This window comes from Chlamydotis macqueenii, chromosome 1 (assembly GCF_036417535.1).
Source record: "Chlamydotis macqueenii isolate bChlMac1 chromosome 1, bChlMac1.mat, whole genome shotgun sequence".
NCBI classification, from domain to species: Eukaryota; Metazoa; Chordata; class Aves; order Otidiformes; family Otididae; genus Chlamydotis; species Chlamydotis macqueenii.
In genome coordinates, this window is record NC_141556.1 from 200,419,570 (window position 1) to 200,707,927 (window position 288,358).

The 288,358-nt window shown below is 38.1% G+C and overlaps 3 protein-coding genes across 6 annotated transcripts; 2 read left to right on the forward strand and 1 right to left on the reverse strand.

The window, feature by feature from the left end:
- Positions 1–34,980: 34,980 nt before the first annotated feature.
- On the reverse strand, positions 34,981–201,909 carry DYNC2H1 (dynein cytoplasmic 2 heavy chain 1). 2 transcript variants are annotated; one of them, XM_086739589.1, is made up of 89 exons: positions 201,384–201,909; positions 199,357–199,527; positions 198,228–198,363; positions 197,786–197,904; positions 195,922–196,066; positions 194,909–195,141; positions 194,514–194,648; positions 194,302–194,415; positions 193,996–194,107; positions 193,697–193,821; positions 192,185–192,360; positions 190,616–190,811; positions 189,337–189,432; positions 187,857–188,009; positions 187,648–187,746; positions 186,160–186,299; positions 185,841–186,069; positions 185,238–185,365; positions 183,864–183,979; positions 182,496–182,623; positions 179,744–179,893; positions 177,657–177,862; positions 176,591–176,746; positions 176,380–176,494; positions 175,818–175,988; positions 175,262–175,644; positions 174,545–174,677; positions 174,337–174,454; positions 174,060–174,172; positions 173,853–173,972; positions 171,517–171,664; positions 169,813–170,015; positions 169,125–169,307; positions 168,727–168,909; positions 168,360–168,583; positions 167,443–167,558; positions 166,101–166,300; positions 165,197–165,461; positions 164,664–164,871; positions 164,188–164,317; positions 162,711–162,866; positions 160,693–160,952; positions 159,656–159,902; positions 158,789–158,940; positions 158,111–158,255; positions 156,750–156,852; positions 155,103–155,270; positions 154,844–154,968; positions 153,445–153,693; positions 153,130–153,238; positions 152,017–152,130; positions 151,154–151,296; positions 149,402–149,483; positions 148,000–148,154; positions 146,188–146,325; positions 143,057–143,170; positions 140,345–140,505; positions 140,063–140,186; positions 139,173–139,294; positions 138,391–138,477; positions 136,954–137,080; positions 133,636–133,777; positions 132,966–133,075; positions 130,071–130,169; positions 128,743–128,866; positions 125,289–125,452; positions 123,866–123,985; positions 122,318–122,452; positions 121,400–121,543; positions 119,709–119,798; positions 119,176–119,241; positions 116,921–116,971; positions 115,544–115,621; positions 114,452–114,583; positions 112,472–112,544; positions 106,510–106,670; positions 101,738–101,863; positions 99,491–99,601; positions 97,388–97,543; positions 96,113–96,188; positions 93,815–94,026; positions 91,872–91,976; positions 71,055–71,171; positions 62,527–62,736; positions 57,237–57,326; positions 45,571–45,680; positions 45,144–45,225; positions 42,215–42,331; positions 34,981–37,430 (listed from the first exon to the last, which is right to left on the reverse strand). In XM_086739589.1, exons 1-89 carry the CDS (start codon positions 201,579–201,581, stop codon positions 37,272–37,274), a joined length of 12,915 nt encoding a protein of 4,304 aa, XP_086595715.1. In that variant the 5' UTR covers positions 201,582–201,909; the 3' UTR covers positions 34,981–37,271. The 2 variants fall into 2 exon arrangements, with proteins under 2 accessions (XP_086595715.1, XP_086595714.1); XM_086739588.1 differs by lacking the exons at positions 197,786–197,904; positions 198,228–198,363; positions 199,357–199,527; positions 201,384–201,909 and having other exon boundaries at positions 195,922–196,048.
- Positions 201,910–202,846: 937 nt separating this feature from the next.
- Positions 202,847–220,473, forward strand: DCUN1D5 (defective in cullin neddylation 1 domain containing 5). 3 transcript variants are annotated; one of them, XM_086739585.1, is made up of 8 exons: positions 202,847–203,183; positions 205,834–205,925; positions 208,570–208,640; positions 209,049–209,140; positions 214,893–215,001; positions 215,095–215,199; positions 216,317–216,419; positions 217,188–220,473. In XM_086739585.1, exons 1-8 carry the CDS (start codon positions 203,098–203,100, stop codon positions 217,241–217,243), a joined length of 714 nt encoding a protein of 237 aa, XP_086595711.1. In that variant the 5' UTR covers positions 202,847–203,097; the 3' UTR covers positions 217,244–220,473. The 3 variants fall into 3 exon arrangements, with proteins under 3 accessions (XP_086595711.1, XP_086595712.1, XP_086595713.1); XM_086739586.1 differs by lacking the exon at positions 217,188–220,473 and having other exon boundaries at positions 215,095–215,266; positions 216,317–216,420; XM_086739587.1 differs by lacking the exon at positions 205,834–205,925 and having other exon boundaries at positions 203,094–203,183.
- A 48,966-nt stretch (positions 220,474–269,439) lies between these two features.
- On the forward strand, positions 269,440–275,995 carry LOC104485073 (collagenase 3). Its single transcript, XM_010127326.2, has 10 exons — positions 269,440–269,577; positions 269,678–269,919; positions 271,085–271,233; positions 271,326–271,451; positions 272,299–272,460; positions 273,089–273,206; positions 273,817–273,950; positions 274,302–274,461; positions 275,176–275,279; positions 275,895–275,995. The coding sequence occupies exons 1-10, from the start codon at positions 269,455–269,457 to the stop codon at positions 275,993–275,995; spliced, it is 1,419 nt and encodes a 472-aa protein (XP_010125628.2). The 5' UTR covers positions 269,440–269,454.
- Positions 275,996–288,358: the final 12,363 nt, after the last annotated feature.

Below are 288,358 nucleotides of genomic sequence, written 5' to 3' on the forward strand. Positions count from 1 at the left end.
TCTGTTGCCCACTGTCTTTCATAGAGCACCACCACAGAGAGTCTGGGTGCTGTACATCGTATAGTTGTAGACACTGAATAAGATCCCCCTGAGCCTTCTCTTCTCCAGGATGAACAGTCCCAGATCTCACAGCCTCTCGTCATGTGTAAGATGCTCCAGCACCTTCATTATCTTCATGGTCCCTCACTGGACTCACTCCAGTATGTCCATGTCTCTCCAGTACTGGGCAGCCCAGCACTGGACACAGGGCTCCAGATGTGTCTCACCAAGGCTGAGCAGAGAGGAAGGATCACCTTCATTGTCCTGCTGACAGTCCCGTTGCTGATACAGCCCAGTACATGGGCGCTACCAGAGCACACTGCTGACTCCTGTTCTGTTTGTGGTCCCTTAGGTCCTCCTCTGCAGAACTGTTTCCCAGCTGGTCAGCCCCAGCCTGTCCTGGTACATGGGGTTGTTCCTCCCCAGGGGCAGGACTTAACATTTGCTCTTGCTGAGCTTCATAAATTTTCTTTCAGTCCATTTCTGCCACCTCTGCAGGTCCCTCTGAATGGCACAGTTGCCTTGCAGCCTATCGACCACTCCACCAGTCATGCAAACCATATATTTACACTCATTCCCAGAAAAAAAAACAACACCAGAGACCAGATCCTGATCAAAAAACAAAGCAAACAAATGAACAAATATACAAAAAAAATCACCACACATCTCCCACACTTGTACATCACCTGAAAAGTTGTTTCTGGAAGAAAAGTCTCTGTATGAAAGGGGTACATCCAGAAATTACCCAGCGTGCACAACGCTTCAAATCCAAGACCATCACCTGAGGATCGCTCAAGACCTTCGGTTGTCACCACCGCACAGAGTCAAAAGACGTGCTGAAATAGTGCTGGCTTCCCCTGCGTGGCGTCCTCAGCGTCAGTTCGGCTGGGACAGGGAGCACCCTGCCTGTGTATCCTGTGTCCCCACCTTGCTGCCTACCGCTGCTTCTCAGTAGGTCTGTGCTAAGATCCTGTTGCAGGATGTGATGGAAAAGAGAGATACTGAGCGGTACTCCTATACATCCAGAACATTGTGAATATTGATTTCTCTCTCTTTGCATCTCTCTTTTCTTTTCCTAAGGTGTATCTGAGGAAATTCACTTCCCTGACAAATTGCTGTCAGCCACTCAGCATTAAAAGTGGTAGGTTTTAGGTGACAATCAGCATATTTTTCCAAATGAATTGAGCAATCAGGGTAATATAAAAAGAAAGTAATTTTTACTTACGGTAGATTTGCAGGCGAAGTGGGCGGTAGGCATTAGAAATATTGAAGAGCATGAAGGTTAACAATACCCAATTTTGCACTGCTGGCAGAATATTTGTACTTAGGGGAAAAAAATGAACACGCTTCAGCATAACCATTCTGCGATTGTGATTCAATGAAACCAGGAAACCCATGGAACAGGAAGATAATGCTGGTTTAATCTATGACTAGCAGAGACTCATTTCCATTGAGAGTAAAGGCAGGAAAAATGCTAATATAATTACTTTCCTTTGGAAAAAATAGTCTAAGTGAAATAGCATATCTTTATTTTCTGTAGTATTTTTGTGTACAACAGTTAATAATGTAGGAAAGCAAGTTATTTGGATGGTAGGAATATGCAGATTTTATTTTGTGATACAAGAGAAACCCCTGCATAATACAGAAACCTCTTTTCTATATACTGCATTTCTGAAGCTAACATCTGACCGCCTGCAACATACGGATTTCTTGTCACTTGCAATTTAAACACTGACCTGTGTAAGGTCTGTTATAATGCTGAGGCTCTCAATGATGTGTTTGTTTCCTACTGAAGACAGAGATTTATAGGAAAAAAAACATATGTTGTATGAAGCAAAAGCCTTAAAACAATTATTTTAACAAATTTTAACTTAATTTCCATTATTTTTGTGTAGTTTAGAGGTCACAGGAGAGATCTGATCAGCCAGTATTATTTGATGCCTAGCACAGGCCTCAGCTCACAGCCTAAAGCCGACTCACACGCCACAGGTAGTTCCATAGCAAAATAAAAAATGTCCTGAATTTCCAGTGGTGGTGCTCAGTGTTTATGAAAAGAAACAGACTTTGCAGGATTGCTTAGAAAAAAGATCTGACAAAAGATCAGGATTTGGGAATTTGTTGAGATTAGGTGCTCCATGGCAATGATGTGATAGCAGCCGAGAAGTGCTGCAGCTGCTAGTGTCACCTGGCTCCCTGTCTCACCACCGTCTTTCAGGCCTTCCAAAATTTTCAGGTATTTTCTCGGCTGACTGGGGCAGTCCCCTGAAACCCTACCAACAACTGGCACTGGAACTGGCAATGGCACTGGCAATCATCAGGCCTGTCTCAGGTGTAGCTTTCAGCAATATAAAGATGTCAGCTGCCCTGCAGCCCTCCAAGTGGACCAGGGATGCCAGTCATGGTTTCAACAGTAACTGAAGCCAAAGTGAAATCAATTGGACTTCAGAGCCCGTGATTTTCTACGCTTATAGTTCGAGCAAACAAGATGAATGCACATGGGAATGTGAACAGACTTAAACAAATCATTTACATTTGAAAACATCTTTTCAGCAGAAAAAAAAATTCCAAGCACAGGTTATTTTATCTTGGTGAGATCTTCATGAAAGCAAACAGCGTATGTCACCTGTAAGACTGCTGGGCTTGCAAGAAAACATTAACTGACTTTTCTAGCAGAGCACAGTTTTCTGATACTATTAAGTTTCATGCAGTCTGTTGGCATAGAAGGATGCTTCACTTTACAAATTTAAGCATCTATAGTCACATGCTTTTTTCTTGCAATGCAGCGAGAACAATGCTATACTGCACATCAAAGGCTCATTTGCATACACTGCCTCATTATTTTACACCTGCTGAGGCCTCCAACGTTTTGCTTACTGTGTCAAAGAAAGATTCAGCCCTTGAAAAGGCTTTTACTAGGTGTGTAAAAAGAAATATCCTCATGCACGCACCTTTTTGAAATAAAGGGAGAAGCGTACCACATGATTGGCCTTGGATAAAGGCAGATTAAGGTCTCAGTTAAATTTTCAAAGTGTTGATAATAATAAACTTTTAGAAAAAAAAACCTGCTTTTGTTGAAAGCACTACATGACATAGATTAAATAATGAAATACATGTTCTATCTGTCTTACTCATTGGTAAATGATTCTAAATCTCAAAAAATATTTTGGCAGAAGAAAAGAATTTATATAGGATTTCACTGGCAATTAACCTTCAAATGATGTATCTGCATCAGTCAATCTTGTAAGACAGAGTGAATCAGAAAAGCTAAAACATCTCTTCTGTAGCAGACTGTTATTTAACTAATTCCTCCTAAGTCACTCAGCGTAATGGGTTTGGTCTGGTGATGGCTCCTTCTGAATCAACACTCAAAGCTAAATAATGCAATGGATTGATTTACATGGGGTTATTGAGCAGGCTCGGGCAGTGACGCATCAGATGCTTTGAGGGCTGGGCAAGAGGAAGACCACAGCTAACCATATGGGAGGCACCTGACTGAATAAAATTTGGGATCTGCTAAGGGGTCCCTGACTTTATCTTAGGACTGTGTGAACTTTTGCTTAGGACTGAATAGGACAATAAACACCAAGTTGGCCTGCTTCCCGAAAGAGGGTTGGGTAGCACCAAGGGCTAGACGTGGCAGAGCCAGCCAGAGAGGACCGAGGCTGTGACTCACAGGGGTCAGCAGCTGGGCTGGAGACAGGGCTGCCAGGCTTGCATGGGAGGAAAAGGCGGTGGAGAGGGGAGCGGCAGAGTACCTGCCCTGGAAAATACTCACACAGCAGACACCCTCGCACGGACAATACTGTATTTCTAGGAACAATGTCCTCAGGAATGTGATCTTTGGAGAAAAGTAATTGAGTTGTGTTCCTTCTCCCTTTCCTTTAATTTTTCTTGCTTTCTATATATTTCCTCTAACTGGTCTCCTGCCTGGGGAAAAAAAAAGTTCATTTCCCTCACAAAGGCTTTTTAAAACACAAATGGCATCTGTATAGAAAATAGAGGCCACAGACATGCTTCTCCAAGGCTTTTAACTCCTTGGAGCAAAGGGGAGGGGTGTTTCCCTCCTACACAAAGGTTTTTCTAGATTGATGCTTTCAATACATTTGAGCCTTAACTGAAGTGCAGCAAGGATTATTGCATCTTTTAAGGTAAAAGCCAATATTGAATTATAAAAGAAATAACAATTACCCACTCAAAAATGATGGCTTCCAACATATTTAAATGATTATGGTTTTTATTTACCAAAGTTCAAGTTTTAGCAGTGGTGTTTGACAGTTTACATACTTTGTTGCATGATGAAATTCCTTCAATGTTCTATTTTTTCCTGAAGATCAACCAATTCTGAAAGAACGATGTCGACATCAGATCTGAATTGTGGTGGTCTATAAGATAATAAAGCATTTAAGTAAAACGTAAACATTTATAGGAAAGAAACCCCCATATAATTACACTCCAAAGGTAGCAGAAATGAAATAATAAACAATCCACAGTTTCTCAATTTAATCTAACACCAAGCAGGAGGTAGGACTACAGCCTGTCTGCATTATGTTTTGACTTGTATGATTTGTGATTCTGTAATTGCAGAAAAGTAACAGGGCCTGAATATTGTCACAGAGTAATCTACAGGCTAAGATGACAGGCTGCCCCTAAGTGGTAGCACACAGAGGGTATGACCTTCCCATAAGATGGGAAGGATCGGGTAGCTCTCTGTCGGCACACCTCTCTGCTCCACTGCTTTTCTTCGTAATTTATCTTCTTTAGCCATATTTTGCCACATTCCTGCTATATTTGATGGCCAACAGCCCGAGCTGCCAGCTGGTCGGAAACCTCTGCTGAGTGACCATTGGGAACACAGGTCAGCTATGAAGGACGTATTCACGCCAGCATATCTCTCAGATGCTGTGTGTATGCTTGGCTAACCTGCATGGTGTTTGGGACAGCCCTAGCCGCTAGTGAGAAGACTCCATCTTCTGTGGATGAAGCAAGATGAATCTTCTTGTGTCTGTGCAAGATGAATTCTTGCTCCCGATGACTCCTGGGCAGACTCTCTTCACCGTACCATGGCAAACATCTCTATACTCCCCTTGGGCTGAAGTGTCACCTTAGAGATGCTGGGTCCATACATGGTCTGATCAGTTGCTCAATTTTACATTGTGCAGGTCAGGCTTAAAGCTCATTCATGTAATGTTTAGGAAGCGCTGCGGAAGGCTTCACTGCGGCATGCTCAGTGCAGACCAGATGCCCTGACACACTGGGCTGTGCTAAAGCTTGAGCTTCTCCAGGCAGCCGCCCTGGAGCTTTGCTAACCCCACCCTGGAGCATAAGAAAGCACTGTGGACAGTCCAGGCTTAAGAAGAGGTTCAGAGTCACATCTAAATGACAACGTGAGGATGGATAGAAATCCAGATGGCTTCTTCTATACAGTAACTGGAATTTGTTTCCAGGGTGGTCCCTGCTTTTGGGCCCAAGCAACACGGGGAGGTTGTGTCCGCACTGCCATCAAAGGCAGATTGGCTGCGCCATTCTGCAGCACATCTGAGAGAACACATCGCACACAACACTGTGTCGCATGTCTGTGGCACCGTGGAAAGCATGCTGATCTGACCTGAGTCATTCTGACATTTTACATGTCAAGCAGCACAGGCTGGGGCTATGCGTGAACCTCTCCATACGCAGCCACCTGCCTGTGTCCTGAAGTGACCTTGAGAGTCCCAGCCACCGCAAACCCATCCCCTCATCAGCAATAAATGAGAGCACATTTCATCCCTTTTGAGGCCTTTTTTTTGAGTCACAGACAGGTTGTAATTTAAAATGCTTTTGGGGTTAGTATGAAACCACGAAAGGACTGTCTCTGTGGCAATCTGCCGTGTTTGTTACTCCTATAACAGAACACATGGGTGAAATGCCATCACAGCACAAAGACATATGGAAATGAAAAACAGAGGCTTTCTGGGACACCCTAAAGGACCAGTCTGAGATAAGGCACCAGAATGTAGTACAGTCCCACCATACTGCCAGGTAGAGCAGTCTCTGGATCAGCCCAACTACCAAACCACCCACAGCTTTTACCTTCCTATTTTTTAATTCTCAAAGATGTTTTTTGAGTAACACATGCAGACCAATCAGGAGAACAGGGTCCTGGAGTGAACTGATGAGCAGTCCAAACTGACAGCGTAAACACAACCAGTGGCTGCAACATTAATACATATTTTGCATTGAATTGAATAATTCATTTTTAAATTCTGGAATGCCTTTCTGAACATGAACTGTGACAGGGCTGATGATGATCCACATACAACTCTTTCAAGCATTGTCTGAAGGCTTTCTGGTTTCTGTCTTGCTGCTCAGACCAGCTCTCCCATGAAGTATCCTGCCTCATGCCCCAGTTCATGGCTAACTAAACATAGATCATTTATTACAAAATAATAAATATGGATTCCAACAAAATTCTAGCAGAGAATGGACAGTAATAGATCATCTCCTCCTCCCTTTTCCTCAGTCGAAGCTTTAACCTAAGGCTAAACAAATCTGCAAAATTACTTCTGGAGGAATTTAATTTCCCTGTTCACTAGTTTTCCTTGTATTAATTAAAAGCAAATTCTCAGTCACATCTTATTTGGCTGGAAGAAAATATCTTAGCATACATACCTTTCTGAATAAAATGTCCTTTCTACTTTGAATAAGTTCCTCTCTAGAAACGCCAGCTATGCACATTTAATGAGCCCATCCCATTAGTATATGGGCATCCATCAAAAATGCAAACTCCAGAATAAATTTTGTTTATTTTAGCTCATCCTGAGTTTAGCGAGATTCATATATGTTCCAAGGAAATTTGATCATTCCTTCCTGAAATTAGACTGTATGGGAATAATTTTTCAAGTGAATCCTTTGTCCGTTGCCCTAACGGCACCTTTGAATTGCATTTTGATTTCTGACTGCAGAGCATGACAATGTTGTCTGGCATGGGTGCTCTTCCTTGCAGTCAGCCTCAGGAGTCATAACAGGGAAAGAGAGGATCTTGCAGGGAATCCAGACCTGGAAGAGAAATCAGTTCAGGATTGTGATAAATTGAAATTTTGCATGTTCCTTCCTGAATCTCCCTTTCATGAGGAATTCTATTCCATGAGAAAGAACCAGCCATTTTAACATGATCTTCTCTTAAAACAAACACTGTAATATCCCAGGCAGCGCCAGTCAAACTATTCTTTTTTACTTAAAAAAGGCAATAAATCATTTAGATCAATAGTACATTTGTGTAATCACAAATTGAATCTCTTCTTCTCAAACAAGAACACGATACCTGAGAAGCAAAAAACAACTAGATCTATACAGTTCGTTCAGACTTTGCTAAACAGTCACTAAATTTGCAAGTGCTATGGAAGCACTTGGTGATGACTGTGGAAGTTACTTTTCATTGAAGGGCTCGCTTAACGCAAATCATAAACATAGGCAGCCTTTCAGATGCAGAGTGGAAGCCTGACAGGCAGTACAGCCCAGAGAGGTGTATTGAGCTTCTTGTCACTAATATGGTCATGGTACTTACTGTATTTTTTTAGCTCATCTTTCTACCACAATAATGTGCTTTCACGTATCTGGGCTCATGGTGTGGCCAGATTCATCACCCTGGCTAGGCCTCCACTGTCACACGTCTCTCCCAAGTTCATAAAATCAGTATGTTTCATAATGTGTCCTTTCATTCCTATTGGTCTCTTTCTGCAATAGTTAAGTTTCCACAATTGATAACAATTTTTAACAACTTTTCTTAGAGATACTTCTGGTCACCTAACATCTGGTGGGAAGTATCAGGGGTTTCGTCCTCTTTGCTCCCTTCAGTGGTACTACTTGGGCACACAGCTGTGTGTTCAAGGTGTCAGTGCCCTGAGCAGAAGGGATGCCATCCCATATTGTGCAGATTGTGGTTGCTCTCAGATTCTGTGGATTTGCAAATCCTGCCAAATAACTGTTACCATAAACTCGACATGGCTGGTGAACTTTTATTACGGCAGCATATTCAACTCATAGAAAGGCTGCCTTTGTAGTTAAAGGGTTGGGGTGCTTGTTACAGACATCTGTCTTACTGCAAATGCCTTTCTTCCATCTAGGACAACACTGCCAGAGTATTTGAATATTTATTATCCAATAAATGAGTTATTATCATAAAATATAATGGAAACTACTGATTGAATAAAACTAAATCTTTTTAAACATATAATGAAGAGTTCAATACAGCAAAAAATAATTTAATAATTATAAACTGAAGAGATAATGTACATTATATCCATTCTCCAGTAGATACTGATCACAAAGTTTATCAGATTGAAATTCCCTTGTGTGTAAAATATACCAGGCCTGCAGTAGTCTCTGAGGCAAGTACAGCTGAATAATCCAAGCTGACATCTGTCTGAGTGCACTATCACAACTTGTTCCTTAAATTCCTAGATGCTGGTCTAAGATGTTTATTCACATCTGTGAGCACTGAATGAACAATTCTCTCACAAGACAGGTGTCCATTAGCAAAATGACATGCCTCATTTGGCCTTAAGCATGGGTGACAGCTAATAAAAACATATGAACATGTGTTATGCATATGCCATAAGGCATAATCCTCTTTGCTCCGTGAAGAAATATTTCCTATTGCCCTGATTATTGCGAGTGCTGGGAAATATTTCAGCATGGACAGTTATGTCCATAACATCTGTATCCAGGCTGGAAACAAGCAAATATTGCAGAGTACTATCCACAAACACCAATTCAGAGGTTATTCGGTTCCTGCTGTCTACTGGCAATACAAGCCATATAAAGACACTTCACCGACACGTTGCTTTCCTGCCAGCTGTCACAGGAGCTGCTGCTGGTCCCTGGCACTGAGCTAGGACTAACAAATGGCACAGACAAAGGCTGATGCTCCTTCCTGGAGCAAAGCTACAGTCTAGGAAGCAGAAATTGTTTCTCTAGGCTACTTTCTGAAGCAGATCACAAATGGAGCATCTACACAGTAAACCAGCAAGTAGGTTTCAGCATTTGTGTCCAATTTCTTTCCCAATGCCATAAAAACATGTGCAAACACATTCTAATATGGTCCCTGATAGGAAAGCTACTTTTCATTTTAAATCTTTTATGTGACACTACGTTTCATTAAGTAGATCATAAAAATGTAAATTACTTAAGAGGAGGAGAGAAGACATGCAAGTGCTACAAAGCTTACTGAGAGCTTGTACAAATGTGACTCTGCAGCAGAGGTTTCACTCAGGCAATTCCGATTCTCAGAGAAGAGTTCTGCCTCAGAAAATCTCCAGCAGTGGATGGTGATTTCAGCTGCGTCTCTGCAATACAGATAACTGTGAGGAACATTTCAAAGCTGATATCCCCACTATATCTGAAAGCAACCTGTCCCAAAGCAGCAACTGCAGAGCTCCTGCTAGATGAGTTTTCCATTACAAAGCAAGGAACTCTTTATCTAAAGCAAGAAACTCTTTATCTAAAACAAGACAGTATTTTCTTCCCAGCTGGCCAAATTAACAAGCTTATGGGAGTGTCTATCTTAGATAGTTTGACAGCAAAGAATTACTACTGCTAAAGGACAAAAGCTCAGTAAGAAAAGCAAAGCATAAGAAAATGTTCTTCATATCATGGAGTTGGTTTCTGCATCTCACAGCGCCAGTTAACAGCCTCTGTCTCTTGGCTGTTAGATTTTTTAACAATGACCTTCAAGCTTTCTCCAAATATGTCCTCAAAATTATGAAGAAGTCCCCTTAACCAGTCACAAACACTCTGCAGCGTTGACTTCCCACAAGCTCTCCATAGATGGATGACTACAGAAAACAAATATGCCGGCCATGCCTATGCAGTGCTCATTATGATCAGCATTCTTTCACAGCTTCACCGTGCTCCTTATCTGTATGCAATCCTACTGCACATTACACTTTGATTGCACACACATCATCATTGTCTTCTGGGTTTGTGTGGAGCACTTAGCAAAATGGTAAACTCACTCTCAAGTCTTGCCAGATGAGGATTCAATAGCAGAATGCTGCAGCTTGCATGGCTTTTGGAGACAAAAAGAGGCAGCTCCTCCGGTAGGGCTTGGCAAGCATGTCAAAGTCAGTGTTTCACCACGTAGTGCTCTTGATTATACTGTAGACCTTATTCCTTGTGCAGTCTCAGCTGTGGTGTTTTCCTCAACATCTTGGTGTGCTTCTTATTTCTCTCATTCTTCATTGCCGTTTTGTTTTCCGGATCCCTGGCTTAGCTCCCAGCCAGCTTTCTACTCTGCTGTGCAGATCACTGCCTCTCTTGATGCCCTGATCTCAGCCTACAACTTTAGATAATAAAGGAAAAGGGGGAAATGATAAGTTATTTGCATTAATTTAGTGGAAGTGGAAAGGCAAAATCCAAGAGGAGACTCACAAGTAAGTATTCACAGAGAGACCAGGACTAGCCATGGGCTTTGCAGCAGAGGCCATTCTGGTCATGGTGACAACAGGGAGGTCACTGAAGAAGAGGAAGCACCAAGACGTGCTTTCAGGAACCTCTTCTGTTGGCAGCCAAAACGTGCACAGGAGGGTGAGTGGTGGTGCCTGGAGCAAGCCCTGTGTGGCGTAAGAAGCTGGTGCTTTGGTCCTCACCAGCATGGAGGGCAGAGAAAAGCAGGGAGACCCAGCCAGGTGAAGAGCTTAGTGCATGAAAACTGACTCCCTGTTTACAAGAGATCATGCAGATATATGCATATATTTCCCCGAAACTGAGGCACAGACCAAGCCAGAAGTGTGTTTGTTTGGAGCACAGAGAATGTAACTACCAGCATTGTGATTTGGAAGGCTTTCAAAACAATTCTTCTAGCTGGAGGCAGATGCCACAAGCCACAGAGTTTAATAAAACAGTCCTGACCCAAGGTTTACAGCACTAAACTGCAAACTTGAGGTCAGATAAGTAAAAACAGATGGACAAAATATAAAGCTGCATAGAATAATTAGGCATCCTGTTGGTGGACACTTCCTGTAATCAGGGGAATTTTGAATGACATATGTTTATCTCCCCCTTCCTTGGGATACTATTTCGTTATACATGGTAACAAGTCACCTGGCCAGGCAATTGCTGGGCTGAAAATCCTCACAAGGACTTTCACCTGCTGTGTGCAAGTTTTTCTATTGGTAAAGCATAGAAGCACTACCCTGACCAGTTTGTGGGGTTTGACAGAGGACTGGCTGTCTGGAAAACACCATGATTGGAGTTATTAGCATTTGAGAGGCATCTCTACCTTGGGTGAGAAAGGCAGCTGGAGATAACTTTTTAGCCAGGGAGAAAAGGTAGAGTGGGAAAAGGAAGAAATGAAGTGGAAATAACTTCAAACATGTCACAAACAGTCTGGATAGAGGCACAGCAGCAGTGAGAGATGAGGTTCACAAGACTTCAGCTACTACCTTTTTTTGGAGGTAAAAATCCAGCTAAGTGCACTACAACCATTTGGATGTCCCACCAATGCTTGAGGCTGCCACAGCGCTCAGCCAAACAGCAGAGGTCTTCCTCCAAGAAGGCTGGGGGCACTAAAGGCTTGAGGTGGAGGTTTTTGGTTTATTAGTGATTCCTAGACCTTTTGTTCATAGTCCCTATTAAAGCAAGGGACTCCATGATGGACATTTGCAAAACTGACTGGCCATTTCCAACACCTTAAAGGGCATTTCTCTCTTCCTGTGGCACAACCTCCATCCCATCACATATCTGATTGTTTTGTATAGCTGGAAGTACAAGACAAGTACCAGACAGTTCCTTCTGCCTTTACATACATGTTCATTGCACCTGGCAGACACAAGATCCTGCCACCTGCCCTGGGATGTGGAAGAAAGCTGGAGCAGGGCAGGTCTATCAGTTCCCACCCCCGAACGCCGGTGGAACTGCAGGCATAAGGCTCTGGAGAGGAGCTGGCTCTGTCCACAGAAGCTAAACAAAGCTCAACACCAGCTGATTTATTGGAGACAGGCACTGAGTAATCATGTTCCTACCTGTATAAACTGGAATCAAAAGTGAGTTATTCAGTCAGTGGAAATAAATGGATTTTTTCCAGCTGGTGTGTCTGACGTGTGCTGTGTATATCACATTTATATATCTTCCTTCCACCAACCAGCTCCCCTTTCAATAATCAAGCTCTATAGCTATAACAATTCTACTGACTGGAAAGAAATGTGTGTTCACAACATGCACCAAGAGATAAATCCTGATACAGCACCGGGAACACATTCCGTGCATTACATGTGCCAAAGGAGTAGGATTTATTCAGGTCATTTATGCTCCACTGGAGTGGAAAAAGGAAAAAAAAAGTAGGCTTTGCTATAATGAATTGGACTCTTTGAGTCCTGCAGAGAATAATCCCTATGCATCGGCTAACAGGGATTGCTATCCGTCAAGGCAGCAAGAGGTGGCTTTGTAGGACAGGTCTGTTCTGGATCCACAGCCATGAGCATAAGTTACCTCCTTCGGGCCCCGAATAGTGCCTACGTGGACGCCTGCCTCCTGCACTGCTCATCCCTGCAGCAGCCCCTCGTACAACCACGTCCAGGACTCTTCCCATGCTTCCCAGGAGCACCTCCTGCACCCTGTCATGCCCTGTCCCATAAGCCCTTCTTTCAGCTCTCTGCCCTTTCTGGACACATCACCCCAAGAAAGTTCAGTTTTGCACAAGTTATTGTTCATCCTGCAAAAATTCCCACAATCTGCAGAGTGACCATTGTCCCATTCAGCTGCGCAGCCACAGAGCCACAAACTCTTGTGATCTAAATAGAGCAATGGAGAGAAAAAAGGGCAGAGGAAGGGGAGCACAGCAGGCTAGAACTACAGCTGAGACCAAAGCTGGCTTCAAAGCAATCATCGTCCCCTCCCACAAAGGAAGAAAGACCAAATTATAAACTTCTGGGAGTTGCCACCTCCTCCTCTGTCTATCCCTAAGGCTGTGAGCTCTCAGAGCAGAAAACACCCTTCCTCCCTGTTAAGAAAACAGCTAGCACATTGTGGCTAGTGCTACAACTACAGGGCAACCCGATGTACATCTGCAGGCACCTGGTTGGTATTTCACAGCTGCTTGAAATAAACAGCCTGCCTACAACCCTACGCACCAGCATGTTTCATTTCTTCACTGCACTTAAAATGTCTTGGTGATGGGGAGGGAAGGCTAAGGGAGAAGTGTGTTTGTGCTTCATCATCAAGCAGAAGGAACCCATCAGGAGGTCACAGTTTGCCTGTCCCCACATCGGGAGAAGGGATAGCAAGTTCACCTAGTTTCTGATGGGAACAGCATCAATGGTGCTTTTAACCCTTACTAGCTTGCACTTTCCCCAGGGGACACTGAATGAGGCCAAAACTCAACAAATTATCATGGAATGTAGAAATACAGGTGGGGAATTGTATTCACGGAAAATTCAAACAACTCTCAAACTTAAATTTGTTTTTCTGGATTACTGTCAGTCTAGTAATGCATGTACAGATTCAAAAGGACATGATCTTTAGCCTTTCATTGTGAAGGCATTTTGGATAAGAAACACCACACTAGAGTGTAGATGTTTCCAGTTTTTTTTAGCAAAAATCTGGACTTCCAAGACTATGCGTTTCAAAGAACTTCGAGCTACACAGGAAGTCATCAATTATGTATTTGCCATTCCAGCTATCTACCCTACATGTGCATCAAAACAGGGAGGAAGAAACAAGATCTATTACGCTGCGATTGAAACAGCCCACTGCTGGGAAGGGACAGTGCCTTTGAAAGAGGGAGGGAAATGGTTGCACAGCTCCTCAGTGTTTGGTGACACTGAGCTTCCTGGTCTGTCTAGGTTGCAGCACTTCACACATATGTACTTAGCACTGAGTTCCCATATTGTCGTAATGTGAGGAAGGATGGTTGGATAAATCACATCCCACTAGGCACACAGAATTTGAAAACTCCTCAACTGATGAGCCAGCTCAGATATAGTCTCGCTTATTCTCCTAGCATCTCATCAGCCTCAGTGGTCTGGCCAAGAGAAACGAACAGGAGATATATGGTTATGCAGAAGTGAATGGGATGGGGAACTGTAAAAAAATTTCCTTTTCTCTGTCATTTTCTCTAGAGAATAGAAGTGAGAAACCTTTTTGAAAATTATGTACTTTGAGAGGATGTAGCATAATTTCCAGGCCACAGGATGGAGGAGGATAGTATATGGCAGAGGATCAGCAACTGAAGGGTGAAATATATGGTAGCACAGGACTTTAAGTCACCTTCCAGGTCACTGACTCTCGCTGGCAACAGTCCCTGGGGGCTACATCATGTAATCTCAATCTTTATGTGATCACACTCCATCCTGAAATGTTGAAGGATGTTCCCATTACAGGGAAAAGACATCCCAGGAACCCCTTGCTCTTCCTGTCAGAAACTCACCACTTACTCTCTCTGGTCTTACTCACAGCTGTGTAGGTTGCTGTTTGTTCATACAGATCTTCTCTGCTCTTTTTTAACCTTCCCTCTTACTGCCCCTAAGAAATATCAGTTCTAATGTTGTTTTCTGAAAAAATCTTACTGTGGCATGCTCTATTCCTGCAAGTTTCATCTTATGCTATTTTATCCTTACCTCCAGGTGTTCAGTTTTTTTCACTCTCAAAAGAGGGTTTGTTTTTTTTATTTATTTTGCATGTTACTGATGGGGTATGGACTCTTAGGCCACACTTTTACTTTTTCTTAAATGGAAGGGTGGTGGGTTTTCACTTTCCAGGAAGATATCTGAAAGCAAAATATCGTAGGAGGAAGAGACATGAACACAATGTGATACACAGCTTCAGGGTGGGAAATGCAGTGGTGAGGGTCTTTGACATGGAGGACTGCAGCTCAGGTTCAAATATATATAACATGTATATGTTTACACATATATGCACTCCAGAACCAACAGTTTTAGAGACACAATTAGGTAAACTGTTTAGAAACACAAAGGATTTGAAATGTTATATTTTCTTTCTAAAGGAATTGGAACTCAGCTTTAACGTGCAATCTGCAAAACCCCACAAAAGGCGAACTGATTCAGATTTTTATGGTTGTGTGTTTATCCCTGAGAAAGTAAATATTTTACCCAAAACAGTAAATGGCAAAAATAATTAAATTAGATATTCTGAATATTTGTGAATATCCTGATACGTTTGCATTACTAAAATCAATAGGAAAGGCAGATCAGGAACCTGGAGCTGGGGTACAGCAGTGGCTCCAGTTCGGTTGGCAGAATACGGTTGCACTGCTGGAGCAGATGGCCCAAAATAAACAAGAAGAGCTGTCAGCATCCTCAGATAGATAGATCTCACTAAGTAGTCACCGATTTTTTTTTTTCACAAATCCCCTCCAAACAATGTTAAAATTTGTAAATATGCCACTGTTGAAGTAACTGCTCTGTTCTTTATTCAGTCTCAGGCACAATGGCTTTTATAGCAGTCCAGATCTCTTCCCCAAGGCATTACATTATGGTGAACACAAAGACCCAAGAACATGCACAGGTTAGGAGGAGATCTCCAAAGTTTCTATGGATAACTTGTGTCCAGGTCTATATCCCACCACATGGTTGAAGGTCTGCTTTTAGCACGGGTGTCTCCACAGGCTGGGACAACTAAGAAGCAGCAATGTCATTAAGCAGATCCCAAAAAGGAGTGATAAATCTACCATTACTCATGCTTTGAGATCCTTCCAACAGAAAATCAGTGCTTTTTCAGGTGAATTTCCTAGTAGTATCAATAGTGCAACACTGTATTTTCTCTTCTGCCATATTCTCTATGCATAAATTACCCAGACAAATTACCCCAGAAACAGGCGGCTAACTCTGTTAATCAGGATAGCATATTAAATATTCTTGATGCTTCTGTGGGGGTGGGAAGAAAGACAAATGTAGTTGTCCTGAGCAGAATATATTTCCATAACAACGAAATCTCAACATCAGTCTCCTGTTTATTTCAGCAAAGGAAAAATTAGCATACCTCCAGACACTTTGGGTCAGTGGGGATACCATTATAACCTTCTGAGTCTGCAAGAGCCATTTCAGCTGTATTGTTTTATGATGACTCTGTCACTACAAAGTGACAAAATGGCACGGTTTTTAGTTCAGACCAGTAGATGGGGATTAATCAAGCTGTTATTCTCACTGTTGTATACCACCAGTGGAGGCTTTTAACTTACCAGCTGAGAGACTTATGAGTGTGGAAATTGGTTTTTTGCATATTCATTAAGAAGGAGAATTGTTCTCCCCTAGCAGAGCAATCTGCATGAGAGCAGAGGACCAAAACTTCCAGCGGAGTCAGGCGAGCAGCCTGGTTACAGCTGAGCCACATCTCTGGTAGTGGGAATGAGACTTGGAGCACCCTGGGAATCTGGACTAGTCTGTAAATAAGAGATTATTTTCCTCTCAGACAAAATCCCTGCAGAGTTCAAAAGGACAGCAGGAAGCACTACCTTTTCTTCTGAAGCCATATAAAAATCAGGTAAAAAAAGGACAGTCTGCTGTGCACCCCCCTCAGCTGTGACATGAGAGAGACCATTACTTCTGTGTCTGGAGAGAATAAATTTGAGAGAGGCACAAAAACCCCTATTATCTTTATCAATCTCTGGGTTAAAACACTGACATTCAGGGAAGAAACTTTAAAACTTTGCTGAGAATCTGTGATGGCGTTTAGGGGCAGAAGAAGGGGAGTCAGGTCTCTAAAGGAGACAATCTGGAAGTCTGGACATCTGAACCAGCCTGAGATAGTTACCTTCATCATCAGACAAGGAACAGTCATCATCAAAGCACAGGTCAATCATCACAAAGTACGTCTGACACGTCAGATGAGCTGTGCCCCAAATCAGTCCCTTTCTCTCCACCACCCCTTGCTCCCAAACGCTGCCTCCTAGCACTGGCGTGGGGACCTACTTTGTAGAGATCTAAAATTAGGTGAGATAAACGCCACTTTATCCTTAAGTCCAAAAATGAGCCTTGAGATTCTCAGACAAATGGACTGGTCTTTTTGCAGCCTTCTCCAATACACTGCAAAGCCATGTGCTACATGTGCCTGTAGGACACAATGTTCCCGGGGTGAGGTGGGGACAGAAATAGATGTCCTGGACCAAACTCTGCTCAGTATGTAGAAAATCATTGAATTCAGAGGTAATTGATGATGAATACAAGTTTAGTGCATTTGGTAGGCTTATATTTTTACAAGTCATGGCTCAGACTGGGCCTTGAGTCTATTCTTCAATGTCAAATCCCCTAGGACTACAATTTCCAGAAATGTTTAATGACTATTTAATAACAGCTGCATAAAATATCTCTGATCATATTTTAATATTCCCAATGACAGAATTTTTCAGCACGGAAGTACTTTATGGATATAAAAATACACATCACTCCTTTTTCAAAGAGCTGCCTTTAAAGCAAACCCTGACCATGCAGCGTGACCCTCTCCTCCTGCCTGAAAGAGCAGCCCGAGTACAAGCTACGCAAAGCAGAGGGAGGGAGCTGCCTTGCCTTTTCATAGCCATAAGAGTTTGCTGAGGCAAAACCTGTGACTGGCTTTTTAGAAAGGCTGGAAAATCTTATCACTTAAGCATTTGCAAGTGAGCAGGTGAAGGCAAGTTACAGGTGATCAAATTCCTCGCTTGAGGGCATCAGCTGATCACCTTTGGGATGGAATGCAAGAATTTACGTCCTCGAGAGCTGTCTGAAGAGCCCAGAGCAGATGCTGACGCATGTTACTGGAGTGCTTGGTCTTTTTTTTAAACATAATTTGCTGCCCAACGATGGGATACAAGCTCTGCAGAAGGTTTCCACACCCCAGCTGCATCTGACCTCTCCCTCGTGAGCACCCAAGGCAAAGCAGGCAGAGCAGGTGCCACCAACACCTCCTGTTTGGTTTATCTGACCCTGCCAGAGGTACATGGGGCTCCCCTTTCTGTCTGCCAGGGTTGCTGCTCTCCTCTCAGCTTATCCTGGCTGCCCTTGGCTTTGCTTTGGATCAGGGACCCAGATCCCATTAGCACCTACACCTGGGAGTGAACTCGCCATGCGAGAGATAAGCACTAAGTCCACACCAGTCGAGCCACATACTCACAGAGATGTAAGAAAATAGTTGTGTCTTCAGGGCAAGAACAGCCAGAGTTAGAAAGTCACATTTTTCTTTAGCCAGATATAACCTGGAGCCAGATGATGGCAGCTCCCCGCTTCTGGGCTCAGAAAGCCTTGAGCATCACTACTGGCCACGTACCCACTTTGTGCAGTGCTTGTTGGGGACTGCTGCTGCTCATAGGGACATCTGTAATAATCCTAAATAGTCTCTGGTCCGTGCAAACATCCTAGTATGCCTAAACTGAGGATGCTAGGATGTTTGCAGCCTTCAGGTAGATGAAGGAAATTCACTGCAGCAATTCCATTGCGAGTGAATTGTGTATGTGTGTGACTCTATGTGCATGTGTGTATGAAATAAAACATAAAGGAAGAGAAAATTTACATGAGTTTTCAAACCATTAAAAGACAGTTTCTGGTGACTGGATTATGAGCCCAGTTGACTCAGATTCTCGGCCTCTGAATTCGTTGCTAGTTTTAACAGCTGCCACTCTTCTTATGACAAGGTTTCTGTGAGCTGGGGAAGCAAAATACATTCCTAAAGCACTTTGCATTCCTAAAGGGGATTGAAGTAATCCTAGACCTTGTTACATTTCCATTTTTAACTGAATTAGTGAGCCTGTTAATATGTGCAGCAATTAGACTTTTCCTTGCAAACAGAGAAGGTTCCAGAAGAAATATTTTTTAAATATATTTATCCTCATCGTTATCAGGAAACCATTTTCTCTACATTAATTACATGTACATTTAAATTCCATTTTAAATGGGCTTTAGCAGTCTGAGACCCTTGAAGCACAGCTATGTCTGAGGAGAAAGCACCTGTAAAAACTATTCAGTCCGTTGCAGAGTATTGACAGGGAAGAAAATTCTGTTGAGAGTCCTGAGGGTTTATGCCGGTTCTTACAAGAATTTTTATAGGATATTTCTGCCTACTTGGATTTCACATTTTCTAAGGCTGTCTATAAAAGAACATTGCATGGCAACCTGGGGGTTTCAGTTTATCTGTTCTGGTTGCTTTCTAAAAGGGAACCGTGTCTCTTTGTAATTGTAGCATTTACAGTAAATATGAGTTTATGTAAAAAAAGCATTGCTAAGTTCATTGATTAGACATTGACTGTTTCATTTTTACCAAAGAAAAAATGTAGAACTTCCAGTATCTAAAGTATTTTTTGTGCACTGTGTTTTCAGTACAAGTTATACATCTATTCCAGAGAATTTACTTGTACCGTTCTCTCAAGTGAGGTGAGTGATTGATGTGATTGATGCAACTCCTGTAATTCAGACTTCTTCCTTGCAGACACCAACAGAGCGTAGAAACTTCTCCTTTCTGTGCGTGGAGATGCTTGGTCAGTCAGCTGCATAGGAAAGTTACTGTTTTATAGATTCTTACAGTACCTTGATCTATCATCTTTTTCTAATAGTTGTCTGACAGCTTACACTTAATGAGCCTTGCAAGACAATACCAAAATGAGTATAGCTGAGTCTCATCCTTTGAACAGCGTCCAGGCCACTGTGAATAAGTGTTGTAGTTTAACCCCAGTAGGCAACTAAGTCCCAAGCAGCTGCTCACTCACTTTTCCGCCACCCAGTGGGGTGCGAGAGAGAATTGGAAGGGTAACAGAAAACTTGTGAGATGAGATAAAGACATTTTAATAAGTAAAGCAAAATTTGCACATGCAAGCAAAGCAAAATAAGACATTCATTCACTACTTCCCATTGACATGCAGGCATTTGACCTTCTCCAGGAATGCAGGGCTCCATCACACATAATGCTACTACTCCAAACATCCCTCCCCTCCTCCTTCTTCCTGCAGCTTCTATTGCTGAGCATGACATCGTACGGTATGGGACATCCCTTTGGGGTCAACTGTCCCAGCTGTGTCCCCTCGCAACCCCTTGTGCATCCTCAGCTTCTCACACTGGCAGTGTGAGAAAAAAGGCCTTAACACTGTGCAAGCACTGCTCAGCAATAACTAAAACATCTCTGTGTTATTAACATTATTTTCATCATAAATAAAAAATAAAACCTCATACAAGCTACTGTGAAGAAAATTAATTCTGTCCCAGTCCAAACCAGTACAACGAGACAATTCAAACACAATTGCAAAGAAAAATCCTCACTGTCTGAACAGATGCAAGCTGGCTCTGCTGTTGTAACTGAAGAGCGAAACCTGTCTAAGCTGACACGGCTGTTGTATCTGGCAATGAGAGGTAAGATTCAATAACCCCTTTATAGACTGAAGGGTCACAATAAGGTCTTCCTGGAGCGTTCTCTTCTCCAGGCTGAACAACCCCAGAGACGGTGGCTCTGTGCCCATGGTGCAGAGAAGTGAGGCACAATGGTGTCTCTGCAAATTGAGACGTTACATTCTTTCTTAGGGAAGCAAAATGAACAGGCTGGGGATTTTCTCACACCGAGCAAGACATGCATACTTCCTCCTGCCCAGAGAGTAGTCCTGACATTCCTAGGTGGAGGTGGTCCTTTCTTGCACTCCAGACCCTGGTCCTATGCTGAAAAAGACAGCCTGACCTCCTGTCAGTCACATGAAACACACAGACATGTGGGGAGATGCTTGCTCAGGTATTGCTTCCTCGTAGCACTGAGAAGTGCACAGTGATTCCCTTCAGGATACCGTGTTAGGACAGAAAGAGCATTATTGAACACTTATTTTTGAGCCAGCCCTCCTTTGGTGTGTTTGCATGGGAGACATATTGCTGCTTTCAAAGGAGTCTGAATGGTATTTACTTATTCATGTGGTCTCTGAGAGGATCACCAGGTATCTCCTGCATCGAGCCACTGAGGACTTGTCCTGTCACATCTGCTAAATCAAAACAGCTCCTAAACCTGGATGGTTTCAATAACCTTAGTGGAGCCTCATTGGCTTTGATTAAACAAGTGGACAGGACATCAGATGTCAAGGATTTGCTTGTCATCTCCGTTGTAGCTTCACTTTGGGATGCTTGCTGGGCTACACAAATCTGTCACAGACTAATCTGCTTGGGATGTCAAGGAAGCCGGAGCTGAAGCCTTGATGTATGAAACTTCTGTGCTGATAACTCTCTGCTGAGCTTTGATGAATGCATAAAGAGTTGGTAGATGAGTGGAGTTTTTGATTAACTGTGCTAGTCTATGCACACTCAAGCTTCAATGAGATTGTATATTGTCAGCCTGCTGTCTCCTGTGTGCTAAATTCTCATTTAAGCTTTTGTATTTAACTGGAAATTCTGATTTCTCTTTCACTATGGAGTTTAAAATGCAGATCAAATCAGACATAATTTACATCATTATAAAGACTGTGTAATATTTTCTGTCTCTGTAAGTAGCTTTGAGATGGAATTACCTTTAATGTTTATAACTTCTTGTATTCACATTTGCATTACTGCATTTTCCTTAACAAGATAAAAATATTTCTCCACCCAGCACATCCATATGGAGTTGTGCTCACGAATATTTTTGTCCCAGGTATCAAGTTCCTCCATTTCTGAACAAAAAGAAGTTAACTTCTGCTTTTTAAAGGGCAACTGGAATGTAATCGAATCATCCAGACGTGGATGAAGACTTAATGATTGCTAGGAAGATCAGAATTTAGAACGCAACACACAAAGATTAATAGAAGCACCCTGAGCGAGGCAAACAAATATACAGCAATTATTTATTCGCAAGCCTATAAAAGAGGAGAAAGAGTGCATCCTGCTCTTCTTGCAATAATTCTGTTTACTAAAGCAGTGCCTGGACAGCCAGCAAGATGGGGAACCATTATCCTAACCATCAACAAACATAACAGATTATGGCATTTCTGTTCTGCTTTCCTTGTGTACTCAAAGCAATGTGAGGCTGTAGGAACGAGGACAGGCTTACAATGCAGAAGTAGTCAACATTGCAAGGTGCAAATATGGCTCCAAGGTGCCTTACTGGGGTTTATGTTTTGATTTTGTGGTTTGTGGTTTTGTTATCCTAAATATTGGATGGGTTCCTGTAGCCCTTATTTTTCATTAAGCTTCCATTCAATCAATGTGTCAGATGACACAGTGAAAACCGGCCTGGTTTAACTGCAGTGTTTTCCTGATTCTTATTAGCAGCTCAAGATATTGCACAGAAGCTTTTCAGAACCAATGTCAGATCTCATTTTTGTAGCATAACTGTGTTGACTCTAGGAGTTAATCCAGTTTACAACCATGCAGGTGAGATGGTACCATGTCTCTAACCTGTGAGCTTGTGCCTCTTTGTACTTGACCTGTTCTTATGTACAATCTCCCTAGCTACTATCTGTTTTCTCCAATAAAGTGGAGCACCAACCCAGTAGGAGATGTTGTTTAATAATTATTGTATATTGCAATTACTCAGTAATTGTCATATATTTTCTCACTGCTCTATCTTGAGACTTCTCTGTGTTGGTGTCAGGGATATTCTATTTGTGGCAATGCCATCTCTTTCAATTATTATTTGCGTACAGGAATCCTCTAATCTATTATTTCAGTTCAGTTAAACAGAGCATAAAATCTAACTCAATACAACATAAAATATCACAATAGAGCAATTTGTTAAGGCAAGTCGTCTTCATGGCATGATACTCCTGGAAAGGAAGGGACAAGGGGAGAACAGCATGCATTGGGTTTTGCATTCCTCAGTGCCCACGTTTCAGAGAAACCTCTCAGCCTCTTTTCACACCTTTTCATTATGATGGGTAATTATAGCACTTGCTGCCTCCACCCTTTCCTCTATCCTTTACTGTTTCTAAGTCATGCTTAGACACCAGTCAAAATTTGTGGTATGGGTGTGCTACTGGGGGTTTGCTGCTGGTGTGGTTCTGCAGTCTGATGTATTGACAATGTTTAAATGTGAGTCTTTACAGCCCCTGTACATCCCATCGTCTGTTCTTTCTGCAGAAACTCCCAAGAGATCTTTAGGAAGAATTGGTCACAACTGAAGGGTTTTGAAAACACAGTCTCCTCTGTCCTTTATAGGGATGGTGCCATTTACAACTGTTTCTGGCAGAATGCCCCTCTGTGCCCAACAGAATCAGGAGAAACCAATGAAGTGTGGCTGAAATCTTTCTTTTATTGCAAAGAGGATCTCCCAAGTTTTGAGTCAGATGTCAGGAATTAAAGAAAATGCATTCCAAAGCCAGTTCATTTAATCTATGTTGGGATTAAAAAGACATTAAAAAGTCTGTGTCTCCTACTACCAAATCTTGATTATGCATGATTCATTTGCTTTTAACAGTCAGCCCGTCTCTACTGAAAGGTGTGTGAACCATTAAACGGTACAAAAAAGATGGTGAAAAAAAAGAAAAAGATAAAAAAAATCCCACACATTTCAAGCTAACAAAGGCTCTAGTTTGCTACTTTTGAGCATAGTCTAACATTTCCAGTACACTAGATTTTTAAGTTGCATTTCAAGTGACTGAATGTATTTCAGGGTGCACCTGCCTGCATTTGGGGACCCTCAGATCTGGAACAGCTTTCTCAACTGGTGATCATCCTTTCTTACCTTACTCATTTTAAGCTATACCATCTACTTGAAAATTCATCCCTTTCTAAACAGTTTTAAACAATTTGGGTATTTGTCTACTTAAAGTGTCTCTCCAAATTCAGTGATTTTGTACTCTAATTATCTATTTTAAAAAGAAAAAAAAACATTAGAGGACTACAGTTTCTACAATTCCAGTACTTTGGTTACTTTGCTCAATACACTTTTAAGAGGCTAGTTTTCATAAACACTCACTTTCTTGGAGCAGCACCTCCCTCAAAATGTCTTGGTTTGATTAGTAGATGACGTTGATCACCATAGACGTGATGCATTTTATGTAAATTGTTGCTCTGAGAGTAAGGTGTCAAGACCTCATAACTGGCCATTTAGACTTTATCTGAAGTACTTGGAGAGAAAAAGGCATCTCTTTCAGATTTTAAAAAAGGCCTTTTACTAAGGACTTCATGGAGGAAAATATGTATAAGTTCAAGAGACGGTTCATTTCACCTACCTTGCATACTAATTTTAGCATAAGACAAAAGGATTGATACACTTCACTTTAAAAAAAAAAATAGGGCTGCAGAATAAAGGTAAGCAAAACCCAGTCCCAGGGAATGTTTTATGATAGCTGGTGCCAAAGGAAGCTGCTCTGCCAAAGCTCCCAGGAGGTCAGGAGAACCAGAGCAGGGCTCTCAGGACCAACAGATACACCAGGATTTTAGGTCATATCCTGACAGCTGAGGGTGACTTGCCATGCCAAGAAAAAGCCGTGTCTAGTCCCAGTTTGGACTGGCTAACTTGGTTGGAAAACACTCAAATACAGATGACAGTAATTTTCTGAGAAAAATACTCTGGTATTACTCCCAAGTAAAAGCCTGTGTCAACACTGCAGCAAAAACAAGGGAGATCTGGGGTTTGCTGAGTACCAAATCCTCATTAAATCCTTAAAAACACAAGATGGGATTTTTCGTAAGGTTCATAACTCAAAAGGATTAGTGAATGGGTGGCACTTCTGAAGCCCCATTCATAATGATCAAAATATCACACCCTGTATTCTGAATTCTGAAGGGAAATGTTAGTGTCTGTGTCAGGAATGTTTTCTGTACTTATGTTGTGGGACACAGGTATTTTTCTAACTGAATTTGAAATTTTTAACAGTCTTCCTATTTGTCTGAATATATGTATTTTTTATATTTCTGTTCCAACACCCAGAACAAACCCAAAATATTGTAGTAATCTGTAGGAACAAAATAGTATGAGAAAGCAGGGCACATGCTAAAATTGTAGTCACATTTTGGAGAAAAGGCTATGATATGTACATGCAAAGCATCCAGACTCTGGAAAACAAATTCTTTAATGACAGAAATGTGTCCCTGAAGTCCACAAAAAATGTACTCATGTATCTTGGGTTAACTCTAATCTTTGTTTACAAAGTAAATTAATTATCTTTCCATATAATTTTATTGTTAACTGCTTGAAAACTCTTTATTTTGTGATTGGATAACAAGGAAAAGAAACTAAATTAGACTTATCCTAGATGTTTAATTTAATTTATTTTGGTATTCTTTTAAATGTGAAGAAACAAGTTTAGATTTCAAACCAGAAAATTTCTTTGAACTGAGGAATAAAATCTTTTGTATTGCAGCTATCTTAGAGGGACACCCTAAAGTGTTAAAAACCTGTTTTAGTCTTTTATTTATGACTGCTTTCAATGTACTTTCCTTCTCAGGAGCATTTTTGTTCTAATGAATCATCATTTTCCAATGGAAAAAATAATCAGCATAAATTTCTTAATCAGTCCCATAAAAGAATCCTCAAACCAGCAACTTCTGCTGTTCACTGCAGCCATGGCCCCTACTGCACAGAGTTGTTTAAGGTCAAAATAATACAGTGAGCCATTTCGCCAGCTGATGTGAACCAGCACAGTTTCCCTGAAGGCAACAGAGACACATTGATTTACAGTGGCTGGGAGTGTCCATGTAAATTTTCCAAGTTTTCCATAGCACTTGACTTGATGCAGCCCTTACGATGTTTTATGTAATTGATGCTCCCCTAGGCAGGTCTTCAAGCTGGCCATAAAGGAATATAGGTAACCATTTGTATGATAGGAGATTTACCGTAAAATCTCACACAGATTAAACAACCCACACAACGTGTCAGGCCAAAGATCCACCTCCCCTGTCTCCAGCAACACCCAGCAGCAGATTCTTTGAGCTGAGAGCAAAGATGGTCCTTTGACAGCTGTATCTCTCCCTTCTTGGCCTTCCAAGAAAACCACCACAAGGCTCTTCCCATGCTTTGGAAATACCTTCCATAATGTTAAAAACAGATAATGCATAATATGCTAAGAAAACAGATAAAATGTTTTTGCAGTCCTGGCAGAAAGAATGTATCCTGCCTGTTCTTATTCCCTGTTGATCCATTTCTGTTCCGTTAAAAGACTGGAGGCTGGCAGCAGTGGGAAAAGGTGTCTGTCTGCTCTGGGCAGCTGGAACCATTGGGGAACAGAGGGGACCAACCACCTTGGAAACAATCAGACCTTTGTAGTTGAAGGGGCCTCCTGGAGAACAGGGCAGAGAAAGCAGACAGAGGACAGGGACCTTGCTGCACCACCAGAAACTGGGCAGCCTCTGTAAAGAAAAAAGAGCAAAGCCCAGGCCTCCAGATTTGGAGAAAAGCCAATTTTCTTTAGGTTCAAAGAGGACTCTGAGGCAATATTGCTAAATAATTAAGAATTTAAAGTTTTTTCTATCCTGAGTTTTTTTTTTTTTTTTCCAGAGAAAATAAAGAGTTTCTCTGCAAAACATGCCTCTGAAACAGTTCCATCTCTAGGCAGGAATGAAATGTGACCTGTTTAAAAATAGTGTTTAAATGAAAAGGTGTTTTAAAGATAACTTTAAAGCCAATGTTGCTTTAAAGTAAAATTGCAAAAATAACAAAGTATTGGCTTAATGGAACTTAGCTAACTCTCCTTATTTATTCAAAGGTCATGGGCAACCTCTAATGTTACCATGTTTGATTTATCTTATCAATGAAGGAGCACTGGGATAGTGCTGTTCAACAGGATTTGAACCTTGTGGGGAAGTAATTTAATTCAGTATGTGGACATCAAATGAAATAAAAAGTTGATATGATGGCACCTGAAACATTGTAACCAGCTGATTAAAAAAAAAAAAGAAAAAAGATAGTTCAGAATTCAGAAAAACTTAGCAAAATGAATTGAAGATGATTAGATAGAAAATAACTTTTTTTTTTAGTATCAAGAGACTCTGAAGGACTATGAGTGTTTTGTTCAGGAGGAAACTATTAAAAAGGGATATCATAAATGTTTATAAAGTAAAGAATCTTGAAAGAAAAATAGAGCTGCTCACAAGTATCTTTTGGGCTCAAAATTTCAGACCACTCAAAGGTTTGTACATACATATATGTGCAGTACAGGAACATTCAGGGATATACTAGTTAACAGAGGGTTCCCTGGAAAGGGAATGAAATCTGCCTTTTGGAAAAACTAAGACAACCTTTACTTTGTAGGAAAGAGAAGGAAATTTAAACAGCTTTACTGTACTGCTTTTACCTATTGCTGGGTGCACTACCATTTTTTTTTGTAATATTTGATAGCGGCCACTGGTCAACAGTGGTGGCATACTTGTTCAGTTGGCACGTAGTCCTGATCTAAACCAGCAATTTTCTCCTTCCATTCAAGTCCTGATACAGTCCTTCCGAAATCTCACTCATCTTTGCATTATTCCACTGCAAAAGTATTTTCTGTATTGGAAGGTGCGCATTTCCTGATCAAGTTGGTATTTTGATGCTGTGGATCAAATTTGGCTGTTCAGAGCAGCCAGCATGGTGCCAGTGGCTGACTGCAATTGTATCAGGTTGAAGTAGTGAAGCACTCTCTGCCATTCCTCAGTCAGTATGGCAGATTCATTCTTTGGGATTCTTCAATAATTTTTAATGTTTTTTTTCCATTTCATTTTTAACTTTCTTTTTATTTAATTTTACTCTGTTTTGCCATGAACTTTTTTTTTTAGTTTGTTAATTGTTTCACTTGCTTGTTTCACTTGCTTTTTCGAAGTTTGGATCAGCTTTCTTGTACTTCGGTTTAGGCTGATTCCCAGTTTCACCAGTTTGGGCCTTTTTGTTTCCATCCACTGAAAGAGAATGAATTCAATTAATAGTAGAATAATATATATTTCAAACATCTACTTTAAACTATTTAAAAATTAGCTTTACAGGGATTAATTACCGTGGCATTGCAGACATGTGACAGGGTAATTTTGACTTCCCTGTGGCAATACAAATTTCACGTCTCATCAGCTCACTCCCAGAAGCAGCTTCGCGCTAGGAAGTGATCAGCTTGAAACCTTCAGGTCTGTTCCTTGTTACCTCAGGAGTCCATCCGGAAGTGCAGTCAGGGTACTTTTCTTCATATTAATTCCCATGATTATGTTGTTGCTGCTCCAGGAGATCCCTAGAAGCAGGCGTGACACGGTCTATTCTTTTATACAAACTGCATCGTAACTGCCAAGACAAAAAATTCTTCATTCTTTCCTAACACTTGTTTCAGTTAAGTTTTCCCTCATTTTAACTTAATGGCCACCCAGATATCAGCCGAGTTGGTTGCAGGAAGGAAGGAAGGAATCTCCCTTCTTACTGTTAATATGTCTTTACATCTATTATTTGACAAAGTGGCCGTATCTGCAAAGTAAAAATTGGTTGTTTACCTCTTTGCCACCTTTCAGGGTGGTCAATTATTCAGCATTGGAGAGAGTAGCACAGAGGGTACACAGGTTAAGAGATAACCTACCCCTGGGGACAGCATGCCCAGACATAGCAAAAGCAGTAAAATTAATGCAGACTTCTCCTTGAAGAAGCATGTCATTGTACTGAAAAGTGACAGCAAATATCCTGGCCTGGGATTCCTGCTCTGCTAAAGATCAAGTAGGAAACTGAGATCCTCAGCTGTTGTAAAATGGCACAACACTACTCACTTTCTCCCTCCATCTCTCTCTCAAGCTTTTTGTTGTACAGCTTAGTTCATTTTTTCCCCAACTTCTCCCACTTTGTGCGAATCTCTGTACACTGTATCAAATAAATTTCCTGACTTCATCGATAAGTTTAAAGCTTTTTTAAAAGTTAGCAAATAGTTCCTCTAAAATACGACTTAAAAATCCATGCTGATCTTTCTTGATTTTAAAATAGTTGAGTATCCAATTTTATTGGTTTACAATTTCAGTAAGTTTTGCCAATGTAGATAAAAGGCTTTATGGAGGACTGTTAAAAAAAAGGTGAACCTTTCATTCCCCTAGAACCACAGACCACTTAAATGTTGGGTGAGACATCGTATTGAGCAGTGAGGCAACATTATGCTTGAGTTCCTTTAGGACTCTTGGATTAGGACCATCTGGCCCTGACAACTTGTTACTTACTAGTCATTTTCTCAGTTTCTTCTAAAACTTCTTGTTTTGATAGGTAAATTTAAGGTAATCCCTAAGGCTCATCCCTTATTTTAAAAAACAGAGAGAGAAAAATCTGTGTGGGAACATCCCTCAGCTTTTCTGAATGAATATAGATGTAAAGAACTCAGGTTTGTGTTGTGGTCTTATCTTCCCGGAGTACTCCTTTCACACTTCAGTCATCTCATAATCCAATACTCTCCTTGGCAGGCATCCTGCTTCCGATGTGTTCAGAACATTTATTTTTGTTTTTATGCCCTAAGCGAGGTTCCTCTAAATTGTTTTTGGCCTGCCCTATTATGGTTTTACATTTCATTCATCTGTTTACTCTGTGAACTGCTTCATTTTCCATTGACTTACCCCTGAACTTGTTGATAGCTTATGAGGCAGCAGTAAAACCGAAGGACTTGCAGGTCATTTCTACATGGAGCACAAAGTAGAAAAAGCAGGGTGATTATTTTCTTACTGTAATTTATACACTTTGCTTGGAAAGATGAACATGTAACTAATACGCTATTCTTTTGTTCAGAGATAGAATCAAAGTATAGTTCAGGTTGGAGGGGACCCTTGGAGGTCCCCAATAGCAGGATCAACTCTGAGGTCAGAACAGATTGCTCAGGGTTTTATTCAATGAAGTTTTCAAAACCTCCAAGCATGGCAACTGCACAATGTCTCTGGGCAACCTGTGCCACTGCCTGACTGTCCTCATGGTGAAAATATTTTCACGGGTTGTGAGACGGGTTGTGCTTCAGGCACTTCCTTGCATCCTGATTTCTACAGAAAAGAGCAAGGAATCTGGACAGTGGGTTGCTGTATGATGTAGCTGAGTGAGTAAGTGTAGGTACCACCCATGTGATGTGAAAGGGAGTGGGGACTGTTATCCTCCCTGCGTGCAGCTGCTGAAAGTACAGCTCCAAGAGGTTTAATGAAAAAGTCAAACCAGGATGTTAGCTACTTACTAATATCCTTGTAACTCTTTGAGAGGCAGTCATGGCATCATTTCCTGTTTCTATAAAAAAAAATAATTTAGTCATAACTTTAAGGTGTGAATATTGAAAGTTAAGTGCCTTCCCTAGACAATCCTGCTGATGAATTTGTTTTCCTTTTATTACAAAGGGCACAAAAGCAATGATCACATTTATTTAGGGGCTCACTTGTTCCTGCTACTGATTCCTCATGGAGCCGACTACAGGAGGAATTATCTGTGTGACAGGATCTTTCAATACTGCAAATGTCATTCTCAACAACAAAGAACCTCAAATACCAAAAGGAAAAGTGTAATCTCTCCTTCCCATGGAGACTCTGTGAGGACGACACTTCATGAAGTCCGGTGAAGTTACTCCTAGAGAAACGGTTTGACAGAAGAGTTTCTGGATTCTCTACAAAGAGGAGAAGGAAAAGCTGAAAGCAAAAGGTTAGAAAAGAGTTAAGAGGTGGCTTCATGTAGGTGATACTGGAACAAAATGGCCAGTGTCGGTTTTCGTTTAAACTCCATTGAAACAATAACAGATCACAGTGCTCGTTATGATAGATACGACTTCTAGTCCTTCACCTCTCTTTGCATCCCATCCCCTCCTTAACTCATCGGAAGAATTCTTCCTGGCATTGGTGCAACCATGAGTGAAACTCCTCTTTCAAGGGTTGTTGGCTAGATGTCCCAATGTGTTACACATGTTGTCAAAGTGATGAACAAAAACTGTTTCTGGATAGATGAAAATCAAGTATGTTTTCACAATGGACATTTTGCGCTTTCCCAATGCCTGACAGTTCCTTTAAATGAAAAACCTTAGCTACAAATATTTTTTTTTTCTTGAGTATACTTTGAAAATGCTAAATATAGCCTGACTGTTGACTTCCAGTTCTCTGGCTTTTTCTCTGACATACAGGCTTCTCATGATTTGCAGAAGTTATTTTTATAGACATTAACTATTAGAGAGAGTTACACAAATTATATATAACCAAATTGCTGTTTTCACAGTATCAGCAAGAGGTTTGCTGTATCTTTAGTATGTTGGAAATGTACTGGAATCTAAACACCCTTTTAAATTTCAATTTATTAAGTTTTCTTCTCATTTTTTATATGCAATTTTCTTACAAAAATCATAAGGAAAATATTTCAAAGCCAACTGACTAAGAACAAGACGGAGTGGACAGGGCAGTATCAGTTTTCACACATTTCATCCTTATTGGAACACAAAGGATGCAAACATCACTTCAGAGACCTATCTAACAATGGACTGGAAAGCCTACTATTTATTGGACATTTGTCGTCTCTAAAATGGATTTCCTGTCCTCACATCAGAGTGTTCCAGATGCTGGTAGCTTAAACGGCTCCTTTTTGTTTCCAGCCATTTCACAGGATCATACAATCACAGAACAGCTCAGGTTGGAACGCACCTCTGGAGATCATCTAGTCCTACTGCACTTTTCAAAGCATGATCATCTACAGCAGGTTGCTAAGGACCATGTCCAGCTGGGCTTTGAATATCTCCCAGGATGAGACTCCACAACCTCTCTGGGCAACCTGTGCCAGTGCTTGGTCACCTTTAAGAGTAAAGAAAGATTGCTATATTTAAATAAAATTTCATGCATTTCAGTTTGTGCCCATTGCCTCTTTTCTTTTCACTGGGCACCACTGAGAAGAGTCTGGCTCTGTCTTCTTTACTCCCCCCATCAGATATTCATGCATACTGACACCTTCTCTTCTGCAGGCTGAGCAGTCCCAGCTCTCACAGCCTCTCCTTGTACATCAGATGCTCTATTGCCTTCAACGCCTTCATGGCCCTTCTCTGGGCTCACTCCAGCATGTCTATGTCTCTTTTGTACTGGGCAGCCCAGCACTTGTCCCAGAACTCCAGATGTGTCTCATCAATACAGAGCAGAGAAGGATCATCTCCCTTGACTTAGTGGCCATGCTCTGCTTGATGCAGCCCAGGAAGCTGTTGGCCATCCATGCTGCAAGGGCATACTTCTCCTCACTGTTTCTTCTTTTCTGCAGACACTGAAGATGTATGAAATATCTGCAAACAGGCCATAGTGGTCAGTCAGTGCCTTATCCACTTCCACATCCAAGGCATCTCTAAGTACCAAGAAATTCACTTGGTGAATCATATTTCTAAAAGGAAATACATCACAACTAACTATAAGTATTTTTTTTTTTAAGACATAGCTGCTTATTCAGCACTGCTGATAAGAAAATTTCCTTCGGAACAGACTGTTGATGCAATGTTACATATGCCATAAATTGTCTTTACCTTCCAAACCCCTCTAACGCTTCTGCGCCAGTTTCTCACGAGGGTCTAGTCCACAGTACCATCTAGTGGGAGACGTTGATATGACCATCACAAAAACGCTCTTGACCATTGACGTTTCTCAGCAATCTCAGTGGAGAGATAAAAGTCTATGAAACACTCTCTTATGCCTGGAAACAGTACCATGTGGGATAGGATGAGAAGAACTCACCTTGTCAGGGACTGAGATGAGTGAGACAGCTCTGACGATGAAATTGCCAATCCAGAACGCTTCATGAGCATGATTACTAATTACCTTTCCCAAAGATGACCTGTTAAGAACATTCTTGTTTGCTGCTCTGAAAAAAAAATAAGTGAATCTAACACTGGGTGAGGGTATGAAGAATATCTCTGAGACTTCTTTTGCAGACAACTGGGGAAGTCTGCTTTCTCCTGAGATACAAAGCCAGCAGTAATTCTGACACACTTTTCTTTAGGAATTGCTCCCAGTTAGAGTACACATATTGACATTCATCTTGGGCATCTGGTTATTGCTGTTTAGATAACTTCCTTTACAGGATCATCAAGCTAGAATGAGCACTGGACAGTATATTTACTGCGCATGTTATCATATGTGCTCTCAGTTAATTTACATGTTGAAGAACACAGTAATGCAGGTGGTTTTGATAATGAAAAATTAGAATAGCAATGTATTGTAACACAACATGAACACCCAAATTCCTGCACTGACTAGTCTCTTATACCGACAACACCATTCTAGAATCAGCCTGTGCTAAGCTTTCTGGATATCCTATGGTGAATCTTTATGCATTATAGTGTGTTCAAATAAATTAAACCAAAATTTTTTTTTTTTAAAAAAAAGAAAAAAAACACCCCAATTTCCACAAAGATGATAGTCTTAGAGCTATTCCTCAGACAAATTGCAGGCCATGTTAGCAGCAATTATTGTTGTGAAGCTGTTCAAATAAATAAGATCAGCTTTATTTGATTTTCTAAAACATGTTGGTGAAAAGTCTGTTTGTACTAAACATACTGAAAATGAAAAAAACAAACCCTGTTCTCTTGCTTTCTGTGCAGCTTACAAAAAGGTCATGAGGAACAGGAAAACTAGACCTTAAAGGGAATCATTTATTGAAATACATCAGTTTAGTGAGCTCTGCCATAAGCAGCTTCAGTGGCTGAAACTAATAGACAGGAAACAGAGCTGAGCGATGCAGCCTCACACACCGGAGGCCACAGGCCGAGGTGAGGGAGGATGGCCTCTCCAGCAGCCGAGTTTCCAAGGAAGCTTCTAATATGTGAAGAACTCAAGCGCACTCACAGAGTTGTACACCTTCAGAGCAGAATGCAGCGTAAGGACTCATAAAGGGTGAGCTTGTTTTCTCAGATGTGACCCACTCTTTATTTGTCTTCAGGTTCTTCTACATCTAGTTTCTTATTCACATCTTCTATTTTCAGAGGATTAAAAATGTAAAAATTGAAAGGTTTTAAAAAATGTATATGTAAAACTTCATATAAGAATTTCTAGCCTTAGTGAAGTCTGCACATTTTTAGTACGGTAACAAAGTATATTTTATGTAAAGCCATTTTTGTCAATGAAAGACAGTCTATCAGTTTAAGAGGTCATACAATAATTCATATTCAATGCATCTGAGCATGCAGTTCAGATTTTTTTCCCCCTTCAGCTCTAACAATTATATAGCCATTTTGGGAGAAATTACTGCTGAGTATGGACCTCTGAAAGCTGAAATAAAGAAATGGAGGGGGGAAGACTAATTTGCACAACCAGTTCTATTTGTACTTGGCATAACTCGCATAATTTGCCTTCCACTGCAGCATTTGGATTTTAGGGAAACTTTAAAAATATACTGGAAAAAAAGTCTTAAATAAATTCTGCAGAAATTTCCTTTATCACTACAACACTTTGAGGTATTCTGTCAAAACCATAGGTCACTCAGTTGATAAAATTAGTCTGCACACCGTTAGCCGTGCCACTCATGAGAGCTGTTCTGCTCTGGAACATTTTACCTGGCAATTCAGTAGCCAATGTTAAGACTTTCAGGCTACGGAAAGAATGAGAAAGAACAAATATTTGTGTTCTTTTGTAAACAGTAGAGCAGCTGAGAACAACTAAAATGTGCTTCTTGTTTCTGAAAGGTAGTTCATCTCAAATAACAATAAAAAGTGAGTCTGACTCTTCAACAAGCATGTATTCTTCTGTTTGGGAACACAGCACCATCTGTGACAGCAGACTTGCTGTGAACTCGCTCAATGCACCCAACAGCATGTCCTCTGACAGCACCAATACCTGACGAATACATCACTGCTATGAAATGCAAAAGGAAGAAATTACTCTTTTTGAAATATAAAATAAATGCATTTGTGAAAAATCGTATTTTAAACACCCTCAGACATTCAGATATCACTGCAGAATCTTATTTTCAAAGGTTTTGTTATGATTTCACTTCGCATTTTGTCTCTTTGATTTCTACTGACAACAATTTGCACTTGCTGAAGATGGGCCTCTTTCTCAAGTCTTCAGAAGAGGGTGTTTACAGAGTAGTAATGTGTGTTTTCTAAGATCTCTTTACATATTTTAGTCTTAGAAGTTCCTACGCCCTTGAAACTGAATAGCAGAACAGAGTCGTCAAAAAACTAGTCAGACCATCAAGGCATTTCTGATGTTTTTATTTCTTATGTTTCCTGATTCATACTTCTGAACGGCCTGTGCTTGTGATACAGCTGCACTTTGGTGGTAATAAACACTTTACAGTTCTGTCTTTTACTACCAAAAATATCATTCCTATGATACACAGTAGTAGTTACCTGCAGTATCTTTCATTTAGACTACAGCATTGTGTAGAAAGAAAGCATGTACTGCAGTTCTAGTCTCTACTTTCTGTGCAAGGCAAGTTAAAACACAAGGTATGTTTTCCAGACATCTTTGCCCTAACATAGGTAGTTACCTGAATATCTGTATTTCTCTACCTGTCCACAAAAGAGAAGCAGGACCCAATATGATCCCTCAGTTTTGAAAACATGAAAGTTAAAGTCCAGTCTGCTATATGTTGGATCCAAAAAGGAAGGCTGCAACGTGATCTTTACATGTGCCTATAGGGAACCGAAGGCACAGTTCAGCTCACTAAAATTGGTTTCTCTCCCAGTGACGTTTCACCAAGAAAGCCTAGCACAACAGAATACAAGTCACCCTCTAGATCCTCACAGAGCTTGTATTCGCATTTATAAGGGTGCTTTCTGTTCTGTGGGAGACTTTGTCATTTTCTTCCAGAATTTTCTTCACAAATATTTTCCAAATTTGCTACACTTTAGAGTCAAATGTATAAAGAATCAAAGTCAAATGTATAAAGGAAGATGAGACAATTATCCAAAAAATTATCAAGAGAATCCATACTGCTTTAAATAGGATTAAATTTCAAAAATGTATGTGCATTTGTATTAAATTATTTTAGGACATATTTTCATTAGAAAAACAACTAAACCGGGAAACTTTCCAAACAGAAGACAAAAGACAAAGTTTAAGGGATCAACAATAGAGTAGAACAGAGTTAAACCTTTCTTCAGGAAGCTAATCTGGAGATGTGGCTATCTTTTCTCTGCTTTTCTTCTCCTTCCCTCAAGCCACCAATAAAGTAATCAAGCAAGTGAAATGTAGTCTTAATTTAAATACTACTTTAAAATAAACATAAAATCTATCAGAGATATCAGAGTCAAGAAACTTATTCTGTTTTCTAAGCAAACCACACGAAAGTTTTTATGCTTTTGGCTTTTAAAAATAGCTTCATGAGGTGACTCTGTAATTGCAGTTAAAAATTAGACACTTACAATTCTTATATTGAGACTTCATCATTCTTCAGTAATGCTGCTTCCTGATGGATTTGGGGTTTCCTGCTTCTTTTGGGATTTTGTCTAACTGCACACCAAAGCTATGGCAGCATCTCAACATGATACATAATGAATCAGTGAAATAAAACGTGAGTATCCTGCAGTAACAACATGAGTGCAGCTGTAAGGTCTCTCACATCACACCAAACCCACTATTACATCTCTGTTAACGACTTAACAACTGGGTGAAAACCTCTTTTGTTTGTCTAAGTAATTGTTTGTATCTCTTGAGCACTTGTAGAATCAGAGAATCATAGAATAGTTTGGGTTGGAAGGGACATTTAAAGGTCACCTAGTCCAACACCCTGCAAGAAGCAGGAACATCTCCAACCAGATCAGGCTGCTCAGAGTCCCGTCCAACCTGGCCTTGAATGTTTCCAGGGATGGGGCATCTATGTGCACTTTCTTACTGGAATGTAGTACAGCTTCATAAAATGTTTTTTTTTTTTTCCAGTAAACTTCCAAGTTGGTAGTCTAACTGAATTTTAACTCCACAAGAAGTTTATGAAGCTCCTATTATTTACTAGCAGTACAAAGAAATATGATTACAAGTAAAACATCATTAAAACAGACCAAAACATTTATCCTGATTTTTATAGGCAAGTAAAACATTCCATTTCAATTACAACAGGTAAGTTTTATCATTTTCTTTTATTAAAGAATGAAGGCTTAAAATAACAGTTCAAAAAGGATAATGAAAAAAAATCTGATCAAAGAAAAACTGCTGACTTTGAATTTATATTTAATATTTATGGGCAAAACATAAGAGATTTCAGCAAGACTGAGAAAGAAATACAGCACATTACAATCTAGAGAAACAACCCAAATTAACAGTTTGCTGAATAGTGCCATGTCAACTTCTACAATATCCCACAAAGATACAATAAAGTTCTATTCATTAGGATTAATTTTATATATCTTAAAAAAATAAACAGAGGAATTTATAAACCACTGCTTTAAAAATATATAAGTAATGAACCTAAAGTTTTACTTTAATAAGAAACAACTGAGGTGTTTAAATGATTCTTAACTTCGAAAGTTAATTTAACGCCATTTCAGATTACTGATTTTTTAAAAACAAAGCAGCGCCACATTGAATCCACTGGTCTTGGTTTCCTCCACAAGGTACATCAATATTTGTCACCACACGATCTCTCTCCACGCTAGTGTAGACTGGTAGAGATACGCATTCCTCTGGAGAATATGGACCGTAGGCATCCTGTCAACAAACAGACACGATCACTTAAACAGACAACAAGACAGGAGAAAGGAGCAATCTCCAATGATATGCAATCTAAAGTGGGATCCTAAGAGACAGTTTAGACATGGCAGCCTTGGACAGGCAACTCTTGGTCCAGGCTACATAGAAGAAGGTTTACTAACAAAGCAGAGATTTCAGAAAATTCGCTAGACTTCATAACTAAGCCTCTACCTTTTCTCTCCAGTTTGTTAAACTGAAACCACAAAAAAAGTATGTAATCGGGTGGTCCTATGTACTACATATAAAAATCTTCATTTGGCTAAAAATCCCCAAAATTACATATCGAAAGATTCTGCAAACCAGGGACAAGGGAAGTGTTGAACAGTTTCCACAGGGGAGAAGGCCCCTCAGAGCAGCAGTGCTGTAGGGCAGGGAGCTGCTAAGCAGGGCAGGCCGGAGCACTGGGGCAGCCGGTGCTTTCAGCAAGCCCCGCCGCCTCACCTCCTCCGTCCCCACAGCACAACCCTGCTGCTCCTCCTGCAATGCAGCCAGTTGGGATCTGCCTCCGAGATAGCTGTAAGTGGGATACTTCAGGAACTGCACAAAAAACCCCCCACCTTACCCCACACTTTCCAGGCTGCCTCATGGATTTAAACAATGATTTCTCAAATAAGTGAATTCAAATATACACGTTGTTACCTGATACAGAGAGGGCTACTATACCTTACATTAGAGCCTCACAGGGCCCCCTCTTCATGCAGGATATTAAGCAGAACCCAGAAGTATTAAGCGCAATTTAGTTAGACCAGGCTTTAAAAAAATAAAAAACCCTAAATTCCCAAGTCCTTCCCGTATACTTTTAGCACATCCAAACATGGAAGCATATGTAAGAAGTTACATTATTAGAAAAACAAAGCAGGTTTTTATTTTTTGTTTTTAATTCCTTTCATACTAATACTGACCACAGTCACCACTGGGGTTCTTTGGCAAGTCTGGAAAACATGCTGTTTCCATTAAGTGCCTAAATAGGAAATGATCAGGTTAACTTTAAGTGTTCAGATTTGAACCGAGTGCTTTGAACTTTTGGTTAAATTAATTTATAATTTGTATTCTCCTATACATGTACTTTCCTAATGTACGGTATTAACAACACTGTTATTATGAAGATTACAATTATGTTGTAAACACTACTTAGGGAAGGACCTTGGTCAAAGCCATGGTTTTACCTCTCAGTCTGTTTCCCGATGAGTTGGCAATGCTGTGTTCTGAGAACAGCAACAGCTCCTCTCCTCTCTGCATTACAAAGTGTGTGCCTTCGAGTAGTTTCCCCCAGGGCTTTGCACAGGGCATTGTTCCTATGCAGGACTATAGAATTGAGCTCAGAGGCTCAGTTTAGACTTCCTACAGCATTTAATCCAGGTTTCAACCCATCATAATTTATGACGTATTTATTTAGTGTAAATAATTCAGGGTTTGATTTGACTGGTATTAAGCATGTTTTCCGTTACACGCAAGATCTCCCTTCCTGTCAACAGGAAAATGTCAGAAGATTTTCAAGAATCAAATACCAAAGCAGCACACTTGTCAGAACAGAATCTGAAATAAAAAATAGCGGTATTTTAACGCAAATCACATCAAGTGCAAGTTAGTGAAGCTTCAATATTAGAAAATAATTAAAAACAGGAAAAAGGAAACATGCAAACAATAACTGTTTCAAGCACTTTGCCTTGCATGTTGAGTGCAAGCCATTTCTGAAGAATTTTGTTATTCCTTTTGAAAATCAACTTTTGAATGTCTTTTTATGTCTTTTGAATATCAGTGTTTAAATCCCTACACAAGGTCTGTGCACTGTAAGAGTTTTCCAGAATAACTTAATAATCAGAAGTTTGTCAAAAGAACTCAGCTGTTCTCAGAAGGATTATAGTTACCACATTTATCCCTTGGTTAACACTACTGAGGAAGACAAAATGCTGACCAGTCTGAGAGTAAAATGTGAATCTTAGAATTTTCTTTGAATTTTGCCAAAGCTGAGAGGCCAAAAGTTGGCCAGTTTGCCTTCAAAGACCTCTTTTTGTACCTTTTTGGGTCAAAATAGCTGTTCTCACATCTTTCTCAATCCCAATTATGTTTTAAGGAATCATACTATTTGAGGGTTAAAACCATTCTGCGAAAGTTTTTTTGAACCACAAATCCTTATGTCCTTGGCTTACGCACAGTTCAAAATTTCTCTTTGTCTACACTGCTACACACATGGTTCCATTCCCTTAGCGACACCGTTCACAGCATGGGATCCATCACTGAATTAAAATAGGAAAGGACCTTCACAGTTTAATGAGAATAAGCACCATGTTAGTAGCTCAAAATACTCCATTTTGAGCATTGCAGTATTTTGAGGGGGTTCTCTCAGAGAAATCCTGTACGCTAGGGGTTTTTTTTTGTGTGTTTCTGTTTCAGAGAGTTCACTTTATTTTAGTTTGGTTGAAAATTACCTCAAAGCATTGCATTATAAATATACCAATTTTTGTAAGAGATATTTATGGGGAAAAGAAAACAAATTCAAAACCTAAGAATCCTAAGATAATATGTTCTACTTCACGCACTCTTCTCCTAAGGAGAGGATAATGAGATAAGGGGAAGTGCATAAAGTTCCAATTCTGCCTCGGTTTCTGAGCACAGTGTCTGATTGTGGTCAGTTCTTACAGTGAAATCCACAGCAAAACAACTTAGGGGTAGAACAATTCAGAAAAGTTCTCCTTAGAGATTTTTATATTTAAAATCCGGACAGTTGACAAGTTTTGGCTCATGTTTTAGAAGAATTATGTTTTTTTCCAACACAAAGATTTCAGTTGCTATTAATTTCAAGTAGTACATTGGAAGAAATTTAATTCACTGTTTATTGAATTATCTCACTTCTATGTTTTATAGATAAAGCTCCCTGCTGATGTCACACATAACTTCTGGATCTTACCTTTGAAGTTTAAAAAATCTAAATTGTTATTCAGAAAAACACTTAAGAATCTGTTTTATCTCTAACATAAGACGAACGTTTTTCAGAACAAAGAGAAGGTTACTTACAATCCTCATTTTTCGTGTTCATAAGATAAACATTTGGTGTTACCACATAAAACCATGTATATCACTGCCCCACCCTGTCCCCCCCAGCACTGACTGTATATATTAACATGTCTGGCAATTCAGTATTTATCCCATGCACCACCTTGCAAGTCAATTAGAAATCTGTTTATCTCTCTGAACAAAACAAACCTTGTAAACTACTGAAGAACTGAAAAATCTTTCACTGGCCAACTTTGTAATAGGTTTTGTGGTGTTTTATGGCTCTCTAATTTTCAGTATTTTCTTTCCCATCAAAGCTGGGAGCAATAGTACAGATGATGGCTAGTATTTACTTGAGTGTTTAAAGTCTAAATCTTGACCACTATACTTCTAATGCTGTACTATAATATAATCCTATACTGCCAGTGCTGGAAATAACAATGAGAAAGGAAAAAAAAAAGTTGGGATACAGTAGTGTTTTAGCAATGGAGCTGCTTGCACAAAACCTATCACAATACACCACAAATTTCATCACTGCTGTAATTTATTATAATTAATAAATTCAATTCTAACTGAAATTTCAACTACTTGGGTCCTGTGAAATTTTTTCCTTAACATTCTTCTAACCAGACCTAGCCTTCTCAAGAGAGAACTCTGCAGAGTTCTCTAGGTTGCCAAATAACAAACTCCTCCAGTTAATAAATTAATTTGCTTGATGAGTTAATATCTACAGGACAGGACAAAAGATGACATTATTTTTCATTTTTTATATCCTGTTAATTTTATTTATTGTTAAAAGAAGTGGAAAAATCTCCATCCACTCCTATTTCTTACTTTCTACATTTACACTTGATTTTGGTCTTTATATACTTTCTTTTAGATCTGTATGTGCGATTCTTCTCACCTGTTTATCCCACAGTTAGTGGTTTAGGGTGTCTCTAAAGTCACATCTAGACACAGTTTTATCCCAGTTACCTTATGGTGGGATGGACTTCCTGAGATTCCTATCTTTTCCCGAGACCAAAGAAGCAGCTAAGGCAACTAAGTCATACAGGGCAATTAAATTTTAGATAGCTAGAGTTAGATGAGATGATTAATTCTACAATAAGCTTTCGCTTAGTTATAGGACTGTAAGTATATTAATTCGTAATTCCTAGACATCCTTGAATATCTTCTGTGTAACTTCTTGCTTTATTCATCAGAGATTGCTGTTTTAATTGGAGAGCAGAAGCAGTAATAATTTTTACTGTTTGGATTATTTCACTTTTGTCTTACACAGTTCTGCAAGCATTGGCATTTTTTTAAATTAGTGTAAGTAGGGGAAAGGCATTCCTTGCTTACAGATCAAATTATTTTCTCTATCTTTTTATTGCTGTTGCACTTTAATTTAATGTTTAAAATGAGAAGAAAACATATTCTAGGAATATAATCCCAAACTGACGTATATATTTACTAAATACACTTTTGAAAATATGTTAATGTTTTTTAAAAGACAAGGAAAAAAAAACGTATGACTGAAATAAAGCCTTGTCTTAATCTAAGCAATAGAAGCTAAAAAAATATTGACAAAATTATAATAAGTTCTTGTTTTTTACAAAAGAAGTTAACTATTTTCCTATTAAATACAGGGATTTTTTTTTTTTAAATGAGGGCTGAAAACAGGCCAGCAACACCATACTGAAAAGCTACTACACAGAAAAAAGAAAATTATGGGTCTTGAAAGTTTAGAGCTTTTAATAATTTAGTACCTGTGGAATCCAGGCCATGTAACAAGGGAGAACAGATGACACACTGGGAGAATCATGCAGATTTTCTGAAAGTCTATTTCCATCAAAACTGCAGCCTTCCAGTTGTAAGCCACTGATCTGTCACAGAAATACAAAATATTCAAACATATATAACAGACTTCAAATGTCAGTAAAGATTACACTGTGTTTTAATAAACGATCATACTTTTTACTGTGACAAAAATCTTAAATAACAGGAAACTAATTATTGTAATGTTCTACGTAGGAATAGGAAACACAATTTAATGGCAAGATCTGGATCACGCTTCAGTGTGAACTTCCTCTGATTTGGATTCACATTCTTTGAAATGTTAGAGAAAAACACCTGTAAACGTCATCATTTATGAAACTGCCATTGCCTGGCATTAGATTAACGGAAATATGATAGCAACAGCCAAGTGCACAATCATTACAATGTTAAGAAGAAGAGAACAATCATTGCAATAAGCATGACTTCCTACTTGGAAGTCTGAGCACAGCTTTCAAAGAATGGAATGCGTGATTATACAGCTTCTGCAGAGGCAAACAAAATATACTGAAATAATATGAAATAAAATATGAAAATTTTATTTAACATAACTCAAGATTTCTTAAACTATTTGGAAAAATTAAGTAAGATTCTCATATGCTTCTATAAGTAACTATGCAGTGGTTTATATGTAACATGTTTTAAGTGCTTTCTTTTAATTAGTAAGTACTTTCAGCCTTTAAACTAAACATTCTTTTTTTCTTCACTCAAGTCCTGCATAAATTAATGACAATGATATCTATTCTAGATTTCATCCAAATAAAATTTTCAATATCTGTTGATAATTTTATTTTCCCAGCACAAATAATAATCATTTGCCATTATAAGTAATAATAATAACAGTCAGTTTGGTCTGCTGAAATGGTAACTTCAATTTTAGCAGTAACACAACTTAATAGTAATTTTCATGCAGCTTTTAAAAAGGCTGAACCTTAAGCTGGTACAGATGTCTACAATCTGAAAATCATACACTGTCATACTAAAGCCCTGAATTAAATGTATAATTTAATGTAATAATTTCACCTCAGTAGGCCTACTGAGGTAGCCTTTCACCAAATACAAGGTTCATAAACCTTGGAAACTGGATGGAGGAAAGTATAATTTTCTAATGTATTTTCTCCTGCAATAAATTTTTAAAAGTGTACAAAATTTTTAAAAGTGGTTAAGTATGATGTTACAATGAAGATCTGTATCATAGAAGACATAACAGAAATAATTTGCTTAGGTAATTACAGTATTCTGAAATTATTTATTTGACAAGAAAAGTTGCAATTGAACAGCAACACAATGGGGGTAAACTGTCATGCTTGAAAAGCAATGCCTTCCTCCCAAGTGTTGGTTTTTTTTTGTTAATTCTCTACTAACTGTATACTAGCTAAGATTACATTTTGCCTGTTAAATAACTAATTATTCTTTTCATTGTAGACAGGCATTGCAGTCTTCAAAAATTTTCTTTTTTAAACTAATATTTCAGTTCTAACTCTGAGCTGAGGACTCTTCCTTACATTGTGCAAGATGCACATACACATATTCTAACATGAAATAAAGTTTCAATAGATTGCATTTTAAAAAGCTATAGAATAAAACCTGTGTTTGACCTCAGACAGGACAAAGACCAGAGAACTGGCCACACTCGTTGAAGCAATCTGTGCTCCATACAGAGGAGGACTCACAGTAAAGCCTCCAAAACTGTGGATAACCTGAACCAAAACAACTGCAAACAGAAAGCTCAGAGGAGTATTACTTTTTCTCTAGCTTTAACTTCCACAAATTATTATAATGAGATCTCAGTGAAACAAATTAAATTTTCCAGACTTTCTATTTGGAAACTTTTTTTCTCCTTCAACCTCTTGTCAAAAGCTTAAGGTATTTTCTTCTTTACGAAAGTGTGACACTCCTCTCCCTTCCCTCGCCACATTTCTTGTGATCTTTTCTTTGAATCTTCCCTAAAATTTTCAGGTTTGTTGCTTTCAAAGCACAGTGTTACATTTAATATTTGAACCATTTCTTTTCAAACTCAAAATCTCTCCACATAGAGAGATTTTGGAAAAAAAACCCCTAGCTTTATCTAGTAAAATAGATACTGGTAGTTCCTCTGACATTGTAGTTACATAAAATAACATTATTTGATCTCCTGGAAAACTTCAACCCATCATAGGAACTCCTTTGAAGTTGAAGACCAAATTTTTGAATTTGATTCTATATTAAAAGACATTGAAGAAAACCCCAACATTGGAACAATGTACTTTCAGATACTCTTTGGCTGAGTATACCCATAGTCATGTTCTCATTTCTGTGCTAAACAACGTAAGAAATTACAACTACTATGGAAGGCATGGATTTCACAGTATCTATAATTCACATGCATAGTATTGGGGTCTTTATCATATCAAAAGCTAGTCATTTATATCTTACTTTGGTTTGCTTACTTCCATAGACATCTCTTTTCAGCAATTTGACAAACGCTAACTCATGGCCTTAAACTTAGAGATTTACATGTGTATTTCCTCTTGCTACCCGCCACCAGTCTTTCTGGACAACCGTTAGACATTAACTAATGGAATGGAATTGCAGCTTCAATTTTTATCCAAGAGGTGGATGATGAGAATGGAGTAATTATTTTAAACTTTAAATAAGCACTGTGACTAGGAACAGGTAAAAAGACAACTGCTTTCCTTCTCCCATTCCTGTGGAATTTTTGTACTACCACTTTTGTAGGTGTATACCATTAACCAGCTTCTGTATCTCAGGTACGCCAATGTATTTACAGCTCACTTTTCCGGTAAGTTTATGAACAGATGACTTTGACTATGCTAATAAAACATCCTCATAAAATTCTAGTAAAACATCCTAGTAAAATACCTTAACTTGGAGTTTGCCTTCCTGTATTCGCCCTTTCCATGATGCTGTGAATTTAAGGCTGTCCACTGAACACCGCATTACTCTGCAAAGGAAACATATATACAGCAAATCTTGGAGACATATAACAACAGGAGACAAAATACAAAAAAAAACAACTCAACTTTTAATGTGTACCATATCGTACCAAGTCTTATTTTGAAGAAAAATACAATTTTAATTTAATCTAAAATTTAAAAAAATAATCAGCATTTAAACAAGTAACTCACAGCTATTCTACTTCCATGTAAAGTAGTAAAAATGAGATGACTAATGACAGCAACTGACATAATTTGTTGGATCTGTGTCCTCACAATGAAATATCCATCTTCACGCACAGGGAACAATGGCATACAAGCACACATAAACAGGTAGATTATTTTTCCCTCACCTTGCAGTCTCCTGGCGTAAGGCATTGAGAAATATGTCTGGATGAAAAAGCTCTGAAAGGTCAAGGGTGTCTGACAGTAGTTTCTGTTTCTCTGCTTTTTCTGCCCAATTCTAAAAGAGAGGGGAAAAAAAAAAAAAAAGGAAAACAAAGAATCCTGAAGTTCTTGCCTGATTTTTCAACATTTTGAGTTAATGTGGGTTTGTCACTTATTATGATTAATGAAAAATATTTGCATAAATACACTGTAAACTCAAATATTAATACTATTTTCAATTATTTCAAACTTGGTAAACAGAAAATTAACACCATTTAAAAGTATAAAGAAAACCAGTAGATTATGTGTAATGCAACCCATCCATTCTAAATAAATTTCTGTTCCATTCTTTGTTCAGTGCAGCTCACTTTGTACAACGAAACTTTAATCAAATTTCTAACATTCTGTTGAAACTCTATTTCACCTTTACAAACAGGAGAGCTTATATCTTCCATCAAAATGGTTGTCATTACTATCTTTGCTTTACTAAGTTTGGGCAAATAACTGCATTCCTTTCAAGTATGCTTTAAGATCATTCTTTTGTGTAAATTTTATATTAAATTCAAGAAACTAATAGAGGTGGGGGGAATAACTGGCCTTAATTATCCTTACAGAACACAAGCCCCAACACAATTCTTTCACTCTGTCTTACATGCAACTATTGAGCCCGTTACCAGGAGCAGCAAGCTTGGAATCAACACAATGCATTATGTGCCAAGATGAGAAAAAAGACACACATCGCACCTTGCAATCTTGATAAACGATGTGTCTTAAGTAATGAAATCTGAGTCTGATCCTCAAAACACTAACAATCTCAGACCGAAGAATCTGTTATCTTCAGAAGACTTATTTAGGTATCTCAGTGGTTACGTAGCAGTCCACACTCAAGGTCTATGTTTTGAAACTTTTATACTGTACATCTTTGGTACAATTTCTTTACATAATATAGTCACAGTCCTGACTATGGTACCATAGGATAAATGTTAAGTTACTGTATAACCTACTCTACAAGTAGTTGCAAGCCACATGCTTCTGCATAGAAAGATTAATGTTTACTACTAAGCCAGAAAAGAATGAGAAACTAAGATTACACATGCTGTCACTAAACAGAGAAAGACAAACTATGCTCTTTTCTAAATACCAGCTACTAGAAGATTAGAAAATTACTCTAGACACTGAATAAGAAAACTGGGAAGCTACACTCTCATTACACAATGTACCTGCCAGGCATCCATACCTTGTTTGAAAAGTACTTTATTCTTTGAAATGCTGACAGGCAAGTAATTCCATAGAAGCATCTTTGAAGTGACAAAATAATCCAAAATACAGGTAAATATCACCCAGTGAATTTTATTGTTTTTTGTCAGTGTGTCAGACACATCGCCATTATGTTTCCATCATGTTTAAACATTTAATCGGTGATCTTTTTATCATTGATTATGAGCCCTCAACCCAAATGATTATGAATCAGGAGATTTTTGCTTTCCATTTTCATTAGCTAAATGTGCACAGTTAATGACTCTTGTCTGCACGATTTTTTTAATGACTTTTTATAACAATGTCTTTTTTCATATAGCAGGAACTTTGCATTTTGTTTAGGCCAGATTTTGTAAATTGTTTTTTTTTATAATAAAAGTAGATATAATCATTTCAACTTGTATTTAATATACTCATTCTATTGCTGTAATCAAATAAACTTTTAATGTAACTGCTAAAGAGAAACACTGCCAGGAACATAGATGCTTATATTCCACTCAGATAAAAGACTAGTATGGGTGATACTAACTCTGAACTCATATAATTAAATAACACTAGGAAATACACAATAACAAAAACTTTCATTAGATCACAAAAGCAAAGTTTGTAATTGTTTGTGCTGCTCTACATAAAGCTGAAGACATATCTCATTCACAGATGTCTTATAAATAATTTAAGATCTGAATGCAGTAAAATGATAATAAAATGTATGTTACAACATAAGTGTAAAAAATACCCTTATGCTTATTCTTCTTTCTGTCTTATACGACCACAAGGCAGCATAGTAGTGCAGTACAACAGTCTCAAAAGACAACTCCACTCATTAAATGGATCATTTATCACTAGTACATCCACTGCCACTGCCATAATGCTTGGAAGAGATCAGGTCTTGAAGGGAAGGAAGTTTAAAGTAAGTTGTAGAAAAACTGAAGTGATGTTTGTTTTAAAGGAGAAATCCTCTAACAGATTAGCTACAATATCTTAATTTCCCTCTCCTTTCCCAACTCCAATTAAAAAAAAATACATTGACTTCATTTGTCAGTGAGATGCAAGGTTGTTTAATGACTTATTGATCTTGGATGGCCATGTAGCATTTCAGTCCGAAGGGCCTTCATCCATCATCAACTCAGTAGAAAACTTTGCTTCTCCTACCAGGCAAGCCAACATAATCCATGTGTTTGTCCCCTGACAGTGAGAAAACTACCATCACCTCCAAGATGGTGTAAAATCTAGCTACTTCTCAATTTGTGATTCAGGCTTCATGATCATTCTTTGTGATCCATGCTCTCCCAACTGTTCCATCACTCCTACCTTCCATAATATGGTCTTTAACAGGACCATATTATGGTCCAGGCAATTCAGGATTTTCAGCTTTCAGTGCATGAACTAAGATACATCTTTGGTTAGATACGGCAGCTATAATATCTGGGAAAAGGTATATGAAAGCTGAAACAGTATGTAACTTCTTTCTAAAAATAAATTCACATTATATCAATAATTTCTATTACACCAATAACGTGGTCTACAAGTTCAAATATCCTAATTCTGAAAAGATTTATATTACAAAATAAAATAATACATCTACCATACACACTTCTTTATAACTGTTTATTTCACTATTTCCTGAATCTTTCTTATTAAAACAAAACTAGAAATTTAAGTTTAAACTGTACATGATAAGATTAATTTAGCATACCATTGTTATAATATCAAAACTTATCAGCAACACCTAAAATGCTTGCAAAGCAATTCCTAGCAGAATATTCCAAAACTTCAATTAATGCGAGCTTCTGGTTGGTAGAATAAAAGGATTTTTTTTTTTTTTTACAAAAATAAATCTCTAAGTGTGGTCTAGGGTGGCTCAAGTAATATTTTTTCATGTATCTTAACATCTAATAAGCATCTATTCCATTTTCAGGGAGAAGCCTTCCTTATCTTCTCTAATCCCAAAGCATATTGAAGAGTGGAAGGAATAAAGAGGCAGCTAGGTTTTCACATTATCTTTTATACAACTTTAGGCTCAGAGAAGTCCTCTACAATGAATCAAGTACTTTTCCTTCACCTGTTTTATTTAATTTCAAATGTATTCTCTTCTATAGTGTTTTTTTTTCCCATGGTGTGGTCCCAAAAGAGAACTTTTCTTGAAAGGGAGAATCATATAAATCACTACAGAAGTGATTTCATTTCTGTGCCTAGATGGAAAATTGTATTCAACGTTGTATGAATATGCACAGCCAAAAACCACTGAGTGCAATTCTGTTTTTCCACTAGTTTTAGAAGAATTCAAAGTTACCAGTAAAAAAAATGCAGGACCTTGGGTAAGTCCAAGAGCAAACGATGGTGAGTAGCACTGCTAGGGGAGTAAGTATTCAGTTAATCAGAGTTTAGATTAAGCAAAGGTCAACCAAGCAGTTATGCCAGCGTTCTATTTTACTCACAGTAGAGCAGCTGTTCCATAGGTGTGCTCCTAAGCCTTGGCATTCAGTGGTAAATGCCAGCAGGAGTAATCGTGTTACACTGCTAAGAAATGAAACAGAGGTATTTTTTCTGGCATTGAGCACAGAGAGGGTAACGCGTCGTGTCTCAGAAGCAATTGGCATACAACAACTTGCTCCCTTGTCATTTTTTTCTACTTGAGCTAGTTATCCTTTATTAAACTAACATGTGAATAGTGCAGTATTTCAGGTATATGATAAGGTGCTGGCACATACTGTCTTTCAAATGGTAAATCACACAGGAACTTAATTTGGAGTCTTATTTTGTTTTAAAATAGTTTTCTTTTCTTTTTTTTTTATTTTAGAGCATACAGACCAAAACTGCTGGTTAGCGCTTTAAATAAAATATTGTTATTTCTTTATTTCAGTCCGAAATGCCTCAGAAACCCCCTCTTTGCTCAGAAAGTCTGAATACTAACACAAGAGCACAGTGTTTGAGCATAAAAATTCTCAGTTCATTAGCATCAACAGGCTACCTAACAATGTGCCAGAAGCAGATGTGCAGTAAAGTGTAGCTGGGGGAAGCATTAGCAAACGGGATCTCATTCCAGTTACCATATTAATTTTTTTTTTATCAAAACAGGAACTTAACTTGCCATGAATTGCTGTTTCCTATATTTAATAAGGAAACCAGAATGATGATGTTGAACTGTAACATCATACTGAGAAGTTCATGATTGATGTATACAAAAAATACCTACTTTCAGATATTTCCTATATGATCGCTAAACACAGAATCCAGTTAGAAAACGCTGTTATACTTCATGCCTTCTAGTCTTTTCCTTCTCCACAACTAAACACATCAGTTACTAGCTGCTAGATTGTATTTGCTGTTATGTAGAGTATAACTGGGTAAGGAAATATAAGCTGGAACTATGCCTTGGTAGAACCAGAAACCACAAAATGTGCAGAGCAAAGGGGACAAACATTAAAAGAAACTTCAGTGTCCTTTCCTTCTGAAAGAGACTATGGTCCTACTTCCCACCTCCACTGGTAAAAAGTTGCAGGGCAGGGAAAACAGCAGCCCATAATATTCCTTTGCAGGTAACAGACAGGACAGCCTATCATAATCCTTGGACAAAGTCAAGACTACATCAGACATAATTCCTCTGCAGAGCTCTGGAAATTGCATGCTGAAATCTACATTGTGATGGTGCTGGTGTGACTAAACAGGGGTACAGAATACTCAATATATTAGGCCATGGTAATGATGGGAGGCACCGCAGTAATGTGTTTTATAGCACCAGCTTGAAAGCTATCTTACAATAAGGAGAGCCAACAGAAAACTGCTTACTTTGCTATGGTTCATTTTTTCTGGTCAACATCCCATGAGATACAGATTTTCCAGTAAGCATCTCCCTCATAGTTCTTGTTCCTCTTCTGAAACAATGACCCCTTGGACTGCAGTCATGAGTCTCTCTCTTTTTTTTCTCTCCCCCCCCCCCCCCCCCTTTTTTTTTTTAAAAACTGTTTGCCAGTCATTTATTTTCTGTTAACATCCTCTCCTGAGGCTGTCAACATTCAGGGAAAATCTCTCAGCCATGCCTGTGTCACAGAATTCTATTAGCAACTATTAAGACTTAACGTAACTCTTAGATACGTATGCAATGTTTATCACACACACTAAAGCAATCTAATCAGAAATTGTTTAACTCTGTGGGGTACATATCCTAAAATATACGGCAATGAAAAGGCAAAAAAAGAAAATCTATTTTTCTACAAGGAAATCACAGAATGGAAACAGTGGCTGATGCAACCTCAGTCTACATAAAGGAACGATATGATTCCATGGCCATGTCTGCGACACGGCATCCTGGGACACACCATGCTGGCTCATGCTAAAGCTACTTACACTCCATTGAACAGAATACTGCAACACGGGATTACTGCTCAGACTACCAAATGGTTTGTTGATCCTTTGTGTAGTTACAGAAATGAATTAAGATTTTTTTTGATGGTGTAATAAGAAGGTATGGGTTGTTGTTTGTTCCTACACAGTAAAGCCAAGGTATTTAAAGATACCTCAAGAACAGTATATGAGCTATTTGCAGCCTATAAAGTCTTTCTTTAAACCAGAATGGGAATTTTTTTATTGTGGCCAGCCCCAACAGAACAGCTCATCATCAAGGCTGTAGGTCTCATTCAGATGTCCTGTCACCCTTGAGGGATAAGAGAATTCTGGGGAGCAGTAACATGGCATGAAGCTTCATTCAAACCTGTTCTTAGCAAGTAACCCAGAAAAACAGACATTATGGAGTAATTTAGGGAAAAAAATATTGCACATTTTGTTAAACAGCACACTTCTTTTTTTGTTTTATTTTCAACTGCATTTCTGTTTTCTTATTTTAGACACAATGGCTTTAGTTTTTAAATTATTCTGTTATACAAATAATTTATTCATAAAACTAAACATTTGGCAGCAACAGTATCTATGTCGTTTTGATATCTACTGCAAGAAATCTTAAAGTAGCCTACAGTATCATGGAATCATAGAATAATTAGATCTCTGGAGATCTTCTAGTCCAACTCCCCACCCACAAAGAAGGGCCAGCCTAGAGTAGGTTTCTCAGGGACTTGTTCAATTATATGTGAAATATCTCAAATGACAGCCATCTCTGGACCACTTCTTCCAGTGTCTGACCACCCTCAACATGATTTTGTTTCTTCCAAATGTCTAATCAGAGTATCCTTTCTTGCAACCTGTGTCTGTTTTCTCTTAGCTGAACTTAGTTAAGTGCTACTAGGTATGTCTAAGCAATACATGAAACATTTGAAATTTTCAAGGCTTAATACATCACTACTGAATATTTAACATTCAAGAGAGAAGTACTGCACTGAAGTGGTACAAATCAAGTACATATTCATTAGAGTAGATTTGACCCAAGAGGTACAGTGGAGAAGTTTAAAATGATGAAATTACAGAATTTAGGTTGGAAGAGATCTCTGACAGTCATCTGATCCAACTGCACCTCAAAGTAGAGCCAAAATGAATCATGGCATTGTCTACTCCAGTTCTGTATACCTCCAAAATCGGAAATTCCACAAACCACTACAGGCAATTGGGGCAACAGTTTGTTTTTATTTTTAATTTTTTTTTTAATAATTTCACTACAATAAACAGTGATTTCAGTACCTCTGGAAAGTAAAGTCTTGACTTGGTGCAAAAAAAGGAAATAGAAAACTTAAGGAATCCTTCCACCTCAGGCACCCATGCATGAACACAGCTTTCTGTAAGTCACAAGAGCACATGAACTGTCCGAGCATAAAAAAAATGCTTCAGCTTCTGCTTTAGCTTCCTTAGAAGCCAGATCTTATTTCAGTGGACAACTCCTATGAAAGTATCATTTTGATACTTTCATCTTACATTCCGTGTGGCCTCCCATTTGTATATCTTTATACATCACTACTACTACTCTATACTGGCCACTTGGTACACTCTAATGAAACAGTGATTAAAAAGGGACATGATACGACATAGTTGGATCTATCAGAGCTTCATGAGACAAAGAAAACATATTAATTTTATAGCACTACTTGCAAATTTACAATTTTTACCAAGCATTTATCACTTAGATAAAAGGTCATGAAAGAGATATCCTAGCTGATAAGTTCTGAACAAAGTAAAATCATGCTGCAACATGATGAGAGCTCTGGGAGCCAACTAAGGCTCAGCTTCTTAGCAGATAATGTTAGGCTGCAGTTGTGAAGGGTGTTCTCCTGGAGCAGTGAATCACCAAAATAGTATAGGGCTAGTTATGCTGTCCATGTTCATGCAGCTGCCTGCAAAGGTACTGTCCCCCTCTCTCTGTTACCCTGGGTGTGCCTGGCTCTGTCTGTACAAAGAATGTGTGCATGCCTATTTTGGGATTCAAGCTCTGCCTCTCTTTCTCAGATTTTATGTGCACATCATCTACTATTGCATTAAGACTGAGCTATAGTATGGTCCTCAGAGTTCTTTAATTCAGTGAAAATTGAGAGGACTTCATTTCCTTGGCTTTCTAAGAGCAGACTTTCTGCCTGTTATCAGTGAATGAAAACTGAACCTCTTTGTCTACATGCCTAGGAAAAAACCTGTCTCCAATTCTCAGGTCTTCTAGTAGCTTCAGCATGCAATTTCCAAGAGTTCAAACCTCATATACTTTGGGTGTCCAATCTACCTTTCTGGGGACTTAGTTGTTGAAACAAAGGAATAGTAAGGGTTCCAAAACAGAAACAAAGTCATTTTACCTCAAACACTAAAAGACTAGTAAACCTGTAAAAATCTTGGGTGAAACTGATGACTAATGGGTCAAACTGTTATTGAAATTAAATATTACTACCCTAGGTTTCACTCAGTATGGGAAGGAATAAGAGATAACAGCATCCCAGAGAGACACAAGTCTCTTGATAAAATATGAAATATAATTTTTTATATAACATGAGTACTTTATGGATACATACACATTTTCAACAAAAGCTTTCATAACTTATGTGAATAAAAAATTTCAGTATTCATAAACATTTCCTTGATTAGAACTCTGAAAGTACTGTTTATGAATCTGAGGTCGAATAGCCTTCATTTTCAGTGTATGCTGTAAGCCTTTTAGCATTTGTCTGACCAAACAGCCATCCAAAGGAAGAACTGTTTTTACAGACGACTTAAAAACAGTTCAGTCCAAAAGAATTAAACAAATATTTTCATTTAAAATATGAAGCATTGTTGGAATAAGAGGATTTTTTTTGAAGAAGAATTGAAATCAAGCTCTTTATTTAGTTCTTGTGGAAACAAAAACTAAGTTCCAATTTGTTGACCTGAAACATTTTTTCAGTGTAGATATTCATCTGGCATTTGCTTGCGCTGCTGTTTTGCTCCTTAATAGCTGTAGTTCTGAGTCTCTTGTGCCCATATCCATAGCTATGAGAAGATACTTATCTACACATTGGGATGGCCTTAAATTCCATTATACACTGATGTATATTATTGCTTAGCTAAAATCACATACCACAGGACAGCAAAACCACAGAATACATTTAAGATGCCACCATGAGGTAACTGGGAGTATAAGGACCAAGAATTACAACCAGCACAAAGATCCATGATGATTCATAAGCTTATCTTAATGTTAATAGCAAATAAATCACGGTAGAGGGACAAGCTGAAACACAATATTGCAAAGCTGGCAATGTCAGCATTGCCAGCTGAAAGTATTCAGAACTCTTAGTCTTAGAAGAATGTTCAATACACAGAATTTTTGTTTAAATTTAAAGCAAAAGCTAACATCCAAATATCAGAACTTCCACCTGGGAATAAATCATTTATTACTATCAGCTCCAACACCACAACACAATGCACAGCAAAACATGGCTCTATTGTATTTTGCATATACTGACTTGCTCACACTTTAAGTAGGCAGATTTCTTTTTTTTCATTTTGCGACTACTGAGTGAATTCAAACCTGAGAAATGCAACACCTGTTGTTTTCCTGTCTGTTGTTGTGAAATGCTCTCAGAACATCTACACACTTCTATAAATTCTGCTATAATTATTCTACCATCTGGCCTATATTTTGGGTTCCTTTCTATCCCCATTAAATGTCCGTAACAAAGCGGTTGCTTTTATTATTTTCTGCACTGGCAGCAAACATCTTGACAAGGGAGCCTTTAACTAATGACCTAAGTAGAGACTTACTGCATCCTTACTAGATGCAGTCTTTCAGTACAACTTTGATGTTTCAATGTCTTCCTCTCGAAGAACACCTAAATCAAACCTGTTTCAAACAGTAAAGGTAGAAGTCAATTTCCTATAGCAAATGAAATAGAGGAAGGTATGAGTAAATACAAAAGAAACATGGTGATGGAGTTGGTCATATAAAACTAAACAAATCCAAAACATGGCCTTTATAGAAACATAAATCTGAAGATAATTTTTAGAGTTATGAGAAAATCTTTATTGAAGCCTTTATTGAATTTCTGAATACTAAATTTAGAATTAACTAATGATAAATTACATTTATAAATTCAATAATGAAAAGTCAAAAAAAAAGGAAAGTTAATTAAAAATCGTCAAGGCTAATAAAAATCTTGGTGTAATATGCACAAACATGAAATGACTCATGTTTAAAGAAAAAGATTATTCAACTGAAATGCATAATTAGAAATAATCAACATTTTTTCTGGTAAAATACACACAAAAATAAAAAAAAAATCATATAAAAATATAAGAACCACTATCTGGTCATCTGTCACTACTTTCTATTGTCACTAACAAAACAATTAACACAACTTACTGCTTATGGATACAGTTAAACATCTATTGTAAAGCCTTTACAGCAAATAAGTGTTTAAAATTGTAAATTATTTCTTCATAATAAGTTTCATAAAAATGAGTAATCCAAATGTGCGATGTTGTCAGCAGTTCAAAAGAGAAAGGAAGATTACTGTCATAGTAACATAATGCAGAACATCTGTCAATAGTTGACTGGAGTAATATATGGAAATAAAAACTTTTTGAATATGCTTGGTTGAAAATCATCTGTTACTGTTAACACTAATTTCATCTTGTTACACTCTGCTACATTATCTCCACTCTGTATGTGAGGTCCACTCCACACAGAAGCTGGAATTCTAATCTCAGGCTCTCATTTAAAAAAAAAAAGAATCATATAAGTAAGGAAAATCACATGCAGATTGGTCACAACCAGTAAAGGTAGAAATCTCAAACTGCAAGGTACTCTTGGGGATTACGAACACTGCTGACTCAGTCATAAGTGATGCTTTTTAAATAATAACAACTATAATAGTCAGTCAAAAGACAGAAGGGACTAAGTTCAACCCTAGTTATATGACCAAATAACATCTAAACTTACATTATCACTTGTTATTATATATATTTACACTTTATTGTTTATAATTTGAGCCTTTTTGTGAAGGAAAGAATATAGAAAAATTAAACATTAGCCAAAAGAAATAATTTGCATAACAAGAATCTTGTTAATACTTCAGAAACATCCATTTGATAGTTTCTTTAGAAAAAGCAATGTCTAGAAATCATGTGCCACTCAAATCTTCCTTCTGAATCAGAGAGTCAATGCTAACGTTCACAGAAATCATCTTCATATCCCACTGGAAAAGACCGTGTTAATCAAGGTCAAAATCAGCAGCTTTCTATTTATTGCCTGGAGGTAACAGAACATCTGGCCTTCCTAAAGGAATCTGGAAGGTTCTCACAGTTTCCTCTCTATGTATCCATCATGATGAAATCTGTTTCCTTAAATACTACTTAATTTAGATAAATTATTTTTTTTATTTGTCTGCATTTTATCTTAAATATACCTCTTCCGTCAATCAAAGTATAGATAGATTTACCTTAACTAAAAATTCACTTCTTCAGTCAGACTGTAGATTGACAGAGTTTTTGTCAGACTCTGTACTTTCTATTATAGCCCCTTGTAAACCTGGAGAACACAGATCTTTCCTTTATTTGCTTCCAAGACTAGTCTTCTATGAAATTCTACATTACCTCTATTAGCATTGCCTCTCTATCTCTTTATATATATCTCTCTACTAGATCAAAGAGTGTGTCTTGACTTAGATGTAAAGATTCATCTGAGTAAATAAATATTTTTTTCCCACAGTCATCAGAAAGACTAATGACTAAAATCTAAGATTTAAATCTATTGAAAAGTAACTAACAACATTACTGTGTTTAAAGTTACTAATTTCAAATTGCTCAGTCTGCTGTCTTCATATTTCTCATCTATCTTTACATTTTTACATGCCTTTTCACACATCTAAAACTCTTTGGGACTTGAGTTTGGAAAGGCCTACCGTCATGCAACTCACATTATGTATCACGTCACTGAACACCAGCGTACTAAGGTAAATTGACTCTTTAAAATTACCTGTATAGCAAGTGCTCGAGCTACAAGACTTCTAAGGTACTGTAAAGGATCTTCTGGACCTTCCCACTTGCTTTGCCAGGCGACGGGACACTGAAATAAAAATATATTTACTGAAAGTACCCACTTCAAAACTATCATCATTACATTTTAAGCTAGCAATTTGAATGGAATTAAATAATCTGGAGACCAAATATATCTACAAAGACAAAAGGCAATACAAGTAATATAATGATCAAAGCATACAACCACTAATAAGAAGGTCATATTCCTGCAAATTCTTTATGTGGCCCACAGAGATACAGTGCTTATGGAGAACTTAAGAGAACCTCTGCTATTCAATAAGGAAACATCAGTAGGTACCACAAACACTTAAAAAAAGCCTAAGTTGATTCTTTCACAATGCCACCTTTCAACTGCAGCCACAGGTTCCTTTGCTGCTGTCTCTTCAGCCTTGAACATGCAGTTGTGCGGCTCCTCTGTGGTGAAGTGAATGTGGTACCATTCCTCTGTATGATTATTTTCTCATCATCCTAAAGTATTTGTAGAACATGATCTGAGAATAAAATCCTGCAAGACCTCGCCATACAAATTTCTCATTGACTTCAAAAAGAAATGCTTAAAAGATCCTCTGTTAGATTTCCTCCTTATAAAATAAGGGTAAAAACATTAATTGTACCTACTCCACAAGAATCTGTAAAACACACTGAAATTCACTGCAAGATTCTCCTACTTATGTGAAACAGAATGGATGTAAGTCATTACCTGGGGAATATCACACAGTACTGAAGATGCTGAGCAGAATAAACAATTTGCACTGTTTAACATTTATAGTTTCATTTTCAAGAAGGTTCACAATCTAATAGTGTATGTGCTGAACAGATTTTCAAAATCTCATCACAGAAGTTCATTTTAAAAAGTGTCTTTCGGAGTAAATACTCCATGTGTATCTTTTATAGATAAAAACCAGAAAATATCTGTATCTGTGGACACGAATTAATAATGGATTGAATAAAGTAGAATACATACAAGACAATTAATAAAGCACAGTTAACCACATGATTTTTTTTCATAATAATGATTTTTTGAAAACTTTTTGTATTTGAAACTATGATCCTTGCATTTTTGCAGACTCTTTTGCTAGTGATGCATTTACAGGCAGCTCACCAATCCATCATTTAGAAGACATTCATCTAATGTTGCTAATATATCACTCTAAATTACTCTAAGTTTAAAGTAATAGTTCAGCTATTTGTTAGAATGGGAGCATTTTTCAGACGTACTTATCAATTTTGCACAAATAAGGCACATTGCTGAAATCATCTGAAGTCACACATTTATTAAGTTTCACATTTCTGTTGGTAATCTAGCAGCGTCTTCAGGTGCTACGATCTTAAAAGAACTACAGTCTCGGTGCTTTCAAAACAGAAGTTTTAAAAATAGTCCTTTGTTATGTAATGCGTGACCACACTACACTAAACAAGAACAGTGCATACAAAATACAAGGAACAAATCACTTCAAGATTATAAACGTGGTGAGGTTTAGCTGCCATGTCAAGAGCATAGCATTAGCCCCTCTAGACGGCTGCTGAAAAGATTGCTTCATGGTCACAATCACCGAATCATAGAATCTCTAAGGTTGGAAAAAACCTCCAAGATCAACAAGTCCAACCATCAACCCAACACCACCATGTCTACTAAACCATGTCCTGGAGTGCCACATCTACATGTTCTTTGAACACCTATCCAATAAAGTGATCTGTGTCGAGGCAAGTGAGTTGATGAAATGCCAGAAACACGTTCTTGAATATATCAGGAAGCACTGAATTGATGTTTGTGAAAGATAAAAATGCATAGAACCTTTAAGTAAATATTTGTGACAGTGACAAGCCTCACAGCTCCTGCTGCTTCCAATTTTCGAGTGCAGTTTAAGCACATAAGCAAGCCATGCTCTCTAGCTGAGTAACAAAAAATATAAATACTAAAAAATCGCCATTAAATATATAACTTGCATCCACTATGACTTGTACTTAGCACTAATTTCTATGGCACAGTTGAAACATGTTTAAAAAGGCAATGAGATCGCTAACATGAAAATGTTAATTTATTCTAATTGTACTGCAATTTTGCTAACAAATGCTGTCTTGTGAATCTGAAAAGACAAAGAATTTAATTACTGTTTTAATTAGAAATTTGATAGATCAATAAATGCATAAAAATCTTTTTAACAGTACTTGTTCCTCACATGAAGATAAACAAGATGTTTACAGGAATTATAGTTCATTGTAGGGCCAATCTCAGTATCTATGCATTAGCATCAATACGATTTATCAATTGTTGCAGGTGAAACAAAACCACAGAGTTTCACGTCAATCTGTGACTATCTCTGGAATCCAATTATCTAGCTAGTGATTTGTTAGCACGTAGATTTGCAGTCACTAATTGTACCAGTTTATAAACATGCCCAGCTTGAAGCCAGAAAACATGGAGAAAGTACATATACAAATTTTGTTGCTTTTCTCATCGATCAGGAATATAGGATGAGATGATAGGTTGATATGACAGCCACAGCTTGTCTGGTGTGATAGGGCAATAATCCATACTGAATAAATGCAGAGCGAATTGTGATTACAAATGGAGTAAAACTTGAATTTTAAGAAACTGTAAAAATGAAGGAGAGAGACAGATTTACATGTTCCACTGGCTAATATATTTGACTTAACTAGCATGTTTTGGTATTTGAAATGGAAATAGTATTTCTCAACTTCTAGTCTTATCGGATTTGTCCTTAAGAGAAAGCTTGATGAAAGTATAATATACTCAGAAGCGTCTGCAAGTAGAATCATAGAATGGTTAGGGTTGGAAGGGACCTTCAAAGGTCATCTAGTCCAACCCCCCTGCAAGGAGCAGGGACATCCCTGACTAGATCAGGTTGCTCAGAGCCTCATCCAGCCTGGCTTTGAACGTTTCCAGGGATGGGGCATCCACCACATCTCTGGGCAACCTGTTCCAGTGTTCTACAACTCGCATCGTAAAAATTTTTTTCCTAATATCCAATCTAAATCTACCTCACCCTATTTTAAAACCACTACCCCTCATCCTATCACAACAGGCCCTACTGAACAGCCTATCCCCATCTTTCCTGTAGGCCCCCTTGAGGTACTGGAAGACCGCTATCAGGTCTCCCCGGAGCCTCCTCTGCTCCAGGCTGAACAGCCCCAACTCTCTCAGCCTGTCCTCATAGGAGAGGTGCTCCAGCCCTGTGGTCATCTTTGTGGCCCTCCTCTGGACCTTCTCCAACTGGTCCATGTCCTTATGTTGGGGGCTCCAGAACTGGACACAGTACTCCAGGTGGGGTCTCACCAGGGCAGAGTAGAGGGGCAGAATCACCTCCCTCGACCTGCTGGCCACGCTCCTCTTGATGCAGCCCAGGATGCGGTTGGCTTTCTGGGCCGCAAGGGCGCATTGCCTGCTCATGCTGAGCTTCTTGTCCACCAGCACTCCCAAGTCCTTCTCCTCAGGGCTGCTCTTGATCCATTCCCCGCCCAGCCTGTATTTGTGCCTGGGATTGCCATGACCCAGGTGCAGGACCTTGCCCTTGGCCTGGTTGAACTTCATGAGGTTGGCACGGGCCCACCTCTCCAGCCTGTCAATGTCCCTCTGGATGGCATCCCTCCCTTCCAGCGTGTCGACAGCACCACACAGCTTGGTGTCATAGGTGAACTTGCTGAGGGTGCACTCTATCCCACTGTCCATGTTGCCAACAAAGATGTTGAACAGGGCCGGGCCCAACACGGACCCCTGAGGGACGCTACTCGTGACCAGTCTCCACATGGACATTGAGCCATTGACCACCACTCCCTGAGTTCGGCCATCCAGCCAACTCCTTATCCACCGAGTGGTCCGTCCATCAAAGCCATGTCTCTCCAGTTTAGAGAGAAGAATGTTGTGCAGGACAGTGTCAAAAGCTTTGAACAAGTCCAGGTAGATGATGTCAGTTGCTCGTCCCTTGTCCACTGATGCCGTCACCCCGTCATAGAAGGCCACCAAATTGGTCAGGCACGATCTGCCCTTGGTGAAGCCATGTCGGCTGTCACCAACCACCTCCTTGCTCTCCATGTGCCTTAGCATGGTTTCCAGGAGAATCTGCTCCATGACCTTGCCAGGCACAGAGGTGAGGCTGACCAGCCTGTAGTTGCCCAGGTCCTCCTTGTTCCCCTTTTTAAAAACAGGGGTTATGTTCCCTCTCTTCCAGTCATCGGGGACCTCACCAGACCATCACGACTTCGCAAATACAATGGCCAGCAGTTTGGCAACTTCATCTGCCAGTTTCCTCAGGACCTGCGGATGGATCTCATCAGGTCCCATGGACTTGTGCACCTCCAAGTTCCTCAGATGTTCCCGAACCTGCTCTTCCAGTACAGTGGGCAGTTCTTCATTCTCGTAGTCCCTGCTTGTGCCTTCCACAGCTTGGGTGGGGAGACAAGAGCCCTTATTGGTGAAGACTGAGACAAAAAAAGTCATTGAGTACCTCAGCCTTCTCCATGTCCCAGGTAACCAGGACACCGGTTTCCTTCTGCAGTGGCCCTACATTCTCCTTGGACTTTCTTTTGTCCCCTACATACCTATAGAAGCTTTTCTTGTTGCTTTTTAGATCCCTGGCCAGATTCAATTCCATCAGGGCTTTACCTTTCCTCACCCGATCCCTGGCCACTTGCACAGCCTCTCTGTAGTCCTCCCAGGCTACCTGTCTCCGCTTCCACCCTCTATAGGATTTCCTCTTCACTTTCAGTTGGTCCAGGAGCTCCTTGCTCATCCACGCAGGCCTCCTGGCCTTTTTGCCCGACTTGTTTTTCATCGGGATGCAGCTCTGCTGAGCTTGGAGGAGGTGCTCCTTGAATGTGGACCAACTTTCCTGGGCCCCTCTTCCCTCCAGGGCCGCCTCCCACGGCACTTGGCCCATCAGGTCCCTGAAGCAGCTGAAGTCCGCCTTCTTGAAGTCTAGAGCTGAGAGCTTGCCATGTAGTTTCCTCGCTGCCCTGTAGATCTTGAACTCCACCGTGTTGTGGTCGCTGCAGCCAAGGCTGTCCTTCAGTTTCACATCCCCCAAGTAATTGAAGCAATATTTTTCTAGGTTTTCATTCCAGAAAAAAAACACGGTTCTGTTTTACAGTCACTATTAATAAAAGAACTTAGAGCAAATGGTGACATGAAAACATGTACTGGAATTTTGTTCAGTTTCCCTGGGTTTTTTTCATTGCTTGTAATGTAAATTCATGACAAAATTACTTACCTTCTGATTTAGCAGAGCGCTTGCTAGTCTTTGTACTTCAGAACTCAGTAATGAGGTACCTCTGATGACTTTACTTAAAGAAGCAAGTGACTGATGGACACTTTGCACAAGGCGAATGGCATTGAATTGCTCCAGAATAATGAATGATAAGATTGGGGATCCTTGTTGCTCCACAGGAGGAGACACCTTTTGATGAATCAGATTAGAATTCTGAAAAAGAACATGTGATGTCCAGTTAATAAACTCAGGGAAACTATTATGTTACACAATGTATTATTTAATTTGTTATGACCTTGTGAGCTTTGAAGTAATTCAGGTATCCCCCCTTTTCTGACCCTGGATTAAAACTATAATGATACTTTCAGTATTGTCTGTGAGATACTCAATAAAGGCATCACTGTTCTGAGACAACCCTGTTTACCCATTTACTTCAAAAGTACTGGAATTTCTGAAAAATCTTCACTTAGCTAAACTACTGCTTTTAATATTTGTGTTAATGTGTCAATATAAAAAACAGCAGTATACTCAGCATAACAAGATTGTACTGGGTACTACAAATCATGCTGCCAGATACAGCTCTTGCTGTGATAAGACTAGTTCAACCTGGAAGCAAATTAAATACAAATAAATAATAAATACAAAATAAATATAATATTATGTGTAAAGCCTGAGTAACTCAGACTCTGAGAGGTACTGCTGCTCTCACATTGACATTTTTATTACTTACTTCCATTCCATTACAGCCACTGAAAATCCAAAACTATTCAATAATTTCAAGAGATGGTATCATTTTGCAAATCTTAATTCATATGCAGCCTACTACATAAATATATTTTAGAATATGTTCTGAAACTGACAACCTGATATGTGAGAAGATGCTGCACTGAATTCCAGTTATGGAATTTAAACCTTTATCAGAATATTCTACAAGGCACAAATGCAAAAAGAAAACCCTAGCCTTTAGGTAAAAAAAATGTTATGCTATTTCAATTTCTAGCAATTTATTAAAGGTAAAAAATCAGATTTTACTTTATCTAAAGTATCTCTTCGTAAAGTAAGAAGCAGGTTTGACTTTTTCAGATTAAATACATTTCTGAATTGTCACATGGCATCTTGCTTTCCAGAAAACACACGATATCTGCCTCCATAATCAGGAGGCACTGTAAGTTTTTCAGAACTTTCAGGTGTTTTTCATTTCAAGCTCATACTGCTCTCAACTACAACGCAAAAACATGAGAAAAGCTAGGAGAAAGAGTAATACAGATACTTTGGTTTATGACTGACAGAAAAATGAAGGGTAAGGTCTTCCATCTCACATTATTAAAAAGGTTTACAACCAAGTTACTTCCTGTTCAAAGTGTAAGAAATATAGAGTATTCAGAAATGTTAAGTTTTGTACTTTGTCTTTGCACGCATCCTGAAATCACAGTACCAGTTTCATTTCAATTTTTCTGAGAGTATAGCTTGTTGAGTATATATAAAATGTAATATAAAACTAGCATAAGCTAGTTGATAACTTCTTATTGGAGTATTTAATTGCACAAAAAGGAAGAACAAAGACATTGCAACTTGCAGGCTTTGCTCAGTCTTTCACATATACTGTCTTTATTCACCAAAAAACTTACTGAAAGAGAAAGCCTCTAAGTTCTTTAATATTGCCTTTTACATAACAGTCTTCTATGAATTGCATATTCATTTCATCACTCTTTTTAATGCTTTCTCCTGAGAATTTGTTAAAACAACCCATCTGTCATTTTTATAGGAAAATTAAACATGAATACCAATATCAGCTTATACATTTAATGTTCTATTATATTCCCTTAAAATCCATTATGTATATAATTCACATCAGCTTTAAAAATATCCTCATGACCTGCTTGGGAATTCAGATGAAGAACTGCTGAAGCACTGAGTGCTTTTTCTAACCGTAAGAAACTGAAGATAGGTTATAATCTTAACATTAAATGCTATATTATGCTACCAATAGTAAATTAGGTATATTTTGAGACTTTGATAATTTTCCCTCTTTCACTTCTGTACTTGTTACTACCTCAGTACAATATAAGACTTCATACAGCCTCATCTAAGCTGCTCCAGAGCTTTTCTTCATTACCTTCCTAAACTGTCCTAAACAGACAGAGACTCTGCCTGCACCTCCTTCAGGAAAGCTGGGGGCTTGGCTCTTCAAGCTGCAGAGTCTCAGAAAAGATCTGGCTAATCTATTTCTGATGCTGACCTCCTCTCACAGCTCCTTAATTTGATGACACAGAGCCTCAACAAACACACATCTCCTGCAGGTCAGAAGACCACCTCCTGCTGCCCGAGCGTCAGGAAGAGGCATCAGGCACTCCCTGCAGCTTGAGATCTGCAGAGCTGCGTCCTCCTTCTGGAGCTCTGTCTGAGTCAAAGTTCTCATCTTAGAGGCTGCATTGCTCCAACAGCAGCTGGGAACCATGCCCTGTGGCATGTCACTACCTTTGGTGAGAAGGTGTACCCCCTGCAGAGCAAAGCTGCTGGTCTTCTGTAAGCTCTTCTGCACAAACTGCTGCTCCAACTGCCATGTGCATTTGCTGTCTCTGCTAGCTGCACTCAATACTACTGATTGAGAGATTACAGTCTGCACTCATGAAAAAGTACAAATATTATTTTACACATGTTAATGTGATATAGTTCTTCAGCGGGCACATCACTAAGAAATTAGTCCATTTACAGATTTGTGAAATGTTGGCCAACACTAGCTAAAATTTTTGTTTTGTCACTGACTTCTGAAATTCGCTGACTACATAAATTCTATAGACGTTCTGTCAATTTAGCTGTATTATATACTCTGAATTACTTAGACTGAAACATTGAAGTTCAGTCCAGAGAAATACCCGGTCAAATGCTATTATTTTATCCAAATATGGATGCTAGATTACAGAATATAAAAGTGATCACCACATGGTATTGGAGAGTGTACAGATAAAAATATGTCCACACTTAAAGATTATAATCAATTATTCCAGTATAAAGTCTACAGGACAAACCTATGTCAAGTGTTAAATTTTGTTACGCTTCAGAATCATCAGCACTTAGATGTATAATAACTGTTTTCAAGGTATTTGTAAGATAATCCTTTTTGAGTTAATCCTTGATTTACATACTCAGCACTGGAATAAAAATGTTTAAAAACATACTTAATCTTTGTCTACATATTAACAAGCTTCTGAGCTTTTTTTGCCTCCGGAATAAAAAGTAGCTGATTTTAAAAACAGCTTTGAATTTATACATAAATTAGCTAGATTCAGTTCACTATACTGGACACTTCCTGAGTTTCAGTACTTTGAAACAAATATTCAACCATTATTTCCAGCTACCTTTTTTGGTAAGTACATTTGACAGACTAATATTTGCTTCTTGTAAATAAAATGAAAGGTATTGTCAGCATCTATCCCTTCTGCCTCTATTTCACTACTGTCTCTATCCAATAGGTAAGAGAAAATGATGATAATAACAACAACAACCGCCACCACCTCATGAAGTTCAACAACGCCAAGTGCAAGGTCCTGCACATCGGCTGGGGCAATCTCCAGTACTGACACAGGCTCAGGGATGAAGGGATTGAGAGCAGCCTTGTGGAGAAGTACTTGGGGATCCTGGTGGATGAAAAATTCAGCATGTGCGCCTGCAGCCCAGAAAGCCAATCGTACCATGGGCTGCACCAAAGGAAGCGGGGCCAGCAGGTCGAGGGAGGTGATTCTCCTCCTCTACTCTCCTGAGACCTCATCTGGACTAGCGTATCACAGATGGTCCAGAGGAGGGCCACGAAAATAATCAGAGAGCTGGAACACCTCTCTTACAAAGAAAGACTGAGAGAGCTGAGGTTGTTCAGCCTGGAGAAGAGAAGACTCTGGGGAGACCTTAGCCTTTTAATACTTAAAGGAGGCTTAAAAGAAATATGGAAAAATACTTTTTACTAGAACCTTTAGTGACAGAACAAGGGGCAATGGTTTTAAACTGAAAAAGGGTAGATTTGAACTGCACATAAGGAAGAAAATTCTTACAAAGAGTGTGGTGAGACACTGGCACAGGTTGTCCAGAGAATCTGTGGATGTCCCATCCCTGGAATTGTTCAACGTCAGGTTGGACGGGGCTTTGAGCAACCTGATCTACTGAAATATGTCCCTGTCCACACCACGGGGTTGGACTAGATATCTTTAAAGGTCTCTTCCAACTCAAACAACTCTATGATTATATAATAGTCTGCAGCTAAACGTAAATGCTTCCAAAATTGAGAGGATTTTTTTTTTTAACAGAGGTCAAGAATAGTTTTTGTTATTTTACTTCCTGATATCTGATAAATCATTTTAGCTCATAGTCTGTGCCCATTCATGCATAAATAAAATAAGGTATTGTTCTGGTTTTGTTAGTGAGGGGGGGCCTAAGGTGGTAGCTTCTGTAGGAAACTGCTAGAAGTCGCTCCCCTTTGTTCAGTGGACTCGGCCGGGCCTAGGGCGGACCCGCTGCTGGCCAAGGCCAAGCCAATTGGTAGCAGAATGTTCCGTGATAACGCCTCTGCGATAACGTATTTAAGTAGGGGAAAACAGGAAAAGAGACAGAGAGATGTGAAGCAGCTGAGCGGGGGGCAGAGAGGGGGAGGCGCAAGCCTTGTGGGCCTTGCAGGCCTCATCCCCTGGCCTCCCGCCAGGCAGCCGACTGGGCCCAACTTGGCCCAGCCCGGCTGCAGGAAGTGGAGAGGAGATGAGAAGTTGAAGTGAATAAGATGTAAAAGGATCCTGAGAGGCGTCTGCCAGCCTGTTGTGAGGAATGGCTGCAGACGCCAAGGAGGGGGAGGAGTAACGTGGCTCCTGGTCAAGATTCCGCTGCAGCCTGTGATGATGACCACGGTGGAGCAGGCTGTCCCCCTGCAGCCCATGGAGGCCCACGGAGGGGCAGAGATCCATCTGCAGCCCGTGGAGGACCCCATGCTGGAGCAGGTGGAGGCCTGAAGGAGGCTGTGGCCTGTGGAGGGCCCGCTGGGACAGCTGCTTTGGAGGGACTGCACCCTGTGGAAGAGATGACCCACGCCGGAGCAGTTTCACGAAGGACTGTGGCCCATGGGACAGATCCCACAATGGAGCAGGGGAGGAACGCAAGTTCTTCCCCCGACGATGAAGCAGCGGCGTGAAACAACACGTGATGAACTGACCGCGACCCCCATTCCCTTTCCCCCCCCCCGTGCCACTTGGGAGGGGAAGGTAGTAGAGATAATGTTAAGCCCGGGAAGAGGGAGGGGTGGGGGGAGGTTATCTTGTTCCCTGTCTCATTCTCCTGCTAATTTTAGAAATAAATGAGTGTTTTTCCCCAAGTCGAGTCTGTTTTGCCCGTGACGGTAACTTTAAGGATTTCTCCCTGTCCTTATCTCAAACCTTGAACCATTTTTCTTATATCATCTCCCCCTATTCTCTCGGAGGGTGGGGGGAGTGAGAGAGAGACTGCATAGTCTGGTCCCGATCGGGGCTGAACTACGACAGGTAGGCTTGTTAACTTAAGCAGCAATTCGACTATTATCTTCATTCCAATTCTCAGGTCTTTATAACTTCTGAAAACAAACAGGATGCCTTCATTGAGCTATCAACAAAGATTTAGGATGTAGAGCTGTATGCAATGTATGCGGAATTTTTAAAGATGCCTAGACTTTTTCACAGCTTAAAGTACTGGTTGAACAGGCTATGAAAACTAAGTTTAATAAAGGACATTATTTTTTACATTTTTTTAAACACTCAGGCAAATGTTCCCCCAAAAAAAAACCCTACACACAGAGGCCATCCTATTCTAAAGGAGATCTTCAAAAGATAAAGAAATTAATCTGCTAACGGCATAAAAATGTTAGAAAATCAAAGACAGTTCAAGATAATATGAGTCTTTTTTAAGATATTATGAACAATAAAAATTCAAGTCAAATACATGTGCATAGTGACTCTACAAATGCTGGTAGAGGAGAGAACACAGAAGTACTGCATAATTCATTTTCTTGTATTTAAAATGAAGCAGAAAAATAGATAGGCACCACAAGCTTGATTCGGGGAGGTACCTAATGACATTTCAGATGTCTCATTCTGTCTCTAGATGGTACTTCAGCAGGTTTCTTGCAGATTCTGTGTTATATCTGCCAGGCTACGAACATTTGATGGTTTCTTAAATATTGCTAAAAGCCTAGTTTTTAGGAAATCAAATTGACCTCTTAAGACAGCATCAATTGAAGAGAGCATTTTACATCTTTAAAGAAAGTTCTCAGATACAGTGTGGTAAAAAAATGGCTGGTTTAAAATCAACAAATCCAAAAGTCAGAAAGAAACTAGCTGCACAGTTCTCTGAACCAGACATGCTACAGGGTAACTCACAGGAGGAAACTGAAGAATGGCAGGATGCACAGTGGCAAGGGATTAGCCAGAGAGTACCCAGACATTATAAATCAGTCAGGCTTATGCCAGTCCTTAGTGAACAGATTGGTTCAGAGGCCTCCTACATCCATGTAAGCATGGCACACTAAGCACAAGATTTAATTAATATTAGCTTTTTTTAACTCAAACATAATACAGCAACTACAGCAACCAATATGTAAAATTTTTAACCCAATGGTCTTGTAAAAATAAAATTGGTCTTGCTAGGAACAGGCACTAACTAAAACCACACAATAACTAGGTCTTACAGTAACTGTGCAAGGCCCCGGTACTGTCCTTCTAGAATTGTTACCACCTTGTTAAGAGAGTCTGCTGTTTGTAGTGGAATTCAGTACCAGGTATCTTCTCCTGTAATGATGTGAAAGTGAAGTATGGGATAATAGTGAAGGTCTTGAAAGTATGGGCACAGGCTGAAAAGACAGGCTGGAGAACTATGAACAACAAGCTGATGGTGACCTACTGGCCACTGAGGAAGGGTAACATTAAGAACTGGCTAGATTACTTTTGACGTAATTAAGCAGGAAAGAAGAACCGCCAAGTGACACAATAAGGTACCTGCTGCAGCCTGGGAAACAACCCCACCTAAGCATGACCCAACCTGCAGTTCAGGAACAGAGATAAAGGGCTGAAAGTCCCTATGAAAGGAGATCTCAGACTTGAGGGTGACAGTATGGGAGAAAGACGAGGCCTGTGTCAGGTCCAGCTTCCCTTGTCAGAGAGCTCTCAGGCTTGATTACCTCCACCTGGGTAACAAAGACCATCAAGGACCACAGCCACCAGCAGTGACCATGTGGCTTCAGCTTCATGGTACTGAATACTCACAGCTAATTTATGATACAAGTTTTAAAGAATAAATGCTTTGAATTTGCAGTACTAACAATAATGATAAAGAACTAGCCATTAGCAATGTGTTCTGTTAATGAGTATTAATGTAGTGCAGTTTTGGTTTACTGTTTAAAACTGGCCTCATTTATCAGTCTTCCAGACACTACAATCAAAATCTCTAATTTTCTGATTGTGTATGTATACATATATGCAATAGTTCCATCTGAGCTCTTGCAAGGAATGTTTGCAGGCCTGAAGGTATATTGAACTCTAGTCAGTAAGATACAATGGCAGGTGTAACATTGAAATATACTGCCTTTTCTTACAGACCTGCTTAACAGCAGTCCATGTTCAGAGGCCACAGATTTGAACATGAAGTTATTTAGTTCCAAAATATTATTTTGACAAAAACATGATTTATCATACACTTAGCATGGATTAAATTACAATTTAATGAGAGATTCCAAAATTTAATGGCAAATTCTAATATGCTCCTCATGTCACTTCTTAGTATGTGGTTATTTGAGTAAGGGCCAGGTTTTTCTCACTCCAGTGTTGTTGTGTACAAGACATGTTTTTAGGCCACGATGTCTGTGATCTATTACTTATTGCTGAGGAAAAAAATAATGGCCAAATGTCTAGGTAGGCACCTAGCAGGAGGTGAGAGGGATCCTTCCCAAGTATGCGTAGTCTCTGCATTTCAAAGAGAATTCGCACACATTACAGCTAAATGGACACCCATAATGGTGGGAAATCAAGCTTTACAATATATGTAAAAAAGCCCACCAAACCAACCCAACCTAAAACAATAAAGGAAGTGATACTGGATATTGCAAGCATTGCAGTAAGGATTTTAATGGACTTCAATTTAAAGCTAGTACCATATTTCAGTATTATACAGGAAAAACTTAATTTAATAGTTAAAATCAGTAGACCTTGCCTCATGAATATTAGAGAAATGAAAAGACTAAATTCAAATCTAAAATATGTTAGTGTTCTTGGAAACACATACATGTTAGTCTTACGTCTTGTAAGTGTGGTCTCCCCTCCATACGGAGAAAAAAGTGAAAGCCTGTTATCCTACATACAGACTTCATAGCTAATTTTATACATGTAACATTGTACTTCCTACTTGAAATGCTTTTGATATACTTTTCCCTTCTTATGTTTCAATATTCAAGATAATTCCTTAGACCTTACTTTTAATGCAGTTACCAGGAAAAAAAAAATGTTGTATTTTTAAATTAGCTACTTTCCTACCTGATTAAGTTTCTTCCATAGGTTGAGAACAGGAGAAAGTTCAGTAGACCATATTTCTCTGTCAAATTTGCAGCCAGCAGTTACTGACCTGCTCAGGATCCGAAGCTGTGAAATGACCTGAGTGACGAGAATATAAATGCAAGTCTTGAAGTAGGATAAACAAAATTCTTTTAGTACAAAAATGCGATACAATAGCAAATACTCTCCAATTTATCCATGGACTATACTTTTCTGCGTACTTAATTACTAATCATGATCTATTCAAAACACAAACAATACCCATATTCAAATACAGAACATACTTGAGCCTCATTCATACTAAGCACAAAGCAAACAAAAAAATTCTGTATTTTTCTTATCAGAGACATTACCTTTGTTCAATTATAATTTAAAACTAATGAGGTGTATAATTAATTAAAAAGCCTCATTTCCAAAAAATCTACAGACAAAACTCAAGTTCTGCCTTTAAGTAGGCTCCATCTGTAATTCAAAAAAAAGAAGCAAAAACCCAGAATATGTTACTAAAAACATATTGTACCTATCAGGTGTCAAAACTCCAAGACAATTATAATAAATTCATTCTGATCCCTCATGGATCTCTTACTTACTCAGATACTAACGTTACCTCACATTATTTAAATGCATACTCATTAGTGTAAAGAAAGAAAGCAAGTAATTAAAAGAATAACTGCAAAACTTCCAGAAAGAAGAGGAACTCCCAGTTCACTAGGTCCAACTGCCTTTTATTGTTATGCCGTAGTTCAGCCCCGATCGGGACCAGACTATGCAGTCTCTCTCTCACTCCCCCCACACTCCGAGAGAACAGGGAGAGAAAATATAAGAAAAACGGCTCAAGGTTTGAGATAAGGACAGGGAGAAATCCTTAAAGTTACCGTCACGGGCCAAACAGATTCGACTTGGGGAAAACTATTCATTATTATTACAAACAGCAGGATAATGAGACAGAAAACAAGATAACCTCCATCCACCCCTCCCTCTTCCCAAGCTTAACATTATCTCTGCTACCCCCCCCCCGCCCTGAGCGGCACAGGGGGGAAGAGGGAATGGGGGTTGTGGTCAGTTCATCATACGTTGTTTCACGCCGCTGCTTCATGGTCGGGGGAAGAACTCCTCACATTCCTCCCCTGCTCCATCGTGGGGTCCCTCCCACGGGCCACAGTCCTTCGTGGAACTGCTCCGGCGTGGGTCATCTCTTCCACGGGTGCAGTCCCTCTAGAACAGCTGTCCCAGCAGGCCCTCCACGGGCCACAGCTGCCTTCAGGCATCCACCTCCCCCGGTACGGGGTCCTTCATGGGCTCCAAGTGGATCTCTGCTCCTCCGTGGACCTCCATGGGCTGCAGGGGGACAACCTGCTCCACCACGGTCGTCACCACAGGCTGCAGGGGAATCTTGGCCAGGAGTTGCATTACTCCTCCCCCTCCTTCTTCACTGACCTTGGCGTCTGCAGCCGTTCCTCACAACAGGCTGGTAGATGTCTCTCAGGATCTTTTTTTACATCTTATTCACTTCTCATCTCCTTTCCACTTCCTGCAGCCGGGCTGGTCCGAGTCGGGCCCAGTCGGCTGCCTGGCGAGAGGCCAGAGGGGGAGGCCTGCAAGGCCCATGAGGCCTGCGCCTCCCCCTCTGCGCCTCTGCCCCCACTCAGCTTCTTCACATCTTCTCTCCTCTCTTTTTTTTTCTGTTTTCCCCTTCTTAAATACGTTATCGCAGAGGCGTTATCACGGAACATTCTGCCACCAATCGGGTCGGCCTTGGCCAGCAGCAGGTCCGCCCTAGGCCTGGTCGAGTCCACTGAACAAAGGGGAGCGACTTCTAGCAGTTTCCTACAGAAGCTGCCACCTTAGGCCCCCCCTCACTAACAAAACCACGACATGTTAGCAACCCTGGTAATTCCACACATAAACTGATCAAATATATGTATAATTTATAAAGAAAGAATACTGAAATTGAAATTCTTCAGTGATATTGCAGTCTGCCCCTTAAACTGCATATAAAATCCTTGATATTTTTAGGTATTTTAGGTAAATTTTCATTATTTTTTGTTATTTTTCAGAGTGTATTTTTTCCAAGACATGTTAAGAGAACAACTTACTAATTCTCTCCTCTTGCTTGACTTCAAAGAATTAAACATGACAATAAAAATTTTATTAGTTGTTCAGAAGGACTGAACTATTTAATTGTTAGACAGAATGAAGCAGAAGTCAAGCTGTTTCTGCTGGGTTTTGACTTATTTTCTGTTCTTCAAAGATGTGCAATACTGTAGTGTTTCCTTTTATTTTGTTTTTCATTTTCTTTCACTGAAGCAAACAGGAGCTTCTTATTTATCAGCTTTGATAGGGACTATGAAGCACTACAAGATGATAGTTCACTGAATCATTATTTTAATTTCTATAACATTTACTATAAGTTTATTCCTACATGACATAAAAGATAAATATACGTAAAGTATAAATACATATATTCTATCTGTATAACATAGAGTCATAGAACTAGCTTTAATTCTGGCTCTTATAATACGTTTTTTTGATAGCTGCCTGCCATCATTTGCAAAGAAATAAAACATTTATATCAAATATACTTTAACTGGTAATTCAGTATGCAGTACTGTATATAAAGTGGCATATTTATACTATAAACTCTAAAAAGTTTATATGATTGCTTTGCAAATATACAGGATTGAAAATACTAAGTATTGTATTCTTTCTTTCAGTGCCTTCATAGGTATAAACACTTAGCTCCATATAGCTGAAATTAATTGGAGAAGCAGTGACTGCAAGTAATCAAAGTCTTTTCTAACTCTAGTGTATAGGGTTAGCTGTCTATTTCTAATTAACTAATTAGAGAATTTGTCAATACAATTTTAAAAGGAAATAAAGTATCTATCAATTATTTCAGTCTTTGTTCTTCACTGCACCTGCATTTGTTTCTGCTTTGTATACTTTATCAAAGTAGCTCAAAAATGTTGGGATGTGATTATCAAAAGTTAAGCATTTAAATTAAAAGTACTGAATTAAAAAAAAAATCGAGTTTTAACTCTCAGTGTTCTAGAGTACTGCAACATACTACGACCTTTATCAAATGTTCATGGAAATTCTTTAACTCTTTCCAGTTCATCTCATTTCTTCTCTCAAGTATCACAGGTATGATGGTAGTATAACTTACTACTAAAGTTTCCATGACAGCACATTGTTTTCAATTCATTTCAATTTTTTTAAATTAATGTGTTGGGCTGAAACTTTGTACTGGTGGCTCTTGCACCCTGAACACTTTTTGAAAATTTTAGCCTAGAATAGTCATGCACCTTCAAGAAACAGAGGAAAATACATTTTAGTCATGACAAAACACTCAGGTTGACCTCCTCTTTGGACTGTTTCAGCATCTAAAACTTTTGCTGAGGGACTGCGAATTTGATGGCCTTTTTTTTGTGGACACTTTCTACATTCATGAAATCTGTCTAAATTTAGGAAAGAATTAGAGGTTGTAAAATAGTAACTCATATTACTGCTTAAGTATAGTGACAAGTTTGACTTTAGAACTTGAAGGGCGTTAAGTATTTTATTCTCAGAAATCACAGTGGAGTTTCTTACAGTGCTGCCCAGTTTATGCTAGTTCAAATCAGCTAAAGCCTGAGAAAAGGTTTACTCAGTACTCTCAAATCAGTCTCTTTCTGAATGCTATGCAAACAAAAAAGGAAATTTATGTTTTTAGAGTATCATAGAATAATTCAAGTTGGAAAGGACCTCAGGACATCTCTAGTCTAACCTCCTGCTTCAAAAGCATGGTGAGCTCTGAGATCAGATCAGGTTGCTCAGGGCTTTACCTAGCTTTGACAAATCTGGTCTTGAAAAATCTCAAGAACAGAGACTGCACAACCTCTCTGCATGACCTGTTCCACTGCTTTACCATCCTAATGATGAAAAGGTTTCCTTTAACATCCAATCTTTTTTCAATTTATGTCCTGTAAAAACAAGAGTGTAAATGCACAGACTGGGACAAGGAATGTGTTAAGACTGGGAATGACGTGAATAAAATAATTGAGTGAGATGGTTATGTGATACATTATCTCCTAGGTTATGTGATATGTTTGCAGTCACTCCACATAATTGTTTTCACCTCCAGGCAAGAGAAACAAGCTTGGAGTTGGAAGGAAAACTGGATTTAAAGAAAAGAGGAGCATCAGGAATATGTTCCTGGGGGCCATATGAAAGACAAAAATGGCTCTGTAAGGTGGCAGCACAGGAATGAGCACACAGATTGGATGAGTAGCTAGAAGGTGAGCTTCATTCAGCTGACAAAGGGAATATGATTAGGAATCTGTATTTAAGGAGACAAAATAACTTTTGACTTGAATCAAACTTAAAACAGACAAGCACAAATTCACCCCACCCACCATTAGGCACTTACTTAAAGCTTCCTTAAGTGACCAAGGCTACCACCTTAGCCTCCCTACATAATCAATAGACAGATCTTAAGTGGGCTACTTTGTCATTTGGAAGACCCTCCTATTGAGTACCCAGGAAAATCAATTTCCTTACATAAGTACCTCAATAGATTGGTCTATACTGTGGAAATTAGAATGAGGATTTTCATTTCCTGGAAACCTAACTTCAAAACTCAAGAAGAATTCAGCTTCTCTCACTGCACTCTATATATGTTACCATCAGGTCAATTTATAATCAACTTCGGATACTTACCTAGAATGAGATTCATCATGCCCTAAGCACGATACTTCTATGACCACAAAGACTAGAAGTAGAGATGTAGACATCTGGGTCTGTTGAATCATATCTTTTGAACTCTAGTTTGGAAAGGTACCAAGGTATGTACTTATAATACCAAGGAAACTGGAAATCTAATTATAGTTGTATAATACAGGCTACTCAAAATAAGAGTACTTTTACAATAACTAACATTTAAATGCTTACCTTACTACAATTTATTATTTTAATACATTATACACTAAAAGCTCTTACATGTTGTGCTAGTCCAGACCAAATATAGATCTAAATATTTTGAATAATGACAGAAGTGAAAAAATCTACCACAAAGCAGGAAAAGAGTACCATCACTGAAAATATGAGAGGGATGGAAAGAAAGGTAATCAAAATACAAAAGCAATCACCAATAATGGTCTGTTTAAAGAGGGCAAGAAGATAATTCAGAACCATGAGTCTTTGTAAAAGCTGCCTGGTCTAAGTAAGGTTAACGAATCACAAAAGCATTTATACAAAAAAATTCAATAGAGTAATTTGTTTGTGAACAGTGCATCTCATGACTGTGAACAGCATACAGGAGCTGCTATTAAATATTTTCTCCATTCTTAGCAGAAAATTCATACACGGTATGTTTTTTTTGCATCGTCAGCACTGAAAAATATGAATTGCATATATTAATAAAGGTATGGTAGTCAAACTTAAAATGTCACTATTTATTTACCTAGTTATTAAATTAATTGTGCATCTCAACTTTTTAATCTATTGCATACTTTATGGGTTTCTGTGGATATATGCTGCCATGATATTGACCAACACATTATAATAAAAACTCCACACACCTAGAGAAATTATGAGAGATAATGAACAGAATGGAAAGTAATAAAGAGAATGAATGACCTGATGTGGCTTCATATAGGATTACTAGAAAGCCATGTTTGACCTGAAAATTAAAATAAAAATTCATGGAAAAATAAAAATGAGAAAATGTCAAGATTTTAACTTTTCCTTCCCTGGAACTTAGATAAAAACAGATTTCTAGGAACACAAAGTCTATTTCTGCTCTTTACTCATACAGAAGATGAGGAAAAACCTTCAGTAATTCACTACTACTTCACAAATACAATATATAATAAACCCAGGCTTACATCTAAGTCTTGTATTTCTTTTATGAGCAATCTATCCTACAAATCATACACCAAAATAAAATTTTAGACACAGTATTGCAATTTGAAAAAGAGGAAAGTAATAGAGTAAAAAAAATATACCATGAAATTCTGTCACCGAATTAAAAAAAAAAATTAAAAAATCTAGGATCAATGATTTCCGAACTAAATATGATTACTGTTCTAAGAAGACAGAACATAAAACATTTGTTAGTCAGATATTTTGTTTTTTTTCAAGACCATGGAACAGATAAAAGGATTTTTATTTTTGTATTAAAAGCGAACAAACTTATGTTCTGGTTTTGTTGGGTGAGGGGGTGGCCTAAGGTGGCAGTTTCTGTAGGAAACTGCTAGAAGTCGCTCCCCTTTGTTCAGTGGACTCGGCCGGGCCTAGGGCGGACCTGCTGCTGGCCAAGGCCGAGACGATTGGTAGCAGAATGTCCTGTGATAACACCTCTGCAATAATGTATTTAAGAAGGGGAAAACAGAAAAAAAAAGGGAGAAGATGTGAAGCAGCTGAGCAGGGGAAGAGAGGGAGAGGCGCAAGCCTTGTGGGCCTTGCAGGCCTCACCCTCTGGCCTCCCGTCAGGTGGCCAACTGGGCTCGACTTGGCCCAGCCCAGCTGCAAGAAGTGGAGAGGAGATGAGATGTGAATAAGATGTAAAAAGGATCCTGAGAGGCGTCTGCCAGCCTGTTGTGAGGAATGGCTGCAGATGCCAAGGTCAGTTCAGAAGGAGGGGGAGGAGTAATGCAACTCCTGGCCAAGATTCCCCTGCAGCCTGTGATGATGACCATGGTGGAGCAGGCTGTCCCCCTGCAGCCCATGGAGGCCCACAGAGGGGCAGAGATCCACCTGCAGCCCGTGGAGGACCCCACGCTGGAGCAGGTGGAGGCCTGAAGGAGGCTGTGGCCCATTGACGGCCCCCTGGGGCAGCTGTTCTAGGGGGACTGCACCCCATGGAAGAGATGACCCACACCGGAGCAGTTCCACAAAGGATTGTGGCCCGTGGGACAGACCCCACAATGGAGCAGGGGAGGAACGTGAGTTCTTCCCCTGACCATAAAGCAGCGGCGTGAAACAACGCGTGATGAACTGACTGCAACCCCCATTCCCTCTTCCCCGCTGTGCCGCTTGTGGGGGGAAGGTAGTAGAGATAATGTTAAGCTTGGGAAGAGGGAGGGGTGGATGGAGGTTACCTTGTTCTCTGTCTCATTATCCTGCTGTTTGTAGTAATTAATGGTTTTCCCCAAGTCGAGTCTGTTTTGCCCGTGACGGTAATTTTAAGGATTTCTCCCTGTCCTTATCTCAAACCTCAAGCCGTTTTTCTTATATAATCTCCTCCTATTCTCTTGGAGGGTGCAGGGAGTGAGAGAGAGACTGCGTAGTCGGGTCCCGATCGGGGCTAAACTATGACAATTCCTCTCAATCTACAGAGAATGTCAAAGGAGATACTCTACTGCCATCTACCAGTTTTAAAAGGATGTAGTCTTTGTACAGAAATTACTCCAATGTTTCATTTCTCTGAATGAAACAATATATCCCTTTTACACAGCTGTTCAAGCAGATATTTCTGGTTTTGAAAGATTCTACCACTCAAACTAAAACACAAAGTTATAACATAGTCTGGTAAATACTGGGAAAGTACTCACTCAGTGCAAAGCAACTATGTCTTCATTGTGTCAAGAGAGGGAACGGGTTTCAGTGTGATATGCCCTCTGACAGAACTACATGCTTCCATACTGTTCCTCGCATTTGGCTGTGAAAGTAGTCTAAGACTGACCTGCCAATGAAACCTCTCTGACTTTCAGTCTTTGTGTCCCTTGCCCTCTCTGCAAGAATAGGGCCCATGGAGGTTGTTAGGATGAAGGTACTTTAATGGCATTCGTAACCAAATCATTCATACTGCATGTGGACAAGTAAGAAGCAGTATAGAACTACGCTTGCTCTTTTTTTTGTTCCTTCAAGGCCACCTTAAAGCTGTGCATTCACCCATTAAGGACGTAAAGCAGAACTGGACTCAATAAAGAGATACATGCCGCCTTAATCAAAATGCAAAGCAAACAAGGTAAAGACATTGACACCACCTATATCTTCCCTTATACAGAAGAGGATATACCTTTGACACCAGGAAGATCCTCTGTAGAACAGGGATTTAGTGGAGAAGGAAAGAAAACCTGCAGGATGCTGCACAGACAGTACAAGCCCACTACTGACCCAGCCAGTATTCTAGTTGCGCCTTCTCCTAAAGAATAACTAAGGATTTTACTTTGTAGAGGTAGTGGACTTTAGCTACTTACACACCCTGACAAAATTTAAGAAAATTGGAAAATTTTCTTAGCAGAGAACACAATTCTCAAATGCTGAGCACCAATATATTTTCATATACGCAGCACCTGATCTGAAGGCTACTTGAAGCATTGCATTGATTCACTGCAACGGTAGAGAGCTGTCTTTTCCATTACAGCACAGTACTGTGGCTTCCACTCCGTTATGTGGCACAGCACATTCCTCTCCTGTAGCACCACAAGTATATACAAAATGCTCCCCATATTTTAAAAATTCTTGTTAATACTCAGATTGCTCAACTGCAGGGTAATAACAAAAAGTTTGGCATTACTCATCAATTTCTGCTACAGCCTATTAGTTGTGTATTTGTGATGTGGGATGCATTGAGTAAATGCCTGTAATTATACACTCTGCACAGCTGATACAAAGGTTATATAAATGCTTTATTATTTTAAGAAAACAGATTTATGTTCATCCTGACATCTATAGCAATAACATAACAAGTTCAAGAATAATTTCAATTGCATAGTTTTCAATAATTATGCCTGTATTAATCTACGTGGCATGATTAGAACTACGGAAGAGCAGCAGATATAAAATTAGGTACCAGTGCTCAGAGTCCTGTTGAGCTAGATTTTGAAGGAGAAAATTTAGACTGTTGACGAACACACAAGAAACTACAGCTATCATTATATTAAGATTGCGCCTTGAAAAATAACCACACACCACAGCCTCACTGCTCTATATACAGTAGAAACACTGCAGCCAGATGTATGACTAATATCAAGTGGACATACTCACCCTAACATTACTTCAGCTGACTTGGGTAATAACAGCAGTGGAGACTTGGTGTATAATCTCAAGAACGATCCAGTGATCCAAGAGTTCCAGGTGTCCTTGTAGACCCCCCCCTACACAAGCTGTCTCTGATGCTGCCATTAACAAGGTAAAAACCAGCACTGGAGCTATACTACAATCATACATCTGTCCAGTTTTAGGAAGACAGAGAACAGTTCTAATCTAAGTAAACAAGATATGCAAGGAATAGTGGGAAGAGGTACAGAATCAGCCAGTGACTTGCTGAAAGTAAGAGCAGGTCAGCAATTAATTAATTATTACCTTGTCTGCCTTACTGGATTTCCCTATCCCGCTTTCCATTATTAGTTTACTATTAATTTTAACTCAACAAGTATTCATCACAAAATAAAAAATAGCTATTGAAAAGATAATTGGGTTTTCCTACAAATTTCTAAGTTTCAAGCACAGTCAGAAGAGCAACAGTTATTATTTTAACTAAGTACTATATTTAACAGCTACACTAAGGTATGACAAACTATTCCTTTTGACTTCTAATGGATTTCATTTTTGTTTCTCTTTAAGCAATCACATCCATAAAAAGAAGGCATTCAGTGTGAGATTTCTGTGCTAGTATAATTTCTGTAGAATATACGGTTAGGCAGCACGCTTTTTGTCTGATTTTGTAAACCTCACTTTGTTCAGATATCATCACTTAAGTCATCCTGATGTATTGTGTGAATATTATTTCTGTATGTTGAGTTTCTGCTAGAACAAACTCAAGTTTTCAAATTATTCAGCTGCCATTCATTACAAGTATGAAATGTCACGGTATGAATACATGAAAATAAGTATGAATACAAACACAGGTCATTTCTACACACTTCTAAGTACTCTCTGTGACAATGTGCATTCTTGTCCTGTACACACCCAACCTGATATTTACAGCAGTGATCTGCAAGATGAGATTTTTACTGAGTATGAGAAATAAAACACACAAGCTTTATACTATGTCAAAGAACTGCATCAGCAAATTTTTCATGGGAATTGTATCTTAAAAGCTTGAATAAAATTCATGAGAGATTTACTAGCTTATAAAATTTTAAATCAAATTAAGAGTTACCTATCTGTCACAGAAACCCTTTTAGAATTGCTATTTGTAACTGTGTAGTTTTATATTTGAAACTGAATGTGAAAAAGCTGTATTATTAATGATGACATTACTGAAGGAAATTTCTAAAGTGGTGGTTAACAGCCCACATTGAAATTGCAGGCAGAAATTATCATTTATATTTATATATATTGAGGACAGCAATAAGGTAAACTGCAGAGTTAAGGTTTTGGACTTTAGGAAAGCAGACCTAAGGGAACTGTTAGCAGAATCCCATGAGAAGTGGGCAAAAGGAAGAGGGAGACAGTATAGTGGACAGGACTTTTTTTTCCAGTCAATTGAAAAGGGGAATAAAAGAGTATTTTTGAGCAAGCTTCAGAACAAATAACTTCATTGTGCAGAAAGACCAGGATTTTCAGCAGAATGACTGTTTGGGAGAGCAGGGAGTGTATCAACAGACTGAAAGGCAAAAAAAAAAAGGAACATATGAGAAGCAAAATCAAGGACAGAGAAAGAAAGAAGATAGAAGCACCGCTTGGGCACTTTAGGATGAAATTAGAAAGGCCAAAGCCCAGCTGGAGATAAGACTAACAGGGAACATTAAGGGTAAGACAGGTTTCTACACACATGCAAAAGTTCAAAGAAAACATGGGGCATTTGACGAATGCAAGAGAACATAAGTGAGGGATGGTACATAAAAGCCTGAAGTACTCAATGGCCTCTGTGCACAGTTTAGGAAAGAAAGGAGCAGCTTATAATGGGAGAGAAATAGTCTGCTTAAAGAATATGAACACACTTGTACATGAACATAGAGTTAAATCCAGTTGGCGGCCAGTCACAAACACTGTTCCCCAAGGTTCATTACTGGGGCTAGTTGTGTTTAATGTCTTTATCAATGACCTGGATGAGTGCTCCCTCAGTAAGTTTGCAGACGACACCAAATTGGGTGGGAGTGTTGATCTGCTCAAGGGTAGGAAGGCTCCACAGAGGGATCTGGACAGGGTGGATGGAAGGTGAGAAGCCAATTTTGTGAGGTTCAACAAGGCTGAGTCAGAGTCCTGCATTTGGGTCAAAACAACAACACCGTGCAACACTACAGGCTTGGGGCAGAGTGTTTGGAAAGCAGCTCAGTGGCAAAGAACCCGGGGGTGTTGGTCAACAGCTGGGTGAATGTGAGCTGGCAGTGTGCCCAGGTGGCCAAAAAGGCCAACAGGATCCTGGTTGCATCAGGAATAGTGTGGCCAGCAGGAGTACGGAGTACTGTATACCTGTATTCGGCACTGGTGAGGCCACAACTCAAATATCGTGTTCGCTTTTGGGCCCCTCACTATAAGAGAGACATTGAGTTGCTGGACTATGTCCAGAGAAGGGCAAGGAAGCTGGTGAAGGGTCTGGAGAACAAGTCTTATGAGGAGTTGCTCAGGGAACTGAGATTGTTCGGTCTGGAGAAAAGGAGGCTGGGGGAAGACCTCATTGCTCTTTACAGCTACCTGAAAGGAGGTCATAGTGAGGTGGGTGTCAAGTCTCTTCTCCCAAGTAACAAGTGATAGGACAAGAGGAAACGGCCTCAAGTTGTGCCAGGAGAGGTTTAGATTGGATATTAGGAAAAATTTCTTCATCCAAGAGGTTGTCAAGCACCAGCCAAGGGAAGTGGTGGAGTCACCATCCCTGGAGGGACTTAAAAGACATAGAGATGTGGCACTTACGGATACGGTTTAGTGGTGGACTTGGTAGCGTTAGGTTTACGATTGGACTTGATGATCTTAAAGGTTAGGAACCTCAGTGATTCTATGATTCTGCTCAAATCAATGAAATCCAGATGAGATTCACCTATGCTGCTGGCCAATGCAACGGCAAGGCTGTTCTGTACCATATATGAAAAACCATGGCAATCAGAGAAAATCTTTACTGCTGGTAAGGGTAACATTATGCCTGCCCTAAGAAGTGGATGGAGGCTTCATGGAAATACAGATTATTCCACATAATCTCTGTTCCTGGAGAGATCATGGAACACACCAACACAGAATCCACTTCCAAACACTAGAAGGAAAAAATCGACATGGCTTTACCAAGAGAAAACAATGGTTGACCAACCTGATTGCCTTCTGTGACGAAATGACTACGTGAATGAGGGAAGAGCAAGGGATACTGCTAATAAGGCTTTTGACATAATCTTTGATTGCCTTCCTATTTTGGAAGCTGAGGAATTATGGACTTGAAGTACGATCTTGAAGAATGAACTGAGTGGAAAACTGGCTGTATTGCTGGAGTCATATGGTAGTGATTAAGGGGTGGACATTTTGCTGGCAGCTAGTGAGAACAGAAAGAAACCAGGGTTTGATGCTGGGGCTCACACCCTGCAATTTCTCCGTGAACAACTTGGATGATGGCACACAGTGCACACAAAGCCATAGACAGTGTTGGCAACAGTTCCACATAGAGAAGGAGGTTGGACTACATGAAATCCAAAGGTCCCTTCTAACCAATATTTCTAGAATTATGTGATCTAAGAAAACTTTCTAACCAGGATTCCAATCCTTTCATGTCACCTTATATTGGTGAGCATGGGTTTCCTTCTTTGTTATGCATTAATTTCAACTTAAGATGACATTTTCATTTTTAACTTAATTTTTTTTTTAATTTGTCTTAATCTCAAACTGCATTCTTGAAAAGTTCCTGTCAGTGGGCAAGTAACAGGTCAGTCTCACAAGCACGCTCTCTTCCATCAATGTGAATGATGGCCTTGCCTAAGGATGCATAGTTAGTTGTGGAAATATTTAACTTGCTTTAGCAATCGAATAAAATAAAACTGATTACAAACAAATGAAATTTGAAATATGTTGGTCTTTCACTAGCCTAGAAAGCAATATAAACAAACAAAAAAAAACCCCTGTTTTCTAATTAATAAAATCCCTTTTTAATTTCTTAGAATTACTAAGAAAATTATGAACATCTTTGAAACAAGCACTACAACCTGCATGCTTTAAGGTCCTTCAATTTTCACTTCTTCCTCCTGAACTCTTAAATTTGAAACTGAATACTTATACATGAGTGACAGTGTGATAACTGTATTTGGATTGTCACAAAACTCAATGCAGGAATGGGAGAAACAACTGTGTTTCAATTCCTGTCACAACAAAAACCTCATTTTTCAAATGGTCCAGCTTCCTCCTTTTCCTACATAACCAACAATCTGGTAGTTATGGCAGTTCTCTTTCATTTTTTTTAAAGGTCATTAAAAGGTTCATTATACAGTTTTTAGAAATGCTGTTGACATTATTACAGAGCCTGATCCAAAGTTCAATGAAGAAATAGGTACTTCCAAAAGGTAATTCACTCCTTTATTTTAGATGCCTATCTAAGAATGGCACAAATTGTTCCCTGTAGCTGCTTGTCTTTCTTTAGTAATAAAAAAGTGCATAAATAGTTAAGATGAGGTGGCTAATATTCATATGACTCAAGTTAGATGTCATGAATTACACTGCGGCTTCTTTTTTTAAACTTCAGTTGGCTTTGAATCGGGCTTACCATATTTTTCTATTACAGTACCTAGATATTTAAAAGAAAAACACTCACATGAAATTATTCAAATATTGGTCAGGGGAATTTGAAGTGGCTTGGTTTAATAAATACATCACAAGTTTTTTTCTAGTAGGATTTTAACAAAATATCCTCTAAGACTTGAACTACAAATCTGACAGAACGTCTCTGTATTTCAAAGATACACTTTTATTTCACTAAATCAGTTTTTAAAATACCATTGACTTCTGGGAAATGTATTAAAAATAACATCTAAATAAAATATTTGTTATTAACACAGGAGGTATTTTAAGAAATACTAAACACTAACTGAAGACAATGTTAGTGAAGGAAATAGGATTTCAGAGGTCTACATAATTCAATCTATGGCAGGTAGGAATGTGTTACTCTTTGGAGATGGACTGTAACATACAGAAAGCCTAGATAACCACCAGATTAAACATTTAACTTTGAGAAAAATAATGGATGAATATCATCCTAAGTACAGAAAATATTTTTTCTGTTATGTTAGTTTATCTGCCATCCTGTAATGACTACCCAAAATAATATGTTCATACTGGTAAACAAAAGGGGAAGTTTGTGACTTCCAGCAAAAAGGAAAATGCTCCGCCACCTGCAGATGTGCAATTGCAGAATGAGTAGAAACAGGTGAGGAAGAAAAAGTTCTACTGGGAGGCACGTGGGCTACTTGAGCCTGACTCGTGGACCAGAACTGGAGATTCAGAGGAAACAGCAGGTGACCAGGGATACGGGGGTCCAGGTGGTGTTCTCCTCAGTACTGCTAGTGGATGCATGTGACCATGCAACTAGGTCACAATACCTGGTTGCAGAGCTGGGATGTTGCAGATATGACTTTGGCTCTTATAGCTGTGACAACTTGTTTGAGAGAGATGGACAGCTAAGTGCAGAAAGAATCTATGTGACAAAGTGTAACAACAGTAGCTGCCAACAGGTTTGCTATTAGCAAGCAGAGCTTTAAACTGGGTTTGTCAGGCACCGATGACCAAAATCCAAAGAGAGATAGAGGGGCAGAAGGTTGGAAGAAAGCACCTAGAATATAACATGACAGGGAAGGCATTCCTGTAAATATGTCAAACAGCAAGTCAGTTCTCTTGTTAACAATACAAAGCAGCACATTAAAGTTACAGGAATTGTTCGATTCTTTATGGTGCCTTCATGAATACTGGATAGATTCTATTAATATATTTTGAGATTAGTTAGATGGGACAGAACAGCAGAATCAATTATTATCAAAAGAGTTGAGATAAATATCTATGATTTTTTTTTAAAAGAGACATCTCAAGGAATTATCCTCCTGAAATTACTTTCATATAATAAAAACAATGGAGTTGCTAACTGAGAGACATGAAAGTGATTCCTGTCACTCACTTTGAGACAAAACAGGTGAAGACAAGCATGCAGCTGGGTTTGATAGAAATGTAACTGGGAAAATTAAATTACCTTTTATCCTCTACTCTGCCACAGAAAATACTAGTCAGATTTGGATTACATTTGAGACTATAAAATTTGTCTGAAATAGGTTCTTAAAGCCAGTAATCTTGTTGCAAAATCTGAATCATCAGAACTGCAGAGTATTACTGGCCTGGTTCTAAAGCAAAGAAAATTACAAAGGACAAAATATAGGAAGAGAAATACTCCCAGCAACTTCAGCTGAAGTGAATTAGAACCCGCTTATTTGAAGTTATGAGTATTCACAGCTCAACATTTTTAATTGCTATATAAAACGTACAATTAAATAATTTTATAGTAGTTCATTGAAAAATTGGTAAGAAGCAACAGTCCGTAGACTCTTCAACAATCTGAAGCTCAAAGGATTATTTTACACTTGTGATGCCCTTAAGCACTTTGAAGATGTGGTGGGTTGACCCTGGCTGGATGCCAGGTGCCCACCAAAGCTGCTCTATCACTCCCCTCCTCAGCGGGATATAGGTGGAGAAAATATAACAAAAGGCTCCTGGGTTGAGATAAGGACAGGGAGACCACCCAGCAATTACCGTCATTGGCAAAACAGACTCGACTTGGGGAAATTAATTTAATTTACTACAAATCAAATCAGAGTAGGATAATGAGAAATAAAACCAAATCTTGAACACCTTCCTGCCATCTCTCCCTTCCTCTCAGGCTCAACTTCATTCCCAACTTCTCTACCTCCTCCCCTCGAGCAGTGCAGGGGGACAAGGAATGGGGATTGTGGTCAATTCATCACACGTTGCCTCTGCCACTCCTTCCTCCTAACTCTCTTACCCTCCTTCACCATGGTACTCCACTGACGTGAGACAGCCCTCCATGAACTTTAAAAAGTAAGTTTCAGTTATGCATGCACAATCACCCCAAAGGTCCTAAAAAGCAGAATGCAAGTCCACAGACTTGCTTTCCAGTTGCCATTCCTGGGATGGCAGATATAGAAGAATCAAGATGCTGTGCTAGGATACAGAGAGACTATAACTATCCTGAATCCTTGCATGATATGTGTGAGCAATTTGTCCATGAAAATATTGAAAACAACCTATTCTTCAACCTTATTGAGACTTACCTGTATCATATGAAGTCTCTGTGAAGCTTTATGAATCTGTACACATAAAACAATGCTGAATTCCTGATGCAAGATATTACTAAAATTATTATACACAGTGTTCTATATAGAAGTTAGCATTAAGAAAACTAAATGCTAGCCATATTAGCAGTCTTGGATAACTTGCCAGTTACTGAATGGCTTTTTTCATAAAATGCTCTACTATATTATTGGAGCATGTTGAGATTAACCATCTGACTGATAAATACATCGCTACTAGTTACAGACTGTAGCCATCTGCAGGCACAATCATTCAACAGGATTTGATGGGATCCACAACACTAACAGAAGGCTTTAAATGCTACACTCTTTAAGGAGTGCCTGTAATGACTAAGTCTGCTGTGCAAAGAAAGGAGGGAGACAAAACAATGGCTCTGCATTTTCCTTTCATCCTCCTAGGGTACCACTAGCAATAAGTCATATTAGTTGCAGGGATGCTAAACCCTGCACAGAACAAGATAGCTTCTACTGCTTTTCCAAGGTGTAAAAATACACTACATAAAGCAACTAAGGACGAAACAAAAAAATAAAAAACCTCCAAAAAAGTAAGCCATGTTGCTGAAAAGATCACATCTATTTAAGTCAAATATTTTCTTAAAAATAAAATGGCTCTTACCAGTATGCATGCAGTATTCACACTCTCTGAAGTAGACTACAGAATATCATAAAACATAATTTCTAATAATTCATTTAGTAATTACCAATACTAAAATCACACAGCCAGTGATATCCAGCTCTTAAATTAGAATTGAAACTCTTTGCTGGAAAAAAGAAAAACTGTGAATATAATCAGTATTTGCAAGGCTACTGAAAAAAGTTCAGTTCTTTTTAATGCTGCTTTAGGTTTACCTAAATATTAGCAATGCAGTAGGTTACAGAAGAGATCTCTGCATGACTGCAAAATGCTGCAATGTGCTGCAACAAATTTCTCCTACAGCAAGGTGTATTCCTACAGCAATACAAATTATTATTCCTATATGTGAAAAATGATAATGTTCATAGGAAGTCACTCTAAAATCTACATTTCTATTATTTAAGTATTCCATCCTGTGTAGTGAAACAATGTCAAAACATGGTATCAGATTTCTTGTAATAGAATTTTAGTTTAACTTAATGATTAGTAGAATAGATCACAGTGTTATCTGTTTTAATACTATCTTTAAATTATTTTGAACTGATAAAAGATTGCTAATTACAATTAACTTAAAACCAATATATATCTGAATGATTATTTTAAATCTCTGAGCCTACACATACACTTAAAGTCAAAATTGTTGTCAGTTGCTTTAAACAAGTAACTCCAAAGTAGGTATGTTTTTAAAAAAAAATACTTCCCCTAATCCTGAGTTCAGTGGTGTGGATGATACAATTCTGTGCATCTCTGCATAAGGAAGAAGAGGTTATCAAGAATACAGACTGAGAAATTATAATGGCTAGTAGATAACAAACTATGCACAATAGTTTTAATGATAAGAGAATATACCACATACTTAGCACAGAATCAGTGACGTAGTGGACATGATATTAAATTTCACCTTTCTGGTGCTAGTGACATGGTGACTGAGCCGGTAACAACTTATTTCTCGCTACCTTATCAATTCAGCTTTTCTCTGCTTTACCTTGGTAATGGATTTATGAGAAACACTCCTGTGAGAAGGCAATCATTCAATTTCAGATTGTGAACCATGGGAACACCTATGGATCTAAGACAACTGTCAAAGTGTCAGAAATGGAATGGAAGTAGGATTCATAGTTAGGCAGAAACACAATTCAAGAAAAATCTTCCATTTCTGTTACTTAAATTGCCTAAGACTTAAAGAAGTACCACGAACTATAATAGGAAAGATAAGGAAATCTCTCATTTGACAAAGAAACATCTCACAGAATTCTAACTACAGCAGTCTCATATTTTTCAAGATTGTGAGTCCATAGTTTATAGTTTATAATCAATGCTCTGACACATCAGTTCAGTAGAGTGCGAGTCTGCATGTAAATGTGCTCATTACCTGTTTCCCTTCACACAGGAACTCTGAATCTATTCTGATTTCACGGAGGTTAACTAAGGACTTATTTTCAAATACTAGCATTTTTAACAACTGCAGTTCTTAACAAGTTAAGTAAACACAGCCAAAATAAACAAAATAATCAGCAGCCTACAGTGTATCTGACAGAAACAACAGCATTTAAAGCTGATGTTTATGTAAAAGATTTTAAGACAAAACCAAACAGAGATACATTGAGCCTTAGTGGATTTTTTTGCTTTGTAACAGAGGAGTTCTTGATCTCAGTGTATGACCCTTTGTACCCTCATCCTACTGATTTGCCTTATGTAGTTTTATAGTTTCATGTGCTAAAAATAAAACAAATAATTTTACAATACAGCTACGGATTTAAGTGAACAGATATATTTAAACAAATTCACCAGTACTATATTTTATATTCCACAAATATAACAGTCAAAGGCAATCTTTATTTTTTAACAGATCAAAGGTTTTATACCAACAACAAACTTCTGTACGGAGCCATTTCTAGGCGAGTGTGAGCAAATAACTAGATATTTTTTTAAAAAAGTGTAATTTTAAGTCTTAAAGTTATAGGGAAATTCCATTTATAGGGAACTTCCAATTGATTTTGCCAAGAAAGGTTGGATCAAATGATCACTGAGGTTCCTTCCAACCTGGTATTCTATGATTTAATATTTTCTCCCCCTATAACTTGTCCTTACACAAGACAGCATGACAGGGCTGTGCAGAAAATTAAAGTGAGCCTTCATATACAGATGAGTTCACTTCGCAGCTCTGATGCAAGATTCTCAATTCAATCATCTTTCATATTATCTGATGCAATTAATTTACCCATCAAATAAACTATGCTAGTCACTAGTTCAAGATTTGTACTGTTTACCTGCACTTCTACATTAATTGCGTGCTCTCATCCAGACTTAAATAAAAAGCGATGAAAAATATACAGAATAAAGAACTTAAGCTTTGCCTCAAAGTCCTAAACTTGCTCCATATTTGAGCTAAAAGGTATTAGAATGCCCAGCAAACCTGAATAAACAAAAGGTGGACTTTCACTTGCATTGGTATGAGCATTACTGATTTTCAGCTTGGGCTGAGGTATAGCCACTTCTTAGTCGAACTCCCTAGACTCCAGGCTTTAGTGGCTCAATTCAGTTGTCACACATAATGCCATTTGAGACTCTTTCTGTTATCTAAGAAAATGTTATGGGTAGGCAGATATGACGGAGGACTGCCAGATCCATGCTTTACTAGATCAGGGCACACAAGCAGTAGGAATCAGTTGCTTAACGCTGGCTTCTAGTGTCATTTTGCCCCTGACTTCCAGCTGCTAGCCCAACAAGAAAACGTATTTATTGGGTCCTGTATCATATTTGGCAGCTCCTAGTAGATGTCTTAAATATACTAGGGCATTTCCAGATGATACAAGACACCAATTTTTAGGCAACTGAATTGACACTGAAGGGAAGTGAGAAAATATTAACAATGAAAAACTTTGTCGAACAAATCAGGCAACGTATTGATGATTAAGACATCCAGACTTCAAATCACTCCATCTTTTTCCTTCTTAGATTGACAAAATAAAAGTTATGAGGAGAACAAGAGAGACATTCAGTATTTTCTGAATGGGTTCCACAAAGGGTGAGAAGTATAGCTGCCCCAGCTGTGCCATTAATAGTACTCAGCATAACGGGTGACCTAGGTCACTCACCCAAGCTGAGCCTTCTACATACAATTCTAGAACAAACATGAAAAATCTTTAATCATTGCCTATTGCTCCAGTACAAAGATAACTGCATTCTCACATATTAAGCATCTATTCAAATCTAGACTACAATTAAATGATTGCTGAGAACTCATAACTCTGATCCAGCCATCAGCCATATCTTACAGCTAAAGCAATAATGGCAATATTTAAAATTAGTGATTTTTTAAAATAAGATCTACAAAAACTCTGGAACTTACTTTTCATTATGTTGAGGATTTCATTATGACATGCCTAAGTAGTTGCATGCTATTCTCTAGTGAGAACAATACTTTTTTTTTTTTTTTTTTTTTTCTCAAAATTTTACATTTCTAATAGTAAAGATAGAATTCTGACTACCGGGAGAACTCTTCAGAATTTCTCTCTCAGAAAAAGCATAAGATGTTACCCATATTCTATCTGTTAAACTATTGTATTAGAATTTGGTGACCAAAAGGAAAACCTGAACTTGCTGGGAACAGCAGCTGGAAGAACTATCACATTGACAGGAGTTAGATTAACAGTATAAATAGAACTAGTGAAACTACTTACATATGTAGATATAATTCAGTTCATATTGAAGAGTATTATTGTAAACTTTTTCAATAATTCTTTGTTTATTTAAATCCTAAATAAAGATCTTTGTAAGCAAAGATAATTGTTATTACACTAAAATATTCTACAGATAAAAGTCAACATATTCCAAAAATCCCTCCATTTCCTCTGACTTTCTTAAGGAAATTCATATTTATGAGCAGGTGGTTGGGTTCTCTAGCTTATACTGGACACAGAAAAGATTCAGAGGTCAACAAAAAAGGAAATTTACCTGGGAACTGATCATACGTTGTGATGAACGAGCAATATTGGCAGGCAGGCCAAAAAAGTCAGGTTTATCATCTTCTGGAAGGCTTTCAATAATATTACGATAATCCTGCATTAGAAGAAAAGGATAAACATAACCGAAGGAATTTTTTGTTCAGCTCATAAAATTAACAGTGCATGCTGAAAAGAATTTCATTAAGCGCACTGCATAACACAAAGATTAAAATAAGTGTATACCACATGACATAGCTTGGTAATCTTATTTATAAATTTCTTAATTTTATTTTAAAAAAATATCTTCTTTTATAGAGTGTTCCCACTCTAAAAGGGCAAAAAGCAATTCTGATTACACTGATGCTATCAACTGAAAAGAAAAATATGCTGAGACTGTCTCTGAAAAGTTACAATACTTCTGTTGAAAATTTAGAAGTAAGATTAATGACAATATAAGAAAGAAAAAAAATTTTGGCATTTCAAATTTGTATAATAGAGCACAATACATATTTCTAAAACGAAGAGCACTCACTTCTATTTAAATCTATTAAGATGTTATCACTTAAAGAAAGTTAAATCATTTAGGCAAAAATAGGTTTGCACGATCACTGGAGATGCAGAATGGCATCGATAGTGGTTATATTGTAAGAGTCACTACTGATGCTGCTTGTGTACAAAATAGAAAGAAGTCTTGCATACTAAAATAGACCAATAGTGTTGGATGTCTCTTATTATGTATTTAAAGGCAAAAATATTTACTGTTTGAAAGCCTGACTGCATCCTAATTTGTTATATCATGTGCATTTTGTCCTTTGCTTGCAGAAGCACGTCCTAGGTGTGCACGATTTACTTTGACATGGAATCTCACTTCAGAGGTAACAACAACAGGAGACTTCAACACCAAACACTGAGGGAACACTATCTGGCAAGAGATACTATTCCAATTAACTTAAGTAATCAAACTTAGTTTTATTATTAATGTTCTACAAATCAAAACCACTTGCAGAAAAATATTTAAGACATAGAAGTCTAACATAAATAATCATATAACTATAAGAAACTGAGAGATATTAAAGGCAGTGCAGGCAAGAAGAAAGGTTCGTCTATTTGACCATATTATCTAAAAGAATAGAGACCAGCCTGGTTTGTTTATTCCTTCCCTCTTTATGATATCTGTAGATAATAGCCATCTATAGAAAACAGCCATCATATTTAAAGTAAAAAATAAACAAACTCCAAATGTAAACAGTGAGAATCCAAGTAGAGAATGCCAAATGACAGCAACTTATTTTAACTGGCATATTCCATTTACATCAACTCATGAGAGGAGTCCTTCATTAAAATGAAAATGAATCTTAATAATAGTAACAACAACAATAGTATGTGAAACGATAGGGAGAGATCAGTTCTTTAGACTCTGTTGAACTCCCTCTTGTTTATGCTGAAGGAATATTAAATAAATATCAGAATCCAGATTTCTCTCCAAATAAAATGTCACACACCCTCCACGGCATGTTAGGAGGTTATGTCAGAATGTTGGTATTTTTTGTAAATAAGGAGATATATTTAGATTTTCCTATTTCACCCATAAGTTATAAGAACATTTAGCAGTCTGTCCAAAAATGCTATTATGTTAATATACTAAGTTATATAAAAATGTAATATCCTTCTTTGTCATAAGTCAACCCAATTTCTTTTACTCAGTTCTTCATAGCGATGCTGCTCTGCACCACAGTCCAATCAGGTATCATAAAAAAGAAGACTGACTGAACAGACTAGCAGAATAGTTCTGACAATTTAAGAATTAGTGCTCCACACAAAAGAAGTCTTAAATAAACAGAGGTATCCTTTGGATTGTAATTCCGGTTCTCTCTGCGGAATTATTTCCAAGAATAAATCTTGAAGATAACTTATGTCAGTTTCTATATTAGGTGATACAAGAGATATACTTACCAAAATACTGCAGGAATTCGGTAAAGAGATCGAACATGGGAAACTAGTCATCTTCTTGCCTCTAGCATTTAAACTTCCAATGACTTGTGAATTAAAAAGCTGCTCCAAGTAGGACCGAAGAACTCTCATATCAAAATAATTATCTACACGACCTCCATAAATTGCATTTTCAAACAAGCCATGCACAAATTCCCACTGAAAATCTTTGGAACCTATAGATTAATTCATATTAGTTTTATATCAATGGATAGCATTGCATTATAAGCATTTTTTCTTGTCATTGCAGTTCTTCAGTGAAATTAAAAAATACAAACACATCAAATAATTCATTTCTAATTGGTTTTCTTCTATATTACCACATACTAAATGTTGCAGAAACTTCAATGCATTTGTAAATATTTGTCATTGATAAAAGAAACACTTACTGTTTAAAAATGAGTTATTAGAAATATTACTCAAGTCTTGAAGTGCTTTTTATTGTAGATAAATCAGTTGGCTATATGTATTTCAGAAATTATGTTATTAAAATTTTAATTATGAGCTCCTCTGTCATAAATAAAAAGAATTTCCCTTGTTCAAAAGTTTATACAGTATTTTGTATCACAGTACCATCTGATGTCAGAAAATAAACCAATTGATTGAACCAAAACCAGGTCATGCTCAGAATAGATAACATTACTGGAAACGTCACCTTTCAAACACAAAGAGGTCCATGTAAATCATTATAAATTAGACAACACAGCATGTTACTATTAGTTTCCTGGTCAGATTGACGTTGCAATTAGATTACTCTGGCTTAGCTATATCCCACAAGTTCAGAATAACTTATTTTCCTTCCCTTCTATCACAGTTGTCCAAAATAACTACATGGGACAATGATCTACTTATATCATCTAGCTTTCATATGCAGGTAAAAACTTCATCAGAAGGGTAATTCTTAAAGTTCCTTGAAAAAAATAAAAAAAGGGAAGCAGCAATTACTTTAAGGGTGTTTTATTGATGGTAACTATTGTTTCCAAATACTTCAATAATTCCTTAGTAAGAAGAGCTATCTTCACAGCAATAGTTTATGTTTAATGATTATCATCGATAGTTAATGTTTCAACCTCTTCACATCGCTCTGTGTTTCAAATCTGTATAACTAAACTCCAATTCCAGAAGTATTAATCATCCATGAATCTCATTTAAGTCAATGATCATATACTATCTCTAAATATCAGTTCCTAACTCTACCTTGAAATTATGTAAAATGCAAAGATATTTTTAAAATTACCTTTTTCATATTAACTGATGTTAAAAAAATTACTATGCTACTTAATAGAATAATGAAATGAGCTCTATCTAACACTGAGCTTCAATATGAAGAATTAATTCATATGCAATTCATTTATTCAATATATGGGGGAGCTCACACTGGGAAGGAACGGAGACAGAAGATATCACCTTCCAGGCATTCCTGTATTTCTTGTTTATTCCTCTGAACTTAAGAAGCTGAGCAGAATAGCTCTTGGCAAAAAGAGATTACTGGTTTACCCAATCTCCCAAAAATGGAATTAGGATCCACCCTGTGTTTCTAGCTTTGCTTACTGGTGATGAGCCTTGCAGCACCTTCACTCTTATCTGAGTGTTGTAGAAAGATAAAGCTCTTCATACAACATCTCTGCTAATGGTAACATGGAACATGGGACACGGTAAAATGGGTCTTGCTTGAATCCAAGGTCAGACGGCACAAGATGGCTTGCATCTATTCAGCTAAATTCTCTTTTTCCCTGAAATAAAGTAACCTTTTATCTGCTGCCTATTGGAAAGAGTCTCCAGGCTCTGCTATCTGACAAACCATACCTTGTCACTTCCTCTGAGAATGCCAATCTACATAAGCCAAACATGTGAAAAAATAAACCTGATCATGGAATAGTTTTGAAGCTGCATCCAGTCCTTATCTGTTTATTAATACAGACATATCCTCAGAGTCTGGATCTACATCCAGAAAAGCCTGATAAAGCCCAAGTACAGCTGATTCAGAGTCAGACTACTTCCCATACTGATGCAGCTACCTAATTAGCTGGTTATGTGTTTATATTTGTGAAAATGTTCCAATTAAAGTTCAAATACAAAATTTAAATATCTTCAAAGCAATCTTTAAACAGAATAGTCCCACTCCAAACAAAACAATCATGCAAAGTAACTAATTTATAAAAATTCCCATGAAAGTTTTTAATATTCTAAAAATTTAAATGAGAGATACTCAGAAAGTTTATGCTACAGAGGTGAGAAATCTTTCCATAAGAAGTGACTTACCCTCAAAAAGTCCATCAATAATATCAAAACCAGCACGGAGATCAGACAGAGAAAACTCATAAAACTTGGTCCAACCCTATAATTAGAAAAAAACCCAAGTATTTAATTAGTCATACAATTACAATCATGCAGTAAAAGCAGTGTAGTAATTCAGGTGATCATTGAATACTGTATAACAATACTGAATGAAAAAAAGAGACAACCTATGTCCTCTAAAGTCCATCTTTGGAAACATTCATTGGAGGTAGTATTAAAAAAATCAGCTCTGCTAATACATTTAATTTTACATACTTATACAAACTCTAGTCCATTGAGTAAGATAAATGTAAACTTAAGATTCTTTTCTTTCCTAACAGTATTTACTTCAACTAATTGGTAATTTTAAGCAAAACATAAAATCATCACTAAGTCTCCACATGAGACAAACACAGTTACAGTCGAATTAAGGAGAAAGTAGTAATCCTATCTTTTGTCACTTGGAAAGCTGGTGGTAAATGAACATGAATTTGAAATGAACTCTCAAATGAGAGCTCATGTATCAGATCAGTACTTTAAATATTTTCACACAAAGTCAAAACTAGCAAAAAAACTCAAACACTCCAGGCTCTGCAATATCAAATCTCTCAGATGACAGGTTAATTTCACCATTAGTCTAAATAAAATAAACAAGACATAGAACAGTTTGTTTGTTGGGGTTTTGCTCTGTTTAATTTAAGCATCTGCAGCTAGAAAATAATGTTTGCTTTGAATAAAAATTTATCTAAGGAAAAAACACATCACAGTCTCTGTAAACTATTATAATCACCACAAAAAAATAGTAAATTCCCTTGTTGTTCCTTCTTCTTGAACAGGAGAACAAACAGGGTTTGTAGACAGTATCATCTCTTCCTTCTCACTAAAGCATCTCTTTTGTCAAATCTTCTAATCAACTGTGTTTGTTTCCAAAATATTTTTCTCCTATCCCAAGCAAACAGGATTCTCAGAATTTTTGCCATGGGACCTCACTCCTGCATCAGTATCAGTTAGTACACAAATGACAAAATAACCCCATGCAGGCAGTAGCAATTTTCAGAGGGACAGGAAATTAGGCTGCCAAGATCTTATTTTGCAATTGCAATTAATTGCAGTTAATTCAGAGACAATAATGAAGGTAGGCACCAGAAGTGTCCAAGTGTTTCTCACCTTTGAACATGACCCAGCATATACAAACACTTTCAAGTATAAAAGCTAATAAACAGAGTATATTTTTCAAAAGGTAGCAAAAAAAATGGTTACCTGAGGAATATAATTTCTTCTTTCTTGGCATACAGCATGAAACCATGCTAAACAAAAGAGAGAGTGCGCTCGAGACAAGTTTCCCTTTTTATTAATTTGCTCTGGTGTCCAAGATTCATAAGTTCGCAGGAGATTCTTTTTGAGGCCTGGAGGTGCCTGCATTGGAAGGGAAAACACTGTTCTACACAAAATACTCCTGTGTACTATTTTCTTATATTCTAACTTATGATTTAAAACTTAATGAAATGACAAATAGTACTTAACAAAATTTGACAAGGAAAAAAGTCTGCTTGCAATAAATAGCCTAACAACAGGATGATCTTATATTGAAAATAACTTCAACACACTGAAGGGAACTGTAACCAGGACCAAATGACAGATGGACTGAACTACACTAAAATAACTTAGTGAAAGAATAGTACTTTATCAAAATATGTAAGCATAAAAGTAAACTCTTTTTTTTTCAAGAACAAGAACCTTTTTTCTGATATTACAAGCTCAACTACCAATTATAATTTCTTTTATCAGAGCCAACTCGCCTTATGCCATCACCACACTCCGTTAGCTAGCATATAGATATAGTTTGTATGTATGATAAAATGCCAGTTCTCCGATTTAACGGTAGGTAATGTTCACAATTAGTAGAAATAACTGCAGTTAAAGTGTATATAGCAACACAGATTACAGCGCTTAAAAGTAAAAATAACTGATTAGATATCCAGCCATTTTCAAACTATTTGCAAGTGTGAAGGCAAATATAAATTTTAAAGATATTTAAATCATAGTTTCATATTTATAAGAATATTCTTCCTTTCTTTTGAAAAATAATGCTTGTTAATATTTCCATAAGATTACTGTAGTTGCATAAATTGCATATGCACAGCTATGGCAAATAATTGCAAAATACTGTAGTCAATTTATGATTTTTTTAAAAAAAAATCTGTATCTTGATTGGTAACAGATAAGGGATGTATCATAACCATACAATAATATATAATGATATAATATTATTAGCCAAGACATTGGTTATCTTTGCCCTTTCATGATAATAAAATAATTACAACAAATGAAAAGGTAAGAAAAGGATTTAGAATATTGCATCAGTGCAAAGTTCCAATTATTCCAAAGACAGTGGGATTAGTAACTTCAAGAAGCTGGATGAAAAGAAATGTGACGATCCTATACAGTCCTGTAGCTTCTGTACCATTAAAGACCTCAATATAAGCAAGAAGGTAATCCAGAAGATTAAAGATATCCACAGTCAATATAAAAGTTTAACAATTTTGGCTTCTTGAAAGTCAGGAACGTTGGACTCTAAAAGGTCAGAGTTTCTTAGTTTAGCTGTAGGCAAAAGCTCCACACCCCATAACCAATTCAAGAGTTAGTAGCATCCCTATCCATCATCTCCATAACGGACATTAATACATAAGTGCATTAATGATTAGAGCACTTTCCAACAAGTTGGAGGAGCACGGTCCCAGTTATTCCTTAGGTTGACCCATTTTGAAAGCAAAGCTCACAATTTTTAGTAAAGGTCTTTAACTATGTTCCACTGCATGGGAGGAGAGACATTTTTGTTGAAAGGGTCTAGTGAATATAAAGCTATGGGGCCAAAAAGATAAATAAGGAAAAGAAAGTGTGATTCTGTGATCTTCAGATGAGGACATTCATCAAGAAGGAGGAATTCCTTGTTTTTCATCCACGCTCCAGTACCTGCGTAGGTTTTTGCTTTTAAGAAACACTGATTAAATGCATGCAAGAATCTGGAGCACAAAACAGAACAAATACTTCCCCTAGGTAAATTTATTTTCAGTTCAGATTTTAAATTAGAAAAAAACATCTAGAAAGAAATTCTACAAATCTTCCCTTTAAAGCATAGCTTCTGCAAATTTCCACATATACATTACAAATTATCATCAAAAAATCTTTCAAGGCAAATTCATAGCATTTTTTGTATTACACCTAATAGAAATACAAGGCAAAACCAGTTATGTAAATAGTCCACATTATCCAAACTTTATTCTATCTAAATATGTAGTTTACTATACATCCAAGCTTCATTCATTATAAACATGTAATACAAGTTTTCCAAACAGATCTTACTTCACAAGTTATTTTCAGACTTGACTGAAGCAAAATTGGAGTAAATTTTGGATGAACTTCAGTAGTAAGCCAAAGACGAAAGTTTGGTTGAGGCTGTAATGTATTCAGTTCCTATTAAAGAGATGTTATATATCAAAATAGGTTTTGGGTTGGTTTTTAATATACTGAACACTATTTACAAAATTATAATATCCTAAATTAGAAAGTTAGGCTTGTCTAAAAATGCTTTAGTTATTTTTACAAGAAAGGTTATTCAAAAGACTATAGTTCAAGATGTGCTGCCTCCACACATTCTATACGCTTACTGTGCTCAAGTTCAAAGTTCATCCTAGCTGTGTCAGAATATTTACACCTCCCCCCTAGATCCTAAATTTAGAGCATGAAAATATATAGCAGTTCTTTTAAGTTAAACTACTTCTTTAAGTAAAAAAACACCAGAAAGCTACATAACAAAAGATGAAGGCTTGGAACACGGGGTGCATATCAACAACAGATCTCAATTACTTTCAACAACTGCATATCTACATTAGTTCCTTTTTCTTCAAGTGTTGATTGTATGCACAGGTCACGTATCATGATTCACAGAAAACTGATGATAGGAAAATGGAGTTCTAAGAGAATAAATATTGTCAAATGCTATTTCAAATATAAAAACTTCACTGAAATGTATGAAAACATAATGCTGGTGCTTTATGTGCATCTGAAACAGACATACTTTCCACTGAAGATACCAAAGTTGCTTGACAACTGACTTGAGAACAATTTATTTCAACAGTTTTGTTTCTGTGCCTTGGAAGAAAAATAGCTCAAAAAACTCTTAACAGTTTTTCTCTCAATCTATTCGTTTTGATTACCTCTAAAACATAATAACAATAATTTTGTTTTCAGTGTTTTTAGTAAAGACAACAATTCTATCAATTTCTTAAATTAAAAGAAAACAAGGAATTTACATGCTGGTTCAAGTGCAATCATCTGCAGCATGCACTCGCTGATATACTGTATTTGGATAGAAGACAGCTAAGGGCAGTCAGCTGTAAACTGATACTTGTGAAGGTAGCATCTTCATATTGCTGAAGTTCACCTTGACAAGAAAACTTATTTAATCTTCTTAAATGGCAAGACTGTGAGAACTAAATTTATGTACCTGGATGGAACTGAATTATAAGTAAGTAGATCTCTCTTAAGAGGATGTTTGAACATATTAATTACATAGCCTCACACCTGCTAATGGTACGCAAAACAGACAAGGGGATGTGCTGAGTCGAACATCAGCAAATCTCAGTCTATATTAAACTCAGCACAAAGTTTAACACATTCAATATTATGTTTTTGTGCAAATAATAAGAAACTTCTGATACATATCCATATTTTAATACTTACAAGATCTGAAATTTTAAAATTAGTAAGAGGCTTACCAACACTTCCTTACTGCTCACTATCATACTTGTACTAGATGACATAAATCAGTGCTATCTCACTTTGCCTTTCCATTTTTTAAAAAATGGCTTATAAGAACATTAAAGGCACATGCATACCACATGGCATAGAAGATATACTCCAAGTTCACATGCATGGAGTGCACTTTACCGACAATCATTAGAAAGTGGAAAATTAAGATTGCAGTAACTCTTGATACAAATTCCTCACCTTTCTTTTTTTGAGTAGGCTTTGTGGATTTCACAGTGATACACACGTAAAGTCACTTTGATTTAGTTACCAAGTTAATGATTTTACATGCCATAAGTAAGAATGTGTTTCTATAAAACATTAGACATTTCAATTTCAAATTAGCAAGAACTTCTTAGTGACTCATACACAAGCTACACTTAACAAAAAAGAAGTACTAAAAAGAAAGTCCTAAAACAGCAGGAGGGGAGGAGGTGGGCAGCAGAAAAAAAAAAAAAGGCAAAAAAAAAAAAAAAGGCAGAATAAATTTAAGCATACATTGATTCAGAGTTCAGCAAACATGAGCAGTATCCCATAAAGTACCAAACTCCTAATAGGAGCATTTGCTCACTCATTGTAGCACAAATACTCTACTTTGTATGAAAATTAAAGCACTTCCACAATGGAAGGAGCTGCTTAAGTCTGAAGCATTTCACCTTATTCACAATTGAGAAAACTGCAAAGATTTATTTTCAAATTGTTGGAATTTTAAACATTACCACGGAAATGCCTGAAATGCTTCAGAAATGTTGCATACTAATTTCACCTGGTTTCCAATACATTCTTCTTAGTTACCCTCACCTTTTCCAAAACAGGAAGCCAAGATGTAACAAGATGCAGGTTCTTTAAACACAGCCATTCCCCATTGTGTGCACATTCTTTCAAAGTTTGAATAGCCAGGTCAGCTTGGCCTTGGCCCATTGCAATCTGAAACGACAGACAAAGTTCTATTAGGAATTTATCATACTTCATTTAGCAGCTAAATACAAAACTGTGTTTCCAAATTAGAGGGTATATGTAAGAAAGATGGTGTACTAAAGATAACCAGAATTTTCTCTAATGTGATAAGCTACTAAAGTAGGGAAAAGATAAAGGAAAATATAGTTTTCACTTTGCAACCTGTCTAACCAGAATTTCTTAAGAAACAACATTACCTAGTCTTTTTACGGAAAAAAAAATGTACATTGCTTAGTGACAGTGATGGCATTCCCTGGGAACTCAAAAAGTAATTTAAATATCAGTGAGTAAACTCTATTACTGCAGAACTGCTGATACAATAAAAACAAGAGATAAATGAGAACAAATTTGCTTTTGACTGTAAGTTAGGAGTACTTCCTTTGAAGAGAAACACTCAATTGCGTATTAATATCAGTGAAGAGCTAAGGCTGCTCTGTTTACAACTAGGAAATACAAATAGCTTCACAAACAGCCTTTTCTACCATACTGCTGCTGAAATAAATTTGTATCTTTAAATTATAAATGGAAATACAAAGATTCAAGAGTGAATTGTCAGATAAATTAGTGAAAACTGAAAATAAGGAAACTACTTGTTCTATGGCACGATTACTGCAACAACTGATGTTAGACTGTTGTTAGAGCACATGTACCTTAGTTCTCCCTTAGAATCTAATTGGAAGCTATACATAACAAAATACCTGGAACCAAACAAGTTGAAAAGAAAGTGGTCTTTGCCAATGTGAAAAGTCTTGTCTTAGCATTACTGCTATTAGAACTATTGTGATTATTATTACTTCATCAAATATCCCTTAAGAGGAAATCCATCCTGTCTTTTTATCCTAAAACTGTACCAAATCAAAGAAACTTGGGGCCTTTGATGATGACACAGAGCTTTAGATGACGATACAGAGATATTCTCTGCCTACAAAAAAAATGAGTAAAATATCTTGAAATAATTTTAAATAGACAAAAGAAGATAACTGAAAGTCACCAGACAATATGGTAATACACCACGCAAATTTAGTGGTCTGTTCTTTATCTCATATGAGAAATGACTCAACAGAGAAGAAGAATCTGATCTTCTATGTTCTATTCAAATTGCATGAGAAAATGCAGGAAAAAAAAAAAAGCAATAACAACAAACTATTCTCATTAGTAAGACAACTTTCAGATTATTTAGCTTTGAGTACCACTCATGAATCAAATACCATACCATGTTACATTTTAAAAGTCCAATATGTAAACAATATTTAGAGATAAACAAAAAAAGCTATGTGGCAGCGTAAGAAATATGTATCCTGAAACATTCACAGCTAGATAAGCTGGCAGTAGGATCTAAATCTTTACAATTTGATGGAAAAAATACATTACATTAGTGCACATTCCAGGAAAGGAACAATTTAATTTCAAGGACTATTCAAAAACAACATTAAACTTGACATTTTCCATTTCTATGCTAACCAGTGATCAGCTAGATAACAACTCCCCTCCTCCGAATATTTCAAATGACAGAAGGAAACAATGTTTTAGAGAAAGGTGTAAAGTATATTGGCACTGTGTATCAGGAATATTAGAAAACCACTTGTATCACAATAATTTGAGTTGGAATGGATCCTGGAAGGTCTCTAGTCCAATCTCCTGCTCAAAGTAGGGCTAGCTATGAAAGATCAGACCAGGAGCTGAGGACTTTGTCCGGTGGATTCTTGGGACCCTCCAAGGACGGAGACTACACTGGGAAATCTGTTTGACTGTTCTCCTGGTGAAAAAATGTCTCCTTAGTTGTAACCTGTCTTATTACCACCTGTGCCCATTGCTTCTTTCCACCATGCCTGATTGCAGAGTCTGGGTCCGTTTTCTTAGTGACCTTCTTGCAGCTATTGAAAGACTGTTATTAGGTCATTACAAAGACTTCTCTGCTGGCAGGGCACATGCTGTCTCAGGTCCAGTTTGTCATCTACAAAAACCCTCCAGTCCTTTTCAGAAGAAGGGCTCCCCATCCAGTCTATTGTCTGTATCACTACAAGGGTTTCTTCCTTCCCAGGGGCAGGACTGCACATTTCTTGAGTTTTGTAAAGTTCCTGTCAGGCAAGGAAAGCCAAGGACAGTTGTGAGCTCATTGCTCAGTGGGGTATGGCACACAGTGACAAGTCACATGGAAGAGTTGAGGTACTCAATGCCCCTTTAGTCTGAGGTTTCACTGCTGAGGCTTGTTCTCAGCCCTCCCAGGTCTCCCAAATTTACAAGCAGGGATGAAGCAATACCCACGGTAGAGACAGAGAGATTTAGGAATTACTCAAGACATTTAGAAACAAGAAAACCCACAGGATGAGATGGGATGCATCCAAGAGTGTTAAGGGGCCAGCTAATTTCACTCCTTGCTCTCATTTTCAAAAGGTTTATGTTGATCTGAGTTGTCTGCTGATGAAAAAGAAAAACATCACATTTATCTTCAAGAAGGGCAAGGAAGAGAAAGATCTAGGTAATTACAGGCTGGTCAGCCTCCACTCATTCCCTGGTGAGGTTATGGAGCAATTAGAAGCCATTTCTAAACACATGAAGAGCACAGAGGTGATAAGGAGCAGTCAATATAGATTTACCAACAGCAACTCATGCCTAATCGACTTAATTGCTTTCTATGATGAGGTGACTGCCACTGTGGACAAGCGGGTGCCAGTTAATGTTGTATACCTTTAGTAAGGCTTTTGACAGAGTCTCCCATATCCTCCTTATGACCAAATTGGAGAAATATGGGCTGGAGAAGTTAAAAATAAGATAGGCAGACAAAACAGGCGGACTGCTGAGCTCACAGGATGGTCAGTGGTGCAGAGTCCAGCTGGCAGTCAGTTGCTAGTGGTATCCCTCAGAGATCAGTACTAGGACAAATACTGTTTAATGTCTTCATCAGTTACCTGGGTTATGTGACTGGGTGCACTCTCAGCAAGCTAATGGATAACATCAAAGAAAGGGCAGGGAGGGGCAAGCAACCAATATGCTGGAAGGCAGGGTTGCTACTCAGATGGACCTGAACAGGCTCAAGAAACAGGCTGGCAGTTCATGAAGTTCTAAGAATGCAAATGCAAAGTCCTACACCTGGGATGGAACTACCTTGCGCAAGAACAGGCTGGGGTCTGCCTAGGAAGTAGCTCTGGAGAAAAGGAGGCTCTAGTGGACAACAAGTTGAAGCTGAGTTAACAACAGGCCTTTGCAACAAAAGCCAACCCCATAATGGGTTGTATTAGTAAAAGCTTTCAGCAAGTCCAAGGAAGTGATCCTTCCCCTCTCTTTGGAACTTGTGAGACCACATCTAGAGTACTGTGTCCAGTTTTGGGCTCCTTAGTACAAGACAGACATGGTCACACTGAAGTGATTCCAGAGCAGACCACCAACACAACCAGGGCAGACTGAGCAGGGTTTGTTTAGCCAAGCAATCAGGAGACCTTTTTGCTGTCTACAAATACCTGATTGAAGAATGCAGAGAAGACAAAGACAGACTCTTTCAGAGGCACATGGTAATAGCACATAAGTCAATGTACACAAGTTGGAACATGGGACATACTGATTTGATATTAGGAAAAAAACTCTCCTGTGAGAGTGATCAAATACTGGAACGAATTTTCCAGAGATACTGTGGGATTTCCATCCTTGTAAGGGGGACCTCCCAGCTCTGAGCAGGGGATCGAAGTAAATGATCTCCAGAATTCCCTTCCAACCTAGGTTATTCTATGAATTTAACAGTTACAGTAAATTTATTCTTAAAAAAAGAAAAGTTGTTTTCAACACCTCTGCATAGATCCAATTTTGAAGCATACACAGAAAATATAAAGTGACTTCTTAACAGCATGATTCCTGATTAAAGTCTGCCTAAGGGGAATTATCTTCACCCAGTTCAGTTTTGTGTTGAATGCAAAATAGAGAAGAAATCGTATACTATGACAAAAAACAACTGCTATATTGGCTGGGCCAATAGTTTTGGTGTTGTATGCCTATTCCTGAAATCTGAGGGCTTTCCCACATAGTCGATGTTAAAACACTTTTTCAAAAAGACGTGAAATATAAGCGTTCTGTTCAGGAACTCCCATCAACAATTAATTGGTTAACATTTACTTGTAAAATGTCTCAAAATTGTACAGAATTTCACAAAATCCCAAAGCATTCACAAACACTGAATACCTGATTTATGTTTTCTGTTGAAGAAATAAATACACAAGTCTTACAAGCAGACGATATTATGAAGTCTAGTTTTCAGTGGGTTTTTTCCATATTTCTACTACTCCACTCTAAAAAATAAAATGTTTCAGCATATATAACAATTCTCAGTCTCTTTTGTTCCCTTCCATCTATCTTCTCATTTTTCCCTTCTCCAAGTTGGAGGAATTCCTCTTGTGTGGATTCTGCTTCTGTGGGGATCACCAATTGTGTCTCTCTTCTCCAATCAATTTTGCCAATGGAATCAGTGGCTAAACAGACTAGAACAACAAATACATAGACACCAAACTATACTTTTAAACAAAGTTTTCACATACTAACTTCCTTAAAAAGCAAGGTAAAACAGATATTACTACTGTAAAATTTTAAACATTGTGTTTTTTTAATCATTATGCTTATCAAAGACTGACCTGATGGTAGCACTCAGTACTTCTTTCAATGCTGGCAAGTTCTTGCAACTCTTGAGAAGGATCAGCACCAGGAGAAATAATTATCAAGATGGGCTCATTTTCCAGAGTCTCTTTATACAGACGTTTCAAATTCAGAGGCGATGGAGATAATTCTTTTATTCCTATAATTAGAATTAAAATTATTATGGAAATAAAGCAACTACACAGGATGGAGTGCTTCATTAACCACTTTAGAGGGCATCTGCCTGTCAAAGTTCTGTTCAATGGAGACCACAAAACTGGTCCTACAGTGAGAAAAAAAATCCTTTCAATATGCAGGTAGAAGGCACCCTATATCGATAAGAAAAAGACACAGGCACTGAGACAGCACCTGGACTTCCAGCTTGACAAATATAAACTGTAGTCTTCAAGAAAACATACAAAAGGAGAAGAGCTGGAATACAAAAATATGAGAAGATACGCTATTTGCTAAAACTAATTGCAGTGTGTACGTTCACATGCAGAACTTCTCTCCTGTATTGTCCTAAGAGTCTTAATTACTAGACTTTGTCTTTACACAGTTCTTGGTATTACAATCACTTTAGTCTATTATTTGGTTTAATATACAACTTAATATTTATAACGTTGACCTAGTATAGGCAAGGCATTTATACACGAGTCCAAAGCTATGTGTGTAAGAGTATTATAAACAGTGTTAACCACATCTTTAGACTGATCCTTAAATGGTGAAGTGTCAGGTGCAACGGGAAATCACAACATAAAGCAAGACAGAAGAGCCCAGATCAGTGACATCTATGCTACACCTACTAAAAGATGCAATATACATTTCTTTGAGGCCAGTCTGCTTTCGGACTTGAGCTATTATTGCCATGTAGAACAACAGTATATCATTTGAACAGAACAGGTCAGATTGGCAAAGGTTAGTAGGAGGTCTGGGCTCTCTGCACGTATCTGTACACAGATTCTAATGGAAGCAACTACACAGATAAAGTCACTATCAATCCAAATGCTTTAAAAATTAATTAAGTAAGACTAATTTTGGAAAATATTTTAATTTTACATTCATTAGGTGTGCAGAGGTAATATAAGCAAAGATAAATATATAAACTGAGGCCATAAGGCAATTGATACGGGCAACTCCCTTGATGAGTCCTGCTGCTCACTGCCACAATAAGCCCTAAACCCTAGAAGACCCATAAAATGATACTGAAATTAAAGTAGGGCTCTTCAATGCTGGACTGAAGCATGGTCAGTGAGAAAGACTCCCCTGGGACTCTTAACTGTCAGAATCTCAAAAACATCTGATAAACATCTGCAAGTTGTTTCTGAATGAATTCTGTGTTGGCCAAACTTGGATGCATTTTCAGAAGGCCTAAAAAAAGCTTACACTTCGAATGAAAGCTGCCCAGCATACTAGCTTTCTAATTATTCCTCCAAACTGAGCTTATAGTAACATTTTTCACAAATACAAGCTACTCTAGATTTAACATTCCCTTCACTAACAGAATAAATGGAAATAGCTATGTTATTGGTGGGGAAGGGAGAAAGAAAGAAAACAGATAAATCAGCTAAGAAAAAAAAATGAAACTTGATATATAACTAGGAATTGTATTGGTTTTTTTCAACTATAGTCATAATGCAAGCTACTTGAGTCACTCTAAGCAATAAAAGAAAAATATCAGGAAGTAGAACATGATAGCTTTCTCTAGGGTAAGAATGTTTATTTTAGTTAGCTTTTACGAAAGAGCATTTACAATGCTGAAAGCAGAAGACAGCATTATGTCTATAATTAGAAAATTCAACATCAAATGGTTTTTTTTGTGGATGAGGAACTCAAGGAAGAGTATTTGTGATACATTCTGATATTTGGGCTATAAACCACTGTCTTGCACCTTAAGCAAGTTTCATCTCATCAAATTCCTCCCTACTGAGCTGTATTCACTGTAACTATATTACACTGTTGAGCTATTAAAATACAAATGTTTCTATATTAATTTAATATAAATATTAAAACATTACATAAAGCATTATTAGAATCTAATCACTAGCTACATAAGCAATAAAGATATATTGAGAATCTTAACACCAAATTTTAGATCAAAATTTGATTAAAAGTAAGGTTTTGGAAAGGTAAATTTTAAGTTTTATTAACTTTTATTTCAGTGAAGAAACTAATTTTGAAAATCTTCACTACTGTTGCAAATCCTATGGAAGAGACAGGACTAAAATGATCTGTTGAAGTCAACAGGCAGCAAGGACACAAAACCCAAGTGGAGATCTTTCTGGCCACTAATTAACATTGTGGAACAGGCGTAACACAGTGCTCCAGATATTCGTTACTACATGGAAATGCAAAACAGATGTACAAGGTCACATAAGGCAAATCCACTGGGTCTTTTAAGCACTGTGTTATTACTTCCAGTCGAAAAATCCTGGAGACAAAAAATGCTACTCACTGCAGAAGGTTTAACTATAGGCTTGTGATGTTCTTATACTCTTGCCGTGACATTTACTATTTGCCATTGACAAAGACAGTAACACGCTAGACAGACCTCTCTTCTTCACCTGTTCAAACATTCTTCAGTTTTTGTCCCTAAGACTGCTTTGCTGCTACAAACAGGTGCACGGAATATATTACAATCAAGATAAACTAGACACTGTTGGTTGTATTATTACTTTTAACAGTGCAGGCAGAAGACAAGCAGATTCCAGAGAAGCTTAATTAATTAGGTGTTTTGATATCCTACATAACTGTTAACTGGGAACTACTGTTTGGCCTTGCATTAACAAGGGAATACAACAAAAAGCTACAGTTGAGCAACAGACAGATGTGTATACACCTGCAACTTAAGTTACTATAACAACGTATTTATGGTAATGATGCTAACTTAAAAGAGGTGCAATTGCAAATGAGTAACTGCCTAGTCAAATATATTGTAGCACTCTTGAGATGTATAATTTAGAAAATTAATACACTGTAAGTTTTTTTTCGATAAAACAGTTTGAGTTTTTAGAAATTTGGATACAATGTTTAGAAAAAGCATAGCTACGCCAAAGGTGCTACTTCTTTTAAGGAAGCTCCAACAAAGTGAAATATAAAAAACCCACAATACAGCCGTGTCTATTCCTGGCTATTACAGTCAGAATTATGTTTAGAGAACTGAAAAAAAGAACTCCAGTCTTTTCAGGGTCAATCAATAAGCACTGATATTCCAGATAATAATGATGCGGTCAGAGGGGGAATTCCTGACATACTTTTCTGCCTCCATGTTCCGTTCTGATGGAATTTCTTAAATCTTACTATCCAAATTGACATCCTGACATGAGAAGAAATGCTTATGTGAGAGCAAATAACTTTTCAGAAAATGTCTGAAGTAGCAGGGAAAAAAAAAATCAAAGGGGAAAAAAGGAACATCTGACATACAAATACAAAGTTTGGCACAGGATGTAAGTGCCACATTTTTTATAAACTGATGAATCAATGAACAACTTCTCACAAAACTTCTCCACTAAAGTTGATGCAATTAAACCAATTTACAGCAGCTAGAAATTGAACTCGAATTGCTTGCTAATATTCCTTCTGTTGGTGATCTTTACACAGCGAATCAACATACAAAAATATCAGTAAATGCATTATTAACAATTCCAATACACAAAGCAGGAGAGGGTTGGTTTGTTTTTTTTTTTTTTAATTTTGGCAAGGAATTTTACTTTGGCCTAGATGCAATGTGACCATGAGAGCTCTGGTCTACTTTACAGAAAATGGTCTGTGAGAATAAAACACAGCCTACACTGATTTTCTTTCTGTGTATCTCTACGGCTTTTTTGAAGAATATGAAAATGTAGGTAATTAAAATCAAGCCTCTTTAAATATTATTTCTGATGTAGACAGACTCAAAAAACTAAGTTAAAGCAAATATGAAAAAACCTCAACTCTATGAGCGATATGGAATTAATTGGGAGTATACTGTCAATAGGATTTTTGTTAACATGATGCATTTCATTGTAACATGTAAAACAAAGAAATAAGCATAATTTGGGTGGCTGGAAAATACATGTACAGAAAATTCTTATGAACTTTATCTTCAAAATAAATTATTTTAATCCCCCTTCATCCATAAATGTAAAAATATAGTAAAAGACAAAAAAAAGGAAAAAATATATCTGAATGAAACAGAAGTAGAAGGCTTTCTTGTGGTCTCCTACAGCTCTTTTGGAACTCATTTTTCTCACAGGAAAACAGCCAAAGGAGATTGGAAACTTAATAGTTTCCTTTTGAACTAAGTAAAACAGTTTAAGAAGTTTCAGAGCAAGGACCTTGAAAAGGACATGGTAGAAAAAAATACAAGCGTGACCCCTTTTATTAGTTGGAAAGAACTAGTCATGATTTATGACATGATCTCAAAACAAAATATCATTATGCATAAAAAATCTGTGGATGAAATCTTGCCTCCAAAAGGAGTCAACAGTACTCCGCCTTTCTCTGTGAGGCTGTAGTTTCATTCACCAAAAACCATTCCCTTGTGGAATGCTTCCAAAGAACTGGAATCAAGGTATACCTAACCATGAAGAGTTGGAAGACAGTAAGTGGGTGAATAAACTTACTTTGTATTCAGATTCCTGCTGGGCTTTGAGTTGCACTTGTCATTTGATTCCAACAGGCAAAGACATTGTCAGCGTGGGACCTGTACACTCACCATGATGAAAGTATCCTCTCTATCTACTGATGTTTGACAGAACAGGCTAAACTTACTCCTGAAAATACCAGCCTTGGTGGCAGACATGGACCCAATTTTAACCAACAAATAATGCTCTGCCCACAGACAGAGCATAAAGAGGGAATGAGATAAACTCTCACATGTATGTAATTAAAAACGTAGAATCAGACACCTAAAAATACTTATAAGAAATCTCATGTATGTCAAGAACTTAAAATCATTAGTCATTGTTCTTGATATTCTTTATATGTAACTCATCTATTGTATTATTTTGCAAAATCACCTATCTCAAGGTCATTCAAACTGCACATCTTCACAAGTACTAGAAATGTAAGTCCAGCCATATTACCTTGGCATCCCATGAGTCAATTTTCCAGATTCATTTTCTACCATGTTAAAAAGAGCCTTTACCACTTACATTAAGGTCTTTACAATCTAGATAATTTTCCTTCTGTTAATCCCACTTCTGTCCTGACACTGTATCACACTAAAACAACAAATTCTGCCTTGCCCCTACGTAAAGCAGAGGCTGACTTCTAGAACTACAGTGTCCACTCCAATGAGACACTCATCATTCATCTTCCATGTGTGTATGGTCATTAACTGCTGAAAACCGAAGGAAGCCTTTGGTATGCTGCATTGCAATATTAAGATTATTTGGAATGTAAGTCCCAAACTTTGGATACAATAGACCTCAGAGAGGAAACAGACAGACTAGAACAAATAGATTTTCATAGTACTGAATCACTCTAAATCATGTGTACTTCTAAACAGATAGTAAAAATAGTATTATAGACCAAGAGACTGACAAAAATGACTGAAACTATGAAACAATCTTTGGAGATCCAATTTACAAAATCTCAAACCTAATGAGTTTTATATGGTAAATTACATTAAATGAAATAATCTTTTTGGAAAATTTGTTTCTTAATGAAAATGCTGCAGTGTAAAACTTATAGAAAATCAGCTATTGTCCTTTCTTAATTATTTCAGTGTTCAAGAGTTTATTAAAAGAATCTGACAGACCTTTTATTATATTTTAAATCACTATGCAGCATACATCAAACCATTTTAAAAGCACTTTCTAACAATACTTTACAAGAACAAAACCAGCCAATCCATTTATGACATATTTTGAAATCCTAAACTTATACATTCCATAAGAACTATAAAACAAAAGACAAACATAGGATAAAAAAAAAATAATTATTGTGTGGAAACACCCTGGGCAAAAACTAACTTACCTAGGGTTTTACAGGCAAAAAGAGCCATGGCACTCTGTAGTCTATCTGGTCTGACAGCTTGAACCACAAGTACCTTAAAATAAAATATATTCAGGAGAGATTAATATATAAAAGTATATTGTGACAATTTAAAAAGCAAGACCCATATAAGAAGGCTGAACTCTTTAAACTTCTCTTAAGAACAAAGTTATTTTCTCTGAATATATAGAGTTATCTGATTCCTTTCCAAGATAATCTAATGTATTGTTCTTTTGTAACTAGCTTGTCCTAGTAATAGAATCAGAAGACAAATCTACATCTAATGCCTACTTGTAAGCTGGAACTTTTTCTGCAGTATTTTAGAAAAAAAAAAAGATAGCTATGTGGCTAGCTAGAAGGACAGAAAATAAACTTAGCTTTATACCAGTAACCTAAATTCTACACGTATATTTAGCAAGTAACTTCCTAACTGGAATATTAACGTTTCTGATTTCAGTGCAGTCATACAGTAAAATAATCAGTTTTTAAAGAATTCCCTTTGTTTACACCCACCTTCAGAGTTCTACATCTAACATATTTTTCTGAGACATTCTGACTTTCAAACCTCCTAGTTCGGCACATGCTTTTACTGTTCTTTGAAAGACTATAGAACATGAACAGCTAATTAATTCAGGTATAAACTAAATTAGCAGTTTCCCTACCAGCTACCTCTTTTTCAGGTAACTTTCTGCACATTTTCAGTCCAGGCAACTGCACGCAACTGCAGTAGAAATGATTTGTCAAAACCACCACCCCTTCTCCTACCCTCTTCCTTGCAGACCTGTAAACCACAATTCTGAACCTACCATCACATTCCAGTTTCCAAGTCTGGAATATCTGTTGTTAGTTTTGGAGGAAAAATTTAACTTAATTAATTTTTTAAGAAAGTACAACTTTTTAAGCTTGAGATTACACTTAGTGCTACTGCACTACTTTAAAGTTCAATGTACAGTTTGAAATAAATAACTTATGAGTGGCACATAAACCTGACCAGGTAGTTTCAGTATATTTCATCAATATAAACATTCTTAACGCTTTCCATGCAAGGAACTAGACACATAATAAGCTGATCATTCCAGATTTATTTTCCTGTAAATGCAGAATTTTTACAACATGTTGCACACATCAGAATTGCTCTTCTGCATTTCATCAAATCAAACATGACTCAGACTAATTCCTTTCCAAAATGGTTTGTTCCTAAATTCCATGCATGCTATTTTAAAAATTCTCCACAAAAACTCCAGATAGAGAGCCCCTAAAAGCCAACCTGCATGATACTACATTGTCTTATACCCCATCCTTTCTTTGGACAGGCCTTCATTTTATATGAGGAGACTTCAAGTGAAAAATCACAGCATCATTTGAAAGTAAGCAACAACATCCTTTCTTTCATAAACATAAGAGGAACTACATTTTTCTCTTCCAAAGCAGAAGGATCTCTGAGTGAAGAAAGGAACTTGCCTCTTCAACATTCTTGGTGAGTTCTTTAATCACCAAGCTTTCAAGAAGAGTAGTATTTCATGACTACTGTTCTAAAAAGCAGTGTCTGCTACTGCATTTCGTGGTTTTCAGTCAGATGTGTGAGTTTGCACATTTAATGATGAACTAAATTAATGACACTCAACAAGCTGACAAATTCTGCAGTAACAAAGCAACCACAAAATAATTTTAATATCTATTCATAAAATTAATTCTGTGAATACTAATGAAGAACTTGTACCTTACAGGGTATGCTCAGTTGCAGACAATACATAAAAAAGACTCCGATAAGATAGAACTAAACATGCAATACAGAAAAAAAAAATCCTTAGACTAAATAACCTAGTTAAGCCATAAGACAATGTAGATCCTGTCACTCCTTATAATTCAACCAGGCCTGAAGCCTAAATTCCCAAGATGTAAAACTTACTTTCAATGCTGAACTCACAATAATTTTTAAATAATTTAGCATGAAAACATTACCTGCTGAAATAAGGAAATTCTTTTTACAATAGTAGGTGGAAAGTCTTGTTCACACACAGAGCTCTGAGAAAAAGTTCGCCACAGACCTCCATCTTCAAAGCAAAGTGTCTGATAGAGACCTGGGAGAGAAATCTACAAAACAAATAATGCATATTTAACAATAAAGAAGAATAGTCATTTGAACATGGTACATTTTAATTAATTTCAAAACACCACCCTAAGCCCGTAAATACTTGTGCATATCATACAACTGATTTCAATTTTATCCTCAGAGTTAAAGAAGAAAAAGGTAGGTTTTAAAATTAACCATTTGTTTACCTATTCCCTGGAAAAACTAGGTCTGTATATGCTCTACATTTTTGTTTTTAAACTCCTAGGTTCTTTGTTTTTAAACTTTGGGCTCTACCCAATTGTAGTCCTTTCCTAAGCTATATGCAGAAGGAGAAGAGCCTAAAACAAAATTTCAAGGACTAGTATTTTCATTTAATTCCCTTCAGGATCAGAGGACTTCAACATTGACTACTGCAGGATGAATCATAGCAAGAAAGTGTTTTTGTTTTAGTTTGAAATTGCCTGATCTGAGCAATAACAAACTCTGAAATACCTTTAAAGATATGCATGGAAATTTGGTAAGCAGAAAATTAGTTTCCTAATTAACAGTTTATAGGTTTTAATACAATATTAAGTGGTTTGTGAAAGTCATTATATAAAATAAATCTGGATGTTAAATATTCTTTGCATTTTATCCTCTGTGTATTTTTCTATCTATAGAAATTTTAGTACCTTTGGTAGGCTTACAGTAATTTCTAATCTCAATAAGATGACAGATTCATTCACATGTATTGAAATTAATTGTTAGATGGGGTAGCGATGTACATGAAAATGCTCAAAAAAAGAGATGAAATTTTTTAAAAAACAGCTTTTTCAAATTAGTATACATAAAGCCATTGTTTCTGGAAGACAGAATAAACAGTTTAAAATAACAAAGCATTTCCATCTGACAAATACATACTTGACTATTCAAGTTCATATAACTACTTGCTAAAATCAAAAGCCTTTTAGGTTAAAGTCAACCCACCACATGATGTATACCTTCAAAGATGCTACTGCCCAGGCTCGGTCCTGTTCTATCCAAGAGGGAATCTGGTCACGAACACTTCTTTGTGCATCCTTGTGAAGCAAGTTACACAGATTTTTGTGAAACACTATATTGAGCAATAAGACTGCGAAACCCATGTTTTTAACAGGAATAGCCTTAACAATAGGAAGCTTTCTGTGGACTTTTGCTAAGCTCATAAATGGCATAACAAAACAAAAGCTGCCAATTATTTAAATTTGAGATACACTGTTCACATTAACATTTGCTTAATCACTTAAGCCTGAAAATATTTTATCATTTAGAGTATCTGTATGACACACTCAATTGCAAGTAGTTTTATTTTTTGTGGAAAAAAAAAAAGTGACCCAAATGGCTGGCATATGCACTCTGAGCAACTGACTTCAAAAAACAACTCCATTGCACATATTCACAGTCATGAAGAAGATGTTTCTTCACACAAAGGGCAATTCCGGGGTAATTCACTAGGCAAAGAATCACTTCTGGACATCTCCGCACTGATAAAGTTTGGCGACAGCTCTACTTTTCTGCTCCTTAGCTGTTGGGGATGGAGGAAATTCTAAGGATGAACAACATAGCTTAAGCTCCAGTGGAATCTCTGTATTCACCATATCATTTTTTTATAAAAATTCTTACAGTATCCATTAACCAGTCTGACAGTCTCTGTAGGGAAATGTATTTTGATCTCTCAGCCACTGAGCAACTTCAAGAGGAATTTTACACGTTCAGTAGAAAAAAAGAAAGGATGTCTCAGCCATGAGTTACGAAGTCTGAGAAAAAACAAGAGTAGGAAACTCGAAACCAATTGTAGGAATACATTTGAGATGGGTCTGCAACATACATTCCAGTTAGAACTGGGGATGAACAATGTATGTCCACAGTCCTTCCAAAATCTATGGGTTGTGTGTTAGGTGGGGTAGAAGTAGGCTAGGTGTTAAATTCCATTATATAATCAGATCTCACATAGCTTGACATTTACCTACAGCAAGAAAATGCTTAACAATCACCAAGTTCACTGACATTTAATTGAATTATAAAGACTCTATAGAGATGAAGAGAGATTTCTATATTCTCATTGAAACGCAAAATATGTAGCCATCTAAGGGCTAGAGAAAGTGGGAATTTAAGAATCCTTTTAGCAACCAGTTGCCAAAGTAAGAAATTATTACCCAAGTAATACATTGCTTTAAGTGACTTGCCACAATATTTATATTATTATGTGAGAAGTTATTTGATCCTCCTTTAATGTATGGATACAATTAATTAAACAATACAGTTAGAACACAACTTTAACTTTTCAGGATTTAAGTAAATATTCCTTATTTAAAAATGTATAAATAAATGCAGCTTACTGATTTTCTTACGGTATCTCCAATGATCACACCTGTAAAATTCTCCCATTCCTAGGGGAAATAACAGCTGAGATAAGTCACAAGACATCTTTAAGAATAAAGATTAATATGTAGTAGCATGTAGGCAAAACAGGAAGATAAAAAAATTAAAGCCTAGATTCTGAAAGAGTTGTAAGACATTTTTAAAACTCTAGGTAATACTACCAGTACGTAATTCCTTTTGCAGAATCCAAGCTAAGTGACTGCAGTGCTTTATAAGAAAAAGAAACAAAAAAGAGACGTTCTATCCTTTCTTAGCACCCACAGCTCCCACTCAGATTGCCTAACTATAGATGAGCACGAAGTAACATACATGGCTGGCAAGGACACAGATACCGCCTGACAGGGCATCAGTAACCCACACAGATCAGAGAGCTACAGAATCCACGCTTCAGTAGTGCTTCATGTTATAGAATGCAAAAGACACACTTATTAGAACAGGAGGAACACTTAATATAATAGATTGTTATTATGAATACTTTGGTTGTGTTAAGAAAGGGAAATATAACTGGAATTTATGTAAGATTAAACCTTTTAGACTTGGTACCTTAAACCCACATCCTTCATATAATCAAGTTCTATTACTTCTTTCAAATGTATTATCTGATTTTTACCTTTTACCCTATAATGGACTCTCCTCTGGCAAAAGGACATCTACCATCATTTGATACTCGTTCTGGTCTTTAGCTTTTAGCACAGAAAGCCACAGCTTTGCCTCTCATTCTATGTACGTATTTTAGACAATTAAATGTGCCTTGACTCACACTAATCAGCCTCATTTAAGCAATTGTATTGAGTCAATTGTCCATATTGTTCTATTGCAGGCAGACTTGATAGGATTAATTTCACTACACTATAGACAACTACAACTTTGGCATCTACATCTCAGCCAGCCAGTCTAGTCTGTCTGTAAAGACAATAGAGAGAAGGAAGCAATTTTAGTGATAAACCATCTGGCCTATTTTACAAAATTAATTTATGATTAAACTAATTGCTTCTTTGACAGGTCCATTTTTTTCCTGTTTCTATAAAGACAGTCTAGGATAACCTGCTCAGAAGAATTTTAACAGATGTTTATATTTTAGTTACCAATTCAATCACCACTAAAAGTATCATTTCACCAGAAACATGTAAATTCACTATGAATCTCCACATTTGGCAAAAGCATTATTTAACACCCAGAGACAGGAACATGTTATTACTGAGATGCGCGCTGCCCTGTGGAAATAAGGGTTAGCAGTATGTAAGCTGTGCTGCAATTTTTATGGGAATAGGGCAGCCTCTAAACAACAGGTAAATTCTCCATAAATTAGGCATTTTCAGACAGACCTCATTCAGACCACTGTGAAAAATGTCACGTGACAAATTTTTGATGAATATGATAACAATGCAGCACTTGCCTGAAAACTGAATGGACAGCCATTTTTATTAAATGTGGTTTGAACCTATATCACTATGCTATCAAAAATATAAAGAATTACAGCATAAGTTCATAATTCCTCTGAAAGGCCACTATGGTGCAAAGAATCCAACACTTATGGGGCCAGAAAACAACATACAAGAAGGACACTCTCTGTATAGTGTGCTCTCAGAGACACTGTTGCAAATGAGGACATTAATGATGACTGGTCCAGAGATTCATTGGACACGGAGGAATCAGTGGTTGAAATGCCCAAAAGATAACTTCATTACTTCACCTTCCAGGAAGACTCTTCACTTTAAGTGTCTTCAACTGCAGGCTGCAGAATCAGACTTCTACTTAAATTCTCCCTAGGTCTTGCACACCTTTTCAGCATTTTAATATCAAGGCACCATATGCAAGCAACTTTTGGTCACAGTGAAACAGGTGTGTATCCATCACTTTACTTATACAGGAATGTCTGTATTTAACTGGAAGGACGGATAAATGTCTAGTCACATGGTGGTAGGAAACACTGGTACAGTGCCCGCAAAAAAGTGCAAGAACCCTCCATAAACATCTTTTTCAGACCCCTATTTAAAAGGCAACAGTTTACCTATCTTCCTCATGGTAATCTTCACTTTGAACCTAATAAATACAATGTTGACATCCAAAAGTAATTATAATAGAAAAACAGTAGCATATAAATCTAAAATCCCAAGCCATACACTTACTGACAAAAACTTTTTATCTACGTATTTACTTTTCACATTAATTTTAAGTAAATCACTTTGGGATTTTCTCCTCTAGCACTTACATTCTCTTGAAAAAGTTCAGGGTGCATTCCTCGTACAAAATGTAGAGCAAACATTAGCTGATCAGCCTGAAACAAAAGCAGTAAAAATGTATTTGTATGTTCATCAAAAGTCAAATAATCAACACAAAACCTTATCATGACAGCTATGTCAAACACTCATACTTAGGAATGCTAGAAATAAGAGCAAACAGAATAAGAGTACTCAGAAGACTGAGAAGCCTGGGACTGGCTATGAAGTTCGAATGAGGCAGAGATGAGAACCAGAGGTAAAGCAAAAATAGGACTGGACTGAGGATAGCTTTGTCCATTAGAAAACTACTCTGTGGAGAAATGGGCATAAGCAATCTTAATTCTGTCATATCCTAACCTTTAGTCCTCCTCATGTGGCATGTTAAATATTGCAAGTGTAATTTTTCGCATGTGTGACGTACTGACAACACTGTTTATCTGAAGTAGATCATGTGTTGGTTGCTGAAAGAATACTTTCAAACCCTGTGCATTGGGTATAAAAGCCAGAAAAAATATAATCTTACCTTAAACAAACAACGACAAACATATTCATACACTGTATGTTTCAATGAGCCAATAAGTGAGTTGATTCTTTCCTCAGTATTACTTGAATCCTAAAAAGAAAGTTTGGATTTCAAAAATTAATGTGGAAGGGAAAATCTTTTTATGTATCCTGTAAATGTCAGCAAAATGACATGAATAACCTGGACTCTATGTGACACTTACTAGTTCTAAAAACATATTACTGAACTCAACTGCAGCTATCAATGAATAGATGATAAAATGAGAAGTTCATGCCGAAGTATTAAGACATGAGTATTTTGGTCTTGAGTATTTTGACTGTGAACATTATACGACATTATATACAAGGTAAATACATAGAGAATGAGATAATAGATTCTTCTTCTAACATTGATATCCTTGAAATCTCATAGTTTTCATTTGGTAAAAAATGTATTGAATCCCTATATTTAATGTTACTAAACAGCTATGTTGAAGTTAAGTGTAGTTACCAAATTTCCAGTCAAACCTGGTCCAACTGAAGTAAACATTGCAGAAAATAGTAAATATACTCTGTCCTTCAAAGCTTACAGACTGTAAGACTAATCATAACAGAAGAAAACTGAAGGAAAGGTAGGATAAAAGAAGAAAGAAGTGGGGGGAAATGGTGAAGGAGGTAACAGGTAGTATGAGATTTATCAGAAACGGCTTCGTTCTACCATGCTGGAATTTGAAGACATGAGTTTATAAAGGAGGGCAATTTAGATTCACAAGCTGATTTGACTAATACTTTTCCCATGTTTAAAAACTAGCTTGGAAAACTGAAGATTTGGATAGAGGAGTAAAAAAAAAGGGAAGAAAGTAAAGAAGGCAAAACCAGAAGTTGAGCTTTAAACAAGTAACACAATAGGCAGCAAGAAAAGAAGTTATGAAAGAGTGTGAAAGTAAGAAGCAGCAGCTCATGTTGTGGAAAAGTAATAGGTAAAGAACTTTAAAGAGGGCAAGTTCACATAGTCAGAACCATGTTCCTGGTAATGACTGGAGCTGAAGAAAAGTTATTGTAAGCACAGATGCTAGAAAAAAGGGGAATTCAAAAGCGACATGATGAAAGGCTGGTGAACGCAGACGCTGAATAGAAAGGAGATGCATCACTACTCAGAGTAGGGTTTTAGATGTAAAGAGTGAGGTGACAAGGGATAAATCCACAATTCTGTGCTTCCGTATGAAGAATATATTGGCCACTGGAATACAGAAAAGTAAAAGATTTTGAACAGGACACGCTGCATGCATGCTTACAAACTGTATAAAAGTAGATAAAGTTTTGATCTTCCTTCAGGTAACTGAACCACGTAGAAATACAGGTCTTTTCTTATTCTACCCCTTGTTGACAGAATAAGCGTTATTTGCAGATTAGATAATTAATTTATTTAAGCCTTCAGTAAAGTTATAATCAACCTTGTTTTTCCTAATTCAGCTACAAATAAGAGTTACTTTGGATGGCACAGCAATTTTATGATTTACATGTAATGTAAGATCATTACAAATTCCATGTGCGTGTATTCTCAATATCTAAAGCACAACAGCTGAGCATCACTACTTATTATACATTTTATCATCAATTTTCTAAAAATGTCCAGAGCAACTAACAAATTCTAAGGATCAAAGCAGATTGATTCTTCTGCAGCATTAACAGCTTCAGGAAAAGAGAAAATACCTCCTCACTTTGCAGAGCCCTTTGGAAAAGTCGCAAGAAAGACGCCAAACTAAAACGGTACATATTATTAATTTTGGCCAAGTCAGAGATTATAAAGTACATCTTGCTAGCGCTCTCAGCTAAAGGGAGATAGGCGTCCCTCTCCTGTGGATAAAAAAAACCCAAAACATACAGATATAACAATCCAGCACATTACTGCCATCTACTGCTTATTGCATAAACATCTACTGATCCCACCGACAAAACACTCGGAAAACTCCAACTGCTTTACAAAACCGAATACTGTCTGATTCTTCAAATCGAGGGACATGCACTCTAGACTTCAACACTGACTTCAAAAAGGGAAGAAAGCATTTTTAGCAAAAAATTATTTAAATTATGAAGAACATTTTGGAAATTAATCCCTAGGGCACTGAGGTGTCTTCCCAAAAGGGAAGATGGCACAAAATTCAATAGAATATGTTAAACTAAGCAAATAAGTACACAGAGGAAAACTCTGCAACGTGTTAGAAAACACCATGCCAGATGAATAGCATCACCAATTATGTAAATTTTTGCAATAGCAAGGGATATAATAAGTAAGAACATCCATATGAGCCATACTGATTACAACAGCAGATGGCAAAAATAAAGTCAAAATCCGTTACTTGTCAATAAGGCCTTGGGGAAAATCCCTTTCACTCAAACTGTGCAGATTTTAAATTGTGTAGCTATTCACTATATGTAAAACAAAGGAATTTAATTACTGAAAATACTTGCTGTACTGGCATATCCCAAAATCTTTTACTCAAAAAAAAAAATTCATTTAGTATGTTACTGATCTGTTACTGCTGTGGATCTACATATCCTCTCTACATAGAAGACGACTAGTTTTAGCAGGAAAAAAACTACTCATAAAAGACTAAAATACTCTTCTACCTTATCAAGGGAACTCTGAAGTCTGTGAGATTCCACAAGTGATTCTTGGATGAGTGCACTACTTGCTTTAGTCTGATTCAAAGATTCAATCAGATCTTTATTTTCTAGTATATTGCCTTGTGATGTTGCAAGTGCCTGTCAAAAAGAGAAAAAAGCAAGTCATCTACGTTACATCAAAAAAACCCAACCTGTAAAATGACCATTTTGGAAGCTGTCCTTCTTTCTGACCTGTACATATTTTTCTGAATCATTGAATGCATCAAGACTACGAGAAAGCAGGTGGTTCTCCAGAAACTGAGATGTTATTTTAAAGAAGCATGGAAAATAAAACTCAAGAACTAACTCCAGACTCTTACACACAAATATCCTCACAGTAAATACAAATTAAGGTATTTTTTTCTTCTATTTAACTACCAATTTAACCCCAAATTGGCTACTTGTAATGACTTCCTGTACCCACTCATTCATAAATTCATTTTCCTTCAAAAACATTGCAATATCCCCTACACAATTTAAATCTCATTTCCAACTGAGATAATCACAATTACAGCAGTTCCAGTTTGGTCAATTTTTTAGTCAGATAATAACACAAAACTGGCTTCTTGTCAGTTAAGTCAGCTGAACAACTACCTGTAGAACAGAATTTCAGGATATTTGGAGGCAGATATTCACCAGTTAGAATAGTAGAATGAGCTTAGTTCTCTAGTTGGAAAGACTTTAGGACAAGATCACAGAATCATAGAACTGTTTAGGTTGGAAAAGACCTTTAAGATCATGAAATCCAGTCATAAAACTAGCATTGCCAAGTGCACCACTAAACCATGTTCCACATCTGCACATCTTTTAAATATCTCCAGAGATGGTGACTCCATCACTTCCCTGGGCAGCTTGTTACAAGGCTTGACAAGCCTTTTGGTGAAGAAATTTCCTTATATCCAATCTAAACCTCCCCTGGCACAACTTGAGGCCATTTCCTCTCATCCTATCGCTTGTTACTTGGGAGAAGAGATCGACACCCACCTTACTTGTTAGGTTTTAGGGTTTTAAATGTCTCTCTCAACAAATCTTTCCATTTTCAATGGGAATTTTTCCTTCAGTTTTTTTTTTTCCTTTCACAACACAGAATAGTTTCTCAACTTGAGAAAGTATTATTTGACATGATTCACAAGATTAAAAATGTGGCATTTAAAAAAAATTATAATTTGAAAAATAAATACTATAATTTTTAATAAAGTTTTTATCTTTTTTAATGAATTAAAGTTAACAAAATTTCTCATGAATCTAAAATAGCCTATATCTACCCCAACAATTAATACACTTAACTCTGACAATACTTAACCTATTGAAATATTAGTTTCACAACAGATGTATATATTTTATCTACTTTACTCTCCCAACAGCCCCAGACAAATAACGCTTTTATTTTCTCAAATCTAAAATTGTGAGGGCTCATTATTCCATAACTTTCACTGTCTTCATTCAAACACATAATAATAAGAACACTATCTTATTGCTCTAACAGATATAAAAGAGGTAAATTTATTTTACTTCCAAAAGAGATTCCTCAAGCTTAGCTAGCTGTATCTTCTTCTCTTCTTCTTGTTGTAACAGTTTTGTCTTCTGCTCTTCCAAATCAGGCTTTTCGTGTTGAATTGTTAAAGCCAAAAGCTAAGAAGAAACGAGATTATTCAACAGGATTAAAAAATTGTAACATTTCATAATATATATTCATTAATTATATAGCATACTATATACTTATTAATCATAGAGCAGTATACAGTCTACCTTTTTGGAAGTAGACTTCTGAGGGTTTACTCAATTGCATCAGACCTCCAACAGCTTTAAATCTACGTAGACATTCAGGATATCCTGCAGTGGCAAGTATAACCCAGGCATGACTGTAAACCATGCCCTTGTGTATAATATAATAGCAGATGCAAGGCAGGTGAGATACTCAAGGACATCTCAAAAGGCACTGGAACACTTTATTAAGGACACTGATTCACACTGTTCTACGCTGAGACCTAAACCTTTGAACCTCAATCTGAATCACATTTGTGTTTAAATGACTGGCAGTGTTCATTAGTGTATATTCTGTTATCAGATGTAAAAAGGAGTAGGTGATAGAAAGCACAAACTGTAAAGAATGGTAGCAAATTTCTTTCCAGCAAGTCTACCAAATGTCAATCCCCTCTCCTGCCAACAAAGAGAGAAAACAAAAAAAAACAAAGGTCTTTTTTTTGTATTTCCACTTAAAGAGGGGGTCAATTCACTTGGTTACATTGTATGATGTTGACCCCCTATCTCCACTGGAGGCAGGAAATCCATATGATTATCCATGCTTCACATCCTGAATTCTATCTTACTTATCAACATCTTATTTACATCCCATTCTAAGTTTCTTGTTAGTTTGGAAAAAACTCATTTCATACCAAATAAAGAGGTTTTTTCTTCCCTTAATTAATCTCTTTTCTTTTTTATTCTTTTCCATCTATACATTACATTTTGCTTCCTAAATGTTTTAGAAAAAAAACTCAAAAGCTACTAGCATTTTGGAGGAAATAAAATACACAGCTTTTTGGTTTCATTACATTTTTCCTGTACACAAAGTATTTTGATGCTAGCATTACTCTCTAACTAGGACACTGGAGAGTAGTAACAGAAATGTTTCCACGGTACCACAAATGCATCTTGAACAGAAAACAGAAGCTTAGCAATTAATCTGTTGCAAGGGAAGCCAATGAGACAGTTTCCATTTTCTCTATTAGACTTATTACTTGGTTCCACAGTGCATAAAAACATGATCTTAAAATTAAATTTAGTTTCAGCATCGATTTTACCATTTACATTTGTGTGCTATAAAATATCTCTGTGACCATTAATGCAAACTGCACCATAGGCCTTCTTCCACAAGCTGGTTGTAGCTATGAATGTCTGCTACACATGCAATATTTTTATTCTAAATGTCTACCTGTCCTCTTAAGCCACTTCCTGTTGTGGTAAAGTTTACTTCTGTAACAATAGAAGCAGCATCAGGTGGAATGAAGGGATTTGGGTTCCTTGTCGACAAAAAAAGACGGAACTCTTCATTATAGTCTATCATTTTTTCACCTATTTGTACAGCGTAACGAGGTCCTGTAAATAATAAACAGATGTTATACTCACTCTGACTGAAACATGCTAGAATTATCTGAAAATAAGTAGTATTTGTGTAATACTTTACGATCAATATATGCAAATATATTTTACAAAATGTACTTATAAATTCTTCAGAAAGAAAAATAAATTTTAAAAATCTAAGGAACATAGCCTATCCAACATTGTGAGACAAAAAAATGCAATAACATAGCACTAGTATGAGAAAGTTACATTATGAAAATATTTAATACACTAAGGTAGTTTAATTATCCTTACCCAGTACAAAAAGTATAAATGGCAAAAAATGCACTTGAAGTAATACTAACGAATCTTTGAAACCTTCAAATAATGAATAGGACTCAAGACACCACAAAAGATGCACTGGATAACCCTTAAACTCCCTTCTGTGTAAGAATCTTGTCACAATTTAAACACAGTCATTTACATTTCCACATAGGTACACCACTCTATCGAAACAAACTAGCCATAAATACATACTGGCTAACTAAGATGGTACAATATTTTCTGAATGTGATCCAAAACCATTAGATTTGATCTCTAGATCTGTTACAATTATTTGTAGAATGTTGATGTTGCTGTACAAGCATAATTCTTTTAAAATATTACTTTCTATGATAATTGTTACAGAGAAAGTCTATTAAACTAAAGATGCTGGAATATCTAGTCATTAGATTGAAAAAAAACATATTCCATTAAAAAAAATCTCAGAAATTTGTCTTATTATAAATAAATTTAATTTAATCACAGTATGAAAGAAATAATTAATTTGTTAAACTTCTGCTGTTATGGTTTCAATCTCTGTTTACACTCCTAGTATTTTGACATTTCTCAATATTCCTGTCACTGAATGAAATAATACGTCTGGCATCTCACCACCCTCCCTCCACCGTAGGTTTCCATTCTAGCAGGGTCAGAAAAGAATAGGCTCAAACAATCACATGACTAGAATAAGATTTTTCCTCCTGATACTAAAAAGAAGGAAGAACCAAATTATAAGACGAAGTTTCAAATTTCCTTTCCAGAGAAATTTCTGAGGTGGCATAGTTAGGGTGCTTCTCTATTTTTAGCACTAGGAGCAGATCAGAAATGCTCTATGTATAACTCTCTTGCTAAAACACTGGTAGAGATAAAAATCACACACCAATTTTGTTTCTGTGCCAAGGATCAGAATAAATTTTAGGCCTACGCTGTAAAAATGTCAAACAGAAAACGGAAGCTGTACAAGGACAAATTTACCACAGCATATATATTTTCAGATTTTTCTTAACATTTCATTCCAAGTAATGAAAAGACGTACAGTCATCACAAGCAAAATAAGGCAGACAGGTCTCCACCTCCACATTTTGACAGAGAGGAGTGCATGCTTGCTTGTGAAGTGATTGACAAGACTGAAAGAGTGACCCATTCTCCCTTTTAAAGAAACAAATCCCTAGTTTGGACTTGCACAGACCCAGCATTAACATAGAGATGCTTGAGGTGTTCTAAGCAATTTCTCCGAATAAACTAGTATATTTTAATTTAATCTATTTTCTCCACAGTTCTGCAGACATACTAATCACTTAATTTGATTCCTGGAATAAAATCAGTTAAGATGCCTGTAATACTGTATCTCTGCTTTCCAAAGTTCAGCAGAAGCTATTGGGAAGGAAAAAAAAAAAAAAAAAAAAGAGAGACATTCTACCTAGCCTTCTACAGATCCCTGAAGTTACCATTTCGGTGAGGCTCTCAGCTTTTACTGAGAATAAACAAGCAAGAACATCCAATATGGAAGAATGACTTAAATGAACATTTTCTTTTTACTAAATAGATCTTTCCAATACAGGAAATAAATGTATCTAAGATCTCTACAGTATTTGCATTTATTTTTAGCACATATTTACAATTAAAGACTTACTGCTCCCTCACCCAGTATTAGATCTCAATATTAGATTAAATGACAGCAAAAGGAGTCTTGAGTTATTTTTGGTGCCCAAAGTTCATACTGTAAATTACATGCACAGGCTGTGGTACATGATGAAGAATAAACACTTGAGGCAGAAATATAATTACTAACATAAATATACTTTAATCGCAATAATTTCAAAAGTATTTGAAACATACATTGTTGTAGTTTTTTAATCTGCTCAGTTCTTTCAATATAATTTCAAAATATGCAACATAACTCAATATAATTCATGCTAACATACTTACATCATTACTATGTATCTTTGCTAAAATTTCAAGACAATTTTTCATATCAGCCTTTTTAAAATAACTAAATCCAAAGTAGTTATATAGTTATATAGAGTACATTATCTCTCCAAAGCAGAGATACTGTAAAATGAAAATGTGGGGTTTTTTTTCCTTTAATTGCATCATTTAGGGAGACTTCTTTCACTGAATTCCACCATTTTGCTGATATCTATGACCCTCTCCATTCTAAAGTCACATCAGGGACAGATCTGTGTGCCTTCTTCAGTTTCAGATAAATGAAAGAGAAACAGCAACACCAACATTCTAAAACTCTGATTTCTAACTGCACAGTCACTTGTGTCATTTCGGGTTTATTTAAGGCCCAAATTTCAGAGTAAAAATATGTGCTTGAAATTATCACTAGAAATTAACCTAAAATCTAAATTGTGAAGAGCTGATAGAAACACTTTATTCCAATTCCAGTCAAAAAATCTTTAAATGCTTTTCAATATTTTTTCACTTACTAAATAAGAACATAACTCCAACGTATTTCATGCACTTAAGTGTTAGCAGCAGGTTAACGTTAAAGAGGAAAAAACTACACAACACTCATGTTTTCAGAAAAAAATGAGTTTTATCATAGAATCATAGAATGGTTTGGGTTGGAAGGACCTTCAAAGGTCACGTAGTCCAACCCTCCTGCAAGGAGCAGGGACATCTCCAACCAGATCAGGTTGCTCAGAGCCTCATCCAGCCAGGCCTTGAATGTTTCCAGGGATGGGGCCTCCACCACCTTTCTGGGCAACATGTTCCAGTGTTCTACCACCCTCAGCGTAAAAAAAAATTTCCTAATATCTAATCTAAATCTACTTCCCTCTATTTTATAACCATTACCCCTTGTCCTGTCACAACAGTCCCTGCTAAAGATTCTCTCCCTGTCTTTCCTGTAGGCCCTCTTGAGGTACTGGAAGACCGCTACAAGGTCTCCCTGGAGCTTCCTCTTCTCCAGGCTGAACAGCCCCAACTCTTATATATATATAGGTCTAAGCTACACAAGCTTTGAGCAAGCATTTGTAAATATCATGGTCATTTACCTTGAGCAACAAGATCTTTTCTTAGCAACGGGTAAAGCACTGGTTCCACTCCATCCATTTCCTGTATAATAAGTGTTTTCCCAAATCTCACTGCCAGCTCAAGAGCAGTTAGGAAGTTGGTGTCCTGGGCAAATAAAAATAAGTTCCTTTGATTCATGTTTTTTTTTTTAAATATTAACATTTCAGAATGAACAGGAAGGTGTTACATCAGGAATCTAAATCTAAAAATTAGTATTATAGCTGAAAAATTCTATTCCAAGCATCATAGGATTTTTCAGAGTTAGGCAAAACTGTTTAATTTAAATAAGTTTGATCTATTCTGTTATATAGGCAAGCTATTTAACCTGCCTAGCTCTCCAAGTGCTGCACCTCAAGAGAGCAGGTCTACCATAGATCTCGTATCACATCTGTCAGGCGCACCTGGCTAGTTAATGCATCTCAAATTTGTTAGGTAGCTATGTCTCAAAACTGAATCAAGACCTAACGACAGAATTCACTTTGATATTAAGATACCTAAATGCAGTCTTTTCCGTGCAGGTATCTAAACATGCATGTGGTATTTATGATTCCATTACAGTCAGTGGAAATCCTAGCCAATGCAGACAACAGATCCTAAAAGGTAATCAAGTCAATCAGCTAGTATGGGAAGCATTCAGTTACCCAGGATATGGATCAGAGAGTATCTAAAAGGCCTGCACAGAGCTCGAAGTGATCTGTGGAAGACCTACATTCTGTTGAAGCGTCATCTTCAGGCCAGGTGGAGTTCCATAAGGGACTTCTGAATGGCACGAGATGCCTGTCTAAGTGGGTGCAATTGAGCCAAGCCTCACCACCCATGTCAATGGTGACATGAAGACAATTAATCTTAGGTACCTTAATCTCAAACTGAAATCCAGCCTACTGTTTCCAATGTAGATACTACAACACAAAAATAATAGGGAAGAAGTGTACGCGTACCCCTGAAACCCAGTGAATTCCAACCAAGAATGCATAAGACTCCTCTGTTCACAAATATTTTACTATCTCCCTCTCAGCAGGAAATACTGATAATCTTGGAGACGGCAACACAAAGAGGCAAACTTGTAGAAGTAATACCAAATGTTGACCGTCCAATTTTAAATACTCCAATCTCCTTCTTGAGTAAACAAATTTTCAGTACCATTTAAGAATCATTGTAACCTAGAACTTTTGAGAAATTGTATGCTTCGTGGAATATAACCCCATTTTTGGTGACTTCTATCACACTCCTTTAAAAAATGTTCTCTAAATTCTGAAATAGAGCGAGCTCCAGTAGAACAGACTTGTAAGACCAAGAGTAAATACTGCACCTGTTGGTTAATAACTTCCAAACGTGATTCCTTCAAATGTGTCTTCAACCACTCAGTAGCCTGGAAAGAAGGGTCTATCAAGAATGGGCAAACTTTACTCTAGGGGAAAAAAAAAAAACCACATATACATATACAGTAATTTTAAAATCTTTTTCATTGAAAAATTGTTTAAAGAAACAATAACAGTGTAATAACAAAATGTCAACAAACAACAGTAGAAGGAATTTTATGTCTTTTATTTTAATTCTTATTCAAAAAAAAAAATCAAAGGTGCACCAAAAAAACAAAATTCTCAGGTGTTTATCCTGTAAAGTTAGGCAGTTCTTCACCTTCTCTTAAAAACAGGAGTCTCTATTCAATGAGCATAATATAAAGCTTTTCTTATTCACAACTGCTTTGAAACTTAGAAGATGTATTACATTTTTCTTTTTCTTCCCGTAGTGGGCAAAGGTACAGTACTTCTGGGTTTGGATCTCAATGCATTTTAGAAAGAACAATAAATATAAGTATTTTGCAGGCGTAAAGATACAAATAGCGCTTTACTTATAATCACAAACAAATACACATCTCAAACTTGCAAGCACTACACCATAGAATATTTTGGTGATATAGCCCAGTAACATGCATATTGATGAGACAGCAGGTTTTCATTTGAATAAAACCTTTATTAACATGTGGCCCCCATACCAGTACTGTGCAAGGCTTTACTATTTTACTATATTATATAAAGATATGTTATGCTATACACATTGCTTTCTAAATGTTGAGACTTTAACCACCAATATACTAACTACTTAATTACTCAGAACTTACACAATGGTCACAACACAGAGTAACCACAGAGATGGTAGTAAGTGGGGCACGTAAAGAGAGAGCTGTTCACAGTTGACATGTGCATTTAATATTTCACAGAATCACAGAATGGTTGAGATTGGAAGGGAACTCTGGAGGTCATCTTGCCCAAAACTCCTGCTCAAGCAGGGCCACCTATAGCTGATGGCCCAGGACCATGTCCAGATGGCTTCTGCATATCTCCAGGAATGGAGACTCCACCACTTCCCTGGACAACCTGTGCCAGTGCCCAGTCACCCTCACAGTAAAAAAGTGTTTTCTGATGTTCAGATGGAGCTTCCTGTGTTTCAGTTTGTGCCAACTGTCTCTGGTCCTGGCACCACTGAAAAGGGCCTGGCTCCATCCTTCTTGCATCCTCCGTTCAAGTTATTTATAGACATTGACGAGATCCCCCTGAGCCTTTTCTTCTCCAGGCTGAACAGTTTCAGCTCTCCCAACCTTTCTTCACAGGAGAGATGCTCCACTGTCTTAATCATCTTTGTGGCCTTTCACTGGGCTCTCCCCAGTATGTCCATGTCTCTCTTGTACTGAGGAGCACACACAACTGGACACAGCACTCCAGGTGTGGCCTCACCAGTGCTGAGTAGAGGGGAAGGATCACTTCCCTTGACCTGCTGCCAATACTTTGCCTAAAGCAGCCCGGGATACCATTAGCCTTCTTTTCAGCAAGGGCCCATTACTGGCTCATGTACAACCCAGTGCCCACCAGGACGCCCAGGTCCTTTTCTGCAAAGCTGCTTTGCAGCTGGATGGCCCCCAGCACATGCTGGTACAGGGGGTTGTTCCTTCCCAGGTGCAAGACTTTGCAGTTCCCCTGGATGAACTTCACGAGGATCCTCCCAGCCCATTCCTCCAGCCTGTCAAGGACTCTCGGGGCAGCAGCTTGACCCTGTGGTGTATCAGCCACTCATCCCAGTTCTGTGCTGTCAGCAAACTTGCTGAGGGTTTAACATACATTTTCAGCAATTCTCTGGTTCAGTCTGACAGAACAACACTTCCAGGGTTGCTGGTTTTTTTATTATTTTTTATTCTGAATCCTACTCTTCCAAACTGAGCAACCACACAGATCTCAAACAGAAAAACAGGGGAACACAGACAATATCCAAGCATCAAAAGATAATAAGCTCAAAAGCTTGAGAACTGTACTGTAGATTACATTGGTAAAACACCATGTCCAATTCTAGTTTTAAAAGGATGCTGAAAAAACTGTACATGAAGAAAACTATTTGAGTTGAGGGAGGGATTGAAAAAGTTCTTCTCAATGAGATTTTTATTAGGTCAATCTAATCAAGTAAGGAAAAAGATGAAAACAAAATTTTCCTTGCATGAGGGTTGGACTAGATGACCTTTGAAGGTCCCTTCCAACCCAAACCATTCTATTATTCTATGAACTACAATATTATGTAGACAATTCTGCAACTGCATATGTATATTATATATATAGATATCTATATATCTATCTATATACAGATATTCTATACCTATATATAACTATATGATAAAACTGAATCATGATTATAAGGATAGTATTACCATTCTTTTTTTCAAGTATTATCAGCCTCAAGTGAATAGCATTTTGTATCCTATGTCACAGAGTTAACCTGATGAAATCTGAAGGCTTAAAGTCTAGATGTTCCGAAAAGTATCTACATATAGTCTTTTCCTCTTTCTGAGAAAAAAAGTATTAGAAATGATATGCCAAAGTGAACACATATCGGACAGAATCTTCCACTAATTGTATTAGTGTTAACAATTTATCACACTTTAAACCTGAATAGACTGATATCAGGTTCTGTCTGTTGGATATCTGGAAGACAATTGTAAAAATAAAAAAGAACAATAGATATTTTCTTGAATTGTTTTTTTCCTTTTGCTAGAGAATACCCCGGGTTGCCTAAGTATTTGTTTCTCTGTATGTGTTCTGTAGTGCTAATAAAATAACACAAACGAAACAGTTAAAAATTCTAGAAAGACGCCATGTTACTGAAATTTGTAGAAATTTAAATACTTCAAAGACAAGACAAGAAAAAAAAAAAACTTTACCTGCAAGATGACAAGAGCATTTTCTATTGAAAGGTCATCTGAAGGCAAACCTTCACTTTTCCAAATTAACTCTTCACTTTCTGTACACAGGAACCGCCGTATATCGAACTCTGATAAAAGAAAGAGTGTAAGTTTGTGCTAGTATTTATAGTCTGCCTAATCTGTAAGCACCTACCACTCCATATGCAGTGGAGACTCTGTCTAACACAGTGCAAGTCTGTAGATTTCCCTTAAATTTATTTTTTTTATTGCTTGAACTTATTACTATTAACTAGCTGATGTTATAACAAATATTTAGTGGTGTTATTAACACATATAGACAAAAATGATTACTGAAAAAGCACAAGTATTCAGAAAGCATTGTCAAATTCATAACAGTTAATGCAAACACATTAATTCAGGTAAACTTTTCTTTTTAAGTAAGGACTATGGAGCTAAATCTTAAGAATTTATAAGTATTTATAATCTTAACAATTAATAGAACAATCCTAAGAAATAGTCTGTCTGTATATACAAGTATTTATTGAGTAAGAAAATGTTGTCTCTTTTCATTTGGGAACACAAAACAACTGAGACTGTTCATTAGAATTCACTGGCATTTCTCACTTCCTCAGTCAAGCTTAATTACTTACACACGCACACAGAGACAAACACACACACAAAAATTTACTTTCAAGGCCTGCTGATTTGGTCCATTCGTCCAAGCTGGTTTTCCTCTGATCCTCAGGAGCAGCAGAAAGATAGGTAATAAACGCAGCTGCTAACTGAGCTCTCTTAGGCAGTGTAGCCAGTTCATCTGTTATCTCTGACACCTTGAAAAAAAAAGAAGTACAGAATGTATAGGTGTATTGCAAATGAAAAATATGTTAATATTTCTCATCAGTCACTAAAAAGTCAGAATTAAATATGCCCTCGATTGAAAATACAGTTGAGAGACTCTCTCTTCTTGAATTTCAGGTAGCTAGGTCTAGCTAACCCACAGCAACACACATGTGAAAGTATGGGAAAAGTTCTTTTCAGGTCTGGGCTAGAGCATGGACAGATGTTTCTGAGAACTTAACTACTAAAAATCTATGCCTTTGATGAACAGTTCACCTTGTCACTTATAAGCAACTGGGTGAATAGTATTACAGTAAAAAAAAATGTGACCCTAGTCCCAATCACAGTCAGTGAGTAACAATTACAACATGTATACAGATATTAAACACGGTATGTATCTATGTGTCGTAGTTCAGCCCTGATCGGGACCAGACTACACAGTCTCTCTCTCACTCCCCCCACCCTCCGAGAGAACAGGGAGAGGTAATATAAGAAAAACGGCTCGAGGTTTGAGATAAGGACAGGGAGAAATCCTTAAAGTTACCATTACGGGCAAAACAGACTCGAGAGGAAGAGAACAAGATAACCTCCTCCCACCCCTCCCTCTTCCCAGGCTTAACATTATCTCTACCACCTTCCCCCTCCCCAAGCCGCACAGGGGGGAAGAGGGAATGGGGGTTGCAGTCAGTTCAGCACACGTTGTTTTACACTGCTGCTTCGTCATCAGGGGAAGAACTCACATTCCTCCCCTGTTCCATCGTGGGGTCCCTCCCACGGGCCACAGTCCTTCATGAAACTGCTCCAGCATGGGTCATTTCTTCCACGGGGTGCAGTCCCTCCAGAACAGCTGCCCCAGCGGGCCCTCCACAGGCCACAGCCTCCTTCAGGCATTCGCCTGCCCCGGTGTGGGGTCCTCCATGGGCTGCAGGTGGGTCTCTGCCCCTCCGTGGGCCTCCATGGGCTGCAGGGGGACAACCTGCTTCACCATGGGCTGCACCACAGGCTGCAGGGGAACCTTGACAGGAGCAGCATTACTCCTCCTTCTCCTTCTTCACTGACCCTGGCGTCTGCAGCCATTCCTCACAAGAAAAATTCTTCACAACAGGCTGGCAGATGCCCTTCAGGATCTTTTTACACCTCATTCACATCTCATCTCCTCTCCACTTCTTGCAGCCGGGCTGGGCCGAGTCGGGCCCAGTCGGCCGCCCGGCGGGAGGCCAGAGGGTGAGGCCTGCAAGGCCCACAAGGCTTACGCCTCCCCCTCTCTGCCCCCACTCAGCATCTTCACATCTTCTCCTTTTTTTCTTTTTTTCTGTTTTCCCCTTCTTAAATATGTTATCACAGAGGTGTTATCACGGGACATTCTGCTACCAATTGGCTCGGCCTCAGCCAGCAGAGGGTCTGCCCTAGGCCTGGCCAAGTCCACTGAACAAAGGCGAGTGACTTCCAGCAGTTTCCTACAGAAGCTATCACCGTAGCTCACTAAATAAAACCAGAACACTATGACACTTAAAAATGTGTGTGACATGACAAAATACATGACAAAATACATTTATCATATATCTTCAAATAATGTACATGTACTACATCACCTCTGCTTTGAAATGTTGCAGTACTATGGATAAAAGTACAGTGCATCAAAATAATATGTGACTGTCATAACCAGTTTGAAAGTACTGTCACATTTTTACTTTAATCAAACTGAAATTAAAAAAAAGCTGATATATAAACAAAAAAAAAAAGAGCAACTTTTTACTACTTCTTCCTTACTTTAAAGGGAGATGAATACTGCTTTTTCACTATCCTCAATATGGCATGAGTTCCTGACCAACGTGTCTGCCAGCTTGTTCTACAGCATACCATTAACAGATAGTCTGAACTTTCTAAAGACAGGGGTAACTTACCAGGATGAAAAACTGTGAGGAATCACTTTGGGAAATGTTTAAATTCTGGGGTTCAAATATACCCAATCCTTACTATAGCAGATGAAACAGCTGTAAAGCTACTTTCAGAGGCAAATCTTCCATTTCTTTCCATTACACTGGTCAACCTACAAGCAGGATTCATCTAACCCTAACTTTAGTTCTTCAAATGCAGGCATTTAGCCTAATTATTTAGGCTTTTTTCAGTGACAATGGAGAAAGAACATCATGTCTCTCAGCAGGTAGATTTTTTTCCATTTTAAGATACTTAAGAAAGCTGGGTACCACTTTCTGGAGGTGACAGCTATTTTCAGTTTATATATATCTTGAAATTTTCCTTTCTATTTCAAACAGAAGGGTCTGTGTGTCCAAAGGCTTTCCAGTTTCTCCCAAATATATAATTTGAGCAAATAAGATACACTCACATTCCCTACTTTACCAGCGGAAAAGTTTAAAACATGAGTGAAGACTACAAAAACAACCCAACATTTTGGCCAGGTCTACTTTTGCATTTCTATATAGTGGTCTTCCAGTACCTAAAGGTGGTTTATAAGAAAGATGGGGAGAAACTCTTTAGCAGGGTCTGCTGTGATAGTACAAGGGGGAATGGTTTTAAAATAGAAAGAGGTAGATTTAGATTAGATAGAAGGAAAAAAATGTTTACAACGAGGGTGGTGGAACACCGGAACATTCAAGGCCAAGTTGGATGCAGCTCTGAGCAACCTGATCTGATTGGAGATGTCCCTGCTCCTTGCAGGTGGGTTGGACTGGATGACCTTTGAAGGTCCCTTCCAACCCAAACCATTTTATGATTGTACGATTCTATTTGCAACATCGATGCCATAAAGGAGATATGTTTTAAGACTGTGATTCTTTAATGCTTTCCCAAAATCTGTCCCTTTTGATTGTATCTCAGCTTGGAGGGTCCAACTGCTGACACATTCAGCCATTATAACAATTATATTACTATTGTGATTGAAAAACGTTACAGAATGTTGTACATTCTATACTAAATACTAGGGGGTTTTTACACATTCTGTAGCTATGTGATATAGGTAAGGTAACTTGCACAGTGAAGTAAAAGGAAGTTTCAGAAGGAAGAAAAGCTTTTATTTCTAATGAGAAGTCAAATAAATGTACACTTAGGAGACATGCAGAATGGTAATAACTTACATTCCCTAAACAGTGCAAAAATTGTACTTTTAAATTATCAGCTATAAGATGTACTTATGAAAATTTTTACTAACCTGGGTGCTCCATCTTTGGTGTTCCCTATTGAGTTGATTTATCAGTACCTCTGCAGCTTTCAGTGTTTTCTGAGCTTTACTTAGTTCTGCTTCAAGTTTTGTTGCTTCTGTTGTTCTACTCTGGAACCTGTAAAACAACTACTATTTGTAATTGCTATCAGGAACTACTAAACAAATGGACAGTTATTTTCAAGGCAGTTCAATTGATTGAGTTTTTCATTAATTCCTCCCTTATTGTTCATAAAGAACGCAACCATAATTCTTTTTTATACTTTCTCCTTCTAATTGGCAGAAGAATAGCTAGACTTTTAACTAACAAAACTTGGACAGATGCACAGATGAGATTTATAACTACATTTGTAATATAGACTATAGTGTATGAAAATAATTCCTTGTTCTACTTAAACAGCCTTACTTGATGTTAGTGATTGTGTTAAGTTTTGTTTAGCACCTAGTCAGGCTCAATGCAATACTATAGATTTGTAATTTTCTGGTAAATTTAATCTACTAAACCTTTAAAGGAGAATATTGCCAATTCACACAGATGATCCCAGTTCAATGCACAGTACTCTTTTTTGTAAACTACTACGAAGCAAGAACATGCCCCAAACACCAGGCAGTGTTTAGGTATTATTTTGCAATGTTCAATATCTAATTAGCTTAATTAATATTTAATTTAAAATATTTCATGCATTTAATAATTGCCTTTTTAAAGAAATGTACAGTATACAGCATCTAGTTAACCTAAGACATCACTATATAGCTGAACAACAAGAAGAATTCCCTAATTTTTTTTTCTTTGCAGACTACAAAATATGACTTCTAGTAATATGAACACACATCAGGTTGTAATGTATCTCCTGTACTAACTACATAATAGAAACATCAAACTAAAAGACTTGGATATCGTAGACTTGGAGAAACTATAAAGGTTCAACACAGCAAATTTCATGCCACTGTGAGTAACATATTTGATGAGATGTGAAGAAAAGGAGATAGCTAACTAGCTAACTGTCAGAAAAGCAGGCCATCCTAAATGAAACAGAACTGCCTTTATTCAAGCTCTGATCAGTAGAAGTCTTGTACAGGAAGGTTTCCAAAGTCCTAAGGAGATATTAAAGTCCTCTTAGAGTTAAAAGGTGAAAAACATACTGCTTACCTTTGACATCTGCAATGTCTACACTGAAGGCTTCCAACACAGTCAACAGTAAGAAGCAGGTACTTTTAAGGAGTATTTAATTTGATCGATGAGATGATCTATGTTCTAACAGTATTTATGTATCTCCAGTGAGCGTATAGATAGCCTAATTATAGCTACTTCTGATGGAATTATCTTGCAGAGCAGGGAGTTACATTTGGTTAGATAAATTTCCTTATTCATACCATAAAATTATCAATGTTTTTATTTATATCTTGAAATAAACAAACCAAACTTACTTATCTTTCAGTTCTGACACTTTTTGACCAACAGAGCTCAGAAGACCTTCTAACTTCTGTTTTCTGTCTTCAGTTTTCTTGAGATTACTACAAAAAGGTAATGTTTATTTTAAGACTATGGATCCAAAGGATAAAAAAAAAAAAAGTAAATGTAACAGGAAAGTCATTTACACAGAGATAGTTCAGAAACAGTTCTTTCTTGTGATTTATATTAACAAAAATCTGTTTTCACATGTAGAAGTTTTGACTACTTCACATCATATGAGTTTTAAAAATGAAAACCAAACACCCCATTCAAATGTATTCTTAAAGGTCGGAACAAATTCTTTCAATACAGAATTTTAAGATTTGGGAAAAAAAAAATCAGTATAAATTCCTCAGGTTATGGATGACATAAGACTATGTCATATCTTTTTTATCCTAAGAAGAAACTGATCATGCTTGGTACATGACTGAAAAAAGAGGAACTACACATGTCATAAGCATGAGTTTCACTGGCAGACTATATTTTAAGCATATCTGTGATGTTCACTTCTCCCCAGCACATTTCAGCTGAGACAGGTAACTTGTGATTGGCCAAAAAATATCCAAAGCATAGCTTCCAGGAAAAATAAAATATTGCACAATTGTTTTTTCTGTCTCAACATGAACATTTTATTGGATGAGGTATGGTTTCTTATATCTTTTGTTTTTAATAAACTTCAACTCCTCCTTGGCGGCTTTAGTTTCATGCACTACCATTGGAATTAAGAACATTTATTTTGTAACAGTGTCTAACTTACGCTTCCAAGCTAGCCTTTTCTTTTTCCAAAGGCTGAATTCGTTCTAGGACATGGGAATACTGGACGTTGGCATTGACCCAAGCCGCTAACGGAGCAGCTGCAGCACTGGCTCGTTTAGCATTCTGAAAAAATCAGTAACAGTTACAAGAAAGTCCTTGAAGTATAATGTCGATGAAATAAAAAAAGGAAAAATAACTGCAACAGATTTACAAGTTATCAACTTAAATAAGCAAATTAGCCAGCTCCTCTATTGGGCAAATACTTTACATTGTCACTAAGACATTATATTGCAGGCTACCAATATAAAAAAAAAATGTAAAAAAATGTAAAAAAAATAATGGGTATCTTTACAACCATGAATCTTCACTGAAGTTACGAAGTTTTAAATTAATGCATAATTTATCACTGTGTTCCATCTCAAGGAACTACAACTTTCCTCTTAAAAATAACAAACTAGTATTTAAGAATTCCTTTTTAGAGTTACTGCCAAATAAATTCTCAAAGATCATCCATATACTTAATTATCATTAGTCTCTCTTTTGAAATTAAGTGTACCATTAAGACTCTTTCTGCTACAAGGGGGTCAGAAGGAGTCAGTTACAATTCCTTGATCTGAGTTCTAATTTATATCAACGACAAAAATCTCTGAGGACTTGACTCCGTAATGACTTCTCATCCCACTGCTCCCATCACCAACAAAATTCTCTGTATTAGATGCACTTATGCTACACTTTTATCTTTTCATACTGACAAATTTTGTAAGCAGAATTCACCACTTTTTGTCTGATTTAAGTCAATTCTAAAAATTACATTGGCAAATCAGACACCTATATTTCTTTTTCTTTTTGTCTTTTTTTTTTTTCATTTTATGTAATGCAATCAGGAATCACCTTCGGATCAAAAGATGTTCTGTTTTTAGAAAGAAGTTCTTCGACACTCTCTCGTATTTCTTTTGGAATATTACGGGCATCAAAGGTTGCTATGTCATCCCGTACTCCTCTTTTGGCCAAGAAACTGTAGAGAGAATGTAATAACTAAGTAAAGAAGAAACAAATGTTAAAGAAGTTATTTCCCTATGAAATCAAAGAATTCTGCACAAAAGTTGAATATAGTAGAATGTATTTCATATTGTAAATTACTGTTTAAGTTTAAAGTTTAAATAAAATCCTCACCTCTTCATGCTCACCCATGACGTATCAAAAATCCCCATCAGCCGTAAAACTCCTTCTAGTATGTCTCTGATTATGTCAGGGGGCATCCGTAGCGATCGAATTTCTGACAAAGACTCTGGCTTTATATTTCCAACTGCTAATTTAGCTTCATTAACCAGTGGCTTAAAACATAAAAATACATTAAAAAATATATGAGGATACAAGAAAGTGAACATTTAGCATTTCTGTTTTCCTAAAATTTCTTGTTGTTTTTACATATTTTATTACCTAACCAACTCTCATTGATGTATATTCATGTGCACAAGTTATTAAAAAATTGCCATGTGTTTATTAGGTGATAATAAATATATTTCCCTATAAAAGACCATATTATAATCCTGACTTTCTGTAACTTTCTATTCAGCACTGTAATTCAGAAACCTTATACAAATATTAGTGTCAGTCAAGTTTGTTTCCTCTATCATTGCATAAAAGTTTGCTGTGACACAGGGATGTTTTAATAATGACGCCAGTTACTATTTATAGGCACGCCTCAGGATATCTTTGTAAGATACGTAGAAGTACAGGTCACAAAAGCTTTGTTTTTTCAGTAGCTAAACAAATCAAGACAGCCTTTGTTCTTATCAACAAAGAAACAAAATGATAAGGAAAGAGAAGAAAGTTAAAGATTATAGAATCATAGAACAGTTTGGGTTGGAAGGGACCTTCAAAGGTCATCTAGTGCAACCCCCCTGCAAGAAGCAGGGACATCTCCAACCAGATCAGATTGCTCAGAGCCTCATCCAACCTGGCCTTGAATGTTTCCATTATCATTAAAGACTGTGCACACCTTGCACATTCTTCATATTTACCAAAGACTACAGAAAGGGATTTACCCTAATCCTGTAGTTCTATGTCATTTTCAATACAAGGATATGATGCCTAGCTACCTATAATATTTGAAAGGAAAGAAATTAAGTTGCTGTACTTCTTCCTTATTCTTTAGTACAATTTTTAAATGGATGGGATGAAAAATAGCGACTAAAAGCAATGACTGAACAAATAAACCTCCCAAAAAACCTGATGCTTAATGGCTATAAGGTCTCTTTGAGCAAGCAGTTTGCTACAATGCTACCAGGATATATAATTTCCAGAGTTTAGTAGTAACTGGAAAATATTTCTCATTAAACTATTTCCATTCAGCTGATAGAACCAAGCCGTACGATATTACCAGCTCCAAAGAGAAGTACGACATCCTTCTCTCTAAATTAGAGAGACAAGGGTTTGATGGACGGACCACTTGGTGGATAAGGAGCTGGCTGGATGGCCGCACTCAGAGAGTGGTGGTCAACGGCTCAATGTCCAGGTGGAGACCGGTCACGAGTGCGTCCCTCAGGGGTCCGTGCTGGGCCCGGCCCTGTTCAACATCTTTGTCGGCGACATGGACAGTGGGATAGAGTGCACCCTCAGCAAGTTCGCCGACGACACCAAGTTGTGTGGTGCCGTTGACACGCTGGAAGGGAGGGATGCCATCCAGAGGGACCTTGACAGGCTGGAGAGGTGGGCCTGTGCCAACCTCATGAAGTTCAACCAGACCAAGGGCAAGGTCCTGCACGTGGGTTGGGACAATCCTAAGCACAAATACAGGCTGGGCGGGGAATGGGTTGAGAGCAGCCCTGAGGAGAAGGACTTGGGAGTGCTGGTGGATGAGAAGCTTAACATGAGCAGGCAATGCGCCCTTGCAGCCGAGAAGGCCAACCGCATCCTGGGCTGCATCAAGAGAAGCGTGGCCAGCAGGTCGAGGGAGGTGATTCTGCCCCTCTACTCTGCCCTGGTGAGACCCCACCTGGAGTACTGCGTCCAGTTCTGGAGCCCCCAACACAAGAAGGACATGGACCAGTTGGAGAAGGTCCAGAGGAGGGCCACGAAGATGATAAAAGGGCTGGAGCACCTCTCCTAAGAGGACAGGCTGAGAGAGTTGGGGCTGTTCAGCCTGGAGAAGAGGAGGCTCTGGGGAGACCTGATAGCGGTCTTCCAGTACCTCAAGGGGGCCTACAAGAAAGATGGGAAGAGGCTGTTCAGTAGGGCCTGTTGCAATAGGACAAGAGGTAATGGTTTTAAAATAGAGGGGGGTAGATTTAGATTGGATATTAGGAAAAAATTTTTTACAATGCGAGTTATAGAACACTGGAACAGGTTGCCCAGAGAGGTGGTGGAAGCCCCATCCCTGGAAACGTTCAAGGCCAGGCTGGATGAGGCTCTGAGCAACCTGATCTAGTCAGGGATGTCCCTGTTTCTTGCAGGGGGGTTGGACTAGATGACCTTTGAAGGTCCCTTCCAACTCTAACCATTCTATGATTCTATGATTCTATAATGTAGTTGGTCTATATAAGATATTAACTGCAAGATGTAACTGAAAAACATCCCATAAAATCTGCAGAACCTAGCCCTAGTACACCATGGAAGCATAGAAACAGCAACTAGAGTAAGATTTGGCCTGGAAATTCTTTCTATAATTAGGATCTAATAGAACACAAAGGCCAAAATTACAATCTAAATCTGACAAAAAGAATACTCTTTTCTAACGCATAAAAGTCTTAAAATCAAAATAATTTAGAGGAAAATTTAAGAAATGCAGGGATAAATTTTGCGGAACCATTTTGCATGGCAGGACTTGAGTAAGTCAACTAAAATCAGGCTGAAAAAATATTACTTTTCTTTATCAGTTTTTACCTGAACCTCTTTTAGCTCATCTTCAATTTTTCTTTTTCTTTCTTCTATTTGTGCAGCCTCTTCTGCTATCCGATGTTTTATTTTTTCCATTTCTGTTTTTTGCTCACTAGCACTCTGTAAAAAAAAAAAAATCTTTAGTTTTCAGATTTTATTCCTTTACATCTCCTAGTTCTTTTAGTTTTGATTATAATCTAATTTGCATAATACTAATTACAATTATGACACCAAGATGACACCAATTACAATAAAATACCTCAACAAGTTTGCAGACAACACCAAGCTCAGTGGTGCCCACAACATAAGAAGGATGTGGACCAGTTGGACCAAGTCCAGAGGAGGGCCACAAAGATGATCAGAGGGCTGGAGCACTTCTCCTAAGAGGACAGGCTGAGACAGTTGGGGCGTTCAGCCTGGAGAAGAGGAGGCTCTGGGGAGACCTTCTAGCGGCCTTCCAGTATCTAAAGGGGGCTTACAGGAAAGATGGGGAAAAACTCTTTAGCAGGGTCTGTTGTGACAGGACAAGGGGTGATGGTTTTAAAACAGAGGGAGGTAGATTCAGATCAGACATTAGGAAAAATTTTTTTTACAATGAGGGTCGTCGCACACTGGAAGAGGCTGCCCAGAGAGATGGTGGATGCCCCATCCCATGCCCATGAAAACATTCAAGGCCAGGTTGGATGGGGCTCTGAGCAACCTGATCTGGTTGGAGATGTCCCTGCTCCTTGCAGGAGGGTTGGACTAGATAACCTTTGAAGGTCCCTTCCAACCCAAACCATGCTATGATTCCATGATCTGAGACTATTTGATACTAGACAGGTTGATTCAAAAAAATACATAAGCATTGGGCTTAAGCTTACATTTATGTAACTAAATTACACAGAATAAGCATCTTGCTTTTCTGTGTCTCCTTCTTTTCTTTACCACAGGCAAGATCTGGACCTCTATTTTTGAGGCTCCTTATGACCTTTTTTTTCTCCTTGCCTCTGATCTTTTATTCCTTATCAAGGTGTCAGTCCTCCTCTAAAAAGATAAGAGTGACAGCCTCTCTAACATTCTTACTACAGTTAAAAGTAATATCTTCCTGCCATTGTCTTTGTAGCTACTCACATTTCTGCCTCTTTCTTGACACCATCAAAACTCTCCTTTTCTATAGCGTTCAGAAACACAGCAGTTGTGTCGGAACTACAGCCTATTAGCTGAAAAATACTAATACATTATTTACCTGTAAATTTGGACCCATCTGTCTGTAAGGATACCTGTCTGATGTCCTACACATACATTATAAGCTCTTTGGGTTTACATTTTCCTGGATTTGTACTGTGTCTACCATGCAGCAGACAGTAGCTATTAGCCATCTCCAGGGCTCCTAAGCATTTAAGTACAACAATAAATATCTAATATAGAAAACTAGAATAAAAAGAACTTTACCTAGCCTGAATTAAAAAAAAAAAATAAATAATCCAAAACCAAAAAACCAACATGGACTACCAATACCAGTTACAAAACAAATAATAGAGGAAAAATGCATAAAATAAAAGACTAATATTCTTGGCTCAGTTCACCTAAAACAACAAAGCCCAGCGTTCACATTTTTATGTATTTTCCAGTATATGACACATTATTACAACCAGCAATTGTCGAGCTCAGTTGAACTTGTGGCAGAAGGTAACAGATGGATATAAGCAGAGAAAACCTTGAGATTAATAATAATAACCTTTCTGAGCACTTAGCCCAAGCTATAGATCAGCATGTCATTGAAGATTACATTCAAATCCATAAAATATTAACTACATAAAACTAGTTTAGACATTTCATGTAAATTTACATGTACTGAATAATAGCTCTGAATAAGAAAACTCTAAAATTTAGTTGCAGGTCAAAAGTCTTGCTCTGAAAGAAGATTAAAGAGTCTGTATGTATTAAAGCCCTCTCTTTTACATAAACTAGAAAATCTGAAGTGATAACAAAATGTTAGAGGGCACCTATACTTTATGCTAATCTAAATAATTAGAATTCTACTGTAACTTTTCTGATGCCTGTGGGCCCATCATGTTTCATTGCTTTTGCTCTATTCTTTGATTTTATCCTACAATGTATTACGTGCCACCCACACAACCAGTAACTACTGGACAACAGCACACACAGATTTAAAAGAGAAACCAGGGAAAATGGCATTAATAAATTCTTTGAGGCCAACAATGAACACACCAAGCCAATCATCATGATTCAAAGTCACATTTAGTAGGCAAATAGAGGGTAACAGTATTAAAAATCGCCAAGAGAAGTAGACTTATAAAAATGGGAAGCAATGCACCTTTAAAGTACTGTGAACCAAATGGTTTGAAAGAGCAGGCATCTACGTTACTGCATACAGAGAATGTCTTTGTCATTGAGCTTCTTTATTTAAGTTTGCTTCAGACTGATCAGACTAAACCAGTGACAAAACAGTGTAGAGAGAGCAGATTCATTTTGCCTTATCCTACATTTAAAATTTCTGGAAGTATCAACACAGAGATCTATTTTCTGTGCAATTATTTTACTTAACTGAGAAAACACTACTAAAAAAAAAATACCTCCTCAAAAAAGCTCTACCTCTGAGCTGAAGAATGAAAATTCAAGGAGTGATGAACATAGAAGTATTATTTAACCTTCTTTGAGGTTAACTTCAGAGGACCAGACCTCATGAAATACATACTTTCTAACAGTCCACAAATTTAATTCCTGCTATTTGTTACTTAAAACAACACTACTTGTCAGTATTTGTAGAAAGTTTCTATCTATAATAAACATTACAAAATGGATCAGTTTGGATTTATGAAGTTCTAGGAAAACTTTCAGACTAAACTACAGCAGTAAATACTGTTGAAGCTGAATTTACTGCTGTAGGTGCAAAAGATGAACTGATCTCTTCCTATTCAACCAGTTCAAATATGATTTAAATTATATAATCCTCTGTCCTGTTGCAAGTTTATTCAAGCCTCAGCACTCATGCATTCCCTTAGGCAAATTATTGTAAAAGCATCACATCTTGTAAGCCTCTAAAAGAATATAAAGTACAAGTAGTTATAGAGACCAAAAATAGAAAAGCATCTTTTTTTTTTTTCCACTTTTGATGTGATTGTATACAACACCTGCATAGATACTGTAATTTCCTGAAGGGCAGCATCAGCCTCATCCTGTTTCATTTTGAGTAAAATGCTTTGTTCTCCAGCTTTTCTGTTCAGTTCATCTACCAGGGCTTTAGCTTCATTCAGTTTCGAAACGCCTGCCTATAAAAGTGTTTAAGAAGTAGTTACTTAGCAACTAATTTAAATAGATTTAAATGAAGGTTGGTTACAAACAGTATGCACAAACTAACAGTGAAGTAGGCTAATATTCTTAATGTTTTAATTTGTTGTACATTTTCTTGATATTATTTACATTTTCACAGTATTATTTTACCCAAAAGTAAGACTTGATACTTCTAGATGTTTCTAGATGTGTCACTGTAAGATCTATTACTACATCAAAAAGCTGAAAACAAAATCATCAAAATAACAAACTTTGAATGGAACAGCCAGGAACTAGTACATAATCTTTTTCTCATTAATTCAATAGCATTTCAGTTAACTGGTATTAACTCCACATAATTATCTCCTCTAAAAGCAAATATACAAAAATTAAACAAATTGAAACAAAGTTGATTATCTTATTTCTACAAATTTGTACACTCTCTAAAAAACATACTTGTACATAAAACAAAGCCTCAATTATGCTCGATTTTTTTTTTATTAGCACTTCCTAAATTATTTACTCTATTGTAATCAGATAACAGAATTATTTCAAGATATATTTGAGAAAAAAATATGACCTGGAAGATGTTTTGATTTAGGATATACATCTCTACTTTTCATGTAAGTGATTACTTTTATTTAACTAGAGCATTTAACAAGTAAATGACTGTTTGTCACAAACAAACCACAGATACTTTCTAAATAAAAAAGCAATTTCTATCACTACAAATCTTCTTAAATACTGGCAGGCAGAATAAGAACAGTGTAGAACACAGGGCAAGGAAGCAATTTGGTTTTGACAGATGCTTTAAGAAGAAACACAGCTTTGCAAGTGTGGTTTCAGAACAGCAGCAAGGGTCACTGGGAAAAGGTGCTAAAAGGGTAAGGACAAAAGTTAGATGTCCTAAAGCATCGTACCGATCTTTCCAGAAACATACTGGAGGTGGGAGGAGGAAGTATGACTGGAAAGATAACAAATGGGTTTCAAAAATAAGCATGTCATGTATACACAACAGGAGTAAAGCAGCATCTCCGAGACAAACTGCATTTGGTCTAGAGCTGAGTAAAAGTTTGATGTATGGAAAAGGAATTTGAAATTAATTCCAAAACAGAAAACGAGAGAAAATCACAACAAAGGCAATCTTGACCAAAGCTACACAAGGGCACCATGAGGTTAAAGGTAACAGCTTGTTGAACTAGAAGGGCACAAGAAACACACCAAGTATGAAGTTGCTGTAGAGATACAAAGAAAGGGATAGAATATGGAGCTACACAGAGAAAATTTATATAAGTAGAGGCAGGATTTGATGCAAAGATGATGGGTTGTTTGCAACACAATTCCAATACATATGGTGAAAAAATCTGAAGTGCTTTCAAGTACTTTTTACTCTTCCAAGAAAACATACCCTGTCTGATATATTCTAGAGGAAAAATATTAATGAAAACAAGGAACCACCCTTCAGTCTTTGAGGTATTTGAACAGAGATGTGCATTAAGATTCATACTACTCCTCTGCTGAAATCACAGCATGAACATATGCCAACAGAGGACATCCCACATAACCATGCTAGCAGCCACAGCCCATTAAGTCACAAATAGGCACAGACAAGGCATTTTCAAATATGAGAGTATTTTGAAAAGTCATACATTAAAAATGTTTTAAATACATACCTGCAAGTGGTTCTGCCTTTTTATCAGCTCTCTTCTTTTACTGTTATTGATGGTATTGTATATATGAAGGAATGTCATATACCTGCTAGGCGTTGCTCCATACATTTTACATGATTCATGGATTGCCAGAAACGACTTCAGAAAATCAGAATCACCTGTACAACATAATTTGTTACATAGATAATAATGTATTCATTCCTATCTCACATTAAAAGAACTAAGGAAGAGCAAGATAATATGTTTTTGGAGGTATGAATTAAGGACATTCAGACTATCACAAAGAATATACTTTTTCCAAAATACTCTCAGGGAAACAATATGCAATTACATTTGAAATACATATTCTTCAGAAAGAAATATACTGAAATTGTTCCAAAGCTGTAAAATATTTCATTAATGTTTAGAAAAGCAGGCAAAATTAATTGCAGATTATTGAGGGATAATCATAAAAAACCCTTTATTTCCACATAAACTGAATTTGAAAAACTTGGGACTTTTTTACAAAGGAAGCCCAAGCATTTTTGTCTTCAACCTTATCTCCGATGACAGGTAGACAAAAAGGTTTTCTGAATATTCCAGGTCCTTCAGTTTGTTGAACAGAGTTTCTCAAAAGAAGCCCAAAGATACTGTAAAATAAATTGTTATTACCACACAAAAGAAAAAACTGGTAAAATTTATCTACATATAAATGAATGCCTTTAGTAAGTACTGAGGCATAGATTAAGTATCATGATCTGGGATAAAGACGGTAGCATGAACCTTAACTCCTACGTTTGGCCATCATTCTGATGGGCTGGAACGCCTATTAAAAAGCAATACAAAACAAGAAACCCCAAGTGAACCACTTACCATTTTATACTGTTGGCTCCATGACTTCTAAGTGCTCCTCAGACTAATGATTTATAAAAGTGGCTAAAAGTAGTATAATGCAAATGAGCGCTGAAGTTTTATTATAAAAACAAATTATTCTAAAAAAGGGGCATTACTTACAAGAAATAAAAGCTATTTGAGATAAAGAATTATTAAAGTAAAATGAAGAGAAATGAAAACATACAGATTGAAAAATTCTCAAAAAATCAAATTTTGAGGCTGTGAAATAACATTGAAACAGAAGGAAGACAGAACAAAACAAAACAAATGTAGCTTAATCCATTTATAAAATTTGAATATATGTAGTGATTGCTTGTGACAGAAGAGACTGGGTTTGGTGAGCCAGGAGGTATGTTCCAGACTAATGTTCCCTTGTACAGAATGCCTGCCATGTGAACAATACTAAAGTCTATGAATAGCCTGCCAAAAACATACTCAAACATACTCATACTGTGCTATTATGTATGCTGAACACGGGACTGCATACATGTTTAACAACAAATAATAACTAGTGAGTCCATCTAAACATTACCTGAATGTTTTTTCTTAAGTTCCTTATGTGCTTTTCCAGTCTTTTCTTCTTCATCTGAATCACACAGAAGCATTTCAGGTATCTAAAAAAAATAAACATTTTTTTTGTATGAAAACATATCTAAAAAATCAAACATGATTTCTTGTATGAAAATTATGAATAGTGAAAATTTAAGTTAAAATAGAAGAACAAACCTTGAACCTAGTTTCTCATTTGAAGGGTGAATATTAATATTATTCATATTCAGAATAAGGTCTTTACAGAATATTCATAATATTAGGAAGATCAATTCTGCCTTTCCCTCTAACTGATAACTACCTGTTCAAGCAGGGTGCTTTTCTGGCTGTAAGAAAGAGCAACCAATTCTCAGAGGACTCTTATAATCACAGATGTCAAAGATGTAAAAAAATATACAACTCAACAGGAAATCAGACCATCTTAGGTACAACCATTGAGGATACAACACTGGAATTAAACAATGCCTAAGTCTAAGTCTTTAAAGTCTTTCTCATGGTCTAAGAGTGGGCTTACCTTCATACCTTATCAACATGATACAATGGTAAAAATAAACAAAGTCTATTTAAAGGTTCTGGCATACAACTAAACGATAACTCCACTTAAAAAAAAGAGTTTGAAGTGAAAATACTCTGAAAAATATTTACATGCAGACAGAGCTGGTCCAAGCACTTTTGCCAAAAAGAACTTTCAGTACTTGTTTTTGAAACTGAGGCCCAATGGCAAGTGCAGGAGCCCCAGTAACCCAGGCAGAAATGGACACTTTGGTTCAGCAGTTCCCATGGCTCTCCCAGAAGAGTGACCAACACCATAGTCCAGGTGTGAAATCCACCATTATGAGACACTGGTAGAGGCCGAATCACCTTACAGACTAGACTGAGGGAGGTTACTGCACAGGAAGCTTGGGACACATTATGGGATGCAGTGGAAGAGCATTTCAGATTGCACAAGACTTACAAGCTGGCTGCCAGAGGAACTAGACGGTCCAGGCCACCTGGCTGAGAAACACTGGAGTCTGGGAGTCAAATGAGATCTGGCTGCATGTGTCTGTGTGTACACGTATGTGAATGTGCCTATGCAGGACGCAATGGGGAGATCCTAGGTCCAAGGCCTGCTACTGGATGGACTGGATGTCTAAGCTCAGTTACTGGAAGAAGAGTCCACTGTGCACGTGTGTGTGCACACACAGTAAGGCAGTTTCCAGCAGCTGGAGTGGGGCTGTGGCCTCAGGAGCTCATACATCCAGATGCCAGACACTGGGGAGACCAGGGGATCCAGAGGCAGCTAGTAGCCTTTGCTTCCATCAAGCAAAACATTTAAAGGTTTACAGCGCAACCTTAGATCTACAGCAGCTCATACACCACAACAAACCTATTTTTAAACTAGCTGTCGAGCGTACTAGTAGCAACAGATATCATCAGCATACTTTTTCCTTGCAGTCTATTTGTATTTTGTTATTAAATGCTGTGTTTGATCAGAGTCATATCAGGGAACATTTTGTTCAAGTCAGTCCACAGAGAGAATAAAACATAATGTTCTGGTAAAATAACAATGATAATATTATTTAACTGTTCTGCAGAATTTTCTGTCTTTGTATGACTGCACAAATGGATTAAATAAGCACAGTGACAATTATTCTTTCACAACTTTAAATATTTTGATCTTTTTCACCAAAGCTCGGTTATTTTTGGAGATAATAATTTAAACAAGTCACAGTTTCTAATTAATGCAATTTACCTTTTTCATACTGTTTTCTGACCAGGTTTCCATCCACAAAACCTGACATTTCTTGTACAGTGCTGGATTACTTTCACAGTTTATTGTGAAATTTAAATTGGTAGAATCCATGATCAAGACAACATGAAGGTTTTGTTGGATCCCTAAGAAAATGCAACATATTAAATACTTAGTAGATAACAATCTGACAACAAGACGGTAGAATTATTGCAAATACATCATAATTTGCTGTCTTTCAAATACTTACTATAAGGTAATTTCTGAAAAAAAAAGTGTATTTTTTAATTATTTTTTAATTAAAAGGAGCTGACAGTATACATACAACTAGTTCTCATTCCTATCACTATAGACCAATAGAACTGATTATTAGTAGTTGCAGGGCCCTTCAGTATGACCGCCAACACTTGTGTTCTTTTAGTCACATTCTTCTATTTGTAAACTATTTAATCTTCCTGTTGGTTCAAGGAAGAAATACAAATAATTAAGAAATCTATCTGTAAACTTGCTTATGACTACTCAAAATCCAAAGTGAAGAAAACTCTGTTACTAGATACATAAGCTAAATGAATCAGAAAATGATGAGGACAAAAGCTTTCTTCGTTCTAAGTACTTTCAACAGCAGATTTTATAACAGTTTATAGAACATTCATGGATACAAAATTTCAGATAGAAGAATGCATTTTAAGCCAAGGGTTCTGTCATCAAATAACACATTGTAATCATTATTCCTGCCTCGTTTTTAATAACTGACTGAAAGTTAAAAATGTAAACAAAACAAGGACCATGTTAGAAATTATTTGTCCATTATTATATCACTTTTTTTATCTTGTAATAAATTATAACTTATAATTCTGTTCACTTACGGTATGTGAAATAGTTGAAAATTGGTCCTGTAAATCCATCTTGTGAAGCTTGATCCTTCAGAGGAGATAACAACGGTTCTAATTCTTCTGTTTTATATAGTCCAGGAACTTCTCCTGTTTGAAGAATGAATTCAAAATGTCAGCTCAAATACACTATAATTCTTCAAATTCCTTAGAAGGATTCCCTTGAATCCTATGTATAGAGAATTTGAATATGGAAGTATTCACCTGTATACTTTCATGAGTATCATCCTACGTACTTCATCATTCTTTTCATATCATGAAAACAACAAACCAAATTATAGTGATTCCATTTAACTTAAACAGTCTACTTTGTTTATATTAATGAAATATACTTCAAAAACTCATTCAAATCTACTCAAAGACAGTGATCCAATACTGCATACAAAACAAATCAAACCAGGGTTTGTCATACAGAAAAAAAAAAAAAGAGAATAATTGGAGTAGTTAGTTAGGACCCCAGGCACAGAGGTTTAACACTGGACGATGAGAATCTGATCTTGTAAAGAGACTTGAATTTGCACCTGAAAGACAGGAAAATCTGGTGCTATTATCAATCAAGTCTTAAACTACTGCAGTCCCAAAAAACATTTAGTAAGTTTGACTCAGTTCTTCAATGACCTCTCCGATAAAGGAATAAAGCCAAATAACAAAATAAAGTCACTTTTGTTATTTTTTATTATTATTTATCATCTCATTACTTTCAGAAAAGTGGGCTTTGCTAGTGTTTGTTTAAGTAAAGGACTCAGTCTATACAATCTAGTAAAACTGTGAGATATCTCTGAATTTTGAATTTTATTGAAAAGGGAAGCAATAGATTATTTTGTTATTATAAAGATCTCATTTGAAATAAGTTACTTAACTTGCAGTTTTGAGGAGCTGAAAGCACTTGAACTGTAGGATAGGTTAAAAGACAGCTAACTGAACTTCAAGTCATTTTCTCATGTACAAGCACTCTGGTCAAAACAGTTTAGAAAGCTAAATAACACTTCTGGTATGGACATAAAGTTAGAAAATGCAATCTAATTCTGCCTCATTGAGCTAACTCTGTGTGGTAAAAGCAGTATCACAATCTTTTTGGTCATGTCTCACCTGAAGACAGTAAACTGTTGATCATCTCAAGGAACGTGGGATGAACAAACTGATAGTCTTCAAGCAGCAATACCACCTGCTGTGCTTCAATTCCCGCAAGCTCCATCACCTAGAAGCAGGGAAGACATTTGAATTTCAGTATATAGAATATATGTGTTGTTCACAAGAGAATTATAATCTTTCCTTGATTATGTATTACATACATATTTTCTCCGCAACATCTAAACTGTTATATATTTACAAAATATTACTAGGTGATTCAGCTATATACACACACCTACAACACTACAAAATGGAAGACACTGAGTGACTTACATATTTAAGATCATTTTTGAACTGCTTCAGCTCATAGCCTCTGGAAATTTTGGGAGTAATCAGAACAGCTCCGTGCATATGACTAACTAAAGAGGTAACTGTTCGACGACCTACACCACTTTGTCCTGCCAAAAGAAGTGATCCTCCAGGAAAACTTAACACTCTGTCCACTTTAGCCATATAACTGAGGACTTCTTGGAACAGTAAAATCTCTATTTCTTTTTTGTCTCGCCCATAATGAATAATACCCTGTCAAAAAAAAAAAAGAAAAAAAAAAAAAGAAAAAAGAATTTATTTATTTAATAATAAATAAAAGTAGTAAGCTATGAAAGTATCCAACTTTTAAAAGTTTAGAAAAGAAGGGCTTGAAATCTTAGAGACTACGCTGGGATTCCTTTCAAATAAATTATTTGTGACAGAAATTAGATACCTCACATACCTTTTACCAGCAATGAACAGATCACACAACCCCCAGAACCAGGATACCCTAGAAGTCTTCAATATATTGAAACAGAAATTCAACACTGAATTAATTAAAATTAAATAATGGACCAGAACAAAGTCTGAGTTGTGTCTCTGACTACAGATTAATTACTATTGGCATAACTTAGAAGAGCAGTTTAGCCAGCTAATTGCTGCATAATTGCAGATTATGGAATTTCCTAGTGAAACACATGCAGAATAAATTCTGGCCTTGTTATACTTAATAAAACCTCATATTTGAAGCCCAATGTAATCGTGTAGTCAGAAAAAAAAAAAAAAACCCCTCTGATTAATATGGCTATTCAACTTCATCATTTCCGATATAATCTATTGGTCACAAGCTGGCAATTAAGGAGAGGGAGGACTTTGCTACCTATAAGAGCAGTCCATCAAACACTACTAATAAGGGGAGATGATCTCAAAGCTTTTATCCTGAAAATCAGTCAGCCTAGCAGAGTTAACATGTTTGCATTTTCTCATCAAGTTCATTTGTTGTACTTTACTGTTTAAAAGCATGCCAAATCTCCTAACAATTCATCTGTACTTCTTCAAACAAAGATTACATTAGCAAATTACAAAATCAGAAAGTAAATATTTAATAAAACACTTTGGTACTCAAATGATACACAAACATATATGCACATCAATGTTTCTCAAAAGTTCATCAAGCTGTTGTAAATCACCTGCAAACGTGACTGAAGCCCTTTTGCTAAAAAAACCTTGCTACGTGATACTTCCTGCTGCCTGCCACATAGCATCACAAACTGTTTCTCACTTGACCAAATGCAAAAGATGATTGCTCAAATTAGCAGCAGACCCCAACCTAAACCTAGCGCTCGTATGTTATTTTCAAAAAAATTATCTAAAGTAATTGCTGTGAAACCTTGCTGTGTATATTATTTATATCTTGTCTCACTTTTTGAATAATATCTTTCATGTCTGTTGAGTTTAGCCTGCCAAGTGGCCTCCCATGTGGTGGCAGTGCCTGTCCTGGTGCGATGAATGCCTCTTGACAGGCTCCCCATGTTACATAGAAGATATCTATGAAAATAAAAGGAAACATTTGAAAGTTTAGGTACCCAGCTCATAAGCTCTCTGACTTGATCAGGCTGATTGGATTAGGCAGTTCCTAAACAAATATTTCAAGTTTGTCTACTACGCCTCAAATGGTTTACCTGCCATTTTGTCCAGAACATCTGAGCCCCAATCACCTTGAAACACTTTCATCAAAACATTATCAAATAGATGGAGTTCTTTCATGCCAACAATTTTGTCACGGAACAAACAACATGCTTCGTAAGCAACAATTTCTAATACATAGTCTGCAGTTTGTATCGATGATCCTATAAAATTCAAAGGACAGATTTAACTTCATCTATTTATAATAAATTTTACATTTCTTAAATTTTCCATTTCAAAACATGAGATTGAAAAGGAGTAAGTGAAATTACATACCAGCAGGAGAGCATCAGTAAGGAAGAAATAAGAGAAAAAGTAAACATTATGAAGTTTTTTTTAATAATAGCTTTATAGATCATTAGAAGATAAAATGAAATATATTCTATTAAAACGAGTTCCCCAGTTTAATGTCAGTATTCTAATGAAAATGAATGAGGTGTTGCATACTAACTAAAAATTAAAAGATGGAATTCCAGGCAATGAAAACAAGAAAATCCAAGGGAAGAGGACTGATAACAAATACTAAAGTAACAATAAATACTAGAAACAATCGGTATTATAAAATGCTACTAGAGAATATAAATCTTCAATATTCTTCACAAAAGAAGAAAGGCAAAATGAGTAAATAACATGCCCTGTTGTCATCACTGAAAAAGCATACGCATACGTCATCTTCAGATACAACAATGGAGTCCTTAGATGGGCTGAGACTACCCATTCATTGATCACCAGCGTAGCTTTTCTGATCTCATTCAAGCTACATCTACACCATCTCATGATCTCAGAAAATCAATGGAAAGCAAGGACAACACTCTTACCTCTTTTATACTCTTTAAGTAGCCCTCTACATAACCCTTTAATTAATGCAAGAGCTAAAACACAATAAGGAGTAATCGCTCATTATCTAGTAATAATAGCAATTTCAGAGAAAAAACAAGATTAGAAAGAAGCCTACGCTGTCTATTTGGAAAAGCACACAAAACTGAATACCTTTACAAATTTCACCATTTCCAAAGTTAAGGCAAGAACAACTTCTAGACTAGACTGTAATTATCAAACATTCCCAAATTGTGAGAATATTTAGGCTCTTATATAGGTATTTGTAAACTTTTACACAAATTAGATACTTTTCTACATGTTTCCTGTTTGTTTAAAGGTGGTTATGTTCTTCTTTTGTTAAGTAGGTCATAGGTGATGTGTGTCACTTCTAGTTCCACAGTCACCTCATCAGGTTTATACAACCAGGTATAAAAAGACAAGCATGAGAGGCAAGTCTCTGGGAATACAGAAGATAAGATATAACCTCAAAAAACCCCAAGCCAAAACCCAGGAAAAAATGGTGGGGAGCAGGGGGTATGCTTCAAGTTCCCATAGTAGAGAATGTAGTCCTAACCTACTGAATTCCCTTAATCTATAAACAGTTCCCACATATATCTTAAAACATCACTGGAGATTTATAAACTCGTTTACTATATAACTGTTAGGCATTTTTTCCCTCTACTGAGTTACAGACAGTTCACAGTTTAGAAAGAGTACCACAGGTGAACAAGTTGCACGTGGAATCAACAGTAACACTGACATCAATAATAATTCAGGCCATTTTAGAACTGCTTTATCAATGAAAACCAAGTAAGTTGACTTACCACCTGCCAGATCATATCTGAATAAACCAAGAACCCACTGAGTAAGAATACATGGTGTAAAAAGGTAATGACTATGATCATCAACTGTGTATTTTGCTCGTACCTAAAAAGATAAGTTGGGGGGGAGGGGAGGGGAAAGAAAAGTGATGCATTAATATATAAAGCACTTGGAAATGTAGCTTCAAATTTTTCTAAAATAGTATATAAATTAGTTTTCTATTTGGTCTATCTATCTAGCACTCTTTAGTGTTTTTGGGAAGTGAAGAGTTGAATTGTTTAAATCTTGTTTTCTGACCGCAAAAGATTTTCTTATAATTGGAACATTTCTTCCGTACTTTTTTTAACACAAACAACTGTTCTGTCACCTGGGACTGCTAGTACAGTGTTATTAGACACAACACAATTTTTTTTTAAAGCAAGACCAAATATAAAATGCAAAGGAAATATAAAAGTGTAATAAAACACTACCTAAATCACTAACACTAAGTCACTACAAAAGACGACTTCTATAAATGCTAACTTTTCTCCCAGACAGGATATTTAAATTTACAACTCTAGCTTTAATTCAAAGAATAATTGCCTTCATCAGTTATTTGGTCCTAGTGCTGTGAGATTTAGATTTCTTAGAATACATTGGTAATATCATATGAAACTCCTGCTAACTGGTGCATGCTAGCCAGTGACTATACCCACATTCCAGTCATGAAGATCGGTTTTAAATCATGGTTCTATCTAGATGGGGACACACATACACTCTCAGAACATAGAGTAAGCACTTACATCCCCACAGTACCTTCCCCAGTAAGTTTATAGGCATGATTAAGAAAAGCAAGTACCTAAGTGTCTTGCTAGATAGAAGTCTGTAAAATTTTAAGTGGGAGGATAAAATGAACTTGTGTTATCTAAAAATCTATTTTAACACTGTAAAATTTTACTAGGTATTCCTTGATCCATGTAAAGGACTCCACCCTCATTTCTCTTTTCTTTATTTGTAACAGCATCCATAACATCTGAGCACATAACAATCTGTGCAATATGCTGTCTCCTCTTCCATTAAGGAGGAAAACACTACTATCTACATTTTATAAATCAGGAACTGAAAGCATAGATGCTTGCCAAAATTATACAATAAATCTGGAGGAAAGCAAGAGCACTTACCTCTTACTCAGTTTGCCTTTAATACCTAGGATTCTCTGCAAATAAGCAGCTCTAAAATTAGTATCAAGATTATGAAAAAGATCTAAACTTAGATTTTAATACTGATAAACTTTTTTATTATCTTGATAATATAAAAAAGCTAAATATTTTTTTAAAAATCTGAATTGTCCACCTCCTTGAAAAAATAAATTAAATTCCCATACCTGTTCATATACTTGAACCATAGATCCTGCCAGCTGACGTATTTTTGGTAAAGAACCCCAAACAGGGTGATTCTTTAGGTTTTTCTGTAACACCGGTTCCAAGTAGGCACTATAAATAGTTTGCAGTTGGTCTCTTTCTGGATAGCTACAAAGGGAAAAAAAAAAGTAATCATTATAGACTGTAATTGTTAATTTTTTAATTAAAAAGATTCAAAGTTATATTTGCAATTAATGAGAAATTCCGAAGAACAGCATCTCCATCTAGCAGCTACGTAAAATTATTTTTCTGTTGCAATAGGCCATCCTCAGAAATTTTCTAAAAACATCTGTAAATGTGTTCAAACTTAAAAACAAACAAACCTCTTTTCAATTTCTCAGATTTTGTAACCAAACAGCACCTTAACATAAAGCTGCAGAAGGCAGTTTACTGAAAGCAAAGTCATACAACAGGAAACATACTTCAAACACATCGTCACCAACAGATAGCTACAGACTGCTCCTTAGCTGGTTTCTAGTGCCAAGAGGCACCAAACAGCACCAAATCTGAAGATCTCAAACTGTTAGAAAAGATGAAAGACAAGAAGAGACACACCTTCATAAAAACTAAACTGAGCAAGGGCCCTATAAACAGAGGCTGAATCTGAGTTTTGAGAGTCAAACTGATTTCCACATACTTACTCAATCACACAGACACGAACAATAGAAGTAAATCTGGGGGTAAGTTTATGTCTTCCTAATGTTCCTCCAGCAGACATGGAAGCCACAATTTGAATGTTTTCTAAACCAACCCATTCCAGATTTTCATCATAAAATCCTTGATATGTAAGAACCTTTAATAATTAAATAAAAAGTTCATCAAAATAAAGCCAACAGAGTATTATAAAAAAAAAAATACAAAATCACTGAGAAGTATACCATTATTACTGTTTTCTTAACTGCCAGAGGTATACTACTCCTCCCAGTTTGGGGTCAGCTGTAAATTTGCTGAGAGTACACTCTGCCGCATTGTTGAGATCATTAATGAAGATGTTAAATAGATACTGGCTTCCAACTAGACTTTGTGCCACTGTTCACCATCTCACTATCTGCTTATCCAGCCCATACATCAACAGCTTTTCTGTGAGGATCTTCTGGGAGACAGCACCAACGGCCTTAGCGAAGTTCAGGTAGACTATATTCACTGCTCTCCCCTCGTCTACCAGGCCTCTCATTTCATCATAGAAGTTTATCAAGTTGGTCAAGTATGACTTGCTATTGGTGAATCCATGCTGACTACTCCTGATTGGTTTTTTGTCATTCATATGTCTACTGCACTATAACTCATTGAGGTGAGCACTGTCTTTATTTATGCATACAAGTCAAAGAAAAATGGTATCTTATTTCCGGCTGACACCTACATATTCTATCAAGGTACAAACAAAACTAATGTCAATACAGATGCAGGATATTAAATCTGAAAATAGTCAATGTAGGTATTTACTATATACACTAAACTATTTCCAGTATACTTAAGTCTTTTTATAAATAACAGACATAAGTGTTCACCTGCTGTAGAAAAGCCACGAGAGTGCTTGTTCCCCATTTATCAGGTTTGGGCAGATTGATATCCTTTAAGTACAAAACCAGCCTTTCACAGTCCTTTGGTCTGTATACTCGCCCAGTGTTTGTACTGATTACAATGCAAGTTTGACTTAGTTTTTGTAGAAGATGTTGAGAAGTAGTTTGTGCACTACAGTGAATGGTAGCAATCTGAGTGGATCGAAGCTGAGAAAATGCATAATGAAGCAGCATCCTAAAAAAGCAAATGTATACATACATATAAGCATAAGTAATACACAAATGCATTAAGATACTGTGCATCCAAAGATATTGTATAGTTTTTGAATTAAAATGCATATATACTGTATTAATGTAATAGGTGATGCACAAGGTCTGCTGAATTAAACATTCTTGCCTTTAAAACTGTAATATTTTCCATTCAAGAAATTCAATAGAAGTGTAGTATACAGCTACACAAAACAAATACCTACCCTAAACACGCTTTATATACTGATCCAACCCATCTAAATAAGGAACCTAAAATAGGCAACAAGATGAGCTAAATTCAGTTGCCTGCACATAGGCATCTAGTGCCTCTTGAGATGATATCAGATACCTCACAAGCCTTTTAGTTGTTGCTCCATGACAGTACAGGTTTTCCAAAAGTCCAGTTTCATATCTAAAAGCCTCACTCAGATGTCTTAGATGCACAGTGGCAGCCTGAACTTTCTCTGCAGATCTTCATAAGAATTTGCCTATTTGCCACTACAGAAGGTTTGTTTCATTAGCAACCTAAACAAGTGATATTCTAGCAGAAAGCCATATGATAAAACCATTACAACAAAATATCATGGAATCATAGACTGGTTCGGGTTGGAAGGGACCTTCAAAGGTCATCTAGTCCAACCCCCCTGCAAGGAGCAGGGACACCTTTGACTAGATCAGGTTGCTCAGAGCCTCATCCAACCTGGCCTTGAATGTTTCCAGGGACTTCATCAAATAGCTAGAATTACATTTTGCATAAAATAGGAAATACTTTTTACCCCTTTCCACATCCTTCAGGACCCACAAGAAGAAATGGTTGCTTATTGTTACAGTCTAGCCAGGGTCTAAAGTAATCTAAACCTCTCTGCATGTCAGGGGTCTGGATGACGGGAAGTGTTTGAAGATTACTGAAGTCATCAGCTGTTAGATTTTCTGGTTTTTTCAGCTGATACAGGATCAGCTGTCCAGTGTCAGTGTCATAATATGTGTCCAGGGGCTTCCTCGGATCTGGTGGAGATTCTTGTGCCCAACTGAAGATCTTTCAAAAAAAAAAAAAAAAAAAAAAAAATAAAAAAAAAAAGCTTCTGTTAAATCCATACTTCTAACGACAAGATCTACAATTTCAAGCTAATCTAAAGAGTGCTCAAAGAATACTTCTGTAAAATCAAACACTTAATTCTTCAATTTGATAGTTCTAAGGCTGCCTTTGAAAATTCAGTCCTGTTATGCATATGCTTTATGATTAAGTCCTTAACTAAACAGTAACATATTACTCTTCCACATATTACTTTTTCATGATATAAAGAATATAAAATAAACTGAATTTCGCAAAGTTATATATAAACTTTTTTCATATTGGGCAACTTAAATTTAATCACAAGAACAAGATAACTCCTTCACATGCATCAACAGCTAATTCCAGAAGCTGAGTATAAACCTTTACCATCTTCCTTGTATATATATTGTAGCTCCAGGCTGTCTTTTGGAAGGAACTATTTCCTTCTCTCCAACACAAAACCCAAGTGTGATTGTGGAGACAACTATCTTCAGGGACAGTCTTCTGTGGACACTATGGACCAGTACACCCACATAGTTTTCCAGCACTGTTCCCTAGTCTTTGTACCCTCAAGTACCTACACAAAGACAGAACCACACCCCAGCACACACAATACATAACCTCAAAGTAATGCTGTAAGAACATCTCCCTGGTGAGGTGCAACAGAGCCCTCACATTATTAATTCAAGCACTCTGAACAGAAAAAAAACCCCACAAAATAAATCCGTATTACATACACACAATACATACACACATACACAGTCTGCTATAGTGGGTCCTTGCATAAAACAGTATGGACAGAGGCCATTCTGTATCTCTTGGTGTTGCACCAAAGGATTGCTATCTGGGCTGGATACACTTAGCAGCCTATCAGTGATATATGAAACATTCCTTTACTTCTCAGCTGTTTCCCTAAAGACCACACAGATTGAAAAAAAAAATAGAGTACAGATATTCTGTTATTGTAAATTTGCATTACTAGAAGACAGAAAGTCATTATTTATACTACACATACTGAGAAATTTTTAATCATAAAATACTTAGGGTTGGAAGGGACCTTCAAAGGTCATCCAGTCCAACCCCCCTGCAAGGAGCAGGGACATCTCCAACCAGATCAGGTTGCTCAGAGCCCCGTCCAACCAGGCCTTGAATGTTTCCAAGGATGGGGCATCCACCACCTCTCTGGGCAACCTCTGTCAGTCTTTCATCACCCTCACTGTAATTTTTTTTTTCCTTACACCCAGTCTGAATCTAGCTCCCTCCATTTTAAAACCATTACCCCTCATCCTATCACAACAGGCCCTACTGAACAGTTTCTCCCCATCTTTCCTATAAGCCTCCTTTAGGTACTAGAAGGCTGCTATAAAATCTCCCAGGAGCCTTCTCTAGGCTGAACAACCTCAACTCTCTCAGCCTGTCCTCATAGGAGAGGTGCTCCAGCCCTCTGATCATCTTTGTGGCCTCTTCTGGACTCACTCCAACAGATCCACAACCTTCTTATGCCAGGGCCTCTAGAGCTGGATGCAGTACTGCAGGGGGGGTCCCACGAGAGTGGAGTAGAGGGGCAGAACCACCTCCCTTGACCTGCTGGCCAGGCTTCTTTTGATGCAGGATGCAGTTGGCTTTGTGGGCTACAAGCGCACGCTGACAGCTCATGTTGAGCTTCTCATCCACTAGTACCTCCAAGTCCTTCTCCTCAGAGCTGCCTGAAATAATAAACTTGCTGAGAAAGATTATTACCTCTTTTGCAAATTCTTGTCGGGATTTCATGTTGAGGTTGCCACCAAGACCACGTAACAAGTTAATAACAAACTGTCCACGATCAGTACATCCATGAAGATGAGACAGTCCATTCATCACAGTTCCAACCAAACTTGTTTCTACCACAGAGTCATTCTGTAAATTGCAAGTTGTAGTAGATTTAAATATATTCCTAAAACTAAATGTGATGTATTGCTAGCAGACTATTGCTCATTGCTCTTTGACATTTCCACAAATGATGAAAGATCTCAACACTGCTGTTGTTCTAGAAAATTCATTTGAGATTAAATTATTTTTAAGCATTTATTTGGAAGTTTTAAAACATACCTTATAGATTTTCAGAATCTATGAGAAATCAACATGACCATGTACCGGAAATCTCTGTCGTGAACAGATTTTTTATGAATTTTGCTCTTTAGCACCAAAGGGGATTTGCAGCCTCAGGATCAATGTTTTTTCCTCTGTATCCACCTGAAGATACTTTAAAAGTCTAAAAATCTCCAGGGGTAAAAGAACCAAGAGGGGAAATAATACTGAAAACACAACAGGACCATATGTCTTTCCCAAGGAGAGGTAAATGGAGGTCTCCCAGATACTAGCTTACTGGCTGCAGCAGTGGGGGTTTCTCCTAAATAATGTTTTGCACAACATAAGCCACTTATTCAATGCAAATGCAAATCCTTCAGAAGGGGAGGCAGGGAAGCATGTAGAATCCTTAAGAAAATCTAGCACATGCAGAACAATTATCTTGCTGTATGTCCTAGAATCACAGAATCCAGATAATACACAAGGTGTTGGATTATCCCTTTTTAATATTGTAATTACGTACTATCTTTTGCCTATTAAAATATATTTCAGTTTTTAGTAGAATCCTAAAGAGTTAAATTTATATACTTAAATCCAGAACAGGTTAATAAAGGCTGTTAAAATTTTGCATTGTGAACAATCAGAATACTTTTTTAGATATGCCTCTATCAATCTTTTTAGGTACCTAAACATTACATTTCTCCCCAAATTATTCCAAGCTTCTGTCTACACTGTGCAACTTTTCAAATTTTAGCCATTTTTTTGTTATAGACAATAACTTAAATCTAGAAAAACAATTTCTTCACTTTTCAATTTTTAGTTTAGACATTCACACCTTTCAGATCTTAGAAAACATACAGAAAAATGTCCAGTATAAAATATTAAAGATAGATATTAAGTTTCACTAAAATACATGCATTTCATTAGTTAAAATTGTATTAAATATTTCAAAACTTTAAGTACAGTTTTCAGAAACTGGTTAGAATAGTTCCAGTATTAATCTTATTAAGAAGATAGCTATCAAAAAAGCACTGAGGCTTACTTTTAACTTAAAATTTAAAAATTAATGAGTGATCTCTTCAGTGTTAAACTAGACAAATGGATCCTCCTTAACAGAAGCTGAAATTTCATTAAGTATTCAGTTACTAACCTTCTTCAAAACCCAGTTTAAAGCCTTTTCAAAATAGTCCCCAATCCAATTTTCAAGGTTGTACCTGCATTCTTCAGGCTGACTTCTTAGCCAAGACTTTATCAGAGAATTAAGATCTGTATCTTCATCACTAAGTCAAAACAGAACAAGATTCAGACAAATACAAGGCATCCACATCTTCACATCAACAGGTTCAAAGGAACAACTAAATTCCAGGAAAAGTTCCATGAAATACTTTAACAAGAATTTCTAACCAACATTTGGGCTCTCTAGGGGTCATACAGAAAAAAAACAACTCACCATGTCTATTTCAAAATGTTTGAGATATATTTGCTTATACAAGCTTCCCCCGTGATTTGCTTCATAAGTGTAAGCAAGTAATTAAATTGCTCCATCCACTTAGACTATCTTTCAAGAAAAGTAAGTATATTTGCTTACTTTAAAAGTGTATTTAAAATAATACTGCTGTGACTTACCTCAGAAAGATCATTCCCATTCGAGATATTGTAGCAGGAGAGGCACAGCTAAGGTCATGAGTTTCAAATATAAAGTTGACATTTGAGCCAAACTGAATTCTTTCTCCACTGGGCATAGTCAACAATCTGTTGTCATCCAAAACGGAATTCAAAGATTCAATCCATTCAGGATCAATATCACCATCACAAATTATCCATGAATTAATATCTATTTCCAGACACAAAAATAAAATATCAAACCCAAGAAAAACACTTATAGTCCCTTGCTATTTTAACACCATTTAATACTATTCCTTTATTATAACTGAACTGTAAGTTCTATGAAGATATTCCTAATATAATTTACCTTCTGGTATTTTTGCTTTCTTATCACAAAATCTGGAAAGCATGTACCAGTGTTCTTGACTATGATTGTCACCAAGTTTTTCTTATCTTATGCTACCACAAATAATAACATAACATAAAAATGTAACTGAAAATAAATAGTTTCAGTAATTTAAGCATAATGATGTATAACTCCACCACAAACATACCTCGGGGTTCTCGTACCACTTGTCGAGCACTATTTGTAAGCACGCCATCAGACCATTCTCTGGTATCCATGTCAATATGGCCTAGCAACTGATGTCGAGGCATAGCTTTGGGATTCATAGTATACTGTTTCACTACTTTGCCAGTTTTTCCAAGTGCCGTCTTTAACATCCGCCAAAGCGTTGATTTACCTGCACCACTTGGCCCTACAATAACTACACCCATTCTTTGACGTAGTTGTTCATATAATTCCAAAGCCTTCTTGATCTAGGTAATAAAGGAGATAATGGCTATGTGAAGTTGTAAAGCTAAATCAATCATGTTTTTTAAAATGTTTTTCCAATTTAGTTTGTATGCACTTTGTTTCTATAATTTTCTTTTTTGAAACAATAGATATTTGCAGAAGTAATTAAATTTATCATAATAAAGAATATCAATAAACTTATTTTGAATGTCAGAAGCATTTCACTAATACAAAAATATAAGCCCAGTTTGGGCATATTTTTACTGAGAAATTAATGAACTTTATTCAGAACAGTTCATCCAGCCCTACAATAATTAACAATCAATGAGACACAGAACTGCTCGATAAAACCAAATGTTCATATATTTAATTCTTTCATAATCTAAAACATTCACTGGTGTTTGTATCTGGGCTGAATTAAACTGTGTCACACGTTCACATCTTAATTTTCCTGGCACTATTTTTCTTTCAATTACACAACTGATCTACCATGCTTCAAACATCTATTTTTACATACATGTAATTAGAATCTATCAGTCATTCTCACTTTTTAATAAAAGATTTATTTAAAAAGTAAACAGAAATTAGTCAAAATAATGTAATATTAATCAGTTCTAATTCAGAATAACTTGCATGGTTTTGTTGTTGTAGTTGATGTTTACCTGAGTGCTTATAATTTCCAAGTTTGCTTCTTCAAAGACTTGTTGTAAAGCTGTAGTTAACTCTGCATACTCCACATCTTTAAAGTCAATGCCAGGAAATACATCTTTAACCAGTGCATCAAAACGTGCACAGTCTCCAAACGTAAGCTTTGACATGGTATTAAGCCGCAGAGCTTGAACCACCATGTGACTTTCATTAACTGGAAACAAAGGCAAAAAAGTCAGATCAGTTTAAGCTGTTTATTTTTTTTTTTCCCCTTGGAATATACCAGCACTTGAGCCCATACTGCTAAGTCGTTGGAGGTGGAATCACAGCGCAGACTACATTCCAGTTCATGTACCACTCTATCTGGAAGTTAGATGAGTGCCTTACTGTAAGTAAGATACTTGGATATATCTTAAGCTTCTCAAGCTAAGAGGTAAAAAACAATACAAACAAACAAAAACAAAAAAATAAAGAAAAATATCTAGGTTTAAATCATAAGCTAAATCCATCCATCTTGCCTTTTGCAAGGATATTGAAAATTATTTTTTAAGCTACACCAAACAAATTTCAGCAAATTTCACATATCTAAACACAAAGCTAAAATGTCATAGCAAGAAACAGTGACAGGAATGTGGCCTAAAACATATTGCTGGTAATCCTTCTTTGGCAGATCCAAACTAAAGTCAATTACAAATTCTTTAAAGTTGCCAGACCATTTGTTCTGCCAAGATTTGTAAACCAATAATGTCTATAAGAACTTCCAGATATATGCCATTTAAGCAAACAAAAAGCAGAAATTGTGTCCTAAAGATGTGAAATGCTAATCCATCCCACAGTCTTAATTCTCATTCATTTCACATCTAAGTAATAACAAACAATCATTTTAAAAATGTTTAAAAAAATAGTGACACAGTCTAGTCCAACACATTTCTATAATTTCTATTTGTCCTTATAATTGTCTCTGTCTACCCATCTAAATCTAATGCCACGTGATAATTTTAGCAAACCTCAAATAGAATCAAAATGGTACGATGACTGATGAATAATGACAGCATCAGAGGATCAACTTTCCTGTCCTAAGCCAAGCAAAAACAAGAGTCTTTGAGAATTACTCAAAATAATTCCAGAATAAAGTTATATATCTACGTTCTTATCATATAAAAGCTCAATCTAGAATATGACAACAATCTTTTCTGATGTCCTAATGGAGGAGGTCTTTTGCAGATATTTTTTTTATTTTCTAAATAGCCTTCAGATCCACGCTATGGCTTCTCACTCCAGTGAACATGAAAGCTGTAGTGAATGATACCTGTACAATATCCTAAATAATAAAAAGTTTGGCATGGTCAACCTTACTTTCTTGCTTTGCTTCACTTTTCTTTAGCTGATGAAGAAGATTGCCACAGCCTCTCAGAACAGTCTTCAATGCTCGTAAACCCCAATCGTAGTGCTGCTGTGGTGTCAGAAGCTCCCTAAATTTAAAACCAGCAAAATTATAATAAGCTTCAGGTGACAGCGCCTGAAATTTTTGTTTGGCTAACAAATTTGCTCAGAATATGGGTTTGGGCAAAAGAGAAACTGATGAGTATTTGTAGCATCATCTGAAATGCATTTCAGAGATATAAGCAATGAAATTATCAGAGGGAGTATGATCAACAGCTAATGTATTTCTTATTGTCCCTAACAGGATTAATTCAAATCTCTGAACTTTGTCCTCTCTAATATGCATACTTATAATCCAATAGTCACTTGCATTTCAGCAACTTCAAGAGTCTAAATTCAATGCAATGCTTGTGAGCATTCATATGCTCACATTCATATTTAGTGAGTGTAATAGGGGAGCAAGTACTTTGCTACTTTGAGATTACAACTGCATTTCAGATATTTGCAAATCTGTACCTTCCGATATATTTTTATTTCATAAGGTAAATTAGTATCTACAGAGATTTGCATGGTATACCATTCAGATTTAAGACCTGTATTGAATGCAAAACTTTAGATTACTCTAAATCTGTGAGTTTATGCCTAGTTTTATTTCTGATACATAGCTTTCTGCAATATCCAAGTCATAAAATACTACAGAAAATTAACAGAAAGTATGTGTAGATTACATCCCCACAGCCATGCTTTAGCATAGACTAGAAGAAGAAATAAGATGGCAGTGAGATAACCACAAAGATTACTACTGAAATAAAAGCTGGAGGGAAGAGAATTTGAAAGGTAACATGACTAAGGAGGTGGGGGGGGGAATTAATTTTTAAAAAAACCCTTACCTTGCTAGATTAAAAATAGCCACTAATTTTCTACCAAGTGTTTTAGCATCCTTAAAGCCTTCTGAATACAAAATCACTTCCGCAATGAGTTCATTATCTGGATGAGTCATAGCAACTGGCCTGAAAAGTTGTTTGAGGTTATCAGGCAGTTTTTGTCTTCCTCCATAACCTTTTCCAGCAGGATTCAGAGTGATAAAAATTCCAGAATTATGATCCATTTCAACCTAGCATTAAAAGTGCATTATGATAGTATATTGTCATACAAAACAGTATAGACTATGTTTAGTTACAGTCATTGTTTTTTAACTTTGACCCAGTTGTTTAGAGATTATTTTTATAAGAAGAAAATGCAGAAGTTATGCTGTACCTTTTTGCCAAGCATCTCACATACAGGGCTATGATTCTTCAATGCATGTTGAATTGTCTGAATCTGCATGGATACTGCAGACAATACAGCTTCCTCAAGTCTATTGAATTCATCAAAACAGCCCCAGGCACCACACTTCATTAAGCCCACAAATATGCGCCCCATTGACTTCACATCAATGCCCTTAAAATTAAAAAGAATACTGTCAAAAATAAAATAACAAGAAAATAATGAAAGATTGTCTTCCTATCTTAAAAAAAAAAAAACCGTCATTGGAAATATCCACAAATTTCAAATGGAAATTGGCAAATTATCAAAAGTATTTATAGAATATAATATTGCTCTAAGAAGTATGGGCATTGATATCTATTATCTAAATTATACAGAATCATATTCACCTCATCACAATTAAAGACTAATACTTGTCTTCCAAGAAGTCCACCCAAGGCCTTTACTGATTCCGTCTTTCCAGTTCCAGCTGGACCGTATGGATTTCCTCCAAGACCCATCTTCATAGCCTGAGTTAGAGTTAGGTAACACTTATCTGTCAAAGGTGTATAAACAAGTTTAGCGGAATTACCCTGCAGAAACAAAAAAAAAAACCCAAATGTTGATTGGTAGACAGAAATTATTGATGATGTAATTTCATTAATTTCATTCATAAGCCATTAATTTGAAAACACAGCACAACAGTCAAGATTACTGTGTCATTAAGCATATGGATTTGTTTACAGTTATGAAGTTTTCCTGACTTTATATCAACTATCAAAGCATTGCACAAATTTTTCTTAGAGTTACAGAAAAGAAGTCAACAAAGATGAAACTGCACTCTGATACATGAGTACTAAGCATATTAGAAAATATTTATATGATACTGTAGCTGCTTTCCATACAACTTACATTTACCCTATCAATATCAAGAATGAAAATGATTAGCCTATCTTTCAGTATTTTTTGTGAAACTGCATGCAAAGGACAACAAAGCTGAAAGGGCAATAGTTAGGAGGCAACCAGCAGCATGCGTGAAATGAGAAAGTGTTTGACACACATATAAAAGCCACAAGGTAAAAATTAAAAATACCACACCTGATATTCATAAGTATATTGGAGTTCAGCATCTACCATCTGAACGTAACATTTTTGGTCTTTCATATAAAATCTCAGCTGCTTCTTCCAAGCCCAGTCTTCAATATTGTGAACCTGAGCTTGATTCAGCTGCTTCACCACATCAATGTTATGAATGATATCAAGAATCAGAGCTTTAAGCTTAAGCACAAGGATTCCTGATTCTGCAAATAACCACACAAAAAAAAAAAAAAACACAACAACATAGTAAGGAAGATACACGTTACTTATTCTCAAGTTCATTGTGCTGCTTTCTATTACCAGCAGATCTTATTCAGATCTCATTTCAATTACACATAGAAATATCTATTATCTAAAGCAAGCAGCATAAAATGAGATCCTGACAGACAATGTGAATCATCATGTAACTTCAGTTATATAGAAGTGATTTTGTCTGCCTCTACACTCAACAGAGAGAAACAGAGGCTTTTCTGGAAAGTTCCAGGAGTGTCTACAGCTATGTCCACTCATTAATCAGTGTGGCACAATCTGTTAATTGATCATCTGAGGATCCGAAAACCACACACACATTCTGGAGATTTTACTCAGACTAATTAGAGTGAGGTGGAATGAATGTTCATTAGCAAATTGGATGCATTAAATGTACTCCGAGAGCATATTGTTTAATTTAGTTTAATTTGAAAAAAATCCAGTTTGTGTGCTCCTATACCACTCCGTGACGGGAATTAAACCAAAGTGACCAGGGATAATCAGGCAACTCACTTCAAAATCACATCTATTATTCAAACTAAAAAGTTACTGTAAATGTATTATACAATAGATGGAATGAATACTCTTCTATAAATGATGACATTTCTCCAATGGTTATAGAAAGAGCACAGAAAGGCAGCTTAAAGAATCACACTTACAGACTCCTGAAGGTAGGTGATATGAATCCTATTCCTAATTAATATATCACATGTTAACAGTCCCAAAATTCTAAACTAGAATTTAATACAATAAGCAGCTATATAAATGTGGTGGAAGACTGTCAACTACATGTCAAATTGAGTCTTTTGTATGTATAGGGTAAGAGCCATCTCACCTAGCCAACAGTACAGAATTTCACATCTGAGGTAGTTATTCAAAGCCCTACTACTACTCTGGTCAAAAGAGAGGAATAAGCACCCAAAGGCATAAGTATTCTAACCCATTTAGACATGCAGAACAATCATGTTTAGAGAATAAGCTGCGTATTGATTTTGCTACAGATACAGCCCAGATGCAGATGTATACATCCAGGACAGAAAAAGAGAATCACCTACACAGTTGTATAGAATATATTGGTATGACATAATGTACCTCAACTGCTGTTTGGCCAGGTCCCATGAAACCTAACGCTAGAGCACAGTTCACTAGGTGAGGACAAATTATCAGTAAATATATAAACCAAAAAGTTTTAAAAGTTATTAAAAAATTCATTAAAGAGGTTTGCAAATATATAAATGCTTCAACATCATTTCTAATCTAAATAAAAATCTATTGTTCACTCTAAAATATTAAATACACTAATCTTGGCAAGTAAGTAACCTTACGTAACTTAATTTTATGAATTCAAATCAAGACAGGATTTATATAATTTCCTGTTTAAATAAACAGAATGTTAAATCCTATACTACTACACAGTAATTATAAAGAATTATATATTAATTATCATTTTTATACCTGTACTCCCAGTATCTTCAGTAGTATCAATGCTAGTATAGTGTTCCAGTTTAGCCATGAGTTCTAATTCTAACTGTTGCAGATTGTGGTCTTTGATAGCACTTTCAACATCTTCAGTGAACTGAATTTGTTCTGCCAAGGAAAGAATCTTTGGAAGAGAAAGTTCAAATTACATTTTATAAATACAGAAGACAAAGAAAAAAAGGTTTTCAATTAATTTGTAATTGCTTACTATGTTTGATATTTAAAGTATTTCATTGTATTATTTTAAATAAAGCCACACATTGGCTACACTCTTAAGAACAAATCTAGCTGTCTTAAAACCCGACAAAATTAAGCAAGGACTTGCAATGTAATCTAATACAGCAAGCCCCCTAGCTGTTCTACAACATGTGGTAGCAAATTTTTCAAAGTAGTTTTTCCCATTAAATTATATGTAGATGGAAACTACTATATTGAGGCAAGCTGAGTCCATATTCAACAAGCTCAGGAGCACCTCTGACTTTTTGTGTCACTGATCTGCTAATACAGTATTTTGCATTCTGGTTTCTAACACCTCACTTTTGTTCTAATTACTTTACGTTCACTGGAAAAGCCCTGTCTGAGCTATGAAGGTTCAGTTAAACTTGTACCTGGGAAGATCTGTAACAAAAAATTCCACCAATTATGCCAATCTGAAGATTTGTAACAGTAACTACACGCTGGGGCACGGAGATAGTAACCAGCAGCGCTGTGAGGGAGTGACAGACAGGATCACTGAGCAAAGGGCATGCGGTGATGTGACAGGAAGGGATCACAAAAAAAAACCCAACAAAATGGGGCTAAAGAGAGCACTTGCATGTCAGCAAGGAAGTGCCTAAAAGGCACCATTATGGAGAAATCCCCTAAACCCTCTCCAGAAACTCGACATGCTGGGGCAGCTCTCTAAAATGCCTGTACACTAATGCATGCAGCATGGGGAGTAATCAAAACGAATCAGAGACCTCTGTGCAGTTGCACAGCTATGATGTTGAGATCATGGAGATGAGGTCGAGTGATTCCCATGACTGGAGTATTGCAAGGGAGGGAAAGGCACTCTAGGAAATACAGGAAGGAAGACAAGGAGGTGGAGCTGCTCTTTTCGTAAGAAAGCAGCTGGAGTGCTGGAGCTCTGTCTGCAGATGGGTAAGAAGCCAGCTGAGACCTTATGGGTTAGGATTAACGAGAGGACAGGTTAGGTGACATTACAGTGGTGACATTATAGTGTCTGCTATATCCCACCTGACCAGAACGAACAAGTGGATCAGGCCCTCTATAGTTTGATAGAAGTAGGCTCACGTTCACAGACCCTCATCCTCATAGGGGCCTTCCATCACCCCAGTACCTGCTGGAGGGGCAACAGAGGAAGTTCCTGGAGTCCATGGCAATCCAGGAAGTTCCTGGAGTCCATGGATGACAACTTCCTCTTCCAAGCGACAGAGAAGCCAATAAGGACAGGTGCTTTACTGGACACAGTCCAGTGAAGTACCACAAAGATGATTAATGCATCTGAAGCATCTCTCCTAATAGGAAAGGCTGAGAGAGCTGGGACTGTTCAGCCTGGAGAAGGCTCAGGGAGGGATCTTATCAATGTCTGTAAACAACCTGAAGGGATGCTGCAAAGAAGATGGAGCTAGGCTCTTTTCAAAGGTGCCCAGTGACTCGACAAAAGGCAGTGGGCACAAACTGAAACACAGGAGGCTCTACCTGAACATTAGGAAATACTTTTTACTGTGACAGTGACTGAGCACTGGAGGTGGTGGAGTCTCCATTCCTGGAGACATTCAAAAGCTGTCTTGTCTGGACAAGGTACTGGGTGAATCAGCTACAGGTGGCCCTGCTTGAGCGAGGGAGTTGGACCAGGTGACCTCTAGAGGTCTGTTCCCATCAGAACCATTCTGTGAGATTCTCTGTGCTACCAGCCAAAAGAATTTCATGTTCATGACAATTTCTGCTTACACAGCTAAACTTTAGTAACTACATTTTAATCAGATTCAAAAAGGACTTTTTTATGTTACTAAGTCTTAGCAGCCCTGAACATAACATTCACTACAACTAAGATCAAAATTTATATCAAAGGTAATAAATAGATGGATGCTAGACCGGGTACCATGTGAAAGATAGGAGTATTTCAAGTGCTTACAAAAGAAGTATAAAAACACATTTTTAAGAATTTCTCTATACTATAAACAAATAAATTGATTTGTGCAGGGTTATTTTCTTTCAAATCTAAATGTATACTCCTTTACAGAACTTCAAAAAACAACTTATTTGGAAAATCTAATATTATACAGTGGCATTACTGGATCAACCACTACCTGGGAAGGAAAGAGCGATGGATCAATTGAACCTTGTGATTTTTTTCCAGCATCAACACAGTCAATCAACATTTTTTTCAGAGTCTCTTTCATCTCCAAAGCCAAACCGTTTAGCCACACCTGACAAAGAGATGAAAAAAACTCAAATTACATTACAAAATAACTTCTCCAAGATGCTTGAACTATACTTGGATATGATTTTCTTACCTCCACATCATTTGACAGAAGAACTTTATTTCTAAGTGTCACAGTTTCTCCTTCTACAGACTTCATGGCAACTATGTATTTAAATTCCTCATCAAAGCTCACACTATTAATGCCTATTAATCAGAAAACAGCAATGAAGTTACATATTGTTAAAGTCAAACATTAATTCTGTAGCGTCTAGTAGTGGAAATTGAGAAAAGTCTGCAACAGATTATTGAGCTTTGAAGAACCTTACTTCTAAATAAGTACATTTCACAAATAAAGATTAATGCATTACCAGCAAAAAGTTTCTTAAGATGAGACTGGATAACCAGAGGATTTGTTGACTGTCCTAATATTTCTAATAAGTCATCATCTCCAATGAAATAGAATCTCGGAAATGCTGAGCGTTTTTCCTATACAAAAACAAAACAAATCAGTTTTGTTGATTTAAATTCAGACTAACTTACTTTCTTTATAGAAAATCATATTAATGTCAGCTGTACCTCCAAAAACTCATTCAAAGATCTCTGACATCTCTGAAGCTGGTCAAGTATAGTAATTAAGGTATTTCTTATACCTGTCCGGGCATTCAGTAATGTTATCCTATTGTCACTCTTGATATCTGACATAATGGATCTTGACAGAAAAAAAAAGGAATAATTCGTAAAACAAGCATTACAATTTTAATCTGAATATGATATACAAGTAGTTACGTAAATAAAAATCAAAGCACAGGTAAGTCACATAAATATCTGATATAAAACTTTTCAGTATTAATGATTTCAGTTTTCAGTATTAACGATGAAACATTCCAGAACTTACATCAATGTCTCTTCAATGTAATTTAATAACAACTGTTTCTTGACAAAATTTCTCTACCCAAAACCAAGAAAATCAATTCTTGATTTTTATTTCCTTCTAACAAATCATTTAAACTCAAATCAAGACAGATAATGTTGACAAGACTGATCTGGTGTTTATCTGCCTTGATATTTCATGTGATTCCCCCCCACTTCACATGTACCCCATTAAAAGAAACCTACATTACCACCTTTATTCACATCTGTCACTGCCGCATATCTGTATCTACTGAATTACTGTTGCTAACCTTCATCTCCATATGTATACTAATTGTTCCATATATTTTTACCATGAAGAATGTTCTAGCCTACACATGTCAAAGATTCTACAAAAAATAAGTCAGATTCCATAACACTAACCTGAAGTCTTCATCAACTCTGTTAAAACGAGCCTGTTCTTTGGGCAGAGCTCCACGACCGAATATTGGTTCCAAATAGACCCACTTCCTTTGAATTTGGTTTAAATTCTGCAGATACTCATCCAACTCAGCCAGCTTTTTTTCCCAGATGGACACTTTATCTTCAAAACCTTTGTAATATGGAGAGTCCTTAAGGGACTGTAGAAGACAGCGATGATCTCCAACTTGGTTGACTATGTCCTTCCAGTCTTTAATAAGCCCGAGATTCTTTCCTTGGCTATCTTCATAATCTGTTAATGTAAAGACAGCTCCAACTCCCCAGAGTTCAAGCTCACGTAATGCTTCTCTGATTGTGACTTCACCTTGGGCCCGGCAATTCAAATCCTATTTAAAAGCATAAATAAATTTCATTTCAAACTACAGAGCTCACAATAAACTTTCCATTCAAAAATATAATGTAAATTCTATTTCTATAGTTATAAAGATATAAACATGATATACTACATAAAATAAGCCACAAAATAAAATACAATAGCTTTATTTGAAATTATTTGTACCTTAAGTTCCGTTGCTTTTTCTATAATGGCATCCGTCACTTTTAGCAGATCTCCAAATATCAGACTCTCAAGTGTAGTGCCTCGGGGAAGACCCAAAAGACGAAAGAGATCCAGCCAATGGTCTGGAGAAAGATGTTCTCCTCTAATATATTTTAGGAGTGGAATTATCATCTATAGGAAAAATGTGTATATTAATACATCTAAGCTTTATGAAAATTTTATCTGTTTGATTACAGAGTGACATGCTATTCAAACAAAACAAAAATTTACATTCTTAAACTGTACTACATTTTTTGAACTTTTAGATTTAATATTTAAGAGTACAACTCTGAGGAAAATTCATTGCTAAACATGTGTCTACATGAACTGTAATGACCTTCCTGTTCACTGTAAGGAACTAAAAAGTTCTCAAAAGTAAGTGAAATGATTAAAACAGTATCAGAATATAATAAAATCAGTTACAATTTAACAAAATATAAGAACTGAACAATGAGCTACAGAATGAAGCATATTAACCCATAACATAATTTTTTTATACTCCTTTTTGTACTTAGCTTCTTACTTTGTATTTGTCCACTTCTTTTTGCAATTTTACTGTCATTACAGTATGTTCTTCTATCTTCCTCATTTTGTCATGCCAATTAAACAAAAATTCTTCAAATAGGTAGGTTTTACTCCTATTTGTGTGAAAATCAAATATAAAGAGGTCATAACAACACAGTACTACAACCACACATATATGTCCACAAAAAAATAAAGTAACAAAATCATACCTAAAAGTAATCCAATCTTCTTTGGCTTTTTCCTGAAAACCTTCATAAAACTCTTCATACAATGCCCAGACTTCCGCACAACTCTTAATATCTTGACATACGGCGTTTGACAATGAGAAGTCAGGCTCTTCCAATTTAAAATGATGGCATTCTTCACTGAATAAAAAGATCATTGTACTATACATTACATTATTCCATTATACATTTATGGTTTAAAAGTTGGTCTCTCATGGAAATAATTATACTTTTTTAAGAGAAGCCATTGGCTTAATTGAAGAACATTTGCTGACAACTGCAATATCTTTATAGTCTCCTTCTTGAAAAGAAATAATAAAGGAACTTGAGGGATAACTCTCCTACACAGTGACCTCCCATATTCACAATCATTTTCCATAAACTTCTTTCCATAAACATTTCTTTCTCATTTATGAGAAAAGTTAATTACTTTGTGCCCCCAAAAACAAAGCCTGAAAGAAAATAATTTTTAATTGATTGTTTCTTCCTGCTAGGCAGAAGGAATGCGCTAATTTTATTTACTATGTTATTCCAGCGCCAAGCTAAGAATTTAAATAGAAAACTTTGTCTGCTCAAGATTTGCAATAATGAGCTTACTGAAAAGAGGCACTCTGAGCAAAAATCCTTTCCTTTTGCACAACACTTTATCAGCTAGGACACTTACTCAAGAAATGGGAGAAGTGAGCTCTTGCTCATTTAAGTTACAAGAGGACTGAAGTAATAACTCCCCCTTCTTGGGCCAATATCCCAAATCTTCTCTTAGTGAGAATTTCAGAAATCAGATTCAAGCCTTTAGTGTACAGACTCCCTTACGTGAAAGCCTAAGAGACTTCTTCAATTTTTCATTCCCAAAAAGCCTTGAGAAATTCCTGTTATGTAAAATCAACAAAAAAGACCCTAAAAACTAATGAAAAGCACATAATACAAATAAAATTAAATTCCTTATACCATCTGTGGTGGTAAAAATTAGTTTAACATTTTCTGAGATTCTACTGCTGCAAAAGATCCACATGTTAACGAGTAAGGAATACGGGGAAATAAACATACATACATGAGCTTTTCTTTCACAGTTTCAAGTTCATCAAACTCTTTTTTTTTTTCCTTTATGATCTGAGCACTTCTTTCAAGCACAACCTGATCACCTGTTTCAATGACATCATCACTTGGCTTTAGCTGATCCCAACGAGCTTTAAACTTTTCTAAGTCTTGAAGATACAAATTAATACGTGAAATCACATTTCCTTTCATAATTTCAATCTATAAAGCAAGAGATAAAATCAATTTTGTTCAATGGTTTGTAATTACAACTATGATAAAAATCAAAGTATCAACTTTAAAACTTGAGCAAAACTTAATAACTACAACTTGATCTAAATCAAACCCCAAAAAATTCTTGTATAATACCCTAAGAAATAGTTATTTATTCTTCTTTTTTAAAAAAAAAAAAAAAGGGGGGGATACCTTTTTTTTTATATACTTGTATTTGAGACCTACTTATTTGGCCTATGCTACCTATTTAGGCCTGCCTCCTACAGCACACAGAAAAATTGCTATACTTGTACAGAATATTGTTATCTTCAGAAGAACTTCAAATGAGTTCAGCAATTTGCCTGTGGACTGGAGTTACAAGTCTGTGCATAGTTTATCAAAGTTGTGTGAAAAGAAAATAACAAGCATCATTACTAAAAACACAATAAAGTAATAAAAATGCAATCTTTTAACTGTTGCATTCATTAAGCCATCTCTGTCACCAGAAAGCTGCCTGAGACAGAAGTACAACAACATAACATTCATTTCAGCATCAGTTCAACAGAAGCTTTACCTAGATACTGTTTAAATAGTTTAAATATTCTTCCTTTAAAGACTCTCCCTCAACTCAGTAATGTCTGTATTAACACTGAACTGAGAACATTTATCTATTTATAGAATCATAGAATCATAGAATGGTTAGGGTTGGAAGGGACCTTCAAAGGTCATCTAGTCCAACCCCCCTGCAAGGAGCAGGGACATCCCTGACTAGATCAGGTTGCTCAGAGCCTCATCCAACCTGGCCTTGAACGTTTCCAGGAATGAGGCATCCACCATCTCTCTGGGCAACCTGTTCCAGTGTTCTATAACTCGCATCGTAAATAATTTTTTCCTAATTTCTAATCTAAATCTACCTCCCTCTATTTTAAAACCATTACCCCTCATCCTATCGCAACAGGCCCTACTAAACAGCCTTTCCCCATCTTTCTTGTAGGCCCCCTTGAGGTACTGGAAGACCGCTATCAGGTCTCCCTGGAGCCTCCTCTTCTGCAGGCTGAACAGTCCCAACTCTCTCAGCCTATCCTCATAAGAGAGGTGCTCCAGCCCTCTGATCATCTTCGTGGCCCTCCTCTGGACCTTCTCCAACTGGTCCATGTCCTTCTTGTGCTGGGGGCTCCAGAACTGGACACAGTACTCCAGGTGGGGTCTCACCAGGGCAGAGTAGAGGGGGAGAATCACCTCCCTGCTGGCCACACTCCTCTTGATGCAGCCCAGGATGTGGTTGGCCTTCTGGGCCGCAAGGGCGCATTGCCTGCTCATGGTTGAGCTTCTCATCCACCAGCACTCCCAAGTCCTTCTCCTCAGGGCTGCTGTCAATCCATTCCCCGCCCAGCCTGTATTTGTGCCTGGGATTGCCATGACCCAGGTGCAGGACCTTGCACTTGGCCTGGTTGAACCTCATGAGGTTGGCACAGGCCCACCTCTCCAGCCTGTCAAGGTCCCTCTGGATGGCATCCCTCCCTTCCAGCGTGTCGACGGCACCACACAACTTGGTGTCGTCGGCGAACTTGCTGAGGGTGCACTCTATCCCACTGTCCACGTCGCCGACAAAGATGTTGAACAGGGCCGGGCCCAGCACGGACCCCTGAGGGACGCCACTCGTGGCCGGTCTCCACCTGGACATCGAGCCGTTGACCACCACTCTCTGAGTGCGGCCATCCAGCCAACTCCTTATCCACCAAGTGGTCCGTCCATCAAACCCATGTCTCTCTAGTTTAGAGAGAAGGATGTCGTGTCAAAAAGATGTCGTGTCTAAGAAAAAATATTTCTCCAGACTTTTTCAAAATCATTTCAACGTTTTTAGGTAAAATATTAATCTTTCATTGTTACCTGTTCTGTAATCATAAGCTGGTGGCTTTCCATCATCAATTCGAATTTATCCCATGTAGCTCTTAGGTTGCTGATGGTGTCCAAACCTGCACCAGCCACAGTTCGCAAAAGTTTGTTTTTATCTTCAGCTTCTTGAAACAGGAGAAAAATCTAAATTCAAACAGATTAAAAATATGTGTGTACGTAATCTGCCTTACATCCACTGTCCCAAAAGTTATGGGTTTTCCATACATCCTTTGATATATCCATCAGCCTTGTACAGAGTTCTCAGATATGCCAGGACATCCCAAAAAAATAGACACCTATGTACGAACAACTGCACTGACCTCTTATTGGAGTAAAGAAATCAATTCCGGAGGATCAGCCACAAGGTTCTACTGTAGGGCAAAATGGACTGCCCTAGGTTACAACTGACTACGTTCACTAGAGACTTGATTCAGTCTGTCATGAATACATGTCTAAGGCCATTTGAAATGCCCTAGGACACTTGCCTGGCCTCCAGCTGCAACTACAGAAAGGTAGAGGCCTCCCAGAACTCTTCTGTTATGTCTGCCAGTCTTGTGTGGATGTTGGATGTGCATCTCAGTAACTCTAGAACTGCACTTGTGGGCAACTGAACCAGACTTCTGCTGACGATATTAACTGCACGCACACTGTAGACAGCTGCACATAAACACCTCAACTCAGGTGCATTCCTTTACAACTGAATACTTTCTGGAGAAATATTGCCTGGTTGGGAACAGTTAATATGGCTTTTGTAGAATTCCACAGTTTTGTAGAGCCAGAGTTCTTTAAAGGCCAGTAAAGGTATTGATGAAGGAAATTAAAATTATATATTCCAGTTGGGTTTCCAAAAAGCTTTTAACACAAACCTTCACCAAAAGCACTTAAGGAAACCCAGTAATCTTGACATGAGAACAAAGATCCTTGCAGAAATCACAGAATCATAGACTGGTTCGGGTTGGAAGACATCTTCAAAGGTCAACCTAGTCCAACCCCCCTGCAAGGAGCAGGGACATCCCCAACTAGATCAGGTTGCTCAGAGCCTCATCCAGCCTGGCCTTGAACGTTTCCAGGAATGGGGCATCCACCATCTCTCTGGGCAACCTGTTCCAGTGTTCTATAACTCGCATTGTAAAAATTTTTTTCCTAATATCCAATCTAAATCTACCTCCCTCTATTTTAAAACCATTACCCCTTGTCCTATCGCAACAGGCCCTACTAAACAGCCTCTTCCCATCTTTCTTGTAGGCCCCCTTGAGGTACTGGAAGACCAATTCAGGTCTCCCTGGAGCCTCCTCTTCTCCAGGCTGAACAGTCCCAACTCTCTCAGCCTGTCCTCATAGGAGAGGTGCTCCCAGCCCTTTTATCATCTTCGTGGCCCTCCTCTGGACCTTCTCCAACTGGTCCATGTCCTTCTTATGCTGGGGGCTCCAGAACTGGATACAGTACTCCAGGTGGGGTCTCACCAGGGTAGAGTAGAGGGGGAGAATCACCTCCCTCGACCTGCTGGCCATGCTGATAATTAATTTGATAAAAGACAGAAAACAGAGATAAAAGGAAATGGCTAGTTCCTGCAATAGAAGAAGGTCACTCATGGCGTTCTGCAGGTACCTGTGCTGGACTACTCACGGTGTTTATAAAAAAGTTGGAAAAGGCAATTAGTCTGTGAGAGGACAAAATTTACAAATCATACTATGTATTCCAGGCATTAAAATAGTTCACCTGTGAAGAACTGCAGAATAAACTTAGAAGAAATAGTGACTGACGATACCTGTGACAAACAAAGTTCAAGTAGATAACCATGAAGTGATACATGTGTGAAAAAATAAATTTCACATGTACAAGTTGAGTTCAGAGCTAACAACTGCAATTCAGGATTTATAATCTTGGAGTTATGACAGTCAGTTTTACAAAAATGCCAGCTTAATCTGAGCAGTAGGAATCAAATCAAATGTGAGGATCACAAGGATCAAAAAGAGAATAAAAGAGAATATGGCTATTTCATTATACAAATCCACGGTTTGTTCACATCTAAAAAATAATACAAAATTCTGTTGGTCCCGCAGAAAAATATTATTGCAAAACTAGAAAAGACTTACCAAAGCGCAACAAAGATGATCAAAGTTAGGAGTGGGCTTATGTATAAGAAAAGATTAGGTAAACTAAAACTCTTCAATCTAAAAAACAGATAGTTGATACAGGACACAACAAAGAAGAATACAATCATGTGTCACAAAAGGAAGAATAGGGACTGATTGCTCCATATCTCTTCCAATGTAAGACTTAAATGGTATGAAGTTAACACACAGGAGGTGCAAAAAAAAAAACAACCAAAAGTAGAGGTCCTTCATGTAACCATGTAACGGGTAATCAATCTACACTTTACCAGAGGATATTTGGATGTTGAAGATGTATTTGCTTTCAAGAAGAGATGAGGTAAGGTTGTGGAAGAGAAATCCGTTGAGTGTTACTATATGCTCAGGAACCACATAAAATTCAGAACGGCTCTGGCTGGAGGCTAGAAGTGTCAGAAAGTATAAAATATGCTACCCCGATTTTGTATTTTCCCCTAGGCAGCTACTTTATTCTACTGCTGGAGTCAAAATACCGTCCTACGTGAACCACTGTCCTGGCTCTTTATAGCCACCACATGTGCTAAACTAGTTATATTAAATATAAGTTTCCATACTAGAAAGCAATTAATTTTTTTAATAGCTGTTACTCTGGATGTGATAAAATAGTATCTTACCCCTTCTTTTCGTTCATGTAGGTTTAAATATTTTAAATTGTCTTCTGCTATTTCCTCTACAGTCTGGGGCCTAATCACTAATGTTTCCATGGCATCAGAGAGAAATGAAGAAATATCACATAGGTGAGCTATATAAAGGTGAAAAACAAAGTTATCGTGAAGAAAATATTTGTAGTAATAAATATCTAAGTCAGACAAATGTACTCCGATACAACATTCTCATAACATACAATAATGTATGCAAAGATTTGCTTAAAAATAATGCAGACCCCAATTTAATATGCTGCTTCAGCAAAAATCGCATTTTTTTGCTTACATACAGCTTTTTAAATGCAATCCACCGCATTCAGTGTATGATTTAGACTGTAAGTATCAGGGTGCCTTCTGAGAATTAAACATAAATATGTAAGGTATTTATTTACACAGTTTAAAAATCTGTACAGGTTTTATTGGGTAAATGGAGAAAAACAGATGTTAAAATTGCTTTTGGGGTTTAGAGTCTCCCTATTTTTGGTTTTTTTTTGTGAGTTTATTTTTAAAGAAAATAACTACCTAAAGCCACCTTGCTTTAAATATTGAAAAGATTCACAAACAAAAGCCTGATCAAGATACAATGTTGTATTTTCCTACCAAAATAGATCTTTTTGGTACTGAGAAAGGAGCTATACAATTTCAGTGAATAATTCATGTTCCAAGAAACAATCCAGTTTGCAGGTAATAGAAATAATTCACTTTCTGTATAAATCCTGTCCTGTATTCCCTGTGCTGATTGTTAGATTTAAAGCACAAAGCACTGGTACTTCTCATCATCTACACCTTATTCCATTTTGTCTACCTGTTCCAGATAGAGAGAGATCACCCAAAAGTAGGGAAATATTTTACACTTTTTAACACTCTGAATTTTGACAAGTGACAGGTAACTCTATGGAATAAGTCTATATTATTAAAAGACTCTTCATGACGTATTTCAATTTGTGAAACAAAAAAATCTAATAACATTGTTAATTACAATATTTCATTATGTCTCCTTCATTTACCCTCAAACACCTAAGAAATTTTCCTCCCTGAAACATCAAAGAAATTTTCCTTCAGACAAAAGAAACAAGTAGAATACTGTTCATACGCATTCTTTCACATCTGGAGCAGATTTGGCCAAAACAAGGGAATAGGAAAGATGCACATGCACATCAAGGGCTTTTAGTTTAGGCCTATAGTGAAAAATTAGCAACAGATTACTTTCTCTGCACTGATTTCTGCAGTTCACTGTCCATGACAGTAAAACATTTCTTTAAAAGAGTATTTACATTAACACAAATGTCCGCAAGTACAACAGAAACAAAAAAAATGTTATTCAATACAGTTATTTACCTTGAATAGATTTTCTCAGAGAAACAACAAGAACATCATACAACTTCTGGATGAAATCATCAATTACAGTTTTCACAGGGTTGCAATTAACAGTTAAACAATCTATCCTGATGGTGCTTCAAGACAAAAGATTAAAAAACAGCAAATATTCAGTAGTATACTTACATGCCAGTATCTCTAAGATCTATGCACATCTATAGTTTACTCTGATTTTGTAGTTTAATAATAAAAAATTTCCCTCATAATTCTACAAATAAGAGTCACAGTTTATTGGGAAAATTACTCATTATTGAAATATTGAAATATTTATAACCATTATGTACATATATGCAGTTTTATGAAGACTAAAGTTTAATGCTCTGCTCCTCTAAATAATTATAAAATAGCTTGACTTTATATAACCGATGTCGCTAAATTCAAAAGGACTATTTCTATACTCAAAAAAAAAAAAATTTAATTATTTGTACAGTCATGTCTTTAAATCGCTAATTTCCATGAGAATTTACTAACCCTTGCTTCAATAGTCCTAAGAACATAAGAAAAGCCATAGTGAGTCATTTCAAGGCCCCATATCTAATATCCCACAGTGACCACAGGTAGATGCCTAAAGGACACTAAGAAAAAGGACTCTTATTTGATACCTTCCTAAGTATCCTCCCTCAACACCAATCATTTTCAGTTCATGGCACTTCATAGTCACAGGTGATTTCTGGCCATAACACACCAGCTAATTTCTCTTCTATTCACTCCAGTCTGTCCTTGAACTCATGAACATCTTTACTACCAAAAATATCACTTAGCTGACAAGTTCTACCAGTCCATTCTCCTGCAGGAACTGCACCTCTTTTTACTTGTTCTGAACATGATTCCTACCAGTTTCATTTGAGAACTCTAACCATGCAACACACTAAATTCCATATGAAAATATGTAAGAGTAAAAGCCTACACTAGCACATCTTAAACTATAAGAGATAAATAAGTGTTTCAATACAGGAGTTATTTCATGTACAATCATTTACCAAGTTTGTCCCTAACTGCCACATATACTCCACGCGTACTTAGCTAAAAGATTTGTTAAAATACAACTGTGTTTTGTAGTATTTCAGAATCAGCCCTGAATTTTGAAGGGCTTTCCCATCATATCAAAGGAAGACATTAAAAGTTTTCAGAGAAGGCTATGCAGATAAAGAGAATAACTGTCTAAAAATAAAACTGAAAACCAAAAATCTAAACATTTTAAAAGTACATTAATATTTTAAAAACACTTGAAATTCTATCTACATCTCCACATAAAAATAATATTTCTCTTTTACTATTAACTTTAAAGTATCTGATAGAATACATTATTCAAACAAAAGAATAGTTACACTATACCTCGGAAGACGTTCTGCTTCTTTCCCTCTCACTTTCAATGCTTTGAAGTTTTTTTCCCAATCCTGTTTGCTAGAAAGATGTGTCTTCACCAGAGTTTCCACATCTACTTGACCAATTACGATCCATTCCTTTTCAACATTATTTTTTATTTCATAGGAAAGAAATATTTTCCAGACTAAAAAAACTCTGTTTCTCAATAACATTAAAATACTTTAGTAATGTTTTAAAGCTACATTCTCTTTAACATTTGTGCTCTTTCAATTACCTACAGATCTTCTTAGTGCAAGAATCAGGAAGTACAAAATGGTTTGACATATCCATGCATTTAAGGATAATCAAAACAGCTTTTGAACAAGAGTAAAAAGACAGCTATAATACTAGAGTTTCAACAGGAACTGTACATATGCTTCAAGCTAGGTATGTGCTTAAGTAGCTGGCTTAACATAGATGGACTTACTAAGCTTTTGCTTATATGCCTTGCAGAAAAGGACAACAATGCACAATGTCATTGCTCAGTTACTTTTAGAATGTCTGAAACTTAAAATAATACAAATCTAAAAAAAAAAAAAAAAAAAGTATGAGTCAGTTAAATATTGAAAATACCTTGAATTGATTTGAAACTTCTGTCAGCCTTCTGAACAAATCCTCTGCTTTACTGAAAGCAGTCAGAAATCCATTTGCATTTCTTTCAGTCATAACAGTGAATATAGACTTTTCTTCTGCTTCACTTACTCCCCTAAACTGATTTGGAATGGAGATGAATCTCTTCATTTCTCTATAATATCTAGCTCGTACTTCTTCAAAAGGAGGTCTGAATTGCAACTGGCCTTGCCTAAAAAGTGAAAGAAATCATACAAAAACTAATATTTGAATGTAATCTGAGCCAGAATACTTTCTTAATGGGGAAAAAAAAAAATCTTACTTGAATGTTAGATCAATATTTATTTCTGGTAAATTCTCATTGAGTGCTTCTAAGCCCATTTGATACTGATGCTCCAGAGCTTTGTAAAGTTGATGATTCCAGTGCTGTCTCCAAGCCTTCATATCACATGATTTGAACCCCTAAAAATTAAAAAAAAAATTATTTTCTTTTATTCCTTAAACCATAATTCTAATCTGAAACTGAGCATAGTACAATGCCTGAAGACCAGGATCCTAATAAAATTCAAAGAAGTATCACACCACTGGAACAGGCTCCCCAGGGAAGTGGTAAGCACCAAGCCTGTCAAAGTTCAAGGAGCGTCTGGATGATGCTCCTAGTCATATGGTTTAGTTTTAGGTAGTCCTACAAGGAGCAGGGAGTTGAACTCAATGATCCTTACGGGTCCCTTCCAACTCAAGGTATTCTATGATTCTGTGATCAGTTTATTGAGAAGATCTAGAGCTGTCACATTTATTTCAAATGAATATAGGAGCAAAAAAAATTATCCAATGAAACCAGTCTGTGTGGCAGCTCAGCATAACAACTTCACTGAGGTTCATCCCTCATTGGTTTACTATGAGACTCTTCAAGATTACTCTAAAATACATGGAACTCTGCTAGAAATAAGATACAGAGCGGTCTGAATGAGAGATCTAAACCTGTATTATACTTTTTGTTTTTCTATGATACATAAGCTACCTTTTAAACAGTATTTCAGAAAATTCTGATGTGCTTCCACGGATCAATGTTAACTAGTAAGTAGATATAAGATTTTACCTTAAAGAATTCAGATTTTCATTGGAATCTGCTACATTGCACTGTAAGAATATGTAAAGCTGTATCATAGACTCAAGTCTGTAAATGGTCACTTGTAAGCCATCCAGCGATTTTCAAAAGTGCAATATAAGTTAAAAAATAAGTCAAAATTATATAAAAAATATACTTTAATAAGTTAAAAGTATAAAAAATAAAGTGCAATTTAAGAGACTTAAATAAATAAGTCTCTTCTTATTTAATTGGTAGAGACTCTCAGCCAGGAAAGCCTTTGGAGGCAGGCCAAGGCTGTTGCAGGAACCTACACAGTTAAGGTCTGCCCTAAAATTCAGGGCTGCCCAGAGGAACTCTTGCAATAGAAAGATTCCAGAAACTAAGAAAACTTGAAATTGCCTCAATTAAGCCTTACGGCAATTATGAACAGGAGTTTTAAAGAAATATGTAAAAACTTGATGACAACAGCAGTAAGACTATACCACCTTGTATTTTTAGACAGTGAAAACAGGATGCATTTGGTTAAGCTTTAACATTTCTAGTCAAGGATAAAAAAAAAGGTGACTGAACACAGTTTAGTTAATTTTCCATATAAAATATTCTGTAATACTAAAAGAATTTTCAAACATTGATTCAATCATGCTACGCTTGAGTCTTAAATCTTGATTACTGCTGAAAAGTCAGACGTTCACAGTTCGCAATAAGATAACGAAACCCTGCCTGTGACTCAAGGCTGGCAAAACCAGTTCTGAGCTCTTGGAGTCCATCTTTCCAACGCTGCTGCTGCCGAAGTAGATCAATATTCATGAGAGATACAACCTGTTAAAAGAATTTTAAAGGATAATAAGCATATTCATCATCACATAAATGAAAGAAAGGGTAAAGTAATCTACAAGAGACGTGATTTCAATTTCACCTGGAAAATATACCTTTTCAATGAAGTTTGCGTGCCACTTTCTTAGTTTTCTATTTTCAGTGGAAAGCCGTTCAGCAGCAGCTTGGAGTTTTTGGATATAAGCTTCCAGTTCTCTAGGATTATCCCATGTTATTTGAGCTTTTCCTCCAGGACCAGATTTTGAATGCTTGAAAAACATACAACTTTTGTAAGGTTTAGTGACAAATATAGTCTACCAGCTAGCATACAGGAAGTGATAATATGAGTAAGACGGTCCTACTCCTAGTAAAAAATGGAAGGCCTCTCTCTCACCACTGCACCAGAGACATAATAGTCCAGCAAATCACAGAGAAGTGGGCATATCATTATAGCTACATCAATGCACTGGGGAAGAATTAATGCCAGACTCTTAACAGACCTTGAAATAAATCCACCAATGGCGAGACTCCTGCTCCACACACATAAGCAGACATAAGCTAAGAAGACACCTTAAACTCCTCCCTTCCTCTTTGCTCTGCACAGACCAAAACCCAAAATGTCACACTAATAATTGCTATACAAGTTCATCTGTTTATCGTGAAATAATTTTTTTAAGTTACACTGTAAAATTACACTGACTCATAAGTAACTTAGGGAAGATGAATTTCGCTGGGCTTTTTATCGAGATTTTGGGGTTTTTATGCATTTTCCTAAGTTTACAGTAGAAAATCAGAACATAAAAGCATCTGAAGTTCCAGAACTGGACCTGTTTCTAAAAAATGGTATGGTATTAAAAAATTGTAGATTATAGTGTAGTTTTAAAGTTTGTATTGTCCCTTCAAAGCAGAAAAACAAAAATAAATAAATAAATTCCTCCAGATTGCTCCAAATTCCTTAAAAGAATCTAAAACTTCTTTAAGAATAGTGAACTTCCTAGTAATTACAAAAGAAAAAAACAGAGCAACTATATTATGTCTGAACACCAACTCACTGTAACAATCTGCATGCATAAGTCAATAATCACAGCTGCTTCATTCTTAATCTAAAACAGAAACTATCTACTTTCAACTTGCCCAAAACATTAATTAGAAATACACAGGAGAATTACAAAATCCAGAAAGATTAGTCAAAACAGTGAAACCATTCCTTAACACTAATTTACCTGCAGTAAGTATATGCCATTTTTACTAAAATAGACCAAGATAGTATTATTTAGAAGTGTTAAAATAGGAATGACAATCCCAACTATTAAGGAATTGACCATATTGTGGTTCATGTGTAAATTCAAACACTAAAAATAATTCCTAAGAGAGTGTATTACACTAACATCCAAAGTAAAAAGGAGTAAGCAGTTATTTAAATGACAATATTTTTTAAAAGACCCACTGATCTCATTAAATGCTAACTAAAGAGATGGTGTTGCTTCTGTGGGAAGGCTGCAGTCAAAAAGTCCAGCAATAAACACAGAAAAAGCAGCACAGAATATGCACAGATACCAATGAAATTTAAAACACAAGAGAGAGGATATCTTTCACCTTAATTATCTGTTCAAATGCTAGAGCCGACTGTAACATCATTGGCTTCTGACTCTCAATCATTTGCTGATCAATAGAATTATAAAAATGTGCCACCTGTAAAAATTGAGAGATTAAGTTTACAATAGATAAAAATATTTGTACATCAATAAATGTAACACAGGATATTTCTGAAATTATTGCCCAATCAATATCATTAAGAAATGAGAATTAACTAAAACAGTTAAATATTTACAAAAATAAAGTACATATGCAATGCTAATGTGATCCTATCTTCTTCTAGTAATGAATTCTAATAGCAAGACAGACTAATACTTACACAGGTCTGAGGTGATCATTTTTCACCTTAAGCGAAATAGGCTCAGTCTCTGATTTATTTTAAGCGGAACAGTTCCACTATTTCAAGCAAAGGTAGGCATCTACTGCCATTTCAGAGGCCTTCAAGTGTCCATGACAACTGCCAGGCTACGACAGAAGACCTAAAATGATCTATTTACTTCCAGATTGGCAGCTGGAGTAAAAGGGATACTCTACAACCTGGTTTAAGCTGTCCACACACAGACATCTAGTGCCTTCTGAGAGGACTAAGGCTTCCACTTGGGCACCTGTCAGTGATCCAGATGCATGGCTATCTTGTAGGTCTTGTGTCGTCTCTGCCTTAGTTGTGCAGGTTATCTCAGATACCAAAGATGCCTCCTGTGAAACTGCATTGAGCCTGTGTATCTACATATGAATTTTTAACAACATCTACATACTTATTCTTGTATCTTACAGTAACAGAAGAAAACTTGACATGGTGTTTCAACTGAAGTAAAAACTTATGTAGCACTGAGTCCAATAAAAAAAATAATGCCCTCAAAAAACAAACACACATTTCCATTAAAATACTTATCTATATATTTTTAGTTGAAAATTAGCAATAGTGAGGACAAGCTGGTCCATTTTATGGCATTTTCCATCAGTTATAATAATCAGAAACTAAGACTAAAACTAGGAGATCAATGTCTTACATTTGTACGTTCATACAGTACCTTCACACGGTTTTAAAACTATAATTCATTTGGTTTCAAAAGAAGACACATTCCAAAATTGTAAAGCTTTTCTTCACTTTTGTTCTCTTTCAAGGACTTAGCTAGCTTGCTCAAGAAACAAGTCACGTTTATACAAACACGGCAAAAAGCTTAACCACACAGTCAGAAAAGATAGTGCAAGAAGGAAAGTTCTACTACTAAAGCTGGGAAGTCAGAACAGAAAGTTATTATGACATTTAATCTCATACCTGTTTGAGGATGACCGCCTGCTTACAGAACTTTTGTGCAGTGTTTGCAACTTGCTGTATTTTAGCCGGTATAGCAAAACCAAGTGCTGATAGCTGACGTACTTCTCTTAGGAGAGTCACCAAATGATCTGAATAAAGTATGTTTAATGTTCCAAAAACGTGATCCAACTCCATTACAGGACTATTAGCTTGGATGCTAAACCACAATCAAATTAAATGTATTACTGAATGTAATTTGATATCGATGCTTTCTTAGGTGCATTTTATAATAATATAATAAGCAATTCAAAAAGGTCAATGTCATTCTATTATATTTTTCTACATTTATTAACATTCTAATTTGCTCAGAAGTTATTCTAGTATCCTTTGTCTTAATTCAAAGCCAGCGAAGACAAGAAGAAACGAACAATGCATGTTGGTTTTCCTCACAAAGTTTTTTCTGGCTTGTTACAATAGTTAACATGTAACTCAGAGCTAGACAACATTTCTCAAATACACTGGCTCCATCATACTCTTACTCTCCTAAGCCTCAGTCAGCCTTCAGCACTGCAAAGGGGAAGAAATTCTCTGAGGGAACCAATCCAAGAACCAGGACTCTGATCAGTAGAACGTTTTGATATACACGATCAGATAACTATAAGAACATCAGTCTATCTTTAGATTTTACTCCATTTTTTTTTCTAGTCTAGTAACGCTTCCACCATCATCCTTTTAGGCTTCTTTCATAAAAACTTACACTTTAGTAATTTTTTTCAAATTTTTTTCCTCATCTTTTTATAGTTCCCATATCCATTGTATTCCCTTTTGCAGTGAGATACTACTTCTTTTTTCCTTTAAATGAATCTTTTTATATCTTTTAAACTTCCACAATAACAAAATTTTATGGCACTAATAAATTAGATGGCTCCTATATATTGGAGTGCTGAATTTGCTTATCTGTTATTTTTGAGTATTTTTCATAAAATAAAAGTTTATACATAAGTATCAACTCAGATATCCTCCGAAACTGTGCACAAACCACAAACTCTTTTTTCAAAGGAAGTCTGCAACACTCAGAGATGCAGACATAAGTTATGTGGCAAATCAATTAAAAATATATAAATTTTAATATCTTATCAAGTAATTTTATTATTTTGGGGAACACAATTCATGAGGTCTAAATTTATTTTCTTACCTTTCTTTCATCTGCTCTAATTACATTGCAGAATTTATTGTGAATAGCAATTTGTTACTCTACATGTGTCATACGTATATCACAGCTATACTCTAATGTCATCTCGTTGCTAGATATTATCACTATATGGATTACAATGGATAACAAGTTGTAACAACAAGCTAGCCAAACATGCGTATCATTCCAGGGGTTAACAGAAACTGCAAGACTAGTTATTAACATCCTATATACTTCACCCTATCAATCAAGCCTGGCCGGATGATTAAATTATAATAAACTTTTTCATTTTGTTTCTCCACTCATTCTCAATTCTGTAAAATTTTGTATTTCCTTCATTAACTTCTACCAAACTACAAATTTCAGCATAAAGATTATTTAAACAAAAATGTATTTACCAAAGTCCTGACTTGGGATTTGACAATTCTGACTGAATATTCCTAGACCAATCATCAAATTGTTCCTGTTCATATACTTTTAACTGTTCCAGCAAATAATTTGTACTTTGACGAAAAGTTTGAAATCCAGGCAAGTCAGACAGAAGAGCCTCTGCCAGCTTGAGAGCATCATCCACCTTAAACACAATCACAAAGAAAGGAAGCTTAACTTCCCAGTATTCAATCAGGAAAGAAAAATCATCACAATAAAATCAGTATTACAGAACATACAAGTGGGATTCAAAAATGGATTAGCAAAACAAAAAGTCAATCCTGAATTGTGTCCTGGATGTCCAGATTCCCTTTACAGTAAATTGGGTCTGAACAAGTTGTCCACCACAGGTGTCTACCACTATTGAGATACCCCAGAGTACCCCACCTGGTCATTAGTTAATTCTTCATAAACGTACAGATCTCCTATGCGTCCTTTGTTGTATCTACAAGGTCCATGTCAACAAGCAATGGTATTTCAAATGAGATTTCACTTCTACGTGTGGACAAATTAATCAAAATCCTAGTCAATAGGATCAGTGGTGACTTGAGAGCAATTAAAAAATTTAGCACAGCCTAAAGTAGAAACAAAACTGACACACATTCTGCTCTCTAGGTTTTTATCAGACCAAGCAGAAGAAATAATCATGAAACCTGAGTTGCGGCTATTCTCTCTGTAGGACACATAACAAAGTAACACATTTAAGACCTCCACTCTTCGTCCCATTCAGCTGAAATGGGCCTTTGAGACTTCTGCAAACCACAGGCGAACGCCAAAAAACTAGGCTAATAGTTATTCTGGGATACTAACTTCTATTCTTATTCAAATTTATAGTTATTGTAAATGGCACTTATGTTTACAGAAAACATTTGTCTTTTAACTAGTCAATACTTTCCAAAAAAAGTTCCAGTTTTCAACTAAAGTGTAAATACTAACTAACAAAAATAATGCAAGTTAAAATAGTCAAAAATGTTTTAAACGCATTCTGCTTTAAGAGAACACAGAACTGTTTCTAATTTACTTTTACTACAGTCTCTGTAGTAAATTCCCTGGCAGGCACTGACTCAAAAAAGTGCTACCAAGAAATGCCTTTGATTTCAAGGGGATACTACACAGGCTGATAATAACAAGTGAGAACTAGGATGGAAGAATATGAGTATCTGTAAATCTTAAATACAATTTTAAAATACAAACTGGAGGGTAAAATTTAACAAAAAACGCCTCCTCTCAAAATTTTGGTCCTTTTTTGCCCCAAAAAATTAAGTCACAAACGCAGGCAGTTTGGCGTATTACGAAAAGACAGCCTTCTGGGTCAGTTAATATATTCAGCTTGGCAAGCAGCACCACTGATAAGGAATCCTGATTATATAACTCTAAGGAAGTCCACAATTTTTCTGCAGAGAATTCCCCACAGAAATCTCAAATAACATGTTTTATGTTCTATGATAATATTGTGTCTAAACAGTAATGGAATCTGTTACCTTCATCTCCAGCTGCCGTACCCATACAATATTATTCACAACTTCAGAAAGGTTTTTGCCTGACAGTGGTCCAGAAACATCACCAGGAACACCATGGCATCGAGTTTCAAAGTCTGTCTGATAGTCTAACACAGGCAAAAGATTGATGTTACACCAGAAAGCTAATAGAACAAGCTTAAAATTATTATTGTAGTGGTAAAAACATAGTAGGAATATTGACAAAGTTCTAAAAGTAAATAAAAAATTACAGTATTTGCAAAATAACTAATGCAGTTACAGACTTTAAAGTACATTTTTACCTTTTACATAATCTTGAAGTCTTGCTAGCAATGTTTCCCTTTCAAAAAGCAATTCTTTGCTTATATTTGGATGCTTTATAAGTTCCTTATATTTCTGAAATGTTTGAAGAAGCTAGAATATGAAGTTTAAAAAGTTATATCTTTCTCCTGAAAAAAAAATTAAATATATACTGACACTACTCATTAGTGCTGTTCATAAGTACTGCCTTTGGCTCTAAGTACTTATTCCTTTGCTCTAAACTGACTACTTAGGAATTCAATAACTTTATCTTTACGAAAGTTTTCAGACTACAAAAATATCCATACCTGCTGAGGACTGTCCAGAATTTCTGAAACAAATTTCTTCAATTTGCTGGCTATTTTTTGTTCAGCTGGCGCAATAATTCTTTCATACTGAGAGACTGCTGCTTTCCATAACGGCTAGAGATAAAGAGTTCACATGCTGGTTAGGACTATTCATATACAACATTAAAAGTCACAGAAAGAGTGCAAATAAATTAAAAATAAGCATTATATACCTCTGTGTAAGGATTATAGTGTACAGGATTTAGACCAGCAAAGGGTTCAAACACTTGGGCAAGATGTAAGGCATTTTGTTCTCCAGCTGGCAAAAATAATATAAGTTTTTCATGCAGTGTTCTAACAGTTAGCACCTATAATGGAAAAAAATACTTGATGTAGCCAACGTATTTTTACATAAAACTTACATTTAGAAGCAAAAAGGACAAGCAGCACATCCCATCCCTCTCCTTTTTACAGGAAACTTTCGAAAGGCTCAGACAAATGTGGATTATGGAATGCTATCTGACTTTGAAAAGGCTATAAAAGTGTTTTCTTTCCTTTTTTTTAACTTAAAATAATGCTATTTAATTTTGTGCCTAATAAAATAAACGTGTATAATTAAAATCTTTACCTCATCAAGACGTTTTCCAAGTCTGGATAATAATTCAGGGAAATACTTCTCATTTTTCCATGGATGTAGAGTATAACGTTGCCACAGTTGTCCAGTTAGGTACTCACAAGCTGACACCCACTGCTCACAAATCAAGATGCCAGCCTTTAGATTTTCTTTAACACTGTGAAAAGCATCCTCCCACAGATTCAAAGCTGACAATTTTCTCTGAACATATCTACCTAGCGAGCCACCTAGAACACAAAAAGGTATACAAAAGCAATATGTTGTTTGTTCAAAATAATTCCTTTAAACTCAACACCAAGTTCCAAACACAATTTAAAAAAACTAACGTAATATCTTAATTTCAAACCATATACACATATCAATAATTGATCATTTTGTTTCAGATTTCATAAATTTCTTAAACATCTCCAGGTTAAACAGAGGTTGGTCCAATATTGGAAGCTGATGGATTTGGATTCTGGAATCCACACACAAACATCCATCCTTAACAGCAGTAACGACAGTAGCTAGCTGCCCTCAGCCAGCCTTCCCTCAAGTCACACACGCATCCGGCACAAATTCACTGTCTTATCCCTGTCCCAGAATGCGGGACTGCTGTTGTGAGAATGAGTGAGGCAACCTCTCTGCATGTCCTGCTTTCACCTCCACACAGACTGAATCAACTTTCAAATGGTTTTTTTTTTTAATGTAAATATTTTTTTTCCTCTGGGAAAAAGACAAGGAGTCAAACAGAAATAAGACAAATCCAATTCACAGGCTGAAAGGTATCCAACTTCATCTTGTTATTGTCTTTCATCTTCCCAAGCACATGTGAAGGCACCTACCAGAACCGGCTGAATTATTGGATACTATAAGGCAAACAATATTCATGGATCACAATTACAAGAAAAAGGACTTTAATGCAGTAGGCTATCACTGGTGCCTTTAGGAGGAAGGTGGCCTCTGCTTAAGGATTCATTTTACTTTTTCTGAACTGTTCATTTCATAAAGACCACATAAAGGTTTACCTATTACATCCAAGAGATTATGCATGCGTGGCTGTGGATAAGGATCATGTTCTGTTTGTCTCCACACACCATCGACAGTATCCCTGGTAGTCTCCACCAAATCCACAACTTCAAATAATGAGAGACTATCCAAGTTGTAATAATCCTAGAAAAAAATATCCTTAATACAAATGCTTTGCAATGAGCATTGTAGAAACATTTATACTTTTCTGAAGTTGGCAACTGCTATAGTTTCCTCGGTTTTACTGCTTAACAGAATATAGCACGATTCTATCAAAACCAAACATTTTGTGTAAGTTTATTTATGTGAAGATTGCATTAATATCTGAAGTGCTATTCGAGCAAGTGCTTTGCAGGCGCCTAAAATTTTGCATGAGAGAGCTCATTATTATCCAGTTACCCATTAAGCATTTTCACATTTCCTTTTCATAATTTCATTAGTCAATTTCTAGTTCACAAACTGTAGCATACTGTTGTATTCCTACAGCAGCTCTTAAGATTCAGTGGTGCCACAGTTTAGTCCCACGTGGGACCAAGCTACAGTCTCTCACTCACTTCTCCCACCCTCTGAGAGAACAGGGAGAGACAATATAACAAAATGCTGGAGGTTTGAGATAAGGACAGGAAGAAATCATTAAAGTTACAATTACAGGTGAAAGAGACGTGACTTGGGGAAAACTATTTATTTATTATTAAAATCAAAGCAGAATAATGTGGAAGAGAACAAAACAACTTCCGCCCACCCCTTCCTCTTCCTGGGCTTAACTTCATTTCAATTATCTCTACCTCCTTCCCCCTTCTCGAGTGGCACAAAGGGGAATAGGGAATGGGGGTTATGGTCAGTTCAGCACATGTTGCTTTATGCCACTGCTTCCTCCTCAGGGGAAGAACTCACATTCCTCCCCTGCTCCAGCGTGGGGTCCCTCCCACAGGCTATAGTCCTTGATGAACTGCTCCAGCGCAGGTCCTTTTCCATGGAGTGCAGTCCCTCAGAAACCAGCTGCCCCAGCGTGGGCCTCCCACAGGCCACAGCCTCCTTTAGGCATCCGCCTACCCCGGCGTGGGGTCCTCCACAGGCTGCAGGTGGATCTCTGCTCCTCCGTGGGCCTCCATGGGCTGCACGGGCACAGCCAGCCTCACCATGGTCATCACCACAGGCCGCAGGGGAATCTCTGCCAGGAGCTACATTACTCCCCCTCCTCCTTCTTCACTGACCTTGGCGTCTGCAGCTGTTCCTCTCACAAAAAGTTCTTCACAATCAGCAGGAAGATGCCTCTCAGGATCTCTTCACATCTCCTCTCCACTTCTTGCAGCCGGGCTGGGCTGAGTGGGGCCCAGACGGCCACCTGGCGGGAGGCCAGAGGGTGAGGCCTGCAAGGCCCAAAAGGAGCCTCCTCCTCTCTGTCCCCCCTTAGCTTCTTCACATCTTCTTCTTCCCTTTTTTTCTTTTTTTAATTTTTCCCCTTCTTAAATACGTTATCGCAGAGGCGTTATCAGGGAACATTCTGTCACCAACTGGCTCAGCCCTGGCTAGTGGCAGGTCCGCCCTAGGCCGAGGCGACCAGACAAAGGGGAAACTTCTAGCAGTGTCTTGTAGAAACTGCAACCGTGGAACCCCTCACTAAACAAAACCAACACAAATGGTCAAACCTGCTCCAAATCTAATGTTGGCATTGCCCTGCACCATTGTCAGCAAAAACTACATAAATGTCATTTAAAGTTAAGTTCTGCCTAAGAAAAAACTAAATAGTTATATATTCATATATTTGAAAGAGTGTATATTTCATGTGACATATATTTCACAAGAATAATGTTTTTTACTAAGTCTACAAATATATCACTGATCACACAAAACAAAACATACTTTCGCAATGTCCTCAAATAGCTCTTTAAAGTGAGAAGCTCTCTCTTTACTACACCATTTACTTCCATGATGAGCACAGTCTATCCAGAACTGAAATTCATCTGTTGGTGTAAGTATAGCTGCAAATAAGAATGGAAAAAGTTTAAATATGAAATACATGAATGGTCACAAAATCTTTTCAGTCAGAACATACTTTCTAAAGCAAATTTTTACTATATGGTTATGTAATTACTCTTCGACTTCTGACTCTGACTAGACACAATATCAAGTTCATAACAAGACAGCGGAGTTGATCATCACTAATTCCAATCTACTCACCACAATCTGTTATATTTCACACTCTACAGTCACTGGCATAAGGAAGACTGAAAATTCAACCTATAAATTCAACCTATAATCCTAATTTAAAATTAATTATAAAAGACATAACTGCAAAACAAACCTCGCACATCATCTTCACTGAATTTTGATCCCGTGTAATTAGGATCTGATCTTCTGACAACAGTACTCAAACCAGCTTCAAGCTCACTTAAAAGTTTCTGGAGTTTGGGATCAAATGTTTTACTCCACCTCTCATCCTGCAATTAAAATTTCATAAAATGTGACTCACATGACAGAACAATTATTCTTTTCCTCCCATTAATCTTAAAAAAAAAAAAAATTCAGATTAATAGCATTAAAGCACTGCATGGTGGGAAAATGTAATAATTTCTTTTTCTTAAAGTCAAGGAAAAGCATCTTATTCTTTCCACTTATCAAATCATAATAATACTGTGCAATTTTTTTTCACAAATTCAAAAGTCTATTGTTGGATTTATTAAAAAGCACTCTAAAAAAAATGTGTTCAAAATTATTTGTTAATTAATTCTCTCAAGTTAAATAAATTTGCAATCTACTTCTACAGTAGAATCTAGAAATTGCTAAAATCAAATATTAAAAGTTACTGTGCTTTCTAAAAGTATTTTATTAATGTGGTGAGATAAAAGAAATTAAAAATACTTAAATGCTGAAATTCTGCTTGTTCAGCTTATGAAATACAGCTATGGTTATTGTTTTTGAAAATAAATCCACAAACGAAATACATCACTTAATGGAACAGAAGGAAAAGCCTATGAACATGTGAAAAAAGCAAACTGTGAAAAATACAGCTGTACAAATTAACCTGGAGTCTAGCACACTGATCTGCCACATATTACAGAAATCACAGTTTGCCTGATACTGACCTATGCATTTCAGATAAAATATAAGAATATCTAAAACTGGAAAAGTACACAAGACTGAAATTACTGGTGGAAAGGAGGTAAGGAGCTGTTGTCTCCATCAACCACCAGTGTACTTATTCCACATTTCTAGTCAGGCACATGTGCGACCAGAATCCTCCTCTCATCCTTACTGACAGGAGGCAAAGTATTTTCTTTAACTTAGAAATTAGAACTACTATTCATTATTTAAGCTCGTAAAATATTTTATTTTTAAAACATAAAACATTTATCTCAGAATAGTTAACTTGCTGTGGAATTTCAATGTTTCAGTATAAACCTGCAGAACATTTCAGTCAGTATATTGCTCACCTTCAGTAATACTGGTGCAAAAACTTGTCGTACGGCTTGATAAAGGGTGTTAATTGGCGAATCTAGCATAGATGACACAAGAATATTACTATGAAGATTATCTTCTGTAATTACATCAGGTCGCAGCTTAAAGAACACCAACACATTATTCTTTGAATCAGTAGCTTCAATCTGTAACAACCAAGGAGACAGAATTTGTTTAGAAAACTGTAATTGACTGCATATTATACTAAATTATGTATTCACACAAATTACTTCGATCAAGAAAAAAAATAGAAAATACCATATTACTCCTATGGGCACTGATAACATTCTAGTATTGTCTGATTTGATCAGAAAATCAAAACTTACATTATACTCATATCTGAATTGAGAGAAAGTTGAAATATAAATTCCAACATCAAATACCTAATGCCTTTTTCATTATTTTTCATTACAAAGTATCAGTAAATAACATAATTACTTATGCCATTTTGATTTTGAAAACTCCACTTACCACTTTCTAGGGGCAAACCAGAAACTCTATCTTGTGCCTAGAGAAGACTAAGTATGAAGTCGATTCTTTTTTTTTTTTCTGCATTTTTACACTACAAAAGTTCAGGAATACTTTTCTAAATATTCAGTATTGGCCTCCTGAGTCTGTACATACATTACTGCAATTCAGAGATTTTCTCAAGGACAGAGTAAGACATGCTTCTTCAGTAAAATCTTCAAGTTGTAACATCATTCTTGTTCCCTTATAGTTAAAGTTCAAAAGTTGCCATAAAATCAATTATTGAAACTACCTGTGGCCGAGGAGAACTCATAAAACAGAAGAACACTATTAAACACCTGATGAAACAACAGCAAAAAGATACGCTAGCTGAAATCCCAAATTCTGTGCAATTGTAAACACCCGTGAACTTTTTTTCTGTTAAAAGAGGGACAGTAAAAACAGCTTTCAATTCTGCTGGACAGTGACAATTTTGCTTTCTTATCAAGCCCTTAGTCCAACAACTACAGACTTCATTTCACTGAAACAACAAGCACACATTGTAGTCCCTATATGCATCTGACCTTCCACAGCTGCTGGCAGTGGCTCTGCATATTAGACAGTGGCTCAGCAACACACCCTGAAATCTGATACGTGTAAATGTTCACTCTTGCAGGAACACAGCCTGCACTAGACTTCACAGAGGTTTACACCAGGAGGTATGTAAGTTACCGGTCCACACAGCAGCTCGCATGTTAACAACCATCACACCAGTGCACAAAAAACCCGTCACTGACATCACAGACACCGTGTCCCTGGTCTCACAGCAGAACGATGGGACACACCTCAAGCCCCGCAGTCTGTCTGTACGCTCATGAGCGCTGCACGGCAGGCACCACACCGTGTCCTGATTACACGGTGACATTCACTGCGCATCATGCCCCACGGTATCACTTGGATGAGTCATTTGTTGAACACAAACACTCAGAGCAGGATATTTCAGACGACGAACCTCAGATTTGCTTACAGCTGAACACATCAATCTGCAAAATGCATGATCTGGACAAACACCCTCCTTGGGACTTGTCAAATATCAAATCAGCTAACGTGCCGCATGTTGGCCCACGTTTGCTGCAAGGACACCAGCAACGCAATCCTTCCTGTACCGCATCCAGTCACCTACACGCACCCTTGCCTAGGAACAAGCCATGCACCAGACTCTTCCTGGCATGGGCAGCAAGCTAACAGGCCATTCTCCAGGCTGTATGACATCCACACAGCAACAACACGCTAAAACGTGACAGCACGGGCACAATCCACCTAACAAATATCTTACCCAGCTGACCATGTGGTGTTCACAGACTCTTGGGGCAGTAATTTACGCAGCAGACACTGAGACCAGCATAGATATTTGCAGCAGGATGATGTCTCCCAAATGAGACACCAGCCTTTCATCACCAGTAATCCTGGGCTGGACCCCAGGCTCTGCATCCCCACTCGCACACTGGGATGTGGCGGACACGCCGGATGCAGAGATGCCTGGACGCTGCCCTACCTTGTTGGATGCGGTGAGCTGGCTGCCCGAGTGCTGCACCACGAGGAGGAACTCATTGCCGTCGTCGAGGAAGTTGGTCAGCTCCGGGCGGGAATGCAGCCCCGCGGCCAGGCCGGGACCCGCCGCCGGATCCAGTCCGAAGTAGTTAGCAGCCGTGGCCGAAATAAAGCTCTTCCTCCTGTCTCCGTCCCCGGCCATGCCGGATCAAGGCGGCGGCGGACCCAGATCCCCGCGGGAGCACACGGAGGGCTGACGGGAGAAGACCCGAAGGGCGGGCGCGGGGAGGGAGGGCGGCTCACGTCGGGGCACAGGGCGAAGCCCGAGGCCTCCCGGCGTCGCTGCGTTGCCAGGACCCGTCACTATGGTGACCGAAAATGGCGGCACTGGCGCACTCGCGAGCTCGGTCCGGGTGGCGACGCGCACACAGGTCGCTGCTGCCGCCGGCGGGGAGTAAGGCGGCGGTCGACGCGCTCGGTGATCGGCAGGCACGCCAGGCTGGGCGGGGCGGCGCGCGGACCGCCCCGGGGAGAGGTTGAGCGCCGTGCCCGGTGGTCAGGCGGCTGCGTGGGGCTCGGCCGTGTCCGGGGCTTTCGTGTCCCCGCCCCCCGCGCCCCGTTACCCCAGGAGGCGGCGGGCAGCAGCAGCGGGAGGCTGGGAGGAGCGCATTCCCCTCAGCTGCATGCGCCCGCAGCCCCCGCCTCTCTCGCGAGGGCAGAGGCGGGCTGTGCGGGACAGCCGCGCAGTGAACCCGAACCGCGGTAGCTTGCGGCCGCCTTTCACCCCCGCGCCGGGGGCCTTGCGGTGGGCGGGCCGCTGCTGCCGTCGGCCGCGCGTGCTGGCGGTACGGGGCTGTTCCCCGCCAGTCCCGCCGCGTTTGCCAGCGCCGCCAGCCGTTTCTTCAAACCAACGGGGCCTTTTCGGGGAACGCACCCATCACCTCCGGCCCCTCCCGAACCCGGCCTCCAGCCGCGCTACCCGCACCTCCCCCCCGGGGCAGCCCGCCCCCAGGCCCGGCCCGCCCCGCCCCTCCGCCGCCGCAGGGTGCCCGGCAGCGCCCGCCCGAGCGCCTCGGGGGCGGGCTGGCCTGGCGGCGTTCCGCAGACACGTGTAACGGACGGCTGACGCTTCCCCGCTTTATTTTACCGTGAACACGCGCGGTAACAGCCGCACACCCCCTGGTCTGCGTGCTTGCCTCCCCCATTACCCGCCCTTGGAGTCACCCGCCCCAGCAAATGGCCCCGAGCGCCGCCTCCCCGCCGGGCCGGACGGCTCAACCCCACCGCGCCCCCGGTACGGCCGCGGCCAGCGGGGCTGAGACGGGACGGGGGCGGGGCGGTACCGCATGGCGAGAAGGGCGCGAGCCCAGCTCCGCCCACCCGGAGGCGGAGCCCAGGCGGCGGCCCCGCCCCGGCGGTGCTGTCACTTCCTGCTCCGCGGTGTCTGCGTCCGGGTCGCTCGCCGTTCCCTGAGCAGCCGCTACCGGCCGGTTCACCGCTCCTGCCCCGAGCGCGACACCCGCTTCGAGACCGGTGCGGCGGCGGGGCCTGCCCGGGGGACGGCGGTGGGGAGGAGCAGGGCGGGACGTGGACGGGGCTCCTCTCGGCTCCACACCGCCGGTGTCGGGAGGCGGCGGCTGCCGGGGGGGCGGTGAGCCCCGGGGGGGCCTCGGCTGCGGGCCCCGGCAGCGGGGCGGCCCCCGCCCCGAGGCGGGACGATGCCGGTGAAGAAAAAGAGGAAGTCCTCGGGCTCGGCGGCTGCGGCGGCGGACGACACCGGCCTCAAGAAATGTAAAATCGGCAGGTACCGTCTGGCGGCGCGGCGGGTAGCGGCGTGCGAGCCGGGCCGGGCCGGGCCGTTTGTTGCCGGCTGTCACGTCGCGGGTGGGCGGCCGCCGAGCCCTGGCGGCCCCGCTGCGCACCGCGTGTCCCTGGGCTGCGGCGGCCCTTTGTGCGGGGCCCGGGGTGCCTGGGGCGGGGGTCCGCAGCGGGGGCGGTGTAGGGCTCGGCGCGGCGCCTCGGTCGTGCGGGTGGGCCTGCGCTCGGCCGGCGGGCACGTCCCGGTGGCGGGGTGTGCGCTGGTGCGGGGCCCTCGCCGGGCCCGTGTCGGCGTCTGGCTTGTTCACACTCGGGGGAGGAACCGGACGGCACCGTTCCCGTTCCCTGCTGGCTTTGCCTTTCACTGTACCAATAGGGCCAGCTCCAGCCTTTGTCCCCGTGTTCATCCTCACTTTTTGCCTGGGGTAGGCAGCTCTCCTCATTTTAAGGTTGCTAATACGCAGAATGTCTTCATTAAACTGTCTTTCTCCCCCCCAGCAAAATAGGAGAGATCAACACACTTTAAAAAAAAAAAAAAATCAGGAAAAGTTTTTCCAGTAAATACAGGAGTCTAAAACATCTTCATTAACTGCCATAAAAAGACCAGTTATGCCATGATACCCCGAAATTACCATTGGAATGACAGCCCATTAGTGTGGCGTAGCAGGAGCTTCCAGTGTGGCTTCCCTAAAGTAACTGTATGCCTTCTTCACGTATTAGAACTTCTTCAGTATGTCAGTAAACCAGTAGTTATGACAAACGTCCTGAGGACACAACAGTACAGAGGACTTACGAAATCAACACTACTGGAATGGCTGTTGCAAGAAGCTGCGGTGTATGGCCTTTCTCATAGGTTGACCAAGCTTGAGCTTCGAAGTACCCAGCATTTTACTTTGTTATGACTGTTCACTTTGGATAGCTGTTCCAGAAATCACTTTCTGTGGTCGTTAATAATGATCTTTAAGTTTCAGTCTAAATTTATTCATAGCCAGTTAATAACTATTCTTGTGCCTGCATTATTCTTTATATAACACTTCTCCCCAGTGATTCTGCCTCATAGCATATTTGGAGTGAGCATTTGTGTTTTCTCATACTTGATTTTGTTAAACAAGATAAATTCTTCTGGTTTGTGATACAGATTTTCAGTTTCCTTGCTCATCATAGCTTTTTTCTGTATCTGTTCCAGTTTCAGTTCATCTTTCTTGAACATTGCTCACCAAAACTTTATCATCTTAATTTCTTTTACTTAAAAAAAATCTTTTGAAAGCTCCTGAAAAAAAAAAAAAGTCTCTATAGGAAGCTAGTAGTCATTGTGCAAAAACTATGATGTAAATGCAAATTCATACTACCTGATTATAAAATGTTAGCTGTACGACCATTTTTAAGATAGCATTCTTATATGAGAATATATTGGTAATAGTCTTTAATGAGATTACAAATGGGTATATGTTAAACTGGATAAAAACAGCAAGTAATAGCATACTGTATGCGTCTGTCTCTTCCTAGTGGCTTGTGTTTTTAATGGCAGTTTAATGGATGTTTGTCTGTAGTACATCTTTATTTCTAGCTTTCAGCACATAAGGCTTCATCTTGGAGAGCGTTGCTTTCTTTTCCAGTGAAGCTTAAAGCAAGACATGGAAGAGGGAGTTGTTCACAGCCTCTCAGAATTGAACTATTCTTTTCCTGCTTGATGTTTTCATTATAAAATTGCAGTGTGGGAGCTGCATAATTTTAAATTCTCTCATACGATTAACTTTCACCTCATTCTTAGAAATAATCATAGCTTGTTCCAGAAGTCCGTAACTTGTATTTGAAAAGAGTGTGCATTAAAAAAGCTGCTGCAGCTCCTTCCTGACCACAGATGCTTTCATGTGGTCACTGTTTTTGCTGGAAGACATCACTTATTCTATCTATTCATTTAAAGAATGATAAGTTATGAAAATTCGCTTCCTAAGCAAACGGAGTTGCATGTCGCATAATGAAGGCAATGTCAAGGGGAGGCTGGGTGTGCAGAGCAGTTTTAGTCCCACATAGATTGCATATTACTACTCTGGTATGTGTACAAAACTACTACATAATTTACAGATATTTAGTGACACATTTAATGTAAACAAATTGACCAAGCTTTCTTCCCAGATTTGGATGTTTAACTATAAATAGCCTGACTTTTAAATGTGTCAAACTCTGCAGCTCCTGTTGACCTAAATGGGATGAGTGCGTATTCAGCACTCTTGAGATCATGCTGCTTATTGGAGACCTAGCTTTAAATGCCTGCCTGTATAAATATAAGTAGATAATAAGGTATTTGAATTACTGAATAGCAATATTTTGACCCATATGTGTGTGGATTTTTTTGGTTTAATGTCTACAAGATAACAGTACTTTTGCGTTTCAGAAAAAGTAATAGTTGCAATAAATTGAGCTATGAGAGGGTTGTATTTCAAGGTAATTTTGTGTTCCAACAAGTGTTGAAATAGCATGACACACAGCTGCCCTTGCACAAATTCAGCTTCGTTGTTGATGCATATTAACTTTGTGAAACAGTTTAAGTAGTTTGAACCAATAATATACAATTTGGAATTTATTTCACATTTCTCATATTAAAATAACGGTTTTCATCCTTGTGTTTCTAAAAGCTATTGCAGATCACAAGCCTCTGGTAAAGTAATAAGTGGAGAGGAACATTTTTCAAGCAAAAAGTGCCTGGCTTGGTTTTATGAATATGCAGGTAATGGATTCATATTTTAAACTATATGGTTTTGTTAAAAACAGACAAATACATCAAATATTACTTGCATTTTTCTTATGTTGATACAGACAGAAAAAATATGTCCATATTCACTTTCTCATAACATACACTTGAATTAGTATAGCTTTTACTATCGCCTCTTCAGTATTTTTTCTTTTTGACTTTTTCTTCTTTATTCTATGCTTTATAACTTACCATGACATTCTTTAAAAATGAAATAACTGATGTTGAACAGTACAGCGTTGAACCAGGATATACTGAAGAATTCTACTTCTTGATTTGAAATGAACAGGTAGAAGTCAGGACATTGAGAGATACTTGAGATGTTAGTTTAGTTATCTAACTAGATCTTGTTATAATCAAATTGGAAGGATAATGAAACAGTTAATGATTTAAGCCTCTTGGTTTTCTGTTTTACAGAATAAAATAATAGAATCTTATTGTCGGGTTTTTTTGTATCTGAGAATCTGTCCTAACATTTTTTTATATTCTAAATAACAAATGTTTCTTTCAGAAGTGTTAGAAGTAGCCTCTTTCAAATAAATCAGATTTACTATCCAAGTAATAATTACTTTCAGTGAATATGCAGTGTATTTTGCAGAATTTATTAGACTATTATTGCTATTTATTTACCAAGTATGTGGTTAGAAATTCAGAATCTGTAAACTTATTCATTTCTTTTCTTGTCTAGTCACTACTTGAAGTCCATCCTAACTCACTGGTGATTTAAAACTCATTATTGGCCAGTTGTCAGTATAAAATGAGCTGATGATTTGATTCATCTGTCAGCAATTGGTTTGAGTATATTTATCAGAACTGATATTTTCCTTGCAGTCTTTCCACAGTGATAACTACTCCTGATTCTAGTAATCTGCTTTCTAATTTCGATTTGAGGCATACTTGTTTGGAGTAGAGACTCTTTTCTGAGGAAACTAGTAATTCACAGTTAAGTTTGTGCTGATAAATGCACCTGCACATACTTCTAACTTTTTTAAGGCCTCTAAATTTTGTTTATGTTGTTGAGTCAAGGACTGAATGTAGGGAGTTATACTTTGTTACTTAAGCAGTGATCAAAATATGCCAGATTTCTAGCATAAAATAGAATTCCAGTGAAATTACACACGGTAGGATATAAATGTTTCCATTAAAAGAGAAAATTACACAGACAGACACATATATATATGTGTGAATTGTACATCTGATTTCTGAGCCAAAAACCTGGTTCAAGTTTGTGCTTGTCATTACCAGTGAACCCTTGTATGTATTTCTCTTCATAACTTGCAATTTTTTAACATGTTCTACGAAACGGCTTCTCAGAACCAGGTGGCAGTGTTTTGCCTTGCTTACCTAGGCAAAATATTCTTTGCAACATTTTTCAGGAGGTAGAGGTTAGTGATCATAAATGCCAGTTGCATTTTATTTTCCTGTTAAAGTAGCCATTCTCAATAGTTTTTATTGACTATGTTCTTATCTCACAGTGAGTAATTATTCGAAGTATATTGTCCAAGCACTTAAACAGAATTCTGCTTGTGATAATAGCAGCAGATAGAGATAAAGTGGAGATAGGTATCATCAAGGTGGGTGGGGAAGAGTGTTCTGTCCATTATAAATAGCAAAATTTGCCAAAAAAAAAAAAAGGTCATGTTGTTTTGGAAGATACAGCCTTTACCTTTCACATAGGTTCATATTCTTTAAAACAATGTTACATAGTGATGGAAGACACATCAAAATAGTATGTCAGCAGGCCTTCTGATAATGTTTGGTTGCCCAGGTGGAAGTCATTTTTGGAACAGGCTTAGCAGAGATAACTGAAACCAGAGAGAGATTCAGAGAAACAAAGCGTTGTAGAGTGTCTGTATATGCTCTTTAAATACGCCATTTTTCTACTTTTTTAGAGACTTTCTTTGTATGAAAATTGAAAAATGACAGCATAACACTAACTGTAGCCATCCTAATCAAGTTATTTTCATTGCAGTCATAAACCTTTTTCTGCTTTGTACGTGGCTAACATGCTTAGCATTTTTCTGATTTATTGTCATCACTCTCCTTGTATCACCTAGCATCATAAAACTAACCTTACATTATATGAAGATTCATCCTCTTCTGTATTAGTGCAATCCCATAATTTTAACACCACTGAAAGAGTAATACCTGTAATAGTAGCCCAGATGGAAATGATTTTTTTATTGTTGAAAAATAATTATTTGAAGACATTATTTGTAGACCAAATTCAACACAGAGTAGCAGTACCCACATTGTCTTAAAAACAGTTGACCACTACAGTTATTGGAGTTGAGCTATGTCTGTGTGAAGCTCAGTGGAGTCTTACAAAAACTCACATATGCGAACTAAAATAGCTTGTCTGCTGTTGTGGGGAGGCAGTGCACAACATGAAAGTTCTGGTGTAGTTTTGCTTTTAGTTCATGGTGTTACTTCCTATGCTGTATATGTGTCTCCACATTGCAGTTGATATAATGACTCTAACATAAAAGCTACTTAATAATGCAATTCAATGTTTTTAAAGATAACTTGTATGAAATATCATCTAATTCTTGTTGTGTGTAACCCTTGTGAGCAGTGAATGTTACTTAGATTTCAGTCTGGTTTGTTTCTGGTTTTAAAGGTCCCGATGAAGTTGTGGGGCCTGAAGGAATGGAAAAGTTCTGTGAAGACATTGGTGTTGAGCCTGAAAATGTAAGTTTCTTGCACAATACTAATAACAATTTAAAAGGGGCTACTGGATGAGATTAAGTTCTGTGTAAAATTCTTAACTTCAGTAGCAAAGAGTTGTTTATCTTCCTGATTTTAGGAGCTATTCTAAGATATTTCAGTTGAATACATCAATTATGTGTGGTTGTGCGAGGTTTTTTGTTTGTTTTATTGTAGTAATACTTTGTTTTCAGAAATTGAAGCTAAGGGGAAAATTGCACGTAACTGAATTACTAAATGGTAACAAATACAAAGTGCAAGCATGTACAACAATTTATAGAATGTTTCAATGCTTAGAGTTTTCTTCTTGGACATCTAATAATCAGCCTTTTCTTACATACTGACTCCTTTTTCTCCCCTTGTTTTTGGTTTTTTTTTTTTTTTTTCTCCTAGATTATTATGTTAGTTTTAGCCTGGAAACTAGAGGCTGAAAGCATGGGATTTTTTACTAAGGAAGAATGGTTAAAAGGAATGACCTCATTACAGTAAGAATGTTTTTACATATATAATAGAATTTTCTAATTTTATGTTTGTACCAGTAGCTTAATTATTCTTCCCCTCAATTTCTTCTGCATTGGCAATAAGACACAGAAACTCTTGCTTTTAGTTATAGTCTTGGTCACTAACTGGAAGCAGCTATTGTTGTTCATCAAGTTGTGATTATGATGAATTAATTTGAATGATAACGTTTCATCTAACCCTAATAAATCATGTTTTGGTGTCTTTTCTTACAAAAAGTATGTTACAATATTGTTCTAGTTAGCAGACACAAATAAGTAGATCTGGAGATACCCATAAGCATGTCTTGGCACCGATATTCTAGAAAAATTTTACTGACTTCTAAGCTTTATAGATGAGTATTGCATTAATAATAATTCTGGTTATTAGTGTTATTTATTAGATGCAAGTCAGAAGCCATGCTTAATGCTTAGGCTAAGTAGCACTTTTTCAGTTTACAAATACACTTCTTGCTCCTTCTGTTTGTAAGAATTTTTGGTAAGATAATGCTCTGCCTGAAGAGGCTGTTTCATGAAACTGTTCAGCTTTTTGTGAGGCTTAGTTCAGTTGTCACTTGTTGTTTATTCTTCATGAAACTACTTACCGTACACGGATGTTTTAAGGATGACTTGTTATGACACTGCATTCAGTATTGAAAATGTCAGGGATCTGCTGTTGCAGCTACAGCACGGTGGGAGAGAGGGGCTTATTTGACCCTTGGAGTTGGCACAGTTGCCCTATCAGTTGTGAATTGGTTTGGGAAATTGTGTTGGGCAGATACATCATTTTTAGAAGTAGTGAATGGGTATAATTTAGTCACTTCTCTGAAGTACTTAATTTTTATGCCCAAATGGAAGCTTTCCAGGATTAGCCAGTCTAGCAGAATGCAAGCACAAAGATGTATGAAATCAGGTATCTTTTCAGAGCCAATATTACAGAATTTGTTTCTAATAATCTGCTGTGATTAGGAATCTTCTGGTTCTTTTAAGAACAGAGCTGGTCATGCTGTAGGCTAAATGTGCTGGAGACAGAAAATACGGTACTGCTGTGCATTTTTATATAAACAGACTTGTGATCAGAGCACTTGCCTAAGCCTAAACCAGTTAACCTGTATGTTTTGCTTCCCCTGGGATCCTCTAATAACAGGCTGTAGATTAAGTATCTAGATGAAGGAGTGACACTCGTGTAAAGGAATTCAACATTTCTTGGCTTAAAAAGATAATATAAATCTGTTGACTTGTGCTGTTTGTGCTTACTGGAAAGGAAGGATCATATTATGGGATTCCATCTGGAATGGGAGAGTCTATTTTCTCTTGGAAGACTTGGAAGGATTTTATGCTTTTAAAGCAATAGAATATTATTACATTCTTGCACAGCACTTTAAAAATTATTCTTCCATAAAGAAATTACATTATAATGCCTTAAAAGCCCAGAGTGTGTTCTAAGGCTGATTCATGTTACAGAATCCTTATTTCAAAATGTATGAAATGTCACGTAAGGTAATTGCATGAACAGGATTGAGTGGAATTCAGCTCCATAGTAAGACACCTGAATGTGTGGTTTATATGCAAGAACTAGATTTCCTAAACTCTTACTGCAGTCTTTGGAGATCTAGTCAATGCAGCGGAGCCTAGGGAGGTATTCAGTTTGCCGTAAGACCTAGTGACTGTTCACCTGAATTGCTGTGTTGAGTTGGTTGGCTAGACCTCTATGAATGGCAACACCTAAAGCTTAGTCACCTAAATGTAATGTACAGTTAGATGTCAACATTTGGATGCCTGAAACCTGAAGTGGCATTCTTTTTGTGTGTGGTTTTGTGATATGCTGATGAAGTTTTTTCTTCAGAGAGGAGGAGGAAAATAAATATGTGATAAGGTATACACTGTCAAAATTAAGGTGGATCAAGCACTACATGGCAGCTTATGAGACTTAAACAACTTAGGCTACAAAAGTGAGGTTTCTAGTATATCATGTCAGTAGGATGAATTCTGCCATATATGTGTGTGTGTGTGTATATATGAAAGCTGGGTGTCTGAATCTAAATTAAACACCTGAAGCTCTTTTTATAGTCATCAGAGAGAAACAAGTACCTCTGCTGGGCAATTTATTTCAGCTATTTTAGATATCTTCTTAGGATGAAATGAATAGCCCTCAGGAAGTGACTGTTTATCAGTATTTGCTTTAAAGGCATTGGAGGGTGAATAACTTAGAGTTGAGCATTTAACTTTATGTATCTGAGTTAAAGGAGAAGCACACTCATGTATTTGTCAATTGTAGGCTTTAGACCTACAAAGAAAAAAAATCTAGTTACAAAATGAAGGTGAAGAAAACAGGATTACAATTCATGATTTTATTAAACTCCACAGAAGTAACTGTTTGAACTAGGTAAACAGAAACAATTTTGTGTTCAAGGAAGTGAGGCGTAAGCAGCTGTATTGCCTGAGTACTTCCCTCTGGCAGTTTGGTGGTTTTTTGTTTGGTTCTTTGTTTTGGTTTGTTTTTTTTAACTTTAGAATTTTAGCCTAATTTTACATTAAGGTTGAGCTTTTGAAAATGAATGGCCAGGTAAAGGGGAGAGAGCCAAATTAGATTCCAGTTGAAGGAAAGATAAGTTATGATCTAACATTTTTAGGTACAAGAGAAGCCACATGAGAGAGAGAGAGGCAGGAAAGTCAGGTTTGTAACGTCTTGCTGTTTGCAGAATTATTAGTAAAAACAACTTGGATTGATTTTAATGATAGCCTAACATCAGCTACTTTTCCAACAAGCTTTTTGCTTGTTACTGCCTTTCTTTCTGTTAATGTTGCTGAGGCTAACACATAGTGTAAATAATTTTTTTTAATGCCAGTATAGCATTCAATGTATACTGGAGTCTAAACAGTTTCTGATCTCCAGACCTGTAAGTCAATTGGCATAGTGAAACTGTAGCATTGTCAGAGCTCAGAAAAGATGCCCCTTGGCTCTTTTAGGCCATTACTTCCTTGGACGTCTGTATGCTCCAGTTATAACATGGAATCTAAATTTCAGAAGATGCTGTTTCAATGCTTGAAGAGAGTGGATGGGCTAGATGGATGTTGTTTCCTTTTGCCCGTATGGAGGGCTGGATGATAGCAGGGGAACTTTTCTGTAGATTAGAAGACCTTCAAACTACTTTTATACTACCATTAAATGCTTTTGTTTTAATGTTTGTATACCTCTTACTAGTTTTTCTTTTTAGTAACAGCCAAGCATGTGTGAATATTTATGAAATGTGAAACATTAGAATATCTGAGTAGGAGTTACTGAATCATGACTCTGTCCATGTTAGTGATGCCTCAAATGAACTCTCTACCTCAATAGAAATCAAAATAGGACTGCTTTCTGGTGCTAATTTAAGTTTTGTTATAAATATGATGTAGGAATGTGATGTAGTAAGCTAATGTCTAGTTTTGTTGATCTTGAGGTAACCTTATTTAATGCCATGTTTCAGTAAAGGCAGTTCAAGAAATCACATCTTTTTCTAGTCTTTGTACAGGAGTTTGTTGTTCATTCACTTGAGCTAATTAGAAGGTTGTTCTGACTTTAAAAAAAAAAAAAAAAACCAAAACAAAAAACAACCTGTTAAGAAGATTATTCTAAGTATAGGTGACCTTGTTTATGGTGCAGCCACACAAGTAGGTGTATCTCTGTAAAAGAGAGGTTTGATAGCTCCTTAACTCTCTAGAGTGAAGAAATTCAATGGCCAGGTGAGGAAATTTATTAAATGGCTTTAACAGAGATACGTCCCTGCACCGGACTTCGGAGAGTCTGTTTGCTTGAGTGTGATCTGACTGACTGTTTGATTTCAGATAGGTTGACAATAGCTCAGGATTCCTGAGGCTTAGTAATTGCACATTTTCAGACCAACTTTTTCAAGAGAATCACCTGCATTAAAAGATGTATAGCCAATAGTACAGTAGACAATAACACGAATTCTACTTTGTACTTAAATTTATGATTATTTGAACAACTTTAACAAAATATTTTGTAAGAAATTAAAATATTCTGAGATTTGTGTTTATCCATGGTATAGTAAATAATCTCAGTCAAATTATATTTGGCAAAATGTGTAGTAAAGCTACTTTAAGTAGTTCATGTATGTCATTAGTACACTAACAACACGAGCATTTAGTTGGGTGTTAAATAGGTAGATTTGCCCTCAAATGTAGAAGACGATATTATTGCAGTATGAAGGTTTGAACATAAGAAGAGATACAAATATAAAATGAGATGCCTTTGTAGCATAGCATAATACTGTTTTAAGTGTTAAAGGATAGACTGCATAGACCAATTAGAAGGCTGAAGACAAAAAAAAAAGTAATTTTATCTTTTAGTTAAATTTACCAAAGCTTTTTTAACAAGAATTATTTTCAGCTTACTGCATGGTTTATTGCAGTTCTTATCATCTGAATATTCAGCCTAGCTAATAGTTTTATTTATTTAGCACTGATCTTGGCTGGGACTCAGTGCTGCTGTTGGTAGATGCTGCTAGAGACAAGAAATAACAAAAGTCTCCGTCATCTGGAATTGCTACGTTTCTCTTGTCGCAGCCTGAGAGGGGCAGACAGACAGATGTGCGTGCAGGAAGTATCAGCTGTGGGCAAAGAACAGCATCAAAGTACGGCATCTCAGCAAGTACTCCCTGCTGCAGTACTGCTGAAGGGCCCTTGCTGTGGGCTGCTGTGACAGGTCTGTAAGGAGCTGCTAAGAATGCAAATGTTGTTCTCTAGAGGCAGGCCGCCAGAACGAGGACACGGAACCAAAGGAAGTATTTATGTACATCTGCATTTCTCAAAGTATTGTTTCTGTCATGCAGAATATAGGGCAAGGTGGAATATATCTATACATATATATATATGAAAAATTATGGCAGCTATTATGATAATAAAATGTGATAGAATGTAATAAGTTCTTTTGAGTTAATCTTTCCTGGAGGATTAGCATGTGTAAATTACTTTCTTTTCTGCCATTGTTGGTGAATCGAACCCATTTTGTATTTAGAAACAAAAGTCCTTCCTAAGTAAAACATATGGAGATCATCTTTTCTGCCAAAACGTTATTTTGTTATTTTTGCCAAAGGGTTATCCTGTCATCAAGCAGACTTGTACATTCTTGTACAGCCTGTGAGTTTTCAGTTGAGTAGCTGCTGACTAATCCAGGTGATAGGCTTATCAGAGCTTGCATTTATCAGTCATAAAACACAAGCAGACTAGTATGTTTTGCAGAGTGCCTGCTCAATCCTGCCACTTGTAAACACGTAGTCTTGAAGTGTGTGTTTATGGTTTGTTTTTTTTCCAGAGAGATACAGCATAAAGCCCTTATTTACAGCGGTTTACCACCTTGATGCACACTGAATACTGTTTTCTCCAAACTTTCGTAGTGATTGAAAGATAAGATAGTGCTGAGTTTGAATATAAATTGGAGAGCATGGCATAAAAAGACTACTCTTTGAGAAGTAAAGCAGAGAGTCTATGTTCTGTTGCTGATACGTTTTCAAAAAAAAAAAAACTTGCTTACAGAAGCCAGATATTCATTATTTCAGTAAGGTGCAAATGTTGAGCATGCTCAGTGTTCATTAAGTCACTGTCATAGTATTACTCCTGTACATCTGATGATTGCATTTTGGTGATTTTTTTTGTTTGTTTGTTTGCTGGCATTTTTTTCATTGTCCAAATGTGTTGTTTTGAACGTCTAACATAACTTGATTTTCTGTATTTTAAGGTGTGACTGTACAGAAAAATTACAGAGTAAATTTGACTTCTTGCGGTCACAATTGAATGACATTTCATCCTTTAAGAATATCTACAGATATGCCTTTGATTTTGCAAGGGTAAGACTACTGGAATGTTACAGAAGTTCTTACTTTAATTATTCAATGAGCTTGTACTTGAGTGGTTTCTGTGCTTTCTTTATTCAACCTTAGGATAAAGACCAGCGAAGTCTTGATATCGATACTGCAAAATCCATGTTAGCGCTTCTGCTTGGAAGAACTTGGCCACTGTTTTCAGTATTTTATCAATACCTGGAGGTACAAGTTTCCTTGACTTTCTGAATGATGGCATAGGAGTTGGGCTGTTCTGTGAAAAGATTTCAGGGTTTGTGTTGTTTTGCTCAAGAATGTATCCATATCACTCCTCTTCCCTTGCTCAATGTGCTTATGAAACAGTGATGTTGTTGTACTCATCACAGATCCTTTTCTCCCTCCCTGTGCCCCCACCTCCCCTTCTCTTATCAAAGGAAACTAAAATTCCATCTTAATTAGCTTATAAATGTAAATTCAAAATTAAATAATTATAGAATCATAGAATGGTTTGGGTTGGAAGGGACCTTCAAAGGTCATCTAGTCCAACCCCCTGCAAAGAGCAGGGACATCTCCAACCAGATCAGGTTGCTCAGAGCCTCATCCATCCTGGCCTTGAATGTTTCCAGGGATGGGGCATCCACCATCTCTCTGGGCAACCTGTTCCAGTTTTTCACCACCCTCAGTGTAAAAATTTTTTTTCTAATATAAATCTACCTCCCTCTATTTTGAAACAGAGAGCCCTAGTAGTCTCTTCAGCTGCATCTGTGCTGAATTTCAAGTTTGCTTTGTGTAGATAGAGTATGTAGGTATCTTGAGCTCTGACTGTCTCTGGAAGATTTTGGTCAGCTCAGCTGCAAGTGACTTATAATGTGGACATGCGTAGGTTGTGGAGCCTGCTAGGCTTGAGACTACTCCCTGGCTTCAAATCAGTACTAACTTAGCAAAGTAGATATCCTTATGATCATATTGTATTATACTCTGGAAATAATAAGATTTTTGTAATCGTTCATTCTGGAAATTTATCTGAGTTAGTTATACCCCACTTCAGGGTGAGACGAAGATTTACCAGTGTTTGAAGCTTAAGAGTGATGACTTCCTGAGTCCTTGGTATTTCAGTTTTGCTCTGATCTTTCAAGAAACCATTTTATGTAGTTTCAGAACTATGAAATATGTACATGTGTAGTATTTTTGAAAATGGAAAACCAAGGAAATTGTAGCCATTGTTACCCATTAAATTGTTTGTTAGGATTTGATTGAAGGTAAAATGAAGGAAATGAGAAATGAGATGCAGCATTGCCAAATGTCACTTGACATTTTAATGTTCTGAAATTATTTTCCCTAGCAATCGAAGTATAGAGTTATGAACAAGGATCAGTGGTACAATGTGCTAGAGTTCAGCAGAACTGTCCATGCAGATCTTAGCAACTACGATGAAGACGGTGCATGTAAGTATTCATAATGTTTTGCTTATTCAGCTACTATTTCAGTACTTTCAATCTACATAAAACAGATGTCCATACCAGAAAAAACACTGTAAGGTAAAAATATTTATTCTCCAACAATGCATAGAAAAACTGCCCTGATAACTATCTTCAAACTGCGAATATTAATTGTAGTAGTATGTCAGGCATATGATGGTGTACTTGAGCCAACTTAATTCGGTTGAGGATCTAGTGAAGCTGCTTGTTACATGAAACTATATGCTTGCAAACAGAATTTTAAACAGCAAACTCTCATTTTATACTAATATATGATAAACTCCAGTTTAACTATAAAGTAGCCTAGCTGCTGGTACTTGGGGCTGAACTCTACACCTGGCTGACAGTCAATCATACTACGACTGAATTGCAGTAGGGATCCCATTTTTGGCCCATGTTTTAATTATGTGCAATTCTGAAAGCACTAGGAAGAAGGAATTAGTTGTGCCAATTTGCAATATACCCTTATTTTTATGCTTTCCATTCAGTTCTGTGCACCTGTCAGGTGTCAGGAACACATTTTTCCATAGTTCTGTGTAATGTTACTTATGCACTTTTTGCCAGCCTTAGACTGAAATTATTGTAGTCAGTCTTTGAGTCTTAGTAAGTATTTGACCATAGGATTGACATGGATGTTACCTAGACATGTTACCCAGATGTTTTAACCTTCATACTTTAAGAGAAGATGTTTGAAAGACTTTGGCAAATATAACTCCAAGTTTCATCCATTTGCAGGGCCTGTACTTCTGGATGAATTTGTTGAATGGCAAAAAGTTCGTCAAGCGTCATAGCAAGAATTCAAAAGAAAATGCAAAAGGATTTTTTTGGTGCCCGCCTGTACACAAACTAATGAGGAAAACAAAGGATTGCATTTTCATTCTTAAGAAAGACTTTACAGTAATTTTTTTTCCTTCTTTAAGGAAATTTTCTTGTTACATGTGATATGGGCATTGAACCACACCTCTTCTGAGACTGAAAGTTGGAGTTCTTGTTTTGAGTCTTATGTTTATAGCATTTATTTCAGAACAATAAAGATTCAGATTTGTGACAAAGGCCTAAAAGTGAAGAACGTCCCTTGAATGTGAGTGTGGTGTCTATTTTTAAAACCAAATCTTTAAGATTATCTTTCTCAGAAGTGCCCTTTGCTATGAATTTTTGAAGACCTTAAAAATGCTTAACTGGCACTGTTGGTTGCTGATGGTATGGTTGTCTTGTGTGACAAACATGAGAAAGAATGACTGATTTTTGGATCCCTGGGTGGGAGTGTGCTAATTTGCCTATTAAATATTGGTCATGGGTTGTGCCACAGTCTTCAGCTCCTTGTGGAGATAAAGGCCTTAAACTCTTCTTTTTTTTTTTTCTTTTTTTTTTTCTTTTTTTTTTTTTCTTTTTTTTTTTTTTTCTTTGTTCAGTACCCACCCAGTGGCATGGCATTTAGTGGCAGGCCCTTTTAAAGCAGAAAGATGTAGAGCGTATGGCTCTATATGCAGAGAATGGCTGAAAACTAGTTGCCTGTACTTCAGATGCTGAACACAGATACTCTGGTACAGTAAGGCAGCTTCATATTTTTATGACAACTTAGATTTTGGAGTACTTTGTATTAAAAGTGCAATTTATATTTTAAAAGGGAAAGCTGGAAAGACTTGGTTTCAGGTTTTGCTTCTTACATGTTTTAGACTGGAAGCATTCACAACAGACTTTTTCTAATCTCCCTGGATGTTTTTCATAATGTAAGTCAAGAAGAGACTATTAAATCACATACCTTTGACCTGCATATAACAGGCTATTAATTTTTACCCTGTTACTCCATGTATTGAGCCCAATAACTGTTGTGATCGCCCTTTTAGGTGCTCAGTATTCGTGGCAACCTTTAAATACAGAAGTTTGTCACTCTACTTTCCTACCTAGGAGGCTGCAATGCCACCCTTGAGAAGGAAAGGGATTTTAATGAGTAAATGTGAGAAACCAAAACAGAATGAGAAAATGAAGCATTTGTAACTTCTGCTTTATTGTATAAATATATTATGTAGACTGTGATAATGCCATGAGGCTCAGTCAGTGATTAAGGCCTCATTGTGCCAAATATTTCAACAGCTTGAAATAAGAATAGACAGTGTAAGCTAGGCATGACTTGAAGATCTTTGCCTCAGGGAAATTACTTCTGTTTTGCACATCCCTTATTCAGACTAACAAGCATGAGTTTCCCCATCCTTAAGGAAAGCTTTATTCCCAAGATGAATTTTTTTTTGTTTTTTTACAAGGCGGGGGTAGAGGGTGGAAAGAAAATGTGTAGGAAGAAATAGTAGTAAGTGGGACAAACTAGTAATGTATGGCTGTGTTCTTGTTCCACTAGAGAGGACCACCCTTGCAACTTGCTCTGCAGCCATGCTTGCTGTGAACTGCAGGAAGCAATGCAGTGATGGTCCATGGGCTGTTCTGCAAGTCACCTGATAGAGCAGTTGAACCTTAAAAGCTTGATTCTGCCCAAGTGAAAAAAAGCATTGGGGGTGGGGGGAACAAACAGCAGTTGAGATATGTGGAAGACCTCTGCTTGTACAGTGGCTAGTGTCTGCGTGCGTGCAAACACATGCACTACAGCTGTTCTAAATATTTTTCCACCTTTTTAAGGGAAGTACTTAATTTTAGACCTCATGTAGACTACAACGGTTCTCTTCAGTATGTTAGAAATTGTCCATTTGCGTTGCTGATAATTCTGATTTCACTCATAAGAGTGCCTTTAATTTGGATATTGCCCTACCCTACAGAAAGTTAGTGCCAGAATGAGATTAACTTCAAGAGTCCTGAGATCTACTGGTAGAGTAAGGTCCTAACATGCACAGATAAACATGCACCGATTGACTTAAGTCAAGGGAAATACTGCTGTATTCTAAATCTCTGCAGGGGCACTGATTCTGAATTGACTTCCTCAAATTCACTACAATGGCTCTCCTTGCTTAGTATGTTTAGTCCCTATTGTAACTGGGAAATTATCTTTCCAGAAGTTTTGAAATACCAGTTAGAAGATGAATATTTTATAGTGTGATTAAAAAAAAAATCATCTTTTTTTAGAAACTACGAAATGTTGTGAATTCAGTTTAAACCAGTTGGTCCTAGAGGATGGTATTAGAGTCTAACAGTAGGAGTGATGCATCTGCCAATCCAAGGTGGTCAAGTACTTACCATTAAGGTGTAAGACACTATGTGATGTATCATTTGTATCTCTGTTAAGGTTTTATCAGTATTCCTAGAATAAATCCATGTTTCAGGGATTTATAACTTGGTTGTGTGTGTGATTGAAAATCATCAGTTACTGTAAAACTTTGACTGGGAATGAATGTATTTAAACTACTTAAAATCAATATAGTTTTTCAAAATTTGAATAAAATAGGATTTTTAAGTTATGGTTTTGTGCTCAAAACTGCAATCAGATTTATTGTTTAAATGTGAACTAATGGCTTGTACAGTTTCATTGTGAGCTGATCACTTTTATTAGCTGTCTTATTAAATCACCTTACAGCTTACTGTGGATAAGTGCCAAAAGCTGTTTATTTACTTTATTTTTTAAATTTTGTGCATGTTCACAAGCCAAAACTGAGTCCAGCTAAATGCTTTTGGTCTTTGAACTTTAATTTTGCTTTGCTCAGGTGCATTTCAGTCTTTTGAATTTAAAAAAAAAAATGATATCTTATTTTTCAGTATTCTAAGATGAAAGTTCACAGGTGAAATATGCTGCCACAGTTATGACAAATAATAAAATTGAAGGTTAAATGTCTTCCAAAACTAAATCATAGTGGCGTCTATCTTGATGTTACAAACTTCACTTTAATCTCACTTTCATTTACTGGTATTAATTCTTCCTAGCATCACTAAGTTTTTCTAGTTTTCTTAGACAACTAATGGTTTTGGGTTTTAAATCTGAAAATGCCCGCCTGTTGATGGGAAAAGCCATACCGGTAGATCGGAATGTAACACTTCTCCTATGTAAAAATGTGATCTTGAATTAAACAGTCAAGTATGTTTACCTGTGTCTTTAACTGTATGTGTAGTTTTGATCCAATATATCTTTACTGTTTAAACGTCGCATTCTTTACCAGTGGCTGTAACTTCACTTTTCTATATAGCGGAATGGGAATTCTGCGTTGAGGTTACTGGGAATGCCAGCTCGGCGCCGCTCGCGGTGGCCCGGCAGGGGGCGCTGCGGTCCGCGGTGTCCCGGAGGTTTTTCCTGGAGCTGGTTCGCTGGCACCGCGCGGGACCGTTTGTGCAATGTTCCTGATGGCTTGGTTCTTTTTTGGTTTGTTTTTTTTTTTTTTAAGCTAGTGAACGGTTCTTTCAATGCAATATGTACAACTTGTACAGGTTTAGCTTTGTGAAGTACAACAAATAAAATGGTATGTAATAGGGCAGAAAATTTATTTTCTTGTCATGCTGCCTCTTGTAGTTTTTTCTTTTGTGTATGTAAGTTGTTTTAAAAATCACTGAGAAACTTAATTCCAGCAAACTGTGACAGTCTAATTTATAACCTTACTTTATTTTACTGAATAATTTCTTTGCTTCTGTGTGCACATGTAGAAAACAGAACCCAATCTCAACTGGGAGCAACAGCCACCGCCATTCTTTATTATAGCACATGTTATTAGATACTGGTACAACATAATGGTCCTGGTAGTTAACTGTCCTGAACTGCTCATAGGATGAACACTGTTCCAACAACCTGTTGCAATTGCATGTGAATGAAAAGAGAATGAGCTTTTACTCTTCCCCAGCCACCCCTCTTCCAACACACCCACCCTCCCCTCCTAGCACCCCTCGTGGGTCACCTGTCTGTTACTAGGAAAGGACTTGGTGTTTTCTAGTGAACTTCTCCAGAGTTTTTCAGAGCCCATTACTGAAAGGATCAAAGCCAGCATCCCACAGTACGCGTGAGTTAGCAGCGCTGTTTTCCTTGCAGATAGAGCTTGTTCCACTACTTGATGCTTTCTAGGTGTTGAGGTTGGATGCCATACCTGCTTCAGGACAGTCTTGCCTCCCAAAGATTATCAGTCTCTCTCAGACCTAAGGCAATGCCCATTTGTTGTCTCCACAATTCCACTTCATCTTTTGGTAAGGAAGTTCCCAATGCCTTCCTAGGTCAGTAGGATGTGTACATGTATGCAAACCAGGCATCTCATATCGATATCTCCAAGCAATGGCAACAGTTCCATTTCTTCTCTTTACCCGTCTTGTGCATTATCATTTTGTATTTCTTTTTGCCTCTGTGGGAAAGGCCACTGTGTGTCAGGCATACTAAAGACAATGTCTACTTTTTGCCATTATGTGAAATGGAATTATTCATGGCATACAGGGGAAAGAATAGGAAATACATCTGTAAATACAGTAGAGTTATATCCCACCGTTTTTCCCTTTATTTCCATGCCTATTTGTTTAACCGGGGAGGAGAATGTTCTCTCTCCGTTTCAGACTTGTAGTCTGTTTGTATACATTTTTAAATATATTTATAAATATATGTATACATTTATATATTTTAAATTAAAAAAATATTAAAATATATAAGTATGTTTCCCATCTGGTGTTCAACCTGGTGGAAACTGCCCGTAAAGAGTTTGAAGGTGAAAGGAGAATTAGAAACGTTCAGATCTCATCTTTCCTATAACATATGTACGTTTTTGGGGCTGTGGAGGTGGCTGTGCAAATCTCCATTAATGGTGGTTTTTCTGCATTTCAATGGTTCTGTCCTAGGAGCCAGTTTAAAGTTTTGGTGGTGAAATGCAGTTCCCTTCCTGAATGTTCAGTAGGCTTATTCAAGACCCATTGACTTTAATTATATGTTTTGTTTTGTTTTGTTTTCCCCTGAGATGGCGATTACTGGCTTACAGAATGAATATTCTACTGTGGAAAAATGTCTTCATAGAACTGGAGATGCCAAACCTAGCAGTGTTCATGGGAAGACAATAATTATTACTGACACTTGAGTGAACCACCAGGATGCTTATGTGCCAAGACCTACCCTTTGCCAGTGCTTCGGATTTTTTTTTACTTTTTTTTTTTGTTTTAAATTGCTTGTGGAACAGTGATTTTAGGTCGTGTATTAAATCATGCAAGGATATTGCTGTGCCTATACTGTGCAATTGCATATATGCTGTACTGAAGTTCATTACAATGTATAATTCTTAAATGAAGTACTTATGACTTCAGCAATATAGGGTCTTAGAGTTTGTGGAGCTGCTTCATATATTCTTGCAACATTGTGAGCATGATGCATAGCTCAATGGAAAATCACTGGTTTTAGAAGTCATGGAGAAGCATCTTAAGTGTCAGCAGCTCTTTGGAAGCAGTGAGTAAGCTTCAAAACACAGTTTCGTTTGCTATTTTATTTTCTTATGCTCGTTTTAGTTTCCTAAAGGATCAATGTTTATCAGGATACGTGTCCATAGTTCTTGTTTAATAACAGAAAGAATGTTATTTTTCTATAAGTTGAAGAGTTGGAGAGGAGCAGCTAGTGTACTAGCATGTAAGGCTTCAGTTTCATTGTACTAGTTACTGTATTGTTAATAAAAGTTTTGTCTAACCTAATGACATTGATGTCTTACAAATAACTGTGCTTATGCTTTGCATAGTGCTTGTCTTTTAAGTAGAACATTCCTACGATCATAATATTAAATATTTTTCCACTGAAGTACATAACCTATAGTTGCTCAATATTTAGAAATGATGGGGCACAGTAAGGCATAAGGAAAAGAAGGAAGTGTCAGGCAGTGTCTGAGATAACTTTTGGCTGGTACAGTGCATTATGCAAACAAAATTATCTTGTCTTGAGTTTTCAGACTTTGGATGTCTCCTTATGCAGATGCCTAACATGCTACACAGAGAGAGTTTTTAAGAAGATTTGAATATCCAAAAATATTGGCACTTTTCCTTTGCAACTGTTTAACCCCTTGATAGTATTCCAGCGGCTGCTAGGAAGAGGAAACCATTTAATTGCTGGACGTTTTCCAACTGTGAGAGTCCACAAGAAACACAGGACCAGCGAACTTCTATTCCTCACTTGCACGTTTGTTAGCGGTGTCATGGTGGACATAAGGAGTAGATACACCTTGGCCATCCACAGCCATGTGTAGACCGCCAGAGACAATCAGCTTCTGGCAGATTTGATCTGGAGTAAGGAACTGGTAAGTGATGCAGCCATCAAACATTTCCTGAGCATCTATATTTTGTGGAAAAGTGACAAATCAATGTCTGGTAGCTAATTTGAAAAGAAAAACATTACCATTTCAAATCTAAGTGAAGCAGGACTAGATTTAACCAGCTTTAATAGATTCCATTTGTGGGCTGAAATCTCCTTTTTGCAGTTCAGAAAGTCCAAAGTTACTTTCGTTTTGCTGAGTTAGCTCTATGGGGTTTTAACTGGAAATATTTCCATGCAATATACAACACATTTTGTAAAAAAGGAAGTGATCGTGGTTTTACATAACAATGTAGTGCCAGTAAAAAATATAGTTGTTTGGAATAGGTAGAATTTCTGGACATAAAAACATATCTTTTGTTATCAGAGGGTGGCTTCTTTGGTTGCTTTATTTAACATTGCTAATGTGCTTTTAGAACGACTTTTTACATCACTCCATGGAAGTGGAGTGATGAGTTTTGCAAGTGCTCATCAGCGTGAACAAGAGTTGCACAGCTGTGTCCTTTGAAATCAATGAGTCCAACCTCATTTTGGTTAGTTGCTTTATGTCCAACCAACCCGCAGAAGGTAAACAACTGATACTAACTGAAACATTAGAGCAGCAGTATATAAATGGACATAGAAATTCCCACGTAACTATTTTCTGCTCTTCCATTGTTAATGGTAAAGCTGGCTGTATCATCAACACCAACAGCAGCACTGCACTGGGAGAGCAGCAGTGGAATTCTTGCTGCCAGCTAAGCACCAGCATTGTCCTGCTAGCCACTGGCACAGGCTTTGCAGTATGCACAGAGGTGCAGACTGTCACAGCCAAACAGCTAGAGATCTCTGAGCCGCCTCAGGGAAGATAGTTTTAAGTTTGTCTGCGCTATACCTCGGTCACAGGGACTGCAGCCCAGTGATGCCGTACTAGTTCTGGGAACAGCTCTCCAGTGTGTGGTTTCCATTTTAAAAGGATTTATGAATTGGTTCCTGTTAAAACATGGTCAGATAACTTTATCTCACTGTTTTGCTCTTATTCCAAAGATATTAAATAAATTACTTTTGAATATTAATACAAATGCTCAGCACATCACTACTAGAAGATACTCAGCTTGAAGGCCTCACACTAAACAAACTAACTTGTTAAATATAGCCAAAAGAGAAGTCTAATAAATGTGCGACACACTGTGAGGTAAGATGTCTTTCATCATCTAAATGAGTATTTTCTATTTATATAAGATAGAACTTATATGCACAGAAGTAAATAAACAACTTTCTGCCAAAGTTTACTGTATTTTGGACTTGGATGAGCACTTACAGAACGCCTGTCATGTATTGTAGCTACAGAATTATTTTCCATTAAATAGACAGGTATGCCAGCGGTCACAGGGCAAGTCACTGCCATATCAGGAGTCCGTAGTGCTCACCTGCTTCACTTGCCTTTGCAGTCTTGCTAAAGCTTCTGTGGGTTTCATGCCTGCAGGAAGGAGAAATTAGTGGACTTTCATCCAGCCGTATGGGTGGAATTAGTGCTGTACACATAACTGCTACTCTACAGTCCTCATCACCATTCAACAGGATTCTACCTAAGGACAGAGTAGCAATTTTGGCTGGGAATTTATGTTTATTGGCTTACCTTTTCAACAAGCAAAGGACAACACAGTTTGGGGAAAACATGTTCTGGCAAATCTGTATGTGCGTACTGTTGCTATTAAATGTTCCTTACTGGTACAAACATTGCCAGTGTTTGCTGTTTATGGCCAAACTATAGTGAATTAGCAATATGTTAAAAATGTAAATTTACAATTTTATGCAAACACAACTTTACACAAGTTTGTAGACAAAAGGTAGAAATTACTCCCACAAACAAGAAATCCATGATCCCTGTGTCCCTTCCTACCCTGCCTCCCTCCTCTGTAACTGTCTACCTTTCCAGTATATGAATGGAAAAATCCTGAAGAAAAATTTCAGAAGAATGAAATGAAGTCAAGAGAAACTATGACTAGAGGCAAGGGAGTTTTATTCTAATTATCATTTGACAGAATAATTCGGTTGGAAAATGATGTACTTGGAAGTTAAGCTTCATAAACAAAGTGCAATGAATACAGCTATAATATTGCAATGTGTAACACTGATGAGTGTTGTAAACATCTTGAAGTTACACTTGTATAGTTAAAATCACATTTTTCTTAATTTCAATAAAAGACATTAGAGGCTCAATCATCTTCAAGGAAATATTTAAATTCAGTTGCTGTCCAAGTCACATGTTTCTGTTTCATCAGAATTACACCTTGGATCTAATCTTTCTCAATCTTTCTACAAAGAATCCAATGGAAAAAAAGATTCTGCAAAACTAGCACAAAGTCATGGTTTCTCACTTAGGTAACATGGCTACATCTAACTGTGAAAATCTGCTAGATATAGTTCAAGCAAAGTTATCTGATGCAATAGACTGAGAGCACAGTATTAATAAATCAGTATTTGGAAGAATATTGAAACAGTTGGTTTCTATCTACACTAAGTAAAAAAAAATCTATATCCCACCAAAAATTCTGAACTAAGACTCTACATTATAAATGTTTTAAAGTATTTCAGGCTTTGATTTGACTTTGAACAGTAATTTCAAAATTATTTTTTAAAAATGAAATATATTAAGCTGAAAAAAATGGAAGTTGTTTATTTTTATATAATGACTTTCCCTCTTTTTAAACAATGAGTTCAAAATTTCTGCAAATAACTTTGTTTTTCATCTGAGTGTATTAAAAAAGACATTAATTAGGTTTAATACAACTATACCGCCTTCTCCAATGGACTTTTATTGTGTCTGCCATCAGTGCAACACACAGTTGTGATCAAATTAGAAATAATAACCTCCCCACTCTCCCCTATTTTTTTTCACTTCAAGAAGAATGTGCCATGTTTTAGAATACTAAAATATAATGGGTTATTTTCAGTTTTAGCCCAGAGGGAGGATCTGGAACTTGAAATAGTGCTGCTTAGCAAGTTGACTTTTAGGTAAATCTAACTAGAAAAGTTGCAGTGATCACTGATCTGCTGATTAAAAGAATGTGCTTTTAACAAACATCTTGCATATGCTGCAGTACAGCAGCACAATTTGCCTGTTTGTCTTTTTAAACTAAGATTAATTTCATTAACAATTAGATTCACACCTACATTCTGATCCAGAGAATCTCTTAATGGGACATGAGCCCGTCTGTCTTTAGGACTGTCTCCTTGCAAAATACATCCTAGAAAATGAGCGATGACAACAAGTCCTGTTACACACTCCAAGAAGCCAATGTCAGAGACTTACCAGCAGGGCTAAGATTTTAAAATACTATTTTCAAAAGAGATCTGGCAATGCTGTCTTCAGGCTATCACGGATGTGCAGGTATAGCTAAAATCACAGATATGGGAATACACGTTGGGCAATATTCTTGAACAGCTATCTGTGCAATTAATATGGAAAAATGTAGAGTCTGAGAGTTCTGCAGAGTGAGGTTACTATTGAGAAAGAGTAGCTTTGTATAAACATTGGATTTTACCCAGATAGAAATCCTTTGAAAGAAAAAAGGAATAAATACTGCCTCACAGTATTTACAACCATGAGATTTTAATACCTCTTTCTAGCTCTTTAAATAGGTATATTTATGTCCTTACGGAGTCCTATAGAAGTCCATGTAATGGATGGAGGCAGTTCTGGAGAGTGCCATGGTGGCGCAAAAGCAATCTAGTTTCTTTTGCCCCTGAATTGGACCGTGAAACTCTCTGTGTATCTAAGAAATGAAGAGGTCCCAGGAACACAATTCTCTCAGCTGACGACCATCTGGAGCAAGATTAGGAGCCAGCATCCAGATCCACCTAAGCGTTTAGGCATACGTTGGATACCTACGTGCAATATCTAACCTTAGAGGTGACTATGGCTCTTATGGGCCCAACCTTCTGCTGGTTCCCAAGGTGTCCAACTATCTGCTGATAGGTGTTCCCAGAACTGCTCCATTTGACATTTCTGAGCAAGTAGACACCTGGGTCATGTCTAAGCTCTATGGCAGTTCAAAGAGCTGGCACTTACTTCGATTCTGGGCAAAATATGAGAGGCATCCCAGATCATACCTAATTGAGCCACATACAAAAGACAGTCATGAACAGAGAACTGGTCTTCCTTCTGTCCAGTAGCTTACGTGGCTTTTAGGAAAATTCAGATAAACATTATAAATTTAAATATTCATTTTAGTAGGGTCTCTACCAAATGGACTGCAGGCACAGTCTAAATTGATTTTTTTCCAAATTATCTTAAAATCACTTCAACACAGAAGTCCAGTTCAACTGGAAGAAGAAGTAAGGTTTATAACTGAATATGTTCAGCAAAGTCTGGCAGCTGAGTAAACAGGTTGGATGTGAATCAGAGACACTGAATGAGTTCATCAGACTACTGGAAGCTACAGCAGATGGGTCGCTGGCCGTTTCCTGTGGGAGATGGCATCACTAGCTATCCTGCAACCAAACCTAAGCAGCGGATGCAGGATCAGCTCTGGGACAGAAGAGAGAGCTACTAAAACTACTTTATTCAGCACAGGGGATTTCCTTGGAGACCTGGCCCAGTCCACCACAGTTTAATGTTGTTCATTAAATATATGCCCAAGGCCTGCAGAAATTTGGAAACTGTAATAAAAAAAGGAATTAACAGATTAAAGGAACTGTCACAGGTAGGAGAATGAATTGAGAAGCGAGACCATCAGGGAGAAAGACATGATGCTTTTAATGATGGTAGAAAAGAGTGTGATCAAACATTTCCATTAATAATTTTTTTATTGTCTCTTGTAAGATTTTGTTGTTGTTGTTGTTGTTTTTAGGAAACATACAGACAATAGAAAAACTTTTAAGAACTTCTAATTTTTTCCTATGGCTTGTAGAAAAATAAGAGTAAAACAAAACCAGGAGAAAATAATTCACATGAAGAATCATATCTACATAGTTAGCCCACTTCTTCCCAGACTAGTCTATTTTGGGCTAGATTGGGTTTCTTAACACTTTGCTGCAGAGTGAATGTTGCTCAAGTGTGAATTTTTCTTGCTACCTATGTAGAAGAAACTGTTAAATGCTACTGTGGCTTCATCTGATATCTGTAAAAAGAGGTGATTTCAAAGAAAATCCTTATTTCAGGTTGATTGAAACACTTCAAGCATTTCACTTGTGAAGCTTCCCAATAAATAAATCATGCAAATAGTTTGTCCTTTAAAATAATAGTAATCCTTTTATCTCATGCAGATTTTTCTTTCTAAAGTAACCTCATTATGAGAAAGGTCCTTACTTTTCTGTTCAGAAGGTGAGCTTTTCCATTGTTAAAGGGCACAGGTGACAGCCAGGTAGGTCAGCATCCATGCACTGACTGTTTGGGCCAGAGTTATTGTTCCAGCTGTAGGATAAAGGGAGACCACAAAAGTTTTGTTTGTGAGGTCTATGACATGTTCCAGAGGGAATTTCCCTCCCTCTGTTTCTATATCCTTTTGTTCCTGTGGAAACCACCTTCATAACGTCATCTGAAGTGGACTTGATGCCAGAAAGGTCATAAAAGTTATCAGTTGTTTATTAGATTTTAAGTAAGGAATGCAGTCCCTTTTGAAATTCATAACTCATTTGGAGAGGCTTGCTGACAACTTAAATGTTTAATATTTTTCCTAGCTTTGATGTGTCACTGATGCACCACACCAGTCCTTGTTTTGACTAAGCATGATGTAATGGTAAGTGTTGTTTATAGTGCATCAGCCCTATGATAGGCAAAACTCAGAAGGCTGTGGTTCCTTGGGAAATTTTGAGAGGAGACTTCTACAGCAAATGCTGCAAAATTTATATAATTTAACAATGCGGTCTCTTAATTTTCTAATTTGTATTCTTTATTACCTAATATGCACACCTCCTGTAAGAAAGACACTTTTTCCATTACTTGTCCAATAACTGAGGCTTTGATTCAGAAGTCATAGCGTAACATCATGTGGTCCATGCAATTTAGAAATAAACTGGAACCACATTAGTCCCATCCCGTGTTAGAAAACCCTGTATCTATGAATGCAGTAGTACCACAGTTTTGACCTACTTGGGTGCTGCACAGTTTTATTAAGTATTCTTGTGGTGGCTGCCAACTTTTTCACCTCAGGAGTGGATGATGTCTCTATACAGCTTGATTACAAGAGTGTTGTTTTAAGAAAGCTCAGTTACATGTCAAATTGCTATCAGTAACAAGACTGGGATTTGTTATTCAGTGTCCAGCTCTGGAGCCCCCAACGTAAGAAGGATGTGGACCTGTTGGAGTTGGTCCAGAGGAGAGCCATGAAGGTGATCAGAGGGCTGGAGCCTCTCTCCCATGAGGACAGGCTGAGAGAGTTGGGACTGTTCATTCTGGAGACGAGAAGGCTCCAGGGAGACCTTATAGCGATCTTCCAGTACCTGAAGGGGGCCTACAGGAAAGATGGCAACAGGCTCTTTAGAAGGGCCTGTTGTGATAGGACAAGGGTAACGGTTTTAAACTAAAAAAAGGGTAGATACAGACTGGACATAAGTAAGAAATTATTTACAATGAGGGTGGTGGAACCCTGGAACAAGTTGCCCAGAGAGGTGGTTGATGCCCCATCCCTGAAAACATTCAAGGCCAGGTTGGATGAGGCTCTGAGCAACCTGATCTGTTTGGAGATGTTCCTGCTCCTTGCAGGGGGGTTGGACTGGATGACCCAACTCTAACTATTCTATGATTCTACAATTATCCCTTCCCAGATAATCATTATTTTTGTTGTTTTAAGAGTGAATGTATTTGCAAGCCTAAACAAATATAGAAATATTTAATATCAATTTGGTGGTTTTGTTTCAAAGTAAAAAGTTGGTGTATGGCACTCCATGCCACCAAACTTTGACATTACATGTTCTGCTCTGGCCTTTTTTCCACCAACCAAGTGTCTGCGCCTTCTTCCTGTCCAGCCTTTGTGTGCTATTCCATCCCTCTCTTAATCAAAACTTACTTTGAGTCCTGCAGCTGAGACCCAGGAAAGGTCACCTATCAGTGGTGCCCATTTTCTTTGTTTAAACCTTGTATGAAATTCTTTCATCGATACCAAGGAATCTGGACTGCTGTAGTGAGTTAGTATGTTTGTACACCTTCAGAACTTTGTTTAACCATAAGAACAGCCAAGCCTTGTCTATGACACTGGGAAACACTGAAACTATACTGCCCTTTGCTAAATATTATCTGCCTGGAAAACATGAACTTCATGTTTGTGTTTTTTTTTTCTTTTTTTCCATTATTTCTTCATTTGTGTATGTAATTTGTTTCTGTGAGCAGGTCAAATACATGTTAAGGACAGCAGCAACAAAGATGACTACCTAGTTTTAACCTCTGGATAACACTGGCAATAGAGTTTATCGAGTGATTCCAGCTATGGAGTTAGATATTCTTCTACCTGGTTCTCCAAGAGTGTATCTGACATTAGAGAGATCTTTTTATATTGGAGCAGCGTTGAAGTGCTGTGAACATTTTCAATACATTCATTTTTCCATTGTAAAATCAATAAAATCATAGTAGCGGTGGAAAGAAACTGCAGCAGCCTCCTTCCTCCCCAAACTGCTGACGTGCAGAAAACAGACTCCACAATCTGTAAGACTGTAAAGTAGGTATGTTTATTTGGCGCCGGGCAGCACGGGGGGTAGTCCCGCCAAAATCGTGCGCACCTGACGCGGCAACTTACTTTGAATTTATACATCCAGGTGTTACATATACATGAAGTTTCGTAATTCACCTATACATATGCATGATCTATCCTCGCTTCGTATTAAAATTAGTCCCAAGGGGGTCATTTTCATAAACTCCCCCCATCTGCGCTTGCGCAGTGCCTCCTGGTGGTGGTCGTCAGGGGTCCTGGGGATGAAGATGAGCTGCTCCTCTTCATCACCGCTAGTAACCCTTTGTTTTCACGCAGACTCGGTTATGCTTTGGTTCTTGTCCAAACCGCAGGGTCAGTTCTGGCTGGTTCATACAGAAGGTCCCTCAGCTCTTATAAAGAACTGTCCTTGGGAGGGATACAAAACTTCTCGCTTTAGATATTCTACACAATGGCTAGTTAGTAAAGCATAAAGCACCATCTGTCTTAGTATGCACAGCTGCAATTGTTTAATGCTTATATCTACTTAGGAGTTTTCTTTTAACCCCTTCTCTCACTGCGGAGTCACAGTGTGCAAGGTGCCCCGGCGGCCGGACGAGTTTTGCCGGCCGACATTTTGAGGAGGGCCGAGGGCCGCAGGCTGGCGATGGCCAACCGCCGCCACTAGGGAGCGCCCTGGCCTCAGCGCTCGGGCTCGGCCCTGCAGCCCGGCCAGGCCCGGCCCAGCCCGGCCCAGCCCGGCCTTGTCTCCGCCTCCCCAGTGGCAGCTGGGCTCCCGCGGTGCCTGAGGAAGGCAAGAGTGTGACCAGCTCGCCTTGACCTCCTTTCTTTACAAGCCATTGTTTTTTAGTTATAGTCTAAACAGGAAATAGGCATTGCAACGCTAGGCATAGCAAGACTACAAGTCTGTCTACTCCTCTCTGTATCTGTGGTGATATTTATTTCAACACAAGAACAAAATGAACGAAAACATCCTTTTAAATAATGTTTATGTGTAGGACAATCATCACTACAGCACTTAAATAGGTTACTGGATTAAGTCCCATTTTGAAATGTGACCTAGACACATGGAATTCAGAGCCATATGGAAGCATCTGATTCTGATAAACCTCATTCGATAAGCCAGGTTTATGCTTTGAGTTACTCAAGGATTTGGATGAGGTGGATCTCTGTATCATTTTTGCTGTTTCAAGTGCATAGCTTTGACTGAAAGTCAACAGAAAGTAGTCTCCTGTGACCTGACTTTTGAATTTATTTAAGTGGTCAAACCATCTGCAGTAGACAGAATTTCAAAGGAAACGGGATACTGTTCTTTCCCTTGCTGATGCTACTGCTGAGCTATGCAGCTTGTGATGAATATGCAACTGATTCCTAATAGAACTGAGAAACAGACAGGAAATCGAGATAGTTTTGTGCTTTAGGGAGGTTTCTGAAAAAGAATCAGAACTACCAACTTACATCTGATTACAGATTGGGTCATGAGTGTGGATTGAGAGCAGCCCTATGGAGAAGGACGTTGGGGTCTTTGTATGAGTCAGCCATGTGCGCTTGCAGCCCAGAAAGCCAACCACATCAAAAGAAGCACGGCCAGCAGGTCGAGGGAGGTGATTCTGCCCCTCTACTCTGCTCTGGTGAGACCCCTGCAGTAGTGTCCAGCTCTGGAGCTCCCAACATAAGAAGGACATGGACCTGTTAGAGTGAGTTCAGAGGAGACCACAAAGATGATCAGAGGGCTGGAGCACCTCTCCTATGAGGACAGGCTGAGAGAGTTGGGGTTGTTCAGCCTGGAGAAGAGAAGGCTCCAGGGACACCTTATAGTGTCCCTCTAGTACTTAAAGGGGGCCTACAGGAAAGACGGGGACAGACTCTACCAGGGAGTGTAGTGATAGGATGAGGAGTAATGGTTTTAAACTGAAAGAGAGCAGATTTAGATTAGATATAAGGAAGACATTTTTTACTGTGAGGATGTTGAGACACTGGAACAGGTTTCTCAGAGAAGTTGTGGATGCCCCATCCCTGGAAGTGTTTAAGGCCAGGTTGGCTGGGGCTTTGAGCAACCTGGTCTAGTGGAACATGTCCCTGCTCATGGCAGGGGGCTTAGAACTGGATACTTTTTAAGGTCACTTCCAACCCAAACCATTCTATGATTCTATGACAATACAGAAAAGGCCCAGGAGGTTCCCCCTAAAGACCACACAAACCAGAAGAACCAGCCAATGGCTGATAAATCAGAAAATTTTATTTCAAGGTCGGTTTCAGACAGAGAGGGTGGGTGGCTTGGAGCTCCCCTTGTCCACAGCTGTGGGGAGCCTCCAGCTGCCTGTGGGACCATGGAGTGGTGTAGAGTGGGGCTGTGTGTGCTTCCTTGTCCCTAGGTCAATGGCTTTGTCAAAAACTGCAGAAATCCGTGGCTGAGTGGCTGCGGAGGGAGAGGAAGGCAGCGCGCCATGTTCTGGTCCTGTCCTGGTCTGAGCCTGTGGCTGCAAAAGGCAGGATAACAAACAAAGGGAGCGGCCAGCCTGGCTCACCATGGGCAACCCATGCCCATAGCTCTGCCAGAGTCTTGATGCCTTAACTCAGTGCCAGCGTCCTTGTAGAAGGCAGCGAATCTCTCTGGCTGTGTGGCTGAGGCTGGGAGGACGCCATATTCTGCTCCTGTCCCTGTCTGAGTCTGCAGCTGCAAAAGGCAAGATAACAAACAAAGGAGCAGCCATGCTCACTCACCATGGGCAACCCCTGCCCAGGGTTCTGCCAGACTCTTGATTCCTTAACTTTGTGTCAGTGACCTTGTAGAAGGCAGCACATCTCTCCGTCTGTGTGGCCAAGGACAGGAGTGCGCCATGGTCTGGTCCTGTCCCTGTTTGGGCCTGTGGCTGCAAAAGGCAGGATAACAAACAAAGGGAGCAGCCACCCTGGCTCACCAAGGCAACCCCTGCCCAGGGCTCTGTCAAGCTCTTGATGCCTTAACTCAATGCCAGCATCCTTGTAGAAGGTCGCAAAACTCTGGCTGTGTGTCTGAGGATAAGAGTGCGCCATGGACTGCTCTTGTCTCTGCCTGAGCCTGCAACTGCAAAAGGCAGGATAATATCAACAAACAAAGGGAACAGCCACCCTTGTTGACCATGGGCAACCCCTGCCCAGGGCTCTCCCAGCCTCAGGCCAAAGCTGTCAGTCCCACATCTTCCTGTCTGTCATCTCATTTTAGTGTGGGCTACCACGAGCCAACCGCCCGCTCTGACAGTGCCACTGCCTCACTAGGTTGGTGCCAAGAGCTGTTGTCACTTTTAATTCCTTAACTTTGTGTCAGTGTCCTTGTAGAAGGCAGCACATCTCTCTGGCTGTGAGGCCAAGGACAGAAGTATGCCATGGTCTGGTCCTGTCCCTGTGGGAGCCTCCGGCTCTGGAATACAAAGGAGGAGCAGCTGCCGTCTGTCATGCGATGGGCAACCCCTGCCTCCCTGCCCGGGCCCAGCAGCCCTGCCCTTCTCCCTGCCCTCTCGCCTCAGCCCTCTCTCACTTGCCTGTTCACCTCCAATCTGGGCTGGCTCACCACACAGCCCTTTCTGTACCCGTACTGAGTGGCTGTGTCACCGACCCCCCCTGCGACATGGCCACCACCAACATTCTGCCTGCTATGACATGGCCACCACATCACCAGGGGTTCCAGACCTGATGGAAGGCCCAGCCCTTCATTGCCCAGGGAAGAAGGGCCATTGTTCTTCAGCCTTGTTAAACGCAGTGGGATGGACAAACCCCATAACTCAGGCCCATGGGGAAAATGGCTGACATGGAAATCCCACTGTCTCTCCTGTCTGTGTAGGGACAGCCTCTCACTTAGAGCTGTGGTCACCTCACAGCCCCTCACCGTCATGTCCCACCCCACCTCCCCTGGGCCTCCACCTTGCTGTCAGGGCCGGGGCAGAGCAGGGTGGAGCTCAGCATGAGGGTGCAGACAAATAAATGTGCTGTCTAATTACCAGGGAGCAATTCAGGTGTTTAACACCCTGACCTAGTGCCACTTGGGCTGTCTTACAGCCTGATATCCTATGGATGTACATGGAACTGGCAGACAGGACATGGGAAAAATGCATGTCCCTTTAGATCAGCCAGGAGGGCATCTCATGTTGCACTAAATGCTTCTTTTAATCCCAATTTTAATGCCTAGAAGTCTGCTGTCTCCATGTATGGACATTAGCTCACACCTGGCTGCCCAGAGCGGGGTTCAGGTATCTGGAAACAGGCTCTGCAGGGTCACTTCAGCAGCAGGGTCACGTCAGCACTCCAAGTGCTGCTTGGAGCCTCACCTGGCCTGTAGCTGCTACACCAGAACAGGGCAGGGCAGGGCAGGTGTGAACATGGCACTGGGGGTCTCGGGCACTATGCAGACCTCCCAAATGGCACTGGGTATTTGTTGGTTAGGAACTGAACACCCTGTACAGATACAGAATAGTTCATATGTCTAAACTGCTCAAGTGGATTTTATAATCAGGCACTTTTTTTTCTCTTTTTCCTTAGCAATCACCCATGTCTACCATCATCTAAAAATCTAACCCTCACTCTGGTTCCTTGCGAGACTAGCATAAGTGCTCAAAGAACATACTGCTCCAACTGTTCATACTCAAGCTGTGGTAAGACCCAGAGATTCATTCTTCAGGGAAGAGCCTCATCAGAAAGAGCAGGTTGATGCAGTTGATTAGGCCTGGAACTAAACCACAGAGTTTTTTAATCCTCATGTTGGCTTTCTTGAGCATAATTCCCTTTCCCTAGCTGTAGTATATAAACTCTTTATATGTATGTATATGTTTATAAAGTGTTTGGATGGTATATATACAGACACACATATATATACTATAATAGAATAACAGTACAATAATGTTGTATTTTTTCCTGATAGTTCTAGATTTGATCCACTGAAGATTTTAGCATGGGCATAGCTTTATATACATATAGCCTCACTATACATATATAAAGTGTTTGCAGACTTGCAGCTTTAAGAAAAGACAGAACACATTTACAAGAGTTTAGGTGATTTAAATACTTAGTATAGAAAATAAAAATGCCAGTAATAAGCCTGCAGTGCAAAACCAGTAACGAAACATTCTTAATTATTATTAAGAATCACAAATTAGAATTGTATTATTTTAAGGCATATTGAAAACATATTTTTTAAGGCACCATGTCAGTGACATGGACCGTGGAATTAAGTGCAACCTCAGCAAGTTTGCTAACAACACCAAGCTGTGTGGTGCAGTCAACACGCTGGAGGGAAGGGATGTCATCCAGAGGGACCTTGACAGGCTGAGAGGTGGGTCCGTGCAAACCTCATGAAGTTCAAGAAAGCCAAGTGCAAGATCCTGCACATGGATGGGGGCAATCCTAAGCACAAATGAAGGCTGGGCGGAGAATGGATTGAGAGCAGCCCTGAGGAGAAAGACTTGGGGATACTGCTGGACAAGAAGCTCAACATGAGCCGGCAATGTGTGCTTGCAGCCCAGAAAGCCAACCGCATCCTGGGCTGCATGAAAAGAAGCGTGGCCAGCAGGTCAAGGGAGATAATTCAGCCCCTCTACTCTGCTCTGGTGAGACCCCACCTAGAATACCGCATCCAGCTCTGGAGGCCCCAGCATAAGAAGGATGTGGACCCATTGGAGTGCGTCCAGAGGAGGGCCACGAAGATGATCAGAGGGCTGGAGCACCTCTCCTATGAGGACAGGCTGAGAGAGTGGGGCTGTTCAACCTGGAGAAGAGAAGGCTCCAGGGAGACCTTACAGCAGCCTTCCAGTACCGAAAGGAAGCTTATAGGAAAGATGGCAACAGGCTCTTTAGAAGGGCCTGTTGCGATAGGACAAGGGGGAATGCTTTTAAACGAAAAGGAAGATTTTTTTTACTCTGAGGGTGGTGAAACACTGGAACAGAGAGGTGGTGGATGCCCCATCCCTGGAAACATTCCAGGCCAGGCTGGATGGTGCTTTAAGCAACCTGATCTGGTTGGAGATGTCCCTGCTTCTTGCAGGGGAGTTGGACTAGATGACCTTTTAAAGTCCCTTGCAACTCAAACTATTCTATGATTCTATGATATTACCAAAAGTGTTCTAAACATGAGATTTGTTTAAGAAACAGTTTCCCAATGCGAGTCATGGAAACAACTTTGAAACATTTAAAATAGACTGAATAAAGTGTAATTTTTAAAAAATCACACTAAGAAATTCTAGTGGCCTGGCAATAAAAGAGACCAGAAATTTAATAATGTTGGTTTAAGTCTAATTTCTCTGATTACAATTCTTGCTATATTCTGTCTTCATAGATAGCTTGCTACTAAGTCAGACAAGTGTCATGCCTACTTACTAACTTGTGCTCCTACACCTATAACATTTATTTTATTAAAAATAAATTTCTAAGAGAACTGATTTTCGTATCAGTCTTAGTTTCTCTGTTATTGTTATAACAATATGACAATATTGTCTCAGAGGCTTATTCTTGCAAAAAATAGACAACTCAATCGGTTAAGTATAAAGACCGTGGAAAGTTACAAGTTAGTGTATCAGGAGATTCTCAGACTAACAGTGTATTCAGGTAGCAAGAAAGGCATAACACAGACCTGTGTCCTGCTGAAGACAATAGCAATTAGGATAGCCTTTAGGATAGCCTTTCAGATTTAAGAAATATTAGTACAGACTTAAGTCCGCATAGACATTCCAGCCACAAATATCAGTTTTTCCTCAAAGTTTCCATTCAGTATTTGACTTAACTTGGTAATTGAATTGAATTGTTGAATATGACTGGTCTTAAAAATATGCCAGTGTTTACCTTGCAGCTTGGTGTCAAATATGTAGAGAACCTGAGTACCCAGCTCCCTTTGCTGCCTCCACATTTTTAAAAATTCGGTTAGATGCATGTCTGAATTGTGAGATACCTTTGACAAGGTGGCTCATTATCCTGTATTGGAAAAACAAAACAAAACAAAACAAAACTAGGGAATTAATCTGTGTCCATGAAGTCCTATAATTCCCAACAAACCAAAGTTCTTAGCACATATGTCACTGCTCCATTATCCTTAGCATCTCTGTATCTCATGGCCTGGAGGATCCAACCAAGAGCACAAATTTTGGTCGGAGCTGGATAATCAGCTTATTTTCATGCCATTGAGAAGAATGAGGATATTTGGACATTTTACAAGTGATCAGCATAAGTGTAATTGAGAGTGACATTACACAATTTAAAATTTAAGCTCAAAAGGAAAATAAATATGGTATTTTTCCAGAAAAAAAAAATTCTACAAAGCTCAGGCTTCCTAAAAACTACTTGGCACAAAACTCTAATTTGGGCACGGGAGGTACTAGGGAGAACAGTCGGATGACTCATGACAACAGCCCTCCCCATCTCTTGTTTTTATGATTCCAATTATGATTCTAGCAGAGCGCTACCTCTTTGTTGGCAGAGGAGAGCGTTGACTCAAGCACAGCCTCTCGGATCCAAGTTTCTGTATCTCCAGGTACTCTTTATGAAGAGAATGAATTGGCAAAAGCAAAGTGGAGTAAAACCACTCAGCCCCAGGCAGCTGGGCTGGGCTCTGATTTGCAGCCAGGGAGTTTCTGTCTAGCCCATGTTTACTATTCGCAGTCACTCAACCGTGAGCTCTCCTAAATTGCAACTTCCGCAGTTCACATTCTCTTTCTGCTTTTAGAGTCAAGGGTAGTCTGGAGCACAAATCACAGCAGTGAACAGCAAAATTAGCTCTCTTGTAAAAGGACTACAGTTATATTATTCTGTTACGTCTGTGTGTTAAGTAATGGTCACTAATCAGTGCTCCATAAAATAATTCCTGCTTTGTATCATTCAATTCAGCACAAAGCCATGTGACAACCCTCAGTTTCAATGTCAGTTGGTGCTTGACAGCCCATTGCAGAACATTTATAGTGGTCTTTAATGACTGATTTGGCTCTCCCTCTCTAATTGGAAAAATACTTTTCTTCTGAATTACAAGGAGTAGCAAAGACACAGGTCTCTGTTTACAGATAAACAGTCAGAATTCAAGATTTACTGCTCATTTTGCTCCTCATTCTCATTCTCTTTTTTTTCTTTTTTTTTTTTTTTTTTTGTGGGCTGTATCATCACTTTTCTTATTACCCAAATGGAATATATGAAATAACTACTTCTTTTATCAGTTACTACTTTGTATTATACCTTGTCTCCTCATCCTTTGCCTGTTTGTCCTTTTGGGACATGGAACTGCAAATTGTATCAATGTGGGTACACCAAGTACCGTGAAGGACAGGATCAGATTTGAATTTCTGAAGCTCATAGACAGGGATTCCACCCTCTTGTATGACTATATAGCTGTGATGACACTCAAATTACTCCTAGAAACACATTCATAATATTCATATATATTTTTCAGATGTTGGCATTGTGTCAAGCACTACCAGCCTTACCCAAAATAAGCTAATTCTGGGAACAGCTGAGACCAAAACTGTATTCTTTGTTTCTATCTAGAATTATTGTAGCCAAAGTGGATCCTGCAAGTAGAACAACACATTAGATCCTTCTGGGCTCCCACTGACTGTTTCCCAAAGCAGAGAAGACGTAATTAATAGCCGAACCATGGGCCAGCTCTAAAGACATTGGTAAACACGCATGTTAATATTTTTACAGTAATTCTTAGATCATAATTTAGTAAATGTTCAGGTTTTTTTAATGCAATGCCTGAACTTGCTTGAAAAGTAAGTATGTTATGAGAAAGGATCCCAGGGAAAGAGCAGAACAACACCAGCTTTCAGCCCAGTTGGGCTAAAGCTAAGGTAAAATATGTTTGCAATACTCACTGCTAAGATATTAAGTGTTCAGCATGACTTGTTTATTGAATAATGCTGTAGGTTCATAATTCACAAGAAAAACATTCCCTCTTGTACTTCTGCCCTTTGTATTAATTACACTGAATCACGGTGCATTTAAGAAGATGAATTAAGGATTGACCGTTGGACCCACATTATATCCTACATGCAGTATTCATCATAAAATATACCATAAGGATAAAAGGCAAAGCTATTGCACAAAACTGTGTGCCTTAGCAATCCTTCCTCTGACCAGCATGGCTGTCAGCTTCAGTATCTCAACGACAACTCTAAATCGGTGTCTATGCATTATGAGGGGCAAATGATCTGAAATCCTAGGAAGACTAAAGATTAATTTATTTTATTACTGATACATTTGTGACCTCAAATCACTAACAAGATGAGATTTTTTTAGTGTTACTAGTTTAATGCATAAAAATATTTGCATTTTCTGTGCCACCTGGGCAACAAAATTTATCCTTAAATGAAGTATCACTATTTCTTGCTGGTATATTAGCTATAATATAGGATCTCCATAACGGAAAATGGAAACTAAGCACCAGCAGCTTCCATAGCCCACTGAGAGAATGGTGAAGTCATTGTTAAATAGATCTGACTTGCAAGTACTACTCAGCATGCCAGAAAACAGAAGCAAATAGCTGTTTTTACAAATGCAGAGGTCCTGGATCCAAATGGCTTCATTTCTCTATGACTGGGAGTTTCTGAGAGCAATTATTTAATTTAGTCATTAGTTTATTCTGGCACAATAAGTAACCACATATTCCTGAGTGAAGTGAGAGTTCGTGATGTTAGAGATGGTATACAGCAGTCTGGACTGCTAAAGATGTAAGATATCCAATAAATCAGAGTCTATCTGTACATCATTTCATAAGACCCCTCTCAAAAATGCCTTTCAGAATATTCATAAATTGCAAAATAAGGGAATTTTCACCATCTGTAATATACAGAAGGAGGGGGAGCAGCAGCTGCTCACAAGTCAAACCAAAGTCCTCCCATCAAGAAGACACACAGGAGGTCTCTGCTGCCTGGGACTCCAACTTTGGCTCCAGATCTGTAGTGGGAGCAGTGTTCAGAGCAGACTCTTCTGCCTGTGGTCACCCTTCCAGTATTCCAGTGCTGTTACTCATGTCGGCCACCTAGCACGGACCTGCTTTCAGTTCAACACCTCTATACTATGATTCTAGCTCACTCTGTCTTACCTAAATTCTGTCTTATCTAAATTACTTATCTCTGTCTTATCTATTCTGAGAGAGTTGGAGCTGTTCAGCCTGGAGAAGAGGAGGCTCTGGGGAGACCTGATAGCAGTCTTCCCGTACCTCAAGGGGGCCTACAAGAAAGACGGGGAGAGGCTGTTCAGTAGGGCCTGTTGTGATGGGACAAGGGGTAATGGTTTTAAAATAGAGGGAGGCAGATTCAGACCTGATACAAGGTAAAAAATTTTTGCAGTGAGAGTGGTAGAACACTGGAACAGGTTGCCTAGAGAGGTGGTGGGTGCCCCATCCCTAGAAACATTCAAGGCCAGGTTGGACAGGGCTCTGAGCAACCTGATCTAGTCAGGGATGTCCCTGCTCCTTGCAGGGGGTTGGACTTGGTGACCTTTGAAGGTTCCTTCCAACCCTAGCCATTCTGTGATTCTCTGATTCTATGATTCTAAATGCACATATTTTTATGAACTTGACTGGAAGTAACTGGTCTTTGAAGAACACAGTGATTGGTAAAATTAAAACTTGTTTGATGATTGTTTTTCTCATTAGTTATGTGATGCTATTTATTGGCCAGAGATCATATAGTGCCTTACTCATTTTTACATTCATATTTATTAAAATTGTACTAAGTATGTTTTAGGATCTATGACAGAAAAACAGAAAGACAGCTTTTTCTAGGAGTAGCTGCAACATTAATGCTGCTATAGCCTGCTTGTCTTTGCTTGGTCATTGTGTGTTGCAAAATGTAGAAGCTTAGACACAAATATACTCATTAGTTTGCCAAATCCTGCAGTACCTGAAATATTTTCTATACATTGGCTTCTGCACTTTAAGAAACAAAGAAACGGAGCTAAAAAATAAAAGTTAAAAAAACCCCAAACAAACAGAAAAAGATGGTTTTGTTCCTTGACAGAGAAAGTCATCCAGGACATGTATAAGCATGTGTGGTAACACGTTCTGCCATACTCCCCATTCTTTTATTCAGCTTTTGATGAAAATACTGAATAAAACCAGGCCCAGGAGATAGGGGGCCTTGAAATTCCTTGTCTCACTGGAAACCCCTCGTGCTCCTGCCTGATGATGTTCATACGTTGATGACCCACTCCCCACCTGGCTCCTTCACCTGCTAAGCAACAGAGCCACGTTTCCTTTGTCTTTCTTTAATTTTTGATTTAACTCTATAGTCTAGACTTGTTGCTTTATATGACCCTCAAAATTCAAAAGTGATTTAATGTCTTAATCTTTCTCATTTTATGCCCTCGTGCTACTACTGTTTCTCTATATTCATACTTCATAATGTTTCCACTTTTTATTCAATTCCTTTTTATTCTCAAGTATCTTCAAGTATAATGGTATTTTGTTTTGACCTTTCTCTTCTTTCAGAAGAGTTTGCCTTTACGCAGTTTATGTACTTGATTTGCTTCTCTTAGAGGTTACTCAGTCCTACGCTCTTAGATTATTTTCTTAGACTAAGGTTATTTTCTCAAAAGATTGCAGCTACCATTTCCCAGATTTTGTTGTGGTCTGCTGTCCAGAAAACAATTATTCTTATTTCAACTGCTCTCATCTCTTTTTTTTTTTTTCTTTCTAAAAGCAAACATTTATACAGCAAAGAGAAAAGAAAGCTTGTGGCAAAAAATACAGAGTAGCTACAGTTGCTAGGTAATGACCTAGATGGGTGATAAGATCTGTGAGTAATTTTTAGCTTTATTTTAATCTGAAGCTTTTGTTTCATATTCATTTTCAGTTATGTATAAGTGGATGAAACAGCATATTATAATTTATTGCTCTTGACAGAGATTATGATGTTGATCATGGTGTTTTATTTTCACTTCCAAGGATCTCTAAAACATTTAAAGGTATACAGAAGAGCCTTGTAAAATTTAGTAGAGATGAAATCATGACAGTTCTATGAAATTAATACATCTGAGATGTAGATAAATATTTAATCAAATCTGTATGAAAACCAACAGAGATAATTTCTACCTCATTGAAAAACAACTAGTAATTTACATTAAATAACTGAAATCCTTTTATAGAATGCTAATGCTTCTATAGGACATTAAATAGTAAATAAAAAGTATGAAAGGGATCAAGTCTATATACTAGAAACTTTCTGAAATTTAGCAGTCAGATTAAGTGTCTGAGTGACATATGCTAAAATAAAGGAAGGAAATACTTTGGGCAAGAAAAGCAGAAGTAGCCTATATTCTCATGAAGGCTTTTCACAGGATTTTTAAGGATGAGAGAAATCTTCAGTTCTGAAGATCTCAACTAAACAAAGGAAAAAGGAAGAAAGAAACCGCAGGGGATGCAACTTAGAAATGAAAAGCTGAAGGGCTGAAATGTGGTTGCTAATTAAGAAATGTAAAGGTGCTGGATTCATTTGCTGTAATATAGTGGATGAAAAAACAAATTGCAGCTGACTTGAAATCAGTCTCTGCAGCATGGTCAGAGAGTTATTCTAAGCACAGGACTCAGCATCTACAGGAGGTCTGTGGGCACCCTGCAAGCTCTGCTGCTTAGCACCGTGGCAGGATTGAGCCCACAGCAAAGTATTTGTAGAAACCTGCTTTCTCCCCAGTAGTATTGCATATCTTAAACAGACAGAACAGCAAATGACACAAATTTGAATAAATACTTAGAAGCATGCACTGGTTTCTCTGGCCTTTTAATGCTTTGTGTGTTGGCATGTTTTTCGTCTTTCCCACAAAGTTGATTTTATTGTTATTGGTTCAGATTACTGCTAGTAGCTGCTGTCAGTTCTGCTGTTTATAATCACTATGATGCTCAAACTGGGCAAAGTTTATTTAGAGGAGGGAGGTGTGTTTTTCAGTTAAACGTTAGTGTGTAACAACAAAAGAAGGCCAAGAAATGCTCTGTTCTGTGGCACTCTGTGGTCCTTACTGGCAGCAGCAAAACCACTGCCAGTGTCACGTTCCTTGTGGTGGACTCTTCCCACGCTAGCTCAGATGGCCAGTCACCTCCCCGCTAAGGTAACCCAGGACCTCAAGCTCCTTCTCTTCTCTACCGTGACAAGAAAGAGACTTGCTGTCTGTGCCCTCTGAATTTGTGATGTAAATAGCAATTTTTGTGGTTACCATTCTTGGGAAAAGTGGTGCTTCTAGGAACAAAGACCTCTTTGCTTGGAAAACAGGAAAAAGCAGAAAGCGCCACTCAGAAGTCTGTGTTACAGCACCCATACCGTATGGATTTGAAACCAATGAAAAACTGCAGTTAAACAAAAATCTGCTGATGAGTTACACAATGCTTAAAAATGAGAAAAGTATTTACAGGGCCTAATGTCAGGTCTCTGCTCCATTCCCCCTGCCAACTCAGCATGCAAACTGAGCTTGCAAACTGCTCCAGCAGCCTGGAGAAGAGGAGGCTCCAGGGAGACCTGATAGCGGTCTTCCAGTATCTCAAGGGGGCCTACAAGAAAGATGGGGAAAGGCTGTTTAGTAGGGCCTGTTGCAATAGGATGAGAGGTAATGGTTTTAAAATAGAGGGGGGTAGATTTAGATTGGAAATTAGGGAAAAATTTTTTACGATGCGAGTTATAGAACACTGGAACAGGTTGCCCAGAAAGGTGGTGGAGGCCCCATCTCTGGAAACGTTCAAGGCCAGGCTGGATGAGGCTCTGAGCAACCTGATCTAGTTGGGGATGTCCCTGCTCCTTGCAGGGGGGTTGGACTAGATGACCTTTGAAGGTCCCTTCCAACCCTAACCATTCTGTGAGTCTATGATTCTATGATCTTAGCTACCCTGTAAGGATTAGGAATTGATCTTGCAGCAAGCTATAGTACTAACCACAGAGTGCTGGACGAGATTTTGAGATGTCACTTAGTAGTGAGACAGGGAAGACCATGTGAAGGGATTCTCGTAATTTATTTCCTGGAGAGGTACAACCCTGTCAGCTGAGTTGCAACGTGATGAGCAGCTCCAAAGAGACAGCAGATCATGAAAGATTTCATTTTACTGGTGTCAGGGCAGTGTACACTCACATTGCATTTCCTCCCTCTCATCTCCAAGACAGCCTAACCTGCAATCATGACTGTTTTGTCTGCCTCTCCAAGTCTTTTCTGTTCAGAAAACATGATTCCAGACAATATATCTGTTGTATGTCTGCTGTGCAGCTTTATATATGACTGTTCCCAGAAGGCACAAAAAATGCAAGAGAGCCATACTCCTCCATTAACACAGCCTAGAATGGAGTGTCTACTGCTCTGCGTGGAGCAGCACACAACACAGGTGTGTCCACACGGCAATGCAGCTTCATCAGTTCTATCCCTCATGTGCTCCAGTATCTTCACTTCACTTCATTTTGCTTTGCTTCGCTTTGCTTCACTTCACTTCACCACCACATGATTATGTGTAGGCCTTTGCTGATGGTTATTCCACATCATGCAGGGCCTAATTGCAACTGATTTTGGGGCTGTGAGGGCCCTCCATTACAATTTTAATGACTGATTTATTCAAGTCAATTGTCTGGTAAAGCGAGCCCCCAACATAAGAAGGACATGGACCAGTTGGAGCGAGTCCAGAGGAGGGCCATGAAGATGATCAGAGGGCTGGAGCACCTCTCCCATGAGGACAGGCTGAGAGAGTTGGGACTGTTCAGCCTGGAGAAGAGAAGGCTCCAGGGAGACCTTACAGCAGCCTTCCAGTACCTAAAGGAGGCTTATAAGAAAGACAGGGAGAAACTCCTTAGTGGGGCCTATTGTGATAGGACAAGGGATAATGATTTTTAAATAGACTTTCCTTATGTCAGACTGGACATAAGGAAAAAATTGTTTACAATGAGGATGGTGGAACATTGGAAGAGGTTGCCCAGAAAGGTGGTAGAAGCCCCATCCCTGGAAACATTCAAGGCCAGGCTGGATGAGGCTCTGAGCAACCTGGTCTAGTCGGAGATGTCCCTGCTCCTTGCAGCGGTGTTGGACTAGATGACCTTTGAAGGTCCCTTCCAACCCTAACTATTCTATGATTCTAAGTCCAGTTGGAAGTCCAGATACTGCTATGGAGAAACAAATTATGCTTGGAAATGACAAACTGGAGTAGAGATCTCAGCAAAAATATTGTATCCTCAGAGAAGCTGGAGATACCTTCAGAGGATATTGAAGAAAGCAGCCTATGTTCAACAGTAGAAGATAATTTAAAAAAGAACCCCTAGAGATAAAATAAAAGAGAACATACAAAGACTCCGTGGGAAATTTACTTCACTTCTTTAGTACATTTTCCATGGTTCTTTACAAGGAAAATTGGTGTTCATGGTTTTATATTTTTACTTTTCATGGCTTTTACTGCATTCAGGTAGTAGAGTTCATGTTCTATTATATCACGTGGTCAAACCTGCAGACAATACAGCTGACAACGCTTCCTTTCACTATTTACCTGTAGCTACTGCAATGATTCTACTATGAAAACCAGAACAATTAGCTGTCATTACAAAAATCTGTATTTACTGATTTCCTTCTAAGACAACATCTTAATAATAAGTGTGAGCTTCCTTTGCACACTCCTTGCCAAGCTCCCCTTGGGAGCACCTTGCTCTGTGGCCACGATGGAGGTGTCTGTCAGGAGACAGGGTTTTTCTGCAGACCCTGGCACTGTCCCCCCATCGCCAGGTTTCTCTCTCTCTGTCACAGGCTTTGCAGGAGCAGGACTGTCTCTCGCTCCTCTGGGTACAAGAAGAAAACAATCAAGACCTTCTATAAAGAAAGCATGTTGGATCCTGCTACAGGGAGCTGGGTAATTAGGAAAGGCTTTTACTGGCTAGGGGAAAGTGCTAGAGAGAGAAGTGTGTGAATATAAATATCAAAGTGCATTTGGACGCGTGATAGGGAAGGAATATATTCCTCTCATCTTCAATTGTGAGAAAGCTGACTTTTCTTCTTACATTGTGCTTGAAACAGGGTTCGACCTGGCTGGGGAGGAACAGGGCTGGGAAGAGGAGGCAGTACAGACTGGTCTGCAGGCCCACCAGCATGAGACAGGAAAGAAAAGGGGAAATCAAGATAAAAGTATTTAGAAATGCTTCTTGGAAATGAATCTAGAGCTCAGGTAGGGAGGTATGTTTATGCACTGGGGTGTTGCAAGAAGTAGGTCACAGACTTCCACACAGGCCGGCTGGGAAGCCATCCGAATAGCTGTGGTTTGGCTCAGGTTGCAGACACCCTGCGACGCGCCCCGGTGACTGCAGGCCCTTCTGGAAGCTTCTGCCAGCCCACGCAGGGCGCGACGGGGGCTGAGCTACCCCTCGCCATGGGGCTGAGCCACCCCAACCCTCCTCACTGTAGGGCCCAAACCAGTTTCCCTACAACTGGCCGTAACTTTAGTCTTGTTTTCTGCTAAGTTTGCATAGCTGCTGAATTGTCTCCCTCCTGTCACAAAATGAATAATTTCTGTTTAACAGGCTGAATTATTTCAAGGCAAATATTTTATTTACAACTGACTTGGTAAAGCTTCTATAATTTCCTCTTCCCAAGGACAAGGGAAAGGCCTGGATGTTCAGTGACAATGGCTTTCTCGGTCATTTCAGTTCATCCTGGATAGTTTTGCCAATACCAATGTAGCAATTCAGTAGAAAAAAAATGAACTAGAATAAAGGAAGAATTTATCAAAGTGCCTAATGAAATCCCCTTCCTCCCTAGGCCCTGCTGAGAAACAAGATAAAGTTTGCTGATTCCTTACTTCCCAAAATGAAGACTGAATTAGTGGGGAAGCCACAAATTGGCTTCTCATTCTTGTCACGCTCCACAACTGCACGTAGCAAAATCGTCAGCAGTCAGGAGGAAACCCACAGTGATACTGTTCTGCAGCAACCACTGGAATTACACTGGGAACTAATGTACCCTAAAGATCTTATGATCTCTGTGCCCTAAAAATCTTATGATCTCTTTGTTCAGAGCGTACGATCACGGTCTTTCCTTTTGTTCCAGAACAATAAGTCCTCAGTATGCGATGGGGAAGGTATTATCCTGATAGGACTCCAAAGTAGTTACTATAAATAAATCTGTGGAATTACGAACAGATTGATGAAATGATTCTGTTTTATTTCAGCAGACTACAAAAACAAGTTTGTAAACTTGTTCTTTTTCTAATATATTTTTCTTTTTCTAATACCTTTTTCCAAGATACAGATCTGAAAATGTAGTTCTCAATCCCATTTCAAATATTGTAATTGCAAATGGGAGATTAAAGATAAAAAAACTAATATACCATATTAGTTAAGAAAGATTATATGCATCTAATAACTCTATGTTGATTCCTTCCAGTAGTGAACTGTGATATGACAGAAATTAGGAAAATTAGGAAAAAATTTTTTACAATGCGAGTTACAGAACACTGGAACAGGTTGCCCAGAAAGGTGGTGGAAGCCCCATCCCTGGAAACACTCAAGGCCAGGCTGGATGAGGCTCTGAGCAACCTGATCTAGTTGGGGATGTCCCTGCTCCTTGCAGGGGGGTTGGACTAGATGACCTTTGAAGGTCCCTTCCAACCCTAACCATTCTATGATTCTATGATTCTATGAAATATAGGATCATATATGTACAAAATATATTTTTATTGAAGTCCAACAGACAAAGTACTGATCGAAAGATATATTATTTAATACTCCATAAAGCCCCTCGAATGCAGCTGTTGACTCTAATTCTCTGTAGAATTTCATCACTCTTAAAAATCTCCCTCCTATTTCAGACTATCACTTTTTTCCACTTCCAAGTTTTCACACTGAAACCGTTCAGGACCTTGTCCTGTAATTCACATGTGTAGGGGCATCAGTGTTAACAATGGATGTCTTAAATCTTTATGGGCTTTTATTCATCACTGATTTAGAACAACACACATAGCAGTAATAGTATGTGCAGTTATTATCTTTTGCTGAAAAGAAATATTACCTCTGATACACAGAGCAGTTAAATGTCCTCCATAACCATCATTAATTAAGCCCAGGGACTCGAAATATAACCTATATTTTTAAATCATCTGATAATCAAATAGAAGAAAAACCCTTTGAGGTATCTATTCTTGTTAGTATCATTAGTTCTAAAGCATTGTCAAAGTTTACAGTATTTAATACAGTTTGTCAACTCCATCACATTTCAGCTTCTGTATTACAGAGCAAATATTTGAGACAGCATTCCCCTGATTTGGTGAATGCCCACAAGGATCTGTCCTGGAACATTTGTAACCTCTGTCAAGAACTTCTGACTTGGTTAAAATGTCCACTTCTGTTAGCCAAAGCAGCTGCGGGATGATAAACTGTATTTGCGGCCCAGCTACCACAGGCTGAGGACAACATACCACCCTGACTCAGTGATTTTATATTCCCTTTGGCCACAAAAGCTCATCCTTGATGTCAGTATTTACGCTACTCAAATCCCTATATTTATAGGTAAATGTTTTTCAATGGACATTTAATCTTGCACACATGGATTTCAAATACAGGCTCTATATACTGAACTTGAATCCACACTTATGAGATTTGTCAAGCTTCTTCATAAGCTATAGACCTGGACAGAGTACTTTGTGCACTTAAAACCATTCGTAACACATGCTCCTGTAAGTATCCATCTCCATCTCTAGCTTGATAATATATGAACTGCCATGTAGTGTTCAACAGCTGCTGTGCTGCTTTAAAATTGGCTGTTATACTTCCTTTCTTTATCATTAATTTGTGATGACTAGTGCTGTATGTGAGATATGGGGTTTTCATGTCCAATGTTTTTAAATATCTTTGTTTTGTAATAGGCAGTAAATATTTCCTCCATGGAATGCAGAAACTCATTCCAATGGAGCAATGGAGGACAAAACAAAGCAAGTTCAAGGTACCTCAGAAATTGGGGTCTGCTGTTTCATTAAATATTTTTGCTTATTGTACTTATTTCTAGGTGCTTTGAGTTTAGTACCAGGATATGAATCACATGTTGCATTTACCGGACTTTATATTTCATTTTGCGACAGAATACAGACCATCAGCTCCAGGACACTTGCAATTACAGATATTTCACCTTTCCAAACTTTGGGCTGTAGTTTCCTTCCCCCCTCACTTTGGTTCTTTCATTTTAATGGTTTTACAGTAATAAGGTTATTAGCTGTTCTTGATAGAAGCTTCAGATGAAGAACACAATTACACTGTATTTTGTTATGATTCTTTCATATATGTCTCTTTCAGAGGGATTTTTTTACCAAGAGTTGATTAATTTTGAAGCTACCTCCAGATATCTAACTAAGCAAAATTTCTCGAGCCACATCTTTTTTAAAGAAAGTCTCATTTTTAACATGTTCCTTAGCAGTGAATTACAAAGAGAATGTACATGATTTCATGTAACTACAGCTAGTCCTCCAAGGGCAATGGAGAGGGGGAAACATGAATATGTGAGGAATAACTTTCAATCCATAGATCAGCTTTTCTTCTATGTCTCCTTTTCACTAGAAGAATAATTACATACACTAACAAGACTGCTGCTTGATTAACTCTGCTTGAGTCTGGAATTGTAATTGAGACAGGTTGTAATATCTTTCACATGAGGAGGATAAAGAAGTAATTGCATCAAATCTTTCCCCCTTGGTCTCATGACAATCATCCTCCCAAATGAATTAGTCTTATCCCCTTTATGAATGCTGTACACTGTTATCTGTCTATTTTTTCACTACTTCATCTGAATGTCCTGTACTCTTAATGCCTAAGTCAGAGGATGTTGTCTAGTTTGCTAACATGATCTCTCTTTTTGCATGCATCTCTGTACATTTTTCAGACTCCAAGCCTGTCTAAAGTCCCAGTTTATGTAAAATGGGAAAACTTGAAAACTTTTGAAACATGACAATCTTGACAACTTTTATTCTGCATTAGAGAATTTTACATATTTATAAATATAGTGTGGAAGGCAGATCAACATATATTAGAAAAGTTCCTTGTCCCCTCAACTAACCATTTAATTAGATGTTATAGTATAAGGACTGTAATGACTGTTTTGTTTATAACTGTTGGGTTGTTGGCTTTTGTTAAAAAGAATGCATGACTGACCTCTCTTTCTGATACTGCTGCTGAAAATTTCATTAACTCGGGTTGAGTATGAGTAAATAATTTTAGTGTATATTATGCATTCTCATCTGTGCGGTGCCCATTCTAATAGTAGGTAGATCTGTTCTAGCACCTCAGGTTTGAGGTTTAGCCTTGAGCTGTAGAGATTCAATATTTTAACTCTGGAAGTCTGCCCCCTGTTAATCAAGATAAAGGTCATTACATTGGAATTTAACCATTTACTTGACTGACAAGTAAGGTTACTCCTTGTGATGACTTTATTTGGTTTGGTTTGGTTTGGTTTCAGTCTGAGTCAGACAATACTCAAACTTTTTTTAACAAAGAGCCCCTGATACTTAGCAGCTACTCAGAGGAATGAACATCTCTGCAGCTTCATTGCTATCAGCAAAGAATGTCCAGATTAAAGTATTCTGCAGCTTCTGTGATCAATAATATCAGGGCTGAATCACCAGATTCTGTTGTAGGAACAGAAAATGCGTATTTTGAACAGAATTTTCCAAGAAAAAGGGCATTTTGTGTCAAACTGAGGAGAATTTTCCCCATGACACCTTTTCAATGTCTGCATAGTGTGGTCCAATGACATGGAGAGGTATCCAAGTTCCTAACAATCTAGTTCTGAATAAATATCTGAATATCTAAATATCTGAATAAATGTCATATGAGTATCGCTGTCCACATAGGACTGTGTTTGAAAACATGTATTTTGTTTAATTAGAAAAATCTTTGACTTAGCAGACCCCTGGCACTCTGGAGCAATTCTGATAAATAGTGAGAAAATTGGGTGCATTTTACCAGATATATCCAATATAGGCTGTTTGAAAATACTAGTCTGAATACATTAACTATATCTTTCAGACATCTTTAACATAGTTTTTTGACTCTTTGTAAATAAATTTATAAGTTGTTTAGAACAATGTCTATCTACAGCCATAGGCTTGAAAAAGAGAACTCTAACATAGAGTAGTATCGTGTCCAATGGATCACTTGACTAAAGGATTTAAGAAAATGGGAACATACTGTTGCACCTGGGCAAAGTTTAGCTCTGTATTTCTTCAAACACAAAGACACCATATTTAGAAGAGATTAATTTGAGCCTTCTTTAACACGCATCTCATTTAAGAATTCAGCTGTTTGTTGTTATGCTTCTAGTTATTATTTAATAGCAGTTGTGGAAAATCCACTAGTGACTCACTGAAAAGGCCTCTGCTTTCAAATGTCTGTGAAACACCTTACTCTTGATTCCTTAGGTAAACAAGACAGAGGAGTTCCCTGCCTCAATTGTTTCTCCATTTTTTAATAATCTAAAAATACTGAGTTTCAGACTCAGACTTGACTCATAGTTTTATGTGACTCAACCATCAACCAAGTCTTATCAAATCACAGGAGAACAGTTTCAATTCCCTTAGGTCAAAGTGGGCATAATAATAATTAATCCTGCACAACTGCATGTTAGCTTTGACAACCTAACTACTCATTTTATGTTCCCAGGTATTTTCTGACTCTCATAAACACGGTGCTCACTCACATGTCTAAATTCCACAATGAAAGAATTAAGAACAGCCCACTTTGAACACTTCATCCTCTTACAAAGCCTTTGTAGACAGCATTTTCAAGAAATTTTTAGGCAGACACTTTGACATTTTTTTTCCTTCTCAAATGAATGTGCTAAGCATATGAATCAATAGAGTGCCCAGCACAGAATTTAAAGGGAGAAACCTACCAAAGAGGTATGTAGTTTGGGTTGTCAACTTGATGTTTATTTGGAGCTGGAATACCAACACACTGTGATTACATAGAGATTGGATTGTGAAACCATTAGCAGTGGACACCTTTTTGGCAGATTTATTGGTTGAAGAATTAATTTGCAAACTTCGTTTGAGCATCATGCAGTAGAATTTGGACTCTGAAATCTGTGACTGTCTTTAATGAGTTTGCTGATATTACTGGTCTGTAAATTAATATTTATTGATGAGTTCACCAGTATTTTTAGGATCCTCCTCTATATACATAACATTGTATTTTCATTGACCCGTATTTGAGGACTAAATTGAGGTGCTTAACAAATGGCCAGAAATTAATACACTGAAATTGACAGATGACCATTTGGGACCAATCTTTCTCATTTTTGCTATATACCCTGCAAGAAACTGCTTAGTTAGGAAATAGATATGCATGAGGATTAATCATAGAATCATAGAATCATAGAATAGTTAGAGTTGGAAGGGACCTTCAACGGTCATCTAGTCCAACCCCCCTGCAAGAAGCAGGGACATCCCTGACTAGATCAGGTTGCTCAGAGCCTCATCCAGCCTGGCCTTGAACGATTCCAGGGATGGGGCATCCACCACTTCTCCGGGCAACCTGTTCCAGTGCTCTACAACTCTCATTGTAAACAATTTTTTTCTAATATCTAATCTAAACCTACCTCCTTCTAATTTAAACCCATTACCCCTTGTTCTATCACAACAGGCCCTACTGAACAGCTTCTCCCCATCTTTCCTGTAGGCCCCCTTGAGGTATTGGAAGACCGCTATCAGGTCTCCCCGGAGCCTCCTCTTCTGCAGGCTGAACAGCCCCAACTCTCTCAGCCTGTCCTCATAGGAGAGGTGCTCCAGCCCTCTGATCATCTTTGTGGCCCTCCTCTGGACCCTTTCCAACTGGTCCATGTCCTTCTTGTGTTGGGGACTCCAGAACTGGACACAGTACTCCAGGTGGGGTCTCACCATGGCAGAGTAGAGGGGCAGAATCACCTCCCTCGACCTGCTGGCCACGCTCCTCTTGATGCAGCCCAGGATGCGGTTGGCCTTCTGGGCCGCAAGGGCGCATTGCCCACTCATGTTGAACCTCTCGTCTACCAACACTCCCAGGTCTTTCTCCTCAGGGCTGCTCTCAATCCAATCCCCGCCCAGCCTGTATTTGTGCTTGGGATTGCCACGACCCAGATGCAGGACCTTGCCCTTGGTCTGGTTGAACTTCATGAGGTTGGCACGGGCCCACCTCTCCAGCCTGTCCAGGTCCCTCTGGATGGCATCCCTCCCTTCCAGCGAGTTGACGGCACCACACAGCTTGAGAAACACGTCAAAGCTAGAAGACTAATTTTTAGAATTTTATCGTTGACTGACCCACTGCTATGAAATCTGAGAAAACTCAGAGCCAAAAAAACATTTTAGAGAAATTTTTTTTTCACCAAAAACTACAATCTCAGTGCACCTGAAAATACTAACAAGTCTGAACTGAGTGGAAGGAACATTATTCAAACTAGACCTACAAAAATCAGCAAACCAAGAGCAGTGTTCTGAGTGTTGTTTCTCAGCAACTCAGATCTTAAGATGCTGAGGTTCCTTCTGAAATACCTTCCAATGACCTACTGGGTCAATACCATCCATCATTCAAAGAATTGCAGGAACATAGATTAATTTAGGTTGGAAGGGACCTTTGAGGGACATATGCTCAAAAAGGACCCTTGCTCAAAACAGGTTTAATTATACCATGTTGCTTAGGGACTTGACTGAGTTTTGAACATCTCCAGGGACAAAGATCCAAAAGTTTTTGGGTAGCCCATTCAAATATTTTATCTTCCTCATGATACAGAAAATTTTCCTAGTATCTAGTTGGAATTTCTGATACTCCAGTTTACATTCATTGCCTCTTTGTGCACATCCAAGAAGAGTGTCTCCATCTTCTCAGCATTTTCTTGTGAGGTACTTGTAGATAGCAGTAAGGTTTCCCCTTTGCCTTCTCTTCTCCAGCATGAACAAACCCAGCTTTCTCAGCCTTTCTTCCTGTATCCTGTGTTCCAGCCCCTGATCATCTTGGTAGCCTTTTCCATGTACTAAGGAGTCCAAACCTGGACACACCACTCCAGATGTAGTCTCACAGGTGCCAGAAGGGGAGATCACTTCCCTGGATCTTATGGCTGTACTTACTAATACCACCCATGGGTTTTAAACTGGTTTTGCTTAAGCCTTATCTCTCATTAAAGATACATGAAATGTAGGGTTTTTTCCTTCTGACAAGAAAGACAAACACAAAAAATGCAGATTAAATAATTCTTTTAAATTTTTTTTTTTGCTCTGACTGAACAAAAATATCAGTTATTCACACAACTTTAGAAAAAACCCACACATTTATCTGGTGCACAGCACATCGTGTATCCTATAATTTAACTTACAGTTTGTTTAGCCACATGGGGTTTTTTTTTGTCATGTCAGCTTTGAATGGGAGATTGATCTTTTCTTCCTGTTATTTATTCTTTTCCTGTAAATTATAATGAAGCAATGTAGCTAAAATTGCACAATAAGGTAAAAAAAAATCCTTATGTTTTGATAATGTTAGAGGACAGTGTGGACTTCTAGAATAGTTTTTTTTGCTACCACTAAGGCAGTAGTAGCAAAAATCTACGGTCATGTCAACTTTGATTCTTTTAAGCTCTTTCACATTCTTTCTGCCTTTTGAATTTGGAAGATAAACAGCCTACTGTATAAGAGCAAGGGTGAACTCTACAAGAATAAATCTTCACTTAGAAATCAATGGCTCAATACGCTGTGGAAGCCGAAATAAGTTAACAAAGTTCCGGGCAGCATCAGGATAAGTGCTAAGAACATGAATGATGGAGAGCATAATTTTGCCACTATATAAAACCTTTGTCTGTCCAGTTCTTGAGTACTTTGAGGAGTTTTGTTCTCCAAATCTCAGAAAGCATATAATGACGATTAAGAAAGTACCCAGAAAGGCAATTTAAATTATTAAGTGAATGAACCAGCTGCCAATTTAGGAGTTTGAGAAAGAGGAGATCAAGAACTTGATATAACTAAGATTTGCAAAATCATGAAAGTGAATCATAAGCTGAATGTAAAGCTGTTCTTTACCAAATCCTAAAGTAGTAGAACAGGGCAGGGCAGGCTTGCAGGAGTCTGATTTAAGACAGGGAAATTAAAACATCTCTTACAAAGAATATCTGGAACTTGCTATTACAGAAGATCGTGAAAGCAGCCAGCATCAGACAAAAACTCATCAAACTCATGTTCTCCTCATATGTTGTCTCTTTTTACCATTGCTAAGAGACAGAATACTGAGCTAGATGGATCTTTTAGTCATTTGTATGGTAAATGGAGAAACAAGCAATTCAGTAAAACTGAATGAAAATATTTGTACTTAATGGTAAAATCAGAGTTTTGTGCTCTGGGAATTAGGTGCTCCAGGAGACAGGGTTAAAAACTGGATTGATCCCTTCTCACACAAAGGCAGGAGGAACTGATTCAGCCATTTAATACAGCAACCAGGACATTCAACTGGGATGTCGGTGAACCTCAGGTTCCTACTTTGCTAGGTGCATGGATATGAAATTTTGTCTCCCAATCAAAATGCCTAATAACCAAAAGTAGAGCTATCATGTTATAGAATCATAGAATAGTTTAGGTTGGAAGGGACCTTTAAAGGTCATCTAGTCCAAGCCCCCTGCAAGGAGCAGGGACATCTTCAACTAGATCTCTGCCCAGCCTGTATTTGTGCTTAGGATTGCCCTGACCTATGTGCAGGATCTTGCACTTGGCCTGCTTGAACTTCATGAGGTTCTCACGGGCCCACCTCTCCAGCCTGTCAAGGTCCCTCTGGATGACATCCCTTCCCTCCAGCGTGTCAATCTGTGTTGGTTTTATTTAGTGAGGGGGAGTATGGTAGGGGCTTTTGCAAGAAGCTGCTAGAAGTTTCCCCTTTGTCTGGTGGTCTTGGCCGGGTCTAGGGCAGACTTGCTGCTGACCAGGGCTGAACCAATTTGTGATGGAATGTTCAGTGATAATGCCTCTGTGATAACATATTTAAGAAGGGGGAAAAGAAAAAAAAAAGGAAGAAGTGAAGAAGCAGAAGAAGCAGGGGGCAGAAAGGGGGAGGCATGAACCTCCCTGGGCCTTGCGGCCCTCACCCTCTGGCCTCCGGCTGGGCGGCTGTCTGGACCCAATTTGGCCCAGCCTGGCTGCAAGAAGTGAAGAGAGGAGATGTCAAGAGAACCTGAGAGGCATCTGCTTGAGCCCTCTGTAGGTTTCATTTTTGTTTTTGAGTTGGTCCAGGAGTTCCTTGTTCATCCATGCAGGCTGCCTGGCTTTTTTGCCCAACTTTCTTTTTGTTGGGATATATTGCTCCTGAGCTTGGAGGAGGTGTTCCATTTACCTAACCTTGAAATTTAAATAATGTTGTTATTTGATAGAAATACAAGTATTTTTCATAGTCAAATTTTTCTATATCAGTTTTAAACAGGTTTTATACATTATTTTGCATTGAAAAAAAAATAAAGCAGGAGCAAAACTTAAAGCATAAATTCTGTGAAACTTTAAAGTGAACTTTTATCATCATTTATTTCAGTCAGGAATTTCCATTTTATATGCTAAGGGAACCAAAGGACATATGGCACCACATTTTTTATTAACTTGAAAGATTCTGACAGAACTATGGGCAGATATTTTCTGATCTGTTTATATAATAAATTACACTACATATCTGGCTAGTGAGAAGTGGACTAAACAAAAGTGGTGGACACTGAAACTTTACGAATATGTGACTTGAAATCTTCCCAAGACCTTGGTCTGACTGTCTCATGGTTATGCTGATTTCATGATCACTTTCAGCACAAAAGTTGGTAAAGAGAAGATGCTCCAACCATTTTAAAATAGTCAGGGATATAATCTATTTTCACTTAAGCCTTATGTCTTTTTATTGAGTTTTTTAATGGTTATGAATCTGCAAGTATGAACCATCACACAGTAATCCTCATTTATGAGACACATGAATATCGTGTGCATTCTTTTACACAGGTAACATTTATTTCTTTTTCTAGATCTTCCCGTAAACAGAACCATGCTTGCCACCTGGAGGAAATATGTGCTGATGACTCCTAGGAGCCTCTAGTGTCTATAAATAACTTCAAGGAAGGGTGCAAAAAAGATGAAGCCAAGCTCTTTTCACTGGTGCCCAGTGACAGGACCAGGGGCAATAGGCACAAACTAAAACACAGGAGGTTCCCTCTGAACATCAGGAAACACTTTTTCACTGTGAGGATGACCAAGTACTGGCACAGGTTGCCCAGGGAGGTAGTGGAGTCCACATCCTTGGAGATATTTAAAAGACGTCTGGACATGATCATAGAACCATAGCATCATAGAATCATAGAATATTTTGAGTTGGAAGGGACCTTTAAAGGTCATGTAGTCCAACCCCTCTGCAAGGAACAGGGACATCTTCAACTAGATCAAGTTGCTCACAGCCCCGTCCAACCTGGCCTTGAATGTTTCCAGGGATGGGGCATCCACCACCTCTCTGGGTAACCTGTTCCAGTGTTCTACCAGCCTCATTGTAAGCAATTGCTTCCTAATATCTAATATAAATATACCTCACTCTATTTTAAAATGATTACCCTTTGTCCTATTGCAACAGGTCCTACTGAAGAGCTTCTCCCTATCTTTCCTGTAGGCCTCCTTTAGGTACTGGAAGGCCGCTATAAGGTCTCCCTGGAGCCTTCTCTTCTCCAGGCTGAGCAGCCCCAGCTCTCTCAGCCTTTCTTTATAGGAGAGGTGCTCCAGCCCTCTGATCATGTTTTGTCTGGTCAGCTGACTTTAGATGGCCCTGCCTGAGTGGGGGAGTAGGGGAAGATGACCTCCAGAGGTCCCTTCCAGCCTCTAAGGTATTGAAGTTTAGTTTTTCAGCATGAATATGAACAAGCATATCTAACAATGGTCACAGCCTTGACAAGTCTTCTTCTGCTAACTGATAATATTTCTAATTTTACCTTTCTATAATCCTTTAACCCCTCTGAATGGTTTGTATTACTAGCAAGTGGTCTGTATTACTGCAGTGAATCAGAGCAATTTCCTGCTGAGGAAAGAGGAAGAAGTAAGTGAAAGATGCCATTTCTTGGTATTTGCTGGTACAGAAAAGAAAACGTTGGATGCCAAGGCTAGGAAACACATGATTGGAACTTTTCAGCAGATATAAGAACTGATATATTGTAATGATAAATGACAATAATATGATAATTTCTATAGACTTGTAAAAAACCCTGCAGAAATTCCTCCCTTTCTTTCTCATATCATCCCACAGTTACCTTGTTCCAAATGCTCAGTGTTTAAAGCCATGTGACAGGGAGAATGAGTACATTTTACCAGGGACTTTGTGGGAGAAAACTTCATCACCTTTTCTCCATCCCATGTATTTGCAATTGAATGCTGGTCATTGTGTGCTAGGTCTTGTGAAAAAGAGGAATGGAAGCTGTTATCTTTTTCTGAAAGTGAATACAGAAGGTCATCTATACATCAGAGGCTGGGGTGAAAAAGGTAGAATGTCAGAGAATGGCAGAAAGAGAAATGAAGAAATCTGTAGTAATGTTTGAAAATGCTCTGTTAACATTATTCATATGCAGCACTGTTATTGTGCAAAATATATTATGGCATTAGATAGGCTAAAAAGATATGCAAATACTGAAATTACATATCTAGAGAACTTAAGTCTGAATCACATTAACGTTAATTTGCATTTACAAACTGTATTGGCTGGTTAATTTTTCTATATCAATTTCTGATCAGTATTTCACAATAACTGAAGATCCGCTGATATAATGAAGACATTAATCAATAAATATGAACATGAGAATACTCTAAAGATAGATTTCAAGTGACAGTCAACGTTTGGAAGCCTGGTTTTTGATTGTTTTTTTTTTACCAAGATGAATTCATACTCAAAAATATGTAATGTATGGAACTTGACTATGTCGCAGGTGTCACACATAAGCATACTCACTAAAATGTTTTCGAAATATGTAATTTTGGTATTTGTTTACTGATATTAAGGTATAGAATCACAGAATAACTCAGCTTGGAAGAGACCTCAGGAGCTCTCTGGTCTAATCTCCAGCTCACAACAGGTCAGATCAGACTACACAGGGCTCAGGGCTTCACCCAGTCAGGATTGAAAACCTCCAAGGATGGAGATTGCATGACCTCTCTGGGCACCCTGTGCCACTGCCCAGCTGTACTCAAGGACAAGGTTTCTCCTTATATCCAGGCTGTTGTTTCAGTTAATGCCCACTATCTTTCACCCTCTTGCCCTCCACCACAGTGACATGCCTGGCTCCAGCTCCTCGAAGACCTCCCCATAGGAACTGGGAGCTGCTCTTGGGTCCCCCTGAAGCCCTATCTGCTCCAGGCTGAACAAGCCCAGCTCCCGCAGCCTCTCCTCACAGGTCAGATGCTCCAGCCACATCACCTCAGTGACCTTCCCTGAATTAGATTCATAGGGGGGAATGAGTTGTTTAGTTAAATATATGGCCACCTTTCTATTTCTTTGTAACGGAAAAAGATGAGACATTTATTTCTGTACCACTTACCTTCATAGTTGAAAATACACACTTTGCTAGGTAGCACTAGGAACTTTCTTAAAACCTCCTTTAGTAATCTCTTACCAGTAATTCAAATCTTAATTTTAAGCTTACCACTTACTTCTAGTGCTTCCTATAAAACTGTATGCATCAGACATCTAGGACTTTCCCTCCTTGTTCGCAACAGTTTTTGCAACAGAGATGAGAAACTGCTTTTTAAAAAGCCCAGCTGTATAAACAACATGAATGTGGTTGGCAAGCAAAACCCAGGGTTTTAAAAATTACACTTCCTTGCCTAAATGTTTTTAAAATGTATGGTTTTACTCCTAAAACTCCTTACAAATCAAAAATTTACAGTAAGGTCACTTAAAGAGTGTTTCTTCCATGCATTTCTGTGAAGGACAACCTGTTCTTAGGATTTGCAATGCTGCCTCTTCTGGGTAATTTCAATACAATTTTTTAAATTAATTTGACATTATTCTGAATTATTTGTGTGCATCTGTGGGAGGCTTTGATCCTGAAGAGAAATCTGGGGTAGACAACCAGGTGGAAATTCCAGTAGGTACTGACTTGGAAAAAGAAAAAGCATCAAGCATACAGTTCAGATAGGCTGTACTTTTAATGACTGACACATCTGGAAAGTGTCAGGTAATACCTCATTCAGTACAGATCATTAGCTTGTGAACGGTGGCCACAACTGTCGTATTTTTTACTGGTGCTGAAGAGCAGATTTCTCTTCCCTCCTCAAAACCCACATCATTAACCTGCCCTTTTTCTCTGCTGCATTTCTTCTTATAATACCTAGGATGAAAAGGCTTTCATGGGGTTGGGTACTAGAGCCAGCACTGGTTTGAAAAGTCTGGATTCGGTGATGATAGTACTTGTTCTGATTTGTTATTACTTAGGAGGTTTAGAAGATATAGTGCTGTTAAGTAGTGATCAATAGAAAGCTGAGTCATAAATTATGAGGAGTCTTCATTAATGTGTTAACATACATCAGAGAAAAAGCTTGTGGAGGCAGAAGAATGTGTGTGTTTCTGTTAGGCTCCTAGCTCCAATTTTCATAAACAATAAGTAGTCTGAACCAAAGTGTTTCAGGGGACACTACATTACTCTTAATTTCACATTCCTAAAGGGGTCATTTGTCTCTCTTGAAGGTGTGGAATCCACAAATTTAAAGTTCAAACTCCACTTAGGCATTTAACATGCCCAATTTCTGTTTCACCCAGAAAATTTATTTAAATCCTTGAATGTCCAAACTTTTAGAAAGAAATTATGAATTGCTATATAAATAAATAATCAAATAAGTTTTTCTTCCTAATGCTGATTTTTATTACATCTGTAATGAACTATGTCTATGAACAATGGCTATCCATTCATTGTGGAGGTCTTAAGATTTGAGAATAAAAATAGCATATTACTAAAACAGTAAATTAGCAGACAGGGAACATATTTTTCCATGGTGGAAGAGCTAAAATTAAAATGTTTTAAAGACATATTATATGTATTTCTGGGTTGACATGAGAAATAAAATACATCAAAACATACTGAGACCTAATTATGAGTGTGAGAGGTCTACAGTGCTACTGAGGTAGTCTTTAAATACATTTTTGTGAGTGTTTGCAAATGTAAACATCAGGATTTTAAAAACAGAAATGTAAGGTGGTGGATGTCTCAAGAAACCAATTTAGAAAATTAAGTTTTTACCTTTGAACTGGATTCCTGGGGTTTCATTTTCCATTTTTTGTACTGTTGACCAGCTCCTTCCCATTAGGAGCAAAATTATGTTGGCTAGACATGAGCTCTTTGTTTGCCTACAGTTTGCTAGCAATGGAGATAACTGGATATACTATAATTGATATGAGCAATCAATGGACCCTTACAATGGAAGGAGGCTCTGAGGAGTTCAGTAAGGGTGGTGTGCTCATGAATCTCAGGGAAGAATATAAGGAGGGACTGGCTGTGGGTGTTGCAAAGAAAGCTGAACTTGTCTCAACACAAATGGGACTGGAGGCTAATTCATCTGAGTGGATCAGCCAGCTGTGTAAATGGTCATCCTCAAGTTAATCAAAAGTGCAAAATATATTCCTGAGTTAGCCAGAGCAGCATGGGGAGTGTATGTGTAAGGGCAGTGTATATTGTGGCTCAGTCCACATTGAGTATAATAAACAGCCAAAGAACTCTGAAGACAACAAGAGTCTTGAGCTGGGTTCAACCTCTGTGTTACTTTTCAGGAACACCCAGTGTCATTACAGTGAGCATATAATAGAGACTGATAATCACACTTGTATTGTGATTCAGCTGTATATTGTAATTGCTATACTCTGCTAGATGTAATCTGTACTTATATTGTGATTGCTGCATCACTGTGCTAATTCAAAATTCCATGTAACTTCAAATAACTTCAAGTAAGTAAACTTTGTATTTAACATTAAATCCTGCATGTGTGGAATATCTGAAAAAGCCTATTCAGAGGTATTGGACTTTGACAATTGGGTACCACATTATACAAAGTAATGAAGTAACCATAATGAAAGAGTAAAATACTTCTACAATCTCAGAACGTAATGGCTGCAGTCATTCTTCAAATAATTATCTATTTTTTTTTACAGGTTCTCTTTATTTCTTTCAAGAATCAATAAAATTCAATTACAGCAACTGCAATAAATATCTTCCTCAAACTGTAAGTACAGCCTGGATGCAGGAGCTTTATCCTGATTGCAGTAAGAGGCACAAGAAATGAGCCAGGTCTTGAGCCGATTAGTATCTAGACATACTGCTGCATATGCCAAAAAATTTGCATTAAAATGCAAAAACCATAACAGATAGTTTAACATTCTACATTTAGCCTGAAGCAGAAAAACTTGTGGGTAGCTCATATAGAATGTTTAAATCAAGACTGGAAGCCAGTTCTAGTCCTGAGGAGCATTCAGAGTGCGAAGGAGGAGCAGAGCATGGTCTGACCTCCGTGGGAGCTGGTAGCCACTGCCTTGCATGGATCAGCTGACTAGGGCACCCTCACTTCCTGGGCAGTTTTCCTGAATATGACAAGTTTCTACCTGTGCAGGAGTTGTTTGGACAGAAAAAACTTGGTTTCTTGCACCTCTTTGAGGCATTTTCTCTCTTTCAGTTTGGCTGTCAGCATGAGTCCCTGCTCCTCCAAGGCCAGATGTAGCTGTGAGCAGGAGCACTGTCCTGGTAAAGGGAGTGCATAGCTCCTGACTGCCTTCCAGCTGCAGAGCTGCCACCTTGCACACCAGCACAACAAACCTCTGCAACGTGCTGGCTCCTGGTTTGTTTAGGCATCAGCAGAAAACGGGCCTTGAAGTTCAGCTCTAGAATAGGTCATCTGAATTGAAGTAACTCTGTGTGCACCGATGGTGGAGCTCCACTACAGTCAGCTCCATTCTGTTCAGCAGAGCCCAGCTGTGAGGGACTCAGCGCAGCAGCCTGAAGAAGGGCATCTAGTGGCCTTTGAGATACAGGAGGGAACCCAAGACATCTGCATGAGACTGTCAGATATGACATAGGACTAATGAGTGCTCTCTGTCCTTCAAAGAACATTAGGTATCTGTCTGTGGGCAGCTGAAATAATCCCAAGGTGTCTACTGCAGTGTAAACTAAACGGCTCTCTAGGGTTTAGTGAGTGTATTGACTTCATTGTTTATAATGAAAGTTTAGACACAGAGCATCCAGGAAGGCGAATCTTACTTAGAAGCTCAGTGAATACAGAAGAAAGGTACTGCTGATCAGCAACTCCCGGCATGGCAGCAGCCCCCAGGTCCTGCAACCTCATGCGGGTGCTGTGCTGCAAGTTGTCTTGTGCTGTAGGCAGACAGAAAGGCAGCCATTTCATGGTGTCCTTTCCTCTGTATGGGCCCATGCAAACCTCATGAAGTTCAACCAGGCCAAGTGTAAGGTCCTGCACGTGGGTTGGGACAATCCTAAGCACAAATACAGGCTGGGCAGAGAATGGATTGACAGCAGCCCTGAGGAGAAGGACTTGGGAGTGCTGGTGGATGAGAAGCTCAACATGAGCCAGCAATGCGCCCTTGCAGCCCAGAAGGCCAACCGCATCCTGGGCTGCATCAAGAGGAGTGTAGCCAGCAGGTCAAGGGAGGTGATTGTCCCCCTCCACCCTGCTCTTGTGAGATTCCCACCTGGAGTACTGTGTCCAGTTCTAGAGTTCCCAACATAAGAAGGACATGGACCAGTTGGAGAGGGTCCAAAGGAGAGCCGCAAAGATGATAAGAGGGCTGGAGCAGCTCTCCTGTGAGGACAGGCTGAGAGAGTTGGGGCTGTTCAGCCTGCAGAAGAGGAGGCTCTGGGGAGACTTTATAGTGGCCTTCCAGTACCTAAAGGGGCCCTACAAGAAAGATGGGGAGAGGCTGTTCAGTAGGGCCTGTTGTGACAGGACAAGGGATAATGGTTTCAAAATAGAGAGAGGTAGATTTAGATTAGGTATTAGGAAAAAAAAAATTTTACAGTGAGGGTGGTCTCAGTTGTCTTTGACTCTCTTCTTGTAACAGGTTTCACAGATGAAGTCCCACCTGGAGAGGCAGAGCCAGACTGTGTTTTTAACTGCTCTGGAACTCCATTTACCCAGCTGTACAACGGGCCTCAGAATACTGTCCTTCTTCCCAGGGGAAGCTGATCTAAATGGGATTGCGTAGCCCTAGGCACTGGAGATGTTACACCTGAAATACAACTTGCTGTAAGAAATATTAACAAAGGGACTCATTGACTTTTGTTTGTTTGTCTAAATGAAGTGTCTGCTGTTTCAAGGTCACAGAGCATTCACCATGTTCACTGTATAGTGCTACTTTGGGCACCAGACACAGAGTGCAAATCAAAACATGACACCTTACAGTATCTGCGGTAGCAAAATGTATGTTGAAACCATGCAGTTGGCACACTTCTTGTTTTTAAATAATTAGTACCTAAATGCTGCTTTAAGGCACTTCATTTCTTGTCATCACATCTCACATCCCTCTTTATCCATTTTCCTGTGGGGGGAAAACCAGCATGATTGTTCCAGTCTGCTGTGCCTGTGAAAATTGCCAACAGCCCAGCTAACTTTACCCACACCCACAAGATGCCAGAACTGCAGAAATTTTGCAGTGGTTGTTGAAATCTTACTATTCAGCAGTTTTGCGGGCTTCAATGCTTTTAAAATGTAACTTTCCATGCTTGTTTGTTTGCACTGGGGTCAGCATGAGGTCTGTGAACCACTGCAGGCTGCTTTTACCTTCATTGACATCTCTCTTCACAGTTTTGAGCTCCTACTCTTTTGTTGGTTTGTTGTTTTTTTTTTATACTCAGACAGTGGCATCACTTGAGCTTGAACCACAGATTTTATATCTTATATTGCCCAACACTGGCAGGCTTTGATGTTCTCATTTATCATTGCCAGCTTTAAAAACTTTTCTTGCTTGAGGCTTTAAAGAGTCTGCGTATTAAGGAACAGCAACTTCAGAGGTCTGTACTTAGTTCCCAGCTCTGTCAAGGCTTTTTGTCTCCCCTTACAAAACCAGTCACACGCTATGTCTGCAATGCTGTTTCGGAAAAAGGGGGAATGCTGCTAATTTTCATTGGCCTTTTTCTGTGCTTGTTTGCACAGTCCTTTACCAGTGTTTCTTCAGTTTGTGTACAGAGGACATAAAAATCCGTTCCTCAATATAGGCTTTTAGCCACTGGTGTAGTATAAATAGAAATAAACTGTGTAAGAAAGCATATTGGATCGTCTATATTTACATGGCCAGGGCTCCCAAAGGAATCAACTGAATGTGCAGAAAACACGATTCAGCCATGGTCCATTCTCAGATGGCTCATTACACACAGTCTTTCAGAAATCAATTTCTCGTTTAGCATTTTGATTTACTCCCTATGACAAAATAGTTACCGACTCCCTGCCTTTTTCCTTTGGTATGTTTTTCTATGCAATTGCAGAATCTGTTCAAAACAGTGAAGTGTCTTTTCACTTATTCGTTTAATTGCTTTATAATAGCAAAAGACTCAGCTTTATGCATTTCGTCTTACACAAAACTAATTAGAGAAGTTGTTTTCAGCAAAGTTGCCTGTTTTAGATTTTTGCTATAATTACTTTGCCCAGTCTTTCAAATTTTCCTTGGAAATGCCTCAGGACAGCTCTGTAAAGGGTACCAAAGGCAAAGTTTTTGAAAGGGTTTTCATTGTGAACTTCAAAGGACTTCAGAGCATCTGTGTAAAAAAAAAAGAGAGAGTAGAAAATGAAAAATCATTCTTCCCTACCTAATCTATCATTCTCTTTATGCAAGACAATTCTATTTATTATTGCTTTGACTACTGCAGCTTAAATGTTTTGAAGAACAGGGCTCCACACCTCCTTGGAGCATCGTTCAATAGGCTAACACTGTTCTTTAATTCTACTCTTGTGCCCTGCTAAATAATTTTTTTTCTGTTCTAGATTTACATAATTCAAATATTGTCTCTCATTACTTGGTTTCACCTTTAATTACCAGTTAGCTAACTTATACTTATTAAGGCAGCCCTGAAACCACTTAGGAATGATTACTCTCTCATGAAGTGTGATGGACTGATCATGTTTTTGCAGTAACTGTTGGTTAAGAAATTGATTTCTCCTATTTCCAAAGCAAAGATTCCAACATCAGAGCTGAGGAAGAGTAGTGTGTAAGGGCCTGACACAGAATAAAAACTTATAGTACGTCTGGCAAAGGGCAGTGATAGACAAGTGGTGGTGTACAATTGTTCTCCCTTAGGAACAAGAAAGCTAATTTCAGAGAATTTATAATTCACAGGAATGTTACCTGTGGAGTTTTAAGCTGTTCATTTTACTCACAGATTTCTGAGGTATATCTGGTACTGTTCTGCAGTGCAGTGACACTGACACTTCATGGTCTCGAGAAAGTATTCCTCACAGCCACAAACCCATGACAAGGCAGCACCACTGCTCCTAAACTTCAGACAAAGCAGGAAAAATTCACTGTAACTCTGCTTACTGTGTAACTGAGTACTCCAACATTAATGAAAGCAATGCTGCAAATATCCATACAGAAATGTTGGAAGGAGAGAAGTAAGACATATACATAATCTGGCAGTCTGCTTCAGCAAGGAGTGCAGCGCCGTGAGAACGTCAGCAATAAGAATTCAACATTCGTCCTGAAGCACTTCAGGGGAAGCACTTCTTAAGAAGGTGGGATAATTAACAGTCTTTATGCCACCATTGCTGAATAAAATAGTCTCAGCGTTGGTGATGGACAATGTAAAGGAGACCGTACAAACTGTTTGAACAGACATTGCCTATCCCTAATTGTGTAACCATATTTAGCACTGTCTGAGATGGGCAATGAGGCAGAAATAGCCTACATAACAAATTCCTCTCAGCTTTATTTGCTTTTGGTGTTTGTCATCATAAGACAGAAGGCTAATAGTGTTTGAGTAACAAATTGAGCTTTTACACATTCAACTTCACTGATTTTTGTCCTTTTCCTGTTTTGTCAACAAGGCAACATCCATGGCAGGGTAGTGTATTCCAGAAAGTGTGTACCAGTGTTTACCAGAAAGCTGTCTGAGGTTTTCCATACAGGAACAGCCTCCATGAAAGAGGAAGGTGGATTCAGCCAAAACAGCACCTCCCCTTGGCCCCCACGCTTGTGGGCATGTGGTATGGTACAGGGCTTAGCAGCAGCTGTGATTGGAGTGACCCTGGGAAGACAGAAATTATCTTTAAGCTTTGAATTATAGTAATGCTCATGTCTATTGTAGCACCATATTTATCCTATTATCCACCTCATAAGTCAAAATCACATATTTCTTTCATTCTAGACGCACAGATTCATTGTCTACCTGTAGCTGGCAGATTGCCTCTCTCAGAGTAGTAACTGTCTCATTGATCTGTGGCTGTGTCCCACTCATAAAGTAAATTAAATTCATATTTTTAAAGGAAGATAAATTGTATGAACTAGTCACTTTACATGACCTGCTTTACTACTAATAAAAAACATTTTTAAATATTCAAAATTATTTCCTGATATATAGCATTTCTGGTTTTGAGTACATCTCAAGCAGTAAATTATTCTGAAAGATAGATAGCAAGTCACTTTAAGAATCTCTGAAGTAAGATTTATGCTAATGCTTTAAAGTTATATTTCTTTACAGAAACAAGGAAATGTAATATATTATTGAATACTCTATAATGCTATTTCTTATCAGCCAAGGCAACATTTATTAGCAATTGAAATGTGTATGATCTATTCCAACTGTTAAAAATTTCTGTTGAACTAGTGTAACTACAGAAAAGTTGCAGAATTTATTTAAAAAATCATGAAGCTTATTATGTATTTTTATTATCTATTAAATAGTAGAAAGGCAATTTTTCTAGCAGAGAAGTAGGTTATTGCAAAGTTATTGCCAGTTATTGCCAGTGTGGGTTCTTGCAAAATAATCAAAACGGGCTGTTTGCTTCTGCCCATTTCTTCCCACAACCTATGTCAGTATTCGGAGACTGTGTTTATAAGAGGATACAGTTTCAGAGCCCTCAGTGGGACAACAGATACCTAAACCACAGTGTTGTGGAGGAGTGAAAAAGTAGCCATCTAAGCATGTTTACTTTCAGCGACAAGGAAGTTCTAACTTGTCCCTAAGTGATGACTCACTGGGTTGGGACTATAAAAGTAAATGTAACTGCTCTCTAAAACATCAGGGCTTCAGACTTCACAAATCCAACATGATGCAATCTGGACTTTCAGTTATCTTCTTTTTCTTGTTGGGTTTGTCATTTTGCCTGACAATCCCTATTCCCCTTGAAGATAGCCATGAATTCACAGAGAAAGACCTTCAGTTTGCAGAGGTACAGTATAAAATAATTTATTTGCATGTTTTATAAATAGTAATTTGTATAGTTACAACTGTTTGGAAACCGGGCTTATTGCTTCTTTTCCTCTTCTTAGCGCTATCTCAGGACTCACTATGATCTCCGTCCAAATCCTGCTGGCATAATGAGGAAGAGTGCCAACACAGTGGCATCTAAACTTCGAGAAATGCAAGCTTTTTTTGGCTTGGAGGTGACAGGCAAGTTAGATGAAGAAACATATGAGCTGATGCGGAAACCAAGATGTGGTGTCCCAGATGTTGGGGAATATAACTTTTTCCCTAGGAAACTCAAATGGTCAAAAACCAATTTGACGTACAGGTAAATACATGGCATTTTCAGTGTTACTGCTATTCCTTCTTTCCAGGAACCTTGTCCGATATGTTGCTCAGGATATGAGGTTAATGGGAGAAGGGTGCATCTGAGTTCGAAAAAATTCATATTGCAGTTTAAAATCTTTATAGACACACTTTTGGAAAGGTCCCCAAATCCACCTTAGAGCCCAAGAAAGTAAATAAGTATTTTTTTCCATTGTACTTTGTCATGTAGGAAAGCTAGTGTGCCGAAAGCTACTCCTCATCTGACCTCCTCATCCAAGCACATCCATGGTGCCAGATGAAAGAGCGCTAGGGACTGAGATCATGCACCTCACCACTAATATATAGGTTGCTCCTAGCTGTCTTTTGGACCTGATTTGATGTCTACTTCACCTAGGTCTTGTCCTGGACAAATTTGCTGGAGAGAGGGTTATCCCAAAGCGGTGTAGAAGCAAAACAACTTGTGCAATGTGGCTGTGAGAGCAGGGACTGATCCTTGTCCCTCTTGCATTTCACAGTCCAGATGTAGATATCTATGCTTGGTCAGACAAGTCCCTGCACCACAGCCTCAGGAAGTTGTCCTTGGGAAGCTATGGTGCTGAAAGGTCACATGGTAGCTCCTTCTCCCTTAGTACTGCAAGGTCATCAACAGGTGTTTTGACCATCTTCAATCTGAGTTTCTTTTGCAGATTCCAAATATGAAATCACTGAACTCTTTCTGAGATATCAGTTCAGTATGTGGTGATAAGCATTACCGTAATGTGAATGATTCTAGCCTACAAAAAGCTCTTTGGATCATGTTTTGCTCCTCCAGGAAGCGAGGGTCATGAGATATTTTATAAAGCATAAAAAAAGTTTTAAGTTACTGATATGATTTGACTTAATACAGAATATATCTGCCATTTTCTAAATCATCTGGTGGATATAAAACCAATTATAGAAAGTTGTTGCATCTTTTCAGATGTCTCTGAATGACTTTAATGAAAATGGAAATGGTTATTTTTATTTTTTTGAATGCTATATGCAGCCGCCTATGTCTTTGTTTTTAGATAAGAACAGAGGGAGGAAACAAGAAAAAATTTTCAATGAGATGTACAGTGAAATAAAAGTATATTATATATGTTCTTCAATTCACGCTATTTAACTGAGGATGTTAATCTGTTTGATAGAATTATGAATTACACTTCAGATCTGAGACGTGCTGAAGTAGACAGAGCTTTCAAAAAAGCATTCAAAGTTTGGTCTGATGTGACACCGCTTAACTTCACCAGAATACGAAGTGGTATAGCTGATATCATGATCTCCTTTGGCACTAAAGGTAACACAGAACCAATTATTTTTATGTTACACTTATATTGCTGCCGATAAAAGGGGATAATTGATTTAATTTTTTTGAATGTTGTTTTATAGAACATGGCGACTTTTACCCCTTTGATGGACCCTCTGGATTACTGGCTCATGCTTTCCCCCCTGGTCCAGACTATGGAGGAGATGCCCATTTTGATGATGATGAAACTTGGTCAAGTGATTCTAGAGGTAACAGAAGTTCCTGACATTATTTGAAATGGTGGTAGATGGACAATTTCATACTGTTTGATATCTGTAAACAGTTTGTTTTACCTGTTTACTGTTCATTAGTCATTATGTATGTTGCCTACTCACAGGAAGCTAGGTTTAATCTTCAGTCATAAATAGAACTATAACATATGCCTTGTAAGATATACACTTCCTAAGTGCAGTTTTTAAAAAAAAAATGCCACAAACAAGATATTTTGTCATCTTGGCATTTCACTGAGCTCAAGGGCAGCTAGTTCTGGTTATAGGCTGATATGAATTACCTTACTGAAGCCTATAGAAAACATACATACTTAACTCAGCTGCAAATCGGCTACTTAGATCTAATTTGAAAAATCTTCACTTTGCCTATTCAGGACAGAGCTTTAATAGAGCAAAACACTATCTTTTTTTTTTTCAGCATTGTATTATTTCACCCTCCTGACACTAAAACTAATTACTGCATTACTGAAAAAAAAAATATTGACTCTTTACTGCAGGTGAATTCCTGACAGCAATGTTCTTAACTAAGACTTACTCAAGAGTTTTCCACTATTGCTAACTCTAAATCCACCTACAGAACAACATTGTCAAATAAGATTTATGTTGAACACCAGCTATGAGATACTTAATTGATTAGACTCTTATTAAAACAAAACCCACGGTAGTTTGAAAAAGACAAGGAATTATACGTAATTTTTCCATTAATCCACTTGTCTCCTTCATTGTCCTATATGTTAAAGCACAACGTTAGGGTTAGTTGATTAGTCCAAATCCACTTCAGTGATACAAGGAGCTATACATTTCCTTTCATTGTGGTTTGTTACAGGGTATAACTTGTTTCTTGTTGCTGCCCACGAATTTGGTCATTCACTGGGACTTGAACACTCTAGAGACCCTGGAGCTCTGATGTTTCCAATTTACACATACACTGGAAAAACTGGTTTTGTGCTTCCTGATGATGACGTGCAAGGGATCCAAGAGCTCTATGGTAAGTCTGTATAATATATAATATATATATTTCCTGTGTCATTATAACCTGTTACAGATGTACTGCATGGTTACTAAAGAGCTGCAGAGGTTCAATAGCAACAGTCATGACTGATTAAATTGATTCACTGGATTCTTGGCAGCCAGATTCAGGAACAGAGGATGCTTAGATTTAATAGTTCAGAGAAAAAAACAAAACAAAACAAAACAAAAAAACCACTGCAAAGGATAGTTGGTCACTGTGCTGTCTCCTTTTGTGGCGGAGGGTGGGGGACAGAGTCTTTATACTTTTTGACCTGCCTCAAAAAGTAAAACAGAGTCTAAAAGGAGAAACAGACATATTCATGTTTTATCATGTGAAGAATAAAACTTTTGGGGCACCTTCAAAACTTGGGATAAAGAAAGCAAGTTCATCTAACGTCTTTGCAGCACAGCTGAACTGCAAGGTCCATGAATATATTTGGCTAAAGGGTAGAAAGAGAGAACAGACTTTGCCCAGTACAATTTCTTTGCCCATTGTGCTTGTATTCATTATGCTGTTTGGGAAGTCTTTCATGTTCCATTCAATATCGTGATCCACAGAAAGGAAATTAATGTTGTCAAACTTAGATCATACAATATGATTCCAGGTGCAGGAGACAAAGATCCCAACCCAAAACATCCCAAAACACCAGAGAAATGTGATGCAGATTTAACACTTGACGCAATAACAGAACTTCGTGGAGAAATGCTGATCTTCAAGGACAGGTAAAGAGTCTGCCATATCATGGATGGTGGGTACAGGATAGAATTTAAGCTAGTGAAAGCACCATTTCAGTTTTTTACTGAAAATTTGAGTACATGTAAATTTAAAAAAAAAAAATCACAGATCAATACATATGCCTCTAAGAAACTACATAATTTATCTTTTTAGGCAGGATTTATAATACAATTACAGTCCTGACTGCCCAGTAATATGAAGTGAAGATGATATGGCTGAAGACTGACACCATCTGTACACATTTTTAATTAAAGGCTTTCATCAACATGCACAAACCTACTAACATTTATTTGAATGAAATTGTACTACATTCAGGAGCCTTACATGGGACAGTAGCATTTCTCTTATTCTAAGTTAAAAAAAAAAAAAGATTCAAGTTTGTTGTTGTTTGAGATGATCACTGTGTGAGTGACAGAAATGATCTGCAGATAGGTGACTGTGAGGAAAGGAAAGGTCTTCAAGGGGCTCTATGTACTGAAAATTCAAAGTTATGAGAAAAATATAATTCTTCATTAATTTTTAGTATAGCACATCAAAGATACTGCTATTGTGTAGTGTGACAAGAAACATAAAATATATTTTATTTTTCTGAACTAGGTTTTTCTGGCGACTGCACCCTCAGATGGTTGAGGCAGAACTGGTGTTACTTAAGTCCTTTTGGCCAGAGCTTCCAAATAAAATAGATGCAGCTTATGAAAACCCCATCAAAGATCTTGTGTTCATGTTTAAGGGTGAGTTTTAAATTTTGTTGTTTGCAGAAAATATAAATAATTAGTCAAGCTCATTGAGCAATGTAAAGGTAAGCAATAGAAGAACAAAACTTCCTACCTTCCTTGCTCAAAAAATAAACTCTGTTGGTTTCACTCCATGCAAATCTATAAAATGTTCAGTGAATTAGGAGATGTACAAATAAGCTTAGATGCTTAGTATCATAGTTAGCATAACTAGTGTAGTACCTGCTGAGTATGTGACCTAAGAATCTGTTAGTTGTATGAAAATAGGGATCATGGCATCCTCATTTTATTCTGCTCTCAATGCTGAGCCTTCAGAAAAGACTCATGATACTTTATTCTTATTCTCAGGAAAGAAAGTCTGGGCTTTGAATGGCTACGACATCGTTGAAGACTTTCCCAAAAAGATATATGAAATGGGATTCCCGAAAGAGATGAAAAGAATAGATGCAGCAGTTCATGTTAAAGACACTGGAAAGACTCTCTTTTTTACTGGAAATAAGTACTGGAGGTAAGCTGGAGACAGACTGGTGTGTCCCTAGTCATAACCTGTCCAGGATTACCGAAAGATCAGCAGGTTGTTTCAAACTAGGCACTTGATTGTGACTCACAAGTTTCCAGTTTGTGGTTTTCATACAGGCACAGCCTTTAAAAGCCAAAAGAGAGAAAGGAAGGAAAGGAGAATAAAGTGCCCTAATCCAGGAGAGTTTGAAATATGGTCATGTCTCCTAGCCAGAATTCCCATATTTATTCCTTGTGTTGCTTGTGTGACACAAAATGGTATCAATGCTGTGAGAGGAAGAACTCTCTCCCACCTTAGGACGGCTGGTTTTTGCTGTCCATGAGTGGGGCTTACAGCCAGGTCTGATGCATAATTAAGACGTTACCATCCCTTTATCATCTCTCTGTGTCAAGCAGCCTCAGCATAGGCTTGTAGTGCCAATACATCCAGGTAAAATAATCTCCATATAATACAACCTTTATAGATCAGTTCTGAAAATGTAGCTTTATTACTGTTGTGTTTACTGAGCTTGTACTTCTGGTGGAAGAGTGCCCTGGTAATTCCCTCTAGTTTTGTTATTGCACTAGACATAAAGTTTTGGCTAAAGTAAAGGCTGCTGGCTACTTCTAATACAGGTGACTTCAAAGCATATAAAGGGCACAGACCAAGCTCTCAGACTGTTTAAATCCTCTGAATTTGTATTTTCTTTTGTATTTAATATAGTTATGATGAAGAGACAGAGGTTATGGAAGCAGGCTACCCCAGGCTGATAGAGGAAGAATTCGCAGGAATTGGTGACAGAGTGGATGCAGTCTATGAAAGAAATGGTACATATTCTGATAATGAAACTTTTTTCCAATTTGTTGTTGTTGAAATTTGAGATGATGGTCTCGTGGGAAATTCTGTCATTTGTAATTTTGGTTTTTTTACATCAATGCTTTTGTTCCCAACTGAATAATAAATTGCCCTCTGGCCAGAGTGCTCTTATAAACTGTGTACATACATATTTGAGAAGCCAAAAAAGACTTACCTCCTTGCTTAGGGAACCTAAAGTGATGTGCTTAATATAGAAATATTATAATGTGTATGTTCCTTCAAATGGAACCCATTCCTATCCAGCTCTTCAAGGAGAATTTCCAAGTCAGAGTCTTAAACTTTGACAGGCAAATCCTGTATTTTTCTAAGCAAGTGCTGTATAGTAATAAAATGCAGATCTTGACAGTAGGATAAAATATTAGTTCTTTTAAAACACTGATACAGGTCTGGCAAGTGGAATGAGGACCTTTGAAAATTCAGCTCAGCATTCTAAATATTAAAATATTGCATTTAAAATAATTATTTAAAAATGAAAACAAACAGGATAATTTTTATTTTAAGGATAATTTTAATGTGACAACACAATTTTCTCAGGGTTAATTAATTTTAAATTTCCTTTTCCCTAGGTTATCTCTACTTTTTCAATGGATCACTGCAGTTTGAATACAGCATCTGGAGCAAAAGGATTGTTCGTGTCCTGCATACTAACTCCATATTTTGGTGTTAATTGCAGTTGAGTGCCATGTCATAGGCTGCAGAGCAGCTTGTTGTACATGGAAATAATAGTATGGGCATATGGATTTATTAGAGGAGAGCAAGGTGAATAAGCACCGGCTACCTACCACCAAATATGTACTGTATATATGGAACTGTATAGCTGTATGTCAGTCTGGAACTGAATTAACTTAATAGAAAAGAAGAAGAGAAATTATTAGCATTTCAAGGGGCATTATGCCATTTAAAGTTTGTCTAGCATTAAGGTGAGATAATGGATACATCCTACATGGTCATGAGCACTATTAATTCCCAGTGATCTGAGCGTGTCTAGCATTTTTCAAGACTCTCCTGGCATGTCCCAAGAAATAGACCTGATAAACCCAGGAGTGTTGTATTTTTAAAATAATCTTCAGCTCTTTGTAAAATTCCTGTTAACGTACTGGGAATTCAGATGTGTAATGAATGAGTAAGGACTGAACGGTTACTCCCTGAGCAGGATAACACCATGCTGCAACAATGAAGTCAGAGAATTCAAAGGTATTTTCATGTATCCCCATTTGAATGGGAATATCCCCCTGGAAACAGATGCCCTGTCATCTTTGGAATAAGCAGAAGGTATAGAAGCAGCGAGGTGTCATTCAAAAGCAGACAGAAAAGCAAGAAAAGGGAAGAATGTTCCCTGCAGAAATCATCAACCTGTATGACACTGGGGAAACCGGAAAGAAGTAGCAACAAGAAGAGAGTCACGCAAATTGGAACCTTGCATGAGGCTCCATACGTTAACATAGCCCATGTTTTCAGGTGGTGTAAACTGAAGTAGTTCAAGTGACATTTATAGATGTCGTGCCTAGCTGTGCCAGCAGAGAACCTGAGCATTCACAGCAAAACATTCAAAAGAATACCTTTTTTTCATGTTGGTCACTCTTTTAATATCTATATAAATTGTTTCAGTACTATGTAAGTTTTTCATTTAGTTTAGTTTTGGTTTTTTCATCAATGCAAATTATGTGGGACTGTGATTATTTTTCAGTTTAAAAAAATAATATTAAATATGCTGTGGGAATAAAATGACATTGTGAAATTACTTAAATTAAAATTTCCTATGCTGCATGTCATAAAAGCAAGACAGAGCTATTTAATGAGCCAGGAACCCTAACCTATGCATTTTATTCATTAAAATTTTCACGTCTATTTAAAAAATCTGTTTCGTTTTTTTTTTTCCCTCTGTGAAAATGAATTTTATAGAAAAGAGGAGGAGAGGAGAAAAGAGACAAAGAGAGAAAGAGAGGAAAAAGGAAAGACCCTTCAAATCTGCAGAATAAGAACTAAGTTGGAATTAGTTCTTATCGTTACAGAAAGTACGAGAAATTATTAAGAAATCCGGGGAAATTCAGTTCCACATTAATTTGTATGCTAAACGTTAATTGAAACTCTGCTGTCCTATTCTGCCTCCTCAAAATGAACCCCTAAGTCAATCATCCAGGCCTGCCAAGCAAAGCCTATCAACAATTAATACCTTTAAACAGGGATAAATTGTCAGGTTTACCCAATGGGCTAGATGGGTTTAATTCTGTAACTTTTGTGACACAGATGGTCAGTCAAGGTAATCTAACAGATTTAGTGATCTCTTCTGACTGTAAAACTCTGAAATAATGAATTCCAGACCTTAATATGCTTAAAAGAAATGCAAGGAAATAGAGCTGAAAAAAAAACTTTACAAATGGAAAAACTTAAAATGGACTAAAGTCAAAGTTCTGTTATATGATGTAATATTCATAAAACCGTTAGGGAAAAAGTCAGTACAATTGTTTATGCATAATAAACAGAAATTAGTTTATTTATATCTATAAAACATTTTTTACAGACATGATGTGCCTGAAAAACTAATGCTTGATACTGGGCTGCAGTTTAGTTTAATTAGTCTGCAGTGAAATAAAGGTCTGGATGTGTAACCCTAGTCCTCATTATTCTCACTATAAAGACTTGGTGGAAAACTGTGTCAAAATAATAAAGAGTCTTCCATAAGGGTTAGTTGTTGAGTCTGGGCGCTCTGAATTTCAAAAGTCTGATCTGAGCCTCACTGGAGCAAGGAATGCAAAAGTGCAGAGGGAAGCAAGGAGACGTCAATGAACATCTCTCATATCTACGCAAATTTCTGTTAGCGCTGAATGTTTGTTAGGGGAAAAAGGTACTGCATAGCAAGCTGGATCTTCAAGAGTTTTCAGCATGATCGTATCCAGCTGCTCCCCAGCCCAAACAGTCAGATTCCTGTTTGCCACTCGGCTGACTGGAAGCAGCCTTCGGCACAAGTCCAAGCACAGCTCCAGCTTACGCGTCTGCATCCCCAGCAAGAGACACACACTACTTTGTGGTTAGCTTTACCTCAGCCGAGAAAAGTACCAGGCTGTCAGTTCCTGGCATTTTGTTAAGAAAAAATGGAAAACAAAAAGGCTTGTGCTGTGGAAGTGGAAGACTGAGATCAGAGCCGGAGTGGCCCTGATGCTGCTGTCAGCCAGAAAGGAAAACTCTCTGCAGGACCTGCCACCCTGGAACCCGCTGCCATCTCATGAGAATAACATTGCACAAGTTCCTGGTGGGGATCCATATGGGATATAGCCCAAGACCATCAAGTACTGAAAGAAAACGAGGTTTTTTTCTTGAGGCAGAGACTGAACGGACTGCTTTCCCTGAGATGTCATGAGTGAGGAAAGGATCACGAGAGGCTGAGATGGCTGAGGCTCAGGATGTAGTACAAGTAGAATTAAAAACTTCCCACCAGGTTGCTAGTTTTTATGTGGAACTATACAAATCCACCTCATAGTATATGAATTGTTGTTGATTAATATGCCTTTCATATCCATTTCAGTCTCTGCTAAGAATGATCATTTGGAGGGGTACAAAGGATAAGGCAGGAAAAGGAATCTGTCAGATGCCCTTGTGACTAGTTTCTGTGCTAGGTACATGATCCTGAACAAGTAGGACTTAGAGGATGCAAAGATGTATTCCAGGAGAGAAAGAAGTGAGCAAACATCATTTAAACTTTCCAAAGTGAAAAACTAGGCAGCTGTCCTCTAAATTCATTAATACGTTGGAAAGAGAACAAACACTGTAAGAGGTACTGTGAGCTACGTGAGGCTTACTATGAACTGAGAAACTAGAGAAGAACTTCAATCTTACCATGAAAATGCTTTTTTTTTCCTCAGCATAATCTCTGGAAACTGGCTCTGGGGACACTAGATGGCAGTGAGGGCTTTGCTCCTTAGAAGATCTGCAGAGAACCAAAAGTGATACGGTGGGTGAGGAAGCTGCAGCTGATTACAGCAAATTCTTACATTTGGTGAAGACATTAAAAAAAAATTGACACTAATAAGTAGAATTTAATGATTATATTCTGTTGAAATGTGTATCTCTGAGTAACAAGACAGAGTATTGAAATGTTTAGGAATAGCTGCAGTAACTCAGGGGCGGTAATTTTTCAGTCTATTGATAGTCTTTTTTTCTCAACATCAATGCAATATAATACAAACAATATAGTCCGTGGACAGTCCTTGGAATAATGCAGTCCTGTAGTTTAATTTCATTCACTGGAAAACTGCACACACACACATATATGGACATATTCCAACTCCTCGGGAACATGAAAGCCTTTCAGGATACAACTTGATTTCTGAATGACACTGCAGGATATGGAAGTAAGGCAAAAGCAGAGAAAAAATATTAGCTGCAAAGAACCCAAGTTAAACAGTACAAATAAAATAAAAAATGTCCGAAATATCAAGTATGTGATCACATCTGCTTGGAAGAACTAAGAACAATTTCTAAGCCTTTCACAGTTCATTCTGAGATAGTATTTCCAGGCTTGTAAATATTTTACAGATTAAGAATATGTTCTTGATCTTTGACTCTCTAATACTACCCAGATCAGTAGGACTGCTGAGCATTTTAAGCCAGGCAGAAATTTATTTTCCTGCCCTGAAAATACTTTTGAGACTTTCAAACATCTTTACTGTTTGCAATAAAAAGAAACAAGAAATTTTGAAAATTTTAAATAGAAAATTATTTGTCCTCTGGTATAGACTGTAGCCATATTGTCAATCAGCATACTGGGTCTGGGGGGAAGAATATACTGTTTCAGTTTTTTGCTCAGACTGATTTAAATGATAACCTAGACTTCGATCTTCAGTCTTCTAAGTGAAAGAACTGCACATTCACTTATGTTGTGGCGAGTTTCTTTCTATCTGTCCTGCTGGAGATGTTTCCTCTTTACACAAATGCAATTACTCTTTGGAAAGACTGACTCCCCACTAATCAGAAAGCTCATCTGGGATGTAGGATCAAGCCCTTCTGTCAATTATGTTTGGAGGGGTTTTTTTGTACGAACTGAGGTGTCTACACACACTGTGAGTCCACACCAGTTTTCAGGTTTGACAGTTCTGCTGTTTCTGATGAAAAACATTTCCAGAGAAGAACTCACCAGTTCTCCCTAGCATGGTGGGGGGAACAAAGCTCACAGAGACTGTGTCTGGCCTGAGATCTTCCTCTTTCCTACCTAACACAGTCTTCATGTGGTTGACACATTCTTTTTAGTCATAGCGTTTCAATTGCATACTGCAGTTTGAATTTCCAGCCAATGCTGTTCAAGAGTGTCTCTGGTACTCACTTCAGCTATCCTCTCAACTTCATGTACCATTATCTCCTGTGCATTGTGCTACAGAGAGTGGGCTCTGCCCCGGTCTTCCTCATAGAAAGTGGATGAGGGAGTATTTTGCTCTAAGGAAAATCTTTCTAGGCAGCAGAGAACCAGGTATTGCTTTCTTATTTACCTGTCATATAACAATTTTCCTACTGCCATAGTGATACAGGATTATGCAGTTCTGTTGTACCTGAGTGAACCACTCAAGTTATAGCTTTATTTTTTTGTATGGACTACACCAGAGTCCTAACACCAGGCAGCAGGAGGCTTATGGAGCGGTGTCCTGAGAATGGTCACCTTCATACTGCGTAGTCTCTGCTGGGCCTTGCATGATCTGGTTCTGCTCTTCTTAAAAGAGGCAGATTTGTGGTCAGGTGTTGCTTTCTCGAGCCCAAATGACATTACTTTGATGCTCTGTAAGTTCACCATTACAGGGACTGCCATCTTAGGAAAAGAGTAAGGAAAAATCCTTTTTATATTTGCATGACTTGTGTTGTTTGAATAATATGCTTCACAGGAACATAAAATGACGTAGCCCTCTTCAGAGCCTGCCATCCTAAGAGGAACCTGGGGGAGTTTGTTGGAAATCAACTCTGCCTGAAGCGTCTGGAGTTTACAGTATCCTCCCCACTATCTGTTTGTCTAACAACATCCTTTTCAAATTCTGCTTGGGCTGTCTCTTAAGTCATTTCCTGCATTATGCCCCATCCTGAGAGGATAAGTAGTTCCAGGTCTGTAAAAGCCTGCTACACAGGAACAGCCCTAGTTCCTAGCAAGCACTGGGGAGGGAGCACATGCAAGTAAGTGTAGCTGGGACAAGGGCTGCATTTTAGGGGATGCTTTTGCCTGTGCTGTTTGCTGATATCACCTGAGTGATCCACACAGACAGTCCACAGTCCCAGGCAGGAAGGACATGGGCAACTGTAGCTTTGGCTGGTGGAGTCAGTGTTGTTAGTAGAGGGACCAAGATAACTTAGGTGAACTTGGCAGAGAGCCATGACTTCAGGGCACAGCAGTCAAGGCATACCATGCATATACATTAAATTAATGATTCCAAACTGTTTCCAGGTGAATCAGGAGATCAAGTCCTTCCTGACTATGGTCCCTGAGGCTGTCAAGGACATGATGGTGCAGGAAGTCCCCTCCTTAGGGCTTTAACATTAATATGAAAATAGTATTTTAAATTGCTAATATTAAAAACAATTACACTGGTACAGTTTTGTTATTGTCAGGGTTGAAATGAATATCATTTGATGCATGCTTCTTGCATTATGACTACTAATTCAGGGAAGTACTTAGGTCCAAAAGACTTTCCTTCTTCTCCATTCACACTATCCAGAGGATTAACTCTCCCCAAACATTTACCATTGGCTTTGACTCTGGGTACTCTTGAGGTCAGTTAGTTTTGGCCTGGGACTGTTAGGTACCTCAATAAAAGAAGGTATGCAGACCTATGAGCAGGTGTCACAGAAGCCTTTGGACATGCTGTGAAGCCTTGGCCATAGAGTACTGGGGAGGAGAAGATGTCACCACTCACAGACGCCAAGCCTGAGAGGTTTGAATCCAGATATCTAACCCTTTGAAGGCCCCCAGGTTCCAGCATAGATGTGTCTTGGCCACAGAAAGTTGATAACTCATAAATCTTACCCCTGGTCCAAATCGCGTGTTCTTCTGCTATAGCGCATGAGCAAATAATAGGAAGTAAATCATGCAGAGCTGCATGATGGGGCCAAACGATGTCAGTGGTGCAGAGGAGTCAGGGTAAGACAAATGCTGGAAAAATTTGGTCATAGGAAACTGCAGGGACCCATGGGATAAGGTGTCGTGTTTGAGGTCTCCCAAGGGAAACTGCAGTGCAGGTACTCCAGGACAATTAGAAGATGCCTGCAGTGCCATGGAGTGCAGCTTCAGGAAGGGACAGCCTGATGAAGTGACTCACCAGGGCAGTGAGGATGTGGCCAGGCAACTGGAATAACCAAGCTTGGTAAAATGCATGCTCACCTTGGAAAAATACATGCTCTCCTTCTACCTATATATTTTGACCTATTAGTCTCAGTCTATTAGACTAGACCCTGCAGGCAAAAGCCATAATGGAAAACAATTTTTATGATTCTGACAGAGCCTAGATACAAAGTTGGTTTATGCCCCAGAGTAGCCTGTATCAAAGACTTAGTTGATGGCTAGACTATCCAACTGTAGTTTCTAGAAACCATCTGAGGAACCTTTCTCATGGAAAATTTGGGTGTGTCACACTAATAATTTAGCAGAACGTTTTGTTGACACAATGCTTTGGAAACATTTTTTAGTTCAAATATGGAGGTTCTTCTCCAAAACAATGGGAAAGAAGCAGCAATATGTTTATCAGTCCAAAAATTAGCTTGCATATAAGAATATATTTCCAGCTGAGTTCAATTCCAAATTAAGAGAAGCAAAAATTAAATGAGGCTCTCGTAAGTACCACAGAGTAGACCTGCTCTGTTGGAAATCATGGTGCAAATAAACTTCAGCCATAAGGAAATTATGGAATCTCAGCATTTATTTGAAATAAAATGCACCCAACTCGATATCTACAGTGACACAAAACTGAAATGACAGTGCATTAATGTAACAGGGAGATACAGAGCTATAATAGGAGAATCAGGACGTAGTGGGAAATATAAAGCAAATGATAACAGCACTTTATTTCCAATTACTTAATTTGTATAACCATTATGAGTATCCAAAGTGTGAGAACTAAGAAAGATATGAAAGATATGAAGTTCAACCAGGCCAAGTGCAAGGTCCTGCACCTGGGTCATGGCAATCCCAGGCACAAATACAGGCTGGGCAGGGAATGGATTGAGAGCAGCCCTGAGGAGAAGGACTTGGGAGTGCTGGTGGATGAGAAGCTCAACATGAGCAGGCAATGTGCACTTGCAGCCCAGAAGGCCAACCGCATCCTGGGCTGCATCAAGAGAAGCGTGGCCAGCAGGTCGAGGGAGGTGATTCTCCCCCTCTACTCTGCCCTTGTGAGACCCCACCTGGAGTACTGTGTCCAGTTCTGGAGCCCCCAGCACAAGAAGGACATGGACCAGTTGGAGAAGGTCCAGAGGAGGGCCACAAAGATGATAAAAGGGCTGGAGCACCTCTCTTATGAGGACAGGCTGAGAGAGTTTGGGCTGTTCAGCCTGGAGAAGAGGAGGCTCTGGGGAGAACTGATAGCGGTCTTCCAATACCTCAAGGGGGCCTACAAGAAAGATGGGGAAAGGCTGTTTAGTAGGGCCTGTTGCGATAGGACGAGAGGTAATGGTTTTAAAATAGAGGGGGGCAGATTTAGATTAGAAATTAGGAAAAAATTATTTACGATGCGAGTTATAGAACACTGGAACAGGTTGCCCAGAAAGGTGGTGGAGGCCCCATCTCTGGAAGCGTTCAAGGCCAGGCTGGATGAGGCTCTGAGCAACCTGATCTAGTCAGGGATGTCCCTGCTCCTTGCAGGGGGGTTGGACTAGATGACCTTTGAAGGTCCCTTCCAACCCTAACCATTCTATGATTCTATGATTCTATATAATCAATAGGAAGCCCTGCTAGGGACTGGAGCAAAATTCAGACAAAATGGAAATCTTAACATTGACTTCACTTGGCTTTGGTTCAGGAAGTAATTGCCCAGATAACAGCTGCTTTGCAGAGTCTACTTGGAAAACTTATTCCTCCCATACAAGCAGTCTCAAATTTAACAATAACTTGAGAGAAGATAATAACAACATACGTGCATTGCTTTGGAAGACCACCTGGACCTGGTACTATTCAAGTGTTTCCCCCAAATGACAGCAGCAGCCCTTTGGCAGCTTTCTGCTGGGTGCCAAGGAGGAAACACATAGCTCACAGCTTTGCATTTGGGAATTTTCTGTGTTATGTTCATGAGACTTAGAGTATGAGTTACATGCTCTGACACTGAGTCACTTGATGCAAAAAGTAAATATCGGATGTGGGCTCACCATCCCTTTGTGAGGCTGCACAAGCATCAACTCAAGAGGGAAAATACATGCTGAAAGTTGAGGCTCAAACAAACTGGTACTATGCATACAGCCTTAAATAAACACCAGAAATTTAAATTTTTATGGTTTCTCTTGCTCCATTCACAGCTCTCTGCATTGGACTCGTCATGGCACTCCAAGGAATGACTTCCATCATATTGACACGTGTTTAAAGTGTGAAGTTTCTCCTTGGATCTAATCATTACAGTTGCAGAACTTCAGAATTGCCCAGCTATCCAAATCAGAGGCTGTCTCAGACTGTCTCATTCCTCTCTGTCCTTAATGGAACTGAGGAATAAACAAAATGCTGTCATGGAATATTTCAAGAGCTGCTGAATTTTGCATTGTTTTTCTTTAGTTCTTTCTTGCATAGATACAGGTGTTCTTAATATCTAGGTTCTCACTTGAATCTCAGATTTAAAATAATACAGTAAACTCTGCAGATTTTTTGTGGTTTTTATGAGAGACTACTTCCCTATTATCTATTTTCAAACTATTTTCCTAGTTAACAGAATGTGTCATTGTTCTTATATTGAGGAACAGACTAAATAAGAGCACCTACTTTCTGTAAGTTGCTTGTTTACATATCTTTAGCAGATCTCCTACTTCTTTTAACTTTAAAACTGATGTTACAACTTTTTCCCCTTTGAAGTCAGCAATATGTTTTATTTCTCCTGAAAGTTTTGGCAGTCTTTTATTCTTGTTATCTGCTTTGTAAGACTGTGTGACCAAAACTGCACACAATATTCAGGTCAGGCTGAATCAGGTCATTATGTTTCTAGAATTATCATCAATCTCTTTCTCTGTACTTTATAACCTTATTTTTTATAGACAGCTGTGCTATAAGAAGCTTACTTTAACCCCTGTTGTCAGAAATACCATCTAATAAGGGAAGACAAGCGAAGATAATATAAATTTAAGAATTCCTCCAAAACTGCAAATAAGCAGCAGCTAAAGATATCATCAGTATTACTTCAGTGATTAGTTATGTGCAATTTGCCATTTTCTCTGAGTTTATTTACAAGCTCAATATGGGTCAACACTAACTGCCAATACTGGATCACAAAAAAAAAGCCCAACCATCCCATTATAATGGAACCAGCTGGGACTAAATAATGGATATTAACATTAGACAAAGACAGAGTGCTATGTGGAACTATGACTTGCTTTGCTTCTTCTGATGTATCTTACTGCAGGGTACTCACCACTCAGATTACTGTGCCAATTTGATGCCAGGTGTGAGACTATGTGTTTAAAAAAAACAGCCATAAGGAAAGAAATCCAGCCTGAAAATACACTTCTCAGAAGTAAAGGATTTGGGAAAGCAAGCTACTTTACGACAGGGTAGAAATTTAATGAATGCATGGAATGCAAACCTTGGGGAACAGGGTAGGAACAAACTGTGGCAACAGGAAAAGGGGGAAGGTTGTCATTACCAGTAAACTCTGCCAGTGATGTTACCCTTAAAAGAGAGGATGCATAAAAGCAAACTCCCAGAAGCAAGAAATGTCAAGCCAAATTTGACAAATATGTGAGACCCACAGGTTTGATCAGACGTGGAAATGCATGGGCAGATTAAATCACTCATCACTGCAGATCAGGCTACAAGGTTACGGAGCTATAATTCCACCACTCCCCTACACACACCTTACAACAACCACAGATGTGTAGGTGGCACAGATGTGTTTAGGCTCGGAATGAGTAGGCTAAGTTTTGGTGAGATGATACAATCAAAACAATTCTCAGTATTTCCAGCAATGCTATTTGTTACTGAACAGTGCACATGTAAAATACCTATTTTTAAAAATATCACAGTGACATAATTAGCCTCACTTCCTCTGTGTTTGATGACTAAACAATAGCATACTCTGTGTCTACATAGTCAAGACAGAAGCTGCAAGCCTATATGATATGACAATTCCTGTATCATTAATGATTCACATTGAGAATGACCAAAAGGGGCTCTCGCTTCTTCTGAAATATTGGGGCAGAAACAGAGGCAGGCTTTGGGGACCAAGAAACTCAAGGTGAAATGCTTTCTGTTTTGGCACAGACGTGCTGTTTCTTGTGGACTAGGTAAAATCAGTCTTCATAACTCCAGTTTGGGATGAGTCAATTCCTCCTCCAGAGAGTTTACACGGCAGGTAACACACAGTGAGATGGGCAGGTACAACCATAGCAGCCCATGAGCAGAGCTCCAGCCTGCAGGACCCAGAGCCCATCCATGGTTTATTAGTTCCCCTCACATTTGGGTGGTATTCTGTTGGATGGAGACTTCACTAGGCAGAAAAACCAAGAGAGAGAAGGACTACCATGAAGAGGGCCTGATGGAGCAGGAAAGGGGAGGAAGTGAGAGATGGGCAGGGGCGATAAGAAGGACAGGTGATCATCTCCAGACTGCCCCTGGATTGCGAGGCAGGTCAGTGCTGTAATGCAACCGGCTCATATGGTCAGCTGCAATGGGGAAATGCTGGAGTGGGTCCTTTGCTGCTCAGTTTCCATTTTGTGGGAGATATTTTGTGCTTTATTTGATTCCCAGAGGGAACTGAAAAATAGCCAGGGACCTCTGAGCTGGGAATTGCTTTCAAATCCCTTTGTTTAGATGTGGGGAAGATGCTTAAGTGCCCTGGTTTTCTTATAGGTCACATTAAATGGCTTGATTCAACATAGTATCTTCCAACTTTCATATTAATGGTGCTTGGTAATTGAGGGTTTTTTTTTAGAGTATGATCTATACAAGCTCTTTTGTTAAGAAAATAGCAGGCTCATATACAGTGCCGGATAGAGAAAAGGTTTCCAAGCCCGCCTGTTTATTTTCTTAGTACAGTTTTCAGAGTCAGGCTGAACTCTTCCTGTTTGAAGTTTCAGAGGAAGACGGACAAGTTATTTTTATGTAAACAGTAAACATTTTCCATGAGCTGATTTACCATATCCTGCATTCCCTGTCTCAACAAAAGGAGAGATTTACTGGGACTTAGTGTTAAGTTTGAAATTATCATAGAATAGAATCATAGAATGGTTTGGGTTGGAAGGGATCTTTAAAGGTCATCTAGTCCAACCCCCTGCAAAGAGCAGGGACATCTCCAACCAGATCAGGTTGCTCAGAGCCCCATCCAACCTGGCCTTGAATGTTTCCAGGGATGGGGCATCTACTACCTCTCTGGGCAACATGTTCCAGTATTCTACAACCCTCATTGTAAAAAATTTTTCCTTATGTGTGGTCTGAATCTACCTCCCTCTACTTTGAAACCATTACCCCTTGTCCTATCACAACAGGCCCTGCTGAAGAGTTTCTCCCCATCTTTCCTGTAGGCCCCCTTGAGGTACTGGAAGGCCGCTATAAGGTCTCCCAGGAGCCTCCTCTTCTCCTTGTATCTTTCTGTTGCTTATCAACACAAATAATGCCAAGGAATGCCTTGTAACCCTGTATGTGAGATCAACTGAGGAGCAATTTTGGGTTGTCATGTTGCCTTCATTCCTTCCAGTTATGATGATCACAGAGCAAAGAGTGAACACACACGGTGGTAGAGATGTGCCTTCACAGGCAGAATCTCTGCAGTCACTCACACAGCTTTTAACAAAAATGTTGCATTTCTTAAGCGTCTGGGACTACTTTTAAGTGTCACATATGCAGCTAAGTGAATCTTTCAGTGGTCTAGTTATG

Excerpts from the sequence above, each read along its gene's own strand:
- DYNC2H1 (XM_086739589.1), bottom strand. The coding sequence starts at position 201,581 with ATGGCCGGGGACGGAGACAGGAGGAAGAGCTTTATTTCGGCCACGGCT. Across the intron at positions 168,584-168,726 it reads GTGAGATGCTTGGCAAAAAG|GTTGAAATGGATCATAATTC; the intron begins GTACAGCATAAC and ends TTTTAATGCTAG. Across the intron at positions 112,545-114,451 it reads GAATTTCCTTATTTCAGCAG|GTACTTGTGGTTCAAGCTGT; the intron begins GTAATGTTTTCA and ends TTTTATTTTAAG.
- DCUN1D5 (XM_086739585.1), top strand. The coding sequence starts at position 203,098 with ATGCCGGTGAAGAAAAAGAGGAAGTCCTCGGGCTCGGCGGCTGCGGCG. Across the intron at positions 205,926-208,569 it reads TTGGTTTTATGAATATGCAG|GTCCCGATGAAGTTGTGGGG; the intron begins GTAATGGATTCA and ends CTGGTTTTAAAG. Across the intron at positions 208,641-209,048 it reads TTGGTGTTGAGCCTGAAAAT|ATTATTATGTTAGTTTTAGC; the intron begins GTAAGTTTCTTG and ends TTTTTCTCCTAG.
- LOC104485073 (XM_010127326.2), top strand. The coding sequence starts at position 269,455 with ATGATGCAATCTGGACTTTCAGTTATCTTCTTTTTCTTGTTGGGTTTG. Across the intron at positions 269,578-269,677 it reads AAGACCTTCAGTTTGCAGAG|CGCTATCTCAGGACTCACTA; the intron begins GTACAGTATAAA and ends TCCTCTTCTTAG. Across the intron at positions 273,207-273,816 it reads ATGCTGATCTTCAAGGACAG|GTTTTTCTGGCGACTGCACC; the intron begins GTAAAGAGTCTG and ends TTTCTGAACTAG.